The sequence below is a fragment of the Manis javanica genome, chromosome 3 (assembly GCF_040802235.1).
Source record: "Manis javanica isolate MJ-LG chromosome 3, MJ_LKY, whole genome shotgun sequence".
In the NCBI taxonomy this organism is placed as follows: domain Eukaryota; kingdom Metazoa; phylum Chordata; class Mammalia; order Pholidota; family Manidae; genus Manis; species Manis javanica.
The window spans coordinates 101,865,528-102,153,885 of record NC_133158.1 but is presented as its reverse complement, the minus strand read 5'-3'; the positions used below and the strand labels follow the sequence as shown (position 1 = coordinate 102,153,885).

Below are 288,358 nucleotides of genomic sequence, written 5' to 3'. Positions count from 1 at the left end.
TATAATACAGAATGATGGTGAGGAAGATTGTACAATTTAGATAGTTGGCAAGAAATGTCTCTCTGATGAGGTGGCATTTAAACTGAAATCTGAATAAACAGAAGACGCCAGCTTAAATATTTGGAGGTAATAAAATTAAATTATAGTGAAAAGCAAGCTAACAAATAAAAAAGACAGAAAAGATCTTTGTGGCAAAATGATCATTGTTTCCCTGGGGAAAGGAAAGACCAGGAGTGAAGTGGCCTAAGCATTCATTTAGAGCACTGAGGCCATGAAGGGAGGCTGGGCTTTACTCTAAGCAGGTGGAACACTTGAAGCAAAGGAACAAAGATAACCTGGTTTGTGTTTTTAAAAGTTCACTGTCTGATGAAGAATTATAAAGAGACAATTATAAAGAGACAATTAAGGCTCATTGTAACCCAAGCAAGAGATGATAAAGATGTATTAGAATGATAGCAAAGAATATAGACAAGTGTGGATATGTTTTGGTATATTTTCAGAGACAGAAGTTTCCATTTGAATTAGGTTAGTCCTGTGCAGCAGTTTCTTTCCCAAAAGAGATCCAACTTACTTTTAATTACTTATTAATTCTATAAAACACATTTAAAAATTGCTCTTGTCTAGGAGGGACACCTAAGTGATTTTTATACCTTGTCCCCAGATATATGGATTTACTTGCTACCTATCAAAATTATGCAAACATGCAAAACAATTTAGGTGATAACTTGCATTTACTTATCAAATAAATATTTTTTGATGGCAGCACAAGAACAGATGATTAGTGTGTACCTAGAATATCTCTTATTGGATTTTTATAGCTTATTAAACTATAAATAATTTAACATTTGCATTAAGCCTAAGGAAGTGTATACTTGGCACTAGTATTGACCCAAGATGCAAGCATCTCTGATATCAACTATTTCCCCACTAAGCTACATAGCACTCAAGGCATCGTCTGCCATCAGAATAATTTGATACTTAGGCTGTCTTAGACATCCAGACAGGACTTTGCAAGAGGGGCTTTCATGGCCTTGGCATGCAACAATTAGGGTGTTTTCTATTACATGTTCTATTGTGAATATATACTACTATGTTCCACCTGCATTTTTTCCTATGATGTACTGGTCCTTCAGAGGTGACTCTGTTGCACCTACCACTCAGAATACAACATCTACAATTCTGGAAACACTGATTCTGATCCTTCTATGTCAGACTAGGTCACTGATATTATAGTCAAGTCAATTCAGACGTGGTCATCATGAAAAAGAAAAAATGCAAGAACAATAATGAAGAATCATGCAGATGTCAGGAAGGATTCTTAAAGCTTCTCAAAATGCACAAATTTGTAAGCTGTAATGATTGAACATCTTTTGTAGGATGTTTCACTGTACTTCTGCATGCATAGTTTTAACGTAAAAATATTTTTAATAAATATTTTAATAAATATTTCACCTCATACACTCACCTTTGAGTATTCAACTCAAAAAAGCCAGGTGATTATGACAATCACATGAAATTCCAAGCATAGATTATATGATCCAACAACTATTGACTGTTGACTCTCTCTCCTAGAGAAGAACATAAATACTCTTTAAATAGTGAATATAATAAAAATTAAGAAAAATACTTTTCAAAATGCTAGTAGAAGAAATGTAACATGAGAAAGTTCACCTGAAGTATGTTAAGTGATTATAACATGGGAAATAGTATATTTTAGACCCAGATACTATTTCCTCCAAGATTTACACACCACCTCTAAATCAAATAATAATATTTAAATCAGATTGATCATACCCAAGGCTATTCCTGGGACTGGCCAACTACCTTGAAACCAAAAATCAAACCTGGAGAATTAATCAGTAAGTTTGTGTCACATCAGATATGTGGGAAACATATTCTGCAACCTTAGTATCCCTTGTATGAATTTTCTGCTAGAGTTTATTGGGTTGGGATGTCAATATGTTATGTGCCTTTTAACAGTGGTTATTCTGAATTATTTAATACACATTTAAAAATTTAACATTTAAATTGAGCTCATATTTTTCTAGCAATTTCAATAGTTACATATATCAGTGTGTGTGTGCATTTGAAAGGACAAGACATATTCCACTTAAAGTATTATTCCATATATAATGCAGTAATTTCTAAGAACAAAATGTCAATATTTGGATCAGGGAATTAACATTTCTTTAATAATTTGAGCTCATTTTGACTATCATGTCATTTCATTTTTATGCCAGCTGAACCAATTATATGTCTTTGATGAATAATTGATATTCTAAAGTCTTCCATTCTCATTTTTACTCTAAAATTACTTCAGATACTACAGATATCAATTAAATATTAGACATACATACATATATTATATATAGAATGTTTATACATAAAATGATAAAATATTTAAAATGTGTCAAATAATATACTCCATCTGCTGGACAAAAATTTAAAAATTTTTAAATCTGATTTCTGAGTGTCAGATTTACCATTCACATGAAAGTTTTCTTTTTATTTCTTTATATGTTTTTTTAATTAAAATTATTAACCTAATATTGACTTGACTTACTTTGTATAGATACCCAAGATCATCCAAATACAAGTGCACTAAAGATAATAATTTGTCAATAACTCTTGGTGTTTAGAAAGAAATCATAACACTATTAAAGAATAAAATTTACCTTCCAGTTATAGTTAAAATCTTCCCAGATTTATTGTACAGTTGTGGAAAAAGGTGACAATTTTCTTTTCATTAGGAGCTTTGGGTTAGAACAGAAATAGGAATGTATTAATGCCTAAAGCTTTCCAGAGAAATGCTATTGTTACACTATGTATATTCCTGCCTAGATGTGATGGTGTGAGTCATCTTTAGTGACAGATGCATCACTTTGGTAGGCAGACATCATCCTGCCTGTAGTGGAAGCACTGAAGCCCTTGGCAGTGACAGCTGTGTTTCTCTGCAGAATACTGGGAAGTTGGGAATTTAGGAGTCAGACAATAAGGAACAGACCTAATCAATAAGATCCTTTTCTTTAAGACATAAGACTTTTGGATTTTGTAGAATGAAGCTCAATTCAAAGACACATTTTTTAAATATAGATTATCATTTCACTTGTTTAAAAATATGTAAGTAAAAACTAATCAAAGAATATACTGGTGACAGAAAAGATTAAACCTAAGGCTGCTAACTGGTTTCTCTGTAGGAACACAAAACCATAATAAAACTATTATGCTTTGTTTTACAGCTTTATGTGCCAAATATGAGAAAAATAGCATGCAAATGGCAAATAAAAGGATAATTTCAAAATTTTAGAAAATCACAGTTTATCACATATATTTTAATCTTCTTTTAAGTTTTGTGGCAAGATTACAATGGCCTTGGCAGAGGGGATAGGTGATACTATTTGAAGTTCCTCTCAGAGATGAGGAATATACTAAGTTTTTTCTGTTTAAAGCAAATATTATAAATTATTTTTCATATGTACACATTAATATTTTAAAATCTGGAAGGAGTTTATGAAGATACCAGTAAAAAAATTTATATTCAAATAATTATTGATTCCAAAAATTTTATAAACAATGGAGACAAATATTAGATAAAAGTATTCTAAGACTATATTAAGATTGTAGGTTTCATCTGAGTCAGAATGGAAAGTTTTTACTAAAAGTTGGTAGTCTTCTCCAACACTTACTCCAAAACAAATACAACTCAATATTTTTCTTGTGATATTAATTACCTTTGGCTAAAGACCAACTATACACTCACACAAAAACAGCCCATAAGGAGTTTTGGGTTAGCAAGAACAATAGGTTAATATTTACTTTTAGGGAATCTATTTACTTAGTGTCTTCATAGGGGTTTTAGATGCATTTTATTCACTTTGTCCCCACAAATAATTGTATGAAGAGAAATTAAATCCCATGATAAAAAATATTTAAATGATATAAAATTGAGAGAACTTAGAGTCAATTGAATTGAGATTGGAAGATTCCTAAAATGACACTAGATAATTAAAATTTAAAGACTCGAAATTTAAAGACTCGAATAAGCATTTTATTCACTTTGTCCCCACAAATAATTGTATGAAGAGAAATTAAATCCCATGATAAAAAATATTTAAGTGATATAAAATTGAGAGAACTTAGAGTCAATTGAATTGAGATTGGAACATTCCTAAAATGATACTAGATAATTAAAATTTAAAGACTCGAACATTTAAAGGGAAGAATTCAGATTATTAATCAAAAATGGCTTCAGACTAGAAAAGGCATATTTCATTCAGAATGTAACATATATGCTGAGCACCTATAAGTGAATCTTTTACTTGGTTTATTCTTCAGTTCTCTGCTGTGGAATACAATAAATACTTTCTCTCTCATTTCTTCTTATGATACTGTAGAACACTGGTTCTCAAATTTTCCCATGCATTGGAATCATTACAGGGCTCATTGAGAGAATGATTGCTGCCCACCACACCCAGAGGTTCTGACTCTCTGGTCTGGGGTAGGCCCATATTTCTAATAAGTTCTCAGATGTCAGTGATGCTGTTGGTTAGGGGACCACTTTGGAAATCACCACTCAAGAGTAATAATTAGAATTCTAGGTAGGAAAGAAATTAAAAAATGAAACAGTTAGGCAGGGGCTATTTCAAAGTGAAACAGAACCCAAATGAAACAGTTCCCACTGGCCAAAAGTAGAACAATATGAACAATAAAACTAATGAACTTGTATTGGATAATCACTCAAAATATAAAATAAATATTGATGAGCCCATACTGACACAAATAATTGAATGAGTCAATAACTAGAGGAAAATAGATAAATATGTGCTAAATATGTGCATGATTTTGGAAAATTTATGTAGATATTCTGCCCTCTGTAAGATGGAGCATAACACCTCATCGTTAAGTGTGCGCTGCCCATAGAGACTTCCTTCCAAAAGTTACAGCATGAAAAAAAGAGGAAAAAAGAAAAGTTTTTACATTGGCGAAAACTACCAAACACTATCTCACCATTAAATTCACATCAAGATGATGTCATGTTGACAGTTATGTATCCTTGATATAAGACGACAAAAGTGGCACTTTCCCTCTGTGATCTTCTTCCCAAAAAGTCATAACCACACTCTAACCCTGAGAAAAAAGTAAGACAAATTCCATTTGAAGGACATTCTAAAACTAACTGAATTGTCAAAGCTGTCAAGGTCAACACCCAAAGCAAGAAAAGTCTAAGAAACTGTCACAGCCAAGAGGAACTTAAGGAGAACTGAAAGTTAAATGGAAATGTGGTATCTTGAACAAGATCCTAGAGTATAAAAAGAACATCAGGTTAAAACTAAGGAACTCTGAATAAAATATGGATTTAAATCAATAACAATGTATCCATAATAGTTAATTAACTTTGACAAATATATTATAATGACATTAACATATAAACTATAGGGGAAACTGGATGTAGGGTATATGAAATATATGTACTACCTTCACAACTTCTCTGTAAATCTTAAACTATTATCAAGTGAAAAGTTGATTATGAGAAAGAGCAGGAGGACAGAAAATGGTTAGCAGCTGGGAGACCAAAAGAAACAGGCTACCATGTTATCTTCTATAAGCTTTTGGTTTTTACTAAAGGGAGTTTCTAGCCACACTCACAAACATACACAAAGAAAGAGAGGCAGAGACACAGAGAGGGGAAAAGGATGGGATGAATCTCAATGGACTATTTTAGAGGTTTTAGGCCTGTTCCCCCAAATCTATTCCCTTTGTACCTGGTAAGTACCCTGATTTTCACTTAGATATTCAACCCTTCCCTTTGAGCCCATTATTTTTAAAGAAAATGTTGTTGCTCCTTGGTTCAAGGAGTAGGGTATATGACTGATGTGGTTGAAGTCTAAGATAATTAGCTGAAATTCATCAGCAGAACTACAGATAATCACAAGCATTAGATCTACTTCAGCCAATCATTCTGAACAAAGCTAGTACTGGAAGCTCCTAGAGAAGAAAAGTTTACTGAATGATATAATACACAGACATGAAATCGGGAATGACTGTTGTAAAATTCTCAGCATAATGGAGTCCAGCCTTTGGATAAAGCTGACACTAGAGATAAAAGGAATAAGTAGAAAGAGAGAAAAAAAGAAAGAAAGTGAGAGAAAGAGAAAGGGAGGGAGGAAGAAAAAGGAAAGAAAGGAAGGGTAGGTGAGCCATGGGGAGGAGGAGGATGATAAGAATAAAAGGCCAGTGATAATATTACTGGATTGTTAAAACCAAAACCACCCAGAAGCTGATCTTCAGACTTTGCAATTAAATCCACCTTATAATTGAAATAAATTTGAGTTTGATTTTCTATTACTTGTGACTGGAAACATTATAACTAATTTAAAAATTATTCCACAATAAAATAGAACGATTTAACATATTTTAATATAGATACAGTAACTTGAAATATATTTCTAAATAACAACTGAGGTATCATGTAACCAATCTAGGTAAAATACACATAAAACGTCACCTATACTAAAATATGGAAATAAGCTTGTGATGGCAAATTTGTGACCATTAATAGAGTTTATTTGTTCTGCTGCAAATATTATACTTATTTGTATTATATGTATCTTTGTATATATGTATTATATTTCATTTTCTTTTTTCTCCTTAATTTTTAGGCACAAAATTTCAAAACTTTGCATTGACCTATTAATTGGTTAATTCTTTATTATTTTGAGAAAATTCAGAAGCATTTTAAATGTTGTGATAATATTCTTGAAATTAATTATATAATTTATAGAACAGAGACAAAATCATTCACTAAATTAATTGGAACAGATTGTCAAACCATATTAAAAAATAGAGAATTTCCCAATTAGCATCTTGATTCAGAAACTAAGGGAAAGCTTATTCTTAAAAGGTGGCCAGGGCAACATTGTAGCAGAAGATTCAGTAGTGCATCTAAAATGATAGATTGAATAATTTGAATTTTTTCTGCTGTGAGAAAATATCCTTTTGGAATGAATCATTACCTAAGGATGTTTCAAGGAGGTGTAATATGACTTGGGGACCTTAGGGAAAGGAGTGCTGTAAAACAGTCCCTAAAGACAATGAATTTAATTAGGCTTCAGGTAAAAATGTCCCTCAACTGAAGTGCAAGCAGGGCTAAGTGAAATCAAAGTAAAAATTTCTAATATGAACACTCAGGTTCATACAGAATGCTGTCAAATATCTTTTTCTTGAAAAAAATTTGTAAACCTAAAATGGTGATGAGTCCCTGGATTGTTGGCAAATTTGTGCTTTGCACACACCTTCACTCAGAGTAAGTGGGAAATAGCAAGAGTGTGTATGCACCTCCCCTCTCCAGTACAAGATTTGAAATTAGGAAAAGGGACTCTCCTAGGGATCTCAGAAAGCTCAGTTCTGTTACTTTCTTCAAAACAGCTAGGCACAGTTGCTAAGTTGCTGGCACAGAGACATATGTCATGATTACAGGGTTCTGATGCTTTAGAGAATTCTTTGTCTCTCTGTATTGAGCTCATGCTTGGAACTGCAAAGAAGCAAAACGATTTGGCCATTCATTTTTCATTTCATTTTCCTGCTTCAATTCAGACTCCAACACCCCAATAAGTAGAATCTGACAATGCTGATAAGTGTCTTAGGCATTTTGTAATGGAGCCAAAAGTGCAATGCATGGTCTTGTAGGATAGCGTTGGCCTTGAGTATCACCTTCTTAACTTCACTTGCACTGAGACATTGATAACAGAAGACAGAAGCTTAACATATTATCCCACTTTACAGTCCAATATATTACAAATAATAAGGCATAACAAAACCTTATTTTGGCTTTTTTTGTACTGGCTCTATTTATGTAGCCAAGAAATTTAGTGAACTTCAGTTTAATCCTCTCACCAAAAATATTATGAAATGCCAAGGCTTGATCAATTACTTACCACTTGTCCTAGACAGCCTGGGTATCCAGACTTTCAGTGTTACTCCTGAGAGTGGTGGGCCTTATTTCAATTCTTACAATTCCTATTACCATTACCATGGTATTTTTTAGCTTGTCTATTATCTTATTGATTTACATGATCTTTTTATATACATAGGTTGTATGCTATCTACGTTTACAATAGTAAAATATATCACTCAAGAGATAACAAAAAGCTACAAAAAGGTGTCCATTTACTTCACGTTAGCAGCTCCATTTGTCCCAGAAGTTAGCTTTAGACTCTGCTGATTTGATAGTCCCTACATATGCTTTTCTTTAATAACAAGTTTCTTTAAATGTCAAATTGTTGGTTAAGTTTTAGAAGTAGGAGAATGAGAAAAAAGAAATGACAAAATCAATCTCCTTAAAGTTTTCTCAAATGATATGACTCAGCAAATTACAAAGGCATTATGAGTTCAATTGAAAAGGACCTATTGACTACTGAAGTTTTCAAGCTTTTGTACAGACTGTTCTAGGCATTGGGTGCTTCTCAGTTTTCTTTTTCTTTATTTTATCAATTTGGTGGCATTTCACTGAGTGAGCATGTCATTTCCAGTAATTTTCCATATAATATTAAAAAAAAAACTCCTACAAATTCTTCTTTCCTTCCTCCCAGACCCTCTCTCCACCCAGGTATATCAATCACTCTTCATTCTCACAGACAGGATAAGTTTGCACATGTTTGTGGACATGTGTATGTGCTTATGTAACTACCCCAGATGGGTTCTTTCCTTTGCTCTCCAGAGCTACGACCTACAGGGACAAAACCCTTGATCTGCTCTATTTTTATTTATTTTCTTTCTTGAAGAAGCATGTTTTGCTTTCTGTGTTATTATGGCTAAGGTGTGGAGTCTGCTTCGAGGAGAGATTTAAATGTGGCCAGTTTATTTGGCAATGGGGTGGAGGAGTTTAAAAGCACTCAATTTGTTGAGTGTCCTCAAATTGCTCTAGCTAGCATGTACTTGGATTTTTAGATTTAGATTCTGCATTTATTTAAATAGCTTGAACAACATTCATACAGCAAACTGAGGGTCTGACTTTAAGGCTAAAAGACTTATTTTTCTTTTGAAGGAAGATCTGCCCTAGAAGCTACCCTTGGCATCTCTACTATTTCGATACTAAAAGGGTGCAGATTCTGGGCTTGCAGTGACCATGTTGACCTGTGGGCCCCTCTCATTCCCATTTCACGGACAGCAGACGACCTTCCTGCCCTGGTCTTAGAGAGAAAGAACCAGGGGGCGGGTTGGGGGGGGGCGCATTCAGTCGTTGTTCACTGCAGGGACAGTCCCTCTGTGGCTGCTCTGAAAGACCCTGCATCGCCCTAAGCCCCTCCGGTCTCGGCCACATGCACTCTGACCTATGTTAACATGTGACAGTTTACCCCTGATGTTCCCCCTTGTGGATTTAGTTCTGCCCATGTCAGATGTAAATGAAAATTATTAGACATACTGTCCTTACCTTGGAATTAAAACCGAGACTAGATTCCAAGTATATAAAAGTGCTTATGAGACCCTAATAAAGAGAGGTTGCTTGCATTTTAGGCTAAGCTTCACCATTCAAGTTTTGTCTCATGAATATGTTCTGAATGTAGAACAAACAAGTCTGAATTTGCCTTAAAATTTGTATTAGGAAAGAAATTCAGTGTGTGTGATGGTCCATGAGTGCCCTCCACAGGGTGCAATGCAGACATTTTTTTTTATTGTTGACTGTTTAATTTTCTTGAGAGTGCTGTCTCAGATCATTTCTATATTAGAGAAAATTCATAAAGGCTTGAAAAGAAATTAAATTCTTTGATCTAATTTAGTGAAGGTTTAATCATTTAAGTTGGGAAGCAAATGTCAATGGCAGCCTAACTCTCCCTCCCCACTGTACACCATCCTGATGTATTCAGTTGCTTGATAAGGAGCTTCTGAAAAGCACTATTTTGCTTCTTAAACAACAGGTAATGGATTTTTAATAGTTTTTTTTTCAGCTGTTCTTTCTGTAGGAAATTGAGTTAAGAGCACAAACGTTGGCAATTACTCTTGTACTCCATGGCATTTGCTTGGAACTAGTACTTAACAAATCTACTGCAGCATTTATACTTTTCTAGACCATTCATTCCAAGACCCCTGCTTAGATTCCTCAAAAATAGAGAGACGTCCTGACTCATGGGAATATTGTGGCATAGAATTTAAACAAGGCACAGCAAAGATTCAACTATACTCATATTCACTCATTTTTCAAATTAATAATTTGATATGAAGAGAAAAAGTTCTCTGGACATTACTAGAAGAATGTCCACATTAAAGGGGAATTCCTTTTGAACAAACAATTATTTCTCTGTCAGTTCCTTAGAGTCCGTCCTGGAGAAAGTGAGCCTACAGAAACGTTGGAACAAACTAAAACAAAGAGAACTGAATGTGTTGATCAAAATATCTCTCTCAAAATAATCATGTGTAATGTATTGTCATTTTTAAGAACAGATGCTGAACAGGACACCATCAACAGAACAAAAAGGCGTCCTACAGTATGGGAGAATATATTTGTAAATGACACATCTGACAAGGAATTGACATCCAAAATACATAAAGAACTTACATGCCTCAACACCCAAAAAGCAAATAACCCAATTAACAATGGGCAAAGGATATGAAGACAGTTCTCCAAAGAAGAAATTCAGATGGCCAACAGACACATGATAAGATGCTCCACATCATTAATCATCAGGGAAATGCAAATTAAAACCACAGTGAGATATCATCTCACACTGGAAGGATGGCCAGCATCAAAAAGATTAAGAGCAACAAATGCTGGCAAGGATGTGGAGAAAGGGGAACCCTCCTACACTGCTGGTGGGAATGTAAGCTAGGTCAACCATTGTGAAAAGCAATATGGAGGTTACTCAAAAAACTAAAAATAGAAACACCATTTGACCCAGGAATCTCACTCCTTGCTATTTACCCAAAGAATACAACTTCTCAAATTTAAAAAGACATATGCACCCCTATGTTTATCACAGCACTTTTTACAATAGCCAAGATATGGAAGCAACCTAAGTGTCCATCAGTAGATGAATGGATAAAGAAGAGGTGGTACATATACACAATGGAATAGTATTCAGCCATAAGAAAGAAACAAATCCTACCATTTGCAACAACATGGATAGAGCTGGAGGACATTATGCTCAGTGAAATAAGTCAAGCAGAGAAAGACAAGTGCCAAATAGTTTCCCTCATTTGTGGAGTATAACAATGAAGCAAAACTGAAGGAACAAAATAGCAGCAGACTCAGAGACTCCAAGGGACTGGTGGTTACCAAAGGGGAGGGGTGTGGGAGGGCGGTTCCGGAGGGAGGGAGAAGGGGATTGAAGGGTACGAGGTTTAGTACCCATGGTGTGGGTGATCACTGGGAGAACAGTGTAGCAGAGAAGGCACATAGTGGATCTGTGGCATCTTACTACACTAATGGACAGTGACTGCATTGGGGTATGGGTGGGGACTTGATAATATGGGTAAATGTAGTAATCACATTGTTTTTTCATGTGAAACTTTCATAAGACTGTATATCAGTAATACCTTAATAAAAAATTTTTAAAAAAACAGATGCTGAACAAGGATAACTATATTCTTCTAAATATTAAAAGAAAGGAAGTCTTGCTAGCAACACAAAAGCTGGGCTGACATATCGTGTTAAACCGTAGATAGCCAGGAAGATCTGCTCTTCCCAGCACAGTCCCTGGTCTCATCAAGCCTGCAGACCAGCCACACTGAGCCTCCTGCTGGCCCAGGTCGCTCCCTGAGTCCTTGATTACACTGTTCCTTTCATACCTAAAGTCACAGATGTCACACCCAGACTGGAATGAGATGAGCGATATACCCCACCTTGGTAACATGCACACATGCCCACACACACTTCATATTGAAGAATAGTTAGTTAGCCATAAATTCAATTTCTTCATTATAGGAAGGACAGAGGCAAAAGCAAAAGTAAGAAGGCTGACCAGGGAAAGGAGCAGCTCTGACATGGCTTCTGAGTATACAATTTAGATCATCTTGAAAGCAGATTAGAATTATGTATTTTTGTTGATTTCATAAAAACTGCCAGAATCAATCCATAAATTAATTTTTAAAAAATTTGAGAGTGTTAGCTGCATCCCATAAGTATTTTTAATATAAGACAGCCCATTTACAAGCAATAGGGGCCCAGGCCACTTCTGTCTTGCAGCTACACCATCTGGAACAGGCGGCTTTCAAGGTCACTGCAGATGGGGAAGAGGATTCTGCACAGTAACTGTTAAAAACAGAGACTGAAAGTGGCTTACATGATCTCTGCCTGCTAACTAGTGACGGAAACTTAGCATCCCGTCAGGGCTGCAGGTGGCAGGCATGGGGAGGTGGTGAGCCGGTAAGTGTCTTTCTGTGTTTTCTGGAAGGGGAAGAGAATGGTGACTGTGCAACCCTGTGCCTGTCCCACCTCCCTCCAAGGATGAATACCTAAGTACAACCTAAGCAAATCGCTTCATTTGGAGACAATTTTCCTAGTATTATATAAATAATCATTGCTTCCTTTAGCATACTCATTTTAAAAAATTTTCAATATTTTATAATGCAAGCACTTAAATTTAACAAGTGACTACCTTTCCTCTGCCCTCATATTTCAAAACCCTTTATCTAATAAGTCCATGTTTTCTGAGGCTAGTGCTAAAGAAACAAAGCTTTGTGAAAACATATTAAAGTTCAGTCTAGGATACTTCATTTATTTAGGTAGAAGAGTTAAGAAGTCCTTTAGGGCACTTATTGGGAATTGTACATTCAGACATTTACCCCCATTTTGCACTAATGAGATAAAGCCAAAGAAATCCTTGTCAATTTAATATAAAAATCATCACCAGAGACAATTCTGTTGGTTTTGAGCTTCTCAGCAAGTCAGGTTTATTGCTTGATTAAATATTAATATGATTAGAGGTCAAGCTCTTTGGTAAAATCCCTTTAGTAATGCACAGTGGAGTAAAAATTATTTAACTTCAGCATTATTTGTAATATGTTTAGAACTATATGATTAACAGCTAACACATGAAGACTTAAATTTACTCATATATAGAAGCCACAGACCAGATGCTGCCATGATCCAGTAAAAACAGAGTCAAGGGGAGATTTAATATGCAAGAGATAAAAAAGAAAGAGTTCTGTCTTCTGACACTTTAGACAGAGCAGTACCATATTTCAAGCCTGAGTATATCAAATTGCAGTTAAGTAAGTGCATGTGTCTATATTAACTAATCAAACATGATGACGATACAGACTAATTAGGTAGAGCTGGATTGTAGCCTATCATAAACTAGTGATTAAATGCTAAGAAAGAAAATCTGAAGAACTGGCTTTATTAATAATTCACCATGTGAATACAGATAATGACTGAAGTTCTTGGTTCCTTCATTTCTCTGTGTAAAACATCAGGATATCACCTACCTAGACCTGACAGTTTAAAAATATTGTTAATAAAAAGTTCTGCTAAAAATGAGCGACAGGTCAATTAGGAAATATAGAAAAGATCAATACTAATTGTATAAACAGTGTAAAGACTGCTTATCTATGGTGTCACCACTATTTTCCATAAATTCAAAAATGTAAACTTACTATTGTTGAATTATTAGTTAAAATCATGTTATGAAATTTAGAGCTAAGCTCACATGTAAGGCTAATTTCTAGCTCAGAGTTTATACTGGGGTGGCACTTAGATATTCATTTCAATTGATTTTGCTAAAACAATCTCTAAGATTTATTATGTGCAGGCAACTTATTTTTTATGAAGTTTTCTGCTTGAAAAATCATCCTTTGAATTCCATTCTGAGGAATTTCTCTAATGGTACTTTAATTTCATTGAATGTATTTTCTGGTGAGATAGCTGGAATCCTGAATTATAGACTATTAACTCCTTAAACCTACTTTTTACTCATTATGGTCTAAGGTTAAGATATCCAGAAAGTTAAATCATTATGTATTTAAAGTCAGACACCTCTTAAAACCTGGTACATTTTTTTTCCTTCATAGGCTTAAATAAAAAGCATTGTGGAAAATAATACCTCCTTTTTTCATTGTATTTTGAATTGAATGAATGTGAATGAAATTGGGATGATATTGTTACTTGAGAAATAAGATAAAACTCCACTTATGGTGTTGCCACAAATAAGAACTTGGGGATTTAAATGAACAAGATAAGCCTCTATCTTGTTAAAACAAGATCTAATTCAATTAAAATTGATAACTCTTTCTAAATTGCATAAGGGAATACTGCATTTCACACAGGAACTCTATCTCACACACACATCATATAGAAGAAATTTATTTCAGACCTTTAGCATGCTACTCTTTCAAAAGGGGTCCATGACTCCATAGAGGATCTGACTGACAGACCTAAAAACCACTCACTTGCATGTGTCTGTAACACAGGCATCCACTGCGCAAATTTCTCCACAAACCCAGCATTTATGTGTGAACCATACACATCCTGAACTGATGACAACAGGGTATTTGTTGCACTTGGTTTCCAGGGAAACGACACTTTACAGGATCCCCACTTATCCTGCTCCATGCAAGCTGCCTTAGAATCGCCTTCAAAGAGCCCTTGTCTCCATCTGTGAGCTGAAGGTAAAGTGCTGTGATGGCAGCTACTAATGAGCTGACTCGCCTCCATCAGGGCAGACCCTAAATTTATTTCTGCTGTCCCCGTAGGGAACTGTCAACCAGGAATGTGAGTGAGACGAGAAGAAATGATTGCCCCTTCCCAGGAGCATGGCACTCTCACTAACACACTTGCTAATTTGATAGTTACAATAAAGGATGGATAGTTAAGGGGGAAAATCCATGTACATTTGCTGGTTCTGCAATGTCTGCTAAGTGTTTGCTCCCTAACTTTTCCAGTGGCAGCTTCTCCCCACGTGCTTTCTGCATGTGCCTGTAACTCTTCATTTTGTCAGCCTGTGCTTGTTCCTAACTGCAGATTTCACGTTGTGCATCCTTCCAGAGGCCTGTGTTCCCTTGCTTCTGATCTGCAATTGATAGTGAAAAACTTTAACCAAAGATACTGGAAACATAAAAACATATGTTTGAAATAACTGAGTAAAGAAAATTTTTGCTGTGGAAATGCTCATTAATTGGCCATTGCAATGAGAGTATTAATGACAGGTGCCCTCCACTCACTAGGTCACACACCAGAGCCATCACCGTGAAGCAGAGTCACAGTAAGTTAGGCTAAGAAAGACTGATTCTGAGGAACAGTTAGATACATTCTGCTGAGATTGGAGCAAACTGGTGAGTGATAGCATGCTTCTGGTTGAATAGTTAAGGGGAAAAATCCATGTATATTTGCTAGTTGGGGACTGTTATATTCCACTTGGAGGTATACTTCAAAGTAAGTAAAGGGCAATGGAATTCTTACTAAAGACACTCTAATAGAGGAAGAATTGTACAAGAAGGAATTGATAAAGTAAGACTGCAATTAAATTTACAGAAGATGAAACAATTAGTATCCCTTGAATTGTTCCTTCATTTACATATCTCCTACAACTCATCTAACTGGATTTATTGTCTCTTACAGAACAATACACAATCCAGTTGGTTGAGCTTATACTCTTCAAATGGGACAAAATGATAATGAGATTTAGATCATTTAAGCTCCCAGAAGCAATTCACTTCTTAAGGAAAACATGAAAGAAGCAGCAGAGTATATTAATATAAGGCCATAAAGGGTGTGTGGGAGATAATGAGGGGAATGTGTGTATGTGTATCTATGTGTGTGTGTGTGTGTGTGTGTGTGTGTGCACATGCACATTTGTGTACAGAATTTTCAGATTCAGAAAGCTGTGATAGTAAACTTGTAATAAGAAAAGTACATTTATTTCCAATATAAATCAGAGTAATCCTTATGACAGCACAGCTAGGGACTGTAGCTAATGGAAATAGAAGTAGATGAGGGACAGCATCTGGAAGACAGGCTGAAAGGTGAATGGAAGGAGAATCCCCCAAAAAATAACAAAAGTGATTTTATGGGTAGAAAAGAAAAAAGCTATCTGTGGAGAGAGAAAATTTCCAACAAATGTCCTCTTTACATTTCACCCTTGCAAACTTTGCTTTTTCTAAATGCCAGTGTACCATTGAGAGAAGAAATTATAGTTTCTCCTTAAAAGAAAAATCCAGTGAGACACACAACACAGAACCTTACAAATCTGGCAGAATCACTGATGGCTTCCATAAGGATTTAAGCTAACACCTTGGAGTGAGTTTCCTTCTGAATACATTAGGGTTCTCCAAAGAAACACGGTCAACAGGGAATAGATAGATAGATGACAAATATAGATGATAGATGATTGATAGATAGATAGATTAGATAGATAGATAGATAGATAGATAGATAGATAGATAGATAGATAGATAGATAAATTATAGTTGGATAGATATAGATAGACATGATAGAGAGAGATATATTTGTTACAGGGCATTGGCTGAAATGATTATGGAGGCTGAGAATTAACATGAGAAGAAGGCAGGGACAGGGATGTACTAACGGTATAAATCCTAGTCCAAGGCAGGAGAAGACCGAGTTCAAGCAAGCAGGCAGAAAACAAAAAGGGTGAATTCCTCTCTCCTCTGCCTTTTTGTTCTATTCAGGCCTTTAATGGGTTAGATGATGCTCACCCACATTAAGGAAGGCAATCTACTTTACTGAGCTCACCTATTCAAATTTTAATTGAAACTGAAAATACCTTCACAGACACTCAGAAATAACGTTTTATCTGGGTACCCTATGGCACATAAAATTAGCCATCATTCTGAGGAAGACCATATAATTCTTTGCTCTTTCTCTAAGAAGTTAAAGGATATACCTAAAAGGAATTTTGGAGAAATGGGGAAATTTCATCCTCCATGAGAACTACTCTATAGATAGTTGACATACATTATTCAATAGACTGTAATCAACAGATACTATATTTTGTTTACACATCAGTCTTTTCTCCACCTCTTTGTCAAACATACTTACTTTTCTATTCAGAAAATTGCTTATTGGTAAGCAAGTACGTTGGGAGTCCTTCTCCTTCCTTCTTATCTGAATCCTTTCCTTCTGTATAGTTATACTTTCATCTAGCAGTGTGTTTTGGTGGAAACTGACCACATGCCTACAGGCCCAACTTCCCAAAAGTAAAGTAAATAAACAAACAAATAATATATTTCTAATATGTGTTATAAGTGAATCAGAACTGATGTGCCTCTGTCAAGTCTCCCTGGAGAAGACCACTCAAGCTTCTTCTCTGGTTTATCTGCCAGGGGCAGAGAATATGGTCAAATACATGCATGATGTGTGTCCTGGTGTCATGGGAGACTTTAACTGCATAATAATTCCTGACTACTTAAGTAAATTTCCAGCCAGATCATTCTAATTCTACCATAAGTATATATGCCCTGTGAATCTATCATTCTCAGAAATTCTAGAAGAGTGAAACTCCTCAGTTAAACCATGCTCCAAGGAAAATGAAGCTAGGGAATTTTCTTAGGAGTTAACTAGCCCTGCTGCTTTATATATATATAACAAACATACATTTATTTTTTAGTTTCAACATTGAAACTGAAGTAAAGATAAGCTTGTCAGTATCTGGAGAGATAAGAAACAGAGGAAAGCTTAATGATGAAATTTAAAATAAAGAAAAACAAGAATACTAAGGCTTTAAGAATAATAACATGTAGTAAAGAGCTCTATCTATGGAAATAACCTTTTCTTTTTTCTGAAAGTGGCTGTATTCAAAGGCAGCTAAGTTTCCAAAAACTAGGGTGGCTCTGGATTTTTTATACCTTCTCTCCTTTCTGAAGATTCAAGCATCATTCACTCTGCTATAGCAAACACATCCCCAGTGACCAAAATTTTCCAATAGTTGTGACAGTCTTATCTGTGGTCTTTCTAGCAGGTTAGCATGCTCAGCATTGTGACTGAATGGCCTCCCTTCCCTCCAGAGTTTACTACGATCCCCAGTGGCTAATGTTCCTTTCTTTCTATTTAACCTGAAGATTCATTTATGTGCTATTTAATTCAACAAACCAGTTTTAAAAGTTGAGAAACTTCATATAAAAGCCCAGCTCCTAGCTACTTTTGTATAACTAAGAAGGTATAGCAATACTGTATTTGTCTGGTGTTAAGTACCACCTACCTCTCTACATGGAATTTTTATTCTCTAATAACAAAAACCCCTTCACCATGTGTCATCCAACACCTGTCCCAGTTCAGCACTTTGAGTCACCTGAATGGCTTCTTAGGGTATTTCAATTTTGGGCTCTTGAACTTCTTGATCCTCTTTATTCTCAAGCTTGTAGATAAATAAACTTAATTTTCACTATTTAAAATTGTATTTGGGCTATAGTATACATTGTTTTATCACCTAGATATTGCCTTAGTTCTCTGAAGATCTAAGTTAAGCTTGATATTATTCTAGAAAGCACCTAAAAAGGTTACTGGGTAAACAGCCATACTATATTAGTGATATGATAGAATTTTATTTGGGTTTGTCCTTTGACTAAATCTATTTTAAAATATAAAATAGCTGAGATAAATACATAGGGATTAAAGGAAAGCAGTAAAATTGGGACTAAAAAAATATATAAACCAATCACTAAAAAATAAAAAAAAATGTTTTGTTTTATTCTGTGTTACAGAGACTTGTTTAAAAAAAATTATCAGAAAATAATGGAATAAAAACATTGCTCTAAATTGTTCAAGATGTATACCTTTTTTAAATGCTAAAGATAAAAGATCAAATGTTTCCTCAAATGCTCATTTTTCTATAATGTGTAGACCAAAAGACTTGTAGAAAGTCAAAATAGCATTAGAAAATTAGTGCACTGAGAAGGACAGCTCTGTACTGTCTCTGCCAGCCCTGCACTTTCTCAGTGTCCTCACATGGCTCAGAGAGGGGAAGAGGAAGCCACTCTCTCAGGTCCCTTATAAGAGCTGCACTCTCATGACATAACTGTCACCCAAAGGCCCCACCTCCTTATACCACCACACCGATATTTAGTATTAGGTTTTGCACATACAAATTTTGGGGAGACACAAGCATGCAGTCCAAGACACTGAGTCAAAAGGCATTCACATTTTTTATATCTTGGCAATTACTGCAAAACTACTTTCTTAAAGTATTATGTCAACTCCCACATCCATCAACAACAGAATAAGGAATACATGTTTACTAATAAGTTTTTGCTTTCTTAGGGTATCTATACTGACCACCTTAACTAAATCTAGTACTTCTCACTAGTTACAATTTCAGAGCATGAGGTGCTTGGCCTTCTCAAGATTTATCATGGTGCTTGGCCTTCTCTGAATTTATCATGGTTGCAATTAAACATTTATTTCTGAGATCATTTGACTGTGTCTCCTTATCTAGATCATAAGCTTCATAAACATGCACGGAGAGTTTTCCTTGTTTGTGCCCCCCTCACTGTTCAATCCCTAGGACCTGATACTGTCCCTGGTACACAGTAGGCATTCGATAAACATTTGCCTGATGAATTCTTTTTAGTGAAATAAATATATTGCTAGTTCCTTAACTATACCTAATATTGCACAGTGTGTGTTTTGACTCATCATCATTTTGGATATTCTCTAGTTTTTCTGTACTCTACTTTGTCTGGAATCTTTATATAAAAAGACAGCCAAGGCTGTTGTCTCAAATCATTTTGAAAATTAGGCATGATATAAATTAAGCAAATAATGAATCAATAAAACATTATCCTATTTGGAGAATTCCAACATGCACAGAGTAGAGAGGGAATTATCTTGTTGCAGATACCAAGCCATCAATGAAGTTTGATATTTATAACATTTTAGAAATGAACTCATGGCTGATTTGTATTTGACTTAGAGTTTTAAAAATACCTAAGACTTTTTTATCCATTCTTTAATTTTGTACTTAGTTACATAGGGCTTTCCATTTATCACTATTAAATGTTACCTTATTAGATTTACCTTATAGATGCAACATGTCAAAATATTTTCAGAAGCTGATGATGAAACCAAAATCTGGGGTACAGATGACTGCCCAACCGAAGCCCAGTCTGCACTAATTTTAAGGCTTTGCTTGTCAATATGAAATGGAGGTCTAAATTATGCTGAAATTATGGTCATTAGTGTAAATATGGCTATTGTCCTCTGTGTGCATTTTCCTTATAACTTTGTTGAGTTATTCTTCATGTAACCCCCTCCCACTTACCCCCTTTATATCTCCCCCCTTTTGGAAGGAGAGAACAAATGTGTCTTACTCATACTTGCATGCCTTGTGGTATTTATTTTAACAAGGAATTATATATTGTTGATCAAAAAATGTATTCATTCAAACACTTAATATATGTGTGGCTCCTACTCTGACTTCCTTGGGCTTGATATGTAAATGTGAATAAGACACACAATTGGAGGGCAGGAATTCACAGCTCTAGAGAGGTGGCAGGCACATGAAGTATTTGGAGCAATTCAAATGTGCATTTATAGCAACAAGCTAAGAATATATGTCAAATGTTAAATTGAGTTGAAATAATCCTACCTGTCCACCTCCTCAATTATTTTTAGTTCTCAATTCCCAGAATAGCAAATGATGGTATAAGGTCCACAGGCAATCAATCAACCTCTTCCCCACCCATACCAAGCTCTCCACAAATGTCTCTTCACCCAAAGAGGGGTTTCCAATGGATTACCTTATATTAATTTTATTATATTATTAGTATTTGAGGAGACAATTTATGCTCAGCATAGTTCTTATTCTAATCCTGCTTCATCTTGAATGACCTCTTCTTATCTTGGAATTGTGTAGGATTCCCCAAAGTTTCCACACTAAAATTTTGCTACACTTTCCACCACCACATTTTTTTACAGTAAACTGTAAAATATTGTCACAAGGTACAATCAAATCATTGGGAAGAGATTGGCATGACCTCTTTTCACATAAGACCCTGAAAGAAGCAATTACAGTATATTGATAGAGTCATTGAACAAATATTTTTTAAGTACCTGCCTTATATTTTTACTATGCCAAATGTAAACTAAAAAAAAGAGCTCTAGCCCATGGAAACTAAATAAAATATGAAAACAGATGTATGTATTTATTTGTTTACTTAAGAATTTATTGAATGCCTATTCTATGTTAAGAATTAAATTGAGTTCTGGAGAAACAATACCATATGCTATTTATCTTCAGTGATCTCTGAGTTTAACGGGGGAATCGATTCACAAGCACAAGATGACAGAGTTTTACATGCAGAGGCAGAAATACATAGAGGGATATACAGAAACAGAAAACACGCACACACCCTGCTTGCAACAGCATGATAATATGGAGAATCAGATTACTTTAAGGTAATCCCTGAGCTGAGTTTTATAATTTGGAATTATTAATTGTTTATAAAAATTACAGTAGTTAATATACAGAGTCCTGCAAATAGTTGTTGAAGGGGCATTTCATGCAGAGGGGGCAACATGACCAACACCGAAGAAGGAATAAAATCTTAGATTCAGGAGGACCAAGTGAGGACTGTAGGGCAAGAGTCCTAGGGAAATGTGATGTGACCTGAAAGGAAACAAGTGGTAGAGTTGTGGAAAGGAAGGAAGAGATTCCAAATGCTTGCAGGTGTTTTGGTTAAGGATGAGAGTCAGGGAGGAGGGAGGCAGAGAGATAATCCCCACACTTCCAGGTTGATTGATTAGATGGAGGGTGATTCCCAACCAGAACTTCCAATAGGTTAATATTTAGAAGGCATTATGAGACCCTAAACTCTGGGATGGATGAACTCAGCAGGTCGCCACACACTTTGAGAAGCCTGCTACATTTCTTCAGAAGCACATTACATATTTTCATTTCCCATGAATGGTATGGCATGAAGAAGAAACTTCATGGAGAATTTGCACTCAAATAATAAAAATAAGTACCACTCTCCAAATATCATGTTATAGCAAGTCTTTTAGAAAAGCAACATCAGTGGCCCTTTCTTTTATTGAACTCATATTGGTAAGATGTACCTGTATGTAGTGGATCCAACTAAGAATTTTTTTAACCATAATTATGTCTAAAATGGTTCTGTCTTTAGAGAGTTATATAGATTTAACCCCTAGAAAAAATCCATTAAGACAGTGCACAACTGGGATCTTAAAAAAATATAAAATTGAACTCCAGTATCTTATTATCTAGACCTGGATAATAGTTAATACAGTATAATGAGATGAGGTGGTGATTTTTCTCCCTGATGTTGAAGTAGTAGCAAATACAACTTCAGTCTTGTGAGCATCCAGTATAAACTGGATAATGTAATACATCTACTATAACCTTAAATAAAATAGATACACGACCAAGCTTATTATCTTCATTACTCTTTCCTACCTATTGTATTGATACATTCATAATTGTTCCCTAAAACCTTGGCATCTTTAATTGCTGTTCAGCTAGGACTTCAGGGAGAGTGTTTTTCTGCAGGGGGAGGATAAATCGAGATTAGGAAAGGCCAAGCAGGACTTGGAAATGAAGATAGGGTACAGGAGTCCAGGCGGGCAGTCTGCACACACTGACATATCCTACTCCAAGTCGAAGGAGGCAATTTAGTGCTAAAGGAAGCAATATTTGATCAACAATTTAGGTACAAGAGGTCAGAGCATGGTAGTCAATCAGCTAGACGGGCAGTTGGGGGGATCAAAACTACACAGGAAAGCAGTTCCTAGACAAGAAGCTGGCTGAGTGAAAGGCTGAGCAGGTAGTCGGGAATCAGAAAATTCAAAGCAAGCGAAGAGCAGGGCAAGGGCAGAAGGTCTGCATCCAGATCAGTGCAAGAATGAGAAAATTTGACAGGCAGGACGTCTCGCTGTGAGTTCTTCACCCAGCCTCGATCAGATACAGCCAGCAGTTTTGGGGCTTTGTTGTTTGTGAATTACAGAACATTTCAGACTTCTAATGTATGGCTTTTAAACATGGAAATATTATTTTAAAAATAGAAGGCTATACAGCTAACATGACAAAAACATGGAGCTTTAGAACACTGGCCAGGGTGCTTTAGTGCTGTGACTTTTCGGGCTTACAAGAAGTCTCTCTGCTTTTCCTTTGTTACTTGATTTAGTCACATCACCAACCCAGTCTTAGTAAACTATGATTCACACCTTAGAGTCAGAAATTTTATTCATTACCCAGTATCAGAAAGAATATGAGGCATGCAAAATTACCTCTGTGCCCCTATTTTTTTTAATCATCTCATCTCCCACAGCACAAAGGTGATTAAAGTGATCCTGTTTTTAAAGATTGACTTGTCCCATATATAATGTCAAAATAGACTTGAGATAGCTAAGAATATCTCCAACTAAAATCACAGTTTAACATATCTCCAGACTTATCAAAAGTTGATCATCACAGCTTTACAAGGCCATGGTTTCAGCCTGCGTCCTCAGCCCCTCCTCCTGTCTCCCCAACACCATCCTTCAATTACTCTTTCTTTCATTTGGATCCTTCTTTGCACTCTCACTTTTCTTTTTCCTCTTTAGCTGCAAGCATATAGTATCTTCTCTTACATATCATGACACCATATTTCCTAAATATTGTTGTTAAATGTATAATATAAAAAATATTATAAACATATTCCTAAGGAATATTTCCTAATAGTATAACACAATATTTAAACTTAATATTCAACCCTTTGATCCCAATCTCCTATTTAGCTTTATTTCAGTTCTCGTATTCTCAACGATTTACTCCAGCTTCTGTCTCCCCTGCTCTCCTTTCCACGCTCCATGACATCTTTCTCCGTCTCCACACTTTGACGGCACTCCCCCATGGCATTCAGCTGTTCTTAACTACTTAACTCCACAATATTTTCCCCCATCCCTCTTGACCTTTTAGTTTTATTTCAGGGAATTCCTTGTTGCCTGACCCTGGCGAGTTGATCTTTCTTCTCTTATGCACATCTAAGATAACAATTTTAAATATTTCACTGTTGACTATTCTTTTAACCATTAAATGTGGATTAACCCACATTCTGACCTTTAATCCTGTATTTTCTCTTCTACTCATAAATATATACCTTCCTTTTGGTTAAGGTAGCTTTTCTAAATATAGCAATTACATCTGTCCTGACAGTCTAACTCCTTTCTGCAGCTCTGCCCTGCATCTCTGAGGAGAATCATTATGTTTCATCAATGGCAGACATTTTAACATATCTAAAACCGAACAGATTTCTCCTCAGTGTTAATACCTCCTCCTCCTCCTCTTCCATTTGCTTCATGTTCTCTGAGCTTAGATTCTCATGACCACTTCTCATCTCCTCTCCCTTCTCTCCCGCTTTTAATCAACCAAAACCCATACTGTTTCCTATTTCTAAACGACTTCTATTTTAGTCCTTTCTTTTCTGTGTCCATCACCACTGTCCTAATTAAGGCTCTTCCCATCTCAAGTGTGTTCTATGAAACAGATTTCTCAAAAATCTTCTCTCACCGAAGTTTCTCTTCATACAAGTCTGTCCTAAAAACAGATTAATCTTTCTAAATACTTATTTGATTGTGCCACGCATCTGACTTGAATACAGTCAAAGCCTGAAATTCAAATCACACACAATATATCCCCAATCTATCTTTCCAGATTTTCCAACTATACCTACTCACTAAAACAGACAGATTTTTGCATGAACTGGCGTCTGTATTTGTCTGGACCATCCAGATCTCTGAGTCTTTTCCCATGCTGTAACATCTTCTCAACCTATCTGAATTTTTCTCAAATTTTAAGACCAAGTTCAAATTCTATCCCCTCCGCAGGGTGTTTAGTTTACTCCAACAATGACTTCCTAAATTCTGTTTATACAATACTTTGCATATATTTCACATATAACTATGCATGTTTTTTTGACAGATAAATCATATCTCCTCAATTCTATTTCAATCATTTTACTTGGGAGAATGTGTCTTATATTTCTATATTAGCCATTTACTTTTTAGTTAAGCAGAAGCACAGTATTTATTATTGATTTTTATTGAAATAATATTACTTACTGAAGCATAACAACTAAATTTAATTTTTCTCTCCAAAAATTTGTGTGTAACATATGTATATGTAACCCATTATTTAATTTTGCATATTCTAACTTCCAATTTTATGAAAAAAATATTTCTTTATCCCCATTTTCACCCTTGTGTATGCACATACACACATTCATATTCCCACTTGAATTCCTCTGTGACTGAGATGAGCAATGACATTCTACTACTCAGTTTGTTTCCTTTTAAATTGGTGATTAGTCTTTACCTCCTCACTTTGGGATGGAAACATGAGTATAAGCTGTGTACATATAAATACATCATAGCACTTCCAAGAAGCTATTTGATATAGCTAAGCTATTATTGCCATTATCTTACATTATGAGGAGTAGAAATCTTTACAATGAATATATAACAGGATTTACATAAGCAAGCTACCTTGGAATAAGATACCTTTCTCTTTATGTGTATTTTGTTCCTAAATGTATATCTCAATGACTGGTAAAGTTTAGTTTGATGGAAATGCCAATTTTAGTGCTCAGAGCTTTCAAACTGTGTGAAATAATGTTAACTGTAACAAACTCAGTTTTCTTCTTTTAGAACATTTCATATCACAATCCAAATTTGCCACGTTGAACCCCTAGTTTTATAATAACCCTCAGTATTTACTATGGACCCAGTTGGTTTGACATAGAGCAGCAGTACCCTCTAGTGGCCACATTCTTTTCTGACGCTGCAATCGTTTTTATTTCAATGGCCTTTTTGACTCATTTTTCATGTTTTCTAGTAAAATGTGTCACAAATTATAACTACATATAATTTTTTTCCAAATTTTCTATCCTTTCAGCAAATATGGAAATATATATATAACCATTAGTTTAATTATTTTCAAGGATTTAATAGATTTTTTTTTGTAATTTAGAAATCAAATCTTTGGAACGCTAAAACATATTTGACAACTTTCCACCCAAACCAGTTTCATTTTCTTGCAAAATATGACTAGAAATTCAACATACATATGAAACTCTGAGGTTGTCAATTTTTTTTTTCATTTATTTCATCTGTGAAATTTGAATATAAAATGTTGCTAAGGGGCCCATTAGGGAAAGGAACAGCCTAATAATAGGACCAAATATTTACCCACCTCTTACATAGTTGCCTAGAATACATAAATATGTTCAAATAACAATTTCATTCCAGTGGCTTATTTATATATCTAGGAAAATGAGTAGATGTGTATTTGCAGTTTAATTCAGTTGAGTAAATATTTATCAAATATCAATTAATGCTGGGTGGTAAAGTTATGCTAATGAATATGGTACAGTCACAAAAAAGCATTTCTCTAACACTTTTGTTAAAATAATATCCCATAATAATTTCATTAGGTTCTTAAGTGTCAATAATCTTCCCACTCAACAAATAAAACAACCAGAGTGTAGAAAGTTTAAAATTGATTCAAGTTCATTTTCAATAACAGGAGCAGAATCCTACTACACATTCAGTATTTAAATGTTAGAATACCTGTCTTTTGTGTGAAGTTTTAAGAACGCAGTTTGACAAACATATGTCCATGTATCCTCTAACCAAGAATGTGAAAAATAATTCCGTAACAACCAAGATTTTTAATCCAGGGCATACCTGTAGTTTTGAGAATATATTATACAAATTTATGCTGTTTTCATTAGCTCCTTAATTATTATTTTTTTAAAGAGTTGTTAAGAAATACTTTACTATTCTGGCCCTATTTTGCTAAAACATTATAAACTGCAGAATTGGCTACAAGGGACTTGCACAAGTAACTTTGCAGTTTCATTTGTGCTGGGCATCTTCCATTTGGCCCCTTAGATTCTCTCCCGACCCCTTCTCAGGCTCGCTCCGAGCACCGGAAGGTCAACATGTACTGCGGAAGTGGCGGCTTTGCCTTCCTGCGGCTTCCAGGAAATAAAGAGAGAATTCACTGCCCGGCCTCCCTTCCCCTGGATTTGCCTGCATCTCTCCACCAGCTTCCACCGGAGAGAAAGTGGCCCTCTGCAAGCCAAGGAGAGAGGCCTCAGGAGAAACCAGCCCTGCAGACACCTAGAGCTGGGACTTAGCTCCTCCAGAACTGTGAGAAAATAGATCTCTGCTGGGGAAGCCGCCCAGTCTGGGCCATGCTGTTAGGACGGCCCCAGCACACTGATAGCAGCACCTTAATCAAACAAGCACCGTGACTTCCCTCCGCCCCGGTGGCTCCCTTGTGAGAGGTCCCTCTGTCACTCAGTTTCTCACTGATGCACCCCTCCATCAGTATTAGTCCTGGTTTGTTTGTTTTTTTAATTAATGGCAGTGAGAGTGTATTACTCTCCTAGGGGAATTCTGGTGACCAGAAGTCTGAAACCGAGATGTTGAGAAGGCCTTACTTCCTCTGGGGGGTCTGGGTGGGGAATATTTCCTTGCCTTTTCCATATTCTGATGGCTCTCCATGGCCCTGAGGGTGCATCACTCCAGTCTCTGCCACCATTTGCACGCACGCCCTTCTCCTCTGAGTCTTGTTTCCTTCTCTTCCAAGCACATTTGTTATCAGAACAAAGACCCACCCTAGTCAATCCAGGATATTCTCATCTCAAAATCTTTATCTTAATTATATCTGTAAAGACCTTTTTTTCTAAATAAGGTCACATTTACAGGCTCAAGGTAAAAAATATCTTTTGGAGGACCACCACTCCACCTACTACAGATAGAAAAACAAATCTCGAAAGGAATTCAGTATCTTCTTGACTCATGTCTTCTATTGAATAGTGTAACATCTCTCTTATGGAGAATAATAAAGGAAAAGCATCTTTATTACACAGTGTAAGATCCTGTATAATTAATATAGAAGTACAGGTAAGTGCTACAGCCATACATGACTTGCCTTTCTTAAAATAAGGCATATAAGTGCTTGGAGCATATCAAAATGTTAACTAAAAGAATCTTAATAAATAGAAAAGATATATTAACACAGTATAACAAGTACATAAGAAACAACTATAGTTATTTAAGAACAGCATCCTGTTGAATCATTCTAGGAAGGTTTTTAAATACTTCTATGCCCAAGACAATGCCTTGGCAGAAAGAAAGAAAGAAAAAGAGAGAGAGAGAAAAAAAAGAAGAAGAAAGTAAGGAGGGAGGGAAGAAGGAAGGAAGGAAGGAGTAATTGTTCTTAAGAATCAATATTATAAATCAAAAATAATAAGAATTAGATTATTTAATGTAACCATTTAATGTACATATGAGAAAAACAAATCTCTATTCTAGATTAAGGCATGGATTTTCTACCCAATGTCCACACCACACATTTTTTTTCATATTAACTGTCTTTTTTTTTTTGTCAGCTGGAAAAAAGAGAACACTCATAACTATTCTCCATATTTTTTTTCCATAAAAATTGACAACATACAAAGGGATAAATATCCAAAGGACATAGGTCAGAAGTTGACCTCTTAAAACTATAGTTGGTCAATTATGGCCAGAGACGTGATTCCCTAGGTAGTTTTCATACTATTATTCTTTTGAAAGAAATTATTTCTCCCTAAGGGTTTAAAGGAGTCCTATCAGGTTTGTAAATATCATGTTGTAAAGCTAGATTGTTTTAAAACTTGATCACAGCACTTAAAGACCCCACTGAGCACCAATTAGCAGTTCATAATTCTTGCTAAAGATTAGAAAGTGCGAGGGTTTAAATATGCAATCATCTATGTAGTAACAGTATTAGATGCCATCTTTAGTATCAAAACCAGCACTTACGTGGACAGCCATGGAAGTCCTCGACTCATTGAAAAGTCAGAGTGTGAAAGCAACAGATCAAAGTTTTCCTCTCCCTTTTTATTACTTAGGAAAGTGGACTTTACAATGGAAAGAGTATAGAGCATACTTATTTCTAAACGTAAAAAAATAAGATGTGCTTAATCCCTGAAGAATCCATCTAAAAACTAAGTATTTCTGGCCTTTCTTCACTGTACTATGAGGCCAATGCAATTCCAGGTAGGAAAACTGCAGCTTTAAATATTTGTAAAACTCAGGGTATGAATATATTTCACAGAAGTTATAAGAGAACGAGCCTAGCTGGGCCGATGGCTTCTACACTGCCCCACCAACACGCCTCCTGGATCTCCTCCCAATATGCCTGATGCTGGTTGTAAATACATCATTGTCCCCCAACTGTCTAATCAGAACAATTCCCTTCTTTTTTTCCCCATTTTTCTTATGTCATTAGCAGATAATAATGTGTTTTGGGATTATCTGTGTTTTTATATACCTAACTGTTAATTAAATGTGTCTTTACACTCCTACCTCTTAGTCAGTGACTAACACACCATAAACACTCAACACATTCTACCAAATTGCTGGTAAATTTAACTATGATGAACCTTAAAATTTGTTTTCATCCAAATGCTGCCCTTAAGCAGTTTTTGGACCTTGGGCAAGTAACTCATTCTCTCAAGAGCAAGCTCCTAATCCCTGAAATTAAATGTCTTAGCCAACTAAATTCTATGTTTCTGAGCTTAGCAGATGTAAAAGGAGCACTTTACAGTTGCAGACTAAATAGACTCTTGGTCTTTGGAAAAAGTATTCAAGACTGAGAAAAAAAGAATGTTTTATCTTCAGAACCCCAGAGAAAATCTACATCCTTAACATGGATGCTTAAAATCAAAAGCCTAGATCATTGTAACTAGCAGCCACATATGCATGAGTAGGTGCCGCACTGAAGGCTAATTGGTTTGGGAAAAATCATTGGATCATAACCACCAAGCGCATATGCTTTATAATGATTAGTGAAACAAATCTAGTGCATGCTTTCTTCCCACTGTTTAGCTGTAGTTATTAGTCGCTGCCTACCTCCCTGCCTCCAGCAACATCCCTGTCTCTAGAGCTTCTGAACCCATTTACTTGCCATTCACTGCTTGCCTTACTTGCCTGCAGCTGTATAATACATCCCAGAAGAATTTGTTCCCATCAATTACAGTAGAAGTCGTAGTCACATTTCTGTGACATATCAGCACTAATACAAGCAGACAAAAATAATAAATAAAAAAAGCAAAATAAAAGCAGCCTCAGTTCATGAGTCACTACAATTAAGTCACTGAGATATGGGAAGAGAATAAAAATAAGAGGCAGTTCTACTTTACAAGATGAATTATTTTATACCTAAGATGATGCTAGACACAGAATATAATAATAACTTCTGGAATGATGAAAGCATTTAGGGTTAGATAACTTCAGAGTGAGAACACACAGTGGAAATGTAAGGTGCTGGTGCTGGAGAACTAGACTGGTTATTTCAAGTCCTTGATTGTGACTGCCTGGAGTTTAGTCTTAGACGCTTAGTTTTCCTCTTAGGAACTTCTTGTTAAATGTTCATTCCCACTACCAGAAATTATTTGTGAAATAAGAAATGTCATGACTGATAAACACTATGGTGCTACTAAGATTTGAACAGTAATCCTAGAAATAAATACTTTTCTGCATTTTATGACAATTAGTTATGACTTATATGGACTCATAGGATTTTAAAGGCAAAAGAAAGCCTGAATATCACACAAATACATCATTTCATTAGTACTTACCTGGGTACTAAGGGGAACTTAGAACTAATCATAATACTCTGTCTAATACTTTAACCTCCTCATCTCTCCCTGATACCCCAATCTCCTTTACATTGACTTATTCTTTATTTTCTTTCTAACTTATTAGCTTCCAATATTTTATTAACTATTCTTATTTATTGTTTACCATTTGTCTCCTCCCTCCCACCATAACATATCCACCAAGGGAGCAGATTCCTTTGCCTATTTTGCTCCTGAATGTATCCAAAACATCTAGTGTGGGGTTAATACACATAAGGATTTATACATATATGCTGAGTAAATAATAGAATGGGATCATTAATGGAAAAAGTCCCCTAAAGAAGTAGAAGGAGGGAAGGGAAACACTCTCAGGTTTATAGGTAGAAAGACATATTTACCAATAACAATGGAAGAATGAATATAAGGGTAATTGCTATAGAGGGGACCTTCATATATTAATATAAAAAATTGATAGACTCTTAGAACCTAATATCACTTTATTTTTAGTGAAGTAGTTGGACAAGAATATCAGCTTAAAGTGTGAGTTGAAACATAGAATACAACCTTTGAAGAAAGTGTGAAGATTAAAAGAGTCCATGGGAAAATAGGCAAGTTCCCCAGGTAGCAAATCCCTGTAAAAAGCACTGAGAAGACCGAAGAAGATGAATGTAGAGTGGCACCAGATCAAAGTGCTCTTCAGTGTTTTTCTATATGAAACCACCTATTCAGGTGTAGTTGTACAAAAGGCAGAGACAATCTGTAGTAACAAAAACTCAGGGCTCTGCTTTTCTCATGTTGTCCAGATCAAAGGATGCAGATGCTCTAATGAAAATGGATTGTGTGTTCTTGACACTGAAGGTCATACTGTTGTCAAAGGAAATGTGCACTGAATTAGGGGGGAAAGTAGCTGCAAAGGTAGAAGACTAAATTCGGAGTGCAGGATGTTGAAATCTGAGATAAGAATTATAAAAACCCCAGTAAAACAAGGCTCAAGCTGGCTTCATTTTAGAATGCAAGTGAAACAGAAGTGAGAGTTGATGATTTCTGTCATAAGAGCATTTGATAGGGCCTACTTGGGCATGTTGAAATACTCCAACATGAATTTAAGAAAGCAGGAAAAGAAGCAGAAGACAGGTACCTAAGTGCGACAGCTCTTGACCTGTATAGCAAAAACACCAATATACTATGATAATGAATACCAGCAGTGGGTGGCATACCTACAGACTGTGAGCCTCAAAGACACAACTTTTGTGCCAGAGGTTGTAAAGAAATAATTTGAAAGCAAAAAATGGGAGAGTAGAAGGAGAATGCAGACCCTGAGTTGGTCCTTCATTGAACATGGGATGGGAAAATGAGTAGTGACAATAAAAAGGTGTCAGGGGGAAATGCTATTCTCAGGACATATTTGGGTTTCAGTAAAGACAAGAGGATTCAGAAGATGCCCTTGAAAGGAAAGGGTTATGTTTTTTGCTTCTCTATTTGTAAGTCAATGCATTTCTTGTGGGCATAATAGGAATGTTGGGAAGGATGTTAACGAAAGGAGAATGAGATGTGGGAAAGGAAGAACAACATAAATTCAAATTCAGTGAAAGGGATTGGTTATTTTTGTGCTTTTTTTGTTTCTGTGAGGGCAAGAAAACTGAGACCTGTATCTATCCATGGGGATCTCAGGAAACATAAAAGCTCATCTTCTTTTTTTCTTCCTTTTCATGAGTGTGAGATTGATGATTTGCAAGCTCTTTGATTGCTAGAGCAGGAACTGGAGGCACATCTGCTGTGCACTTTTTTTTCTTTGAAATATGTTTAGACTTGCTTTATGGCATAGATAGCATCAGTTCTGGTAAGTGTCACACATGCATTTGAAAATAATGTGTATTCTTCAATTTTTGAGTATGCTGTTTTAAGTGTATTAGCAAGGTCAGTTTGGTTAATATTTAATTGTGTGTCTACTTAATTTCTGTCTACTTGTTTTGTTATTGAAAGAGATATGTAGACATCGCCCAACATAATCCTAGATTTTTTATTACTCCTTTCTGATCTCTCAACTCTTGCTTCACACATTTGGCACTTATGCTCTCAGGTGCTTTTGAAATAAATTTCTAGGCCCAAGATAAAGCCACTCCTGCCCAGATTCCAGGTCAGCAGAATGAGACTTAGATAACCCCAGAGCCCCTGTAAATGTTTCACTTAACCAGAAATGTGGTGCATCCAGTCAGCCAGTCCCCAGGCCCCAAGCCACTCTGGGCTCTATGCTTATTTCTTCATTCCTTCTCATCCCATAGTCGTGGGATGTGGCCCCAGACAATCACATATACTCTATTGTCTCCTCCTTGTTCTTTATTCTTCATCCTATAATAGCTTCCAGCCTTCTGCCCCATTTTTCAGTTCTCACAATGGGGTTTGTCAGCTACACTAAGTGTTAAATGAAGTTCATTTGTATAACCTAAATTGTCTTCTTTAATAATTTTTTAACAATTATATAAAATACTGTGAAATGGTCCTTTTTATCATATTAAATATATCCCTTTGTCCTTGATTACTACCTCTATTTTTTCACTGGGACATAACTGACATATAACAGCATATTAGTTTCAGGTGTGTAATAATGATTCAATATTGGTATATATTATGAAAGGATCATCACAATAAGCCTAGTTAACAACCTTTACTACACAAATTTACAATTGTTTTCCTTCTAGCAATGAGAACTTTTAAGATGTATTCAACATCTTCATTTGACAGATAAAGAGGAAGTGTTTACGAAAAAGTGTCCTTTACTATCTACCTGTGTAACTTTGGGCATGTTGTTTATACCCCTTAAACCTCAATTCCCTGGTTTTTAAAATAGTAGTAATACCTCATGAAGTTTCTATGTAGATGAAATGATGATCCATATTAATGTTTCTCCTGGAACAAAAGAAGTACTCATTAGGATACTTATAACATTTAATACTAATACTAGTTGTAGTTTAACAACTTGGGTCCAACCCTAAAAGAAGATGGCTTCCCTAGGACTTGTTTAAAATATTTAAAGAGGATATAATACAAATACACAAACTCTCTAAGTGTTTTTGAAAACAACTTTCAGAGTTCTGAAAAGTTATAGACTAGCATAATCTTAAGATCAGTATCTGAAAATGCTGTGACAAGAAAACTACAATTTCATAAATGTAAATCCTACACAAAATATTCTTTAAAAGAGTCAATACACACAAAAGATGATAAATTATGACAAGGTATGATTTGTTCCAGTAATTCAAGGGAAGTTAATATTCATAAATCAATTGGAATTATTTTCCTTGTTAATAGAATAAAAAAGAAAAGCTATGTTATTATTTTAAAACATACAGAAAAATCATTTGATGAAATTCTGTAACCATTTATGATTAAAAACAAAAAAATAAAATCACTTAGCAAAGTTAAGAATAATGTGGAATTTCTTTAACCCAATAACTAGAAACTGCAAAAGACATATTGCTAACATTGTACTTAGGTTATATTTTCAGAGCTTGACATCAAGAATGAAAAAATAGTATTTGCTATCATCCCTTCTATTCTGTTTTGTACTAAAGTTTCTAGCCAGTTATAACAAGGAAAGGAAAAGTATGTAAGGATTGAAATGAGGAAGAAATAAAACTGTCATTATTCACAGATGAAATGATTTTGTCATAGAAAATCCAGTACTTCAGCAAGTACTGAATATGAGTCAATCTGAAAAAAAAATTGTATTGATTTTGTGCACTAGCTACAGATACATGGAAAATGAAATGTTAAAAGATACTGTTTATAATAGCAACAATATACCAAGCAAATTATAGACAATCTTAACAAAATATGTGTAAGAATTTCATATTAAAACATTTAAAAAATAACAAGATAAAGAAGACCTAAGAAACTTTATGTACTGTAACAATCAATACATATAAAGATGTCAGTTCTTCCTAATCTGGTATGCAGCTCCAATTTTAAACCTTTTCTTTATGAGCAAATGACAATCTGACTCTTAAAATTTTTGAATTAATGAAATGGAATGAAAATAGATAAGACAATATTGAAGAATAAAAATAAAAACAGAAACATATACACTCCACAGATATTTCATAAACCTATAGTAATTATGAACACATGGTAATGGTGCTAGATAATTATAGTAAAAAGTAAGATGATTGGAAACAGAATATAGACTACAGACACAGACCAACACATACATGATCACCTTATTTATGGCAAGGTGCTTGCATAATAGTGGGAAAAGGTAATTCTTTTCAATAAATGGTGCTGGCTCAATTAGAAATCCAATTGGAAAAATATTATATCTTGATGCTTACATCATAGTATACATAAAAATATACCAGATAGTTTGCGTATCTAAATATCTAAATAAAGTAGATGAGGAATGAATCAATGAGTGAATGAATAAATAGATGAAATAGCAAATCAATCAATAAATAAACATCTCTTTCTGAGTAAGTAGGATAGGGATAAGGTTAGAAGCAGGTTTGTAATATATTTTATCCCTTTGCTGGGGACACTTAAGAAAGAAATAGTCTGATTGAAGCCCCTTGCAATTATGCCACTAAACAGATACACTGGGAAAAGACATGGCTTAAACCTCTCATGCTAAATCCAAACCAGAGCTTGTCTGGATGTGAGAGATGAAGGCGTCTGGAGAGTAGTGCTGATAATCTTGGACCTCCCCAAAAACTCACTTTGTCTTTTACTACTGCCTGTATCGTCTGAATTACTAGTAATTTGATCTTGGGTAAGATATAAAAAAAAACTATATTCCATCTGATTTGACAATTTGACCCTTGTTGTAGGCAAAGCTTTCTTAGTTCACCAGGTAGCAAACCCCTTCAGAGAACAGATAAACGTACCATGTATAGTCACACAATGAAATACTACGTAGAATGAACAAACTACAACTATAGTTAACAATGTGAATAGATATTACAAAGACAACTTTTTGAACATAAAGTTCAAAATCAAGGATTAGTTAACGAGGTTAGTTAATCTCTGAGGTATGTGTCAGAGTATTTTTCATCCTTGAGGGTCATTTACTAGATGTGGACACAAGGGGGCCTTCTGGGATGCTGGCAACATTTTCTCTGTGGGATTCTAGTTACATGAGTGTGGTCACTGAAAATTCATCAACGTATATGTGATGATCTGTGGGGTTTGGGTGGGCTTTTTGGATGAGTATCATGTTTCAATTTTTTTTTAAGTTTAAGAAAACAAGATCTAGGAAAGTAGGTTGTGTGGATCACACAATTTCTTTAAGGAAAAAGCCTTAAATAATATCCAGGTCTTATTCCACTATTTCAATTATGCATACATATATGAATAACATAGATATTATACAAAAAAAGCACACAGAGCTTTAAAGAGGGTTTGTACTTGCAACTTTCTAATAATTTTGATGGGTTTGCCCACAAAAAAAAAGTGATGCTATCTAAATAAAACTAAGAGGGAAAAAATTACATAGAACAACTTTAAAATTTGCCTTGTCTCAAAATATCATGATGTAGCAACTGTTAAAACAAAACCTCTAATGTCTGAACCAAAGGGCTGTATCACACGCAGTCACTAAACATCAAAGTACAATCTATTTCAGTTGAGAAATAGCCCAAGGTACAGAGAACCTAACTGCTGACTGTTGTGGAAAAGTAATTCATAACAATGACAAGTAGAGAGTACCTATGCCTTTTCCCTGCTGGAAAATCACATTTTGTTTGAACTCTAGTGCACTTTGATCAAAATTAGAGGAGGTAAAGAAAAATACACTGAAAAAATTATTTTTAAGAATTTCAAAGGAAATTACATTATGAGTAAATATTAATACATTTGGTAGGGAATGTGGAAATTCTATATAACAATTCTAATGAAGTAAAGTTGGGGATTTCTATGATTAAAATATAGATGGGTAATATATAGAGGCTGATAGCACTGCTCACAGCTGTTAGAAAAGAATGAACTTTGCTATTTGGAGCCCAAGACTTAACAGATCATCTTAAAGTGTAAAAAAAACAGGCAAAGGGGTTTTAAAACACCCTATTTGTCTGACTTCCAATAAAGAAGTAAATAAATATTAGTAGATTAAAGAGCACTAGAAAATGAGATAGAATTCATTAGAAATGAGAAAGAAGGTATTTAAGTTGAATTTAGGAAAGAGGTGACTTTCTAGAGAATATTCCATCTTAAAATGCCAAATTGTAATAGAGGAATAAGTGTTCATCCTTGAAAGAACACAAATTTAATTCATAAAATTCCATACCAGATTTCAAAAAAATTTTATGTTAAAATAGGTTTGGAAATGCTTAATTACTTTACTTCTTTACTTAATATTTGGACTTCATGGAGACAGTGAGATAGAAATGAGAAATATATTGAGGCACATAAAATTTCAACAATCATCATTCTGGACTTTTAAAAATATATCCACACAAAGCATTTCCTTCCGAATTTAAAATTGTATAATTTCCCCTATATATACTGAAAAGAGATATACTATTGTTCAAAGTTTAAAAATATTAATTTAGACATATACTTTCCACAATCTAATTCATAGGAATGTCATAAAAAAGCAATGTTTAAATTGTATAGCTGTTAGTTCAGCTCAGTTTATCCATTATTTACATGATTCAAATTCACTAATATAAGTAAGAAAATGTGAATAAAACAAAATGAAATAATGCCATTTTAGTTTAAATGCATTTAGAACAATTAGAAAGGCATATATATAAAATAATTGAAATCAGAGCTATCATAGATAAAATTACATCAACACTAATATAATTTCTGAAACAAAATAAACTAAGAAAATAATTATTATATAAGATAAAAATTATTACTCTTCATTTATATCTGAAGAAAAAGTGTACCTTAATTTATGGAACAACCACTTTCTCAGAGGTTGCTTTTATATTTTCTTTTATTTCCCACTGCATTTGATTAGATAAATTAAGATTAATTCCTACAGAAGCCAGTTTGTCCTGTGGTTATGCAGCCTTGAATTAGACCCTTGTGTAAATAATGTTTATACTGTTTTGCCTGCTTGTTAGCACTATACAAAGTTTAGGAAAGCTTATTTTAAGTTAAAAGAGGAGAGAGTAAAAAATTATTAAGCACTAACAAAAGCAGAACTTTACTAGTAGAACTGTGTATGAATTAAGGAATGTATTTATGTCAAGAATTAAGACTTGCCTTTTGGTTTTATCTAAAGATAAGAAATATTTATTTTCCATCTATCTTCTTCAGTCTTTGTTTTGGACAGATTAATAATTTGCATACAAATTTTATCAGGTAATGCCCTCTGTCCCTGACATTAAGCACACATCAGCAAAGGAAAACATCAGGGAGCAACATAGATAATTCTCCAATGACAATTATGTGTAACATAATAAATCATATGTTTATTATTTGATTTGTTAGGGAAAAACATTATATATGATACCTATATAGAGAATAATAATATAATTGGTTGGAACCAATGTAATATATATCAACTATACTTCAACAAAAAATTAATTTTTAAAAAACACAATTGGTTGAGAAACTTCATATATATATATACACACACATTATTTTATCTTCACAATAATTAATGATGCTATCAAAGCCTATACTTTGTAACTGAGCAAAAAGAAGCTCAGAACAGTCAATAAAACAGACCAAAGTCGATAACTAGTGATCGACTTCATAAATAACGAAACAAAGTCTCAAAAAGGTTCAGTAACTTCTCAGAGGCCACAGTTATCAAGTGGTAGAGCCAGAATTCAACTCCTAGTAATCTATCCCCAGAATTCACTCTATCAGTCATTATTCTGTGCTTCCTCACACTGTAAGTCTCTAGTTTCAACTTTGCTTCCAGACTGTCATATTCAGAGTTAAATTCTGTTAATAGGACCACTGATAACACAGTATTAAACAAAACAGGTTATGTTTCCTTTTGTTCTTTCATTATGCTATCTTCTTGGTAAGTCACAGTCATTTTCAGAATAATGACTGGAGAGGTAACCTCCACTCACCCTGAATAAGATAACAAAAGCACAGGAAAATGAGGCAAGAGTCAATACCCTTTATCTTGTTCACTTGCTTTGGGTTTATATTAATGACACAGAGTCATGAATTAAATCCCATTAGAGTCACATGTTTTCTTGACGTGATAGCTACTTACTGACCTCTCAGATCCAGGAGAGTCCTGGAGAAGCAGATGAGAGCCTGTAGATGGGCCTGGATCACCGCACTGGCAGAACAACTCTGGGTCCATCCGGTCATTCTGGTTTTGTTTTACACCAAATTTGTGGAGTTTGGTAGAATTTAATCCTAGTTTAAATTAAGAATATGTCATATATGCCTTCAAACTTTTGTATATTTCTGTTCATATGACATAATCTCACATAATCTCACATAACCTGGCCTGGTTAAAGAAAGCTGACTAAAATCTCTGGGGACTGTACTGTAAGAGGGATATTATCTACCTAGAACACTCCTCGAAAGAGTCAGCAAGATATGTATACACCCCTAGATGAACCAGACGGAGAGGTTTCCCAGAGTGTGGGAGCCCAGCTAACTCCAGCGCAGTCCCACACTGACTGGGATGGTTGGCCTTTATAATATGACAGATAGTTGAAAGAACTGGAGACATTTAAGACAATTCTTGAAAAACTAATAAAATCTGTATCAGTTTGCTAGGCTTGCCATAACAAAATACCACAAAGTGGGTGGCTTAAGCAACAGAAATTTATTTTCCCACAGGTCTGGAGTCTAGCAGTCAGGGATCAAGGTATCAGGGAGTCTGGTTCTTATTAAGGCCTCTTCCTTGGCTTGCAGTTTTAGCTGTGTCTTTACATGGTCATCTCTGTGCGTGCATATGTCTGTTCCTGCATTCAGATTTCCTCTTAAAAGGACTCTAGTCATATTCTTAAATTAGGGTGCACTCTAAAGACCTCATTTTAACTTAGTCATCTCTCTAAAAACCCAATCTCCAAATACAGTCACATTCTCAGGTAATGGGGGTTAGGACTTCAATGTATGAATTTGAGGGGGACACAGTTCAGCCCATAACAGAAGACTTCCAGTATTTGGGTGACTCTCATTTTTTGATAGTTCTTTTAATGTTCTTTTAGTCCTTGAAAAGGAAGAAATTGACAATGAGAAAAAATTACCATAAATGTATTTGTGACTCAGAGCCATCCTACTGAATATGCTGGCCCAGTTGGGTGTCAACAAATTTTAATCATCACCTGCATGACAACCTTTCATAGAGATATCTTCCCTGAGAAGAAAATTTGACTTGAAAACCAAACTATGGTTTCCTGAGTTGAGAATTCTGAATAGATCATATCTGACATTAAAGTCAGTATACATTAGAGATAGAGATATATACATAGCTATACTGTCAAAGAAAGGAGCTTGAGAGAAGTAAACAGTAATTTTACATAGGAGAAATCTAAGAACAATTACATTAACAAAATAATTACCAGAAATTTTATTTCAAAAATCATGTGTTCCCTGATACCATATAATGAGATCATTTCATCTCTGTGATATTCTTTCCAAAAGCCCATAACCCCAATCAAATCATGAGGAAAACATCAGACAAATACAAACTTGGGATATCCTATACAATCCCAGGCCAGTATTCATCAAATCTGACAAGGAAACAAGGAAAGACTGAGAAACTCTCACAGGCCAGAGGAGGTTAAAGAGACATGACAGCGAGACATGAGGTGGTATCCTAGAGTGTATTCTGAAACAGAGGGAGGACATTTGCGGAAAAAGGGTTGAAACCCAAGTAGAATTCAGAGGTTAAATAAAATAATGCACCCATGTTGATTCCTTAGTTAAACAAATGTACCAGTCATGTAAGATGATAATAATGGAGGAAACTATGTGTGGGTTACACCAGAATTCCCTACACAACCCTGAGACATTTTTCTGTAAACATCAAAGTATCCTAAAATAAAAGGGTTTGTTTAAATTCTGATTTCCTGGAGAATAGACTAGAAAAGGATTGAGTTTAACACATAGGAAGCTAGCATAACCCAGATGAGATATCATGAAATTGGGTGGGAAATATCGATGCAGGGATGAAAATAATTCATCTGAAAGTAAAGTATTAGAAATGACACAACTCAGTGATACCATGCTTTTTTTTTATTTCCAAAAGCTACATTAGCTTTCCTAGCTACTGCATTGCATGGTTAATGTGTATTAAATTTACTCTGGGAAAAAATCATTAGCCTTTCCACAATTGTAATTAAGAAATTTCCACATCTTCTATTGACACAGCTGTATTTATGGATCTAAGTATAGTACCAAGTATTTAGTGTTATGAATTCCATTTCTCATGGATGACTTTAGAGATTTGAATGGACATTATTTACTCTCTACTCAAATCCGTACACTGTTGTCCTTGAAAAAGAACCTCTCCCCAGTTGTAGGCAGTAACCACATTTTTCTTGCATCTATAAGTATGGGATGGTCTATCCATTCCCAAATCTAACAATGACCATGGAACTTCACTTAGACCTGAGCTAAGCAGTCCAAAACATTACCATGGTAAGGGTGATGAACCCAGGAAGGACAGGTGACCCACATAAGGTATATGATTTTTAGTAACACTCTTAGGGAAAGAAAAGAAAACCTTGTATTTTCTTCAAATTTACATATTAACAAGTGTAGTCCTGGAGCTTCTAAAGTCCAAATGCCATGATAAAAGTCAGCTTGGAAAAGAACATACCAAGAGAGACCAGGTACAACTAATCACTTCATACAAGTACTTCTTCATCAGACCCTACATGACCTGAATTACATAAATGATTTTTGTCTCCTTTTCTGCTCATGCAAAGCTGAAGTTAAATTTTCATGTTTGTTACTCGCAACCAAAAGCTCTAAAGGATAAATGAAATCTATGACAATGGATTCTATCATTGTTATGTACTTTGTTATGTACTCTGTAGATCTGATGGATTTTTATGACTTGCAATTGTTAATTCCAATCACAGGGAAAGACCAACCTATATAATTCAGCAAGAATTCTGAGATGTATGATTAAAACCTTACTCTAATTCATATCCAGCTTTTGGGAGTGAATCATGATTGGTCTTAGTCAGCGCTTCTAAAATACTAGAGTAAACAAAAATTATCTGAACAGCCTGTTAATCATCTGCAGGTCCCACTGCCAGAGTTTCCAAGTAGATTGGTTTGAAAACTGAAAATTCATGTTTCTAACAAGTTCCCAAAGACACTGAGAACCACTGGTCTAAGCATATTATGTTCATCTTTGACCCTCATTACTCTCTTTTACTCAGGTAGGGGTTTTATAGAAACATTTTTTGCTGTTACAAAAAAGATATAGGGTAAGAGAGCCCCCTTTTTCTACTCTTTCTCTTCCAGTGTTGGACATTGTGATGAGAGAATAGGATGTGCCTGGAGTTCACAGGGCCAAACAGGAATGAAGAGAAAATAACCAAGAGAATTACCAAGGTACCTACCCAATCCCCTGAGCAGCCCTAGGCCTTACCTGGCCTCTTTCAGAGTTCTTGATATAACAAGCAGATTAATGCTGTTAACTATCTAACCATTAGTCAAGTACTCTGTTCTTTTACCTAAACGCTCTGCTTAAGATGCTTACAAATGGTCCACTGTGATTGATAGGGAAACCATTCTCCTGGCTGTAAGTCATTTTGTGCAGCAAGGTTTTCTTTAAGTCTTGTAAACGACAGCACAGAGCAGTTTCTTGAACACAACAGATGTTCAGTAAATACCTGCTAGTTTAATGATAAATGACAGTAAAAATTTGGTTTCAGTACAAAATAGTTTGGGAGTTTTAAGCATTAAAAAGGTTTTGATGAAATTTCTCTTACGGGTTAAACATGCAGAATGCAAAAATCACATGTCTCTCTTTAAGATAAAGTTCATTTTCCCCTTTTTAGAATTATTTTTCTCCTACAAAGATTTCAAATACATTTTTCCTCAACATATCTATCTAAAAATAGTTTAATAAGGGGAAAAATCTGGGGTTGCAGTTTGAAGTCATAAAATAACACATGCTAAAAATATGGACTAAATGTATCTTTTCCTGTCAAGGAATATTTATAAATCCCACTTAGAAGGACATCATCTCTCAGAATGTTCTAAGGCCCTAAGTCAGCTGTTTAATAGAGAAGAATACTAAGAAATATGAGTCAGATAAAGTAGTTTTATGGTATGTAATTTCTTTTTTCATATGTAGTTTCTTAATGCTGTGTGAATGTTCCTATAATTCAGAGTTGCACATATTATATCAAACTCTTTTTGGCTTCTTTAGAATGCAATAAAATACAATTCTCATTAATACTTAACTTACCATATTCTGCATCACCAATCCTTGGCAATTAATGTAGCATTTCTACTTTTCTGTCAATAAAATTAAATTTTACATTTAATATTTAATAGATGTAGATAAGGATCATAATTTTACATGAGAAAATAAAATCTGCACCAAGTCCAAAAACGATCTTGTGAAAAAAAGCCAAAAGTTCAAACTATTGCAAGCTTTAAGTCAAAGTAATTGCTCCCTTGTTTGTAGTACTGGGCTTTGTCTAAAATTATAGCACTTGCCAGGATTATCTGGTAAGTGTAGCCGTTTTCAACCTAATACCTATTATTTTTATTCATAGCTGACAAGAAAAAAACAGCATTTTTTTTTAGATTGAAATCCCCTTACCCTCTTCATTTTGACATGATTAGTAGCAAAATTATGTTTTAAGTATAAGAAAATATTGATTCTAACTTTCTGTCTTTGGCTCTTTCTGTTTCAGAAAAATCAAACATTCTAAAGAAAAGTTTTCTTTACCTCAAACTTTACTTCAATTTTAGAAGATTTTAGTATTTTCCCAATAGAAACAATACTTTGAAATTGAAATTTATACAGGACTCAAATTGATAAGAAATCAACCAAATCTTTCTATTGGATTATTACATGGTTGTATAATAATTTACATCCCCTTTTGGAAACCAAAGCAAAATACTACATTTAGGTTTCAGCTCTGCTAGAAATACTGTTATAATTGTAATGGTCAGTATGAGAGGGAATACTCACATGGAGACCTCTGTACCACTAGCTCACATCTCCCTGCACCAGGTAAGTGGGTGATCTCCCCCTATTCACACAAGGGAGGTGTCTCTGGAGAGGCTGCTAGGCTCACCATGATTCCAGTTTTCCAGGAGTGAGCTCTGGTGCCTATGTCTGGCCTCCATGACCTTTGCTACCTGACCGTGTAAGATCAAGATACAATTGTGCAGCCTGAGTCAGATTAGGCAAATCTGACCCCTTCTCCCATGAAGTAGAAAATTGTAATGGGGATTCATGGATCTTAAGAACACTAGAACCCAATCTCATCTTTTATTGACACAATAAATAGTCTATGAAAACTTGGTTTTGGTACCTATGAACTTCCCTCACTTCTGACCTTCCCAGGTCTTGGCTGTTTAGCTCTTCCTAGATTCTTTTTAAAATTCTCTTGGTTGATCATGATAGTTGGTTCACATATCATATATTATATCCTCATAGAAACATAGCAAAAATATATATTGTTATTTACGTCTCTGTCTGCCTACCTACATATCCATATATCCCTGTGTATTCCATAGGTAGGTAGATAGATGACATATATATGACATCTGGATATATGGGTATCCATATATCTTTATATATATGGACATATATGACATTTTATATTATGTATTTCATATTACATGAAGGGCTACCATGGTCTTAAGAACTGTCCTTTTTGGAAATAAGAAGTCCTATTCCAGACTGAATAACTCAGTGTCACTGGATTATGGCCACTGTTTAATTCCATCTATGTGTACCAGTAGACTCAATTATATACCAGTGAGACTTTGAACAAGATAGCACAAATTCTTAATAGCAACGTAGTTGGGATAGTCAAGAAAAATTAGGTTGTAAAATATATCAATAAAATCAGCTTATGCAACCTACTAAATGGGAAAAATATTTGTAAATCTTGGTAATGGGTTGACATCTAAAATATATAAAGAACTCATACAACTCAAAAGCAAAAAAAAAATCTATTTAAAAAGTGGGCAGAGGATCTAAACAGACATTTTTTAAAAGAAGACATACAGATGGCCAAAAAGTACATGAAAAGATTCTGCTCGACATCACTATTTGGGGAAATATAAATCAAAACCACAAGGAGATATAACCTTGCACCTGCTTTAATGGCTAGTATTAAAAAGACAAGAAATAATAAGGGTTGGTGAGGATGTGGAGGAAAGGGAACCCTTGTGCACTGTTGGTGGGAATGTAAATTAGTGTAGCCACTATGGAGAATAACATGGAGGTTCCTCAGAAAATTAATAAAACACCATATGTTCCATAAATTCAACTTCTGGGTATTTATTTTTAAAAAATGAAATACTAACTTGAAAAAATATATACTCTCATGTTCATTGCAGCATTGTTTACAATAACAAGATACGGAAATAACCTAACTGTCCATTTATGGATTAATGGTTAAAGAAAATGTGATATATAATATATATATATAATGGAATACTACTCAGCATAAAAACAGAATGGTATCATTATTTGCAACAACATGGATGAACCTTGAGGGTACTTATGCTAAATGAAATAAGTCAGAAAGAGAAAGGCAAATACTAATACTGTATGACTTCACTTTTAAGTGGAATCTAAAACCAGCCACCACCACCACCACAAATACAGGGAACGTATTGGTTGTTGCCGGAGGTGAGGGGTGGGAAGGAGGCAAATGGATGAAAGGAGTCAAAAAGTTACAAACGTCCAGTTATAAAACTAGTCCTGCGGATGTAATGTACAGCATGATGACTATACTTAATATCGTACTGCATATTTTCTAGAGACTAAATCTTAAACATTTTCATCACAAGAAAAGAAATTCCAAACTATGTATAGTGATATATGAACTAGACTTTCTGTAGTGATCATCTCACATATATACAAATATCAAATTATTATGTTCTATGTCTGAACTAATAAAATGTTAGATATCAAATATACCTCCATTTTTGTGTTGTATTATTTTATTTATTTTTATAAATTTTACTTTATTATAATAAAAAATAAAAGTAAGTAAAATCAACTTTGCTTTTAATTAATGAAAAATACATTAACAAGTATGTTGCTATAATTTATAAAAAATTGACTTAAGTAATAAATAATTGTAGCATGCAGGCACTAAAATGGAAAAGAAAAATTAGAAATGGATATTCTTAGTTTGTGAATGGGTGGTATGATCAGTTGTACCACCAATTTTATTTTCTTTATTAGAAAGAGTAGTTGTCATGTCTATATTCCCCAGGGATATCAGACCTTCCTTATATAAGAATCTGGTCTGGTATAAAGAATATCAGAACATTGATGTAAGAATCTTTCCTAGAGAGAGAACAGATAACCTGGAGAGGGATTAAAACATAAACACAAACACACACACACACACACACACACACACACACACACACACACACACACACGCCATAACCATTTATAACAAATACAGTAAAAAGAAAGCGTGAAAAAATACTGGACTATTTTTAAAAAGGGCAAAACTGAGCCTGTTGTGTGCCCCTTCACATGATTGTGAGGTAGTAGTTTTGATCTAGCATGCTTTACCTGATTAAAGTCAGGACAACTGACTGACCTTGGTCACAGTTATGGATATAGCATACATACTTTGTCAATAAATGTAAGGAGAAATTTTAGGGTCATAATCAAAAAATGGACATTTTATAACATAACATTCTAAGAAACAACCTGAGCTGAATTTTAGTTTTAAAATAAACCATACTTTTTCACCCCTGGTCAATGACCTCTTTTGTCTTTTACACAGGTAGTTACTCAAAGGCAAAGAGAAACTCGTAAGTACATTGATAAATCCACTTCCACTCCTTAAAAAGAAGCTTCTGATTTTTATACTGTGCCTGAAGCTCAGCTTTAGATAAAAGCACTTTATTATTCCATTTAACCCATTCATTACCACTCTTCCTTGGTACTTCAAAAACTGGGCTACGTCTACAATTTGAACAGGTTCTTTATCTAGCCCTTAAATGTGATTATAATACAATTTTGCTTCAGTACAAACAACATCTATTTCAGTGTGCTTATCACTGTAATCTCATGCTTTGTAAAAGAAGTCCCACCAATGTTATGTGCTAATATAGTGCCCTATTGAAATGACTGCCTAGAATTCACATTTTCAGGGAGTGAGCTCAGACACTGAAATAATTAAAGTGTTGCTTTTCTTATGCCACAACCTCACACATTCCTATTTATTGATCTTACATTTATACAGACCCTTCTTTTTCTTGGAGTTACTGTATTTGAAATTATGTGTATTTTTCCTACTGCAACTCTGGGCATATTTCCTCTTCCTGTCATCCACTGTTTTGTTGTCATTCATATTTCTCGCTTTCTTTGTGCTCATGCCATTCCTTTCTCATCACATACTTTCTTTACTGTGGTGCTTTATGAAATTATTTTGAGCTATGTTATTTGAAAATTGTGAAGCTCATGCAAACCTAGACAATTAAATGATTACATATGTGTCACTTCATTTGGCTTCAAATTTTTCCCATTACCCTGTGTCCTGGGTTACTAGAATGATCACTCTGATTAGTGACTACCTGAGTTGAGTTCCACACATCAATAGGAATAAATTCATCTGTAGAACATAACACACTTATTTAATTTTGGGTTAGTTTCTGTTAGGATGTGTTGTGCAAACCAGGAAACTTGCTACTTCTATCTTTAGCCTCTCTTTTCACTGAGAGAAAATATTTCTTTAGTAATATGAAAACAGAATCACAGTTAATCACTCACAAAGAGATGTTACTCATGCAACAATTACTTATTAATGTTGAGGCCATCAAATCTTTCCCTTAATTTTGTTCCTTCCCTACTGAGCGATACCCACTTCCAAAGCAACTTCTGACTAAAGCAGTTTCATCTTCACAAAAGCTGGATTATGCTGTTTCTCTCCCTAGGATTTTTACTTTACTTCCCATTTTATCAGTTTGCTTCAGCCCGCAGTTACTCAGTAGGACACTGCCGGTGTGGTCCTGCCCTTTGCCCTCACCCCACCAGGCCAACTACACTGATTGTGTTGACTTGTTAAGCCCCTCTTGTTATGGATGTTTAATTATCCTGTCCATTTTTTTCACATGTAGGCAAAGCTAGAAAACCCTTCCTGGCTTCTGTGCTACAGAGAGACAGCAAAGATCCGCTAGAGCAGACTACTTCACTGATATCCCTGACATGTGCACATACGGGCTTTTCACACTCCAAGTGAATTTGCCACTTGAGTGACTACATTCAGTGTCAAAAGTCTCAATAAAGATTATCATTAAGTTTTTGAATATGTGCATTGTGTGTAGAACATGTTTAAAACACTGTATCTATCCCATATGCTTATTAACTGGTGTATGCTTTTTTCTGTGCTATATGTTTGTTAGCTTGAGCAAACATTACTTGGCCCTTAAGAACCATGAAAACACCCTATTATGCTATTCTTCCTTCCAAACCTAAAGTCTGAAAAAACTGCAGGCACTGCAGGAATTACAGAAACAAACAGAGATTTAGACCATTTACTTTTATTTGGTTGTACAAAGTGTTCAAAAACACAGCAGCTAAAACAACCAAGAGAATGGTTAGAATAGTAGAATAGTAGAAGAACAATTTATATAACACAATAGCAATGTAGATACTATAGACAGAAAACTTAAAAATGTATAACTAATTCATAGACGTCAGATTGCAAACCCACAAAGAGAACACTACATGGGTTTTTTGGTTTAGGGGCTTTTTTGTATCAAAAACAGCCTGATTTATTTTAGGAGATAATGTGCATCCTTGATACAGTTCTGTTGAACTTCAGACTATTAAAACCTGAAATTTCTGCCCTCAACAGCAAGAATAAAATGAGGTCATCTCTGCTCGTTCATTCTGCAGTTTGTTCCACTGTAGAATGGTGTTCAGGTGCCTTCCTACATATGTCAGTCAGCCATGGGTAAGAGAGATTTAAGAAGTCTTGAAAACAATGATCTTAATATTTGCAGACGTTGTAACTTTTCTGTTTCCAAACTAATCTTTTTAAAGGTACAAAGATTGGTTTCCCAGAAAAGCATCCTGTGGATACTTAGCACTAAAATATCTATTAGAGGAAAGGCCTTATCTTATGTATTTAAGTCTCTGATACTGCATTTTGAGCCACCCTGGCTTGTTTTTTGCAGTATTGAATATCCAAAATAAGACTATTTACCCTCATTTTTACCATTCTTTCATATTTCTTTTCTACTCTTCCTAATGCCAACATACAATAAACTTTATTACCATTGACAACTGCAGCCATAAAAGTAGGAAAATAAAGAAGCTGTGCACATTAAATGGGTTGTATGTGGAATCTACAGGTAAACCTGGTCAATACAAATTTTCATTATAAGTGAATTTAAAAACATTAAGCTCTTCTTGTACTGCTTGTTTCATACACATTGATCTCCTTCCTGAGTATCACAAAGAGATATAGGTCAGTGTAATTTGGGCCTAGGAACCCACTTGCTAATATTGAAATTTGTAGTTCTTAGCGACTTTCTACAATATTCTTCAAATTTTACAAGAACAAGGAAGCTTATAAAATAGCATCCTAATTTTTTACTTTCTGTAGTAGTAGAATGGGACCAAGTATCAAAATCTGGAATTGCATGTAAGAAAGAATAGCTAAGGATGACTTGGAGTTGCAAAGAAAAGTTGGAGAGACATAGGATTAATGGAGATTTGCTAATATGGATCACTTTCTTTGAGATAACCCAAGGGATAGTCTCCAAGCAATGCTTACTTGATGCAGAAAGGAGAATTACAACTCCAGTAGATTTGTTCACCTGAAAATTCACTAAAACACTCTGTTTCCCATTCTTTTCTTAGACTCAAATAACAAAGTAAAACATATTTAGGACAATTTACTAACTTACTAAAAGCTACCAAAGATCCTATTTCTATTTCAGCTTTCACAGCAACTGAGAAAACTCAAGAATCATTTTATTTATTTATAGAATGGGAAAAATAAAGCTATCTTTAATAAAATACTGGACTATATTTCATTTGCAGAGATTATATACAGTAATACTCTAAAACACTCAGAAGACTAACAGAAATAAGACTATTTACATAAAAATTTACTATGTAGTTGTCTTTCCCATGGGATTACAGAGTCTATAGAAGACTCTCAAAATTAATTTTAATCATTAATAACTTTAAGTTCTCACCAAAATCTATTATATGTGGCTATCACACTGTATACTTCCTCCCTGCTTTAAAATCAAGATTTTTACTATTCTGAAGAATATTATAATGAATTTACATGAGAAGCAAAAAAACATAGACCCAGGTGAAATTACATGAAAATTACACAGGTTCTACAGTTTCTGCAAAAGGTTTTAAAATGCTAAATATGAAATTTAATATTTTTATCTTCTAACAAGTAGAAAATACTAATAATTTATCCAAATGATTCTTCTTCTTTTAAGATAAAAATGCTATCTCAGAGTCAAGGATGACACACTGAATTCTAGGGAAATTCCAGAATTTAAGGTATCAAATTGTATAATCAAATTTAGATAAGAAAATATAAACCATAACCTCCAAAATCTGAAGGTTAAATTTTGGCATTCAAACACTTCAGAAGGAAGTGACCTCCTCCTTTTATCACAAACATTCATTTACATCCAAAGAAAGTCTGTGATCATCTATGTCCTCCTCTGGTCTTCAAACTGTAGTCAGAAAATAAGGGGAAACTGCTGGAAAGGCAGCTGTCGTGAGGGCTGTGTTCATCAGCCAGGTGGGCACAAGAGCCAAGGACTTCAGCAGACAGCTGCAATTGCTTTTCCCTTTGGCATTTATGTTAAAGCATGTGATTTTCTACTTTATATACATGCAAATTTTATTAGCAACAGAATGATTTCTCTTTCATTCAGAGGTGATGTAATTTAAGACCATACCTAAATACTCCATATTTTGTTTTGCTTTTTCAAGCTGAAAGTTATTGCCAGAACACATTTATTGAAACCTAACAGGGTACATCTGGAGGTCTTATAGAAGGTAATTACAAGGCAGGGTCTAAGTGCACATATGAAGTACAGTTACTCATTTATTGTTAAATGAAATAAAATGAAACATTGAGTGTGAGGAAAGGAAACAATTACCCTCTTTTGAAGCAGTTCTTATATTTTTCAAGCTTTGCCTCATTACTCAATTTGTAGTCAAATACAAGATTTACAAACATATATAATGAAAAAGTTATTTGAAAGAACTGATTAAGCAGATTAAAAAATAGATGAAACTCTCATGGATTACCTTTTAAGAGAACTAGCTGTTTTCCTGACTTGTTCTGTATATGTACAAAGAAAGGTTCCAGAGAAATTTGGGAAAATTAAGCCAGTAAGAGACATTATAGTCAATGAATGAACAAGAAAATATCTCCACCAACCGGCAATTGCATATCAGTTATATATCAGTCTGAATTAGCTGATACGTTTCCATAATGAAAATAAAGCAATTGTTTATTTTTTCCAGTTTTATTTAAGTATGACTGACAAATAAAAATGATATATATTTAGGCTGCACACCATGATGGTTTTGTTTTTTTAGAAGTGTATATAATATGATGACTCAGTATACATGTATATTATGAACTGATTACCACAATCAAGTTCATTAACACATTCATTACCTCACCAAGTTAACTTTCTTGTAGTGAGAACTCATGAGATCTACTCTCTTAGCAAATTAAAGAATGCAGTATTATTAACTCACTTGGCTGTACATTAGATTCTCCAGGACTTATTCAGCTTACAATTGAAAGTTTTTACCCTTTGACCAGCATCTCCTCATGTCCACACCCTAGCCCCTGGCAAGACAACCACCATTCTATTCTCTGGTTCTAGAAGTTCAACTCTTTTAAATTCTATAAGTAAGTGAAATCTGCAGTTAATGAAATAATGTCCTCCAGGTTCATATATGTTGTCACAAGTGCCAGGATTTCCTTCTTCTTTATGGTTCAATAATATTCCATTATATATATATATATATATATATATATATATATATGTATTTATGTATATCCTTCTCAATTTTATTTATTTCTTCTCTGATATTTATTATGTCCCTCCTTCTGCTGACCTTAGGCCTCATTTGTTCTTCTTTTTCCAATTTCGATAATTGTGACATTAGACTATTCATTTGGGATTGTTCTTCCTTCTTTAAATATGCCTGGATTTGCTATATACTTTCCTCTTAAGACTGCTTTCACTGCGTCCCATAGAAGTTGGGGTTTTGTGTTGTTGTTGTCATTTATTTCCATATAATGCTGGATCTCCATTTTAATTTGGTCGTTGATCCATTGATTATTTAGGAGCATGTTGTTAAGCCTCCATGTGTTTGTGAGCCTTTTTGCTTTCTTTGTACAATTTATTTCTAGTTTTATACCTTTATGGTCTGAAAAGTTGGTTGGTAGGATTTCAATCTTTTGGAATTTACTGAGGCTCTTTTTGTGGCCTAGTATGTGGTCTATTCTGGAGAATGTTCCATGTGCACTTGAGAAGAATTTGTATCCTGTTGCTTTTGGATGTAGAGTTCTGTAGATGTCTATTAGGTCCATCTGTTCTAGTGTGTTGTTCAGAGCCTCTGTGTCCTTACTTATTTTCTGTCTGGTGGATCTGTCCTTTGGAGTGAGTGGTGTGTTAAAATCTCCCAAAATGAATGCATTGCATTCTATTTCCTCCTTTAATTCTGTTAGCATTTGTTTCACATATATTGGTGCTCCTGTATTGGGTGCATATATGTTTATAATGGTTATATCCTCTTGTTGGACTGAGCCCTTTATCATTATGTAATGTCTTTCTTTATCTCTTGTTACTTTATTTATTTTGAAGTCTATTTTGTCTGATATTAGTATTGCAACACCTGCTTTTTTCTCCCTGTAGTTTGCATGAAATATCTTTTTCCATCCCTTGACTTTTGATCTGTGCATGTCATTGGGTTTGAGGTGAGTCTCTTGTAAGCAGCATATGGATGAGTCTTGCTTTTTCATCCATTCTATTACTCTGTGTCTTTTGATTGGTGCATTCAGTCCATTTACATTTAGGGTGATTATTGAAAGATATGTGCTTATTGCCAGATTTGTGGTTACCAAAGGTTCAAGGTTAGCTTCTTTACTAACTTGCTGTCTAACTTAACTCACTTATTGAGCTATTATAAACACAGTCTGATGATTATTTCTCTCCCTTCTTATTCCTCCTCCTCCATTCTTCATATGTTGGGTGTTTTGTTCTGTGCTTTTTTTAGGAGTGCTCCCATCTAGAGCAGTCCCTCCAAGATACCCTGTAGAGGTGGTTTGTGGGAGGCAAATTCCCTCAACGTTTGCTTGTCTGGGAATTGTTTAATCCCTCCTTCATATTTAAATGATAATCATGCTGGATACAGTATCCTTGGTTCAAGGCCCTTCTGTTTCATTGCATTAAATATATCATGCCATTCTCTTCTGGCCTGTAAGGTTTCTGTTGAGAAGTCTGATGATAGCCTGATGGGTTTTCCTTTGTAGGTGACCTTTTTTCTCTCTCTGGCTGCCTTTAATACTCTGTCCTTGTCCTTGATCTTTTCCATTTTAATTATTATGTGTCTTGGTGTTGTCCTCTTTGGATCCCGTCTCTCGGGAGTTCTGTGTGCCTCTGTAGTCTGAGCAACTATTTCCTCCCCCAGGTTGGGGAAGTTCTCAGCAATTCTTTCTTCAAAGACACTTTCTATCCGTTTTCCTCTCTCTTCTTCTTCTGGTACTTCTATAATGCAGATATTGTTCCTTTTGGATTGGTCACACAATTCTCTTAATATTGTTTCATTCCTGGAGATCCTTTTATCTCTCTCTGCGTCAGTTTCTATGCGTTCCTGTTCTCTGGTTTCTATTCCATCAATGGCCTCTTGCATCTTATCCATTCTGCTTATAAATCCTTCCAGAGATTTTTTCATTTCTGTAATCTCCCACTGGACATCATCCCTTACTTCTTGTATATTTCTCTGCAGCTCTGTCAGCATGCTTATGATTTTTATTTTGAATTCTTTTTTCAGGGAGACTGGTTAGATCTGTCTCTGCAGATCCTCTCTCAGGTGTTATCTGAACTATTTTGGACTGGACTAAATTTTTTTGCCTTTTCATGGTGATAGCGGTGGCTATAGGCAGGTTGTGGGTGTGTCAGCTGGGAGAAGAAAGTCCTTTCCTGCTTGCTGGATGCCTTGCCCTTCTCCACTGCCTGTGTTGGTTACCTGCACTCCTCGAGCAGCCACTGGGTTAGTCCCCTAAGCTGCTATGGGCGGGGTCTCTGTCAGAGCAGCGCAGAGCCCTGAGGGGAGTGGCAGGCATGCCAGGTGAGCTCCTCCGCAGTAGCGGCACCTCTTCCAGGCAGCTGTGTGTCAGCATTGGCCTTTGGGTCTGGCCCGGGCAGCTGTGCATTGGGCTAGGATTCCGGTCGGCTGCTGGGAGCACAGCTGCTCCCTCTGGCACTGCTGTAGGTGCGCGCAGGCCTCTCCCACACGGACCTCTCCCGGGCTTCTCTGGCACCACTGCCGTCGGCATGCACGGGCAGGTCCTGGGCTGTTCGGTCGCTGCCGCAGTGGGCTCCCTGGCGCAGGTGATCTGCTCCCAGTCCCCTCCATCACCACCACCCCTGGCATGCGCTGCCACTCTCCCACTACTGGACCGGTGTGTCGGGGCCCACACCTGTTGGAGGAATGACTGGCAGGCTGCTTAGTGCTGTGAGGGGCTTCAGAGCTGCGCTGCCACCCTGCGGTTTAGGGTGCCTAAAGTTCCCAGGGATTTTCAGCTGCTGGCTAAGTGTGCCGAGACGACTTCGCCCAGCTATGGAGTCCCTGCCTCCTTAAGACTTGCAGAAAGCACTCACTTTTCTTTTGTCTCAAGGGCGTCGGTTGCAGGGACCTCCCCACAGGTTTTGCTTTTCCGTTTCTCTAATACGCAGCATCCCATGCACCTTGTGTCTGCACTCCGGGTGCGGATTTCTAGAGCTGGTTGTTTAGCAGTTCTGGGCTTTCCCTCACTCCCCATTCTGACTCCTTTCTTCCCACTGGGTTCTGGGGTGGGGGAGCGTTTGGGTTTCGCCTGGCCGCAGCTTTTATCTTATCCCCTTCCTGTGATGTTGAGTTCTCACAGATGTAGATGTATCCTGGCTGTTGTACTGCATCTACTGGTGTCTCTTTTAGGAATAGTTGTATTTACTGTATTTTCATAAATACATATGTTTTGGGGAGGAGATTTCAACTGAATTACTCATGTCACCATCTTCCCGTGATCCCCTGTATTTATATATAAAATGTATGCATGTGTGTATCAGAAAATGCCAACAGGTTTATGAAAAGTTGCTCAATGTCGTTAATTATCATAGTAATGCAAATCAAACCACACTGAGTTATCACCCTATACCAGTTAAGATGGCTAGTATCAAGAAGACAAAAAGTAACAAATGTTGGCAAGGGTGTGGAGAAAGAGAATCTTTACACAATGTTTCTGGGAATGTAAGTGATATAGCTATTACAAAAAACAGTATGGAGGCTCCTTAAACAGGTAAAAATAGAACTACTGTATGATCCTGCAATTCCACCTCTGTGTGTGTATCCAGAGGAAATCAAATAAGTGTCATGAAGAGATACCTGTACAACCATAATCACTATAGCATTATTCACAATAGTCAATATAGGGAAGCAATCAAGTGTCCATTGACAAATGAATGGATAATGCAATTGTTTTGCAAGTATGATGCCCTGGTTAGAGAACAGCGGAAAAAGCTATAGCACTGAGGTTAAATCACTCACTGAAGGGAGCCTTTGTTCCTTTTCTGAAAGTAAATGAATAAGAATAGAGAACGTCAATGTCCAACTAAGCTTCCTAAATCTCTGGAGAGCTAAAAATGAAAACAAGATCTCAAAGTTTTCATTGTGCTTTCACTCTGAAAACAGAAATCTGTAGCATTTGTTTGAAATAGTTTTGCCTCAAGTGTATATTCTATAAATTTCTTATTTTTGTGTAAATATGGTATCATTATAATTTACACTATTTTCTTGAACTTTCTTATGGAACTGTCAAGTTCTTTTTTTCTTCTTTCCCATCATGTGTTCCTTCTCTCTCTCTTGCTCTCCTTTGTCTCTCTCTCCATTTCATCTTAAAAAAACTGAAACTTCAGAAATTCTGAATTCTGAAATACTTTCAGTTTTTCTTGGATTATCGAACCATTGTCTTTCTTTTCTTTCACTCCATTATCTTCTCAGTTTTGTTTATTGGTAGCATCCACAGGGCAATATTGTGAAATAACATCTTCCATTATATTTTCATCCTGGCAACATAAATCTTAAGTCTCTGGCTCCTGTTCTTGATTGACCCCCACCTTCATCTTCATACAGACACACAACACTTCTCCTTAGATTAAACCTGTATTTCTCAGGTCCAAGAACACTACTATGTTTTTCCTCTTTTCAACTTTCTTCTAAAAATTGTTAGACTTTTTAAACACTTTGATATATTAATTATTTTATATTAAAATAATTCAAGGTGAACTGCATTTGCATCTCAATGCTGGATTCATCAAGGTTTATTACTCAAAAGATTCATTTTATCCTCACATTGTAGTTCCATAATAGGTAAGTAAGGTATTGTTTTTCTTTAATCTGAGATTTTCTCAGTGCCCTACAAAGCATGATATTTAGGGAAGCTTTTTTTTAAATTGAAAGCCATTTCTACACATTAACTTTGTCTTAGTTCCACTCCCCATTTTTATTTTCCTTGAACCAAGTTCACATTCTCAACATCTTAAAAGGGAATTTTTTAATAGATTCTGCCTAAATGTTTCAAAATTTCATTTTAATAATGTGCAAACAATATGCAAAACTATGGTGTTCTTTCCTCATATATAGCCCTTACAAACACAATGGTTACTTGATTGTGTCTAATAGTGATTTTTTTCACTAAATGGATTCTCTTCTAAATGCAATATAGCCCCTCCTGGTGAGAGATCTGCCCTAGAAATGTCATGGAAGAAACAGCAATTCCCAGCAGTAATTATGAGACTATATCACATTCTCTTGCATATAGCAAGGGTTTGTAGAAACCAATTGTAGTTTATTATAATTTACCTCATTGTGTTTTGTACTGCTATTACATTATCATGAATAATATTTTAACGCAATTTTTAATCTTGTTTCAAGATTTCATTTCTCGAAAGCCCAATCCATTATAATGTTCTGTGATCTTGAGTGCTAGCAATTTTGCCTCCTTTCAGAATAGAAATGTATTTTCTTTGTTTTATAAATTTTGTACAATGATCTTAGTTGTAACTTTCTCCATCACTTAAATATTTACAATTGCAATAGGAAGAACAAAGTAAAGTTGCAGCAGAATAATCAACAAGAAAAGAGAATAAGACACAATGACTCTCATATTAGTTGAAAAACATTTTTTTAATTTAATATATGCTGATCAAGGAAGTTTTCCATAGGAAATTTATAAAATCTTTGAAAGTAATTTTAATAAACAAAGACATCAAAAGAAGCTCCTCTCCCCAGAAAGGTAAGCTATTCTCATTTATAATCTATGGAAGTGAATTTCAGATACTCCAGTATCCAAAGATATTTGGGAATCAAAAGGGCACAGAAAATAAATCCACTTTAAGTTATAAGCAAAAGTACAATAGATAATAGGAGGGAAGGGATTTCTGAATGAAACATTATTATGAAAAAAAGAAACTAAATTTATTATACAAATTTTGTTTCATACCTATTTCATAAAAATTTTGCTTAAAACAGAAAATATCTGTTAATTCTGAGAATGGAAATTACATTTAATGAAATTTTGATTTTTTTTCCTTTTTGAGAAAAAAGAATAAGTAGATATTTTGTTTTTACTAATTTCTAGCTATTATTAATAATATAAGATGTATAGTCATATTAATAATATTGATGAGCACATAATCTAGTGAAGAAAATAGCAATAGCAGTGTATGATGGTTAATTATGTGTTCAGTTTGACTGGGCCATGGTGCATGTGGTCAAACATTTTTTTTGGATGTTTCAGTGAGGGTATTTTGGGATGAGTTTAACATTTAAACTTTGAGTAAAGCAGATTGTCCTCCATAATGTGGATGGGCCGCATTCAATGAGTTGGAGGCCTGAATTGAACAAAAAACTGACCTCTTTCAAGCAGGAGGGAATTCTGAAGTAAATGGCTTTCAGACTTCAACTGCAACATCAGCTCTATCTTGGGTTTCCACCATGGTAGGCCACCCTGAAGGTTTTGGACTCATAAGCCTCCATGATTGTATGAGCAACTTCCTTAAAATACATATATCTCTACACACACATCCTACCAGTTCTATTTTTCTGGAGAACTCTGATTAATACACAGTTTAAATAAACAGTGGAATAATTTAAGTAAAACATTACAGAGGCTTAGTCAAAGAACTACCGAATTTATCATCTGAACAAAATAAAAAAGAAAAAGTCATATGTTCCTCTCAATAGATAAGGTGGAAAACATAACAAAATTCAACAATTTCTGATAAAAGTTCTTAGCTAACTCAATTTGTAAAATGGTATCTCTGAAAAACAACTGTTAATACCATATTTGATGGTTAAGTATTGAACTAATTAATTCTCATTATTGAGAACAAAGCCAGGGTATCTTCTCTGACAATTACCTTTCAACATTGTATTGGAGATCCAGTCCCATGAAATGAGGCAAGAAAAAGAAATACAAGACATAAAAAATCATAAAGTAGCAAAATTACTTCTATCTGAGACAATGTGATCATCTACATTTTAAAAAAAGGAATCGATCAAGAAACTACTGTCATAATAAGGGCATTTTCTAAGAGTCACGGAATAAAATGTCAAAATACATAAATAAATTACATTCCTATATGCTATCAATAAATTATGGATTTTTTAATAAAACATAAATAGCATCAAACAAAATTCTTAGCGATCAGTTTAACTAAATATGTGTTAGACCTCTATAAGGAAAATTACAAAAAATCTCTAAGTTAATTATGACAACCTAAATAAATGGAGAGATGTACCATGTTCATAGATTAGATGCATCACTATTTTTAAATGTTAATTCTCCCCTGATTTACTGATATATTTGAAACAGTGCCATCAAAATTCCAGCATTTTTTTTAATAGAAATTGTCAAGCTGACTGTAAAATGTACATGGAAATTTAAAGGACCAAAATATTGAAAACGGATGACATATTTGCAGTATTTATGCTGTTTAACATATGTATTTACTTTAAATCTGTAGTAATCAAGAGATGAGATGCTAGCTGATAGATGGACATATAGATATCTGGAACAGATTGGAGAGTCAAGAAATAGATGCATATTATAAGATCAATTGATTCTCTTTTTAAAGTTACCAGATTGATTAGGGAAAAATTCATTTCAACCAATCACATTAGAATAAGTATATCTATATAGAAAAAAGTGAACCTGACCTCACACTCACTATATACCTCTCACCATACAAACATAAAAAAGAAAACAATCAAAAATGTATCATTGACCAAGCACAAATAGTAAGTTATAAAGTTACTAGAAGAAAGCAAAGGAAAACATCCTCACTATCTGCATTAGACAAAGACAGATTTAGCAACATCAAAGGAAAAACTTATGAATTTGATTTCATTAAATTTTAAATGGTGTTTAAGACATGTTTTCTACTTTAGAAGCTCACATGACCAAGAAAAATACTGCTCATGGTATCTTTGGTACCTGTATCAGTCTGTACTTGTTCCTCAAAGATAAGTTTCTTGTGTGGAATTATAAAGACTCAGACACTTGCTAGATGTTACAGACACTCAGAGCTCACTCTTAATCCCTTTGTCTACAAAATACATAGTTTTTGCAGTAAAATGTTAATTCTGAGGTTTCTTATTTTTAGAGGAAAGCTCACTTCTCACTAGTTTAGCTGCTGCCACATATCAAAATTTCTTGAATGGAGGTATTTTGTCCAATCACTTGGGTAAAGAGAGCCATAACTCCTCTGAGCTCTACTTCTTTGTTAAAAAATATCCAACACCATTACTCAACTTAATCTATTTAAAAACCACTTGAGATTTTCATCTTAAAATCTCAAAATTCTAACAGAGTTCTGGCACAGTGTGCATTCAGCTGACTAATGACTAACACCTCCTACCCTGAACATGGATGCAGGAAGTAGATTTTGCCCTTCCTTCCCAGAGGTACAACTCCATGGTCTGTCAGACAATGCCCAAGCATTCCAGTCCCCAAGTCTTTTTTCTCATGAATAAGATGTCCATAGCCATTTCCACATAGTACTGAGTTAGCTAAAGACAGGATAAGGTTAGATAAGAATGGGGAACAGCTCAATCTTAGTCTTCTTTATTCTGCTATTCTAACTGAACCAACATAATACAAAGTTATTTTTTAATAAGCTTATTTGTTTCTGATTAATAGGCAGAGAAGAAGGTAACCGAACTAACTATATTTCCATTACACTCCCGACCTCATTTGCAATCTAGGATCCTTCCCCAGTGTGGATAAAATTCCTCTTAATAAAGGATATTTCTAACAATGTAAGGAGAGTATTACTAATGATGTAAGGACACTTCTCTAGAATCAAGCTTAATAATTTCTGGGTCCCAAAACTAAGCTGGTTGTTCTAAGTTTTTCTAAGTTTTCCAGGCCACAAAGAGTTAAACAAAAGAAAAATTATATCAATTATTATGACCCATCCATTGATAAGGATTCAGTCATCTTTTAGTAGTTTTAACAAACAAACATTAGCAATTTACCTACTCCTTAATGATCTACTCCTCAAAAGTAGAAGGTTTAATTGTGTTGCCTGTTTACAATCAACACCTCATTAGAAATAAGCCTTTTCTTATTAACCCAACTGTTTCATCTTCCTTGATGAAAGGATTTTAAACTCACTTGCATTATTACTGACTATTATAAGATTGTTCCTTTCACAAACAGAACTATGTTTAACATTGCTTTGTTTTGCTACATCTTCAGGGCAAGACAATCACAGGGAGGGAGTTAAGCAATCCCCTGTGCATGTTTATACCACCTAGGGTTCTTAATGATGACCTCATACCAGCACCCATTCCAAACTAAGTGGAGACATAAGAAGCTACTTAACATTTGTACGCTCATGGGCAGAACTTTATTTCTTCCAAGTTGGGGTAAGAAAGAATCATGTGTACAACTATTCTTTCTGGCCTAATTAAACAGAAAATACTCAAATATTCTAAGACTGACACCATCCCATCCACATACTCCCATTCCTCTTTTTCATGCATAACCCTGTATGGAAAATTATCATAATAATAGACCACGCAGATTAAGGCACTTGGTATAAACACTGTGCTTAGCAAGTTACATGTAACTTTCTGGTTTTATTTCAACAATCCTCTGATGCAGTTACAATTACTCTCTCTATTTCACTGTGAGGCAACAGGCTTAGGTCGGTCAAGTGTTTTACCAAGGATCACACAGTAAGGGACACAGAACAAATTAAGTGTAAGTCTGTCTGATTTCAGAACCTATTTTCCAGACTGTAATACTATAGCCTAAATGTGATGCGCTAAAACATTGAAAATTTAAATCTGGATATTGACTGACTAATTCAGACTACATATACATCTTATTGAGTCCAGGGACCATGGGCTTAGACAAAGTAGGGTAAGGGCCTCTGGAAAATGCAAGGCAGGATATTTACAGTCAAAGCAATGTAACAATGTAAAGAAGTCCCTATTGAAAGTGTGTTCAGCATTATGCAAAGTCAAGGTCACACTAATTCTCTAGGGTAAAGATACCATACTAGGAAAATAGACACCTTCAGTGAGATCAGTTAAAGGTCAAAAAGCCAGGAGCAATTTGGCCTGGAATGTTTGAGTATTCCACAAGGGTATCTCAGCATAACCCACGACTTCACTATAAACAGCCCTAGCAGACAGATAACAACCCAGCCCACCTTGAGGGCAGGAAAGGTGTTACAAGTCCACACCCCTGTTCTCCAAAATCCTCAATTACCTATAAATCCCCCAGAAAATGCATCACCCCCAGCTCTCTTGTACCCTCCTGGTATGAGCCAGGAGCTCTTTCCTCTCACTTTATTTCTGAATAAAAGCTTCTCCCTGTCTCTCCTACCTTGGATGTTTGTTAAGTTCATTCTTTGACTCTGCAAACAAGAACCCCAGCATTATTACTGTGTGGAACAGTACATCTTACATTAATGAGTGTTACCTATATTATGAGATTATTGAATCTTTTTGAAGAAAAAAATATAAATATTAATTGAAGTGTATGTGTCAGGATGATACATGTATTTCAAGTATAAACTTTGATTACTTTAATGAGCAGCAGTAGTACTATGTATTCAATTGTGCATTTATGATATAAATCCATGAACAATATCCATCTCTAATTAATAATTCTAATCAGCACTGGTAGTAAAAATCTTGATAAATATTTGTACTGTTTCCCCATGCTATTTTTTAAAATATTATCTTAAGCTAGTTGTTGGGTATCATATTGGAATTTAGGAAACTAGACAGCTCTCCCTAGCTACATGACTTAATTCCCCCTAAAACTTGAAGTAGTTCAGTTTAAAGGTCTTAAACATCAAGAAAGTGACTGGCAAAATAAGTGGACTTTATGTATGCATATGTTTAATTAAAGTGAATTCTAAATAACATCATTATAATTGTTAATTTAAGAATCCACTTGGCTAGTAATTTCCAAGATAAAAATAAATTTGTCTAAGTAGTTGTTCAAGGAAACTGTGCTGTTAGACAATCATTCTATTTTAGGATTTGGAAATGAATGCTGAAGTTCTAAGGAATCTCCTAAAGAGAAAGTTAATCCTTGAATACCCTGTAATATTTTGTTGACTAAATTCCCTCCTGTGTACTCATTAAAATTATCTATTAAATAATTTTGTATTATCTGTTCAAAAAGTAATTGTAGTAATTTCATTTCTTTGAAGAAAAATAATTATTTGACTTTCTAATTAAAGGACTTACTTCCCATGTTAATTATATCCATTCATTTTACTCAAGGAATTCATTATACCTCAGATAATTTGCAAAAGGATTAGTTTATTCATTTTAGTAATCTACAAGCAGCCAGAACTTAATACTTCTGAGGAAATCAAATAAAATTTAACCTGGATTATTGATCAATACTATACAAGGAGAGACATTTTACTCATATTTCCTTCTAGACTTAATTTCATACTCTCATTGGTTAAAATTAGTAACAACTTGTTATCCCTTCTCTTTTAACATATTTTATAGTTAAATAACTATACTCTTTCCCCCAAACTTGCTGATTTTCACTGTTGATATCTAACATAAAGCCAGAGCCTTTTGCTCAGGACTTTAAGGAGGTCTTCTCTTTCGAGTACAAAACTAAAGGGTCAGCAGACATTTCCTTGTAAAGAGCAAATGTTCAAAAGTAGATTTTGGTAAATGAATAATTCCAAGGTCTGGAGAGTTTAACAGGGATTTAGAAACTGAAGTTCTGCTATTTCTAGCAAGTAATAGTGACTTTATCAGCCCAGATATTTCCTAACTGCAAATATATTTTTCATGTACTTCAAATATTGATGAAGAAATATCTAGAACCCATCTAATAGCTTTCCATGAAGGACTATAATTATGTGATCCCACTGACAATAAAGGAGCTTTATCAAAACACTAAAATTAATATCATATGTCCCTAAGAAGATCTATGTATTTTCATATTAAAATGGCTTTGAGGCAAAATAAAATTCTTATCCTAATGTAAGAATTTAATTATCTGGAATTCTGATAGGAGGAAAGATCAAATCATGGAACAAAAGTATCACATTAGCAAAGAAAAAACAATGTCATTTAATATCTAGGAAATGATTTTTCTAAGAAATGGTTATCAAAATGCCTAACTTTCAAATTAGAGTTTACATGACACATAAAAGTATCCTCTTCAGAACTTGGATCAAAAATTAAATTGAGTTATTTATGTGATATTGTCTCCATTGTAGAATAAAAGACTTCAAACATTCCAACATAAAATTTCCAGTATATCCTCTCTACCTTTGATAACCAGGTCTCAAGAAACTCAAGTATGAAAATGCTTTCTATTGGCCTACAGTATCAACTCCATATGAAATTTTCGTCAATTAGTTCACCTTTATCTATATTCCTATTCAATAATAGAGCACTCAAAATTAAAATATCCTATTAAATTTTAATTTTGCATATATGTGTGTATGTGTGTGTGTGTGTGTGTGTGTGTGTGTACTTTAAGCTATAAGTAGAGAATAACTTAAACAAGTTAGTTCTGTGTGTGCTAATTTCAATGAGCCATGCTTAAGGAATTTAAGACCCCAAAAATCCCAATGTCTAAGGCAAGGCTTAACTATGTTGTCAACTCCTTCAACCTCCATGAAGCTGGTGGTGCCATCATATTAACGTTAGTTCATCTATTGCTGGCTGATCTCTCTCCAAGAGCCACAAAGTAGGAGAAAGACACTCAATCCTGCACTATCTTCCAGAAAATTCAGGGGTAGCTTTCAATATCATGTAAAATCAAAACAAATCTTTTTCTAATTGAACTATATCAGTTGTAAGCAAAAATCCCAATGAGAAAAATAAAATTACAGCTCGGAAAATAATCGATTGCCTTGTACATGCCACGGGAGTGAAACGACACTGGATTGACAGCAGTGATTGGCTCTAAACTTATCTTAGCCAAAACTCATGGTCTGTTACTCTCTGTTCATCTTGAACTGCCATATAGTAACGGAAACTTTTCCACCAGGGAAATACAGAAAACACAGTGGGAAAGGAGAACGAAAGTGAATTTAATTACTAGTTAAAAATGTTAGCTGTCCAAAGAAGCACATGCTCTGCTCTAAATATTTTTTGTAATTGCAGAAAATTGTTGAAAGACAAATCAAAGCTCAGGTAAGCATACAGGTCTCTTCTAGAATGGGGCCCCAAGTTAGCTTGAAGACCTCACTGCTATTTATAGAGAAACCCAGATTTATCACTCCTAAGAATATTGGCTTTCATTTTGGGGAGCTTTTCATTTTAAAAATGTATTCATTTGCAGTTTTGTCCAATACCATGACCTACCAACTTATCAAAGATAAAATTCACTAAAATAAAAATGGGCATTTAACTCAGTATATTGTTTTGTGAACTGCCTACAGTTAAAATAACTCCATAACAATGGTAAACTGATAGTAGTGTTTGGTACGTTATTTCATCTTACTATGTTCTTGTTCATGATGGGCTTTTTACTAAGAAATGCCTTTTTTCATAGGTCCAGATTCCCAAGGACCAAAAAACTGTATTACAATAAAAATTCATAGAAAATCTCTACATTTGAAGAGAAAAAGAAGCACTCAGTGTTAATAAGTAGGTCAATGTTTTGCATAAATTTGATAAAACATTGCATTGTAATGTGCCAGTGATTAATATTGGATTATATTGAATGATAGGATAAAAGGTAGTGATTTATTACAAATGAGCCTATTTGTAATGAACATCACACATTACTATAGAATTTATCATCTAGGTCTAAATATTAGATTGTCTCCCTGGCTTTGTTATTGTTTATAGTGTATACATGGATTGAATCTTTATATTCCAGGCTCATATTTACCTCTGCTTCACCTGACAGATGTAATAACTCCCGGTATTTTATTTGAAAAGGCTGGAGTTTATATATACACATGGCAATTGAACCCCTGAGGCTGACACCAGGGGATGCCAGGAGAATACTGACATTTAAGGCAACCATGGATTTTTTTCCCCTGCAGAAGCAGCATTTAAGTGGGTCACGGCCCAAAGGTATTGAACTCCTTCCCTCGCTGACAGCTATTTACCCGAGCTCAGTTAAGTAAAGGAAGAAGAGGATTAAGGAGCTCCAATTGATCAGAAAATAGCATTCAGAGTTGAAACCTGTCTCTACTCCCAGGACTCAGCTTTTGAAAATCTTTTAGTGAAACCATTGTCAAGAGATGGCATAATCACAGAATGAGTAAGAAGATTTAAAATTCTTAAGCTGACAAAAATGCATTGAGATTCCAAGTTTTAAGGGCTCCTAGGAAATAGCCATGTGAAACTGAATCACAAGGAATAACCATTGATCCTTTCAAACTATAACAGATTTCAGAAGAAAATAGGTCCTTCTATTAAATTAAATGTGCATTCTATTTAATTTGAAATTATAATTCATACAAGCAATAAAAATATGAAATTAAGATTATTTTCATTAACCTGAAAACCAAGGCACATTGTATATTAAGGAATATGAAATGTGTGCTGAATGAGCTATATTCTGTGGCTGTTTATTCCCTTGGAGTTTCATTCAATCAATTGCTTCCACAAGTTGAAAATGAAAGACTTAAGCAAAATGCAAGTGACGGAAACTTGAAGAGTAAACGTTTTAAGGAAAAACTAGACTGAATATTACAAATGATATATATTTTTTCTTTTGTGTTTTCTAACTGAAGGGTTACTTTTCAATTTTATATTGATTTTGTGTTGTTTTTTTTCTTAAGGGAAAGATTGGAAGGTTTCCTGAGTCACCTCAGAAGGAAAACATTTGCCATTAGAGCCTATGTAAAATTATGTGAAGTCAGTCAAGGGTTAGAGGGAAGGGAGTAAAATTCCTCATCTCTAAGATACTCATAGTTTTGAACATTTGGCTCCAAAAAAGAAATGACAGTAATTAGAAGTGGTAGATATGCCAAGGACTCTTCTAAACCCTTTACATAAATCAACTCAATTACAGTGATGAACACCTACAGAAGAAGATTTAGTGAGTAACCCCATCTCATAAAAGAGACAACTGAAGTACATGGAAACTTAATAATTTGACCAGAATCACACAGTCAGTAAGGGGTAATAACTGGAATGGAACTTTAGGATGTTAAATCTTGTTTACATAAGTGTAAAAGAGAATGTTGGTAGACTTGGCAATAGTACCAAGTCAGAGGACATAGTTTCAAGTAGTGCTTTGGAAAGTGGTCCCAATTCTGAGCTACTTCTTGTCTATGAAATGAATTAACAATCCCATTTCACAGTGTTAAAAAATATATTAAATAAGACTGAATACACAAAAATTTACTTTTTCTGAGCTGTTAAATTCTGTTTTACCTAGTTTTATTTTACTTAGAAGTTCTATGTTTTATAAAAACTCTGTTTTCTAAGCTCCTGGAATAAGTTCATAATTAACTTGGTAAATATTAACCCCTCCCTTTCTTTTCCCAAATGAAGGAACAAAAAGTACAATAGCTCTTCTCAAGTGTGGACTTTAAGCCAGAAGATTTTGTTTATATATTTTTATTAGTAGAGTATCTGTTTTCATTTACCAGCTAGGGGCATATAACACTTGTTTCAACAACATACTTATAATGTATGTCTTGAGAGCTAGCTTTGTTTAAAAATTAATAAGAAGACACATTATAGAATATATCTTAATATCAGTTTCTATCAACTAAGTCATTAATAGAAATATTTCATTTATGTTAATATGTGGTAGTTTGAGGATTTTCTTACTATTTTAATTTTGGCTTACTAAGCCCAACAGCAGAAATAGTACTAAAGAGCTAATCAAAACAATGATTATGGGGATTTCTAAATAAAAATTGTTAAACAAATGTAATATTAATGGGGCTCTGGGCCTCTGATTATTAGAATGGTACCACAGTACAATATATTTGAAATTATATATAAATATGTCATGTAAAAACACTGTTGCCATTATAAGTCATATACTAATAAATTCAAGTGTAATCATATTCTATGCTTAGAATTTTGATACTTGTTCAAAATTTAACCAAACAAAAGGAAAGAACCAAACATTACTAATTTCTTAAAATGGGGCATGTATCTTCTTAGCGTGTTGAATCTAATGCATAATTTAATCACAAACAGCCCTATAAGGAAGGTGCTATAATTATTTCTACTTTGAAGATGGTCAAAGTGTGGCAGAAAGTTCACTGAACTTGCCCAAGTTCCCAGAGCTTATGAGTGTTAAGTAAACTGGGCTATGCAAATATGGCTCCAGATTCAGCACTCTTAGTGACCTCCTCAAGTGTATTGATCTCTAAGATAAGACACAGTGTTATAATCCATTTTTCTGAGCATAGGTCAGTATTCTCAAAGCATGCTCAGAGAACCTGATGCCAGTAGACTGTTTTAGGAGATAGTATGAATAGCACCTTCCTGAATCACCCAGAGCCAACTAAATCAGAGTCCCTGATAATGGGTCTGGTAATCTTCTGTTAAAAAAAAAAAAAATCTAACTTTTAACAAAATACCCAGATTATTCTCAAATACACAAAATTTGAAAAACAGTATACACTTTTAAAGTAGGACCATGTCTGTGTTCTCAGTCCCTAAAACATACATAGTAGTCAAGCTCAGTAGGGAAGCTGCTCTTTCTTTAGCACTATATTATGCAACCTTTATAATTTATTTTACTCAACATATTTACTAAGGCCAGGTTCAATGATTAAAGTGGCATTAACATTAAGGGGAAATTTGCCAGGGGAGAAGAGAACTCAGGACAAACTGAGGATCTTCCTGCATTTCCAGAACCCTCTGAACCATGTTTTAGAAAAATGGCAACAGCTTCCTCTTATCCAGTCCTGTACTTTTTTTCCCTCTAACTTTTTTCTTTTTTTTTTTTTTTTGGTCTGTTCATCTGTTCTGTTTCTTCATTTCTTGTTTCTTTACACTTATGTAATTGGAGTTGGCTTACCAGTTTATTTGTAATTTGTAAATATTCACAAACAAGATGTGCATGGGTAGCCTTGCGAGGGAAATCTATGAGGACAGCATATTAGAACTTAATTTTTTTTAATGTACATAGAGTCACCTGTCTCTTAAGTTGTTCAATAAGTTATTTCAAAATACCTTGTGGTGACTAACTGTATCAATCATCTCCAGAGTTGAATTTTTTTTTTCAGGCTAAATGGAACTTATGAATCAAAAACATATTAAAATACATTCTATTTTTGCACTTGTTCTATGCACACAGAACATTATATACATGAACCACAGAATGAAATAGTCAAGATAAACTTTGTGATGAATAGTTTGATTTTTGCTTAGGAAAATTACCATTGACTACCTTAATAGGAAAATAAACTAATATTTTGAAGTCTTGTTTAACTAGCTGAATAACTGAGAGGGCCAGATTAGCTGTCACAAATTCACTCTAATAAGAAATGAGTCTTTCAAGGTGGTGGGGCTTTGGCTTTCTGTGACAAAATTAAGTTTTCTCTCCCAAGGACACCTAGGTCATTAAAGAAAACCTAGTATTGATTACTTTGAATAATTTATTTTAAAATATAAGTAACTATTTTATAGCTTAATTCCAGTTTGGAATAAAAGTTTGCAAGAGTGAATGAAAAATGTATGTAAGAAGAAAAAAGCACAGAAAACATCTATTTGGTTCACATTAGTAGTCATGTTGTGCCAGAAAGTTTCATTACTTATGGTGGGTAATCTGCTAGCAAATACATCAAATGCATCCACGTCAAGAGCTAATGAGGGGCAAAATGGAATAAATATCATTCTTGGGAAAGAGCCATATTTGATGGAAAGAGCAGAGATGAGGGAATAATGTCTTTTAAAATTAAATTAATCAAAATACTAGTCAAATAAGAAGAAAAGTTCATTGATATTAAAATTTAAGCTGTAATATTGGGGAGAGAGGAATTTTAATAACAGAAAAGACCTTAAAATAATTAAATAAAACAAGAGTGCAAGAAGAAGAGGATAAAATGAATAGGAGATTGTGTTAAGATAAGGAAGAATATGCTCACCAGAGGAGGAAATTTAAAATTAATATATCCTAAAATCAATAAATTTTATAATCCTACATTTTTTAAAGAATTTCCTGAGTATTCCATTGTTTAAGTAGTTCATCTTAACTATTGTTCTTGGGCAGTAATTGATCACTTTGCAACAGTGAAATAATTATATTTAAAGAAGAAATAAATAAAAACTATGTTATTAAGAATTACACTGATGTCCTTTCTAATCAGATCTTCAAAGAATGTAAGAAAGCTTATTACAATGAATGCCTAGCTAACATTCATATGAATAGATCATGACAAGAATTTAACAAACTATTATTTGAAGTTTTAAAATATACAAATATTCAAAAATGCATGAATTTCTAATTGTTTACAAAACTGAGGGCTTTTAATACTTAATTTCAAATTTTTAAAACCACAAATTAAAAAAACATATGTGGGGGATTCTGTGACACACCAAATCTATGAAACTAGCAAGAAAATGGAGGTTCCAGCACTCATGATATCAATGTTTCTCCTTTCAGGTTGCAGAGACTCCTTGTGTTGGCCCCATGGAAAGATAAGCACTGCCATGTCATCTAAGTAAAGTTCCACATGTGTGAGGGTTGCCTGTGGCTTTCCGTGAGCACTTTGCCTGGGAACCCCAGGGCCCCGTGGTGCTGTTTAACCACAGAAGTTCTCATCAGCCCCCACCTCTTCACACCATGCCACATGAAAATATTCTATGCCTCTGGAGTCATAATCTCAGACTTCTACTCTCTGCTCTCAAGGGATTTCTAGCTTTGTATAAACCCCTCTGAATTGGGTTATACTGCTATCAGAATATTCTACACCTTAATAGGAGATTAAAAGAAAACATAGTCTATTATTTCAGACTCTACATCTTATGAGTCTGTTTTTACCCATCCATAAATCCACTTTAATGTAGACCTCTCCTTTATCTACCCCTCTGTTAGTGATTGTTGCTACTCTGGCCATGATGATTTTTATAAGGTCTGGTGTCTAGAAATAACTCCCCTCTTTTCAAAACTCTATTTCCCTAAGAAAAGATGATGATTGCTATTTGAATTGGAAAAATAATGCAGTAAGTATGATAGTCCTCAAGTATTTTACACTCAGATGACTTTAATACTTAAATGTTTTATATTAAAAAATTATTCACTATTTTTAACTGAAGTTCTCCCAAAACTTCATTATACATACTGAGAAAATACTGCTTCCAAGAAAGAATGAAGACTGCGGAAAAATAAGTTATCTTGCCTTATCATCAACTGAACTATTCCCTTGCTGCTATCTCTGGGTACATCTTTTAAACTCTCCAAACTACAGTTTCTCCATCAATAATATCATCACAGAAATCATTGCTCCTTTTAACATGGAGGTATTAGCAGAATTAATTGAAAATTTTAAATGCAATAAACTATTTAAATGCAAAACATTATAACAAAAAAGCCATTTGCCATGGATAAGTTTGTAAAAGCAAATATGGGGATGAATTAAAACCTCAAATGGCCAGCAGTAATTCCTGAAGACCATATGAGAGATTTTATCTGGAGCTGGGTATAAAGGGAGAATTGACTTTTAGAGCAGATTGTTTTCAACATTGTTTAACATAAGAAAGAAGATTTATAAGAAAGGATGCAGAGCACAGATTAATTAAAAGATTTCAAAGAAACCATATGGATTAAGGGACTTCTTGACTTTAAGAATAAATGAATGTTCTACAACATTCTGCATTAAAGCATTCTTTTGTGATTATTTGAAGTTGTTAATTAAAGCTAATTCAGTATTCTCATAGTTAAATTTCAACTTCCATTAAGTGGTGGCTGCAAAAAGGAAATGTAAGTTGATGTGCAACCATGCCTGGCATGGAAGTTTTTCTGCTTTAGATTTATTTTCTAGGCCAATGCTCACAGGGTGTCAACTTTTGACACCATACCACCCAAATTTCCACACACAAAAAAATTAACACATACATGTGCACATATTTTACAAAGAAGCAGAGTGTGATATGTTATCAGATGTTTGGTGTTTCTGGTGATGTCTGGTTCTGTGACTCAGAACCAGGTGTAGTTTATAGCACTGGCTATAATTTATAGTACACAGTGATATGAAAGCCCTTGAAAACGAAAGCATAAAGCACCAAACAAACATGAAGCAATATTTATGATTGTTGCTTAACCACTTGTGTGTATGTCTTTTATTTTACCATTCCTCTATACAGGATGCTCTGGAGAGGAATTAGAAGCTGTTTACCATTCCTTTAGCAATTACAATTTTGGGATTTTATTTGAGGAAAGTAAAATCCAAAAATAATACAGATAAATGACAGACAGATACTTTTCAAGCATTCAAAATGAGAGAAAAGGTAATTACAAAATTTATGCAAAACTCCACATTAAATTTTCTTAAGGTTTTGTGAAAAATATAAAGTTAACATGAATGATCACAAGGTATATCTGAATATGTTTTGTTTTATTTGCAACCTGTCTCCTTGCTTAGTGCCTGGCAATAAAACTCTCTCATTGCAAAAGACTGGTGCCCCAGTGATTGGCTGTCCGATGCATGGGCAAATGAGCCTAACTTTATTCAGTAACAAATTTGGTGATTCAGATGAGACAACCAGCAAATTTTTTTGGCAGCACTGAATAACACCCCTTGAGTGTAAGAGGGGTCCCCCAAAAGGGTGCAAGTGCAGTAGGAAAAGGAAGTGGCAGGGTGAAAAAGAAAGAAGGCCTGAACAAGCTTGGCTGACAGGATACCGGAGCAATGGAGCAGAAAGGCTTGACTGACAAACAGTATGTAGTTAAAACTGGCTGGAAGTGGATTAAACCAAGACGGTGTTGGAATTGATGGAAAGTAAACCTCTAACCTTATTATAATTCAATTTACATAGTAAAAATCGTACCCATTGGTACCACGACTGTTTGCAATTGTCATGACAACCCCCAGAGGAAACCAGACAAGGTCCCCCTCTTCTGAGAATCTTCCCAGAAAAATCCTAACTGTTCCACCCCTTGCTTGCACACTCATTGTATTTCCAAGGAAAGAGCTATAAACCATCAAAAGGGCTACTCTGCCCATGGTGTAGCCTTCTCTGCTTTACTGTATAACCTATAACATCTCAATAAATCCACCTCATGCTAAACTTGGCTCAAGTCTGATTTCTATCCAGGTGTTATCAAGACCCTCCCTGTGGTGAAGGCCCACAGGCCTGGGCCTCCCATTTCTCCCTGTGTCAAAAGGACACCTAACACCTTCCAAAAATCCACAGCCACTCCCAAACATAGCTAAAAAAAAGAATCAATACCTCCTATGTCTCAGGTAGGCAGAAAGCCAAGCCATTTTTAGGATATGAAACAGGAAAAAAGAAAGGAAAAAGCTATGCCTGGGAGCAAAAGGATCCTTAATCAGTGGACTTGGGAATAAAGGCACATTGCGCAATTTTAATTTTCTTTTCTCAGTCCGAAACACTGGCCCTCAGTCAATCATTCGCAGGAGGGCTCAGGAGAAACCCTGGTCTTCCATTCACTCTGTGATGGGGGGAAGATTATTTCCTGTCCTGACCAATCTGGGCCTGACCAAGGATGGTGGATCCATAGCCCCAGCGCCTCCAGACCAGGATAGAGGAACAGCAGAGGTATTTCATTCCATTTACCTTCTCCTTCATGAAGCAAATCTACTGCAAGATGGTATATACTTTATTAAGCCCTTTTCAAGCCATTGTTCTCCCAACTCCAGGGAGTGCTGTGGCCAGTATTACAGAAAAATATCATCCTTTTCTTTTTTGGTTCAGAGCTGAAAACAGCCCAATTCTAAAGGATGCATCTTACGGGACTACACTTGGGAATAAAGCTTTCATTTCTCATTTTCACCTGGGTAAATGCATATTTTTGGACTAGTCATAGCACAAAACACTCACGTGCACACAACACATGACACACTTTCAAGACACTTCCAGGATCCTATCAGATTAACCAAAGCAGAGCCAGACACCAGGAGTAACTCTGTAAGAGCCTCCTTTATATTTCTTCCTTTAATTCAGGTATTTCCCCCACCAGGAAGATCCCCAGGAGTCTTTTATTGAAAACCAAAAACAGGACCCAAAAGGGCCCAAACCAGAAGCCAGGACTCAGAAAGAGTCAAACCAGAGAGGAGAACAGGACTATGTCAATTTAACTGAGATTACTCACCCAGAAAGATGCCTTTTCCTGGACCCAGTTTCTCCGTGCTGCAAAGCTGAAAGCTAGGAGGCCAGAGCTCAGAGCCACAGGTGTAGAAGACAATGGCCAAGGCAGGTCACAGAGTCAAACACCCAGGCAGCCGCACAGAACCAGAGTCAGAGCCCAGGCAAGATGCCCTGAGAGGACGACTTAAGTCCCATTTGGGTTGCCAGATTTGGGACCCAAAAAAACTGGGCTCTCTTACCTGCATGCATGCCAGTCCCCAAGACATGGCCTTCTGCCAAGGGAAAGGTTTACTGAAAGGTGCTGAGCGAGGAAACATTCAGCCCTTACCACAGTCTGAAGTGACTTTTTTTTTTGATAGGCCTAAGCTTTATTATTGCTAAAATAAACAGTGAGACAAAAATTCCAAAACATTAATCAAAGTTTCTCCTGCTCCCTTATTTTTCACAAAAGTGCATGTACAGCATGTGGACAGCACCAAAGTGGCTGCATTCTGCTCTTCCTGAACCCTCTTGTTTCATGGTCAGAGTCGATCTGGCCATCCCCATTCTTTGCAGTATTGAACTGCTTTAAAGCTTAGCATGGAATATTCCTGGCAGTGAAAAGGTTTAGCATGAGTCCCTTGCCCCACTGAAGGCAGGCCTAAAGGGAAGGACACTTGCAGCTATTTAAAATGAACATTAAAGAGTAAACTCATACACTTCCCAAGCTAAGATTCTTCACCAGGTTGTATTAAGTTTTATCTGTTTAGTTTTTTACCATAATAAAAACTTCATCTTACTGAGAAAGGTATACAGACCTCTCTGTGTGACTTACTTGATAAAAATAGTTAACGGTCATAACTACTCCCAACATTTTTCTGAGAGGAAAAAAAAATGATGAATATAATACCATAAACAAGAACTTTATGAATTACCATAAACCTGAGATCTCGTTACATGCATCAGTTTCCTAAGGCTGCCAGAATGGAGTACTACAAACTAAGCGGCTTAAAATGACACAAATCTATTCTCTCCCTATTCTGAAGGATGGAAGTCTAAAATCACAGTGTCGGCAAGGCTGTGCTCCCTCCAAAGCCTCTAGAACAGGACCCTTCCTCGACTCTTTCAGCTTCTGGTTGCCCCAGGCATTCGTTGGCTTGTGGCAGTGTTACTGGAGATGTGTTCTTGGTCTTGACACAACAAAGAATTCAAGAACAGACACAAAAGCAGTTGAGTTTTAGGAGTTTATTGAAACTATTAGGAGTATCAGGAGTTTACTGAAACTAGTTTCTTTAAACCATACAGAGTTTAAAGAAAAGAGAAAGTACATGCTTAAGAGCTGAGCCAGAGCAGTCCCCCAAGGGCATGGTCCTGATGAGACAATAGGGAGCTTTTTATGTAAAGGGCAATGAATATTCAGTAAGTTAGGATAGGTTTCAAGGCAAACAGGAAGAGACATCTCAAAGTCCAAGCTTGTTACATCCTCAAGGCAGGTTGAGGAGTTTTGGGTTATATTTGGTTCTTATCAGAACTGTCATAGTGCAGAGTGGCATGATTTTAGGGTAAAGTTTCCATCAACTTCTCTTCCATGTTGGAACCAGCCAATTTCAGTGAGTCTGTTATCTGCATTATCAATCCCCACATCCTGCAAGAACAGCTTACATGGAATGTATAAACTGTAATTGACCAGCCATATGTATACAACAGCCAAATGAAGCCCTGACCCCCCTTCCCTGTTCATGTTTGGTAACCTACCTACTCAAATAGCAGCATAACTCCAATCTCTTCCATCTTCACTTTCTCCCTGTGTCTCCATAAGGCCATCTTCTGTGTTAGAACACCACTGCCATTGGATAGGAGTCCCACCCTACTCCAGGATGAGCTCATCTTAACTTCACTAATTACATGAGAAATGACACTATTTCCAAATAAGGTGCTGGAGGTTAGAACTTCATATCTTTTTACGGGTGAGGAGAATTCAGTCTGCAACAGGACACAAAACTAAATTTATGTAGGGGAACAAATTTTTGCCACCTCCAAAATATGCCTCTTTGGCATATTGATTATTTTAGGCTAGTTATTTTTAAGAAACTGCAGAAGCAAGAGAAGCTCTCAAAAACAAGTAAAGTTACCCTTTTATAAGAAATATTTACATGTAGTATAAGGAAAATCACCATTCACAAGGGTTGCACCAAGAAAAGGGGAAAGACTCTAAATCTTTAGAAATTCTCATAAATGAAGAGGCAATTACTTAACTCTGCATAACAACCTTCCCTGTCTTTATTGCACTTTTTCCTGGTAACCTCCCATAGCCAACATCCCCACCCAGCAACATCTTTTGTTTCGAACTGAAGGCGGTATTTGTAGTGATGCTTTCAGCCATTTCAGGAAGTCACTCAGGATTTCTGGGTCTCTTCTATGTACACAGACGGTATACATGTTATAAAAATTTTGTTTGATTTTTCTCCTATTGATCTGTGTCATATCAATTTAATTCTCAAACCAGCTAGAAACACCTTGAAAGGTAGAGGAAAATTTTCCTTCCCAATACTTGCATAATCTTAATATGGTTACTAAATAATGGATAATTAGAAGATTGAAAAAAGCATTGTGTTTCCAAATAATAAGAGTTCAGAGAAGTCTTATATCAAAGGAGAAAACTCTTGGATTATATCTAAAGGATAAATAGGTGGGTCCCAGGTAGGAAAGGAGAATAGAGAAGAAAACTCCAGACTAAAAGAATACTTTGTACTAAGCAGTGGTGTGATGAAAAAGCAAAATGTATTCAGGAATCAACAAGTTATTCAGAATTAAAGTTTTCAGATAAGTGGCAAGAAATGAAGTTTAAGATACATTTAAGAACACGTTTGAAAATATAATCTGGAAATACTGTAGACATCTGGTAGGTACTGTTAATGGTTTAGATAAATCCTATGTTTTCTAAAGAGGAAGAACTTAACAAAAACATATGGCAATGGAGGAAGAGATTTTATACAGATAAGGAATTAATTTTTAAACAAAAAATATTTTAAATAAATTATTCAAGTTTTCCAACAATGGCTTAAGTTGCCTCATAGGGTGAACACTTATGATATTTGGAAGATATTCTTCTTAAATAAAAGAAGGGAAGGTGTATATAATCAATAAAAAACAAAAATTTAATTGCCATTCAGGATGGTGGTTTGAATCAACATGTTTACTCTCCTTTTCTTTTCTGTTCTATCTGGAATTAAATGCTTTGAGTAGAGAATCACACCTTCCCTGAGAGAAAGTACTTAACCTATCAACACTGGAATAATATGGGACCTCCTTTAAGCAAATAGAAAAAAGGATATCTAACTATGGCATATATTATTCACAGGCATTGATACACATTGACAAGTGGCTTAAATTGTGATCACAGATTTTATTGCTCCATTTTTTTTCTTAATTTACTAAGAACTGCAGCTTTCACAAAGACTGACACTAATGCTTTATAAGGTTGATGGGTGCTAAGGCACATTGGTCAGTGGTAATAAACATAAGATTCATGAGCTGAAAATACACACATACACATAAGTATAATTATTTGGAATCATGCTCTGGTGAACTAAAACTATACCCAAATCAAGAAATGATTTAAGCAAACATCTCTCTCTTTAAAATTCTTAATGAACTGGAGAGATATTAAAGTGCTCAATGATAGTAATATATTTGATGATTTTAGGAAAAAAACTAGGTGAAGCTGCAGGCAATATAAGTGATCTCAGTTTACCAAAACTAGCCTTGGAAACTTGGTGCAAGTAAGTAGGACCTTAATAGGCAGCAAAACAAATAATAGAGCTGAAGAATCAATACAAATTTCCCACAGTAAGACACAAGAGAAAATATTTTCAACAAATAAAAAGAATGAAATGCTCACTGTCTTTGTCCAGTAACAGTAGTCTTGGACTCTCACAAGAGTCCAAATTGTCTTACCTTTAATACAAGTTACAGAATAGGCCACACAGCGTGTACACTGACAGCTAACAGAGGTCTTATGACTCCCAGGCACAGAATGCAACATCTCTGCATCACTTTTCATTTGGGACATGAGTAGGCTAATAAGCAAAAAGGCTGACTGGTTGAGCACCACTTCAGCACAGGGAGGTCGTCAGCCCTGGAATCCTTCAATTTTTATTGTTACTAGTTACATAGCTTCCTGTGGCTTTCTAGTGAAGCTGCATCTCACCAATTACCAGTTATTCATTGCTTACATCTATCTCAAAAATAATTTTGATAATACAAGGGACAAGCACTGAATAGGCACACAGTATATTCTGCATTTTTCCTACACTTTATTTTGACCCTATAAATGTTCCTAAATTCAGTGTAACAAGAGACATTTGACCAGAGGAAATGTCACAGATCAAATGATAAATCTTTCTTTCTGAGACATATTTCATTATTATCTTCATTTGTATTAAATGAAACAGAGAAGTTTGAGACAATTAAAAATTGTTTTCAGGTGGGCAACATGAATACCAAATAGAAAAATTCAAAGTATATTCAATACTGGAGAAGCAGTAAATCAAGGATGTAGATGAACAACTAAGACACTGAGAATTCAGAGGAAAAAGCCTATATCTGTATATTATGTAACATACATGTGTATTAAATATTATAAATATAAATTAATTAAAATGCAAGAGGCATGGATAATAAATACATGAACTGGGAATTCTTGAAGGAATTACATAGATGAAGAAAAGGAAATAATCAAAAAAACCGTTTTCCTGTTATGAAGAAATATTTGAGTAAACACACTTATTAGGGGAACTTCATGTCAAAATATATATCCCTAGACGTGTTTCGGTGAAACGTTTTTTAATTTTGAGAAGATGTAGAAAAGGTACCATGCTAGAAGCAAATGTCCTGTGAGTAATGCTTGGTCTTGAATGTTGTCAAAGTCTGTTTTTATTTAAGAGAAAACTGTTAAGTCAAGATCAATTAGAACCCCTTATCTATGACAGCATCTTTGGAGGAAATAAGCCAGTGAGTGAAAGGGTCCAGTCTTTGATGGGACAGCTTTCTGGAAACAGGCCACTCCTGAGCAGCTCTGCCACTGAGAATGAGCTAATCTGCCTCAACTGAAGTCCACTACCAGCTGTGATTAAAACAAATAGCTTTTTATTGATGTAATACAGTCTGAAAAGAGGGTCTGCCTGCATCAGAACAGTGCCTTAATGATATAAACACGTGAGGATTTTATTTCCCCTTCTTTAGCATATTGACTTTACTCTCTGAAATATGACAGCAAGTTATAAAATAAACAAAAGTTTGTAAAAATAAAGTCATGGGGGTGCCTGCACACCAGACACCCGATCTTGCAAGATCGTCATTAAAGCCTCACTCTGCTGTTCTCTTTGTCTCCATGTCCACTTATTGAATATGGACCAGTGAGTGTGTTTTTCACAATTTGGGGGCTCATCCGGGATCCTCTTGCCTGTGTGAGGAGGGGCCCAAGCGGAGTGAGAAGACGCGTCCCACCTGGCTTTGGGCAGCCCGCTCTGTCTGGACATCTCACCTTCACACGGAAGCTGAGGGGAGACCGGAGACTGTTGTGTAGAGACAGCGTGACCGACGCAGGGGGAGAAAACGCAGGCACCGCAGCAACCAGGCAACCTCCTGCACGAGCCAAGTGAGCATCGCCACATATTTTATGAAAAAATGAGGACAGGAGTGTGCCTGGCTGCCCTCCACATCCTAAGGTCCCTGAAACATCTCAAAAGATGGGTTCTCGGCGGGAGCCAAGATGGCGGCGTGAGTAGAGCAGTGGAAATCTCCTCCCAAAAACACATAGAGCTATGAAAATATAACAAAGAAAAATCTTCCTAAAATAGAGACCACAGGACACAGGACAACATCCAGACCACATCCACACCTGCAAGAACCCAGCGCCTTGTGAAGGGGGTAAGATACAAGCCCCAGCCCGGCGGGACCCGAGCGCCCCTCCCCCCGGCTCCCGGCGGGTGGAGAGAAACCGGAGCAGTTTTTTTTTTTTGGAGAGCGCTTTTTGGAAGCCTTAGAGGGACGGGCCCCCGTTGCTGGGGAGGCAGGGTGGCGGGACCGGTGAGGAGGTGCCTGGGAACGGCGCCGGAGGACAAAGAATATCCCGCGTTTCTCCCTGCGAGACCTGGGGGCGGGTGCCTGAGACCGGTGCCTGAGGACGGAGGAGGTCGCGCGTTTTTCCCCTTTTTTTTTTTTTTCTCTTTTTGGCAAGCGCTTTTTGGAAGCCTTGAAGGGACGGGGACCCCAGTGCTAGGGAGGCACGGTGGTGGGACTGGTGAGCGGGTGGCTGGGACCGGCGCCTGAGGACAAAGAATATCCCCCATTTTTCCCTGCGGGACCGGTGGGCGGGTGCCTGAGACCGGCACTTGAGGACAGAGGAAATCGCGCGCTTTTCCCCTTTTTTTTTCTCTTTTCTGCGAGTGCTTTTTGGAAGCCTAAAAGGGACAGGGACCCCGGTGCTAGGGAGGCAGGGCGGCGGGACTGGTGAGCGGGTGCCTGGGACCAGCACCTGAGGACAAAGAATATCCCGCATTTTTCCCTGTGGGACCGGTGGGTGGGTGCCTGAGACCAGCACCTGAGGACGGAAGAAATCGCGCGTTTTTCCCCTTTTTTTTCTCTCTTTTTGCCAAGTGCTTTTTGGAAGCCTTGAAGGGACAGGGACCCCGGTGCTAGGGAGGCAGGGCGGCGGGACTGGTGAGCGGGTGCGTGGACCAAGAATATTGAGCGTTCCTTCCCTGCGGGACCGGTGGGTGGGTGCTTTTTGGAAGCCTTGAAAGGACAGGGACCCTGGTGCTAGGGAGACAGGGCAGCAGGACCAGTGCACGGGTGCCTGGGACCGGCACCTGAGGAAAAAAAAAAAAAATCGCGTGTTTTTTCTTTTTTTTTTCCTTTCTGTTCCCTCTCTCATTGTTGCTGTTGTTGTTTTGGTTTGGAGAGTGCTTTTTGGAAATCTTAAAGGGGCAGGACAGGTCACTTAGACCAGAAGCAGGGAATCTGGGGATCTCTGGGCACTCTAACCCCCTGGGCAGCAGGGAGCACAGAGGCCCCTTACGGAGATAAATAGTCTCCTGGCTGCTCCCCCTCCAACGGGGCTCCACCATTTTGGAGGAACAGCCCCAGCCAGGCCAAGCCCACAGCAACAGTGGAGATAAACCCCAAAGCAACTGGGCAGGAAGCAGAAGACCTGTCTGCGCACAGCTGCCCAGCACAAGCCACTAGAGGTCGCTATTCTCCCAGGAAAAGGCTACAAACCAACAAGAAGGGAAGCTCTTCCAGCGGTCACTTGTACCAGCTCTGCAGACTATCTCTATCACCATGAAAAGGCAAAACTACAGGCAGACAAAGATCACAGAGACAACACCTGAGAAGGAGACAGACCTAACTAGTCCTCCTGAAAAAGAATTCAAAATAAAAATCATGAACATGCTGACAGAGATGCAGAAAAAAATGCAAGAGCAATGGGATGAGATGCAGAGAAAAATGCAAGAGCAGTGGGATGAGATGCAGAGAAAAATGCAAGAGCAGTGGGATGAAGTCCGGAAGGAGATCACAGATGTCAGGAAAGAGATCACAGAAGTGAAACAATCCCTGGAAGGATTTATAAGCAGAATGGATAAGATGCAAGAGGCCATTGAAGGAATAGAAGCCAGAGAACAGGAACGTATAGAAGCTGACATAGAGAGAGATAAAAGGATCTCCAGGAATGAAACAACACTAAGAGAAATATGTGACCAATACAAAAGGAAAAACATTCGTATTATAGGGATACCAGAAGAGGAAGAAAGAGGAAAAGGGATAGAAAGTGTCTTTGAAGAAATAATTGCTGAAAACTTCCCCAAACTGGGGGAGGAAATAATCGAACAGACCATGGAATTATACAGAACCCCCAACAGAAAGGATCCAAGGAGGACAACACCAAGACACATAATAATTAAAATGGCAAGGATCAAGGACAAGGAAAGAGTTTTAAAGGCAGCTAGAGAGAAAAAGGTCACCTATAAAGGAAAACCAATCAGGCTAACATCAGACTTCTCAACAGAAACCCTACAGGCCAGAAGAGAATGGCATGATATACTTAATGCAATGAAACAGAAGGGCCTTGAACCAAGGATACTGTATCCAGCACGACTATCATTTAAATATGATGGTGGGATCAAACAATTCCCAGACAAGCAAAAGCTGAGGGAATTTGCTTCCCACAAACCACCTCTACGGGGCATCCTACAGGGACTGCTCTAGATGGGAGCACCCCTAAAAAGAGCACAGAACAAAACACACAACATATGAAGAATGGAGGAGGAGGAATAAGAAGGGAGAGAAGAAAAGACTCTCCAGACAGTGTATATAACAGCTCAATAAGCGAGCTAAGTTAGGCAGTAAGATACTAAAGAAGCTAACCTTGAACCTTTGGTAACCACGAATCTAAAGCCTGCAATGGCAATAAGTACATATCTTTCAATAGTCACCCTAAATGTAAATGGACTTAATGCACCAATCAAAAGACATAGAGTAATAGAATGGATAAAAAAGCAAGACCCATCTATATGCTGCTTACAAGAAACTCACCTTAAACCCAAAGATAAGCATAGACTAAAAGTCAAGGGATGGAAAAACATATTTCAGGCAAACAACAGTGAGAAGAAAGCAGGGGTTGCAGTACTAATATCAGACAAAATAGACTTCAAAACAAAGAAAGTAACAAGAGATAAAGAAGGCCACTACATAATGATAAAGGGCTTAGTCCAACAAGAGGATATAACCATTCTAAATATATATGCACCCAATACAGGAGCACCAGCATATGTGAAGCAAATACTAACAGAACTAAAGAGGGAAATAGACTGCAATGCATTCATTGTAGGAGACTTCAACACACCACTCACCCCAAAGGATAGATCCACCGGGCAGAAAATAAGTAAAGACACACAGGCACTGAACAACACACTAGAACAGATGGACCTAATAGACATCTATAGAACTTTACATCCAAAAGCAACAGGATATACATTCTTCTCAAGTGCACATGGAACATTCTCCAGAATAGACCACATACTAGCTCACAAAAAGAGCCTCAGTAAATTCCACAATATTGAAATTCTACCAACCAATTTTTCAGACCACAAAGGTATGAAAGTAGAAATAAATTCTACAAAGAAAACAAAAAGGCTCACAAACACATGGAGGCTTAACAACATGCTACTAAATAATCAATGGATCAATGAACAAATCAAAATAGAGATCAAGGAATATATAGAAACAAATGACAACAACAACACTAAGCCCCAACTTCTGTGGGATGCAGCGAAAGCAGTCTTAAGAGGAAAGTATATAGCAATCCAGGCACACTTGAAGAAGGAAGAACAATCCCAAATGAATAGTCTAACATCACAATTATTAAAACTGGAAAAAGAAGAACAAATGAGGCCTAAAGTCAGCAGAAGGAGGGACATAATAAAGATCAGAGAAGAAATAAACAAAATTGAGAAGAATAAAACAATAGCAAAAATCAACGAAACCAAGAGCTGGTTCTTTGAGAAAATAAACAAAATAGATAAGCCTCTAGCCCAACTTATTAAGAGAAAAAGAGAGTCAACACAAATCAACATAATCAGAAATGAGAATGGAAAAATCACGACAGACTCCACAGAAATACAAAGAATTATTAAAGACTACTATGAAAACCTATATGCCAACAAGCTGGAAAACCTAGAAGAAATGGACAACTTCCTAGAAAAATACAACCTCCCAAGACTGACCAAGGAAGAAACACAAAAGTTAAACAAACCAATTACAAGCAAAGAAATTGAAACAGTAATCAAAAAACTACCCAAGAACAAAACCCCGGGGCCGGACGGATTTACCTCGGAATTTTATCAGACACACAGAGAAGACATAATACCCATTCTCCTTAAAGTGTTCCACAAAATAGAAGAAGAGGGAATACTCCCAAACTCATTCTATGAAGCCAACATCACCCTAATACCAAAACCAGGCAAAGACCCCACCAAAAAAGAAAATTACAGACCAATATCCCTGATGAACGTAGATGCAAAAATACTCAATAAAATATTAGCAAACAGAATTCAACAGTATATCAAAAGGATCATACACCATGACCAAGTGGGGTTCATCCCAGGGATGCAAGGATGGTACAACATTCGAAAATCCATCAACATCATCCACCACATCAACAAAAAGAAAGACAAAAACCACATGATCATCTCCATAGATGCTGAAAAAGCATTTGACAAAATTCAACATCCATTCATGATAAAAACTCTCAGCAAAATGGGAATAGAGGGCAAGTACCTCAACATAATAAAGGCCATATATGATAAACCCACAGCCAGCATTATACTGAACAGCGAGAAGCTGAAAGCATTTCCACTGAGATCGGGAACCAGACAGGGATGCCCACTCTCCCCACTGTTATTTAACATAGTACTGGAGGTCCTAGCCACGGCAATCAGACAAAACAAAGAAATACAAGGAATCCAGATTGGTAAAGAAGAAGTTAAACTGTCACTATTTGCAGATGATATGATACTGTACATAAAAAACCCTAAAGACTCCACTCCAAAACTACTAGAACTGATATCGGAATACAGCAAAGTTGCAGGATACAAAATCAACACACAGAAATCTGTAGCTTTCCTATACACTAACAACGAATCAATAGAAAGAGAAATCAGGAAAACAATTCCATTCACCATTGCATCAAAAAGAATAAAATACCTAGGAATAAACCTAACCAAGGAAGTGAAAGACTTATACTCTGAAAACTACAAGTCACTCTTAAGAGAAATTAAAGGGGACACTAATAAATGGAAACTCATCCCATGCTCATGGCTAGGAAGAATTAATATCGTCAAAATGGCCATCCTGCCGAAAGCAATATACAAATTTGATGCAATCCCTCTCAGATTACCAGCAACATTCTTCAATGAATTGGAACAAATAATTCAAAAATTCATATGGAAACACCAAAGACCCCGAATAGCCAAAGCAATCCTGAAAAAGAAGAATAAAGTAGGGGGATCTCACTCCCCAACTTCAAGCTCTACTACAAAGCCATAGTAATCAAGACAATTTGGTACTGGCACAAGAACAGAGCCACAGACCAGTGGAACAGATTAGAGACCCCAGAAATTAACCCAAACATATATGGTCAATTAATATTTGATAAAGGAGCCATGGACATACAATGGCAAAATGACAGTCTCTTCAACAGATGGTGCTGGCAAAACTGGACAGCTACATGTAGGAGAATGAAACTGGACCATTGTCTAACCCCATATACAAAGGTAAACTCAAAATGGATCAAAGACCTGAATGTAAGTCACGAAACCATTAAACTCTTGGAAAAAAACATAGGCAAAAACCTCTTAGACATAAACATGAGTGATCTCTTCTTGAACATATCTCCCCGGGCAAGGAAAACAACAGCAAAAATGAGCAAGTGGGACTACATTAAGCTGAAAAGCTTCTGTACAGCGAAAGACACCATCAATAGAACAAAAAGGAACCCTACAGTATGGGAGAATATATTTGAAAATGACAGATCTGATAAAGGCTTGACGTCCAGAATATATAAAGAGCTCACACGCCTCAACAAACAAAAAACAAATAACCCAATTAAAAAATGGGCAGAGGAACTGAACAGACAGTTCTCCAAAAAAGAAATACAGATGGCCAAGAGACACATGAAAAGATGCTCCACATCGCTAATTATCAGAGAAATGCAAATTAAAACTACAATGAGGTATCACCTCACACCAGTAAGGATAGCTGCCATCCAAAAGACAAACAACAACAAATGTTGGCGAGGCTGTGGAGAAAGGGGAACCCTCCTACACTGCTGGTGGGAATGTAAATTAGTTCAACCATTGTGGAAAGCAGTATGGAGGTGCATCAAAATGCTCAAAACAGACCTACCATTTGACCCAGGAATTCCACTCCTAGGAATTTACCCTAAGAACGCAGCAATCAAGTTTGAGAAAGACAGATGCACTCCTATGTTTATCGCAGCACTATTTACAATAGCCAAGAATTGGAAGCAACCTAAATGTCCATCTGTAGATGAATGGATAAAGAAGATGTGGTACATATACACAATGGAATACTACTCAGCCATAAGAAGTGGAAAAATCCAACCATTTGTAGCAACATGGATGGAGCTGGAGAGTATTATGCTCAGTGAAATAAGCCAAGCGGAGAAAGAGAAATACCAAATGATTTCACTCATCTGAGGAGTATAGGAACAAAGGAAAAACTGAAGGAACAAAACAGCAGCAGAATTACAGAACCCAAAAATGGACTAACAGGTACCAAAGGGAAAGGAACTGGGGAGGATGGGTGGGCAGGGAGGGATAAGGGGGGGGAAGAAGAAGGGGCGTATTAAGATTAGCATGCATGGGGGGGAGGGAGATAGGGGAGGGTGGGCTGCACAACACAGAGAGGACAAGTAGTGACTCTACAACATTTTGCTAAGCTGATGGACAGTAACCGTAATGTGGTTGTTAGGGGGGACCTGATATAGGGGAGAGCATAGTAAACATAGTATTCTTCAGGTAAGTGTAGATTAAAAATTTAAAAAAAAAAAAGAAAGAAAGAAAGAAAAGGGGGATTACTCCTTAACAGGATAAAACTATTGGTAAATCAAAGATCAACGCATGCTTTAAATATCCTTAATGTTGATCACTTAAAGGGTGTCAGATGATCAGCTATGGAGGTACTCTTTTCTGATAATATTCCTTTCTCTTAATTAAAAAAAAAAAAAAAAAAAAAAGCAGTTACTGTGTGCTGACCTCCAATGAGTTCTGCACAGTGGTATAGAGGGCATGTCAAAGTGTGGGCAAAGGGTCTGTTTGTTTCTACGCAGAAGATCAAGGCCTAGCTTGGATACCCAGAAAATGAACTAAGATACGATATGAGGAGGAGCTTCCGGCATCAGCACTCTCTGGAGGACTCGTGCCGGGGGATGATCATCAAAAAGCCTCCACAGGGATCCGGACGATGCTGCGGTTGTGGCTACATCCAGCCCACCATCTCCTGGACTTGCCATAAGAAGGAGGAGGGAGATGTCTAGGCTGGCATGTGCATACAGTGAGACAACGAATTTGACTGGATCTGTACTGTTGGAACTCAACCAGGAGTTGGGAGGGGTGCAAGTTGTAGCACCCCAAAATCTCATGACTATAGACTATCTATGGTTAAAAGAACATATGGGATGTGAACAGATCCCAGAAATGGGCTGCTTTAATTTGTCTGATGGTTCAAGTACAGTTGGAAAATATCCATCATATCATAGATAAATTTTCACAAATGCCTAGGGTGCCTAAATGGTTTTCTTGGCTTCACTGGAGATGGCTGGTAATTATAGATTTGCTTTGTTTATGTCACCGTATTCCTATTATGTTAATATGTGTGTGCAAATTAGTTAGTAGTTTAAAACCTATACATACTTAAGGTACTATACAAGAAGATATGTCAAAGAAATAATCAATCCTCCCAAGTTTCCTTCATATGCTACATCTATAGCTTTTCTTCTTCCTTCCTAATTACAAACTTTAAATAGAATTCGTGCCTCATATCGAATTTACCGAGTATCATAATTCCTCCAGGTGGTAAAGATACCTCGAGACAAGTGCTGGGCATAGAAGCCACAGGGCATAAATCTGCAAAGAAGTAAAAAGCTAACCTTTGCAAACAATATGGCTTCTCTCTCACTTACCAACTTTACATTTCCCTGTATGGCCCCGGAAGATGACTGGTTAGCCAGAGACGGGTAAGATTCCTCAAGGGAGGAACAACCTAAGACAGGCACAGTCGCAGGGGGGCCATCAGGTGAGAATTTGGGGATCAACAGAGGTGAGGCTCAGAACCTCACCCCCCCTGCTTTGAGAGAAATCTTCTGCATCCGTGGATGTCTTGCTGCCCTTGTCTAGCCTGGATTAATACTTAGTCCATAGGCACACACCTGATCATCTGATCATCTACATTTGCCTTCTTACAGCACTAAACTATGTTTTCTACCTTTATCTTGCATCTACCTACCACTTCAGCATTTTATTAAAAATAAAAATAATAATAATAATAGGAGAAATGTGGGATCAACATATAAATCAAGTACAAAAATCAAATGAATATTCATATTTGACCTGATGGTTTATAGGTCATATTGCATGATCAAAACCGAAAGTTTCTGTGATGACTGCCCTTGTACTGTTCACCATGTAAGAATTTATTCACTCTGTAAGAATTCGTTCACCATGTAAGAACTTGTTCGTTATGCTTCAGAAGATTGGAGACTGACGAGAATTAGGCTTGAGATGGATTAATGATTGTACATTGAGCATTGACCCCCCTATACTGAATTTTATTGTTGTTAACAACCATTTGATCAATAAATATGAGAGATGCCCTCTCAAAAAAAAAAAAAAAAAAAAAAAAAAAAAAAAATAAAGTCATGGGGAAAGTGGAAAATAGGTCATGAGTGGCTTAGAGAATTAGTCTATGATTCTTTGTTGAGGGCTGTGCACATTGACATCCTGACCACAAGTAGGGTTCTGTTAGCAAAGAGAAAGGGAGACAGAATTTTAGTTATGCAACTAACTAAACTGCCCCAGACACACATGAGAAAGTAGTGGGCAGAGAATTGAGTCCATTCTCAGAGGCTGCTGCCATGTAAATCTTACCTGTTAAGTTGTAGCCAATCACGTCCTCTGTAAAAGCCAACTAACCAAATTAGCAAAACTAAGTTACAATGAAAGAAGTTTCAATACTATAATTTTATTACAAACACACACTCCAAAAAGGATTAATAACTCTAAACTAGGCATGGTGGAGGATGGGAATGGGGAGGGGAGAATTTCTTTCTTTTTCTACTTTTTCATTTCATACCATTTAATTTTTAAAAAGTTGGTCTTTTTAATACCTGTGGTAAAAAGAACTCATATTTTGACATGTAGGTAAACTGGGAAGAACTGAAATATATTATCATTATACTATTAATTTGTAAACCATTTGGCAACACATTTTCTATGTCTCTACTTTTCAATTTTATTGAGCAAAATACACAATTTTATAATAACAGAAGTCTTTGATAAGCCAGAAAATAATATAAACTGAATTCAAGGGACCTTTATAATGGAAGAAATTTTATTGAGATTATCAATGTATCAGAAAATATTTTTAATGAAGCCCCAAAATTGAAAGTTTGCTAATCAGAAAGTGGTGGAAATCATTGACTTTAACGTCTCATACAGCCTCTTGCTCTACACATCACAACATTGCCTGTGACAGCATTGCTCTATAGTCAACTCATCATCCTGAGTTTAAAGTTTGAATCTGTCCCTTAATTGCTAAGTGCTATTGGACAACTTAATCAACTTCTCTATTCCTTGCTATCCTCCTCCATAAAAAAGGGAGTAATATTAATTCTTATTTCATAGAATACATATGAGGATTAAATGAGGTAATGTCTATAAAGTGTAACTACTTTTGGCATCTGTCACATATCTACCTGTGTGTGTGTAGTTACATACATGTGTGTGTGTCTGTCACATATCTACCTGTGTGTGTGTAGTTACATATGTGTGTGTGTGTGTGTGTGTACACACACACACACACATATAGTTGCTAAATAAAAGTTTGTTAAATAAAGTAATTGTGTGTCCTTGAAGTTGGAAAGGAAAACAAGTACGTCATTACAGAAAAACGTATGCAGAGCAAAAATTGTTTTGTGCAAATATTTAGGGAGATAATAAATATATGAATTTGTTAACACTTGTTACATTCATAGCATAGAGCCTGATACAGAGCAAAATAAATGTTAATGCCTTGCCCTTTCTCTTTTACACAAAATCATGTATTATTGCTATGTTTCACTCAGGTAATTAAAGCTTTTGACACCAAGACTGCTTGATGTTCAGAATACTGATGAATCTTAATCATCAAAACATCCAAGAGAAATGTGTACTTGTGTAAGTATAATGTATAAGTATATTTGGAATATATTTCTGAAGTTTTTTCCTGAATGTAGAATAAGGCAAAACAGGTTTTCATTAATACAATATTATCAAAACATTTGAAACTTTGAAAATTCCATGTGTGCATATATTTAAATTTCTAAAATTGTTTATCTATGCAACCACATACCTAGTTTTAAAGATTAAAAAATAACTTGTGGTTCACCTAAAGTGGAAGACAGTGCCAGAAACAGATATAATCCATGAGAAACCCAAAGAACACTTTCTTCTCCAGCAACAGCAATATTTTAGTTTAGGGACAGAAATCTTTTACATTATGGGACTCCTTTTTCCTTTTTGGATGAATCTTTGGTTTTCCAATTATTTTTAAAGAGTATAAGAAATATTGCAGCCTATACAGCCTTTTTTTAAGCAACATGCAAAGGCCAGACAACAGATAAAATTTGAAAAACTTATTCATAATTTTAAATTCAGATTTGACTGTGGAGACTTTCTATCAGGCGTATTTGCTGATGGCTGCAACACAGGGATGGCCAATCAACATGAATGAAATTTCCAGTAAGAATACTTCTCTGCTGGCCTTCCACTGCTATACTCGAGTTTCCTTGACGAGATTTTGGTGTTGACATTCCAAACATGTCTTCCTTTAATTTTGGCTTTTTTGTGAATACATATTATTCCATATTATATTAATCATTCATTGATAAGGATTTATATTCCCTTAAAATCACTGGCATCTTACTTTTTTATATCCTATTAAGGCTCATTTGTTTAATTTCTTCATCCTTTCCACTACTGTATTTATATCAACAAAACATAAATGGCAGATAGTTTGGCAGCCATTCTTGCATTTCTCTACTTCTCTTGTCTAGCTGTTGGATCCCCACATCTTCTCCAACCATCAGTTCACAGCTCATAACTTTTCACAAAGCATAATGCACTCATTTGCACAGTCCTTTTCTCCCCACTGCTCCTGTCATCAATTCTTTATATGAATCTGCAGAGTTGGCATTACTTAGCTCTGACTCTGAATTAAATGTATCAGGAACTTGCTTATTTTTTGCTTCTTATTTTAAGCAAAACAACATCATGGGTTTTATGAATCAAAAGACTAATGAGCCCATCTGTCATATGCAAGAATGCCACAGTGAATCACTTTTCCTGACTGGCACTGGGAAATTACTACATGTAAATAGATGCACTGAGACGTCAAAGCGAGGGGGTTGCACAAAGGACTTTCTGTGTAGTTTATCCACCGTGGCTGGGCTTAGAGCTTTATCAGACAACTGGAAGAAGTCTGGGCATTAGAGGTTAAGCAAGACGTTCAGGATTGGCAGGAGGCTGAAAAGAAGTATAAAATACCTGGAAAGTAGAATTTTCCCTCAAGTTAGCAGAGGTTATGCTGTTCAGAAATGACTGCTGAGGTAAATGGAAGCTTAAAAAATAAATATGAGGCCTTCAGATGACCATGAACTTATTGGTAAAGAACATTTAAAATCCTTGCTTTAGAGGTAGAAAACACAGTGACTTTCTGTTTGAGAAACTTGTGAAGGAATTTTATTTCTATTAATATATTTAAGCAAACTGTTGATGAAAGCTGAAACTACTTTTTTAACTAAAGCACACTTGAATCTTTCCTCTTTGTTTTCCTTTGTGATAATACTTCAAAAAAATTTTGAGGAGGAAGAGAATGATGATGAAGATGAGGATGATACTGAACATCACTAAGTGATCATAAAGTCCCTGTCTGTCATGCTAAACACATTGAGTTATGATTTATTAGTATCAGAGAAGATTTTCCTTTCTAGGGAAAGGGAACCACAGAGAAGTATGGAATAAGGTATTTATTTTAAGGATTAGATGACCTACATTATGAGAGAACTCACAGAAGAAAAGATCAGTAAAGGTATGTTTGGAGAATCAGAAAAAGCCACAGACAAAGAATTATGGCCAAGAGTTGATGAAGTCTTGAGAAGGCTATTGTCTGCATTTGGGATTAGGGAGGCTATAGATCAACAGGGTGGACAACTGTGAAAAAAAATCTTAACCTAAAATGAGAGAAATTAAAAACAAATGAGAGCCTGTAAAGAAAAACCTATACCCTCAAGGATAAAGTGGAGCCCGTACCTGTCATGCCGTGCTTTCGTTATTGCTTCTATCCCTACGTGTAGCTTTAAGTGACCTGCCTTGGGTGACCTGCAGAGCAAGTGGTGGCTCTTTGCCTTGTCCCTGCATGCAAGCCTGGCCCATAACTTAAAGAACCTGAAGAAAGCCCTCTGCCAATGGGATGGGCTAGCAAATTAACAACAAGGTGGACCTATACTGAAAGCTGGAGCCCTGGCAGCAATCTCCTAGTTTACTAGCTACTGTTTCTCATCTACTTTCCAAATCTCAAAAATTTATCTTGTGGTCAGCCTAGCCCAGCACACAGACAAGGGCACCTGAAAAAAAAATCAATTTAGAATTTAGCTAAATTGACATATAGGAAATCATTGAATTTAGTGTTAGATCAGACTACTTGAATCTAGTTACTGAAACTGGTGCTTTTTGGCTCTGATGCCATAGGGGAGTTACTTAAGTTTTCTGTGCCTCAGTTTCCACATCTCTAAAATAGGAATAATAGTAGCACCTAACCTACAGGGTTATTGTAAGAATTAAATAAATACATGTAAAGTTACTAGAATCACACATAGCAGCATAATTGACCATTGAATGTAAGTAATTATCTGTGTATGTTTTACTTCATTTTACCTTAGTTTCAAAATAATCTCATGAAGTGATGTCCTGGGGTCCGCTCCCAAGTTTTATGCCTCTTCTCTGAATTAGAGCATGTTGCAATTTAAAAAAAATCATAATATGACAAAATAACGACACTAAGGCTTTCACCTTCCTTTTACCCATTAAGAATAATACATTGCTTTTATCCCTCTGCTTGCAAACAGAAACACCAATAGTATAAAATGTCTTTTGCTTAAAGCTGGCATTATAATTTTCAGTGGACATAATTGAAGAGATGTGTCAATAATAATTTTTCTTAGGGCAGTGCAGGTTGAACTTAACGTAGATGATGAAATCTATTTAGAGTCTCCATGAGACTTAATCTATTATCTTCCTAAGCAAAATTTCATATCAGAAATCCTACTCAGACCTTAAACAAAGGAGCAAACCATTCCATGAGTAGATTAGGAAGTGCATTCAAAACACTGAATACAATCTCCAAACAAAGGCATGAAAACTGCATGTTATCTGTTTTTCTTTAATGAAACTGTAGTTATCTTCCAAAAAAATACATTGACCTCTGGCATATGCCTAAATTAAGAACACTAGGTATGATTTTATTACTAAAACTTAAGAAATGAAAAACTGTTACCTGACCAGGAATAAGAATATATGGTCTCAAGAACTATTTGAGGCTTTTCTTAACAGGCAATTATTAATCCCATCATATTGATTAGGAAACCGACATTCAAGGAAATTAAGTAAAAACTGTCCACAGTTTTACAGTTAGTAAAAGAGCCCAAGATTTGAACTAAGGAAGCAGGACTCACAATGTTTTCAACCTCTGTGCAAACTTACTTCCCTTTACAATTAGGATGGAGCACTGAAAACTGTGACTAAGATCTTGAAACATCAAATTCCAGATTTTTCTGTATAAACACAGGAAGCCCATTAGAAGTATTTAATTTTGCACATACTTGTTATATGATTGCAGGTCACAATCCTATATTAGTGCTGTTTCTCAAGCTTAAATTAATATTCCCAGCATTAGCATTTATTAGCATTCAGCATTTCCCTATAGCAGTGAGGCCGTCAGGATAAAATCCAAACTCCTTACCATAGCTCTCAAAGTCTCATGCAACCTGGCCCCTTTCTGCCTCTCCAACGTCATTTCATTACCCAGCCCAACCCCCAGCCCATTCACTAAGTTCTGCTTATTAATTTAAGATTAATAAATGTAATCCTTACATTTGACTCTAGATGGATTAAAATCCAGGCATCACTAAACAGACTGAATCACTTAAGAAAACAATGTTGCTGTGCTCTACATGGGAAAGGACTGGCTAAATAACACTGACAGTAAGTTGCAGCCTTTAGTTATTATTCAACCCTCCCAATATCACAATGAGACAGGTACAAGTTTTATTGTTTAATGGTGTAGCGGTCCCAAGTCAGATATTTAAATATCAGTTACAGAAGAAAATTTCTGAGTTTCTCCTCAACTTATTCTAAAAATGATGTGACTATAAAACTTTAATGTGTATATATCTCTTGGAGATCTTGTTAAAATGGAGATTCTCTGTAAATAATTCTGGAGTGATTCTGCATTTCTAACAAGCTTCCAGATGATGTTTAGAGATCATGGTTTGAATGGTAAAGACATAACCTCTTCAAGTTCTCCTAAATACCTCTTGCAGCTGAGAGGGAGGAAGCCCAAGCTCCTGGAAACTCTGATTATGTATTGCTGAACTCATTACAGTAATGTCTCTGTGTGACTGACACTCAAGAGTGATATCTCCCTGCTGAATCCCACTTGCAGTGTATCCTCACTGCCCAATCCTGGCCAAAGTATGTGTATTTAACAGGACATCAAAGATCAAAAGTTTATTTCATACAGTAGCAAGATTAAGTGTCTCTGTACATACTTTGTATATCTTGCTCCTGTATGATGTCATTAAGAATAACAATATCATTATATCAAATCGCTGATTGTTTTAGATAATACATAGGTTTTACTATGTGCAAGGTATTGCTAGTGATTGATTTGACCCCCACCACAACTTTGAATTTTTCTTACACTTTTAAAATGTTGAGGATGTTTTTTTAACCACATAGAAATAACAAATTCAATTGTATTTGTATTCTATCCAACCACAAAGTACCTCCCAGCTACCTAATAAAGAAACAAACAATGGAAAAGGATTGCAACAAAGCTAGATAATGGTATTAAGAAGTGGATGTTTGTGTCCTCTCTACAATTCATATGTTGAAATACTAAGCCCCAATATGATGGTATTATTAGGAGGCAGGGCTTTTGGGAGATCGTTAGGTCATTACGTGAACCCCTCATAAATGGAATTAGTGCTCTGAACTAAAAGACTCCAGAGAGTTCTCTTCCCTCTTTTGTAATGTGAAGGATACAGTGAGAACATGTCCACCTGCAACCTAGAAGAGGGCTATCCCCATAACTTGATCATGCAGACACTCTGATCTCAGACTTCAGACACCAGAACTGTGAGAAATAAAGTTCTGTTGTTTATAAGCCACCCGGTCTACGGTGTCCTGTTTTAACAGCCTGAAATAAGACAAATGGTGACTTTTGCAATACTATTTAGGATTACTCAAATCATAGACCCACTCACATTAAAGCTGGCTAACATTGCCTCATCAAGACCATTCATTGGATGAATGAAGAAGCTAACACTTGAGGAATTCAGTTAGTTGTTTAAGGTAACACTTCTAGTAAAATCAAGAAGAGAACTTTAGATTTTTAACTTCTAGTCTGGTGTTTAGGAAACAAAAACTTCTCATTTGCATATACACACCTCCAATATATCCTTATCAGGGAGGATAGGCTAGGTTATGCTGCATTAGAAAATGGCTCTTAGGTCTCAGTGACACACAACAAACATCATTTCTTGCCCATGTTGCATGCCTATTGTTTTGTCATCTGTGACTCTGCTTTACATTCTTTGTTCTGTGACTCAGGTTGAACAAAGCACGCTATCTTGGAGACTGCTTTTCTCACTGTAGAAGGGGAAAAAATGACTTACTTTTACTCACATTTCATTAGACAAGAAAATCACATAATATGGCAGCATGTATTTGCCACCCGCAGGGAAGCACTGGAAGAGTCATGGCCAAGCTTGATGTCAGTGGAGTAGAAAGGATATTTTCTACCAGAGTAGCATAAATAATATAGTTTTAACTATAAAATCTTCTATAATTACAAATGGTGGGGACTCTGTTGCTTCTGCATGGATCTAGCATTTATAGATACACTCAGTTAACAACCCATAGTTAGCCCATTTTCCTTCCATGGTGATTCCAATTTCAACAATGTTTTCTAGCAGAAATTGATCAGGATTACCTTGAAATGGTTAAAGGAGAGTGTTCTTTTCTGTGAATGAAGAATACAGCTTTAAATAGCAGCTACACCATTTATAGATAGTAGATTATGGAGCAAAATGTTACACTGGTCATATCAAAAAGATGAATGGGCCAAAGTGTGGGAATGGAGCAGTGCTGGTTTCCATATATCAGAAAAAAGCCCCATGTGTTGCAACCCTTGAACACAGAAAGGCCGACTCAAGCTTAAGGTTATAGCCCAGCCAGTTGACGTATACAGGTGGAGAATGCCATTCTCACAAAGATTTGACTGCTGTTTCTTCTACATAAGTAACTATAAAATCATTAGGATTCTATAGTCTTGGCTGCAGAATGACATTCTCATTCATTAGTCACCATTACAGCAGACAAAAATGATACAAGAGGCAGAAATGTCCATGAGATGCTTTTCAGAAAAAGGTTCTTAACTCCCTCATGCATAATCCACAGAAGCAGGGTATCTTTCAGATCCTCTATTTTGTATATTATCTGCCAGACAGTAGTATCAAGTGTTAAAGAAATTAACAGATGAAATGAAACCAGACAGCAGGGTGTGTGTTTGGGAGAGACAGAGAATGTATTGTTTCTTTTGTGTTCATTGGTCGTAACTGAGAACATATGAGTAACACATCAATTCCCTTTTAGCTAAAGAAAGAGACAAGGACCCAAATGATTGTTTTTCCTAAATTGCTGGGCAATCTCAACTTTTTCTAAAACTGCTCAAAGAAGGTAGGCTTCCAAGATTTTTCCAACAAATTCCTTGTGAAATGGATATAGCACTTATGGCAATTATATTTCAATTGTGTGTGTATGTGTGTGTGTGAGAATATGTTTTCTTTTGTACAAGTGTCTCTGTACTCCTGAGTATGTGCATGTTGTTAGGCTGGAGGAAGGAAAAACAAGGACATGCAAACAGAACAGAGAGATATCATAAAAGGAGAACAGACCAGACCCCAAGGTCCATGCCTTACATGGAAAGGGGACAGCTCTTCTTGAATTCCATCCTTTTGATGTGCCAACTGAGACCCGGATGTCAGCCTCCTCCCCCTTGGAAGGAAAAAAAGTTTCTAGTTGTCTATTATGTCACATTTAGCCAATCATACCTCTCCATGCCCACTAGGATAGCTTGCCCACTCCTCCCCCTCCTAACCCCTTATAAGCCCCCACCTCCCTGACCGAGTGTGACTTCCCTGGCCTGTAATAGACAGACCAGAGAACATCACCTGGGAATTGCGCTCAAATAAACTGCCTGGCTCTTTGTTGCCTCTCGTTGCCTGCTTATTTCTGTTGAAATTTATCTTACATTTTAGAATTCATCTTACACATGTGTGTGTAGGCATGAGTGTATGTGATTGTGCATGAGGCTGTGTGTGTATAGGCATGTGTGTATTTGTAAGTGTGAAGGCTGAAGGTCTGACTGACACATAGATCTGCTGATGATAACAGCATTCCCCTAATTATTTTACTAATTTGGATTAATTCACATTGAGCAAAATAATCACCTAACAATCTATTCAGGTCATTTCACTTAAGAGTTCATTTTATTTTCTAGATTAGGAACATAGAGAGAATACAAATGTCCAAGAGGTTTAGCTTTTTCTTTTTATTGTAAAGTTATTCAGCTTCAATTTAATTGACTTGTGAACATACCAAACCTTGTTCAGCAAGGATACTAACTTATGCAGCAGGAATCTTAAAATATTTCAAACAATAGCTTTTTTTGGTAGCCTCCTTTTTATTGAAGGGATATGCACTGCTATTTGAATAGCATGCTTTACCTGAACATTTAATTATATAACTATATTTTGGGATCTCTCTACAACACCTCTTTTTATTATAAATCTTCATAGATTTCAGCCTGGTTTCATGGCACCTTATTTGCTCTGGCAGAACTTTTTATATAAAGGAGACAATCATAGGATTATGTAAAATACTGCGATGGCTTATTGTTGCCTTCGTACCTTCATGAAGTTTAGACCTTTGGATTGAATTTTTAATAACATTTTTTGTGGAAAAGTGTAAAAAAAGCAGAAATGTCAAATAAATGGTGATTAGTCTTACATGTCCAAAATCTTGATGCTATTTTTTGAAGCATTTTATGTAGAACTTGGTTTAATGTTACAATTAACATGATTTCTTCTCAATTGCAGTTTGTTTTTTATTCACTTTCAATTAAAATTGCTACCTCACATACAAACATTAACCTTATTGTAAATTGATAGGATCATTTTACCATTATTTTCATAGAAATAGTTCATTGGAATGGTTGTATTTCAAATCAACCTGACATGAGTAGGCTTTGTCTTCAGACCTAATTAAAACAAAATAAAGATCGTAGAAAATGTGTCCACAGTAGATAAGTACATCTAAGATGTTAGCAGTATATGAAATGTGTATACCCTTGAATGAATGAACTTATATCCAATAGCAAAAAAACAAAGAAAGTCAAGTGCTCTGGATATTTTAAAGTCAAAAAAAAAAAGACGTCTTTAAAATGCTTTAGAATATGCTGCAAATAGTTTGTGACTTTGTAACTCTGGGGGAAAAGTCCTAGACCAAAATACTTTGAAACTGAAATCAGTCAAAGGGAGAAATAAAGTGGGAGAAACCCATTTATTTCTTACAAGAGTCCACTTGTGTTCCCCTGTGTCTCTCATGACCCAGCTGCAGGAGAAGAGACTCTACCCAACCTCTCTGGTCCAGATAAGCCCTTGCCTGCCCTTGTAATTACCCATTGATATGGAGATGGCTACTTCTCTCTACCCCGTGGAAACACCTATTGATATGGAGATACACTGAAGCCAGGCAAGATATTCTAGAAATATTGCAATTTTACCCACAGGCTTTATCAAAGGACATCATATTTTGGCCAAATATTAGAACTTCACCAACTAAACAATATCATCTATACTTTGTTAGTAATGTAGATAAATCACAAGAAGCCAATGTCCTTAAGACACCTCAACAAACCAGGGGGATGGCACACTATGCTCTCAGAACAAATGCTTTATATTAATAGTAAGTTTGTACATTTCCACTGTCTAAGAGTTATTTAGGGTGATCTGAATTTTAATCTAGGATATTCTAGAAAATTAAAAGTAAAGTGGAGTATAAATATTTTAAAATTGTAAGAATGAGAAAAACTTTTAAAGAAACTAAGAAAAAAATCAAGTGGACATGATATTTCAAATAACATTCTAGTGGCAGTCTATTAAGTTCAGAACTTATGTATTCCTGCACTGGAGTGTTAACTCATGGAAAAGAAAAATGTCATTACAATATGTCTTGCCAATGGGTTCAGCCTGGGCAAGTTTGCTATGGATTCAGTGTGACCAAAGAAATTGACCACAAAACACTCTTTGGGGTAAAACGGTTTATTACCTGGCTTGTTCTCCCATGGTAGCTCGAGCACTAGGGTCTCTGCCTCCGCCCAGAGCAATGGACCAAGCCCTTTATATAGCACAATAACAGCTCATGCCTAAAGGTGTGGAAGTGGTAGCCCAGCAACAGGCCAGTTACATCATCAGGTGGTTTAAGTTCAGTGAGGATCCTGGCCATAGGAACCCCAACTTCCCCACACAATATTAAAGAACTTCTGCTTTCAAATAAACAAGTAAGCACTTTCTAAAGAAATTATATTAAAATGTTTTTAAAGTGCCACATAAATTATATTTAAACTCCTCATCAAAACCCAGAGTTACAGCTTACTGTAAAAGTGATTATGAGTAAAATTGCAATATTTCCAGAATTGTTTACCTGGCATTAGAGCAGCTCCATATCAGTAGGAGTTTCCAATGGGTGGAGAGAAGTAATCCATCCCCATATCAATAGGTCATTACTTGAGCAAGTGAGGGCTTATCTGGGCCAAAGAGGTTGGATGAGGTTCTCTTCTTCTGCAGCTGGGTCTAGAGATATGCAGAACAACTGCTTGTAAGAAATAAACAGGTTTCTTAAACTTTAATTCTCCTTTTGACTGATTTTGGTTTCAAAGGCATTTTTCCCACGGATTTTTCCTTGGAGTTACATCTGGTGGTAGTCAGCAGGAACCGTGAACCCTTGGGTGGGCTGCCTCTAGGGATGGTGCAGTTGGCCATGGGGGAAAGAGTAGCACCTACAGCCCTGGAGATGGTAGAGGAGATGTCAGGAGAGGATAAGGGGGTGCGGTTGAGGGCTGATCTGTTGCCAAGGCTACTGTCCGAGGCACCAGCCTCTCCTGTATTAAAGGCCCACTTGGTTGAAATTAAAAAAGTATTCCAAGACTGACCAAGAAAGAAACACAAAATCTAAACAAACCAATTAATAGCAATGAAATTGAAGTGGTAATCAAAAAACTACCCAAGAACAAAACCCCTGGGCCACATGGATTTACTCGGAATTTTATCAGACATACAGAGAAGATATAATACTCATTCTCCTTAAAGTTTTCCAAAAAATAGAAGAGGAGGGAATACTCCCAAACTCATTCTATGAAACCAACATCACCCTAATACCAAAACCAGGCAAAGACCCCACCAAAAAAGAAAATTACAGACCAATATCCCTGATGAACATAGATACAAAAATACTCAATAAAATATTAGCAAACTGAATTCAAAAATATATCAAAAGGATCATACACCATGACCAAGTGGGAATCATCCCAGGGATGCAAGGATGGTACAACATTTGAAAATCCATCAACATCATCCACCACATCAACAAAAAGAAAGACAAAAACCACATGATCATCTCCACAGATGCTGAAAAAGCATTCAATAAAATTCAACATCCATTCATGATAAAAACTCTCAACCAAATGGGTACAGAGGGCAAGTACCTCAACATAATAAAGGCCATATATGATAAACCCACAGACAACATCATACTGAACAGCAAGAAGCTGAAAGTTTTTCCTCTGAGATCGGGAGCAAGACAGGGATGCCCACTCTCTCCACTGTTATTTAACATAGTACTGGAGGTCCTAGCCATAGCAACCAGACAAAACAAAGAAATACAAGGAAGTCAGATTGGTAAAGAAGAAGTTAAACTGTCACTATTTGCAGATGACATGATATTGTACATAAAAAATCCTAAAGACTCCACTCCAAAACTACAAGAACTGATAACGGAATACAGCAAAGTTGCAGGATACAAAATTAACACACAGAAATATGTGGCTTTCCTATACACTAACAATGAGCCAATAGAAAGAGAAATCAGGAAAACAATTCCATTCACAATTGCATCAAAAAGAATAAAATACCTAGGAATAAACCTAACCAAAGAAGTGAAAGACCTATACCCTGAAAACTATAAGACACTCTTAAGAGAAGTTAAAGAGGACACTAACAAATGGAAACTAATCCCATGCTCTTGGCTAGGAAGAATTAATATCGTCAAAATGACCATCCTGCCCAAAGCAATATACAGATTTGATGCAATCCCCATCAAATTACAAACAACATTCTTCAATGAACAGGAACAAATAGTTCAAAAATTCATATGGAAACACCAAAGACCCCAAATAGCCAAAGCAAACCTGAGAAAGAAGAATAAAGTGAAGGGGATCTCACTCCCCAACTTCAAGCTCTACCACAAAGCCACAGTAATCAAGACAATTTGGTACTGGCACAAGAACAGAGCCGCAGACCAGTGGAACAGATTAGAGACTCCAGACATTAACCCAAACATATATGGTCAATTAATATTCGATAAAGGAGCCATGGACATACAATGGGGAAATGACAGTCTCTTCAACAGATGGTGCTGGCAAAACTGGACAGCTACATGTAAGAGAATGAAACTGGATCATGTCTAAACCCCATACACAAAAGTAAACTCCAAATGGATCAAAGACCTGAATGTAAGTCATGAAACCATAGAACTCTTAGAAAAAAACATAGGCAAAAATCTCTTGGATGTGAACATTAGCAACTTCTTCATGAATATATCTCCCCAGGCAAGGAAAACAAAGGCAAAAATGAACAAGTGGGACTATATGAAGCTGAAAAGCTTCTATACAGCAAAGGACACCATCAATAGAACAAAAAGGTACCCTATAGTGTGGGAGAATATTTTCGTAAATGACAGATCTGATAAAGGCTTGACATCCAAAATATGTAAAGAGCTCACACTCCTCAACAAACAAAAAGCAAACAATCCAATTAAAAAATGGGCAGAGGAAACAGGGGGCGGAGCCAAGATGGCGGCATGAGTAGAGCAGAGGAACTCTCCTCCCAAAACCACATAGAATTATGAAAATATAACAAAGACAACTTCCTAAAATAGAGACCAGAGGACACAGGACAACATCCAGACCACATCCACACCTGCGAGAACCCAGCACCTCACGAAGGGGGTAAGATACAAGCCCCGGCCCGGTGGGACCCGAGTGCTCTTCCCCCTGGCTCCCGCAGGGTGGAAAGAAACCAGAGCGGTTTTTTTCTTTTTTTTTTTTTTGGCGAGTGCTTTTTGGAAGCCTTAAAGGGACAGGGACCCCAATACCAGGGAAACAGGGCAGTAAGGCCAGTGAGCGCATGCCTGAGACTGGCGCCTGAGGACAAAGGAAATCGCGCATTTTTCCCTTTTTTTTTGGTGAGTGCTTTTTGGAAGCCTTAAAGGGACAGGGACCCCAATACTAGGGACACAGGGCAGCAAGACCGGTGAACGGGTGCCTGAGTCCGGCGCCTGAAGACAAAGAATATCGTGCATTTTTCCCTTTATTTTTTTTGGCGAGTGCTTTTTGGAAGCCTTAAAGGGACAGGGACCCCAATACTAAGGAAACAGGGCAGTAAGACCGGTGAGCGGGTGCCTGAGACCGACACCTGAGGACAAAGAAAATTGCGTGTTTTTCCCTGTTTTTTGGCAAGTGTTTTTTGGAAGACTTAAGGGGACAGGGACCCCAATACTAGGGAAACAGGGCAGCAAGACGGGTGAGCAGGTGCCTGAGACCGGCGCCTGAAGACAAAGAATACCACGCATTTCTCCATTTTTTTTTTTTTTTTTGACGAGTGCTTTTTGGAAACCTTAAAGGGACAGGGACCCCAATACTAGGGAAACAAGGCAGCAAGACCGGTGAGCAGGTGCCTGAGACCGGTGCCTGAGGACAAAGAAAATCGCGCGTTTTTTCCTCTTTTTTTTTTTCCTCTTTCGTTGTTGCTGTAATTGTTTTGGTTTAGAGAGTGCTTTTTGGAAGTCTTAAAGGGGCACGACAGGACATTTAGCCCAGAGGCAGGGAATCTGGGGACTCTAACACCCTGGGCAACAGGGAGCACAGAGGACCCTTACAGAGATAAATAGCCTCCCAGCCGCTCCCCCTCCAATGGGGCTCCACCATTTTGGAGGAGCAGCCCCAGCCAGGCCACGCCCACAGCAACAGCAGAGATAAACTCCAAACCACCCGGGCAGTTGGCAGAAGCCCTGTCTGTGCACAGCTGCCAAGCATAAGCCACAAGAGGTCGCTATTCTCCCAGGAGAGGAAGGCCACAAACCAACAAGAAGGAAAGCTCTTCCAGCTGTCACTCGTACCAGCTCTGCAAACTATCTCTATCACCATGAAAAGGCAAAACTACAGGCAGACAAAGATCACAGAGACAACACCTGAGAAGGAGACAGACCTAACCAGTCCTCCTGAAAAAGAATTCAAAATAAAAATCATGAACATGCTGACAGAGATGCAGAGAAAAATGCAAGAGCAATGGGATGAGATGCAGAGAAAAATGCAAGAGCAATGGGATGAAGTCCGGAGGGAGATCACAGATGTCAGGGAGGAGATCACAGAAGTGAAACAATCCCTGGAAGGATTTATAAGCAGAATGGATAAGATGCAAGAGGCCATTGAAGGAATAGAAACCAGAGAACAGGAACATATAGGAGCTGAGATAGAGAGAGATAAAAGGATCTCCAGGAACGAAACAACACTAAGAGAACTATGTGACCAATCCAAACGGAATAATATTCATATTATAGGGGTACCAGAAGAAGAAGAAAGAGGAAAAGGGATAGAAAGTCTCTTTGAAGAAATAATTGCTGAAAACTTCCCCAAACTGGGGGAGGAAATATTCGAACAGACCACGGAAATACACAGAACCCCCAACAGAAAGGATCCAAGGAGGACAACACCAAGACACATAATAATTAAAATGGCAAGGATCAAGGTCAAGGAAAGAGTTTTAAAGGCAGCTAGAGAGAAAAACGTTACCTATAAAGGAAAACCCATCAGGCTAACATCAGACTTCTCGACATAAACACTACAGGCCAAAAGAGAATGGCATGATATATTTAATGCAATGAAACAGAAGGGCCTTGAACCAAGGATACTGTATCCAGCATGACTATCATTTAAATATGATGGCGGGATTAAATAATTCCCAGACATGCAAAAGCTGAGGGAATTTGCTTCCCACAAACCACCTCTACAGGGCATCTTACAGGGACTGTTCTAGATGGGAGCATGCCTAAAAAGAGCACAGAAAAAAACATACAACATATGAAGAATGGAGGAGGAGGAATAAGAAGGGAGAGAAGAAAAGAATCTCCAGAGAGTGTATATAACAGCTCAATAAGCAAGCTAAGTTAGGCCGTAAGATAATAAAGAAGCTAACTTTGAACCTTTGGTAACCAGGAATCTAAAGCCTGCAATGGCAATAAGTACATATCTCTCAATAGTCACCCTAAATGTAAATGGACTTAATGCACCAATCAAAAGACACAGAGTAGTAGAATGCATAAAAAAGCAAGATCCATCTATATGCTGCTTACAAGAAACTCACCTCAAACCCAAAGACAAGCACAGACAAAAAGTCAAAGGATGGAAAAACATATTTCAGGCATACAACAGAGAGAAGAAAGCAGGGGTTGCAGTACTAATATCAGACAAAATAGACTTCAAAACAAAGAAAGTAACAAGAGATAAAGGACACAACATAATGATAAAAGGCTCAGTCCAACAAGAGGATATAACCATTCTAAATATATATGCACCCAACACACGAGCACCAGCATTTGTGAAACAAAGACTAACAGAACTAAAGAGGGAAATAGACTGCAATGCATTCATCTTAGGATACTTCAACACACCACTCACCCCAAAGGATAGATCCACCAGGCAGAAAATAAGTAAGGACACACAGGCATTGAACAACACACTAGAACAGATGGACCTAACACACATCTATAGAACTCTACATCCAAAAGCAACAGGATATATATTCTTCTCAAGTGCACATGGAACATTCTCCAGAATAGACCACATACTAGCTCACAAAAAGAGCCTCAGTAAATTCCAAAATATTGAAATTCTACCAACCAATTTTACAGACCACAAAGGCATAAAACTAGAAATAAACGGTACAAAGAAAGCAAAAAGGCTCACAGACATATGGAGGCTTAACAACATGCTCCTAAATAATTAATGGATCAATGACCAAATCAAATTGGAGATCCAGCAATATATGGAAACAAACGACAACAACACAAAGCCCCAACTACTGTGGGATACAGCAAAAGCAGTCCTAAGAGGAAAGTATATAGCAATCCAGGCATATTTAAAGAAGGAAGAACAATCCCAAATGAATAGTCTAATGTCACAATTATCGAAATTGGAAAAAGAAGAACAAATGAGGCTTAAAGTCAGCAGAAGGAGGGACATAATAAAGATCAGAGAAGAAATAAACAAAATTAAGAAGAATAAAACAATAGCAAAAATCAACGAAACCAACAGCTGGTTCTTTGAGAAAAAAAAACAAAATAGATAAGCCTCTAGCCAAACTTATTAAGAGAAAAAGACAATCAACACAAATCAACATAATCAGAAATGAGAATGGAAAAATCACGACAGACCCCACAGAAATACAAAGAATTATTAAAGACTACCATGAAAACCTATATGCCAACAAGCTGGAAAACCTACAAGAAATGGACAACTTCCTAGAAAAATACAACCTCCCAAGACAGACCAAGGAAGAAACACAAAAGTTAAACAAACCAATTACGAGCAAAGAAATTCAAATGGTCATCAAAAAACTACCCAAGAACAAAACCCCGGGGCCGGACGGATTTACCTCGGAATTTTATCAGACACACAGAGAAGACATAATACCCATTCTCCTTAAAGGGTTCCAAAAAATAGAAGAGGACGGAATACTCCCAAACTCATTCTATGAAGCCAACATCACCCTAATACCAAAACCAGGCATAGACCCCACCAAAAAAGAATATTACAGAGCAATATCCCTGGTGAATGTAGATGCAAAAATACACAATAAAATATTAGCAAACCAAATTCAAAAATACACCATGAGCAAGTGGGATTCATCCCAGGTATGCAAGGGTGGTACAACATTCAAAAATCCATCAACATCATCCACCACATCAACAAAAAGAAAGACAAAAACCACATGATCATCTCCATAGATGTTGAAAAAGAATTTGACAAAATTCAACATGCATTCATGATAAAAACTCTCAGCAAAATGGGAATAGAGGGCAAGTACCTCAACATAATAAAGGCCATATATGATAAACCCACAGCCAGCATTATACTGAACAGCGAGAAGCTGAAAGCATTTCCTCTGAGATCGGGAACCAGACAGGGATGCCCACACTCCCCACTGTTATTTAACATAGTAATGGAGGTCCTAGCCACGGCAGTCAGACAAAACAAAGAAATACAAGTAATCTAGATTGGTAAAGAAGAAGTTAAACTGTCACTATTTGCAGATGATATGATACTGTACATAAAAAACCCTAAAGAGTCCACTCCAAAACTACTAGAACTGATATCGGAATACAGCAAAGTTGCAGGATACAAAATTAACACACAGAAATCTGTAGCTTTCCTATACACTAACAATGAACCAATAGAAAACAACTCCAATCAGGAAAACAACTCCATTCGCAATTGCATCAAAAAGAATAAAATACCTAGGAATAAACCTAATCAAAGAAGTGAAAGACTTATACTCTGAAAACTACAAGTCACTCTTAAGAGAAATTAAAGGTTATACTAACAAATGGAAACTCATCCCCTGCTCATGGCTAGGAAGAATTAATATCATCAAAAGGGCCATCCTGCCCAAAGCAATATACAGATTTGATGCAATCCCTATCAAATTACCAGCAACATTCTTCAATGAATTGTAACAAACAATTCAAAAATTCATATGGAAACACCAAACACCCTGAATAGCCAAAGCAATCCTGAGAAAGAAGAATAAAGTAGGGGGATCTCACTCCCCAACTTCAAGCTCTGCTACAAAGCCATAGTAATCAAGATAATTTGGTATTGGCACAAGAACAGAGCCACAGACCAGTGGAACAGATTAGAAACTCCAGACATTAACCCAAACATATATGGTTAATTAATATTTGATGAAGGAGCCATGGACATACAATGGCAAAAGACAGTCTCTTCAACAGATGGTGCTGGCAAAACTGGACAGCTACATGTAGGAGAATGAAACTGGACCATTGTCTAACCCCATATACAAAGGTAAACTCAAAATGGATCAAAGACCTGAATGTAAGTCATGAAAGCATTAAACTCTTGGAAAAAAACATAGGCAAAAACCTCTTAGACATAAACATGAGTGACCTCTTCTTAAACATATCTTCCTGGGCAAGGAAAACAACAGCAAAAATGAGCAAGTAGGACTACATTAAGCTGAAAAGTTTCTGTACAGCAAAAGACACCATCAATATAACAAAAAGGAACCCTACAGTATGGGAGAATGTATTTGATATTGACAGATCCGACAAAGACTTGACGGCCAGAATATATAAAGAGCTCACATGCCTCCACAAACAAAAAACAAATAACCCAATTTAAAAATGGGCAGAGGAACTGAACAGACAGTTGTCTAAAAAATAAATACAGATGGCCAACAGACACATGAAAAGATGCTCCACATTGCTAATTATCAGAGAAATGCAAATTAAAACTACAATGTGGTATCACCTCACACCAGTAAGGATAGCTGCCATCCAAAAGACAAACAACAACAAATGTTGGTGAGGTTGTGGAGAAAGGGGAACCCTCCTACACTGCTGGTGGGAATGTAAATTAGTTCAACCATTGTGGAAAGCAGTATGGAGGTTCATCAAAATGCTCAAAATAGACCTACCATTTGACCCATGAATTCCACTCCTAGGAATTTACCCTAAGAACGCAGCAATCAAGTTTGAGAAAGACAGATGCACCCCAATGTTTATTGCAGCGCTATTTACAATAGCCAATAATTGGAAGCAACCTAAATGTCCATTGGTAGATGGATGAATGGATAAAGAAGATGTGGTACATATACACAATGGAATACTACACAGCCATAAGAAGAGGAAAAATCCTACCATTTGCAGCAACATGGATGGAGCTGGAGAGTATTATGCTCAGTGAAATAAGCCAAGCAGAGAAAGAGAAATACCAAATGATTTCACTCATCTGAGGAGTATAAGAACAAAGTAAAAACTGAAGGAACAAAACAGCAGCAGAATTACAGAACCTAAAAATGGACTAACAGGTACCAAAGGGAAAGGAACTGGGGAGGATGGGTGTGCAGGAGGGTATAAGGAAGGCAGAAGAAGAAGGGGGGTATTAAGATTAGCATGCATAGTGGGGGGAGGGAGAAAGGGGAGGGAGGGCTGTACAACAGAGAGAGGACAAGTAGTGATTCTACATTTTGCTACGCTGATGGACAGTGACCGTAATGTGGTTTTTAGGGGGGACCTGATATAGGGAAGAGCATAGTAAACATAGTATTCTTCATGTAAGTGTAGATTAAAGATTAAAAAAAAAATTCAGTTCCTGTGTGCTGACCTCCAATGAGTTCTACACAGTGGTATAGAGGGCATGTCAAAGTGTGGGCAAAGGGTCTGTTTGTTTCTATGCAGAAGATCAAGGCCTAGCTTGGCTACCCAGAAAATGAACTAAGATATGATATGAGGAGGAGCTTCTGGCATCAGCACTCTCTGGAGGACTTGTGCAGGGGATGATCATCAAAAAGCCTCCACAGGGATCCAGGTGATGCTGTGGTTGTGGCTGCGTCCACCCCTCCGTTTCCTGGACTTGCCATTGGAATGAGGAAGGAGATGTCTAGGCTGGTGTGTGCATACAGTGAGACAACAAATTTGACTGGATCTATACTGTTGGAACTCAATCAGGAGTTGGTAGGTGTGCAAGTTGTAGCGCTCCAAAATCTTACGACTATAGACTATCTACGGTTAAAAGAACATATGGGATGTGAACAGATCCCAGAAATGGGTTGCTTTAATTTGTCTGACTTCTCTCAGACTGTTCAAGTACAGTTGGACAATATCCATCATATCATAGACTAATTTTCACAAATGCCTACGGTGCCTAAATGGTTTTCTTGGCTTCACTGGAGATGGCTGGTAATTATAGATTTGCTTTGTTTATGTCACCATATTCCTATTATGTTAATATGTGTGTGCAAGTTAGTTAGTAGTTTAAAACCTATACATATTTAAGGTACTCTACAAGAAGATATGTCAAAGAAATAATCAATCCTCCCATGTTTTCTTCCATATGCTACCTCTATAGCTTTTCTTCTTCCTTTCTAATTACAACCCTTAAATAGAATTCGTGCCTCATATCGAATTTACCGAGTATCATAATTCCTCCAGGTGGTAAAGATACTTAGAGACAAGTGCTGGGCATAGAAGCCACAGGGCATAAATCTGCAAAGAAGTAATAAGCTAACCTTTTCAAACAATATGGCTTCTCTCTCACTTACCAACTTTACATTTCCCTGTATGGCCCCGGAAGATGACTGGTTAGCCAGAGACCGGTAAGATTCCTCAAGGGAGGAACAACCTAAGACAGGCACAGTCAAGTCACAGGGGGGCCATCAGGTGAGAAATTGGGGAACAACAGTGGTGAAGCTTAGAACCTCACCCCCCCCCCCCCGTGTTGAGGGAAAGCTTCTGTATTCATGGATGTTTTATTGCCCTTGTCTAGCTCGGATTAGCACATAGTCTACAGGCACACAGCTGATCATCTACAATTGCTCTCTTACAACACTAAACTATGTTTTCTGCCTTTATCTTGCATCTACCTACCACTTCAGCAGTTTATTAAAAATAATAATAATAATAAAGGGAGAAATGTGGGATCCACATATAAATCAAGTATAAAAATCAAATGAATATTCATATTTGACCTGATTGTTTATAGTTCATAATGTGTGATCAAAACCGAAAGTTTCTGTGATGAATGCCCTTGTACTGTTCACCATGTAAGAACTTATTCACTATGTAGGAATTCGTTCACCATGTAAGAACTTGTTCGTTATGCTTCAGAAGATTGGAGACTGAAGAGAACTAGGCTTGAGATGGATTAATGACTGTGCATTGAGCTTTGACCCCCCTATACAGAATTTTATTGTTGTTAACAATCATTTGATCAATAAACATGAGAGATGCCCTCTCAAAAAAAAAAAATGTGCAGAGGACCTGGACAGTTCTCCAAAGAAGAAATTTAGATGGCCAACAGATACATGAAAAGATGCTCCACATCGCTAGTTATCAGAGAATTGCAAATTAAAACCACAATGAGATATCACCTCACACCAGTAAGGATGCCCACCATCCAAAAGACAAACAACAACTTATGTTTTTCGGGGTTGTGGAGAAAGGGGAACCCTCCTACACTGCTGGTGGGAATGTAAATTAGTTCAACCATTGTGGAAAGCAATATGGAGGTTCCTCAAAATGCTCAAAATAAACTTACCATTTGACCACTTCTAGGAATTTACCCTAAGGATGCAGCACTCCAGCACTTCTAGGAATTTACCCTAAGGATGCAGCACTTTGAAAAAGACAGATGCACCCTTAAGTTAATCACAGCACTATTTACAATAGCCAAGAAATGGAAGCAACCTCAGTGTCTATAAGTAGATGAATGGATAAAGAAGACGTGGTACATATACACAATGTAATATTATTCAGCCATAAGAAGAAAACAAATCCTACCATTTGCAACAACATGGATGGAGCTAGAGGGTATTATGCTCAGTGAAATAAGCCAAGCAGAGAAAGACAAATACCAAATGATTTGACTCATCTGTGGAGTATAAGAACAAAAGAAAAACTGAAGGAACCAAACAGCAGCAGAATCACAGAACCCAAGAATGGACAAACAGTTACCAAAGGGAAAGGAACTGGGGAGAATGGGAGGGTAGGAGGGATAAGGGCAGCGAAGAAGAAAGGGGGTATTATGATTAGTATGTATAATGTGGGCGATGGGGGAAAGGGGAGGGCTTTGCAACACAGAGAAGACAAATAGTGGTTCTACAACATCTTACTATGCTGATGGACAGTGACGGCAGTGGGGTTTGTGGGGGGGACTTGGGGTAGGGGAGAGCCTAGTAAACATAATGTTATTCAAAAAAATAAAAATAAATAAATTTAAAAAAAACGTTTCATTTATATAGTAATAATGTAAGCTCTTCAAAATCCCAGCTCTCTTTTTAGAACATGGCCCACCTTTAAGTAGTACCTTTTCCCTTCCCCTGTTCAAGAACTTATCATGAGGAGTCAGTTGTCAATGAAATCAAATTAAAACTCATTCTCAAAGTCCTTCATGTTTACATACAATGTCGTTTTTTCATCTTAAAAATCCAGTTTTCTCTTAGCTCCAAGTGATTCCTCCCCTTTCCTACCAATTATAATCTATTTTCCACATGCAGGCAATTAGTAAATTTAAGGCATGAAAGCAAATTATATCACTGTATAAAGTAATTAGTTTTGACATCTTTAGTCCTTTAGAATGAATATTTTCTCATTGTAAAATCCAGATGAGTTCAGTCCTATTTTTTCTTGCTAGTAAATTCTGAAAAATGGTAAATTCTAGTACCCATTGACAGAGTAGTATACATTTTGAAGCAAAAATCTCTCAGAATTGATTCCTGAAATTACTTTCAATCATTTATCATAAAATGAAAAGTATGCCTGCATTTTAATTTGGAAGATTTTTGTTCCACCCCTGGTTCAGCACTAACGTTTTAGACATATTATTTTATTCTCTAAATCTCTCTGAGTTTGAATCTCTAAAATCCACTTAAATTTAAAAAATTCCATGACTTGTTACTTGTGCTATTTGTCTTTTAAATTTGTATCACTATGATTTTATACTGGGTGTTAATAAAGTTGGCCATATTAATGTAAAAAAAAAAAAAGAAAAATAAAGTAAAAATGCAACAACTGCCTCGGGCTCCTTGGGAAGAGGAGCCACCCCCTTCCCAGGTTGTGGAGCACTCCATGCTCCACCCCTATACCCAGGGTGAGCTTGGTGGACATGAGCACCCAGTATGGGCAGAAGCCATCAGAACCTCTGCCTACATGGCTTTTGTGTCTTTGGGATATGGGAGTGGAAAACATTGTTATGGCAGGTTCTGAAATGGGTAGTCTGGCTTCCCTGACGACTCACCCGTTTCTTTGGAAGTGGTTGGAATGTGCCTGTCATACCTGAAGGAATCAGGTGTTTCTGGATTGTCTGACAGCAGCCATCAGGGCAGTTCAGCCTAATCAGGGTGATTTACCATATTTATCCACTAGCTGGAAAACACATGCAGAGCTGCAGCAGGTGTTACCAGAACTGGGTATGAAAAATATCATCTATAATATTTATTCACAGGGCCTCAATGAGGAGTTGCTTACCAGAGGAGTGAGAAATCTGGTGCTCAATACAGCTCCCCCATCTCTCTTTGGGACAATAGTGACTATTCTTTCCCCACATATAGGGCAACCCATAAGTGAGGCTACTCATACTTTAGCAGACCTGGGGGCGGTTGAAATGATCCCGGGGCCCCACTGTCTGAGACACTACCACCTGGCCAGACTGGGAGGCTCTGCCCTGCACCCCTTCCTCCCGGCTCCTCTGGGCCCTGCAGCCAGGAGTGCAGCCTGCAGACATCTGCGTTTGTGTGAGCCGCTCTGTGCTTTCTGGAAAGAGCGCATTGTTTTCCTATGGCTGCAGCTTTTCCACCTCGTGCTCAGTCAGGAGCATTTGCAAAGGCCCAGAACATGGAAGCTGGAGTCAAGGCCTCATGTCTAGCCTGTGTCCCTGCAAAACCTCCTGGGAGACAGTACTAAGGATGTACCTGGGCCTTCACACCCACAGGAGGATGAGTGGGCATTGCAGTTTGATTGAAGGGTGGGGGATTAGGTCCCTACCTTGGGGGATGTGGTGGGGATCAGAGGTCACATGTAGAATTAGCAATTCATTGGTCCCTTGTGAATGAAAAACATGTCCTGGTGCTGGTGGACACAGGAACTGAATGTTCTCTGATTTATGAAAACCTCTGCATTTTCCTGGGACCCCTGCTGTGATAGATGACTGTGGGAGTAAGGCAATTAGAGTGAAGAAAGCCTAAATCCCTTTGGGGATAGGGCATTTACCCTCAAAGGAGCATACTGTGTGCATTTCTCCCATCCCTGAATATATTTTGGGGGTGGATATCCTGCAGGACTTGTGCTTACAGACCAGTGCAGGTGAGTTCATACTGAGGGTACATGTGGTAAAGGCAGTTCTGAGCAAACATGCTAAGCAGCCACCTGTAGCTCTACATGTACCTTGCCACAACTCTTGCCACCAAAGGGGCCAGTGACCAACCATCCAGTTGGCATAGTGCCATGTCAGTAGCCACACGGTCAAGCCCCAATAGATGGCCCAGCAGTCAGTGCAGACAACTAAAGGGGAGGGCTCCTGAATGATCATGAGGCATACTGCCTGCAACTCAGCCCATTGGCTGCTCTTTCCCTCTCCATCCTCCATTCATATTGTCTTAGTCTTAGAATGGAAAGCCACAGCCCTCTACTTTGGGGGCTAAGCAGCATAAATTGCCTGGGTGAGCACAAAGAAATTAGAGAAACTCTACAGGAGTTGGAGAAGGTGGGCATCATAAAGCCCAGTCATAGTCCTTTTAATTCCCCAGTGTAGCAAGTGTAAAAGCCAGTTCACTCCTGGCATATGACCGTGGACTGCAGGGAGTTGAATAAAGTTGCAGCCCCTTTGCATGTTGCTGTCACCCCTTTAGCAGCCCTTATGGAAACCTTCAGTCATGAACTAGCAATGTATCATTATGTTGTGGACCTTACCAATGTTTTTCTCTCTATTGACATAGCACAGGGAAGTCAGGAAAAATTTGCCTTCACATGGGAAGGCCAGCAGTGACATTCACTGTTCATCCACAGTTATACTTCCATCACTAGCCCCAATAAGTGTTGGAGTTCTCCACTTAAGGGGCTACTAGAGAGGACACTACGCTGCTGTAAATATGGGCCCCATTTAGCCAGTGTAGGCATCTGTGCCATGCCACTCTGTGGCGTTTGGGTCCAGTCTTGCACCCACCCCATGATGAGATAGGTGGTTATTACCTTGGTTGGAGCTGTTCCTGTGATGGGCTCCGTAGCCAGCAAGGCATGGTACACAGTAGCCAGTTGCTTCTCTATCAAGGTGTATCAGACCTCTTCTCTTTTCCATAGTTGTGACCAGAATCCAAAAGTTGGCATGTCCATTCAAGCTGCTGCCAAAGACCCCATCCATAACCATCTTCAGTTACATGAACATCTAGCTCACAGGGCCTTGATGAATCCATTACACTCAAGGCCTTTATGGCCTTGACTGCTCGCTTAGCAGCAGTCAAAGCAGGTGCATATGTCTCATCTTAGTCCCACCTGATTTTTCATACCAACCAGTACAAGGGATTCAGAATTTGTGCCAAGTATGGGAAAAACACTCTCCAGTAGCCCCAAAGACTCAAAAACTCTTGTAAAACTGCCACAATGGTAGGGCTAGGGAAAGTCTGGAATTTGTCTATGACTGCTTCAGGAATAACTTAAGTTTTACCTGGCCAGCCAACCTCCAAGAACTTTACTGACAAACCAGGTCCCTGAACCATGGTGTTGTTCACAGCCCATCCTTTCTCCTATAGATGTTGCATCAGTCTAGAACTGCACATTCTAAATCTGCAAGAGAATCAGACATGAGCATAATATCATCAATGTAGTGATACAGCCACACTGTTTGCAGTTTCTTCATGTGGCAGAGTCCTGGGCTACAAGTCCATGACAAATGGTGGGACTACAGAAGTATAACTGTGGATGAACAGTGAATGTCACTGCTGGCCTTCCCATGTGAAGGCAAACTGTTCCTGACTTTCCTGTGCTATATCAATAGAGAGAAAAACATTGGTAAGGTCCACAACATAATGATACATTGCTAGTTCATGACTGAGGATTTCCATAAGGGCTGCTAAAGGGGTGACAGCAACATGCAAAGGGGCTGTGACTTTATTCAACTCCCTGCAGTCCACGGTCATATGCCAGGAGCCATCTGGCTTTTACACTTGCTACACTGGGGAATTAAAAGAACTATGACTGGGCTTTATGATGCCCACTTTCTCCAGCTCCTGAAGAGTTTCTCCAATGGATACCAGTGGAAAGCAGGAAGAACCTACTTTTGAGCCATTGGTAGCCAAGAGTCCTTATTAGGAGGCAAAAGCCCCTATACCTGACAATCATTGGTATATAGATGGCTCCAGTCATGGGCAGCCCCTGAAGTAGAGGGCTGTGGCTTTCCATCCTAAGACTAAGACAATATGGATGGAGGATGGAGAGGGGAAGAGCAGCCAATGGGCTGAGTTGCAGGCAGTATGGCTCATGATAATCCAGAAGCCCTCTCCTATAGTGGTCTGCACTGACCGCTGGGCCATCTATTGGGGCTTGACCCTGTGCCTACTGACATGGCACCATGCCAACTGGATGGTTGGTCACTGGAGCACAATGCCAACTGGATGGTTGGTCACTGACCCCTTTGGGGGCAAGAGTTGTGGCAAGACCTAAAAGCCTCTGGTCAGACTAAGACTCTTTCCATATATCATGTAACTAGCCATTTGCCTTTGACATCCCCAGGGAATGATGAAGCAGACACATTGGCCCAGGTGTGTTGGCAGAATAAAAGCCTTCCTCTGATGTGGCCCAATAGTTACATTAGCATTTGTTGCACATGGGGTAAAAGACAATGTGGGCTAACCTGTTGGTGAGGCTTGCCATTGACCTTTGAAGAATCAGCAAAGCCCTGTGTCTTGTGTACTCCAAGACGGACTTACACCAGGTCCCGTAGCAACATGGGACAATAGTAAAGGGGCTGATACCCCTTTTCAGGTGGCAGATAAACTATATTGGGCCCATATCAGAAGGATATTAGTATGCCAGGACTTGTGTGGACTTAGCTACTGGCCTGTTGGCTGTTTTCTTGCAAGTCATGCGTATCAGCAAACTACCAAGAGGGGCCTAGAGCATCTCTTTGCAGCCTATGGCTGGTCAGAGGTGATTGAGAGTGATCAAGGCACCCACTTTACTGGACATGTGTTACAAGAATGAGTGCAGCAACTAGTAATCAAATGGAAATTTCATGTACCATATAAACCTACCGGGACAGGCATGATTGAGAGGTACAACAGTTTGTTGAAATCTGGCCTGACGTCTGACACCAGTAGTCTACAGGGCTGGTCAGTTTGTTTATGGGCAGTGCTACAGTGTTTGAATGAGAAGCCCGAAAAGGAGTTTTGAGCCCTGTGGATATGCTAGCATACCTTGCTACCTCTCCTGTACAACTGCATGTGCAAACCAAAGAGTAGTTTTTGAAGCCAGGATATGGCCAGCAGAGCAATGTTCTGCTGCCAGCCCCAACTGCATTAAAACCTGGGGACACTGTTGAATGGACATGACCCTGGACATTTTGACACATGGACCAGTGATGGCTGGCCCTTCTGGCACCTCAGGGAAAAATCCTGGAAGCTTGCCTCATGTGTATTCCTGGAGTAACAGCAGAGTGGCCTCCAAAGATCACAGTAGTGTACCCAAAACGTCCATAAGGTAAGAGCATCTTACAGGGAAGTTTTGTTTTATCTTTATGGCCAGTGCATGTACCTCCCACAGCCCTATGTATTGACCCATCTGTAACTCCCACAGGGAGGCAGGTGAAAGTCTGGTATACTAGACCAGGACAAGATCCCATTCCTCTCACTGTCCCATCACAGGACCATTGTCTTGCATGTATCCTACCTGATGGACAAGATTTGCCTATGCTGGTGTCTTATCGCCCTTAAGGTTATTTTCTTCTACAGTCCCTGTATCCTGGATGTGCCCCCTGGCTGCAGCTGCCATGTGATGAACTCCCTACTGTTTAGCTACTGACTGCCTGTGGAATGGGTGAGCTATGGACTTAATCTGCCTAGGACTTTGAACCTAGCTGAATCCTCCAGTTTAAAGATTATCATGATTTATGTTATCAGTATGGTTACAATGTTCCAGTTTTCTCATACAGGGACCATTGCAGAAGAAGGGAACATATAGATTGTGAGGCAAGATTTCTGGAGGGGTGGGCTGTGGGTAAAATTGCAATATTTTCAAAATCTCTCACCTGGCTTTAGTACATCTCCATATCAATAGGTTTCCAAAGGGTGGAGAGAAGTAGTCTATCTCCATATCAATAGGTAATTACATGGGTGATTGAGGGCTTATCTGGACTGGAGAGGTTGGGTGAACTCTTTTCTGCTGTAGCTGGGTCAAGACAGATGCAGGATGACAGCGTGTAAAAAATAAACGGGTTTCTTAAACTTTATTTCTCCCTTTGACTGATTTTATTTTCAAAGGTACTTTTCCCCAGGATTTTCCCATGGAATTACAGTGATGTAAAGAAGTAAAAAGTTAATTATAACAGATGTTAGCTTTCCTTCAACATAGTAGTGCAGATATGAAGGCCCATGCACATAGATTGGCCTTATTATTTACAACAAGTAGCTTCCAAGACAACGCCTAACCCCATTTTATAGCCTCCAAGGAAAAGGAAGAAAATTCCAGCAAGGCTCTTTAGGAGACGACTCAAAGTGGCATATATCACTCTTTCTCCTATTCCTTCCTCTGATCTATATCACATGGCCACATCTAAACTGAAAGACTGAAAAACATGGGCTGTCATCTGTGGCCCACAGGTAAATATCAGGGAATTCCATCATTGAAAGAAAGGGTGGAATGAGAACAAAGAAAGAGTGATTGTCACCATGATTATGTTTACATAAAATTTCTCTTAGTTTTGCACAGGTCTTTCAAGGATAATGCAAGAAATCTAATTTAACATATATTCATCCTATCTCATTTCTATGTCTAATGAACTTCATCAAAGTCATGCATCTATCATTGATTCTGTCATCATTAAATAATGAAGCTACATTCCTGGTTACTGTGAGTTATTTTATTTTTCATGTTAATAGCCCTAACTCTTAGCAGTATCAGCAAGAAACATTCATTAAGCACATAGTTCTGGGTAGAGCACAACATTATTTAAGCAAAAGTTTACTACATACCTGGGCACTTCCATCTAAGAACTTGCATTCTTAATAACCAAGAAGAGGTAGAAAGGGGGATTCAAGATGGCAGCATGAGAGAGTGTATACCAATGATACCTTAATAAAAAAAAAGAAAAAAAAAGAATTATGCTAAATCTTCTCTGCCTGAGCTCTATTGATGGAACAACAAAGGTTGGATGACAACACATCTATTTACTGTAAGATAAATTCTAGCCAAAATAAGCAGGAGATGAGAGGCAACAAAGGCCAGACAGTTTATTTGAGTGCAATTCCCAGGAAGGGTTCACCAGTCTACATAAATGTAGGCTGGGGAAATTGTACCCGATCAGGGAGGTGGAGGCTTATAAGGGGCTAGGAGGGGGAGGAGTGGGCAAGGTATCCTAGGGGGCATGGAGAGGTATGATTAGCTAAAGGTGACATGATAGACAACTAGAAACATTTTTTCCTTCCAAGAGGGAGGAGGCTGACATCCGGGTCTTAGTTGGCACATCAGAAGGTTGGAATTCAGGAAGAGCTGTCCGCTTTCCATATAAGGCATGGACCTTGGGGTCTGGTCTGTTCTCCTTTTATGGTATCTCTCTGTTTTGTTTGCATGTCCTTGTTTTTCCTTCCTCCAGCCTAACATTTACAACACAGTTAACTGAATATTTTAAGCATAGTGTTGAGAACTGCTGCCAGGGAAAAAAGGTTCCTTTCAAAATATGACTGCTCATTGATAATGCGCCTGATCACCCAAGAGCTCTGATGGAGATGTGCAATGAGATAAATGATGTTTTCATGCCTGCTAACACAATAACCATTCTGCAGCCCATGGATCAAGGAGTTATTTTGACTTTCAAGTCGTATTATTTAAGAAATACATTTCCTAAGGGTATATCTGTCATAATGATTCCTCTGATGGATCTGGGCAACGTAAATTGAAAACCTTCTGGAAAGGATTCGCCATTCTAGATGCCATTAAGAACATTCGTGATTCAGTGTTGGAAAAGGTCAAAATATCAACACTCACAGGAGTTTGGAAGATGTTGATTCCAACCCTCATGGATGACTATGAGGGGTTCAAGACTTCAGTGGAGGAATTAAGTGCAGATGTCGTGGAAATAGCAAGAAAACTAGAACTAGAAGTGGAGCCTGAAGATATGACTGAATTGCTATAATTTCAGGATGGAACTTTAAAGGATGAGAAGTTATTTCTTATGTATGAGCAAAGAATGGGGTTTCTTGAAATGGAATCTACTTCTGATGAGGATGATGTGAAGACTGTTGAAATGACCACAAAATATAGAATGTTACATAAGCTAAGCTGATAAAGCAGCAGCAGAGTTTGAGAGGACTGACTCCAATTCTGAAAGAAGTTCTACGTCAAACCTCACTGTTGTCTTTAAGAAATTGCCACAGCCATCCCAATCTTCAGCAACCACACTCACATCAGTCAGCAGCCATCGACATCAAGGAAGACCCTCCACCAGCAAAAAGATGATGACTTGGTAGAAGTTCAGATGTTTAATATTTTTTTAGCAATAAAATACTTCTGAATTAAAAAAGTATAATAATAATCAAGGAGAGGTAAATAATAGTCATATAGACAAACTACATACCAAGTAAAAAATATTGCTCAAAGGATTTGTTTGGGTGGTATCTAAAAAGGCATAGTCATTAAAATGAAATGTAAAATTTTACTCAAATATTTTTGAAGCTCAGGTCAGGCCAGGCAACTTTAGTTTCCTTAACTGGATGACCTCTTAATTGCACCCTTTTGTAAATTATTTCAGTTAGGAAAGAAAAGGAGATGAGCTTCCTGGAACTGTTTTAATGATAAGACAGTGAAAATTTAGCAAGCTGATGTGGAAAGCTTATTCTATGGAAAAAGTAAAGGTTGATACAACACTGGTGATGATGGCAGGGCAATTAGAGAAAAGAGCACTGAGAACATTTGACAAGTAGGCTGACTCTCTCTCAATATCAAAAAATCTTTTGACCTCCAGGCAGTAAGATGATTAAAGTTAAAAAGTAACATGGTGAGAAGATAAATCCTGCATGAGCTACAGATGTGGCTGACACAACAATGTAAAATCATGAGGTTGTGAATTGGTTAGGATTCTGGATACATAGGGGGTTTCTTTGAAAATGACCTAAACTACCAGCTGATAGGAAAGAACATGCTGATACTTTTTTCAAAGCTTCCTACTAACGAACTAAGATGCTATAAAAAGTGTGGTAACCCCTACTAGGGAAAACTGATCTCTCCCAGCCTAGTTCATTTTTCTTTCCTGAAAAATACAGGTCTATTTTTGAATGCTGCCATGAATAGAGTTCTCTCCTTTGGAACAGTTTAGTGCTATGCAGTTCAGGATGCTCTGGTATGATATCTTTTATTCCGAAATTTCATAATCCACTTTACAGATTAGGGAGATAGGCTTAGTGAGAGTGACTTTCATATGGCAAGGCGAGAAGCCACCTGTGGGATGAAGAGCCGGGCAGCATAATTTGCATTAGCAAAGGTAAAGTAAATATGGCCTCACTGTCGTCAGACAAGAGAAAGATAAAAAGAAGCTGCAGTGAAAATGAAAGGTCAGTGGGAGATATGAAGGAAAAGATTTTAAGAAAATGTTTTAAAAGACATTGTCTCACATGGATGGAATTTAGGTGAATGACTGAAAGAAATCTGGAACAGAAAGGCTTTTTAATATAAAGAAACATAAATCATGTACTTTCCTTTGGAAAGGACCATAAAAATCATACAGTAATGAAATTTTAGAAATGAAAGTGACTTTAAGATCAATAACTTTGTTCTCCAGATGAGAAAACTGAAGTTCAAAAAAAGTCTTAGTGAAATATCCAAGGTTGCATAGGAAGGGTCGATGTCTATAGTAAAGGTGGGTCTACTGTCTACGAGTCTAGTGCTTTCTCCACAACATCACATCACCTTCCTTAATTGACAAATATATTTTTTAGCAATTCAGGGATTGCAGTTTTACAATTTTATACAGAATATTCCAGTATTAACCTAAAAGTAGGATAGGAATCAAACTGCTCCTTAATGGGACTGTTTAACAATGCAAGACATTACTATTGATTGAGAGGATTTTTAATCCTCTTGTTTTTACTTTTTATGCATCATTCTGTAAAACAGTATTCAGCTGAAAATATTGTACATACATGAACTAAATAATACTGTCAGATGTTATCAGAGACAGGAAGCTTTGATATGACATCTAAATTAATTTTTAGATGCAGTTTTTGCTGAATAAAAATGATGTAGTCTTTAGGTCAGAAAAACATTGGATGGACTTCTGGATAAAGTCTGAATTGAAACAGACAATTACCACTTCTCTAGAATCTAGCTAAATGAATTATAAACCAGTTATGAACTAGTCAAAAACTCACCAACATCAAAAGAAAAAAAGCAACAAAAATAAAGGTCATGCATACACTTTGTCCAATAATAATAATATTAAGAGACTCTACATGACTCTTTTTTCTATAATTCACCTACAAACTCTCTCCTCCCCACCCATATCATTGAAAAAACTCAAAGAAGTTCCAATTTTCATCAATACCTTGCAATTTGTAGAAAAGCAGGTCAAATTGATGAGTGCGCAACCAGACAAAAGGGAAGAAAAATATATCAGGACTAGCAACCCACGTGGTCAGTAACTTCTAGGGGCTCTCAGTGGACACGGGAGGAATCTATAGGAAACTCCATTGTGATTTCTCAAATCTTTGTCGGGAATAGTGTGCAGCACAGTGGCACCCCACACACATTCACATACAAAATAAACACATTAGTACATGGGAGGTTTGGTGCAGGGTGTTAAACAAAATTGCAGACAGAGAAAGGAAAATGAACAGTCATAAAAAGGCTATCACATAGAGCCACACATGAGTTTATCCTATTCCCTTAGCACCTTTTCCTAACCCATCAGTTTATAGAAAAGAAAAAAGCATATAGTGTGTACTCCTCAAACTTGTAACTCATACAAATACAAAGAGAATCCATCTGCTGTCTGAAAAAAAATATGGGAAAGAGCCTAACGGAAGTGAAACATGAACTAGATAAAAAGAAATAGCATGTGATCCATATAAATATATTTCAGAAAGTAGAAAGGAAGGGATAAAAGGAGACAACAGTGTATAAAATACTGCCCAAAAAACAAATTCTAGCAGCAAATTCAACCAAAGAAAATTTTCTATAGTACTAGTTCTTACAAAATAAGTTAATAAGAAAATGTGTTCAAGACAATTAGAATTTGATAATAAGATAAATAACACATAATTAGACTAAAAGAGAAAGATGATAGTTAGGAAAACCAATTGCAATCTGAATCAATAGCATTACACAAATATTCAACATATTAGAAGCAGTGGAGAACTGAAATACCAGAACTGAATAGTGCATGTAATTAAAATGTATTAGAAAGTTATAGATATTGTAACAATTAGGAGAAAAATATAAAGAAATGACTACTAGAAACAAGATGAAGGATTAGACCCTTAACCCCAGTAAGACATCTAATAAATTGAACAATAATAGAAAACAATTTCAAAACTGTAGTAAAGGAATGTTAACTTTTAGGTAAAGGGTAAATTGAGAAGTACACACTACATTCCAAGAAAACTCAATTCAGAATAATTGATCCCAACTTATTCTTTACTGAACTCCACATCTGAAAAAAGAATTCTCCAGGCATTCAGACAGATACAAATCATGTCACATAGGCAAGTAAGATATAGGGTCAGCTTATACATTTCCATAATTGTGCTCTGTGTCAGAAAAACAGTATTAGGAAAATATTTTCAGACTCTCAAGAAGAAAAAAAAAGGACCTGGTATTTGCCCATGCATACAATCCCCAGAAAGAATCATTCAAGAATAAGAAAAAGAGGAAGGTTTCTCACACATGAATGAACTCAGGGAATACAGAATCCACTAGATCTGCTAAAAATAATGCAAATAAATGAACACACAAAAACAGGGTTGATGATGATACACATGCAATCCAAAAATGAATGGAATGGTGATGGAACAGTCATAAAAGAGGATGAGTTCAATACTCAGTGCCAGACACTAGCAGGGGAGGATATAAAGGTCTCTAAGGAAAAGTTGGTATGGCACCAAATTTTCATATCAAGCTAAATTTTTCAAGAGTCAAACAAAACAAAAATATCCAGTAAGCAAATTTCTGAGATTATAGTACCAAAGAATCTTCACTGACAAAGACAATTAATACCCACACCCAAGGCAAGCTGAAAATACAAGTAAAGGCCTACATCACCTCCACCAACTTTTTATCCAATAAGATGTTTATTGGATAATCCTCAGACTTTGTGCAAAGAAAGATTACTGTCCTTTGCAAACCTAAAACGCAAAGAGGCTTACTAATTAGACATTAGAATATTGTGCTAAAATTAAATGCAAAGTCAAAGTAAATAAATATACAAGTCTTGGAAGAAGCAAATGTGGCTTATCATCAGGCTCTGTTATCTTTGAACCATACAGGAAACTGGCACAAAGTAGCCATTTAAAAGAAATTGTTGAATGAATGAATCTAAACCCACTTTGGTACTTGTAAATTGACTTACTACACTGGGGCATTTGGATACACTTCCAGAGAGGAAAATTATCTGTAAAATCTTCAAAAGTATTCTGATGAAAAATATAGATTTTATTTTGTTTTAGTCTTTTTAAAATTTAACTTAGTTCTGGAAATTCTGATAACAACCGAGTCACAGGAAATTATTTAAAGGTGAAAGTGGTCAGGATTTTCTCACATTGTGTTGAATAGTGAAAGAACTTTTCTATAACACTCATGGCTTTAATGTTCACAGACTCTGAAATTACTACTGCTGTCTAGGGTAGCAAGAGTATAAAATGATGTATTTGTTAAGCAAATGGATAGATTATATTATGCATCACGAGTCTTAAGCTTCTGGTCATTTTGCTGCAAAAACAACAAAAAGAATGTAACAGATTCTTAATTTTCTTATTTCTCCTATCCTTATCCTTTCATTCCTTCCAAGCTAAAATAATTGTAACCCTTCCTTAGAGTCTCCAAATGTTCAGCATTGGCTTTTCCCAGCCCATCTCAAAATTTGGTGTCTTATCATCTTTCCTTCAGAGACTTTAAGATACTTCTCTGCTATTTCTAACACTGAGTACTGAACTAGTCCTCTTTTATGGCTGCTCCATTCATCAAGTCTCTTCCTCCCTCATTATTCACCTAACCAGAATGTGTCATTCCCATTACTGAAATGGTTACTATTTTTATTTCCTCACTGAAAATTTCATTAACATGAGTAGTGATGCTTACCTATCCAGAGCTATATGTTCTCTTCATCCATCATCCCAAATATATTACAGTTATTTGTTTTTTTTCTGCTCTATTAATCCCACATCTTTTTTTTTTACAGAAAGAACATTATGTTTACTAGGTTCCCCCCTTCACCAATTCCCCCCACATACCCCTTCACAGTCACTGTCCATCTGTGTAGTAAGATGCTGTAAGATCACTACTTGTCTTCTCACTATACATGCTAATCATAATGCCCTCTTTCTTTTCCCCCCTCTTATCCCTCCCTTCCCACCCATCCTACCCAATCCCTTTCCCTTTGGTAACTAATAGTCAATTCTTGGGTTCTGTGATTCTGCTGCTGTTTTGTTCCTTCAGTTTTCCTTTGTTCTTATATTCCACATATGAGTGAAATCATTTGATACTTGTCCTTCTCCGCCTGGCTTATTTCACTGAGCATAATACCCTCTAGGTCCATCCATGTTGTTTGCGAACGGTAGGTAGGATCTGTTTTTTTCTTATGGCTGTGTACTATTCCATTGTGTATATGTACCACATCTTCTTTATCCAATCATCTACTGATGGACATTTAGGTTGCTTCCATATCTTGGCTATAGTAAATAGTGCAGTGATAAACATAGGTGCATCTGTCTTTTTCAAACTGGAGTGCTGCATGCTTAGGGCAAATTCCTAGAAGTGGAATTCCTGGGTCAAATGGTAAGTCTATTTTGAGCATTCTGAGGAACCTCCATACTGCTTTCCACAATGGTTGAACTAATTTATGTTCCCACCAGCAGTAGAGGAGGGGTCCCCTTTCTCCACAACCTCGCCGATATGAATATGTTCTCCCATACTGTAGGATACCTTTTTGTTCTATTGATGGTATCCTTTGCTGTACAGAAGCTTTTCAGCTTGATATAGTCCCACTTGTTCATTTTTGCCTTTGTTTCCCTTGCCCAGGGAGATATGTTCATGAAGAAGTCACTCATGTTTATGTCCATGAGATTTTTGCCTATGTTTTTTTCTAAGAGTTTTATGGTTTCATGACTTACATTCAGGTCTTTGATCCATTTGGAGTTTACTTTTGTGTATGGGGTAAGACAGTGATCCAGTTTCATTCTCTTACATGTAGCTGTCCAGTTTTGCCAGCACCATCTGTTGAAGAGACTGTCATTTCCCCATTGTATGTCCATGGCTCCTTTATAGTATATTAATTGGCCATATATGTTTGGGTTAATGTCTGGAGTCTCTATTCTGTTCCACTGGTCTGCGGCTCTGTTCTTGTGCCAGTACCAAATTGTCTTGATTACTGTGGCTTTGTAGTAGAGCTTGAAGTTGGGGAGCAAGATTCCCCCCCAGTTTATTCTTCCTTCTCAGGATTGCTTTAGCTATTCGGGGACTTTGGTATTTCCATATGAATTTTTGAATTATTTGTTCCAGTTCATTGAAGAATGCTGTTGGTAGTTTGATAGGGATTGCATCGAATCTGTATATTGCTGGGCAGGATGGCCATTTTGATGATATTAATTCTTCCTAGCCAGGAGCATGGGATGAGTTTCCATTTGTTAGTGACCTCTTTAATTTATCTTAAGAGTGTCTTATAGTTTTCAGGGTATAGGTCTTTCACTTCCTTGGTTAGGTTTATTCCTAGGTATTTTATTATTTTTGATGCTATTGTGAATGGAATTGTCTTCCTGATTTCTCTTTCTGTTGGTTCATTGTTAGTGTATAGGGAAGCCACAGATTTCTGTGTATTAATTTTGTATCCTGCAACTTTGCTAAATTCAGATATTAGATCTAGTAGTTTTGGAGTGTATTCTTTAGGGTTCTTTATGTACAATATCATGTCATCTGCAAACAGGGACAGTTTGCCTTGTTCCTTGCCAATCTGGATGCCTTCTATTTCTTTGTGTTGTCTGATTGCCGTGTCTAGGATCTCCAGTAGTGTGTTGAATAGAAGTGAGGAGAGTGAGCATCCTTGTCTTGTTCCTGATTGTAAAGGAAAAGCTTTCAGCTACTTGCTGTTAAGTATAATGTTGGCTGTGGGCTTGTCATATATGGCCTTTATTATGTTGGGGTACTTGTTCTCTTTGTTGAGAGTTTTTATCATGAATGGATGTTGAATTTTGTGGAATGTTTTTTCAGCATCTATGGAGATGATTATGTTTTTTTTTTCCTTCTTTTTGTTTATGTGGTGGATGATGTTGGTGGGTTTTCAAATGTTGTACCATTCTTACATCCCTGGCATAAATCCAACTTGATCATAATGGATGATCTTTGAAACGTATTTTAGAATTCAGTTTGCTAATATTTTGTTGAGTATCTTTGCATCTATGTTCATCAGGGGTATTGGTCTGTAATTTTATTTTTTTGTGGTATCTTTGCCTGGTTTTGGTATTAGAGTGATGCTGGCCTCATAGAATGAGTTTGGAAGTATTCCCTCCTCTACTATTTTTTGGAAAACTTTAAGGAGAATCGACTTTAGGTCTTCACTGAATGTTTGATAAAATTCAGCAGTGAAACCATCTGGTCCAGGAGTTTTATTCTTAGGTAGTTTTTTTATTTCATTGCTGATAATTGGTCTGTTCAGATTTTCTGTTTCTTCCTTGGTCAGCCTTGGAAGGTTGTATTTTTCTAGAAAGTTGTCCATTTCTTCTAGATTATCCAGTTTGTTAGCATACAATTTTTCATAGTATTCTCTAATAATTCTTTGTATTTCTGTGGTGTCCATAGTGATTTTTCCTTTCTCATTTCTGATTCTGTTTATGTGTGTAGACTCTCTTTTTTCCTTGATAAGTCAGGTTAGGGGTTTAATTATTTTGTTTATTTTCTTGAAGAACCAGCTCTTGCTTTCATTGATTCTTTCTATTGTTTCATTCTTCTCAATTGTATTTATTTCTGCTCTAATCTTTATTATGTCCCTCCTTCTACTGACTTTGGGCCTCATTTGTGGTTCTCTTCCTAGTTTCATTAATTGTGAGTTTAGACTGCTTATATGGGATTGTTCTTCTTTCTTGAGGTAGGCCTGTATTGCAATATACTTTCCTCTTAGCACAGCCTTGGCTGTTGAATTATTGTTGTCATCTGTCTCCATATATTGCTTGATCTCTGTTTCTATTTGGTCACTGATCCATTGGTTATTTCGGAGCATGTTGCAAAGCCTCCATGTTTTTGTGGGATTTTTCATTTTCTTCACATAATTTATTTCTAGTTTCATAGCTCTGTATCTGAGAAACTGGTTGGTACAATTTCAATCTTTTTGAATTTACTGAAGGTCTTTTTGTGGCCTAGCATATGATCTATTCTTGAAAATGTTCCATGTACACTTGAGAAGAATATGTATTCTGTTGCTTTTGGGTGTAGAGTTCTGTAGATGTCTATTAGGTCCATCTGTTCTATTGTGTTGTTCAGTACTTCTGTCTCCTTACTTATCTTCTGTCTGTTTGACTGTCCTTCAGAGTGAGTAGAGTGTTGAAGTCTCCAAGAATGAATGCATTGCATTCTATTTCCCCTTTTAATTCTATTAGTATTTGTTTCACATATGTGGGTGCTCCTGTGTTGGGAGCATAGATATTTACAATGGTTATATCTTCTTGTTGGATTGACCCCTTTATCATTATGTAATGTCCTTCTTTGTCTCTTGTTACTTTCTGTGTTTTGAAGTCTATTTTGTCTGATACAAGTACTGCTACTCCTGCTTTTTTCTCTCTGTTAGTTGCATGAAATATCATTTTCCATCCCTTCACTTTTAGTCTGTGTATGTCTTTGGATTTAAAGTGAGTCTCTTGCAGGCAGCATATAGATGGATCTTGTCTTTTTATGCATTCAGTGACTCTATGTCTTTTGATTAGTACATTCAGTCCATTTACATTTAGGGTGATTATCGATAGGTATGTACTTATTGCCATTGCCGGCTTTGAATTCATGGGTACCAAAGGTTCAAGGTTAATTTCCTTACTATCTAAGAGTCTAACTTAACTCACTTAATATGCTGTTGCAAACACAATCTAAAGGTTTTCTTTTTCTCCTCTTTTTTCTTCCTCCTCCATTCTTTATATATTAGCTATCATGTTCTGTATTCTTTGTCTATCCGTTGATTGACTTTTGGTATAATTAATTTAATTTTCCATTTGTTTAGTAATTAGCTGTTCTCCTTTCTTTGTTGTGGTTTTATTTCCTCTGGTGACAGCTATTAAACCTTAGGAATACTTCCATCTATAGCAGTCCCTCCAAAATAGACTGTAGAGATGGTTTGTGGGAGATAAATTCTCTCAGCTTTTGCTTATCTGGAAATTGTTTAATCTCTCCTTCAAATTTAAATGATAATCTTGCCGGATAAAGTAATTTTGGTTCCAGACCCTCTGCTTCATTGCATTAAATACATCATGTTACTCCCTTTGGGCCTGTAAGGTTTCTGGTGAGAAGTCTGATGTTAGCCTGATGGGCTTTCCCTTGTATATGATCTTATTTCTCTCTCTGGTGGCTTTTAATAGTCTTTCCTTACCTTTGATCTTTGCCAATTTTATTACTATATGTCTTGGTGTTGTCTTCCTTGGGTCCCTTGTGTTGGGAGATCTGTGGATCTCCATGGCCTCAGAGATTATCTCCTTTCCCAGACTGGGGAAGTTTTCAGCAACTACCTCCTCAAAGACACTTTATATCCCTTTCTCTTTCTCTTCTTCTGGTATCCCTATAATGCAACTATTGTTCTGTTTGGATTGGTCACACAGTCCTCTCAATATTCTTTCATTCTTAGAGATCCTTTTTCTCTCTGTGCTTCAGCTTCTTTGTATTCCTCTTCTCTAGTTTCTATTTCATTTATTGTCTCCTCCACTGTATCTAACCTGTTTTTAATACCCTCCATCATGCTCTTCAGAGATTGGATCTCTGACCTGAATTCATTTCTGAGTTCTTTGATATCTTTCTGTACCTCCATTAGCATGTTGATGATTTTTATTTTGAACTCCCTTTCAGGAAGAGTCATAAGGTCCATGCCATTTAAATCTTTCTCCAGAGTTATATTAATTTTACTCTGGACCAGGTTCCTTTGGCGTTTCATCTTTGTATATGGCACCCTCTAGTGTTCAGAAGCTCTACTCTGGAGCTGCTCAGCAGAGCAATGTTGGGGTCCGCAGGGGAATGGTATTGGTGCCTGGGGGGAGGAAAGAGCTGTTCCCTACTTTCTGGCTGCTACGCCTGTCTCCACCACCTTAACCAGTGGGCCAAGCACACAGGTATAAGCTTTTGTCCCAGAGCAGCTGGATATGGATCCATGCTTTCCACAGCAACTGGAATCCCAGTCTCCCCAGGAACTCTGCCTGTGTTAACTTTCCAACCCAGTAGTCATGCAAGTCTCATAAAAGCACCATGAAATGTAGATTTGTGCTCCCAGAGCAGATCTCCGGATCTAGGTATTCAGCAGTCCCAGGCCTTCCACTCCCTCCCTGCTCTGTTTCTCTTGGGGGAAGGGCTTGGGTCCTGCCTGGCCACAGCTTTGGTACGTTACCCTGTTCTGTGAGGTCTGCTCTTTTCTCCAGGTGTATGAAGTCTGGTGTAGTCCTCTTTCCTGTTGCTCTCTCAGGATTAGTTGCGCCAACTATATTTTCTAATTGTATCCAGTTTTAGGGGAAGCCTCTGTCTCTCCTCTCATGCTGGCCTCTTTAATCCTTCTGTAAACACTTTTTATGTAAAAATACTGCAGTTCATTAATGAACACATGTTTTCTTTGTATTTTGTGGGCCTTAAAGTAATATTATAATGAATATTGTCTCATTGCCTGCATGTGCTGGAGTTCTATAGCTTGAATTTATAGCTAGAAGAGGAATTTGGGGGTCAGCTAGTGCAGATTTAGTTTTGTTAGATATTACTGACTTGGTCTTCAACATGATAATTTGAATTTTCATTTTCATAAGCAATGAATACCACCACTTAGTAATGCTAAGATTATTAATTTTTGCTAGTATAACTGAGGGCATTTTTATTTTAATTGGAATTCCATGATTACTGCTAAAGTTGAACATCTACTGAAGCTGAGGACCTACAGATATTCATGGGTTCATGTTTTGTTATTTTTTGTTTGTTGTTGTGTTTCTGTTAATTGCTTGCTGTTTGCTTTTTATGTGTTAATTAGCAGAATTTCTTTATAAGTCCTGGGAAGTGGTTTACAGCTGTAAATTGTGAAAGGGTCCTTCCATGTGCTCATTCATCTCTGCAGGATGTAGTTGGCTCTCCATGAGTGTTCTACCCACTCAGGCCAAGCTAAAATTACAAGAATTAAAGCCTGAGTAGACACTTTGAACTGGTGAGCATGCTATTTGATGAATAAATATCCTTGCTTCCTTATTCCTTAACTGGAGTAACTCTGAGGACTTTTCTCACTGCCTCACCCAGAGCCCAGCAGGACGAGGTTTCTGAGCCTACCGTGGTAACTGGCTTGATTATACAGCCTGCACTGGCTTTATTTTCCTTCTTTTCATTTTCCACTTCCTCTCATGGACTTTCCTGGGGTTACCGCTCAAACACATTTGAGAAACTCATGTAAAAATCTTTGCCTTGGTTGTATTCTGTTGCAGCCAAACTTAAACATCCACAGTAAAAAAGAAAAAGAAAGGAAAAAAAAGGAAAAAATCTAGTGTGTGTCTCAAGGTTTTAATTTCTTTTTTAATAGCTATTGTTTTAAAAAAACTCAGTGTTATTATCAGCTATATTGCACTGATTGATACTCTTCTTCCTAGTCTGTCCTTTTATATTTTAATTCTTCTTTAAAAACTCCTTCAGTCCCCTGTGATCAGAAAGACATCTTTCTACATTTTCTTCAAAATTTTTCTGTACTTTTTATACATACTTAATCCATCTGGAATTTATTTTTCTTCATTGTGTGAGATAAGGATCTAATTTTATTTATCCTGAGATAGGTAAACAGCCAACTTAGCATCATTACTGAACAACCATCCTTCATTGGCTGTTATTAGTAACATTATATTTTTGATATATGAAGTTTCCATATGTGAATCAGATTGCATGCTCTTTATTCCATTCCACTGAGATATTTTTCTACTTGTGGACCCGTATCACACACTGTTCATTATTATAGCTCTGTAGTGAGTTTTGTCATCTAATAGGGCAAGTTCCATTTTAGTTTAGTAACTTTTTAAAAATTGCAAGACATGTAATTTGTTCTTTTGCACATTGACTTGTTTTCTTTTAGTCTGACCTTCATAAATTGTTGCCTCTTTCTAAGAAAGCTATTCTTCCACTCATGTATTTAAAAATATTAACTATAATTACTTAGAACATAACTTGAGGATACAGTATGGGTGCTGATTTCATTTATGAGCCTAATTATACAATTCTTGGTTTAATCTTTATTTAATATACTACCCTGTACTTAAAGCAGAGTATGTGAACTCATTTTGCTATATTCTCCCTCCCTTATATTAAGTCAAAAGAAATATAACAAAGTTCTACTTGATTTTCTAAAAGCAGTTGCATCTGCACTTAGTGTAATGAAGAAACATTGCATTTCTTGGCTCCCAAAATTCAAAGGTCACTCTCAAGGCTCTCATTTTACAGGAGGGTCTGGCATGTTCTAGAATCATTTTCCTACAAAATAAGTAAAATGGACCTCTCCCAATTCCATCATTAGTATATCTCGTTTAATATTTACTTTGAAGTGTGTAACAATACAACTATTATTAAATTAAATAAATATCTAAATATATTCCATGATTTGCATTTATTTATTTATATTCTATCTTTTATCAGCAAGGATTTCAGAGTCTGATGCAATTATCTTCTTTCTAGGGTAAAAAAGAAGAAAGAAAAGTGGGCACTGTTTATTGCAGCCAATTATACCCTGCCATAATTGTGGTACATTCAGGGCTTGTGATCAAGGATTTTCTTATTTCTGGCCAATTTTATTTGCCTGAATGAGGCACATTGTTTACTTCAGATTAGGTGTGGTTTTATTTATTAATTTTTTATTCTTGACTCATTGTGATTTAAGGTGTAGAAGTTCTGATGGTAAACTGTGTCTTAATTATCAGAAAAGAGTCGATTTTTCCATAAAGCATAGGTTTGCAGGTATGAGTGTGGTCTTAACCTACTCTTTTGTTATAATGGCATGTTTAAAAAGATAAAGTTCAGAGAAAGTGAGCAATGTTTTCCCCACCCAGAATGATTTCTTAAAAGAGAAACAAATGTTCCATTCCTCTCATACCAGTTATTCCCATTCATTGATAACTGCATGAGGCCATAAAGAGTAGCCATATGATGTTTTTAAGTGGACTTTTTTAAGTTAAATCAATACCACCTTACATTGTGTAACTTCACATGGGTGGTATAATGAAGATTACAAAAATTTGTGATTGTTTCAATAAGAAATACACATACACACATAAAGAAAGAGAGGGGACGAGTGGGAGGGAGAGAGGGAGAATTAGAGAGATGTACATATCAGTATGTATATTAGGCTTATAAATACCTGTGCATAAAAGTTATTTTTAGAATGTCAACACATACATAGAAGAGGAGAAATGCCATAATGATGACCTGAGTCAGAGGGTAAAAGGTTGATCTGTTTGGGCGTCTCTATAAATACAAAGTGCATGCGCCTAATTAACATTTTGTCTTCCATGGCTTTCATGTTTCCTATTAGTTCTCAAAATGATAAAGTGTCAGTTTTGTTTACAACATGCATTTAACTTCATAAATCTCTACAAATGGCTTGTTCAGCTGACTAACATTTACAACTCTAAGTACATCTTTACTCATTAATATGTTCTTACAGATTACCTGCTCTTTTGAAGTTAAGGTATATAGACATATTGGTGCCGAAGGTACACACCCAAATCATTCACACTGACTAGTAAGATGAGTACAGACTTATGTGGTTGATTTACAAATCCCTGAAAACTTGAGAGATTTTGTTCTTCCCTTTCTGTTTGTTTCTCTATTTTCCCCCAGTTAGATTATTAACATCCCTTCAAAGCAAAAAATGGCTTCAAAAAGAAGGGGACCTTCAAGGCCCCATTCCCTCAGCACCTATGAATCCCTGTTTGCAACTCTCTTTGCCATACTGGTGTTGCTCTTTGCTGGATTATTTGCAGTGTCTTGGCTGGTAATTGAGGGATCAGAAAGAGGTAAGTCACGCCTTGCTGGCTACCGAAGGCACTCTCGGATGAACGCCCGCACTTCAATCTTGGTGATAGTGCCAGCATGTTTTATTCATTGCTATGCATTCATGACAAGATATTTACATTGCATTCAGACACTTTGTCGTACTTCACTTCATAGATACTAGAAAGATTAGTTGGTGTATGATTTGGAATTCAGTTCAGAATTCAATCACCGGACTAAGTTTTAAAATATAAAAACATTAAGTAAGTTTCTCATTTTCAACATATAACAAAGTGGGTTTCATAACTTATGGGTTCATTTTGATAGAATTTAAACGATAAACATATTAAAATGTTTTTGACTTACAATTTGATAAGTAGGCAAAATTAAAGAAAAGGTATTTATTTCTAGAGAATATCTTCATTCCTTTATCAGTCCAGCAATTTGAATTGCAACAAGATAACTGAACTTGGATGTAATTGTAGACTTAAAAGTTCTCAAGCTGCCTGAGTAGCAATTTGTAATAAACAGAAAAAAATAAGAAAACGTAATTGTTATTTAGAGCCAAATTATCTGTACCAACAACTTTTCAAAGATCTTCAAATGTATTCTCTTGTTACAAGAAAACTATGAGTAAGTTATTGTAACCATCATTTATAGGTGAGGAATCAGAGACAGAGATTTAAGTAACTTGTTTAAATTTACATCATTGCTAGGTGGTAGAAGATTCCAAACTAGATAATCGAACTTTAGAGCTTGTTCTTCTTTACCATTTATTCATTTATAGGATAACTTTTTTTTACATTGGAAGCATAGTTGTAATCTGTGTATTGAGTTTATTTTTTTCCTAGAAAAATTTCACATTTTTTAAATGATTATTCTTTTCACATTTTTTAAATGATAAATTAATTCTTCTGGAAACTCACATGTTTACACCTTTTAATATGAATGATTTTGGTTTTACCAAGCAAATTCTCAGCCTTTGAGTTAGTTATTTTCTGCTAGTAAATAAATAAGCTTAAATTAGAATGTAATAAATATTATTTATAGTTTTATAAAATAATTCCAATATAATCCCTGTTTTATTGAAATACTATAGCCATAAATGAGGGGTGTATTTTAAAGAGAAAGAATACTTGTGTATATTTTATATGATTATATGAACAATAGAGCATAAGAGGACATAAGACATCCTGCTTTTAATATACACTGTTTTACTTGGAAATCATTTTAGACTTACAAGAGGTTATAAAAATTGTAGAGTTGTATGATCTTCACCCAGCTTCCCCTAATGTCAGTATCTTGTATATCTATAGGACAATTGTCAAACCAAGAAATTAGCATTGGCATGATTATTAACTGAATCACATACTTTATTCAAATTTCACCAGTTTTTCCAGTAATTTCCTTTACCTGTTCAGGATCCAGTGTGGATACTACTGGTTATGGTTTCCTTAGTCTCCTCCAATCTGTGAAGTTCCTCAGGCTTTCAATATGAAAGACAAGGAAAGTCTGAGGAACTGTCCTGGATTGGAGGAGACTAAATTGTGTTTCATGTTTAAATATGCAAATTGAATGTAATCTTTAGTATTTAAAAAACATGAAATAGTATAATTATGTGTTATATCAACTATGCAATGATAACTATTTAAACTAAATGCAAGTTATTGTTTAAAATATTATTTCTAACGTTCCTTCTGGACTAGGAATTTTGGTGTCATTATGTGACGGGTCCTGAGTTCTCAAGTCATTTAGTTCTATATCCAAATTCCAGGTTTGTCACTCATGACATTTATCATTTTCTTACTAAACTTAAGCCCTAATTTCCCCATCTGGGAAAAGAAGTAACATCTTCTATTACCAAGTTAATGTGAGAATTATGTATCATTATTACTACATTTACTAATGATTTCATCATTGTGTGAGTTTCAGTAGAAGCATTTCATTTTAAATATAAATATATATCAAAGAAAATATTCTGATAAAGATATTGGGTAGGAGTTAATGATTCATTTTATTATCCATATTTATATTCAGCTTGTTTGCTTTTTCCTTACAGTTTTTCATATGGAAGTCATATGTTTTCTGCAACATTTTCAATAATTTCTCCAGTAACAATAGTCACCATCTAATGGCAAAATGTCATACATGGCAATTTAATAATTATTATAATGAAAGAGTAGCTTCAAATCTATGTTTCAAAGTAACACATACTGAAATTTTCATAGCAGTCCACATGTAGAAACCAACAGTGCCCCTGAAGGCTAGGTGTTCAAGAAGTAGCTGAAAGCAGCCACAGAACTTTTAATGGTCCATTCGTCACCATGTTTCCCTGAATTAGTGCCCAGGCTAGTGGAAGTTGATCATCCTCGTATGGTCCAACAGGAATCAATAGTAAAAGAACTTGGAGGCTTGGAGTGTCAGTTAGACTTCAGAGAAAATTAAAAAAAAAGAGGATAAGAAAGAAATTTATTTTTAATCCTGTAAAACAACCAGATAGACAAAAAAAAGGCATCTGGTGTGAAGCAAGAACTTTACTCTTATGTCTTTACTGGAATGTATATATCGTCTCTTTTCATGATTCACATTTTAATGTTTTAATTTTTATTAATTCATTTAGATGCAGTATTTGGAAGAAGTCACAAAGCCAGAGGGACATTGAAAATAACATCTGGAGCAACATATAATCCTAATTTGCAAGACAAACTCTCAGTGGATTTCAAGATTCTTGCTTTTGACCTTCATCAAATGGTAGGAGACTATTTCTCTTGAGCTGGCTTAAAAATTCATAACATAGTTTTCACTAACTACTTGCAAAAGATACATAGATCTCATTTTCTCACTTTGAAAAAATTAGTAAATGTAATATGCCCAAGAAGCATAAATGTGTGAGACCCATCACCACAGAAATGGAAATTATCCTTAATCTAGATCTAAACAGAACATAAAGATTACTTTGCTTAAAGTTTTTAAGAACAAAAGTTTAAATCTTAAACTTAATATGATTTTTAACCTTTTTTTTAGATAGATGAAATCTTTCAATCAAGTAATCTGAAAAATGAATATAAAAACTCAAGAGTCTTACAATTTGAGTGAGTACAATTCAAAAATTTTCTACTGATACAAAGCACAGAATCACAACATAGTAATCTTTTTGCTAATATTTGTCTCCACTTTTTGCTAATATTGTCACTAAATAGTAGCCCTACTTTTGGGAGAAAAGGGAGCATTCTAAATTTTCAACTTTTTGTGCATATTGAGAAAAGTAGCAGGGCACAAACTTTCATATTAGGCTCAAATAATAATACTGTTTCTGGATAATTGATGTTAACATGTTTCTCTCCTGAGGGTAAAATCTGGCAGAGACATATGGAGGGGGCTGATGTTGAATATAAGCAGAGCAGGAAGAGTGTCTGATTTGCAATGAAAATGTGAAAGAAATTTGCTCATCACACTTCATTTAGGCTGTAAGTCGTGAGAGCAAGGGGATTTGTTCACTGCGGCACCCACAGGGCAGAAGACTGTACTTGAAGCAAAGTAAGTGCTCAAGAAATGAATCAATCTCAGATTAACAGGATAATATCACTTCACTACTGAATACTTGAAGCAGGAGTTTTCTTAACTGCAAACTACCATAAGACCTTTGGAATAAGAGTATGAATCAGCAGGCTATTGTGTTGTCAGAAACCTATAAAAGTTAAGAGGGGAAAACACAGAGAGAGGGAGTTCTGTTGATATATATACATATAAAATATTTTTAAAATGAGAGTGATCAAAGCCTTATATACCTGAAAAAGAGGAAAAGGGAGTAAAGCCTTCAAAAAGAAACCTCACAACGAGAAAACATCTGTGGAAAGAAAATATCCCAGAAGCTTAGGGAAAATACAGGTCCTATGATGCAAGCTAGCAACAACTAAAGGCTGCACAATAGCAAAGCATTAGTTTGGGGCCAAGAATTTTGTAATTTAAGTAAAATGTGTTATCAAATGCATCGTAAAATGAGTGCAAAGGAGATACAATTATTCTGATTTATAAACGACCTTGAGGCTTGGAGATACTATGTAACCTGTCTCCAACCACACAGGCAGGAAGTGTTAGGAAGGGCCTTTGAACCCAGTTTTGTCTTTCGTATACTCCCTCCTCCCGCATCAGAATGTTTCAGCAGCAGATCCCAAGGAGGACAGCAACACACAGGGATGCTGTATGCTTTTTACCCTAAAATATTTGGGTAAACTCAAGATGCAGTGGAGAAAAGGAAAGTTCTCTAGAGAAATACAAGGGCAGCCAACGATCCAAGACAGCAGACCCGAGAGTGACAGCCAAGATAAGCCTTTGGAGCCTGATTTACGCCAGGCTGGACAGATGGGAATATTTCTTAGTTACAAATGTCCATCTCTCCATATTCTTTTACTATAGAAGTAAATTCATGTTAGTTTTTAGGTTACTGTTGCCCTGCAATTGACTGTTAATCACGGTCAGGGTGGACGGACAAAGAGATAAGACCAAACCGCCAGCTTCGGGTGAAAGCGCACTGTGTGAGCTTGGAGTGGGCAGCAGTGTTTACATGACAGTGCAAAGTCACTCCCTATGCAATATGAGTATTAATTAATGTAACTTGCATTCATTTATCACTGAATACATGTACACCATTTTTGTGTACTAACCAATGTTACTAGGCAATATATGGCCAGTTGTGTATATAGTCTGTGTAATAGGAATGCAGGAAAAGAGAAAGATTTTAAATGTAGTCTAGCCTCTGCTTGCCTGTTTGGGCTGGAATGCTCACAGCCTCAGAAGGAAGTTTATTCTCATCCAACAAAAGAAAAAAATTCATACTGCCTAACGTGTATCCCTCACATAAGGATATCTGATAAAAACTAGGAATCTATTTTCAATGTTGCTGTCATTATTATTGCTGTGTCTATTCATTTCATTTCAGGTGCTAGAATGTTATTTCTTATTCTCAACCAAGACTTTATTTCTTTGGCTCTTACCCATTGATCCTGGTTGTAGATATTAATTTTTTACAGAATAAATGTGTATCTTCATATCTCAGCCTTTCAAATACTGGTGTTATCATTCTAAATGCAAGTACTCTCTGGGGTTTTGTTGCAGTAACTCTGGCCTCCCTCTGTATCTCCTTCCCCACTTCCCGTAGGCTTCTGCGCCAGCCTTACCATATTACCTATACACCTTCAGAAGCATCCTTCCTTCTCTTTTGTGTACTTTTTCACTGCCTGAACCTCCATTTCTCCTCACTATATATTGCCTCCATCCTTACAAGCCATTAAGAACCAGTCCATGTCACCCCCCCCCATGGAGATGCTTATCTGACACTCTAGGTTAGGTATGGCCCCCCACCTGCTCACTTAGCACCTTGTACCTGCATATAAAGCAATAATCCTCATGCTATAAGGGAACCGTCAATTTGCCTGTCTTCTTACTAGACTGTGAGTTCCCTCAGGGCAAAGAATGTGTCTTTGATATCAGTATTTTCAAAACCTAGTTAATGTCTCTATAAAGTCTTAGCAAATGAATGACCCATTTATTTAATACCTATTGTTAATATACTGGCTACTGTGCTGGTGTTACATGTTTTCTTTTAACCCTTGTCCTACAGATAAAAAAAAAAAAGTATACTCTTTCTAATGCTTTAACTTTCTGTTAGAAGAGAATTTTAAGTAAAACAATTCTAAACTAGTTCTCTGTAAATACAGGAATGTTAATGTATTCAAGAGCCCTGTGTTGGAGGGGTGGGTCATGGAGGGTTTTGTGGAAAATGTGGAACACAGTCTGAGAAACATAGGCAGAGATACCTATGTAAAGAAGAAAGGGGAAGCCATTTCTGGCAAAGAAAGGAGAATTAATGTAGTATGCTGAGGATATGACCCAGCTAGCATTGAGGGTCCATTCAGAAAACGTTGAGACATCAGGAGGGTGTTGAATGTAATGCTAGGAATCTGACATTGAACTTTGTTCAGTAGGAGCCAAGGGGACTCCAGGTCACTGGAGAAATGCAGTGAGCCTGACTTTACAGAAAGGCCCATCTTCTGTCTCAGATGATGAACAGTTAAACTGGAGAGCCTGGTAACAAAGACACTTGTTGGCACCTGGTCTTCACAAGACAGACATTACTACGAGTCCTTAGTTCTCAGGGACCAAACAGGTAGGAAAGGCAAGACAAAGGCAGAGATCATGTTTAGAAAAACAATGAGAGATAGTCAAATGAGAATCATTTAATGATTAGAAAGAAACCTGGCGCCTTGCCTTTAATGTTGAAACAAAACTCATCCTATCATTGGAAGACACAATGAAGAAAAGCCCAAAGCTCCATAATTTTATACAAAAGGTTTGAAATTTTTCCTTCCTCCCTCCCTCCCTTCCTTCCTTTCTATCTCTCTCTCTCTCTCTATTGTTATCTCTTTCTTTCTCATGTATTTATCTACCTATATTTATCATTCTTCATCCCATTGCACATTCATGACATCTTAGCCTCCGAAGCCAGACAGCCCTACCGCCGTGTCCTGTCTTCATTCTCACCTGCCTGCAAGACAGGGGCTTCTGCTCCTGTTTCCCAGGGCTTCTTTCACTGGCCCAATATCAGGGATAGAAAGAGACATGTGGACTCTCAGAAAAGGTTAAGTTTTTATCTTTTTCAAAGTGTTATTCTTAAAACATTTATTCAATATTTATTCTGTGAGGATAACACCATGCAGGCAAAACTTTTTGTTTCCACTGTATGTTATTTCTCTAATGTGGAATGAGTGAATGTGACCTGTTATTGTGCTTTAAGGAAAGTGTTTTGACTCAGAGAGCATTTAGTGGTTGATTCTTTTAATAAAGGGCTGTTTAACTTTGTGGCAATATGCAGCTTATTTTGCCCTTTGAAGACAGATGAGTCACAGTTAGGAACGGAAAGACTTTTTGTTTACTCAGCAACCCTAGAGAATACTAATATCATTAAGGCAAACAAGAGATAAGAAACATTTTGATTTATTGCACTCAGGCTCTCTGTACGGTACAGAATATATCTGCTTTAAAAAAATACTCAGGTATTTTACTGGAGTAAGTACTTTGAAATGAAAATGGCCATTGTTTCATCATTTTTCCCTGAAGGAAGAATTTTCATTTACCTTAATAAAACCAATCTCATGGCAGTGACAGAAATTGTTACTAAACTATTAAAATAACAGTTTTAGCTTTCTTACTAGGTGAAACACAAATGTTTTTTGATTTTTCTGATTTTTACTGTGTATCTCTCAACATTTACACTGAACAAGACACACACTTTAAAGAACACAACTGTATGTGGAAAAATAGTTACATATCCTGTTCTTACAAAGTATAAATTATTAAATGCCACATATGATTTGCACATCATTCATACAAAAATATTTTATGTCTGAGGATGAATTAAATGATTACTTTTAACTCAGTGAAGGAAAATCCAGATTTGTACTTTTTGTACCAAAAATACTTTACCTCTTCACTCCTTAATGCAAATAAATACAAGTGGTCGATCCAATAAACCTGTAGAAATTACATGAAAAGAAAGATCATATTTAATCAGAATTAAAACTATTAACTGTGCAACCAAGGATAAGGTGAAGTTGTGGGAATGAAGACAGAGAAAGTAAGGTATATTATGTACTCTCACTGTACTTTAACCATATTTAATTGTGTTCATTTAACTATTTGGGGGTAGGGTGGTTAAGGAGACATAATTAGAAGAAGGAGAAGATGAAGAAAGAGGAGGAGGAAGCAGCAGGAAGGGGAGGGGAGGGAGAAGAAGCAGGGAGGGAACAGGAAGGGAAGGGCAGAGGGAGAGGGAGAGAGAGGATGGAAGATTCTGTCTTCCAAAGCATGGAGGGAATAAAATGTCCATTCTCCTCTAAAAATATACAACTAGCTACTTCTCCATCTATTTAAATATAAAGTTCTGGTAACAGCATAAGGTAAAAGAAAGTGGACCAGCATCTAGGTAAATGTGTTGCATTGTCTTTCCTATTGACAAATGGCTCATAATAGTGATGTTGACAGCAGTGCAGTGGTGTTGGGCATGGGGGATGAGTACTATATAAGAAGCAGCTCCAGATTTCATTCCTATCTCTGATACTAACTGCTATATAACTCTGGGGAAGGTTACCTACATTATTCTGAGTCTCAGTATCATTATTGCTAAAAATAACAAGTTGGCCAACACCAGGTGTAAAAATAGAGTAAGCTCCTTTTTCTGGAGCTTAAGTAAATATGAAATGAACCTGAGCATTGGATGCCACTTAGGATTTTCTTTTTTTCTTTTGTTTTTTGTTTTTGTCTGCTTAGCTTTTTTTTTTAAATTTTATTTTGGTATCATTAATCTACAATTACATGAAGGACATTATGTTTACTAGGCTCCCCCCTTCACCAAGTGCCCCCCACATCCCCGTTCACAGTCACTGTCCATCAACATAGTAAGATGCTGTAAAATCACTACTTGTCTTCTCTGTGTTGCACAGCCCTCACTGTGCCCTGCCCACACTATATATGCTAATCGTAATTCCCCCTTTCTTTTTTCCCGCCCTTATCCCTCCCTTCCCACCTGTCCTCCCCAGTCCCTTTCCTTTTTGTAACTATTACTCCATTCTTGGGTTCTGTGCTTCTGCTGCTGTTTTGTTCCTTCAGTTTTTTTTTTGTTCTTATACTCCACGTATGAGTGAAATCATTTGGTATTTGTCTTTCTCCGCCTGTCTTATTTCACTGAGCATACTACCCTCTAGCTCCATCCATGTTGTTGCTAATGGCAGGATTTCTTTTTTTTCTTATGGCTGAGTAATATTCCATTGTGTATATGTACGACATCTTCTTTATCCATTCATCTACTGATGGAAATTTAGGTTGCTTCGATATCTTGGCTATTGTAAAAAGTGCAGCGATAAACATAGGGGTGCATCTGTCTTTTTCAAACTGAAGTGTTGCATTCTTGGGGTAAATTCCTAGAAGTGGAATGCCTGGATCAAATCGTATTTCTATTTTGAGCATTTTGAGGAACCTCCATACTGCTTGCCACAATGGTTGAACTAATTTACATTCCCACCAGCAGTGTAGGAGGGTTCCCCTTTCTCCACAACCTCGCCAACATTTGTTGTTGTTTGTCTTTTGGATGGTAGCCATCCTTACTGGTGTAAGGTGATATCTTATTGTGGTTTTAATTTGCATTTCTCTGATAATTAGTGATGTGGAGCATCTTTTCATGTGTCTGTTGGCCATGTGAATTTCTTCTTTAGAGAACTGTCTATTCAGCTCCTCTGCCCATTTTTTAATTGGATTATTTGCTTTTTGTTTATTGAGGTGTGTGAGCTCTTTATATATTTTGGATGTCAACCCTTTATTGGATCTGTCATTTACGAATATATTCTCTCATACTGTAGGATACCTTTTTGTTCTATTGATGGTGTCCTTTGCTGTACAGAAGCTTTTCAGCTTGATATAGTCCCATTTGTTCATTTTTGCATTTGTTTCCCTTGCCCGGGGAGATATGTTCAAGAAGAGGTCACTCATATTTATGTCTAAGAAATTTTTGCCTATGTTTTTTTCTAAGAGTTTTATGGTTTCATGACTTACATTCAAGTCTTTGATCCATTTCGAATTTACTTTTGTGTATGGGGTTAGACAGTGATTCAGTTTCATTCTCTTACATGTAGCTGTCCAATTTTGCCAGCACCATCTGTTGAAGAGACTGTCATTTCCCCATTGTACATCCATAGCCCCTTTATCGAATATTAGTTGAACACATATGTTTGGATTAATGTTTGGAGTCTGTATTCTGTTCCATTGGTCTGTGGCCCTGTTCTTGTGCCAGTACCAAATTGTCTTGATTATTGTGGCTTTGTGGTAGAGCTTGAAGTTGGGGAGTGCGATCCCCCCACTTTATTCTTCCTTCTCAGGATTGCTTTAGCTGTTCGGGGTCTTTGGTGTTTCCATATGAATTTTTGAACTATTTGTTCCAGTTCATTGAACAATATACAGATTCGATGCAATCCCTATCAAAGGATTGCTGTTGGTAGTTTGATAGGGATTGCATCGAATCTGTATATTGCTTTGGGTAGGATGGCCATTTTGACGATATTAATTCTTCCTAGCCAGGAGCATGGGATGAGTTTCCATTTTTTAGTGTCTTCTTTAATTTCTCTTAAGAGTGTCTTACAGTTTTCAGGGTATAGGTCATTCACTTCCTTGGTTAGGTTTATTCCTAGGTATTTTATTCTTTTTGATGATATTGTGAATGGAATTGTTTTCCTGATTTCTCTTTCTATTAGTTAATTGTTAGTGTATAGGAAAGCTACAGGTTTCTGTGTGTTAATTTTGTATCCTGCAACTTTGCTGAATTCTGATATTGGCTCTAGTGGTTTTGGAGGGGAGTCGTTAGGCTTTTTTATGTACAATATCATGTCATCTTCAAATAGTGACAGTTTAACTTCTTCTTTACCAATCTGGATTCCTTGTATTTCTTTGTTTTGTCTAATTGCCGTGGCTAGGACCTCCAGTACTATGTTAAATAACAGTGAGGAGAGTTGTCATCCCTGTCCTGTTCCCGATCTCAGAGGAAAAGCTTTCAGCTTCTTGCTGTTCAGTATGATGTTGGCTGTGGGTTTATCGTATATGGCCTTTATTATGTTGAGGTACTTGCCCTCTATACCCATTTTGTTGAGAGTTTTTATCATGAATGGATGTTGAATTTTATTGAATGCTTTTTCAGCATCTGTGGAGATGATCATGTGGTTTTTGTCTTTCTTTTTGTTGATGTGGTGGATGATGTTGATGGATTTTCGAATATTGTACCATCCTTGCATCCCTGGGATGAATCCCACTTGGTCATGGTGTATGATCCTTTTCATGTATTTTTGAATTCGCTTTGCTAATATTTTGTTGAGTATTTTTGCATCTACATTCATCAGGGATATTGGTCTGTAATTTTCTTTTTTGGTGGGGTCTTTGCCTGGTTTCTGTATTAGGGTGATGTTGGCTTCATAGAATGAGTTTGGGAGTATTCCCTCCTCTTCTATTTTTTTGAAAACTTTAAGGAGAATGGGTATTATGTCTTCTGTCTATGTCTGATAAAATTCCGAGGTAAATCCATCTGGCCCTGGGCTTGTTCTTTGGTAGTTTTTTGATTACCGCTTCAATTTCGTTGCTGGTAATTGGTCTGTTTAGATTTTCTGTTTCTTTCTGGGTCAGTCTTGGAAGGTTGTATTTTTCTAGGAAGTTGTCCGTTTCTCCTAGGTTTCCCAGCTTGTTAGCATATAGGTTTTCATAATACTCTCTAATAATTCTTTGTATTTCTGTGGGATCCATCGTGATTTTTCCTTTCTTGTTTCTGATTCTGTTGATGTGTGTTGACTCTCTTTTCCTCTTAATAAGTCTGGCTAGAGGCTTATCTATTTTGTTTATTTTCTCGAAGAAACAGCTCTTGGTTTCATTGATTTTTTCTATTGTTTTATTCTTCTCAATTTTATTTATTTCTTCTCTGATCTTTATTATGTCCCTCCTTCTGCTGACCTTAGGCCTCATATGTTCTTCTTTTTCCAATTTTGACAATTGTGACATTAGACCATTCATTTGGGATTGTTCTTCCTTCTTTAAATATGCCTGGATTGCTATATACTTTCCTCTTAAGACTGCCTTTGCTGTATCCCACAGTAGTTGTGACTTTGTGTTGTTGTTGTCATTTGTTTCCATATATTTCTGGATCTCCATTTTGATTTGGTCATTGATCCATTGATTATTTAGGAGGGTGTTGTTAAGTCTCCATGTGTTTGTGAGCCTTTTTGCTTTCTTTGTACAATTTTTTCTAGATTTATGCCTTTGTGGTCTGAAAAGTTGGTTGGTAAGATTTCAGTCGTTTGTAGTTTACTGAGGCTCTTTTTGTGGCCTAGTATGTGGTCTATTCTGGAGAATGTTCCATGTGCACTTGAGAAGAATTTGTATCCTGTTGCTTTTGGATGTAGAGTTCTGTAGATGTCTATTAGGTCCATCTGCTCTGTTGTGTTTTTCAGTGCCTCTGTGTCCTTACTTATTTTCTGTCTGATGGATCTGTCTTTTGGAGTGAGTGGTGTGTTGAAGTCTCCCAGAATGAATGCATTACATTCTATTTCCTCCTTTAATTCTGTTAGTATTTGTTTCAGATATGTTGGTGCTCCTGTATTGGATGCATATATATTTATAATGGTTATATCCTCTTGTTGGACTGAGCCCTTTATCATTATGTAATGTCTTTCTTTATCTCTTGTTACTTTCTGTATTTTGAAGTCTATTTTGTCTGATACTAGTATTCCAACACCTGCTTTTTTCTCTCTGTTGTTTGCATGAAATATCTTTATCGATCCCTTGATTTTAAGTCTGTGCATGTCTTTGGGTTTGAGGTGAGTCTCTTGTTAGCAGCATATGGATGGGTCTTGCTTATTTATCCATTCTATTACTCTGTGTCTTTTGATTGGTGCATTCAGTCCATTTACATTTAGGGTGATTATTGAAAGGTATGTACTTATTGCCATTGCAGGCTTTAAGTTTGTGGTTACCAAAGGTTCAAGGTTAGCTTCTTTACTATTTTACTGTCTAACTTAACTTGTTTATTGAGCTATTATAAACATGGTCTGATGATTCTTTATTTATCTCCCTTCTTCATATGTTGGGTGTTTTGTTCTGTGCTCTTTTTAGGAGTTCTCCCATGTAGAGCAGTCCCCGTAAGATGCCCTGTAGAGGTGGTTCGTGGGGGGCAAATTCCCTCAACTTCTGCTTCTCTGGGAATTGTTTAATCCCTCCTTCATATGTAAATGATAATTGTGTTTCATACAGTAGTCTTGGTTCGAGGCCCTTCTGTTTCATTGCATTAAGTATATCATGCCATTCTCTTCTGGCCTGTAGGGTTTCTGTTGAGAAGTCTGATGATAGCCTGATGGGTTTTCCTTAGTAGGTGACCTTTTTTTTCTCCATGGCTGCCTCTAATACTTTGTCCTTTTCTTTGCTCTTTGCCATTTTAATTATTATGTGTCTTGGTGTTGCCCTCCTTAGATCCCTTGTCATGGGAGTTCTATGTACCTCTGTGGTCTGAGAGGCCATTTCCTCCCCTAGTTTGGGGAAGTTTTCAGCAATTATTTCTTCAAAGACACTTTCTATCCCTTTTTCTCTCTCTTCTTCTTCTGGTACCCCTATTATGCAGATATTGTTCTGTTTCGATTGGTCACACAGTTCTCTTAAAATTCTTTCATTCCTGGAGATCCTTTTATCTCTCTCTGCATCAGCTTCTCTGCGTTCCTGTTCTTTGTTTTCTAGTCCATTAATGGTCTCTTGTATCTCATCCATTCTGTCTTGACATCCTTCCAGAGCTTGTTTTATTTCTGTATTCTCCCTTCTTAGAGTTTGCATATTTCTCTGCAAGTCCATCAGCATGGTTATGACTTTTGTTTTGAATTCTTTTTCAAGATGACTGGTTAAATCTATCTCCCCAGTTCCTTCTCAGGGGAAGATGTAGAAGATGTCGAAGCTGTCTGGGTTAGTCTTATCTGGATCAAATTTTTTTGCCTTTTCATGTTGATAGGTGCAATGGTGAGCTATTGGCTCATCTGTCAGCTGGGAGAGTCAAGTCTTTCCACTTGCTCCTGGCCTTTCTTTACTGGGACAACTGAGACCCTTAGTGGCTTGTGTTGGGCAGTTGCATGTAGACTGCGTCTCTATATCTTGCCCGGCAGGTATTGAGGAAGCTCCCTTGCTGTGGGCGTGGCCAGCCTCAGGCTGCTGCTCTTCTATGGTGGGGCGCCGGAGGGGTAATGGATGGGGGGCTGTTTGGCTGTTTATCTCCATGAGGGGTCTCAGAGCTGTTGCCCAGGGGGTTAGTGCACCCGGAGTTCCCTGGAATTTCCAGCTGCTGGACTGTGACCTTGGATGCTTCCGTCCAGTTGTGGGGTCCCTGTCCCTTTAAGACTTTCAAAAAGCACTTGCTTTTCTTTGTCACAGGGGCACCAGCTTCACGACCCACTCACTGGTCTTACTGTCCTGTTTCCCTAGTATCCAGCACCCCACGCATGCACTGTGTCTGTGCTCTGGTGCGGATGGCTAGGGCTGGGTGTTTAGCAGTCCGGGGCTCCCTCTCCCTCCCCGCTCTGACTCCTCTCCTCCCTCCGGGAGCTGGGGTTAGGGGCCTCGGGTCCCGCTGGGCTGCAGCTTGTATCTTACCCCTTTCACCAGGTGCTGGATTCTTGCAGGTGTGGATGTAGTCTGGCTCTTGTCCTGCGTCTTCTAGTGTCTCTTTTAGGATTAAGTTTTTTGTTGAATTTTCAAAAATATGTTTTTGGGAGGAGATTCCCACTGTTCTACTCACGCCGCCCTCTTGGCTCCACCTCAGGATTTTCTTTATTGTAACAAGCAGAACACAGGATGAAGATCAGAGCTAAAGTTCCTTAAATGATAAATGTTTATCATCTGATATCACAGGACATCTGGAGGTTTCAGCAGCAGTTAATTCAGTGGCACAGTCACAATGACATCATAACAAATTTTGGTGTTTTTTCCTTTTACTATGCTATCTTTAGCTTGTGGACCATAGCTCATCTCATGACCTAGAGATGGATGTGGCAGTTTCAGCAATCACATGTAGATGTAATAATGTTGAACAAAGAATAGTAGTTTTACTATGAGCCTTTCCTTTGTTAGATATGGGAAAGTGTTTTGGAAGTTTCCCATCAATGTCCCCTCAAACCCCATTGACCAGGGCCCAGTAATATGCCCATAAATAAAACCATCATTGACATGAGGATGGTTGGAGAAGACATCACCTTTCCAGGGGAAAACAGAGTTATTGTCAAATAAAATTAAGGATCAGCCAGCATGAAAAAACTAACAAGTGGGAGAGAGTAGATCAAAGTGGTGTCTGTGATAAAATACATTCTTATCAAAGACAGTAAGTGATGCCATGTATGGGTATGTTTGGGAAACCCTGAACTAAATACTTACTAAGTATTGGAGGGAATAAAATGCTTGCTTACAAGATTTGGTTACTATGATTTAAGCATATGATTGGAAAGTTAAACATGCTAATATTTTTAAAAATTTTATTTAATAGAGGTGAAGTATAAAGTCATTACATCAGAATATCCTGTTTCAAAAAAAAACAGTTACATAGAAAGGAATCACTTCTGCTAAACTGTAAACTTGAATAGTGACACAGACATTTAGAAGGAATATTGTTCCTAGAGGAGATGCTGATTTACCATGATCTTTCAGGAATATTCTGATCCTATATAAAGTAATAGAGACAAAAATAACATTTATTCTAGGTCCTATCAAAACAGGTATAAGGACAAATAAACAAGAATCTCACTAACTTATAGGTATCACAAGGATGTGAGCATGATGTTTAGAGTTTTGAACTAGCAAACAGACAATGCCAGGTTTGATTCTCCGTAGTCTGCCTCTTAAGGATCCGAGTATACTCTGAGTATCCCCAGCTTACTGAGGAGTCCAAAATGAAGATCAGAGCTAAAGCGTTTGTCTTCCGATTCGTTGTATCCTAAAAGGATAGCATGAGTCAAGACAGAATGTAGGAAGGAGAGGGAAAATCTGAGCATTGTAGGCCATTTAGGATTTTCTTAATTGTAACAAGCAGAACATAGAATGAAGATCATAAAAATGAATTTTAGTCATTTTTATGCTTCTCTAATCTATAAACAAATCACCAATGAAGAAAACCTTTAAAATGCATGTTTCAGAGCAAGGAATAAATAAAAGGGAAGATGATTTGCACCATATAATTAAACACTAAATGTGATAGTTAGAGATGATATAGACAAGGTAATACCAGCTCTTGGCCATGAGACTTAATATTCCCAGTATCCCAGGTATGATTGTTTTCTTTCTATCTTTTGAAGTCAGGGTGCATTTTGATATTTTACATTAATAATAAATAAGTGAGTAGATATAGATTATTGGTTTAAGTTTGCTATAAGGCCTTCATAAATTATACAGAATAATTTTCTCTGAAATTGGTGAAACTTAGAATTCTTAGAATTCTTCCTACTTAGAAATCGTCTGTAAAAGATTACAAGTCTACACCCTTCATTCCTTCAAACCGTAAAATAAGAATAGACATCATGATACCATGTGATTTAATTTAATTTGACACAAGTGAACTGTGGGGAACATCTGGCCTGGAGATTAATGTGCTAACATAAAACCAGAAAACTCAGGTTCCAGTTCTGGATGTGTCTTTGTGTTCTTGGAGAAACATTTAGTCTTTCAATTCCTTTTTCTTCCACCTATAATGTAAAGATAATGTTTGACATAACCTACGTTGCACAGGTATAATAAGGATTCAAAAGGTCATAACTAGAGAATTTCAAAAGTATCTTACATAAACTGAGCACAAATCATTTCAAGAAAGTTGACTTTTTCCTCTTCTATCATCTTTGGCTTTGCAGAAATGGCAGCGTTATAGTCATATTTGATCTTTTCTTTGCCCATTGGGTGTCAGATGAAAATGTAAAAGAAGAACTGATTCAAGGCATTGAAGCAAATAAATCCAGCCAACTGGTGACTTTCCATATTGATTTGAACAGCATCGATATCACAGGTATCTGTGAACCTTAGTTGATTTCTTTGAATCATTAAAGTATGAAATTAAAACTCTAGCTATATACCAAGGAAGCAATGGGATTGCCGTTATTTTAGAAACATGTTTTATTGCCTGAGGTAACACATTTACATGAGAAATGTGAAATATGGAGAAACTGTATTTGAAGAAAAATACCCAGCAAAAGTTTATAAAATATCAAATATCAAAAAGATTCTGACGTATTGCTGTGCATAAATGTTTGTGGGTCTTACCACATTCTTGGCATTGGTCAAGCACACCCCAACTTTCCAGGAACTCGCTTCAGAAAGTGACACTCATTACTTTCTGATAGAGTCATAGACCCTATTGGATTACAAAATTATGTGGCAGGTTGAGAACAAGAGCAGAAAAAAAGAAGTGTCAATGAGTTTGATCATCCTGGGTACTTATTTATAAAAAGTAAAACTTGATTTTTAATAAGATGAAAATTTCTAACATATGAATAAATCAAAGGGGAAGCAATAAAAGTAATGAAAATAATAGCAGGACAATAATGTCCATGAATGGCTTAGGCTATACTAAATTTCCCATTCTAATTATTCCCCGTTTAATTCAACAAACATTATATTGTGTCCTTATTTTGGTTGAAAACAATAGTAATTTGCCAGACCCATCCAGGTCCACTGTCTCTTATCTTGGAATTCATAAATTTTTGGATGTTTAAAAGCTAATCAATACATTAAAAAAATAAAATAAAAAATATCCACATCAAGTAGAATACAACCAAACTTTAAACAGCCTAATGCCAGTTCAAATAGTTTTGCTATGTAATGAGATTATTAGTATAGTTTGACCTCTAAATCAAATATATAAAAACATAAAGACGTTTTTTGTTTTGTTATTTGATTTTGTAATAGTAGATATGAAATTGCAGACGTATAGTTGCTTTGCTTTACAGCATTGGTTCAACAAGCACAGTTTCCTCTTTGGTTAAGCTTCCTGCTCTATCCTGCAGGGCCAGTTAGTGAGAAGACAGCTAATGTTAAACCTAAGCATCTCTACTGATGCGTTGTTTCCCTCTGGCACAGTTGCTGGAGCACAGACTGTTTTAGATCTTTGTCTGATGCAGATAAGCTGAAAGCTACTACTAATTATTATTAGGTAAAATAGGTGCTTTGCCTATGGACACATTTACTTCTCACATCACCCTTGTTACGTAATGTCTTCGCTATCCCCACTTTACAGATGAGAAGACCAGTGCTCAGATCATTTGATAGATTTCAGCTATATAGGGTTGGATCAAGGAAATAGGGACCAGGTGGTCTGACTAATGTCTGTGCTTTTAACCATTATACTAAACTTTGTTTGCAATGGCTTAATCTTTGAACAATGATGATTGATATTTTTTAATAATCACTTTTCACTTCAAAAGTTGGGTTCTGGTTATTTTTATTTGAATATGCATCAGTTTCTTATAGCCTGTATATAAAATTAATTGACAGGTGTGTTGAAATTTATTTTTATGACTCCGTACAGTTGGGCTATTTGGGAGGGGAGTGTTTGGTTTTAAAAATATTTATTTGTTTAGTAAAACCATATCCTTTAAGTTAACTTAGAACAAGTATCATGGATGCAACAAACTATATCACAATATCAAGTCAAGAATATGCTCCACAAGTTGAAGTTACATTTAATTTTTTGAACTATGTAAAAAAACATTTATAAACATGACACTGCAGTTGATTTTAGGTATTTTAGTTTAGTGTCACTTGCATTACATAAATTTCTAATATATTACAGTTTAAAATTGGTCAAGTCTTTTCATATATACCTTAGACTTGTATATAGTGCCCTGTCAAATTAAACATAATAAAATACTAAAATATTGTTTTATGAAAAAATCTTAAAAACCTTATTTTGTTATCTTCTTCATCAATGATCAACCATACATCACTTATGAATCTGCTATAGATCTTGTAGGAAAAAGACATTGCAGAAATGAAGAAATGTTGAAATAAATCACCTTGCAAGTAGAAGTAAATATATCTCTTGACCTCATTACCATAAATATAATTTTGAATAAAAAAATTCACTGGATAAGGGTTTTTCATAAGAAACACTTTGGTTTCTTTTATATCTTTCATATAAGATAGCTGTGATTCTATTTTTAAAACTACTGAACATATTAAAAAGGGTGAAGAAAATAGCTAGTTTTTATCTTTTATGTGAAAAGCATTTTATACTTAAACAGTACTTAGTTCCCAGTAGATATTTTCATTTGCAAGATTATTTTGACATCTTTTATATATTTTAGCACAAAATGACTGGTGCTAGGTCTGACAAGAGCTGGTGTGCAATGTTATATTATTTGTTTCAAACACAGATTATTCTATATAAATGATGAATAAATCGATAAATGGGTAAAATAAAGCAAACTTTTCTCATATAGAGAATACACAGTTTCTGGAAATTCATCAACTGTATCACAATCAAATAATAATAGGACCATTTAGTATGAGATAGGATAAAATGGGAACTCTAAGAAATCAGAGGCCCTATGAAAAAATATTCATACTGCACACAATTTGTAATATATTTACATTATAAGCCCAAGGTTCAAATCAACTTTACTTTATTCCAGCATCTTTGAAGAATTTCTCAACAGTAAGCCCTGCAACAACTTCAGGTCAGTACTTAACAGCATTTTTTAAAATGTAATTTAGTGATCATCAAACTCCATGACATTAAGAACTTTTTCTTATAACTCTGAGACATTTGTTTTTAATATTAAAATGTAGGAGGAAGCATGCATATGGTTAAGAATAATGTAGTTCATAATATTGTAGAGTTCACCATGCCTAGTTACACATGTCAAGGATACACATTTCCAACTTTACTGTTTCTTTCATATTTTAAACTCGGTTTATATACATATCTATAGGTATGTGTGCATGTGTGTGTGTGTGTAGGTGTGTATGTGTAACACTCCAAAAGGTGACTCTGATCATGCATCCTTGGGGTTAAAGCCATGACATTTGTAAGTTTGCTTGAAATTAGGAAAAAAAAATTAAATATGATCCAATGATGACTTTTAGAATATATTATACTCTTTGTAGAGTCCAGGACTTAATGGTAACTTTGCTCTTCCAACATTTCTTCACTCTGTCTTTCTAACTATAATTGGTCAATACTGCTCAAAAGTTTAGAATTTCGCTTCAAAAATTTAGAACACACCACTATCAAAAGAGTTTGCTTTGGGAGATTTTCAATAATTTCAAAATTACCTGTGTTATCTTAAAATGTAAACTTATTTTGTTAAAGAAACATAATTTAAATTGAAGTCAGAAGATCTGAATGTTAATCTTAACACTGCCAGTTACCAGAACTACTGGGCATATCTCTTTACGTCTCTGAAAACTGCTTCCCATAAATTATGAATAATAAATTTTTCCTAAATATTTCAAGGTCATCCAAATATAAAATTTATATATATATATTATTTTTAAAATTAAAATTAAAAAAATAAAAGTAAAAGCTATAATATTACTTTTGGTATTATCTATAATCCTGATCATTTTTATAATATTTGAAAGATCTATTTTTTAAGTATCTCCTTGGGCTAGGTGTTATATATTATAAACATTGCTTCATTTAATTCTCAGGATGATCGTATAGAGAGGTAATAGTTCTTCCACTTAAAAAGAAATAAATAATAAGCAATGTGCTCAGAGTCACACAGCTTTTAAGTGTCAAACTCAGGAATTAAGCAATTCCTTTGGACTCCAAAGCCCATGATCTAAGTATATCCCAAGTTTCTGTTTGAAATAACATCAGATTAACCTAGATCCTCTGTAAACTTCAGGTGAGTTTTAATAATACTATTTGTATCATTTTTAAGTTTTCACTTATGTTTTATTTTAGGGTCTGAGAAGTCTCTAAAAACACAGCAATTAATATTACTCCCACTTTATATATGAGAAAACTGGAGCATAAAAGTGTGCAGTTTTAACCTAAGATCTCACTGGAAGTGACCAATATAATTAAAGCTAAATGCCTGGGTTATCTGACTTCACTCCAGTCCTCCATCTACTAGAACCGTAATTATTATCCATTGCTAAGAATGCCACCAGTACGATCAAAACGTTTGCCAGAAGGAATGTAGCTTTCATCAGATGTGAGGGATTTTTTATTTTTTGACTATTGTCTTTGAATACAATTTAGACATGCTTGCTTTCTCACCATGATACTGGTTGCCAGACCAGTACCAAAGTAGTCTTGGATTTATTCATTCAACAATTTTTCATTAAGGAGCTACCTTATGCCAACTTCTGGTATATATCTTTAATGTGCCAATTTCTCTGGATTCCTATTAATTTCTACTGTGCTTTTGTTTATCTGCTGGTCAGCTAAAGTGCTTTCTCTGGTCCTAACTTAGTCTTCTTGAATGACCTGGGTATTTCCCTAAATTCTTCAGATAAGCTCCATAAGGCAATAGTATATAGATCTTTAGCTCTTAAAGTAATACTGCAATTTTTATCTTACAAGAACTTACCTCAAATGTTATATACATACAAGGAAAGAATATTGTGAAGCTATAAATGTCTTTCTGGGGAAGACTTAATACATTTCTTAAATAAAATGATTGATGTGTTGTTTGAAAAGCAAAGTGATATGAATCATTAATCAAAAGGCTTTATGAAATAAGCTATCACATATCAAAATCCATAAAGGTCTTTTATGGTAAGATAAGCCTGTCTGGAGTTGTATTTATGTCCTACTCATATAATAACACAACATATTGAAAAATAAAACTGCTCTTCAGGCTACAATCCCTTCTTCAATGTGGAAAATGCAGCATTGAAATTCACCTTTCGACATACCTCCAAAAAATGCTTTTAAGATTGATGATGGCTAATTAACTGAAAATTAACTGAAAAGGTAGTTTTAATGTATTTTGAGAAACTTATTTTAAAACTTTGAAAATCAGAAACAAATATCCAAATTAGCACCGTGTTTTTCTATTTGTCTCTTTATTGATCCATTGAGTGATTTATATAACCCACAGTATCAAGGACCTGTTAAGTATATACAATGTCCTAAAAGAAGTATGTGGAATGATTTATGTGGGAAGGGGGGTCAAGGAGGTGGAGCAACAGTGTTAAAGCAAGAAAACCTTAGACTACAGATAAGTTTTTTTCCTTTACTATCTTGGAAGCAAACTCATCAGAAATATAAGTGGCTGAATCATATGCCCAGTTTCCTCTGACTGAAGGAGATAATGAATGGGGGGCAGAGAGCATGGGAATAATACTCCACCCATACTTTCCCTCCTAAGGAGTGGAACGGAAATCTTCTTTTCTACATGTGAACTATAAGAATGGTATCAATATACATTTAGTCCTATCTGCCACACTTTATGTGAACATTTGTTATTCAAAATGAAGACCAATAGGAAATACATAATTGTCAATCATTGAAAGGCATGGGTGAATCCACCATTAACTAGTTCCACCAATTACTCTATAGGTAGTGTTTGGCAAGCCACCTAGTCTTTTCAAACTTTATGTTTGTTATCTGAAAGATAAAAATTAGAATATTTATCTGAGAGAGTGATCATGAGAATTAAAAGAGAGATATACAAATACCACTGTACCGTCTCAATTCATGATTGGCTCAAAGGAGACACACAACTGATGTCAGATCCTTTCTCCCTTCCCACTTATGATGTAGACAGAAAAAAAAGAGCAGTCGGATATTTTTTTACAGAGACTGTTCAAAATCTAAACTAAAATTAAAACAAGATGACTCTACTCAGTAATGTTCATTTTAATCTGATCATTTATTTAACCAAAAAAACTTCATTTCAAAAGCTTTCCTGTACTGGAGACAATATTGAGTTACCTTAATCAATCCTCAGAGGATTATAATAAGGTAACTAGGTTGCAAAATATTACATTCCCTCTCTTTCTGGATCCATGACTCCCCAGTCATCCTTCTCATTTTTTCCTCTCATACAGCAACATACTATAGATTTATAGAGGGGAACGAGGCAATTAAACTTGAAATTCTGCAGTTTCCAAGCAGTAATTTATTATGAATGTGCCTTTCAGGGACGTTAAGTTTATTCTCACTTTTACATGCCTGGAAGACAAAGTTTGAGAAAAATCAACAAATGTATGCATCATATACTTGGCATTAGTACTATTATAAATTTTGCCAAAGAGAATTTTTGCATGTCAGTGGGTACAAAATCCATGAGGATTATGTTCTCTTGTTCATCTGCCTTTGTTGCCAATCACTGTAAAGTTTTATTAACCCATTTGGAACCCTACCAGAGAGAGATGGAAACTGATTGATTTCTCGGCTGCTGGAGAGTGCCTCGAGGGGCTGGCTGTTTAGGGCAATTCTTCAAACGTTTGGAGGATTTCTAGAATACAGCTTGTACTAGTCTTTTGTTCCTTACTGGGCAGGCAAAGATTGAGGAAAAACAAGTGTCACTGTTACAGGTTATCTTGGTCTCATACAAAATGCAATCTTCTTGCAGTTCCACTACGGGGAAGGGTTTGGAGACTGAAGAAATAGAATTGACTGAGTTAGTGAAGAACATGAAATTGGGTCAAGAAAAGCTAAGGTAGAATTATGCCCCTCAGTTGACTAAGACACAGGTACTTTATCCACACCAAATATACTGTGACTTTAAGTATTTCTCTTTCTCTGCATTTGAAAGAACAACATGTATATATTGCTAAGCACCCTCCTCTAATAGAAGACATCCCTATGCACATGGTATCAGAACCATTAAAGGATCTCTTCACTGTATTGAATTAACTAGCCATAATCTTGCTAAAAAGATTGAATATTTTCTATCAAAGCAGATGAGAATTTCTGTAAAGTGGTACCTGTTTTTCTAATACAGTGTAATGAAATGAACTTGGCCTCTAATGCAGGCATTCTTGGATTCAGATTCTACTTCCACTGTAAGCTGTAAAGATGTGGGGCTTAATTTGTCTCAGTTTTAGCCACCAAGCATTATCACCCTCAATAAATAAGAGTGAAAATAAAAATCTAAGATTTCTGAAAGCTAATTTTCAAATTATAATCTTTTATGTAACATTCTAACTGGCTTGGAAGAAAAAAAAGTAGTGGATTTCATTCTATTTACCTTCCACAATGCCTCACACAGGCCCTCCACAAAGTGTGCACTGAAAGTTCCCCACCACAACTCCCTGGAAATTGTTGTGACTTTGGATAACTCTGAGTAGTCACACTGAGTTTATACTGAATCCTTCATAACACAAGTATAAATGGATAATTAAAGCTTTCCATTTACAGAGTTCCAAATAATACCAGCTTACTGGTGGGTTTTCATAATATGCCAACAATATCAATATCCTGATGATAAAATCCATATAGCTGTGAAAACATGTGCAGGTTTTGCCTCATTCAGGACCAAAGTAATTAATATTCATGCAATCTGATCAGCTTCTAACAAATATAGTCAAATGTTATTCTCTGTGTGCACACTTCTTTAAATATAATTTCTTAACTCTTTGGCTAAAAATTCCCTTTTGACGAGTACCATACAGACTTCTTAGAAAAGGAGAAATACCAGAGCAAAAAAATAAGGAATGAAATGACCAATGAAGTGATTCACAAGTGAAAGAACTCTAGCATTGAGAATGGGAGGTCATTTTAAAAAACTGGCATTTGGCTAATTTCTATAACAGTTAATGTTTTAATTAATGGTTTTGCTGGAAATTGTCATCATATATGTGAATATAAGGAGATGAGAGGGAGACAGAAGAGAAGGTAAAAATACAATCTGATAAAATTCTAAAATGCAGGACTCTTATATAACAATTATATTTTAGTTTCCATATTGTTTTCAATATGAGGAACTTCTCTTCTTTTGGACCAAAGAAACTGAAAGTGTTTATGAAAGGCAGAGAGTACAACCTAAGCTAGAGTACATAAGATTTCCACCTTCAAATCAAAATACTTCAAATTAGAGTTGTTTTCTAATCCCACCAGCTGTCCCTCTTGAAATCACTATCGCGACTTATGATCATTAGTAACTCAACTGGTCAATCCAAAAGTGTAGGTATCATTTTTAGCACCCCATTCTCCACCTATGTTTGGTCAGGAGCTCATTTGGTCACTACAGCTTATCAATTCCAGCTATAAAATAGCAGTCGATTCCATAACCTATCTTCTCTGCTAGTGCAGGAGTTCCAGTCCTCATCAACTTTCACCTTGACCATTGAAACAGCTGGTTCGTTGGTCGTCTCTCTTCCACATGATTCTTCACTTGGTCCCAGAATTGTCTCAAGTAAACACAAACTTGTCATATTACACATTTTCAATGCCATTGCCTAAGGAAAACTATTTCTATCATTTTACAAAGATAAAAATAGTCCATGGCTTTCACAAACACCCTACCATCCAAATAAGTTAGACTCATCTGTTTTCCATATATTGATGTTCTTTTGTCACATCACCACATATACATTACAGTTACCTCTTCCTGGTAGTTTTAGACCCTTTAAAACCTACTTTATGTGAAGATGTTTCACTTTCTGCCTCCCAAGGAAACTAACTGCCTAATCCTTGTTGTTCCCAAAGCATGGTTTTACACTTTTTTTAAAAAAATTAATGAACCAGTCTCCTACTAAACACCAAGTTCCGGGAGAGTAGGGGTTCCATCTTACTCATCCTTTTATCTCCATCTTTAAAAATGTGCGACACAAATAAATCGACAATGAATACTTGTGGGGTGAATGAATTAATAAGATTGAAGGATCCTAAGTGGTGTCACTTGCTAGTGTAGTTTTAAGATTCAATCTATATAGTTTAATAGGCAACAGATAGAAATGTTAACCATAAAGAAGTGAAGTTCTCATGAGCATTAGAACAACCAAAATTACACATTTTCTTAGCTATATCCCAAAGTCTAATCTCTCAAATGCTGAATGCTTAGAATACTTTTTTTCTTCTAGAATTCTATTAACTACTCTTCAATGTGACATTGACTTTTAAGAATAGTGTTTTTGTTGTTTATTTATTTAGCAAGCACTTATGAAATTCTATTGACACTATGCCTTTCATGGGTTAGGAATGCAATGATTAAGGGCTCTCTTGATGATGATCTCATATATTTCAACAGTTATAATATGAGTTTAGGCTTATTAAATATCATTTTTATCATTTTTTATTCTCTTAAGTGGGGGTATTCTGTCATTTGGGAATGGCTCTGATCTTTATCCTGTCCTATTTTAGATGTTAGATGATCCATGGATTTCCCATTGGTTTATAGTCATTTTATTTAAAGCCGATTACAAATCTCATTTAGTTGTATGTATATGCCCAGCATCCCTGTCTATAAATGTATCTAATTAAGTATTACTTATACTTAATGAATTAAGTATATTCATTGATACAGCACCTTTACTTGCTCAATCTATTTCCGGAGCATAAGAAATTTCAGAATCAACTATACTATTAAACCCCAGCAGATGGCAGTGCGGTGCTGGTTTTAAGGTTAAGAACAATAACAGGAAAAAAAAATGCTGTTGAGCTTAAAGATTTTTCAAAACCTTTAAACCAACAGTTTAGCCATAGACAAAATATTCGAATTCTTACACTGCTCTGAAAAATAAAAACATATGTCTTTATTAGGCATATAAGAATATGTCATTTTTAGAAATGCACTTAAAATTTACAACTTAATTTCTTGAAGTAAAATGTGTTTCTTGGTGCAACTATATCTGTAGAAGAGAAGCAAGTGGAGAACAAGACAGGCTAAAGGTGCAAACTGATCAGATCCAGGCTAGAGTATGACAGAATTTGTCAAGGGCATGTTTGCATCTTCCCTGCTGAGAACCTTTGACACAAGAAGCAGAGATTTTGAATGGAAATAGCCACTGGGTTTCTCCACTGCTCAGTATAGCAAGGCAATGGCAATTTAATTTATTTTACTATAAAATGGCTTTCATTAACAAATATTCTCTGCAGAATGCAAACCTTGACTTCAGCCACTATATTTTTGAATAACAAGTTTATAAGTAAATGTGGTGATTACCAGATACTGAAGATGATGTGGAAAACATTCCAGTAAGTTGTACCCCATAACATATAACAATCCTATATGATGTAAATTTTAGGGGCTAAATGTCCAAATTGTGTTATTAATTTATCAAGGTTAAAATCAACAAAGTGACCATTCATATTTAACATCTATGACAAAAACATGTCTTTCCTGCAAAATTAAAAAATTCTAAATATTTACAAATGAGTAAATAAAATACTATTTCTTTTAAAAATTGAAAGATATACTCATTTACAAGGACCTAAATGACAAAAAGTACATAGTAAATATTGTACCTATGGTTGGAAATGAAATATACTATGCAGGCAATTTATAAATTGTATATTTTTTTTCAAAGGAAGTGTTTCAGTAGAGTGCCCCTCTGGTTCAAGGCCTTGTGCTGATGCTCTAAAGTGTATAGCAATTGATTTATTTTGTGATGGAGAATTAAACTGTCCAGATGGTTCTGATGAAGACAATAAAACTTGTGGTAAGTAGTGCCCCCCACACTCTCCCTACCCCTACCTTTTCATCCTCCCTCACTGTGTAACACCCTTCACATATCAGAAATCACTGGAAAATAAGATATCTCAATAGCTGTGATTATAATGTAACACAAAAATCTAAAACTAATCATATTAATATTTTCCTAAACTATGCTATACAATCTTAAACATTAATTAAGTAGAATTCCAAGTGATGACTATGGAAAGGATGCTGTCATAAGCAATGCCTGTCATGAATGTGGGAAGAGAAAGGCACTATTTTTCATCTCTCATTAAATGACTCCAAACTATTATGAATCTGAATGCTTTCTCATGTTTTTTCACCATCATATAATATCAGTCTTCTTTTCCCATTTTAACCGTCCATAACTCAGTAATCACACTCCTTAATTTTGATTGTCTTTGGCATCAAAATAACACATAGGCAAAAAAGTGTACTGAAGTTGTAGTTATGCGGATAATGGAAACCACTTATGAATAAGATCTTAGGGCTCATGAATAAAACATGTTTCATTTGTAACAAAGTTTTGAGTATTAACAGTAGTAAAAACATTAGTATTACTATTATTTCACACTTTAGTACTTAACTTTGTGCCAATCATGGCTCTAAGTGATTTAAAACATATCTACTCTGCCACTTACTTTATTTTATAGCTGGGTAACATTATATGAAAAATTACCACATAAGTTTAAATATAGATTGATAGGCAATGTGAAGAACTATTTAAATAATTCTACCATATAACTTGTTCTTGAAAAATTAAATAGGAAGTGTGAGCTGAACAGTTATTTGGTATGGTATATAATGTTTGAAAATGGACCATGCGCACAATTAGTTCTGAAATGTATAAAGGCTGTGGTTATGATTTGCTGCACTTTGCTCTTCTGTTATTTGTTACACTTTGCTCTTTTTGCTTGATATTAATTGAAGACGCATGCTCCAATATCAACCAAAGTTTTAAAAATCACCTATCATCTTGGTACATAATTTAAAAGGTGCACAATACCAACCCAGAAGAGGGCAACTTGACTAAAGAGGCTTCTAATAAGCAATCCCAATTCAAATGTTCTTGGATAAAATGCAAACATTCAAAGTTTCACTACAGACTTTGATGTACACTCAGAGCATATTAGAAGAGAGTACCGGCTACAGAATATTTTTAAATCTATTTTATATAAAACTAAGCTACTCAAAGAAGACATAAGCAATATTCTTTTCTGCTGTGGTTTTCAGGCAGTTTCCAAAACCTCTTCAGGGAGAATATGATACAAGTGTGCCATCATGAGGTGTAAAGGTGATGTTGATTTATATTTCAAAAATATTAATATATGTCAAAGGTAGACACACAGCGATAAGCCTATATAATGATGATCAATAACTTTAAAGAGGGGGGGAATATGTAAGATGAATTGAATAATCAGAACACATACCACACCTATTATTTGGCTATTACTGGCATGGATTAATTATTTCAAAATATAATAGAAGTATCATGTTAGTGTGACAACTTATCCTAAAATAAGTTATAAAGCCATGAATTATTTTTCTAAACCACTATAAATGCATGACACTAGCCTTGGTATTAGAACTGAATTCTCTAAGTTTGACTTAAATACATAACGAAATTGCATTATTAATTTCCAATTTCATTGAAGTTTTGTGTTAATAGAACCTTAGTATCAACTAGCCATCTATATCATTAAATTGCTTAAGCTTCTTTACCCTCATTTTTCATTTGTATTGATTCTTTCATTATTTTTATTTTGAAGTTAACACTATCTATTTTGGAAAAGAAATTTAGACTTTGTGGAATGAGGAAGTGGACAAATCAATCAATTAATCTAGCTAGCCAGGATTCAAGCATATAAATTGTGTTATTCATTCAATCATTAACAATGCTGAGCCCGAGAGCCTAGTGCACTTCACCTCAGCACCAACTCACCTTTTTAATAGGATAATTTCTAAATAAAAGCTTTTGTCCATCAATCTACATTCACAGAAAAATTAAAGAGAAGTATCTGTATGTGAAGGTGACCTTTGCTCTTTCATTTTCCCCCAGCTGTGAGCTCTAATTCTAGTTTGTGTTATTAATAGAGTCACATTAATGTTGAATTCCTCACACAACTTTCTTTTTTTAGTCTTTAGTTATTTAGGTTTGCACAACTTATAGCTGAATATAGCTGAACCAAGATTTTTTTTTAATTGTTTTTTTCTCTTCTGATTAGAATTGCATCAGCAGGAAAGTTCACTTTTTAGCTGACCTATGGGAAGGAGATATGCTGACTCACAGCCTTTAGACCAATGTTCAGGTCTATCTGGAAGGTGTCAAGTGTGTCCATGGATTGTTGGCGTGCGTTTGTCTGTACACAGTAGACTTTGGTGGATGGGCATAGGTCATGTTTGATTTACAGATTCTGGAGATTTCAATGCCCTGAGCAAACACACAATTAAGTAAACGTTCAGCCAGCAGATGGAGCCCTCAGTGGTTCCTAAGAGTGCACATAACATTTCAGAGAGGGCAATACATGGTTGATGTTATTTGACAAGGCTCATTTATCTCCCATTTAGAATTTTTTCTGATGCTGTATTAGAAAGCATTGCACAGTTTAAAAGAGTATAATTCTGAACAGCCAATAATCCTACTCACCTGTGGTGGATAATATCTCTTCCTCTGAAAAACTGTCTTGCTTCATTGTCTAATGTAAACTTAGTTCATCCAAAAGCAACGTGAAATTAAATGAGAGAATGTATGAGAAAGCCCCTAGAACCGGCCTGTATCTTGAAACAATATTTTGGTATTCTGAAGTTTGCTGTTCTAAATAGTTCAATACTATTGTAATTTTACTTCAAATGACTTCAGGAATATTCTTAAGAATATTCTCATGCTTGCATGTAGGAATTCACCAAAGGCCCTTTAAAGTTGAACTTGACTTGCAGGTTATCCATTCTAACTAGGACTCAGCAACTTCATAGAAAACTGGATAAATTGTTCATATTCTTTAAGACAGGCTAAATACTATGATAACAATCTTAGCAATTTAATACAATGGTTAATTTATCACGTCATCACCCAAGAAAGATGGAAAGGGGCTATGCTCTACATAGGCATTCAGGATGCCAGTTCCATCACCATCTCCTCTGTTCCGAGTCCTCTCCTGGATCCTTTGCACCCCGCTGACAGACAAAGGAGAATGTTACAGAAGATCTTTTTAGAAATCACATCTAGAAATAAACACAATCACTTTCAAAATAGTTTAATGATTAAGATCAATCACATGGTCCCATTTCTGGAAGCACGTTAGTCTCATCATGAGCCTAGAAAGGGACTGAGAAAGAGTACAGCACACATACAATGATCTCTCCCACCAGCTGTAACTCAAGCTTTTTGGAAAATTATGAATCTGTGCAGCACAGAGCTGTTGATACCTCTTCCACAAAATACGTAGTGAAGGCGTGGTGCAAGGAATTACTAAATATTACCAGGTTTGCAAATAGATTTTACAAATTCTTCCACCAGCCTTGTTTTGCCTCCTTTTTTACTCTTTTGCTGCCCCCTAATGTGGAGGGCTATTGCAAAGGTGATCTGTATTGTAATTTTAAGAATGCTGGAAACAACGGAAATCTTTTTTTTTATTTCCTGTTTCTGCTTTCATTTGCAGTTCTGCTCCTCTCACCCCCTACCCCCAAACACACTTTTTAGTTCAAAAAGTGGATGATGGCATCACAACAGCTCTATAAATTGTGGTATTAGGCAGTATAGTATAGTGTGCTCTGGAATAAGACCATCTGGTTTTGACTTGTCACTCACAAGCTGGGAGAACCTTTCCTAGTTACTTAACCCCTTGTGCCTCAGTTTCCTTACCTATCACTTCATAAGATTATTGTCAAGATTGCATTAGTATATGTAATGACTTAGAACAATGGATGACACACAATAATTATTCCATCAATGCTACCAGTTATGTATTAGGGTTGGCAAGATTGATTGTTCTACTTCATTAAAGATAAACTACTTACAATAGCAGTGGACTTTCTTACATGCTTGTAATCTCAGGGTCCATATGTTTTTGGTAAACTGATAAAAAGGCTCCACATATCACTTAAAACATAAGCAGACCCTATCCTTACTTTTATAGTCATTGAAACTAAGGGATTCATTGTCTCATTTAACTGGAATGGTGAGCAGAGTTATGGGTGAAGAAAGAGATTTTTCTTTAACAACTAGAAAACTATTTAGTTCTACATTAAAAAGTCACATTTTGTACTGTTTTTCTTCAAATCATACAAATTATCCCTAATTATCCTTATTTGCTCCAGTATCACACATAAGGAGATTAAGTTCTCTCAACAAGCCACCGTATCCTTCCTTTCCTTTCCTGAGGTCTGTGGGGCTGTGATGGATTTTTCAGAGTTTAATCCTTGCACTTTCAGTTATTATGTTTCTGGTCTGTTTTTTTGTTTGTTTGTTTTGTTCCTTATGGGAATCAGATTATCAAGTCATAATCCAACGCAAGTAATTCCTAGGCCATTTTTCTTAAATAGACTTCAAGTTTTAAAATTTATTTACCAAAGCATTTTTATGCTTTTAAAAAAAATAAAAATAAAAAATAGCAAAAAGCCATCCAAAACCAAGAGACATTTATCTAGATTTCAATTTATCATTTTTTCCTTTTATCTATGTAAACTATGGATTTGATGTCATATAATAGCTTGAATTTATAACTTGATAGAACTGCTATATAATGTTACAGTGGGATGTGTCATCCATCAGTTTAGGATGAGCTTATTCTAGCTCTCAGATTAGAGGAGCAACAATTTTATTTTAATAAATATGTTTGATTTCCCTGCCCGAATTATGCTTCTGGCATATGAGGCAAGGGGGAAAAGGACACATTCTAAGAATCATTTTTGAATATGGCATCAACAGAGTTAAGAAACTCGGTATGTACAAGATAATCTAAGAAAAACTAAAAAGTATGAAAACCAAATGGGTTTTTTCGCTCATACTATACACAGCAACTGTAAGAGGAGGACAGAAGTCGTAAGGTATGGCTCCTGGTTCATGGCTTCAGTAAGATTCTAGTTGGAAACGATTCTGATGTAATTTAAAGACAACAAATAAAGTATGACATTAAAATTAAAGTATGCTACAAGAATTAAAAGAGGAAAGTGAGTACTTATAGAAAGCAGAAAACATATTCAGGAATATTGAATGAAAATATTGATCTAGATGGCAAACCCATACAAAAGAAGCAAAATTTTAAAAGATGAGTTGCATAGATTGGTTGGATATAATTCCATACAGGCCACTGGTGCCATATGTATCATTTGCCTGGTATATTCTTATCATTTATAGGAATACATAGCACTTAGTACACATTTTTGAAATTCACCATGGTTCTTATTTGAAGAGGAAAATAAACAAATATTAGTTGTTTGTCTAAATTGAAAGTTTACAATTTAAATGTATTTGTTTCCCTACAAATATGAAAGAATGTACTGAAAGTGGAGGTTACGCATAGGTATTTACAAATAGAGGGCTTTTCTAAAGGACTACATGATGGCGTGTGTAAGAGTATTTGAAAATAGCCAACAGATTTTAAACGTGAGATCTGATCTTCTCCCATTTGATCATTTCAGCTTTGTAAAATGGCCTCCTACACATTCAGTCATGAGTACTCTATGTAGTATTCATTAGCCAATTTGAATCCCATTTCATTTAATTAACCCTTCCAAGATTGTTTTTGTTTAACATTAATTGCCATTTTTTTCACAGCCACAGCCTGTGATGGAAGATTTTTGTTGACTGGATCTTCTGGGTCCTTCCAGGCTTCCCAGTATCCAAAACCTTCTAAACCAAGCATTGTTTGCCAGTGGATTATATGGTAATATGCTGTCTTCTATTCCCTGTTCTTATGTCATAGTCTTCCTCTGATACAATAAGTCTTACCATCTTTAGCAGTGCATTTTTTTTTTTAACAATCATTTTCATTAGTGAAGAAGCAAAGCCTTCTCAACTAATAGCCTGTCTAAGAAGTTTCTCTTTCATTCTTAACCTTTTAAAAGGTATTCTGTCCTATGATCAATACTGTCTAATAAGTGGAGCCATCTTACTGGGCTCTGTAGCAAGTTTTTTCCTGTCGTTGGCAAAAATCAAGTGCTGCCAAGGTGAAAAGCATGCATGTATGTCTGTGTATTGCAAGAAATGGTATTTCACATCAGTTGCATTCTGGCCACAGAATAGTTTCTTCCCCATTATGCCAGCATCTGTATGAAAATCTAATCTTCTATGATGCAATCATAGCAACTTAAGAGCTGGGAACACCCTCTGCATACATCTTTTCTGCAATATCTCGAATAACATTTGGAACACACACCATATATTTGGCCTCCAAACTCTTAGTTCAATTGACTAATACAATCATTATGATGATCAAAATAATCAAGCTACTATTGACTGATCTACTTTAATGTTTATCTACACATTTTTCATAGAGGAGTTGTACCTAATGCTCCTCCCAGATATTTCAAAGGAAAAATAGTTCGTACTCAAATAAATATAAGTAATACTGAAATAGCCTCATTACAGCTCAAAAAAAAGTATAAGACTTCTTATAGCTTCAAATAACTTAATAGGCAATGTAAATCTCAAAAACAATTTTTATCTTAAGCCACTGAACATTTTCCTCCATAAATTATTCAGACTAAGTGTTCTATGGAATTCACTTTGAAAGATGACATTCTAGTTAGTTCATTTCTCTTAACAGCTGGATGAGATCACGGTTTCTTAGTTTGGCCTACTGTATAATAGTTTTAATTGTTATGATGACTTACTAGAACACTAAGGAATCAATATCACAGCAGATTAAAGAAGGTTCCAAGTAAGTTCTTACCAAATATGTGTTTGGAAATGGCCCCATAAAGATTCACAAGGGTTGTTTTGTTGTGTAGGCATATCTAAATGTATTTACATTTCATTGTTCAGGGAAAAAAGAACATCCTGTTCTCTAAATAATTTCTATTCAGGAGCTCAGCCCCATGTAAGTTATGTGATAAAACTAAGAGCACTATTTCCCATTTTCATGCAAAAGACAACAAGTTACTTGTGTGCCAAAGATAAGATTTTGTATTAAAAATGGAAGCTTATATGTCAAGTAAAAATTAACTGATTTAAAGGATATTGTTTCCAATATAATCACATCAAATTTATAAAGAAGATTTTACAAGTGGTTGTTAACATTGTTTATAAGTAATATGAAAAAAATTCTATTCTTTACTTATAAAATGTCAGCAGTAAACCTTGGACAAATCTTGAATTACTTCCGGTAAAAATGGAAAGAACATGAATTCTAAACCATTTCTTTGTGAATATTTGGAACTTTATTAATACCAAATAAACATAATTTAATTGTTAAATTCACTTATTAATAAATCTAGGTTAAATTTACAAGAGAGCTTGTGAACAGAACACAATAAACTCTGCTATGTTAGTAATATCATTTATGTAATGATCACACTGTTAATTAAGGATATATGGTTCTATTCTTTCTACTTCCTCTTCCATTGCTTTATTTTTAAATCTATTTTAATAAATCCACCATTGGTACAGGGATGATTTTTAAAACCCAAAGAATCTAAAATATTACCCTAAACAAATACTATTTCATAATGAAAATATGATTTAATTAATCAAATAACTACTATAAGTAGTTTTTCTTCTCAAAACTGATTACTACGTTAGTGATACATTGTACTTGATAGTTCATTTTTCTTAATGGTGATCAAAGTAGGGGTAAAGACAATGATGTTTCCTTCAAGCTTAGAAGACCAATTAAATAGCAAAGAAATGTTAAAGATGTAATTAAACTATATAGACCAGACCAGCCTTGGAATTATATCAAGACCACTCTTAGCAGAGTGTCAGATATTAAGAATATGAGCTCTGGAGATAGTCCGTGTGAGTTCAGATTTGCCATGTTCAGATTCAAGAGGTGTGATCTTAGGCAGATGACTAAATCTCTTTGATGCAAAATTTGTACATCAATAGATGTCAAGATCTCTAACTTCAGGATCCAAACTCATTATTAAATGTAATAATGAATATAAAGTGCAAAGCCCTGTATTGAGTGCTCAAAAAAAGTTGGCTCTAAAAAAGATTAGCTATCAACACAAAAATGCAAAATATACAAATTACTCTTAGAAAAGTATCCATTCTCTTAAAAAAACAAAAGGTATAAATGTCTAATATTGTAAAGATATTAGATATTCTGTTTTCTAATTCATTTTACCTTTATAAATACCCATTTTTTAAATTCAAGTAGGTTAGTATTTCTGAATCAGAAGTAGAAAGCAGTATGCACTTGTTCTTCTCTTCTTCCTTCCATTTCCTGTTTTGAAAAAGTAAAGAAAGTCTGAAAATAAAAGTTCCTAAGGAGCTTCCTTTGCCTCTGTTAGTTTCATAGCTTGAAAACATTACATGAAGAAAAACACACTATAGTCTTGCTTAGAAACACCAAAACTTTAATTAGAAGAATAGATATCCCTGAGGACTGCTTCATTTCTTCTTCCTCTTGTCTTCTTCAGCATTAATCCTGGATTCCCGGGCAGGCTCAGCAGCAGGCTCACTCCCTTATTTCTGAACTGACCTAACAGAGGCAAAAATTATATCATGGCTGCCGTCTTCTTGCTCTTCTTTCAGTCTGTTGGGGAGATCTGCTGCTCCTTCATGTTGATCTCTTGTACCCCAGCCAACTTCCCCTGGTTACCAAACACGTCTGAGAGTAGCCCCTGAGAGTGGCATCTGTTGAACCTACCAGTCTTCCTCCAGTGGTGCTCAAACCTGACAGCGCATCACAGTCACACCTGGAGTATTTAAAAATATTCATCCATCCTAGAATCTGCTCCAGAGCTGCTGAATCTGATAATCAGGATTGAGATTCATATGTTAATATTTTTTTTAAAACAATACACTGTTCTAACTTTACCTCCGTGACACAAACACTAGTCAGATCCTAAAACCTGGGTTACTGTTTAGCTGTCTTTTAATCCTGCCCCACTGGTAGCTACAATTTCATTCCCGGAATACAAAACTCCAGCCCTGAACTCCAGCCCTGACCAGGATCTAAGACAGTGTTTGCCAAAACTGAGGTCTTGCCACAAATGAATATCTCCCAGCAATGATCTTTAGAGTTTCAAAATCAATTACATTTATATGATCAATGCCCCCAAATTCCTGATTGGCCAAAATATTACTGATAACTTAGTGAAAATACAAATTTACCATGTTCTTGGCCCACGAACCTTGTTCACCCAGCATCCTCTGGGGCCAGCCTTTGAGGCCTTTTCCTGCTTGGCTCTGGAGACTAGATCTCTACTTACTATCAGCTCTTTCAGTCTTCAGTCAGCTTAGACACTATCACCCATGCTCTGCTTTATCTTTCAGCCCACTTCCTTTCTGAGGAGTTTGGGGGAACATTGTACCTCCAAAACACTCAGGAATCATTCACATGCCAGATCCTACCATTGCAATGAGACAGTGGAGTTGTGAATATAAGTTGCCCTACACACCTTTTCCTAAAACTTAATGTCTGAAAATGAAAATTCTATATTTAAATATCAAATTAAAACTTTATAATGAATCTGTCACTTTTTTTCCTCTTCTCTTATACTGGCATCTACATAGATTACTTTTTTTTATCATCAACAAGCATGTTGATGCTAATTTCTACAAAGTATTGAGAATACAAAGATGAATAAATTAATCCCATCTCTGAGTCATACAATTTTGGTAGGCAAGCAAAGTAAGTGTGTAACTAACAATTGCAGGATGAGATAGTTACCATATTAATGATATGAACAGCATGGTGTGTCCACTATGTAAAGGACTAGCCCTGATCAAAATCCAGATACTTTCAAAAGTGTCCTTATCTTGTTTGTTTTAAAAGTAAATGGTTATGAGGATTTTTTTAAAGGAAGTACACCCAAACAATAAGTGAATATAATGTAAATTCATTTTAAAACTGTTTCAGTTTTAATATAGGAAAGATTAATATATCACTATACTGCCTGTTTCATTTTTTAGTCTTACTTCCCCCCAAATTTAAATTAAATTATCCAAATAAAAAATTGACTTTTGAGAGTATGATGTCCATATCTTTAGTTATGCTGCAAATGAATTGCTCTTCTCATAGTATAATTAAACCATAACAATTCATCTCTGTGAATAGTAAATGCATCTGAAAACTAGTTTTAAATATCTATGAAAAGTACATTCAAGAGACAGATGCAGAATAAGAAGCCCCAGGTTTTTTCCCCTTACAAAGACATTGATTTAACAGTGATAACACATTTATGAGAAATTCACATCCAGTCAAGAAGTTACAGTATCCCAGGTAAGGACAAAGACAGTCACATTGAAATGAATAAGATCAAGTTCATTTTATTTGTGTGAACTCCTCCCTGAAGCCAGCACAGCTCAGCACCCTGAGAATGGCTGGGCTGGGCTCATTGCTTCTCCCTTGGAGAGAAAGAGAAAAGTGGAGTATACATCCAATGTTCCAACTTTTCCAAGGGCTACCCCAGGGACTGTCATCTGTCTCACTTGACTCGGGAGCTGATGAGCCAGCACACTTTGAATGCCTAGTGGCTACAGAGAACAAGGGAAAGCAAGAGCCGGGTGGCTTGCCCACAGAGAACTGGCTGAGAACTTACAGTGCTGCATACAGACACTGGTGGGAGCAAGAAATAAGGACACCTCACAAAGAAACTTCACATCTATAATTGTTCTTAAATAATTCATTTGTAATAGAAGAAATCAAAAAGGAAATTAGGAAATATCTTGAAGAAAATGAAAACAAAGCATACTAAACTTCTGATATGCAGTAAAAGCACTACTAAGATGTTTATAAAAATAAATGCCTACATTAAAAAAACAACAAAGATCTCAAATGAAAAAACCTAACATTATACCTCAAGGAATTAGAAAAAGAACAACAAACTAAACCCAAATTTAGCAAAAGGAAGGTAATAAGATATAGCAGAAACAAATGAACTAGTGAGTAGGAAAACATTAGAAAAAAATCAATGAGACTGAGTTAATTTTTTAAAATATAAACAAAATTGACATTTAGCTAAACTAAGAAAAAAAAGAGAGAAGAGCCAAGTAAATCAGAAAAGGAGTCATTATAATTAATGCCACAAAAATAAAAGGGATCTTAAAAGACTACTATTAACAATTATACAACAAATTAGGTAACCTAGCAGTAAATCCTGCAAACATACAATTTACCAAGACTGAATCATGAAGCAATACAAAATCTGAACAGATAAATTATTAGTAAAGAGATGGAACTTGTAATCAAAAGCCTCCCAAAAAAGAAAATCCCATGTCCAGATGGTTTTACTGTGAATTCTACCAAACATTTAAAGAGGAATTAATACAATCTATCACAAGCTCTTCCAGAAAAACTGAAGAAGAATGAACACTTTCAGAGTCATTTTCTGAGTTCAACATTAACCTGATACCAAAGCCAGACAAAGTCACCACAAGAAAAGAAAACTACAGGCAAGATCCCTTATGATAGAGAGGCAAGACTCCTCTAACAAAATAGTAGCAAAGTGTATTGAATAGCACATTAAAAGGTTCATATACTATCACCAACTGGATATCCCTGGGATTCTACATATGAAAATAAATTTAATAGAATTGATAGAATGAAGCATAAAACTCACATAATCCTCTTAAGAGATGCAGAAAAAGCTTTCAACAAAATTCAGTACCCTTTCTTGATATAACTCTACTAGAATAAACTATATATAGTTTATATAGATATATATAGTTTATATAGATATAAACTATAAACTAGAAATGGAAGGAAATTACCTAAACATAATAAAAAATCCAGAGTAAACATCATACTCAATAATGAAAAACAGAAAGTCTTTTCTCTAAGATCAAGACTAAGACAAGGTTGCCCACTCTGGCCACTTCTACTCAACATAGTACTGGAAATACTAGCCAGAAGAGTTAGGCAAGTAAAATAAGTACAAAGCATCCAAATAAGAAAGAAAAAAATAAAATTATCTGTTCCCAGATGACAAGATCTTATATCTAGAAAACCATAAAAATCCACCAAAATAAAAAACCTACTAGAACTAACAAAAGAATTCAACAAAATTATGGGACACATACAAAATTCGGTTGTATTCCTATACACTAAAAATCCAATAAGGAAATTAGGAAAATCCCATTTTCAATAGCATTAGAACAAATAAAGTACTTGGGAATAAACTTAACCAAGGAGTTCAAAGATTTGTACATTGAAAACTACAAAACATTGCTGCAAAAATTTAAAGAAGACACAAATAAATGGAAAGACATTTCATGCTCATGGATTGAAAGACTTAATATTGTTAAACTATAATAATGTAATATAATATAATAATGTCCATACTACTGAAAATGATCTATGGATTCAGTATAATACCTATCAAAATCCCAATGGCATATTTTTACAAAACCATAAAAAGAATTCAGAAAACCATGAGGAATCATAAAGGTCACCATAAAGAATACCCAAAATGATCTTGAGAAGGAGAACAAAGCTAGAGGCCTCACACTTCCTGTTTCAAAATACTTTTTAGAGCTACAGTAATCAAACAATATGGTACTGGCATTAAAATGGACATATAAATCAATGGAACAGAATAGAGGCCCAGAAGTAAATCCATGCATATACATTCAAATGACCTTTGACAAGGATGTTAAGACTACATAAGGGCAAAATAATAGTATCTTCGACATATGGTATTGGGAAATCTTGCCTTATGTGACAACATGGATGAACCTGGAGGACATTTGATTTTTGTCCTTCATGAAGGACAAATTCTGCATGATTTCATTTATATGAAGCATCTAAGGTATTCAGACTGAGAGATAGAAATTAGAATGGTGGTTGCTGGGGGTTAGGGAAGGCTGAAACGGGGAATTACTACTTAATGGATGTAAAGTTTCAGTCATGCAAGTTAATGAAAGTTCTAGAAATCTGCTGTACAACATTGTGTTTATAGTTAACAATACCATACACCTAAAAATTTGTTAAGAATGTCAATCTCATGTTCTATGTTTTTTGTAGTAGTAGTAGTAGAAAAATACATTCAAATTCTAGAATGCATTAAGAGTTGTGACAAATGTTGAGTGTAGTAATCAATTTTTTGCTTTTCAATAGTGTAAGCCAAGGACTTGCCATTAAATTAAGCTTCAATTCTTTTAACACATTCTATACGGATGTACTGAATATTTATGAAGGTGTGGGTGCAAGTAAAATTTTAAGAGGTAAGTTAAAGCAAGTATACAATCCATTATCAAAGTGAAAGTGTGGGAAGCTTTTTGGAGTGATAGGTTTTCTCTTTGATTTTGAACTGAACGTGGACTTGGACTTTAAGCTACTGAAAGGAAAAAGCAAAACTGGTTCTCATTATAAAAATTAAAAATTTAGTGCCCTATATGATCAATCTTCTTAGTAATAAAATGGTTACTATTTCACATGATTCTTTTCTAATTAGTGTTTTAAAAATCATGTGGAATTTTCCAAGGAAATGTAATTATATATTTGGTTATTACTTTTTGCCTAAGTGTTACTCCCCAGTAGGCAAAATTCACACTACATCTTATTCAGTCTCATCAACAAATGCACAGACCTGGTCATGGTAACCAACAACAGGAGTGAAAGTTCAGAGGAAATAAGGTTGAGAGAATATGGGAACGGAGTCTAGGGGATAATTATTTTTTCTCACACTTTGGAGGATGAGCCAAGTGCAGAACTAAGATGAGGTTGCATCTGTTATAATAACACAGTGACACCTTTTGTTAAAGTTTATATAATAGCTGTACTTATTTTAACAATTTGGTTCTCAAATCATATTTGTGAATAATGAAAAGTGAATCCTATCATAATAAATGATTTGATAGATTTATTGATTGAAAATTATTTGAACATATGATAATACAAAATTTGTATTGGTTCTACTGATGTGACATTCACTATACTGAGTGCTTTATGTGGATATTCTTATTTAATATTTTCAATAAGCCTGCAAAATATGCAATGTAGTAGAGGGAAATGAAGTCTAAGAAGTTAAGCGACTGAAAGTCCATAGAACTTGTTAGTGCAAGAGACAGAAATCAGACACAAAACTCTCTGACTTTAAACATAATGCAGTTATTCATTGTGCTCTAAAAGCCCCAAGTACAAATATAATAATAAGCAAACGCAAAACAGATGAACTCATGGGAAATCACATTGGCTTAAATAAATGGCCCAGCTATTTCATAATCTACTTATTTCTGTAATTGATAAATCCAGTTACTTACAATTATGATCAACATAAATATTTACAAAGTTGGGCAAATAAACCAGGACACATAAATTTCAGCAATTGCTAGAGTGATATTAATAATAAACTACATCATACATTGATCACTACTCAATAAATGCTTCCCAAAACCATGTTATGTGGGTTCTTATAATCTCTACAGATGATGAAGATGGAAGTCATAGAGGTAACTGCCCAAAAGTGATGGGTGCAAGTTACCCTCGTGTTCTTCTTTGCTTCAAATATTGTGATCTGACTAGACTCTATTTTTATTTATTTTCATATGCTTTGATTATCAGTAATCTGATATTATTTTATAATAATATATATAATTTGAATAGATTTTATAATCCCTAGGTATAGTGATGAGAATAAGACACAAATAATTACTGTAAAAATGCAACAAAAAACTAAATATCCAAATAGAAAAAAAATCTATGGAAGTATATTTAAATAATAACAAATAGGTGGTTTAATTATTGAGGCTTTTTAAAAATACAACTCTATTTTAAAGCCTTAAAAATTAAATATTTAATTTTAACTTGAAAAATATGAGAAATGCATTGGGTATTAAAATTACACGCTGAAATTAAAAACAACTCTTTCTTAAGAAAGGTAATGATATCTTACCTCCAAAATCTAGCACAGCACTTGATATATTATAAAACCTAATATCTGTTGATTTAAATTTATACTAACCATTTTATATATCACGGTATTATAGTATGTAATCAATGGAGATTAATAGCATTCCTTATAAATCTAAAGTTATTTTGTTTTCTAATACCAATACTTTAATTTTTGACTCACAATCAATCCTATCTTTTTCGAAATATTTTAACAAGTTGCTTTATGTGACATATATATATAAGATTAATTTTATGAAACTCCAAATTAGAATATATATCTCAGATATGGTTATTATCTTTATCACACTGAAAATATATAAATACTTTCATTAAATTAGGTAAAATAAGATTATATAGAGAAGTTACAAGAAAATAAAATATCCAGTACCATAAAATAATTTTTGTTCATTAGATTAAGGGAATGTCAATATAAACAAATTCTAAAGGCATTCTCAGTCGTTTTTACATGCCATCAAGGTGTAAAATCTCTCTAATTGGTAAAAAGTACCAAAAGAAGGAATCATTACATAAAGAAAGATGATATGGAATGCAGCAGAGACTTCTCCAAATACTTACGGGAATTGAAGTAAATCAGAATAGACTGACAGGAGAGTTTGTTCAAAAATGTTTTCTTTAAGCAGCAGTGATGAAGGTACAATGTTCAATTCAGTGGTGATAATAGCTATCAATACTGGGCATGGAAGTTGCAGAAGATGATAAGTGTGCTCATTTAGTTTTTTGTTCAGAAAAATACATAGATATTTTTCTGCATCCTCAAAGACAGACAACAAAAATAGCCTGGGTGAGCACACTGTAAATGATTTTGAATTGCCAACCCCTAAAAATGTGTTTCTTAGTGTATAGTTTTTATGCCATTCTTTGTATTTCAACTGCTTAACTGTTATTTCATTTCCAAAGGACTGCTAACAACATATCCTTGATAATGTAGCTTAACAGTTAAACACCATGCTTTTAAAACTGTGCATAGGTATAACCAAAGATATATAATAAGTATAGTGGATCTTCCTGAATTGTCAATTTATTCTACAACAAAAGCAATCATATTGTGGATACAGTATTAAATAATATATGCAAATATTTTTTAAGATGAAGCATTTTTGATAATAGTTCAATCAATAGATCAATAGATTAATGGATGATGGATAGAGGATGGATGGATGAATCAACTGATGGATGAGTAGATTTGTACATGTAATAGCCATTAATTTTCTTTTGTAGCTTCTCTCTGGGAAACTAATCCTGGCACAATTAGGATTTTTTCCAACAAGGTTACTGCCACCTTTCTTATAGAATCTGATGAAAATGATTATATTGGATTTAATGCAACATATACTGCATTTAACAGCAGAGAGCTTAATAGTAAGTGTTGTTTATTATTTAGCCTTTGGATTTTCAGATGACTTAATATTGTAATGGAATTTTAAAAGTAGCAAAACTTTTTAGAGCAAGGTCATAATCTGTTTCATTATGCATGTTCTTTAATGAAAATTTCAACCTCTAGTTGGTAATTGAATAAAATGAGAAATTAGGATATAGATCATGTTATTCAAAAGAATCAAATAATTTGAGAAAAATCATAAATCAATATAAAAATTAAATTAAATCTTTACTGCAAGCATTCAAAAAATATATATGCATAATATATATATTAGCACCAAACTAATTCTGAGAATGTTCCACATCAACTTAATTTTGACCTGAGTATTCAATTTAGTAAAAGGGAGGGAAAAAAATATGGAACAAGTTTTACGCGAGTAAACCAATAGGTAAGATATAAAATTTAAAGAGCAATAAGAATAAGCTTACCTTTGCTTAAGCACTCCTGGAGTATAAGAAACATATTAATTTAATACAGTTAGCAACAAAAATCTATTTCTTCAACTAAGTGGAATAAAACAGATTTAAGATGAATTAAAAAAAGGATGATTGTGTTCATGCCACTTAATTATAAGATGCATAAGGTTAGATTATTTTCAATGCAATCTATTACAACTAGTCACACTGTGGACAAAATTTGAAGTGTTTTCTTTCTTTCTATTTTTTTAATTCACAGATTCTGAGAAAATTAACTGTAATTTTGAAGATGGCTTTTGTTTCTGGGTCCAAGATCTAAATGATGATAATGAATGGGAAAGGGTTCAGGGAAACACCTTTCCTCCTTTTACTGGACCAAATTTTGACCACACTTTTGGCAATGTTTCAGGTATAATTCACGCTTAATTCAAAAACCAAAAGTGGTTTTGTTGTTCTGTAGTTTAGAGTGAGCCATATTAAACGCAACGCAGTCTTTTTAGGTTTTCTTTGTCAAAATCATAAACTAGCAAATGCTTTTAAAAGAAATGTGGTAATCAAATAGGCAAGTTAAAAACAAGTATTTCAAGAAATATATTCTTCTACCATATATATTCACAAAATGTTGAAAAGTACACAGAGGCCATTGAAGACCTGGATTGTCATCCTAGATTTGCCAGTTATAATTAACGAAGAGGACTTGTAGGAGGCAGTTAACTTTTCTGAACTTTGATCTACTTTGCCTTAATTTCATTTTATGTTCCTCATTGCTAGTATATAGAATACAATTGAGTTTTGTATATGTTGATCTTTTGCCCTACAGCCCTGCTGAATTTGTTAACTCTATTCATTTTTTAAAAATTCCTTAGAATTTTCAGTATACAAGACAGTGTCACCTTAAATAGAGATATAGGGATAGATAATGGTTCTCTGAGAAACTGTCTCCGTCTGTTTGGGTAGCATTAACAGAGTGCCATACACTGGTTGGCTTAAACAACAAACATTCATTTCTTACGGTTCTGGAAGCTGGAAGTTTGAGGTCAGGATGCTAAGCATGACTGGGTTCTGGTGAGAACCCTCTTGCTGTTTCACAGATACCTACCTTCTCACTGTATCCTCACATGAGAGGAAAAAAAGAGAACCTCCTATCTTTTCTCAAAGTCACAAATCCCAGCATGAGAGCTCCGCTATCATGGTTTAATCAGCTGCTAAAGGTCCCATCTCCAAATACTATCACACTGGGGATCAAGATTTCAACACAAGAATTTTGAGGTTCACAATGATTCCATTCATAGCAAGAGGTATGGAAGAGTTAATTCTAAGCATGGTCAGGAGGGAAGGGATCTTATTTGCAAGCACATTTTTCATGTGAATAAGATATTAGAATTGAATTTCAGGTGGAAAAATTAACATTGGAGACAATAGTATTTGATTGGGAAAACCTGAAGTCATGGGGAATTATTAGGAGATAAGGAACTCATGGTGAAAAGACCTCCCATGGAAACCTTGGCAGCACGTGTCCATGACACCAAAGGTAATTGCTAAACGGAGAGTTACGTGATCTAGAAGTAATGTGGATATTTTAAAAAGTAAGGAAATAACAAAAACAATGGATTAGAAATGTGTGCACTTAGGCCATTTTCTTTGACAAAAATCCATACTGTAATGAATTGTTAATAGACTACTGATGAGAATGTGATTCAATTCAAAGAACTCATTAAAACTTCCTCTACCCAGGCATTGTTCTAGACACACTGGGGACATGCATCACCTATCACCACTTCTAGGAAGTCTGTCTGGATCCTCCAAGTTGAAATCTCCCTTTCCATTAGACATGATAAGCATTTTCTTACTTGTTGCTTTTCACCACATGTCCTCTTCAGGAACACAACTCTGTGTCTTTCAGCTTTGAATTCCTAGTATGTTCTCTGTGCCTGAATCTAATTACCTGTAAAATTGTTTTTAAATATATGAATGAGTGTCTGCAACTCTGACTCAATAAGTAATTTTTGAATGAGTTATTGACTGAATGAAATTGCTTATAACGTAAAAATAACCCAAGTGCATGTGCATTGCAACTTATGATCAGTGACCATTTCTCTTACAAAAATCAATATTCTCATTTTTTTAACCTGAAAAGTAAAGAGCTGATTTAATGTTAATTGTGAATGACATCTAGGTAAGAAAATATTAAAGGGTTATTTTTTCCTGGGTAAAGATATGTATGACTAATCATGTTCCTTTAGACAATGACATCCCTAAAATAACAAAATATGGTTCATCACACTATTTCAATTTGATCAAAATATTGCTCAATAAAAAGTGACTAATCTATTTTCAGATCTATTTCTATAATTATCAATAAAAGCCCCATTCTGTTTACTCTTTTACTCCTTTATTCTAGAAGTAATTTTTGAGTCCAGGCCTTATTCATGGCCTCAAAATATATCTTTAAACAAGATAAACCAAATTTTCTGCAATCATGGAGCAGATATTTTATCCAAAAAAAAAACCAACCCAGAAAATAAGCAATATTCATGAGAAGGTTAAATGTGAATGAGTGCTCTGGGAACACAGAGCGCTTGATAAAAGCAATAATGGGGAGGGCAGGTGTGTTAAGGTGCTGTTGCAAATTAAAATAAGGTGATGAGGTTAGGTTTCATTGGAAAAGAACATTTGAGTCAAAACTTTAAGGAATTCAAGGAATTAGCCATATAGAGTAATCCAGTCAGAGAGAACAAGCAAACTAAAGATTCTAAGAGGAGTATGCCTGACTTGTTTGAAGAAAAGCCAAGGAGTGGAGTAAACAGAGCTGAGGGTTCAGTTAATAATGGTTCTTCTATGGTTTGGATTTTTTTTCTCAGTGAAAGAGGAGGTATTGGGGGTTCTTGAGCGCAGGAGTTACAGGATTCACACTGACTGGTAGGACAGTTTGTGGAAGGGAAAGAATATCATCAGGGAGATGAGTGGAAATTTATAGCCTAACTCAGAGAAGAGGCTCTGGGACTCTTAGATCAGTGGGGACATATGTGGTGACAAGAGGTCAGATTCTGGGCATAATCTAAAAGTAAAGTCGACCAGATCCTGAAAATGTGTTGCTAGTGCGGATCTATGGATAAAAATGTGTTTTGTATAGATAGCCAATCCTATTAGAAAATATGTTTAGTATTGAAAATAATGACATGATTAATCTCAAACATAATTAATCTTCTTTGAATTAGCAATTCCCCAGATCCTGTTTCTCTATGGATAAAATCTGCACAGCTCAAGACTAACCCCTAAAATGGTAATCACTCAACCCTCTAAAGAAGCCTGGCCTAAAACAGTCAAGTAATTTGACCATTTTTTTTCTTTTACTGTAATAAAAAAAAAATACCTCTACCACACTTAGGCAAGAGTAGTTAGAGGAAAGTGCAGAAAGCATTTATATCTATTGACTATGACAGATATCTTTTATGTAGTTGAAATCTTTGATGTTCAAATTATCATTTTTCTGCTTTTATGTCATCATAATAAGAGATAAAATAATTTCACTGATATTTGAAGAATATATTACCGGAGAATAATTGTTTCAGCTTGCCAACAGATTAAATAACTAAAGAAATTAGAGGAAACTGACCAAAGTGGAACAGGTTAAATGTCAGGTGAGTGTTTTAAATAGTTGGGTCAGGAACGGAATCTCAGGAGAAAGTCATGAAGCAGGAGTTATTTAAAATGAGACAAATCAGAGCAGTTCAGAGCCCACCAGAGGCAGCAGTGTAATGAGAGCAGGTGACAGGGCCTAATCGGTCCTCCCCAGCTCTCCTACTGGTGATTTCATAATCTACCAGACATTACCCACAAGGGGCATTTTTCTCCGAACCTGCGTCTTTATGTGTCAGAAATCCTGCTCTGAAATGAAGAGAATTAAATCTCTCCTGCTGTTTCTCTTATCTGGCAGGGCTTTTTGTTCTTAGCCTTCCCTTTAAATGACAGGAAACTCTAAATGAAACAGATAAACTTTGAATTAGCTTTGCTTTGGCAAATGACATCTAAAGCCCTTAACGTTTTTACTCCTTCTGAAGAACTCTCTCCTGCTGGAGCACCTGTATCTTCAATCTCTGCACTATTAATGCTCAGAGTTTCTCTGAACCTCTTAGAAGCAAAGGGAATTGGTGGAGATAGTAACGGAGATGGAGGGCAGCATCTTGGGGGTGCTCAGAAGTGACCCGTTTGTCCAGAACATTCAGGAAAAATTAGTTTAGTAACATGTGAAAACTTTGGAAATGCAGCCATCACAAAGGATTAGCTAGCCCCCCAAAAAGCATTTCTTTGTTGGCCTTCCTCAATGAAATCATAATTGTTTCTAACTCTTGGAGGTTAGCATAGTGTAGTGGTAATGATCATTAAAATAGAGACTGAAGTCTTGGCTCTGTTTAAAGCTCAGCTCTTCCATTTAGACTAGGTTTCAATGCTCTCTCTCTGCCTCAGTTTCCTCATCTGGAAAGTGGATCAATGATAATAGGACCTGACTTTAGAGAGGTATATTGTGAGCATTAAATTGATTACCTTGTTTAAGAAAAATGTAGCAAAATGCCTAGCACATGAAAAGTGCTATATAAATGTTAGGTATTATAACTATTTGCATGCCACAAAAGTAATCAACAAACACAAACTGGCTGTGGTATTGTTCTAAGTAATAGGCTAGGGAGGCAAATAGTTGAATTGCTCAATTTTCAAAAGTATATTGCCTTTTAGATGTCTGCATTTTATTTCACATAGAAACTTTCTCTAAAATAAGTTTAACTTTAGTGTTTTAATGTACTGTAGTCTTTATTTCCTTATCTTTTTTGTTATGTTGAATTTTAGAAAACAGTACTACTTTCTAGTATTGATAGACTCTAACTGAATTTGCACCATTTTTCAATATAAAGCTTTAAATATTTATCTACTGTGTTCAGTTAATTTTACATATGTAATCAGAGCTCATTGAATGATTTAAATTAGCCTACTTTCATCTTTAAAGTGATCTCCAAGTTTCTAGAAAGTTACTGTCTCTACAGTTACTGCTGTCTTTACATCAATATCAGCACATACCCAGCACTTGGTCTCTTTAAATGTGGTCTTGGGTGTGGGGAGATTAGGCTTGGCTCATGGGAAAAATAACAGAAAAAGGGATAAAAGGAAGTTGCGAGAAAAACCTAATGGCTCAAGAAAGAGGTTCACTATGTGATTAAGCTATCAAAGTATATTCAAATTTCTGGATTTTAGGCTGACTTTGAGGTTAATTTCAAGAGCTCTCAAAGACATTTTAGAAAGTTGAAGGATTTTAAGAGAAATTATCCTTTGACCATATAACTTCTTATTCTCAGTACTTATTCATGACATTCGGTCATATTTTAATTATTTCCTCCCCAACTATGCTCTAATCAAATAAATGTAAGGTTAACTTAAGAGGGGTTTGGAGTTGGGCATTTAGGGGATGGATTCTGGATTACCTCCTCTGTATCTATGTTACTTTTTTATTAATAATTGAGCACTAACTCTATAGATAAAATAAATACTCGTGAAATATCATAGATATTTCATACTTACACAAAGTATAAGTAATGTGTTCATAATATAAAATGTTGAACATGCCTTCATATCTTAGATTTTATAATCAAAATCCAATGTGCATATATCATATTTATTATTTGACCATGATTTCACCTGATAAATGATAAAATGCCCATTTACTCTTAATAATTCTTGCCTCACTGATCTAAATATGTATTGATATGTCCATCAGCAGTTCTACTAGTATTTTTCTTCATATCTTATCCTTACTCTATATGTTTTAAGTGAATGTCTTAATTTTATATGCAGCATTGCCTATAAAAATTTATGTTGGAAAGCATGAGAGAAGATGTTTGATATCAAATCAACACTAAATTTCAGCTTTTCATAAAAGCTACATTCCAATCAAATTAGACTTATCCAATATTTCATTTGCTTTATGTCATATTTTGTTACATGATTCCTGCTTTCTATCATAATATATGAGCTGCAAACTAAGAATAAGAAAACTTGAATTTCCCTAAGAAAATGTACAAGATGTTCTCACCCCAACAATTCTTCCCATACTTCAAATGACTGAAATCATTGGTTGAAATAATGAATTCCAGACCAGAAAGCACTTTATGCCATGGCTTGAGCTATTATAGAAAGCTTTTATGTGGATTGCATGTTTCCTGCTCCTCTGTGATCTGATTGTTATCATTCAAAGGAAAATGGAAGATGAAACTATTCTAAAGTCAGGTAACTTCTTATTTAGAGAAATGCAGTGTAGTCAATGGAACAAAAATCTGGCAGTTGTTGAAACTTTTAACCTTGCCTTCAAACTTGTATTTACATATTCACATATTTGATGAGTTAGTCCACCAGCATATCTGAAGTACTCTCATGTACTGATTGCCTCTAAAGAAGTAAAATTAAAATATTTAGAAAATGGGTAAACATGGAGAACAAACTGGGGATTGCCATAGGGGAGAGGGTTGTGTGGATAGAAGTAATAGGTGAAGGGAATAAAAAGGTACAAACTTGCAATAATAAAATATATATCACAGAGATGAAAAGTACAGCATATGTAATATAGTCAATAATATTGCAATATCTCTGTATGGTAATAGATGGTAACTACACTTATCATTGTGAGCATTTCATAATGTATATAATTGTCAAATCACGATGCTGTACGACTGAAAACAATATTGTATATCAACTATACATCAATTTTTTAAAAACTAAATGAGCAACCAATATTGTAGATCAGCTACACTTCAACTTATAGAAAGCATCTGATAATTGAGAATGGATATGATAATATGATGAAACAGTCACGTGGACTCAAAGAAAGTCAGAGTTTGATATAACCTTGATGGTGCCTTGTTCAAGGCTCTTGTTTCATGAACAGGGAGGTCCAGAGTTGAGAAGTGATCTTCTTAAACAATCATTTCTTATGGCAGAACAGGACTTCTGAGTTCAAGACTACTGTCCTTTCCACTCTACCTAAACATATTTCTTTATATTTTCATCTTAAAGTTGTTCTTTTCTGCTTATGAATGACATATCTCACACAATGAAAATGCTAATATTTAAGGGAAGTTAAAACTTCCTTTCCTGTTTTTGCAGGATTTTACATTTCCACCCCAACTGGACCAGGAGGAAGACAAGAAAGAGTAGGACTTTCAAGTCTCTCCTTAGACCCCATGTTGGAACCGGTCTGCCTCAGTTTCTGGTATATTGTAGACACATGTTAAATACTGTCTTATTTAATGAGTAATACTGCCTTTCTCACATTGCCAGGCTTGGATTTCACTAAGATGGTGGCCCCAAGTTTTAATGCATTTGCCATTACTTATCCAATTGATAAACAGCAAAACAGAAGACTCCTTTCCCTTCCCTAGCAAATTCCTCACTCAGGGGAAAGGGAAGCATTTCAGAGATAGTAAATGATTTAAAAGAAACCTTACTTGCATTTATTCTGATATTTTAGGAATCCAATAATTTTTGTTTCCAAACTAGGTATTTTATGTATGGTGAAAATGTCTATAAATTAAGCATTAATATCAGCAGTGATCAAAACATGGAGAAGACAGTTTTCCAAAAGGAAGGCAATTATGGAGAAAACTGGAATTATGGACAAGTAACATTAAATGAAACAGTGGGATTTAAGGTTGGCAAATACTTTGTGATTTGTAATCATGTTTGTATTTCAAAAATGGTGCTGCAATTATAGTTTAAGGTGATACAATGAAAAAATTTATTTTCTGAATATCCAAGTCACTTTCTCTACTTTCCTAGTCTAACCTCTTTTTTCTAAATCTTTAACTGCCTTTATTTTCATTTATTCATTGACTTATTTGAAACCACTTATTGAAGATAAGTTTACTAGATAAAAGTACTACTTCTAATGACCCATAACATCTATACAAGCCTTGTAGGATATTTCAGCTTTCCTTAGCCACTTTCCAGCCCAAGCCAACTATGTCTTCCTCTGTCCCCTGCCTATGTAGGACAGCACATAGGTCAGCCCTGCACTTTTCTAGGAAATCATCCTTTCCTATTAGAGCATCCATACTCATCAGTTTCCATCTACCCTGCCCCACTGTGACTTAATCTCTATATATTTCCTTTAGAAACAAATTACATGAGCTGTATCATTACCAAGTCTCTCTGATCATTTATTTCACATTAAGATGAATCAATTTTTCAGATAACAATGTGTTCTCTTCCCAAGGGTGCTTACAACTAAAATATAGGATAATATAAGCTAATAGTTTGACCACATTCACAATGTTTTAATTGGGTAATTTCAGAAAAGAAAGGATAACTTTCAGAAGATGTATATTTGGACAGACATCATCATCAGTGAAGGCTTCAGTTCTCGGCCATGACTTTGCTTTAGGCAGGCGGTAATCAACGACCCTTATCGAATTCCTCTCATCTTTCTTCTTCCCTTTCCTTTTTCCTTCTTTTTTTTCCTTCTGATTCTATCCTTTCCTGTGAATTTTTTCCTCCAACTTTGCTGTTTTCTGATAATTCAGGAAAGAGTAAAGGAAAACGGAACCTCAAAGCAAAAAGATGGCAGAGGCAGGGAGATAAATACAGTCATCCCCTATTATCTGTGGGGAAGACGTGCCAAGAACCCCAGTGATGCCTGAAGCTTCTATATACTGAACCTTATCTATCATCTCTCTATCCACTTATGCCTCAGTTTCTGGTATATTGCCTTATATATGCCTCACTTATCTATGCCTGTATACAGATATATCTTTGGTGAAGTCAATTTATAAATTAGGCACAATAAGAGATTAACAATAATAACTAGTAATCAAATGGAGCAATTATAACAATATACTGTAATAAAAGTTATATGAATGCTGCCTCTCTCAAAATATATTATTGCTCTGTACTCACCTTTCTTCTGATGAGATGAGATGATAAAATACTTATGGGATGAGATGAAGTGAGGTGAAGGAGGTAGGCGTTGTGGCGTTGCATTAGGCTGCTACTGACCTTCTGACACTATGTCAGCAGGATCATCTGCTTCTGGCCTGTGGCTGATCTCCAGTAACTTAAAGTAGGGAAAGTGAAACCACAGATAAGGGGGCACTACTATATTTCAGTGGCCAATTCTGACTCAACTCACTGAGCATTTTTTTTGAAGTAATATAACTGGATCCATTTTTTCAAAGTCAGCTCACCAGGCAGAGTGCGGGCACCAAGTCCTCCAAGGATCTGCACCTTGGCTTTGCCGCTCTGTTGTGAAAATCTTAACAAGTCACTTCACTCTCTGAAATTTAGCTTTTGTATATTTGAAAGGGAGAGAATAATCCCTATTTGGAAATATCTAGCATGAAGTAGGTAGAATGAATGAACAAAAGGGCAAATGTGTGACTACAATAGGGTTGAAAAAAATTAAATAAAATAATGTATACAAGTGCCTAGGCTAGCAATTAGCATAAAACAGGTCTTTAGTTTATGCCTTTCCTCTCCTACATGGGACAGGATCAATGGAAATTCAGCTCAATATACCCACTGTCCTTAGGAACCTGATTGTTTCAGCTGACCACCAGACCTTCTGCCTAAATCTGGGTGTGTGTGCTCTGGGAGCCACCCTCCCACAGTGTCCCGTGCCAGCTCCCCGGGTGGATGGTGACCAGCACCGGCTGGCCCTGGATGATCACCTTATACTCACATTTGCTCTTGTGCCCCTCTTCTCTCATTTAATTTATCCAGTCAGTGTGCCACCTCCTCAGGGCTTGTATTTTCTACGAGGATGGACAACTAACTGGATTTCTAATATTGCTGGGGGTAGAATCTGTGAGAATGTTACCGTGCCCTGCCAGACGATCCATAAGCATAGCAGAGTACAATGGAATATGACAATGTCATGAGAGGGAGACAAACATACACAGAGACAGAAACTGTGCCAATATTGCCCAACTCAGAAGGAAGACACGAGTGAAAATGTAGCTTAATGTGAACACATAATTAGGGAGTTGGGCTCAGCAGAAGGACCTTAAAAACATGATCCATTCATATTTTGCTATGCAGGAAATTGTCCTCATATATTTGCAGATGGCAGTATTGGTTCTCAGAGGACACTGGGCCCCAAGAAGAATTAAGTCAGAGAAGATTGGACTGGAATTGTTTCATATGCCTCTCTGATTTGCAGATTACTTTCAATGCTTTTAAAAACCAGTTTCTGAGTGATATCGCTTTGGATGACATTAGTCTGTCACATGGGATTTGCAATGTGAGTCTTTATCCAGAGCCCACTTTGGTGCCAACTCCTCCACCAGAACTCCCTAGTAAGTAACTTTAATGTGTATTTTCCCTAATTCAGTCGACATTTTCGGGTAGATCCTCTTCTGGTCTTTTAAAATTTCTAATATATTCTCACTGAAAATCAAAGTCTTTAAAAATGGAAGCTAGCAAAGTATTGCATGCTGTGCATATACCCAAAATGCAACCACTCAGTACTTTATGCATCATATTTATGATGATTTTTGTATATTTTCACTTTTTAAAGTAATGAAGGTGCTGATTTCCATTTTCTTTTCACTAGAATAAAAACTAAAGCTCTGTCAGCCATGTGGCATAGCCTATATAGTCTTTTGAGAAGAAGGCTTAAGATTTTCATAGCTTTCTTAAAAAGTGAAGTTAGGATCTCAGGAGGAGTTTGGTTAAACCTAAAACCCACCAAACGTATTTCCAGAATAATTTAATAGTAATGATTGGGCCTCGAATTTGAATATGCAGACCTGGATTACACAAAAGTTTTTGTCTTGAAATGATGTCTTTGTAAGGCCTGGGAGCCACGAATGTGTGACAGCTGAGCCGTGGCAGCCAGGGGTTCCTTTCATACAAAAGAACAAAACGGAGGCTGTCTCCCTACGCACTTAACACGAATTGGAAATATGACGTTTAAGAGGCAGTTGGGACATTACCGTCCATCTATCATATCAAAGGAGACGATCATTTTATACCACTTTCAGACTGTGGAATTTGACTGAAAAAAAAATACTTATAATGATAAATTATATCAAGCATTTATTGTCCTCCTGTTAGGATATTTTCACTGCATTGTATTTTTGATATGAAAACATCTCTTCTGTCTTCGGTAATGGTGGTTGGAAGATGACCAGCCTATGGCTTTGCTTGTGTCTGACCTCACGCATGTTTGTACCCCGTCAGGCGTGTCAGCCCACACACGCAGCACTTTTTGCCTTTCCCTTTCCTCCCACGCTGATACTCTTCTCATACTCTCATCAGCAAATCAAGTTGGAGAACCTTTCCAAATACGGTTATACTTCCCAAACTATGTATTTCCAGCTTTGTTTCAAGCTTAAGTTTTAAAAAAGCTGACTTTTCAGATGAGTGGATTTAACAATTAAGAGCTCTAAAGATAAATGACTGGTGTTTGTGAACATATAACAAGTAAGCTGCCATTAAATGAGGATAGTAACTGCATTGTTATACTGGTCCCATGCCACCAAACTGAATGTGCACTTACATCCCACCAGAAGGCTAGTTTATGCTTCTGTATTAACCTGTTCAGATGCTTGAATGAGCTATTCATAAATGCCTCAATATTTCAAACATTCAGATTTTATAAACACCTACTTTGTACAAAGAACTGTATAAGAAATATAAGATGTAGCAATAGCCACTGACACACGGAAAAAACAAAAAAATGTAATCCATACAAATAAGTATTTAAAACAATATGTAATTATGTATCCATAAAAGGAATAAATGAGAGAAGTAAGCAATACAGGGAGAATACTATGTGAACCGGACAAGGCTTTAAGGAAACACTAAGATTAAGAAACAGAATGACACTCATGTAATTGAAACAAAAGCAGGAGAGTACCATGCATTCTTACATAATAATAATATTGGCCACAAAACTGTGGTAAGAAGAGAATTCTTGACTCCAGACACGGGCTCTAATTCACCTTTGTTTTACCAGGGTCTCACTGGTTCTTAACATGATATAAATAGATACTCAATAAATAATATTAGATATGAACTAAGCCTCCCTTTCTCTCTCTCTCTCTCTTTTGATTCTTATTTTGATTCTTATTCTCTCTTTTTTATTTTTATTTCAGCAACACAAACATTTTTTGGCAAACAAAATTTTGGTACCAGAACTAAAGCCTCAAAATGATAATGGGGATAGAGGCAGAGGAAATACCAACATGAATGCAATAATTTGGGCTTTGTAGCATTGCTTAAAAATAATTATCTCACTTTATTTTGTGTAGGTGCCTGACATACCTACCTTCATTATATGAAACATTCTCATGAAGAAAAAGCATAGTTATTGAAATCACTGCTTTTTTGATTAATAATTCCAATGGATATCAAATATTAGAAACATCCTGCTATTTTGATATTGCTATAGAAAAAGAAAGTTTTTCTTCACAATCCTTTCTACCTTTCTGTTCTTTTATTCATCAACGAGTGCTCAAGGAAAAATTTGCTAAGTGGAAGTAACAGTTTCATCAGCTCAATATTTTAAAAGCAAAATCTCATCATCTAAAATAGAGAAGATGAGATAACATCTGGTACATAATACCATACATGTAAATAAAACTTCCACATGATTTTCCATATTAAAACTTTTTTTATCTAACCCATACAGCCCTCATATCCATTCCAGTTAGAAAGAGAAAAAGAAAAGACCTCAGTGTCAAGGTCACAATATACTCTCATATTTTAACAATAGGGAAATTATAACACTAGAATAACCTGACTTTAAAATATACACTTTAGAATTTGCCCAGAGTATGTTTGTTCCAGTTTCCAAATGGTTCACTTCAGGGCAATATTTAGCACAGCAGAAAATGTTAATTACCATCAAATGCATTCTGAACAATTTCATTCTAATGCCATTTGCAACTGGTTCAGTGAAATTCTTATTTGAGCAGAGCTTTTCTGATTCCAGATCACTGATTTGTTTAAACAGAAATAAAAGGAAACCATGGCTGACTGGCTAATAGCCTTTCTCCAGCTCTAGATAGAGCATTAAAATAAGGAAATAATCTCAGACAAGCAAGTGACTAGCAAAGCTCAGTTCCTGCCTTGTTCCTAGAGGTCCACGTTGAGCCTAGTTTGGAAAACGTAAGCTCGGTTTTCCTAACTGCAGAGACTTTTCCATTTTGTAACTTCAATCTCTTGCTGCATTAGCTCTACAATTATTTCCCTGTGATATGGGCACAAATCATGTCAAGCTAGGGGTTGTATTGAGAACATTTCATACAAATAAGCATTCCATTGTGATATGGGCACAAGTCATGTCAAGCTAGGGGTTGTATTGAGAACATTTCATACAAATAAGCATTCCATTACATTAATACACCAATTTGTAGCACAATTTGGATGATTTAGGACAAGATACCTGCTAAAAAAGAATAGGTGTACACAAAAAGGAATCCACTTTTCAGGCCCCTAACTTATTTCTGAGGTGTTGAAACTAATTAAGAAATAAAAAGACAAGTTACAGTTTTAGCTATTTTAATAGTCTGTTTCCACGGTTTTGCTCTGGTTGGTCATTATTTAGACTACGTTCCACTTACAAAGATAAAATTGAAGTTAACTTGGAAAGTTTCATAGTCATGACATTATACTTTGAGCTGAACAGTCTAACTGTAGTACTTCACATAGGAATGACTCAGCACCCAGTACCTCTCCTGTGGTTGAAAACTGTTTCAGCACAGAGAGCTGCTTGCCTTTTATATCATTAGTATGACTTGATATTCAATCAAACCCCTAGCAAATGCATATGAACTACACTCATCTGCTCCTGAAACAATGTGTTTTTGGCTCTTCTATTTTGTTTTCATCTTTTCACCTTTACAACTAATAGCCTATTAGTTGGCTGCATTGCTATTAATCACAAATCAATGTAGGCCACAAGGAATAAAAATGTGAACTTCATTGTCATCAGTTTAATAAAAATAGTAACATAATGGCTGGTCACTGTAAACTGTTAATGGAAAAATGCATTTTTAAAAACTGAACACAAAATTTTCATGAGAGATTTCATTTTATACTACAACCTAAGCTTTTAAAATGTTATCTGTAATACCATAGGACTTGTTATCCATTATTATGATAGTCAAAAATGATTACAGATTTTAACAATATTCAAAGATCGATGTGAAATACTCTTTCTCAAGCTACATCTGTTATTTCCCTTACATAAAAATACCAATCAAAAACCTATTTTTATCATATCCTTATTTTTTGTTTGCCAAAAATATCTTTAATTTGAGCCCTCTTATTGTAAATGAAAGCTGGCTTTTTTCCTTTGCACCCCACAGTGCATGTTCCACATGGACACATATCTCATGGACGTCAGAAGTTTAAGCATGGTTTAAAAATGACATGCTTCAAGGAAAATATCTGTCCCTGACAATCGCTTTGCAAAATACTGCATGTTATTTACATAGTATATCTAGTGAAAACCCCTATTGGCATAGTAAGAAATTAATCAGGATACAAATCTTTAGAGAACAGCTCCAAGAAAAAAGAGAAATGAAAGAGTTTAACAACTGTAAATGAATTGAGTTCCCATACCAGACAGACTATTTAAGTCTCATTTTCTGGTTGGAGATGGTCTGTCTAATGACAGCATGACTGTGATATCCAGAATTACATTTTATGAGTTTTTGGTTCCTCTATTAAGGAGCACATGCTACATCTCCACTACAGCAACACCACCATTAAAATAAATTGTGTCATCATACTTAGAATGGCTGAACATGCTTTTGCAAATTCCTTATAGTCATTTATACACAGAGAGTAACTGAAATAGCTTATCAAGCCAAGAATCAGAGATATCTGACTGGCCAGTTATTTGATACGAAATTACATTTGAAATGTATTTCAAAAAAGCAGTTCTTAAGTATTTTAAAGGAATGAACTTCCCAAGACTTCTGTTTACTGGAGAAATGCTAAGTGACCTGTCTTCCTTGACAGGCTTACCAATTACACTTGACAATATTTTAGTTCTGGTTGTGTGTTTATTAAAGTCTTACCTGCTTATAGTATAGTGTACTGTTGTGCTCAGTTATGTGAAAATTCAATACATTCTCTAAAATGTCTACTTACTTTATTCAGAGCATACAATTTTGAAAATGTCTTACTCCTTGAAGAGAAAATGAGAATAATGATTAAAAATCAACAGCAACAACAAAAATAAACCCACTGGCCACCCAGGCCATGCTGACCCTATGAAGTGGGGAGCACATAATCGGGAGTATTAGCCTCAGAGGAGCAGCCACTGTGAGAGCCTACAATTCCCTCAGACCTTCCCTCACCTTTTCCAGTGAAGAACCTGCCCTTACTCCCAATACACTCTTTCTTTGGTTCAAGTATCTTCTTCAGTACCCTGTGCAGAGTGCTTTTCCTTCTAGATAAATCCTTACTCATTAGTACTTTTGTCCATGCTTCCTGATGCACTCCTTCTCTTTAATCACACCCAAATATATGACACATACCATAAGGTGTCACTTATATTGAGACTCAGTCTAAACCCTGCCAACGACAGACCAGATGGTGGAAATGATTCAGTGTTTAATCAGCCCAATAGGACACTGTGATGTCCTGAGAGATGAGTTTGAAATGAACAGAGTTGAAGTCTTGGCTTTGACAGTAAGTGGATATGTACAGCATTTGCAAGTAACTCAATACTTCCAATGTTGAAATTTTCCATTTAAAATTGAATCAATAATAGTAACTACCTCATGAACAAGTATGCATTGAAAACCAAAACTATTTACCTGAGTATGTCAGGTCAGGTGGAGGCATTTTTCATAAATTACATCTGATTTTTTACAATAACCCCCCAAATCTCAAATATACAACTCTTTAATGTATGAGAGAACTAAGTTTCAAAAATACAAATAGCTAATTCAGAGCCACAATTTTAATCCATCAGTTCCAACATGTCTCCCTTTCACACATCATGTTCTCTCCCTCAGTGAGACAGTGCGCATGGAAATAATTGCAAATGATACAGGTTCATAAGAGGTTTTATTATTGTTGCTAAGCTCACCTGGGCCTGGACAAGCCTGGCCCAGGAGAGTGTATAATGCAGAGCAGGCCTCACATCTCACAAAACAGCATAGCTTGGCAATGACACTACTACAAAACTATAGTAACTGTTTCTCTTTGTTCCATTGTACACATCATGAAACCCAAATCTAAAAGGCATATTATATAAAATGTGCACAATGCACCTGAATTGAAAGAATCTATATAGATGAGGCAGCTAACATGCAACAAGGATCAAAGAAGAGGGTATGACTGAAGTCATTGCCATAAGTATAGAGACAATTATCCATCCTATAATCTAATATGATTTCTATTTTATTGGTAACATATAACTCTACTATCATCTACCTTTAATAAAAGGAGAAGTATATACCTATCCCAGTTTTCTGTATTCTTTGAATTAGGTTTTATTGTTTTGATCTTAAAGATGATATAAAAATAAAACAAAATTGAGACACAAAGTAGTTGATTAATTTGTACATTACTTTAAATTTTTTTCTAATAAGTAGGAAGAAGATAAACATACAGTAGTTTGAGTAGTTTGAGGAAGGAAGACTATAAAACATGCTAAGCAAAAATATTTCTTTGCCCAAATAATATTGGAAAATACCATGCCCTAGTATGCTCTCTTGGAAATTCACAAAGAGCATAAGAATATTTAAGGTTTTGAGAAGTCCTTCAGTAAAGAGACTCATTTACCTGTATTTTTCCCTTACTTAAGTGGCAAGGTTTTCCCTTATGCAAATTCTACAATTTGTCTGTCAAACCAGTATTCGAAGAAAAATAATTGGAAATTTGCTGGCACAATGTATATCTCTCCTAAATAAACATGAAGTTCCTAATAATTGCTTTATTTCTTTCCTTTTCAGCGGACTGTGGTGGACCTTTTGAACTGTGGGAGCCAAACTCGACATTCACTTCTATGAACTTTCCAAACAGCTACCCTAATCAGGCTTTCTGTGAGTCATTTCTTTTCCAGGCCATAAGGAACAAATGTATATATCAAGATTATACGTCCTTCTTGATATAGCAAAGTGTATTACAAATTTGCCAAAGCTAGGTACACCTACCACATCTATTGAGTTACTTAATATAATTATAACAAGAAAAACAATAGTAATCACTAACATTTTTTTCATGTTTATTATGCACAAATTGTGCTCATGATTCATGTGTATCATTCCAGTCAATTCTCAATAATTCCTTGAAGCAAATGCTATCATTGTAATTCTCAAATTAAACGTTGAATAAAACTAGCAGGTGAAAGAGCCAGTCTTACTCCAGGTTCTACTCTCTTCATCACTCTCCTTGATTATGTATAAAAGGTCTACAGTGTATATTACAAATCTGAAATTCCATAGAATAAAGTCAGTGGAAAGCATAAAAAGTAAAGACCCAATTGTGACACCCACACCTTTTGTGAATACAGACTGGTATCAGTAAAGCAGGCAGCAAGAGTAATGTGATTAGATTCTCAGAATAAAAGGTGAATATTAAGGAGGGTCACTAAAAAATCAAAGTCTAGAGAGAAGAATAGTTTACTAAAGCAACACAAAGCCTGTCTTTGGGTCAGTACTCCTAGTAGAGGAGCTCATTAAAGCTGTGTAAAGTTGTGTCAAATATGCCGAGTCCCCCACCCATCCTACCAATATTCCACTTCAGTAGGTCTGGGAAACAGACACCTTCCTCCCATGGCCACCCCTGGTTAGTGACTCCAATCTAAATGAAGAAATACCCCAATTACCGTGAAAAAATGAGTTATTAGAGAATGTCAACTTTTCTTTCTTTCTTCCGTCAAATGACCCAGAGGTGAGTATTACTTCCATAGGAAAACTGAGTCACTATTATAGGGAGATAACTGATTCAAAAAAATAAATAGTCATGGATCTAATTAGACTCATAGGAGAACCAGAGATTATCATCTCTACTTCATATCAAAGGCATTTCTTAAACACATCATTTATACAAAGTAATGATCTAAAATATCCAAAAATCAACTGAACATTAAAAGAACAGTTTGGAAAAATTTATTAAATGTATTGACTTATGCACAAATATTTATTGAGCACTTTTTGTCAGACACTGAATTAAGTAAAGAAGAAACCACTGTAATGACATCTAGATGAGAATTTATATAAACTGTCAGGCATTACAAAATGCCCATTATTGTATAATAAGGGCCAAGGCATGATGCTTGGGAAGGACGTGGGAGATACTTACATATTAAAGTTTAGAGATAAGAGACCTTGACATTTTCTTGAATCTCCAAACAAAACTAAGGTTAACATATGAAACTGAGGGCATGAATGACTTTCACGCCATGTTAAACAGTTCGGATTTTATTTTGTAAGCATTAAGAAGACTGCAAAATGTTTATAGGAAAGTAGTGAGGAAATCAACCTTGCGTTTTAGATGGATCCATCCAGCTGTGGGATCAGAGACAGACAGCAGGAGAGGAGAGCCACCAGCAACACCAGCTAGGGGAGGAGAAACGACAGGGACTGGAACTCAGATAGTAGCAATAAACACTGAGAGGTATGGGATTCAAGGAAAATAAGAGGGACCATTGGCAGGTTTTGGTGACTGGATATGGATACACAGGAGAAAGGAGGTCAAAGAATCTGCAGAGGATTTTGGTGTAGAAAACCATGAGCAGAGAGATGAGTGGTACTATTCATGGAAATTACAGGAATGAGTTTGGGAAAGAGATAACTCTTTGTTCCCTTTATTAAATGTTGGGTTTGACATATGTACACCCATATAAGTAGGTTATAAATAATTGAATAAATGTACCTAGTTCTTTAAAAAAACTTGAAGAAAATAAAGACTTAGAAGTCATCATTATGTTGAAATGAAGTTCCTTAAGGGCGAATGAAAACTCAGAACGAGAAAGGATCTAGAACAGAATATAAAAACTAAGTCATTTAAGGAATCAATAAAGAACAAGTGTTTATTGGTACTAAGGCTGATAATTTTGTTTTGTTTTCAAAAACAAATACCAACATTTAATATGTATTTAAAAATGCCAAAATTTCTTAAATAAATATTAAAGCTTACTTTCCCTACAGGTTACATTTAAATTATCTCATTTTCCTTTAAATTCAACCATGGAAAATAAAACAAATGGAACTAAAATACCTTTTGATATAATAAATTTTAGATTATAGAAGTAGTAAAAGACCACTTGCAAGCTTTAAGTTTTCCATTTTATATATATAAAATAAAACAAATTTGATTGCAATAAATTATTTCAAATTTAATTGAAATTTTACTGTAAATATTCTTGAATACACCAGATATTTACACACACATACAACTTGGAATATTCATTTTCATGAAATGGAAAAGTAATCTTTGAAAGTGATGTGTGAAATTCTCAAGAGTGCAAAGCCATTAAGATAAATCAAAAGAAGTATGTTCTACACTAAGTATTGTTATTTATTATTTTTAAGGTGTTTGGAACTTAAATGCACAGAAGGGAAAGAATATACAACTTCATTTTCAAGAATTTGACTTAGAAAATATTGCAGATGTAGTTGAAATCAGAGATGGTAGAGGTGATGATTCCTTGCTCTTAGGTAAGTCGGCAATTTAAATATTTAATTAGTATCAGGACATTCAACTGACAGGGAGAGCATTTCCCAGTAAATGTAATTGCTCTTTTACAACTAGCAAAATGAAAATTCAAGAGTAGAATAACGTGTCAAATTCCATGTGGAGCTTTCAATACGGGGGTGTTTGCAATGATGACAGGATAGTATTTTTTTTTAACATTCTTGGAAAACCAAAATTAATATTTTTTGAGTCAGCAGTTCCTACCAGCTGGTCTCATGTCACTACAATAAGCATTATACCTTGGAGACGAAGACCTAAGGACACCCATGATGCAGTTTTCTATGAACTGTGTTTTCTTCAGATGTCCAAAGACAGCTATTCAATCAGGTTTCATTCCACTTCAAATTAAACGAACAAATTGTTTGTTATGTAAGTTTTTAATAATTTTATTTCATGTTTACTACTCTAACTGTATCTCAGTGAAATCAGTTAAATATAAGAGCTAATATCGTTATTTAACTTCTATCTAGTTTTAGGAAAGAAGTATCTCTTGATAAATCATACATTACATTATGAAGATGTATACAGGGTCAACTGTAATGTATGAAACAACACACTTTAGTAAAAGTGTTTTATCTAAATGAGCTTTGGACTCATATTAAGTATCTCCTATAAAATCCAGCCACATAGCTATCTAATCAGTATGCGATCATGAATGCTGTACCATGATATGAAGACTCAAGAAAGTACTTTCTAGAGCAATGAAAGAGCAGAGTGGTAGAGAGGGTCCCCAACCAGACTAATCCACCTCCTTACATAAAGTTCTCCCACAAAACCCCACAAAGCTCTCCAGTGCAAGCCTCGTCGAGAGGACTATGAGGGCCACACCATAAACAATGACAGTCTCAGCTGGGGTAGGATGCTAGTGCGAGGAAGAACTGAAGAACTTTGAATGTGACTTTGTATAAATAGTTATCAACACACTTTGAGTAGTTGCCCCATTTTTCAGGTTACAGTGTTTCCAATAAAAACTTCAGTGTTTTCATAATCTAAGACAAGTCCATTTCATCATTTTACTTCTTAATATTTATATCAACCATTGCAAAGGGAGTAAAAATTCCCAAAGGATCTCAGAATCATAGCATTCAAATTTGTAAGCAAGAAGTTCTTTTGAAACAGAATCACTTTCAGGGGTTCCAATATGTAAAATATTTAATAATGTGGACATTTAAAAAATTAGCTTAAGTCTTAATATTTTAGTAAAGAATATTTCATTCTTTATGAAACCCCCCAAAGCCCAGAGCTTAGTGGGAAAAAAATTTTAAACCACAATTTAGGTTTATATTCTCTGTATCTAATTAACCCATCCTTCAGATTAGGTTAATTATTCATGTCACAAAATACATCAAATGAATTTGGACAAAAATTTACTAAGGGAGACTATAATCTCTGTTGTTTTATAAAGGTCTTTAAAAGCAGGCAAATAATAATTTTTCTGGGATAATATGAGCTTAGAATAGTCATAGTGCTAAGCCAGATAATGTGATAAGTAATTCATCATTACATTATGAAGCTACAGAAACCTCAAGGAATTTGGAAAAAATCAATAGAGAAGTTGGCTTTCTTAGAAACAGTGTCCATAATGTAAAAGGTACACAATTATTCACATGCAGTGGCTTCAGGAGCAAGTCAGGCTGCCAGCTGCATACTTCTAGAAGATGGAACAAGGAAAGGGTATATTTCCTTCTAGATTCAAATGATCAACTCAATGTTATTCCGTTTCACTTTGGAGCAGCTGTGTACACGGGGCCTGGTCCAGTAAAGGACGTGTTTTCAACCACCAATACAATGACAGTGCTTTTCATTACTAACAATCTGTTGGCAAAAGGGGGATTTAAAGCAAACTTCACTACTGGCTATCATTTGGGCATTCCAGGTAAGTGCACTCGGGATTACATGGTGCATTGTAACTTTTGGAGCAAAATGATAAAAGCATATAGCATCTCCAGAATTGAATATGATGTGGAGATTTACATTCTAGTACATTCATTCGTCCTCATCTTACTGAAGATTTTCTTCCTTCCTTTACCTTTCTGTAATCACTGGCTGAGTAGGTTCAAAACAGGAATCCCCACTATTTTCAGCGGATGTACTTGCCCTTCTCTCTTTTTATAAAGAGTTGTGAATTTTGTTCACGAAAGGGGACCCTTTTAAATGTCAGATATTGGGTATTTGACGCTGTGAGACAAGAGGACTGTGTGTCGTGCTCCGGTTGCCAAGAGTATTTTCAGAGAACAGCAGGGAGACAGGCAAGTGAGCTGTTTGGATGCCAACAACATCCAATTAAAAAATTAATGTGATTAACTTGTTAGCAACAGCCAGTAAGCCACTGCCACGAAGGATGAAGGAATTTGATACTCATATTTGCTGGCATGCACAAGCTTCTTACCCTACATTTTTTATTATATCCATAACATTATCAGCAGGAAAAAACAGAATTGTTGCCTGCCTGCTCATCACGGATGTATCTGTATATATCTTTGTATTAATTTATAGAGGATGTAACTCTTTGCACTCAGCAATCTACAGAAAATGTTTCACAGCTTGCTTCTCCCCTTGGACTAGGATTTTTCTTACACTAATGCCCACAACTCCTTGGTTCTCTCTAAGTGCAAATATGTCAGGACAACAGAATACATGTTACTTTCACCATCTATCATTCCCTTATAGGACATTGTGGTCCATTTGTCTTAAGCTAAAATGTCTAAGGAAGTTGGTAGGGTTGGATCGTAGATCCTCATCTGTCCTGTCACCAAATCCCAAATACAGCTGAGCAAATATCTCTTCCTCCATTCACAGCTGGCCTAGACCTTTGACTCCATCACAGAAAGTTGAATGATTTCAGCTTTATTGAGAATATGGAAGGTGGCCTGTATCTTGTCTACACTCTGGCTGGGAAAATAAGTCACAATAATTATTATCCAAGCTATTTAGGTAGCTTAAGTAGGAGTGAGTGTTTGCCCAATCAACTAACCTGCCCATCTGGATTTTATGACTGGTTTTAGAAGCAGCTACAAGCAACGTTGATGTATCAATAAAAATAATCAATTAGCAAAGTACAAGCAACAAAAGTATTAAGACTATGATAAACATGTAGCATAAAAGAAAAAAATAAAGACTTGGAGATCTACAGAAAATAAGAATTTATTTTAAAATATAATACATTAAAAGAAAGAAAATATAGAAAAGGGCATGCTTTATATTCTTATAAAATTATAAACTAAAATAATTAATTTTATTTATAGTTATTTTTCAAAGTAGTAAAAACATATATCAACATGAAACTATCACTAGATGTTAGATATTTATGTAAATATATGTAAAATCAGAAACTAACTGCTTGAGAAAATATTAATTAAGACAATTTTGAGGCTATCATTTTGAATTGAGTCACTAATTCTGTCCCTTGATAATTTTGGTACTGCTGATTTTAATATGATAACTATGTTTGTCTGCCAATCTTGTATCTACTATTTCAGTTTCTTTCTCTTTGTGGTATACCTATAATTTTAATTTTAATTTAATATGTTAATCATTTGATTTTATGATAATTTTAAAGTATAGTTGGGTAATGGATATTGACGAGAAAATTTTGGTAGTTAATGTTTGGTAGTTAAATGTACTTTTAAGATAAAACAGACTTTGGATGAGTAAATGATAAAATAAAGTAAATGATATAATAAAGAACTTTGGGTAATAGTAGAAAACACAAAAGGGTTCCCACCATTATTTTTATACCTAAAATTATGACTCTCAACTTTTTCTAAAAAATTAATATTTAATTTTTAGCTCCTGATAATTTGCTGAACACTTGCCTCCCAAAATAATTGCAATTCATTTATCACTCAAGAAATTTGGAAAACCATGGACATTTTAGGGCAGAGTAACTTCCTATTTAAGCTCTACCACAACCAGATTATTTTTTCTGGTTTGACTAGAAGTCTCTGTTAATGATGTGATTTGCACAGATTTTTGGTCAATTGCACACCTATTCAAAAACTCTGGCACCAAAATTTCCACATAAACTGCTGCACAAAAGCATGATCAAGAATGAATGTTCAACAATAGATAGAGATGGAAAAACATGAGAGTCTGTAATGGGCATGCAGGATAAAACACCAAGCCATAATTTGAAAATAATAGGTATTCTCAAAGGAAGAGAACCAATCAAAACTAACAGTGAAGGTTATAACTAGGGATAAAGATATATACTTTCTGGATCTGATTAGTGACCTAAAAATCACGAAGTCTTACTGTTTTCTGTAAAAAAATTAATAGCCAGAATCAGTGTTGTAAAATTTCCTGCTTAAATTTTTAAATTTCAAGAGGAAAACTTTTCAGCAAATTCCTAAACAGAATAAATATAAACATTTTTCAAAGGCATTAAAAATCTGGTAAGCTTTATATTTTACCCATTTCATAATGAATACTGACAAACAGTGGACTGATATTTCTAAGTTTTTGAGTAGAAACTGCTGCAATTAAAAAACATATAGGCACCAATATCATCTGCATTTGAATTTGTTAGAATTATGCGCTCAGTTCTTCACAGTACTTCAAAATAAGCAAGCAAATACCTGATGCCAAGTCTTCTGGAGAAGAGGGCCTCACAACTCTTTTTTCAAGAATGATGTCATGGAATGAACTTTTGAAAGAAGTATACTTTGAAAGAAATGGAGATAAATATTAAAACCAACTGAACTAAGGAGATTTTTTTTATAAACGAATACTCTAATCAATAAGGGAGTAAATTTATTCATAAATTCAAACAGTTGAAATAATTATTGGGCATTCCACCATGTGCAAGAGAGAAAGCATTTGGACCAAAACTTTAGGGAAATAGTATGTCCTCAAGCCTATATTTTAAATTATAAATGAGAAAGGAGTGGGAAGGGAAGAACAAGTTATATAAAGGAAGACAGCAACAAATCTCTTCCATCAAAAATATTTTAATTACTGGTTTTTGCTAGATCTTGTAATGAGATAAATGCAACATCAAGGATTTTGAAAAATGTCATAAGCAATTTCTACTGTAGATAAAAGCCAGAAGAGTATCATCTATTGCTTCCAGTACAAAATAGGTAACAGATTTTTGGTGTAGGGTTTGTTTGTATTTGTTTGCCCTTTTACTAGATTTCAGTTGCTATGACTATGGTATTTAGGAAATAAGTCATGTACAGAAAACTGCCTTGATTGAAGCTAGAATGGAGTTGTCCAGGGCCATGACTCTGTGGTGAATATACCAGGAATGTGGCTTCACATTCCTCCTGGACACAGGACAGATGCTGCTGGGGAGGACAAAATGGAGTGGCAGAGTCGTCAGCAGCACAGTCCTCTCCCAGGGAGATTTTTACTCCAAAAGACTGAAAAGCAATTACAGAAACAGGGAATTGGCAGTGGAAGATAATCAAGCTGGTAATGAAAAGAGAGATTGAGCACACATATGTGTTTAAATTGGTGCTCTGGTGATCATTTTAGAAAAAAGTCCAAAAGGGATAACACAAATTTTCAGCATTTATGGGCTTCATTTATCTTCTGAGATATTTTAGGGACACCTTCCAAAGCATTCGATTGAAATATAAAATAATTGTGCAACATGTTTTGACATATCCTTCCTTTATCCTATTTTTAACATTTACATTTACATTAAACCAGAGCATATGAAATATGGATTTATTAAGATCAATCTTCTATAAATGTCCCTTGCTGCTCTTTTCTGATACTCAGAGTCTTAATTTGGAATTCAATAGCGTTTATCAGGCAACTGTGGAAGTGGCAGCTGATTACATTTAGAGGTTTAGTGCCCTCCCTAGATTGTGTGGCATGTGCCTTAAAGATCTATTCAGTTCCATTTAAAGTCAAGCATATGTTGACTAAATGAGGCAGGGATACTGAAGACTTCATAAAAAGATGGGGAAATTCAATTCTTAGAAATACTTCTTTTCCTTCTCTCACTATGGGCATAAAATGATCAGAAATAAGACTTCAGAGGCCACAGAGAGTTAACCTCTTGGATTAAAGACTTCTTAATGAAACCTAACTGTGATATGTTACAGAGAATCAGAATCCAGTGCATATATGTAAGGACATTTTTGAAAGAGTTTATTTACACCTCTCCTCAGAATTTATCTTTTCTATTCAGTCCATCAACAATAGATCATTTTGCCCCATTCAGCAATTTTCCATTCAATGTATTCACCTTACAGAAGAAAGTTAATTTTTCTAGATTCATAGGGTATAAACTTAATAGCTTTGGCTAGAGCACAAAAATGAATTATAATTTTCAAATCTTTATACATGCATATTTTCATTGAGATATTTAAATTTCCATTCAACATATATGTGCTTTGCAATTAAATGTACCAACTATACTAGCAAAAGAGCAAAATTATCAATCGATTTATCTATAATTAAATCAGCATTAAGAACTCATTTTTTACATGATGATTTAATAAGGTATGAAAACACAGTAATGAGATAATTTAAAAATAACCAGTGGTGACTAACATTCTCTAAGTATATTAAGGTATTTGATCATGGATATGTAATTAGGCTGTCAAATTTTAAAATAAACATAATGTATACCAAAGAATGGATTTAAAATAGAATATATAAATACAAACACATGTATACCTAGTTTTAAGCCTCCTATTTTCTAAAGGAAAATTAATACCAAAAAAATAAAATACCAAGTCAGTTAAAATATTAATGCTTGCCCATAGAATATGTAGTTATCTTAGCCCATTTATATCTCACTAATCTGGTTTAAAAAATGTGTGTTTGTAAAACAAATTGATAATTACATTTACAAGAACCTTCCTAAGAGTATTATATTTGATAGGGTAACCTTGTTCTTTCTGGCAATAAAGATTTGTAGTAACAACCAGCCTAGCCATGTCTTCCTTCAGACATTTATTAAGTTAATTTACATTTGGGTTGAAAAAAATACTGAATTTTTAAAAGTTTAAAATAAAGCACACAAATAGCTCCGATTATTGTTGTAAGATACCCAGAGGAAAGGATTAGATGTAATTTCTTGTTCATGTGGTTACTTAGATGGGAAAATAGCACAAAAAGTGGGGTGGAAGTAATAATGTTAACTTAAAAATATCAGTGAAAGGGATGATTTTTAAACATTAATATTGTTACTGTTAAGAATGTTATTGAACATTTAGTGTATTGATAACAGTATACTAAATACATTTCTGTTTTTAAAAAATTACTGTTACGACCCACCTGAGACATAAGTAGCATTTATTCCCATTTGACAGCCAAGGAACTTCAGTCTCAAAAAGATTAATGTATTTTTCCAAAATCAGAAATAAGTGAAAATAAAATGGCTAAACTGCAGATCAAACAAGGTCATATGATTCCAGAGCCTGTTTTAACCACCATTTAAATTCAAATAAGTAAATTTTCTGCTCAGAATTCATAGAATCAATTTCTATTTTTCAAATCAATAATTACCATCAGCCAATCAATTGCCTAACTTAAAAATGTATTTTTTGAAATCGTACTTTTAAAGATTGCTTTATGTTGTGTCAACTCTACTACTAAGGTTCATACTGATTTTTTCATGTAGTTGAATTCACTTAATGGTGAATACATATCTACTGATTTCCCACTTTGTGTCAAACCTGGGCATATAAAGATGAAGAAATAAGGCATTATAGATATTTCAGCTAGTAAACTATTCAATTTCAAGAATGGACTCAATGAGAGTATAAACAGAAAAAGCTTTATTTTTCCTCGTCTACTTTATTTTAACTCTCCCTTCTGCCTCTGGGTATTTCAAGCAGATCTCTTCACTTATCGCTATTTCAGATATTAACTGGGTAATTAAGACTAACCTTTAGATATTAAAACATCTGTCAAATACAAACTGTCAAATACAATTTCAAAACTTTAATATCTAATTCAAAGTTTCTCTTATCTCCCAACTCAGGCACAACCTTAGCCCAATAACTTAAGGTAATGAGGGTAGAAATACTGTCTTTGAATCATTTTCCACATTTTTCCCCCTTTCACTTTCCCATTGCTCCAATGTCGGAGGAGAGGCAGACAGGAAATATCTTTCCCTCCTGGAATTTTCTTCTGTCCAAGAACGGCTCCTGTCCCAGTGCTCCTAGCTCTTTGGTAAAACAAAGCTGTGGGTTCGTTGGAGTGGTCTCCTCCCACCCTTTCCCAGGTCAATTGTCACTGTGGCCATGGGTAGTACTCTTCCTAGATGATCTCTTATAACCCTGCTCAGCTCCTAGTCCCCACCCCCAGACCCCATCCCTCCATGTCTCAGTGCTGGAGCCTGCTCGTCCTGTCTGGCAGCTGCCACTCAGTGACACTTGCCAGTGTCCACTGGCAAAAAGGAACCACAGGCTCTGCCCCACAATTGGAGAGAATGCAGCTGTTTTCCTCTGCTGCCCTTTCTTTTCCCAGCTACCATCCAGGGAAGTTCCAGCCAGCTTTCTGACTTCTGAATTCATTACAACAGAAGTGAGCATCAATCTTTAGTTATACAGTTATCTGCCCACAAACTTTAGGAAACCAAAGTCACCATATCCCATAATATTTTTCACTGTACTTCAGTTTAGTCTTATATTTTTCACAAAACGGATCATGATATCACTTCATTTGCTTTTGGCCAGCGTTCCTTGTTATGAAATGGGATGGAATAAAACAGAATAAGGGTATTCAATGCAGTTATATGCACGCGTGCACACACACACCTCTGTGTGTGTCCTAGGGTATGGCTTAAAATCTCTTACCATAATCACAGTTGAAAAACAATCTGAAGTCCCCCAGCCTAGTCTCCTGGAAGCACCAGATCTTGGGATTCTGCGGTGGAATAAACTTCCAGGTGGGGAATGAGATGCTAGCCTCCCTCCTTTAAGGCAACACAATATGATCTGGTTGCCTGCAGGCATCTCCCATTTGTGTGTTGGATGGCACCATCTTCCCCTCTACCACTTTGAAAGCACTCCTCCTTAAGGACTCCTTCATTTTTTTTTTCTTTTAGGAGAGCAAGGTACTTTTTTTATTTAGAGATAAAGTGAAAGAACAGAGCTCCCCCGGCTTATGCCAGGAGGGGACAAGAGAGTCCCAGGACTCCTTCATTTTTTAAAGAAAAAAATATCTATTTTTCTTTTACAGATGAAAATAGGTGATGGGTATTGATATATTCTGGACCATTCTGGGCAGATTTTTAGTAAGTGTAGTATAGCTATATTTAGTACTTCTCTTTAGAGTGTTATAGTATCAATGCTCTCAGATTTGGGGCTACAACTGAAATTTAAAATAACAGAAATTATTTTCAAGTGCCATAACATTTGGTCATCATAAATTGAGAAAGTCTCTATGGAAATTAATACAATTTCGTTTTGAAACCATTTTAACTTGAATTGTGTCTCCTTGAAAATAATGCATTGTTTATGATTAATATTCTCTAATAGCTTTCAAAATACTAGTTCCCCTGTTAATTTTACCAAGTTTTTTGCTTCCTCATTATGATCTTCCATGCACCATGCCTGGGAGGAGTCATGAAGCCTTTGCACACCCACGGCCATCTCCCTTCTCAGGGATCCAGACCTCAAGTGCCCTTGGAGGATCTCGTATTGGCATGCAGCTATCCCTCCTAAGTCATAATCAGAAAACATCATGAGGGAAGCAAACGCCTTTTCCTCCGTGGTATGAGGGCAAAACCCTTTAAGACCTAACAAATAGTTCTGGGAAATGGCATTACTCACTCCCTTCAAATAATAAATATTTCCAGTGGGACTCCTCACAACTCAAACTCTGGACACCACAAACTGCATCCAGATCGCCTCAGTCCCTTCCTTATCCAGACTCTTCATTTGCCTTCTGTTTCTTTCTGTGCCAATTAGATCCCCATTTCCAACCCTATTTTACTTGCTTTGAGCTCCATTCCCAACTTTCTTTAAAGTTACTCCTATTTCAGAGTTTCCATTTCTTTGTGACTACTTACTCTCACCTGACCACACTTTAACTGAGCTCACTGTTTCCAGCCTGGTCCAACTTCAGTCCCACCAAAGGCAACTTCCACTTTTCTATATAATAAAGGTTTGGGGGTGTCATTTGGATGGTGAAACTAAGGACTCTTTCTATGTTTGTGTAACAACATTCCAATGGTTATTGCTTGTATGTTCATTTGGGATGGAAGAGTTTTTTGAAGAGAGACTAACAGCGATTATGAGGGAGGGGTATATCCTAAACCTCTGCCATCTCTTGGAACTGCACTGCCTTCTGTTGCAAAGGAGATGCCGAAAGTTTATCCACACTCTTCTCTAGCTACAGCTCTGGCTCTAACACTACTATTGTGGAAGTATTCTGCACAATAAAGTGTATTGTCTTACTCAATATTGAAGCAAGCTCAGCCATGCACTGTGGCAAAAGGCTGATGTGTAAAGAGGCAGAAATGGGATGGGTGCTCCAGAATAATCTATTTGTCACTTCTTTATCCTATACAACAAATATTCTTTCCCAATAGAGCCTTGCAAAGAAAACTATTTTCAGTGTAAGAATGGAGAATGTGTCCCACTGGTGAATCTCTGTGACAGCCTCCCGCACTGTAAGGATGGCTCAGATGAAACACATTGTGGTATGTTTTATGTTTAGAAAGATACTTTTATCGATTTAGCTTCTACATTTCGACTGCACAAATGTGAAGGAAGTCTATGAATGTGTTTATTAGGACATGTTTTGGTGTACTGGGGGTAAAATCATTTTCTGCACCTCTGCAGTCACCACTCATTCAAGAGAAGTTAACATGCTCATCCCGATTTTTGTTTATTTGCTTAACTTTAAGTCTAGGACAACCCATATTCAGGTAGAAAGCATAAAATACCATAGCGACAGTAGCTCACACCAGGCACTGTAGACCCTCTTATTGACCATTACACTCTGTAAATTGCTTCCAAATGGAGACATGCCCCTGTTTATTTATAACTGACTTTCTTAGAATTGGTCCTTTTCATTCTTAATTCTTCAGTATTTACTCCTCCTGTTTTGTTGAGTCTTCAGTTTGGCCTTACTTCGAGATCTCTATGACATTATGAGTAGTGGCTACTTTTACTATGTCTTAATTTTATTTCTAAGCAGATACTTAATGTAACCTACTATGGGCCATGCACTATTGGTAAGTGCTATAAAACAATCTCAGCATAATAAGAATTAGCTCTATTTTAGCCATGAGAAAACTGAGGCTTGGAGAAGGTAAGTGGCTGCTAAAGATCACAAAAATCCCAGTTTGGCATTTTCAGTCTAAGTCTGTAATTCTAAAGTCAATGCTTTTACTTTTCTCTCAAGAAGACAAAAATGCAAAAATAACATTAACTTACAGAATTCCAATATGGTATTTGTGGGTAAAACTATCATCACTGATGTTTTACTAGTTTGATACCCTAGCTTGGCTTGACCCAATCCCTACCAAGCCATTAATGGCCTTAACACTCCATCCAAAATGCTTGTAAGGTAGGGGGGAAGAAACCTGTGCTTGTAAGGTAGGAAACCAAACAGCAAAAGAACAAGGCCAAAGAAAATAGTTCCTGGAGAAAGAAATAGGAAGAAAAATGCCTAGAGTTGTTCCTGAACTTGAGTTTTCCTTCTTTTACAGACTAAGTTTGTAAGATATGGCTTTCACAATTAACTTTATTTTCATTTATTTACTATACTGATACACAATGAACTTGCATACCTCTGTTTTTTCCATTTGTATGGTTATATAAAAGAGCAAAATTAGGTCTACTGTATTTGTATTTTTCAACTGAGGCCTTTGAACATACACTTAAGAAAAATTAGTCAATTTCTAAACTCTAAATATTAAAAATATTGCACATTCAGTTTAGAGTTCATCATATACTTCTATCAATTTCGGTCAAAATGACTTTGCATGTAATCTAATCTCTTTAGTGCGTCTTTTCAATGACACAACAAACAGTGGTTTGGTGGAGTTCAGAATCCAGAACACTTGGCATGTAGCTTGTGCTGAGAACTGGACCACCCAGATTTCAAATGATGTTTGTCAACTGCTGGGACTTGGGTAAGTACCTCTACTCAGCTCCCTTTTAAGAGATTCCCAAACTTTTTTATTGGTATCACAGTGGGTTTATTAAGAAATTTAAAATGTATGGAAGGTATGAATTTAGAAAATACACAGGAAAAAGGATAAAGAAGCAAAGGAAGAAAATAAAAATTTTGATTAATCCCCAGTCTCAAAAGATAACTACTGTTAATAGTTCTTATATAAATATTGTATGAATATATGACAATTGTATATTATAAAATCATATGAAATACACCATGCTCTGTTTTGTAACCTACTTACATAGTATTAACCTATTTTCTCATGTCATTAAATATTTTATAACTAATCACAGGGTACCAGAGAACACATGTTTTGCTATATCTTTGTAACATGTTCACAGTAGGTCTTTAGGAACATTTATAGCAATATAATCATTGTGAGAAAGGACATGCAAAATGTCAAGACTTTCCCAAGAAGGGTAAGACACAATTCCATATTAATGCCTCCCAAAAATGTATTATACTTCCCAGCTTAATGTCATAATATATAACATCAAAGTTCACCATATTCATTTTTTAACCTTCCCATCAGTCTCAAAAGTAATGAGGTTAAAAATAGAAGGTAGTAAGTTGTAATAATTTGCTTCTTTTAACTTGTAAAACTTCAATTTACAATTCTGATCCTTTGGTGTTTGTATTTGGAAGATTTAAACATATTGGGCCACATAGTTATTTTATCACTTACAAAAGTCTGTAAATGTAAGAACCATGTCAGTATTTTCTGTTACTGCATTGTTAACATCTAGACATATCCTTGTCTCATAATACAGAGGCTAAATAAATATTTGTTGAAACAATTATTCATTACATATACCTATATGTTTATATATATATATATATATATATATAGTATATTTAGGTATCTAAATGTTTGCTGAAAGTTGTCCAATTACAGATCATAATCATTTTCCTTCTGTCCTAAACTGGGGAACGGTTTTCTAATTTATTCTTAAAGATGCTACAAAGCTACAATGGAAAATAATCCACATCACATAGTCTCAACATTTGGCAGTTAATCTTAACTATTCCCAGTTCGTCAAAATCAAATGTAAGTGGTTGCTTCTTTCTAACTAATTAATAATTCATATAAACCAGAGTGTTCATCCTATACACAGATTTTCAAAATTTATTTCAAAATGTTTATTTTTTAACCTAAAACATATTTTTCACTAGAAATAGAGTTGGTACAGTGGTTCGGTCTTAGTGTAGCCCATAAGAGCTGTTTAGTTTCTAGAAGACTGGGAGAATTATATTGTCCAGATAATATCCAGCCACCACATATAGGTATTTAAACCATAGGAAAATGTGTTGAAGTCCTAATTTGAGTGTTGGAAGTGCACCAGAACTTCTTGCAGTTGGATTGAGAGCTTTTACCTCCTAAAATGCGATTCATTCAAAAACAGCCTTTCCACATGGGAAGGAGTTGAGACATAAAGAGTCCTGGAGAAGAGTAAGTTGTAGGGGGATAATGTTTTTTGATAAAGAGTCAACAAAACACTGAACCTCACAGTTTATTTTCACTTCAGGTAAAGTACTGGGTAAGTGGCATTGATTCCGGATTCCTACATAAACGTTGATTTTAGTTCAATAATGAGTTGATACAGGTAAGGCTCTAGGAAGTCATTTGCTTCCACTATTGAAGTTGCCAGTAATGCTGAGAAGCTGTTTTATAGACTTAGGAATTTAGTAAAGATTAGACTAAGGAGACTGGTGACTTGACTTTGCTTCCACAACTGACAAATCTGAATGCTCCAGACGGTGGGGTTTTCACTGCAGAGGAGTTTGTGTTTCAATTCCCCACCTATCTAAGCATCCCTATGATTATAAACCCAGCAATTTTTCCACTGTAGTTTTTGTGTCTTAAGTAAATTGTTTCCTACAGATTAATATGGGTATTCAGATGAACTATTTAAAAGGATAAAAAAATTGAACACTCTTTGATAGTTTTTAAATGAATTTGAATGAAATATGTTGTGTGATAGCATAATGCTGATTCTTATAATTGCATGCAAGCATGTATTAGAAAGAAATCATGTATCTTTATTACTTTTTAACACTTGCTAATATAAATAAACTATTTTGATTACTTCCAGATCAGAAATTTAAGCATTATATTGTGTTTGTTCCATGGATGAACAAGACATCGTTTTTGTTTTGAATGTGGTGGGGACAGACAAATGAGTAGGTCATTACACTATAATGTGATAAATACAAAGAAGTATAGGAGAACCTACATAATTTGTGCATGTCAGAAAAGGCTTTCTAGAAAATGGCCTGTGCTGAGTGGATGGCAGCCGTTTCCATACACCAATGTACTTTCTATTTACATGTTTTCCCCAGCCAGATTTTACTCTCTAGTTCACTGACCTCATTTCCTATGAATGACAGTCCTTCCAGAAGGAAACAGGGACAAAAAACTAGATTTTTATTGTATCTAAGACACGTAGTACATCTCACTGCCTTGGAGACAATATTTTTGATGAAGGTCAGCCACTTGCTTTCTTCAGAAATGAGCCAGGTAATTTCTGCAAAGACTTTAATCTTTGGGCCTGCAGTTATTAAACAGCCGCCATAGTGTTCTAGTAATTTAAAGAAACTTATAGCCTTAATGAGAATTTGTCTAGACTGGTGCATGGTAACTGAAAGAAAGCTTAGCGAGTTTAAAATGATGTGTTTGGTACAGTGGAAAGTAATTTAGGAGTCAATTTATTAAAAAGGGACTGTAGTCTCTCAAGATTATTTATGCAGATAGGGTACAAAATGCAATTCCCCAAAGATTTTAGTAAATCATATGAGGCAGATTTCATCAGCCTTCCCTTTTTTTAAATGACACATTTTCATTCCCTGCCATTTATAGCATGCATAACCAAAAAGTACTTTAAATAACATTTTCATCTTTCTGATCAAAGTATGAAAGAAAACATTTTATACTGATGCAAGAATAAGTATTAAAGAAACTTAGAGTAGTGATTTTTAAAATGATATTTCCTAGGAAATCAAACTACCCTGTTACTAACCCATAAATGAACTATGCAGTTGATTAACCATATAAGCCATTAAAAACCAGAAGTCATCAGGTCTGGACAGCTTTACAGAATATAGGAAATATGTATTAAAAATAGTTACATGTATCTCCATTAAGCAGCCTATGAAGAGTTGGTATTAATTTTTTTATTAAGGTATTATTAATATACACTCTTATGAATGTTTCACATGAAAAACAATGTGGTTACTACATTCACCCATATTATGAAGTCCCCACCCACACCCCATTGCAATCACTGTCCATCAGTGTAGTAAGATGCCACAATTTCACTATTTGCCTTCTCTGTGTTACACTGTCTTCCCGAGACCCCCCACACCATGTGGACTAAACATAATAACCCTCTATCCCCTACTCCCTCCCTCCCCAACTACTCTCACACACTCCTCCCCTTTGGTAAGGGCCAGTCTCTTCTTGGAGTCTGTGGGTCTGCTGCTCTTTTGTTCCTTCAGTTTTGCTTCATTGTTATACTCCACAAATGAGGGAAATCGTTTGGCACTTGTCTTTCTCTCCCTGACTTATTACACTGAGCATAATATCCTCCACCTCCATCCATGTTGTTGCAAATGGTAGGATTTGTTTCTTTCTTATGGCTGAATAGTATTCCATTGTGTATATGTAGTACATCTTCTTTATCCATTCATCTACAGATGGATACTTAGGTTGCTTCCATTTTTTGGCTATTGTGAATAGTGCAGCAATAAACATAGGGGTGCATACGTTCTTTTGAATCTGAAAACTTGTATTCTTTGGGAAAATTCCTAGGAGTGGGATTCCCTCGTCGAATGGTATTTCTATTTCTAGTTTTTTGAGGAACCTCCATACTGCTTTCTACAATGGTTGAACTAGCTTACATTCCCATCAGCAGTGTAGGAGGGTTCCCCTTTCTCCGCATTCTCGCCAGCATTTGTTGTTCTTAGTCTTTTTGATACTGGCCATCCTTGCTGGTGTGAGATGATATCTCATTGTAGTTTTTATTTTCATTTCCCTGATGAGTAGTGCTGTGCTGTGGAACATCTTTTCATGTGTCTGTTGGCCATCTGAATTTCTTCTTTGGAGAATTGTCTCTTCATATACTCTGCCCATTTTTTAATCAGATTATTTGCTTTTTGGGTGTTGAGACATGTGAGTTCTTTACATATTTTGGACGTTAACCCCTTGTCAAATATCTCATTTACAAATATATTCTCCCATACTCTAGGATCTTTTTATTCTGTTGATGGTGTCCTTTGCTGTACCAAAGCTTTTTAGTTTGATGTAGTCTCATGTGTTAATTTTTGCTTTTGTTTCCCTTGCTCAAGGAGATGCGTTCAGGAAGAAGTTGCTCATGTTTATATTCAGGAGATTTTTGCCCATGTTGTTTTCTAAGAGTTTTATGGTTTCATGACTTACATTCAGGTCTTTGATCCATTTTGAGTTTACTTTTGTATATGGGGTTAGACAATAATCTAGTTTCATTATCTTGCATGTAGCTGTCCAGTTTTGCCAACACCAGTTGTTGAAGAGGCTGTCATTTCCCCATTGTGTGTCCATAGCTCTTTTATCATGCATTAATTGACCATATATGGTTGGGTCTATATTTGTGTTCTTTAGTCTGTTCCATTGGTCTATTGTTCTGTTCTTGTGCCAGTACCAAGCTGTCTTGATTACTGAGGCCTTGTAGTAGAGCTTGAAGTCAGGGAGCGTAATCCCTCAGTTTTATTCTTCCTTCTCTGGATTGCTTTGGCTATTTGGGGTCTTTTGTGGTTCCACAAGAATTTTAGAATGATTTGGCCTTGTTCATTGAAGAATGCTGTTGGTATTTTGATAGGAATTGCATTGAATCTGTACATTGCTTTAGGCAGTACATCTTGACCATCTTGACAATATTAATTCTTCCTATCCATGAGCACGGGATGTGTTTCCATTTATTTGTATCTTCTTTAATTTCTCTCATGAGTGTCTTGTAGTTTTCAGAGTACAGGTCTTTCACTCCCTTGGTTAGGTGTGTATTCCTAGGTATTTTGTTCTTTTTGATGCAATTGTGAATGGAATTGTTTTTCTGATTTCTCTTTCTGCTAATTCATCATTAATGTATAGGAATGGAACAGATTTCTGTTTATTAATTTCGTATCTTGCAACTTTGCTGAATTCAGATACTAGAACTAGTAGTTTTGGAGTGGATTCTTTAGGGTTTTTTATGTACAATATCATGTCATCTGCAGACAGAGACAGTTTAACTTCTTCCTTACCAATCTGGATGCCCTTTATTTCTTTGTGTTGTCTGATTGCCATGGCTAGGACCTCCAGAACAAAAGTGGAGAGAGTGGGCATCCTTGTCTTGTTTCTGATCTTAAAGGAAAAGCTTTCAGCTTCGGCTGTTAAGTACAATGTTGGCTGTAGGTTTGTCATATATGGCTTTTATTATGGTGGATGAACTTTTTGATATATTTTTTAATTCATTTCCTAATATTTTGTTGAGTATTTTTGCATCTATGTTCATCAGTGATATTGGTCTGTTTTACTTTGTTGTGGTATCTTTGCCTGGTTTTGGTATTAGAGTGATGCTGGCCTCATAAAATGAGTTTGGAAGTACTCCATCCTCTTCTACTTTTTGGACAACTTAAAGGAAGGTGGGTATTAGGTCTTCACTAACTGTTTGATAAAATTCAGCAGTGAAGCCATCTGATCCAGAAGTTTTGTTCTTAAGTAGATTTTGATTACCAATTCAATTTCATTGCTGTTAATTGGTCTGTTTAGATTTTCTGTTTCTTTCTGGGTCAGCCTTGGAAGATTGTATTTTCTAGAAAGTTGTCCATTTCTTCTAGGGTATCCAGTTCATTAGCATTTAATTTTTCATAGTATTCTCTCATAATTCCTTGTATTTCTGTTGTGTCCATAGTAATTTTTCCTTTCTGATTTCTGATTCTGTTTACGTGTGTAGACTCTCTTTTTTTCTTGATAAGTCTGGCTAGGGGTTTTTCTATTTTGTTTATTTCCTCAAAGAACCAGTTCTTGCTTTCATTGATTCTTTCTATTGTTTTATTCCTCTCGATTTTATTTATTTATGCTCTAATCTTTATTATGTCCTTCCTTCTACTGACTTTGGGCCTCATTTGTTCTTCTTTTTTTAGTTTTGTTAATTAATTGTGAGTTTAGACTGTTCATCTGGGATTGTTCTTCTTTCCTGAGGTAGGCCTGCAATATAATATACTTCCCTCTTAGCACGGCCTTCTCTGTGTTCCACAGATTTTGTGGTGTCAAATTATTGTCATACTTTGTGTCTCCATGTATTGCTTGATCCCTGTTTCTATTTGGTCATTGAACCATTGTTTATTTAGGAGCATGTTGTGAAGCCTCCATGTGTTTGTGGGATTTTTTCTTTTTCTTTGCATAATTTATTTCTAGTTTCATTCCTTTGTAGTCTGACAAGCTGGTTGGTACAATTTCCGTCTTTTTTAATTTACCAAGGTTCTTTTTGTGGCCTAGTATATGATCTATTCTTGAAAATGTTCCATGTGCACTTAAGAAGAATGTGTATCCTGCTCCTTTTGGGTGCAGTGTTCTCTGGATGTCTATTAGGTCCATCTGTTCTAAGGTGTTGTTCAGTGTCTCTGTCTCCTTACTTATTTTCTGTCTGGTTGATCTCTCCTATGGAGTGAATGGAGTGTTAAAGTCTCCTAGAATGAATGCATTGCATTCTATTTCCTCCTTTAATTCTGTTAGTATTTGTTTCACATCTGTAGGTGATACTGTGTTGGGTACATAGATATTTATATCAGTTATATCCTCTTGTTGGACTGACCCCTTTATCATTATGTAATATCCTTCTTTGTCTCTTGTGACTTTCTTTGTTTTGAAGCCTATTTTGTCTGATACCAGTACTGCAACTCCTATCTTTTTCTCCCTATTAGTTGCATGAAATATCTTTTTCCATCCCTTCACTTTTAGTGTGTGTATGTCTTTGGGTTTAAAGTGTGTCTCTTGTAGGCAGCATATAGATGGGTCTTGTTTTTTTATCCATTCAGTGACTCTCTGTCTTTTGACTGGTGCATTCAGACCATTTACATTTAGGGTGATTATCAATAGGTATGTACTTACTGCTATTGCAGGTTTTAGGTTCATGTTACCAAAGGTTCAAGGTTTATTTCCTTACTATCTAACAGTCTAATTTAACTCACTTAGTATGCTATTACAAACACAACCTAAAGGTTCTTTTTTTTTCCCTCCTTGTCTTCCTCCTCCATTCTTTATATATTAGGTATCATATTCTGTACTCTTTGTCTATCCCTTGACAGACTTTGGGGGTAGTTGATTCAATTTTGCATTTGCTTAGTAATTAACTGTTCTACTTTCTTAACTGTGGTTTTATTACCTCTGGTGACAGCTATTAAATGTTAGGAACACTTTCATCTATAGCAGTCCCTCCAAAATGCATTGTAGAGGTGGTTTGTGGGAGGTAAATTCTCTCAGCTTTTGCTTATCTGGAAACTGTTTAATCCCTCCTTCAAATTTAAATGATACTCTTGCTGGATAAAGTACTCTTGGTTCGAGGCCCTTCTGCTTCATTGCACTAAATATATCATGCCACTCCTTTCTGGCCTGTAAAGTTTCTGTTGAGAAGTCTGATAGCCTGATAGGCTTTCTTTTCTTTGTGATTTTCTTTCTCTCTCTGGCTGCTTTTAATACTCTGTCATTGTCTTTGATCTTTGCCATTTTAATGTTTATATGCCTTGGTGTTGTCCTCCTTGGGTCCCTTGTGTTGGGAGATCTGTGGGCTTCCATAGTCTGAGAGACTATTTCCTTCCCCAGATTGGGGACATTTTCAGCAATTACTTCCTCAAAGACACTTTCTATCCCTTTTCCTCTCTCTTCTTCTTCTGGAACCCCTATAATACGAATATTTTTCTGTTTGGATTGGTCACACAGTTCTCTCAATAGACCTGGGTCTCATATTAATTTTAAAAGTTGGTAAACAATTGAGTATTCCTATTTTTTTCCAGATTTTCTGTCATTGTCCCCAAATTTTCATCTATGGGAAAAAGCCTTAACAAAGAACAACAAAGAAAATATATGGGAATTAGTAGAAAAAAATATATCTACTACCTTCAATTTTAATTGATTTCTTTTTTTTTGCTAACTTCACTCAGAAATAATTAAATAATATTTCTTGTTATTTCTAATGTTTAATTTGCAAGTTCAGCATTAAGGGAAATCTTTATTGTATTTGCATGTTCTTAAGGTGAGAAGGGTTTTTTTATACATTAAGTGACTGAACAAGTGGGGCCTTGTTTGAAGATGGTGTGGAAAAAGGTTTATTTCACTTGTTTAGTTGACCAAGCTAAGACACTCATCATTACAAATTATAACTCTGGTGTTTTTCCCATTTTAAAATTAGAAATGCATTAATTAAAAATAAGTAGGGAGAAAATAATTAATAGCAAAGCACCATAATTTAACAAGTTCCTAAGATTTAGTATTCAATTTCTAAGTATTTAAAATACTTAAAAATTAGTATTTATTATCCGACAGGGTTGGGAAAAACCCACAGGTTAGGTCATTATGTCAGCAGTGGGCAAAGAGGAAAGCGTGTACCACTGATTTATAATCCAAGAGTTAGATCAGCAGCTCCCAAGGCTAGTTATACAGTAGAATCCCCTAATCATGGTCCCAGACTTCTGGATTCAGAGGGTCTAGGTCAGTGAGTTCCATCATGTAATTTTAGGACCGAACTAGAAGCATATGCAACATCTGAGATGCATGTATAGAAATGAAATTCTGGAACTCTACCTCAGACCTACTCATCAGAAACTCTAGTGGAGAGCCAGTAATCCATGTTTAAATAAACCCTTCAGGTGATTCTGACTTAAGCTAAAGTTTGAGAGCCACCGTCTAGGGTAAGCATCCTTAAGCTTCCTTTTTGCGTCATGGACTCTTTTGGCAGTCTGGTGAAACTTACCAACGTCTTCTAAGGTTCATATTTTTAAGTGCATAAAATAAAATGCACAAAATTTCAAAGGAAATTAATTACTATGAAAAATGATTATCAAAATATTGTAACTATGATAGGGTAGTATAAATTTCTCTATTAAAGTATTAAATAAGATACATTGGTGGTTCTAATGATTCCTGTAAGATCAAAGATGAGCATAAATGATAATTTTGGGTGGATGCAGCAACTGCTATGTGATAGGAATATATCTATAGTTCATTTTGGTGACAAAATTATAGGTGCTGCTAATAATATTGTGGCTAGTCATCTACATTTCTATCAAAAGGAAAAACTATATTAGAGGTTAGCAAAAATAAAGATGCCATTTTTTCTCATCCGATTAGAGACCCCTTACATATCACCGTATGACTGCATAGATGCAGCCTAGGACCCTGATTCGTGTGAGGCCGGGAGGCCTTGGATCGTCCCAGAGCACAGGCAGCTCTGCCAGAGCAGTCCTTGTGCTGAAGGAGCGCATAAATCTTTGTGTAGGTATTTGCTTTAGTAGAGAACACACAACCTCAACAAAACATCTCTGAAGTTTGGCAGTTTGGTTTCACTTGTTATTTAAAACATAGCAAATCTTGGCAGTTTGGTTTCACTTGTTATTAAAAACATAGCAAAGTGAAACAAAACAAAACATAAGACATTTTTCTCCTACAGCAAGCAGGTTGAGGACCGTCTCCGACTTAATCCAGGGGATTCCTTAGTTTGTAATTCTGACACCAGCCTATTTTAACTTCTCTGGAAAACCTTTCTTCTCCCAGTAAATCAAAACAAAAATAGAAAGTTTATAGAGATCTCTATAAAAAGGACATTATTAAAAGGGGGTAAATTTATAAAATAAACTAATAATATTAAATAAATCCATGGCTAGGTTTTCACCAGCACAAGCTGGTATTATTGCTTGCTAGAAAAACTCATTCCTGACTTCTCTACTATGTATTTGAAAACACATTCCTGGGAATTAAGGGAATGTTTTATGTGAAATGTCTCTTGTTTGTTTTGATACAATTCAGGGAGAGTTCTCATTGTCTTAAATTCCTATTTTTGCCTTATACCCCAGTGGATATTTTATACCCCCCAGAGATATTTCTATGGCCAGGAAATTTCATTATAATTATAATTATACACATAAAGAGTTAAGAAAATTTATTTTATATTTTGGTGCAATTATGAAGCAACTACCAATAAATTTTCCACAACATATAGCTATTTAGTTTATAAAAGTCTGTTACAACTTTCTTTTTTTTCTCAGACTTTTTTATTCAAAATTTGTTCCATAAAAACAGGAAGAGATTATGTTTTTTCAAGCCAATATCCCATATCATTTCCTTACACCCTCATATAGAAGGGGAAGCCTTTGTATTCAGATATGAAATAGGTAAGAGAAGGAAAAAACTTTCGCTACATGAAAAAAGTTAACAAAAATTTTCCTGTTCATTCTGTTTTCTTTCTAAAAAAATTATTTCCAACTGTTCGACCTGTAAATAATGCTACACATTCTATGAGACCAAGGGCAATTTTGAATAAAATAAATAAAATTTCATGGAATAATATATCTTCTTCCTCCCTTCCTTTAATTTTTTTCTCTTCTTCTTTTCCTTCTTTTTTCTTATTTTTTGCTTCCTTCCTAACTTCACTATTCCCTTCCTTCTTTTCTCCCTCATTTCTTTCTATTCTTTCTTCTTTCCTTTATACCCTTATGTTTCCAAAAGAAACAGAAACACATATATGTTGTAAGATTAATAGTAGATAAAAACAAGGTCCAAAGAAATAAGGAGGCAAATCTGTAAAACACACAGGGTCAGCACAATTATCGATACTTTTGTTTGAGATTCCTGGAAGTGCATGCAAAAAAGCGGACATTAATGATTATATAACTTTAATTATGAAATAAGATAAATGCTACCCATACCAAAGGAAAGACTGATTTTCCTGAAATTAAATTCTAAAGGAAATTTCACATGTATGTCCTTATAAAGTAATGCTCTGAAAAAATATGTGCACTGAGAAAACTTCTTAGTAAATATGAAGGAGTATGTCATATACCTCATATTAAAAAATAAACCAATGGTAGCTGAGAAGATGTTACAAGTATGACAAGAATATACTACTACTCCATGTTGTCCAAAATGTTGCCCATGGCAACCATATCTCTGGTGATCTACCTTAAGTATCATTTCTCTCAGCCATGTTTTTGGTAAGAGATTACCAGCAGTTCATTTCCTCCCTAGTTCCCTTACATCTGTATGGACCCAGCAGTTCTTCTCTTCTTAATAGAGTATTTTGCACAAAGGAGGAAATTAAATGAAGATAATTTTTTCTATTGGCATTTTTTCCTTCTATGTGTCATAAAATTTTAAGAGTTGAGGTCAGAAAATCTAAACTTAAGCTGTCATAGTGCTGGGTAAGCGCTAAGTGTGTTTCTATAATATGGTAAATGAATAAGCCATTGTTCAGATGTCTCCAGTTCAGTCATGTTGTTTACCTAACTGCCCACATGTCCAGACCCGCCTAGTGGGAAGATCTGCCATCCTTTGCAGCAAATCCCTTTCATTCCCCATATCCTGTCTATTAAAATTCTCTCCCCCACTTTCTGCCCTGCTAAATCAATCCCCCTCTTTCCCTCCAATCTGAAAAGGAAGGTCCATTTTTGCCAAAACCCTTTTGTGACTAATTCCATCTGGCTCAATTCATTACTTAAATCTTCTGGGGTGTGAAATGAGCTACAGTGCCTGGCTGCAGCATTTGCAACATTTGTTATTCGTTTGAGCTTTAGTGTGCCCAAAAGCTTAACACATCCCTACTTAAGCTCCGGCTGCAGGAAGGAACTCTTATCACTGCAAAGACAGTCTAAGGACCGAGACAAAAGACAGAAAGCCTACTCAGGGCCTGAGAAGACAGGGAGAAGATTTAATCCTGCACAAGACGCCTTGGGATATCCTTTTATTTTCTTCCTAGAATTCATCTATGAGTATATTTTTATACTCCCTATATGACCTCAATAATAATAATAATAATGGCGGGTTGCATTTTTATGTTTCTTTTCTCACATAGAATACGGTTTCCCAATAGCTGGGGGTTCCTTTGAGAGTATGACCTATAAAAATGGTAATAAAGGTTCAGAAATAGGTAGTCACACAGCATTAGCATGTCAACAAGGTAATGCTATATGGGTGTGTTTCTATGTGATACCAAATTTCTACAGATTTCAAACAGCTATGCAAATATGTGGTAGTTATCTAATCCTGCAGAGAGGGAACATTTGCAAGATTTAAAAAAAGCAAACTCCAGTCATAATCTTAACAGAGTGCCTCTCCAAATATTAACAACCAGTTTTCTTGCAAGAAAAGGAAACTGAGAGAGATTCAATTGCATGCTGGAACTGCAGAACTTAAAATAATGTATTCTCTCTGAACAATTCATTGTTTCAGTTGTTCTGAGATTCTGTTTTTCAAAAATAAATGGTGGCTTTACATATGGTTACTAAATATTTTATTTGGCCAAGAACATTTTTAATATATTTTTGTTGTCTCCATCATTTCTTAAAATAAGAAATAGGTTGTTGTAAACTTCTTCTGCTACTTATATTCTGTTTACTGCGAACACAAACTGGAATAAATTGTGCTCAGTCAGAAAAAGGATGAGTTCAATTTGGCAGCATTTGAAATACAGGTATTCTGTCTCAAATTAAATGACAAATTCTAACAACCAGCACTGACACCTGGAAATGCTTTCATGAACTAATGGACTCTGTATACTGCTCTTAAGTTGTTCATATCAATATGTAATTTAATTTAAATATTTAACATTAAGTATGTATTTTAAATATTTAAATGAATCATGTGCTTGCTTTACAAGCTTTCTCCAAAAGCATGGTTTATCCAGTTATTCTAAATAACAAGATCCCTGCACCATTAACTGCAGTCTGTTTTCTCTTGGAAAGTTTGAGACTGAAGTGGAGAGAAGACAATCTTAGAACATAAGATACGTGTGTGTCTTTTTTTTCCATACACATATATAAACTCTATTTTTCTCGCTGAATAGTGGAAACATCACTGTGGAACAGCACTTGAGAATCCCAGGGTAGATCAATTATCATTTACTAGATATTCCTAATTCTTAAAGTTTTGCCTCTAGTGATCCTTTCTTCTAGAATTGCCTTCTGTAAAAAATGTAACTGCCAATCCCATCACAGTGCAATTCCAGTGATAAGTGTGTAATAGATAAGTACTAGGTGAAAAACTGATAAATCAGTAATTTCACAATTTTGTTAAATTTAGTTTCATCCATATTTTAGCCTGAATTTCCAGAGATATTAAGGCAGACTCTCAGGGTCTATCTTAAAAGACACAGACAATGGATGGAATAAAAATAGCTAGAGATAAGAAGAGAAATCCACATCTCTTGGTAGAATTTAATGAATTACCCTTCAAAATGTTCCCCCGTAAGTGCTGTCAAATGAAAAATCCCAAACAATTCATTAATGAGTTTGATGTCCTTTCTTCAAGGGAAAATAACCCATGGCTTGGGGAAACACAATGCCTCACAAGCAGTGGAGCACTGTTCCTGAGAGATCTGGGGCAAGAGTGACTTTTAGAAGAGCATGGAATCAGGGCATGATTGGCTAGGAGGTGGGGATTTTCTTCCAAGCCCAGCAGGTCCTATTTTCTAGGGTAAGGTGAGCTAGCTAAAGCTGAACTGGAGGGCGGCAACTGGTATCTGTTAGGTCTTCTTGACAGTGAGGCACTTCCCATTAGTGAAGCCGAGTCTGGTTTAGATTTGTGACATGGGCCAGGTCACTGGGCAGCTTCCGTGATGTGGGTCCTGACACAAATTTACTTTATGAATGCCTTAAAACAGATTGCTTACCAGTTAACTATAAATCACTTTGGAAGGCAAAAAGCAGACCACAAAACAAGTGAAGAAACATAGATTATATTTGGCTATAACTGTGTTTCCCTGAATTACCTGTTGGATTTGTTTAAATGTTGCTGGGCCTGACCCCCAGCATTTCTGATTCTTGGGTCTGGAGTACAGGTGGCAATTCGCATTTCTGATACATTCTCTGGTGAGGCTAATGCTACTTGCTCTAGAAAACATACTGGAATTCTCTGGTATGGAGAGTCAGGAACATACAAAACCACCTAGGAGAATGTCCATCACATGTAGGCATTCAGCAGAATAAGCATACCAGGAATTTACCAAAAGCAATAAAAGAAGAGAACTATCTAAAAGGGAGATTGGAAAGTAACTAGGACCCACCAGCTTTATACTCACAGCATTGATGTGCATCAAACCAATTCCAGTGATGTTTCTGGAGCCTGCAGGCAAAGTGAGCACAACTGGAGCCTCTTCAAATCGGATAGACATTCCTGATAGTCCTAAAAGCCCAGACTGGTATCGTGAATTCTCCCAGAAGCTGCCCCAGTGGTAGGATTCAAAGTCCTCCAAGCTCTGTTTTGATCTACATTCTGTCTTCCCTAAATGTGAGTCCTTAACTATGTTTCTGCGGTGGTGAAGTCCTTCCAGATCTAGAGCATTCCTGACCTTATGCACTCCTTGCTGCCCTTGGAGGTCTTTATGCCTGTTTTTTTGTCTGAGTTATCACAAATGCATAGTCTTTTGTTTTTTACTGAAGTATAGATGATACAATCTTACATTGGTTTCAAATATACAAGACAGTGGTTCAACAGAAACATCATTAAATCCTCACACCAAGTGCAGTTATTATCTGTCAGCATAGCTGGGACAGAACAATTGGCTATACTTCCCACGCTGCCCTATGATCCATCCCTGTGACTAACTTAAATTATGATTAAGATTGTTGTGCCCCTTCATCTCCCTTACCACCCACCTAACCCAACCCCTCCCCATAGTAACCACCAATAACTTCTCAGTGTCTGTGAATCTACTTGCTGTTTTGTTCATTTTATTTTGTTTTGTTTTTAGATTCCACAAGTGAAATCATATAGCATTTGTCTTTCTCCACCTGGCTTATTTCACTTAGCTTAATGTCCTCTAAGCCCATCCATGTTGTTGAAAATGGCAGGATTTTTATGGCCCAATAATATTCTATTGTGTATATGTACCACCTCTTCTTTATCCATTCATCGATTGATGGACAGTTTGGTAGCTTCTCTATCTTGGCTGCTGTAAATAATGTTTCAATAAGCATAGGGGTTCATATATCTTTTTGAATCAGGGTCCTTTTTTTCTTCAGGTAGGTTCCTAGAAGTGGAATTACTGCATCATACAGTATTTCTATTTTCAGTTTTTTAACCAACCTCCATACTGTTTTGTATAGTGGCTGCATCAATTTACATTCCTGTCAACAATATAGGAGGGTTCCCTTTTCTCCACATCCTTGCCAACACTTGCTTTTTCTTGTCTTTTGGATAGTGGCCAAAGTAACATTTTGGATGGTGTCCTTTGCTGTACAGAAGCTTTTTAGTTGCTGTCATCCCACTTGTTCATTTTTTATTTTGTTTCTCTTGCCCAAGATGAGTCCAGAAAAAAATGCCCATTCAAGAGATTTTTGCCTATGTTTTCTTCTAAGAATTTTATGGTTTCATGTCTTAAATTTAGGTTTTTAATCTCTTTCAAGCTTACTTTTGTGTATGGATTTAGACAGTAATGCAGTTTCATTCTCTTACATGTGGTGGTCCAGTTTTGCCCACACCAGTTATCGAAAAACTATCTTTTCCCCATTGCACATTCATGGCTCCTTTATCATATAGTAATTGACCATATATGTGTGGGTTTATATATGGGCTCTCTATTCTGTTCCATTGTTTTTTGGTCTGTTCTTGTGCCAGTATCATACTGTTTTGATTACTGTGGCTTTGTAGTAGAGCTTGAAGTTGGAAACCATAATAGCCACAGATTTGTTCTTCCTTCTCAGGATTGTTTTGGCTATTCAGGGTCTTTTGTGGTTCCATATGAATTTTAGAACTATTTGCTCTAGTTCATTTAAGAGTGCTGTTGGTGTTTTGATAGGGATTGCTTTGAATCTGTAGATTGTTTTAAGCAGGGTGGCCATTTTAACAATATTAATTATTCCTATCCAGGAGCATGAGATGTATTTCCATTCATTGGTGTCTTCTTTAATTTCTCTCATGAGTGTATTGTAATTTTCAGGGTATAGGTCTTTCACCTTCTTGGTTGGCTTTATTCCCAGGTATTTTATTCTTTTTGATGCAATTGCAAATGGAATTGTTTTCCTGATTTCTTTTTCTGCTAGTTCATTTTTAGTGTATAGGAACTCAACAGATCTCTGTGTATTAATTTTGTATCCTTGTACATTGCTGAGTTCAATTATTTGTTCTAATAATTCATCGGTGGAGTCTTTAGGGTTTTCTTTATATAATATCATGTCATCTGCAATAGTGACAGCTTTACTTCTTCCTTACCAATTTGAGTGCCTTTAATCTTTTTATCCTGTCTGATTGCTGTAGCTAGGACTTCCAGTACTATGTTGAATAAAAGTGATGAGAATGAGCAACCTTGTCTTATTCCTCATTAGAGGAAAAACTGTCAGCTTTCACCATTGAGTATGACATTAGCTGTCGGTTTGTTGTATAGGACCTTTATTATGTTAAGGTACGTACCCTCTATCACCATTTTGTTGAGAGTTTTTATCATAAATAGACCTTAAATTTGGTTAAATGCTTTTTCAACATCTATTGAAACAATCATGTGGTTTTTGTCCTTCTTTTTGTTAAAAAGTGTATCACATTGATTTATTTATTAATATTGTACCATCGTGCATCCCTGGAATAAATCTCACTTGATTGTGATGGATGATCTTTTGATGTACTTTTTAATTCAGTTTGCTAATATTCTGTTGAGGATTTTTGCATCTATATTAATCAGGGATATTTGTCTATTATTTTCTCTTTTTTTGTAGTGTTTTGTCTGCTTTTGGTAACAAATTCATTTTCTATAAATACTTAAATAAGATGATTCTGCTACCAACATGAAGGGAATATCTTAAATAATAACAGTAACAATATCATTTTCCCTTTAGCAAATCAATTTCCGCTTATATTAAAGGAATAATCATTGATTTATCTGCTTGATTTATTTTTATCTGTTTTTAAAATAAAAATAGAAGATGCTAAATTCTGGGATTAAATAGATTTTCCATTGTCCCACCTCTCTGGTCAGTAGATGAAAGGTACCAGACAAACACTCAGTTTTTTTAAGGTGTTATCTCATCTGACAGAGACTAAGCACCATTTACCTAGTTGTTTTCCTCATATTGATCATAACAGCTATGAGTAGTCCTTGGAAATTCCCTGCATGCAGATACAAAAGTATCAGTATTGGCTATAGTCTGGGGAAGACATTGGACCTCCTTATGAAGAGACAGTCATTGTTCTTTCATGTTACTCCAAAAGATAAGAACTGCATCATCTCTTTGCTAAACAGTAGAAGATAGCAGGAACCAGGATGTTTCCAGCCTAAAGGCATATTTTTACATAAAAATTAAAATTTGAAATAAACAAAAGGAAGGAAGCAAGCAAGATTAGGAAGTGAGAAGCTAAAAGTTTCCATCTAAGCATAGGGAAGACAGTCAGGATAATTAAGAGATGTATTTAATTAAGACTCAGTTGAGAGCACGGCTGTAACAGTTTTTCAGGGATGAGAAAGACTAGTAACTTAATGTCTTATCACATGGACGCTGTCTTTTCTCCATCCCATTCTGGCTCACTGGTTGATACTGGTAGGTACAGGCTACATGCTTTCTCTTTTAGAGCAACCACATATGTTTTGGCTTTAAATTAGCATTTCTTAGTCTTGGATTGAAAGAAGTATCAAGAACAAAGCAACACCTGGAAAATAAAGGCTAAAATCTCCTTTTTCTAGGCTGTTCTTAGGTAACTTGCATATTTTTAAAAGATGAATTACACAACAGTCAAAAATTTCAATGAAGCATGGTGCAGCAATTCTGTGAGGCTGTCATTAAAGTTGATCATTATGAAAATTATTGGGCAACATAGGAAAGCCAAATAAAAAGACACTCAAGTGATATAAGCACTGATCTTAACTTTGTTAAATAATATATAAGCATGCAAAGAACTAAAGGTATATTACACAAAAATTAAAATTAAATCCCATGTCATAATGAGTCATTCTTCTATTGATATGTACCATCTTTTAGGTAGCAAAACATTTGAAGTTTTATATTAATTTCTTTGTATGGAATCTTTAATTTCTTTCAATGTCCACAGCATCAAATAGCTAAAAATTTATGTTTTTGTGTGCCTTTGTTCTGTTTGTATGTGTTTTTCTCTAGGAGTGGAAACTCATCAATGCCAATCTTCTCTACTGGAGGTGGACCATTTGTAAAATTAAACACAGCACCTAATGGCAGCTTAATATTAACACCAAGGTGGGTCTCAAAATATGTTCTTGGACTAGTTGTACATGGACTGGAAAGATGATTTTGAAACCAGTCAGATTTTAATACAATCACATTGCTAAACATAGAATTTTAAAAGTTATTTAAGTTTTTTATTATTCATGTCATCTCAAGAAAAGATATAATTGATCCTCTCAAAAGAATACATAATTGATTCTAGCTAATAATATTGCCTAATCCTCATATATATATATATGGTAAGGCAGCCAAATGAGATGTTACATACATAATTGTCTGGCACACTAATAGAAATCCAGTGAGTTTTACTTCCATACCCTTTTTTCCTTACTTTCAGATTTACAAACAAGTAAATCCCATAGAAAGAAATTGTGAGAATCAGGATAAATAGGTCCAAAGCTGATCAGACTAAAGACAGCTACACAAATTAACTATCATCAAAAGAGAAGAATGAGAGGAGAAAGTCACGATATTTTTTTTCTTCTTTGGCAAATAGAACAGTAAAATTAAGTGAAGATTAAGTAAAGGAGTCCAGACTTCTAGCTGTGTCTACATATTCTCTCTCTTTAAAATTAGGTTCCCTTTTATAGCTTTTACAAATGTTTTTAAAGGCACCATCTTTCCTGTATTCAAAAATCTGTTTTAGCTTAAATTATGTCATTTCTCCTGTTTGGACATTAATGATCATTTTTGTTGAAAGTGGCTTCTGGATTTTACAGTTCCATTAAAGGCCAGCTGTGGGTGGAAAGAAAGTAATTTCAAGAAGCCATTATTATAGACAAGGACTTGAGATGTCACTGCTGGTGTATTTGCTGCTAGCTTTTTGTTTAACATACTTAATGGTGAAAATGAAATTATATAATTATCCAGCTATTCATGAGAAGTTATTTCTGTGAGCTCCACAAGTAAAACAAATTGATGAAAGAGTATTTTCTTGTACCAAAGAACTTTGCAATTGCAGGTTTTATATAAATGTCTGCCTTGCCTTGACTGATAAGTTTTATAGGGAGTGAAGCAAAGCATCTATAAGTGAGAAAGCAAATGTCTAGATTTCCTTTCTATAAGGTATGTCTAAATTTATATCACCATTATAGATCTTGAGCAGTTTGTACATTGAGAATTTATTTTATTTATATCATATAGATATTTAAGAATGGTAAGAGAAAGAACAAAGGAGAAAATAGAAAAAAGTTCTTCTTAGTTATATGCACATTTCAGAGCAGAACTAAGTTATTCCATACCTATCAACAGAATGCTAAGATTATCTTACACTGATGTGCCCATTTTATATATGTTCATGCTCTTAGAGAGACACCATTTATAGACATAGATACTTCGCCCTTTCATCACATCAGCAAGTCAGGAATGTCCTCAATCTCTTCCTCAATTAACCACATTATACTGGGTTGGCAAAAAATCAGACATAAACACATTTATTTATTTAGTTAATTTATTTATGTATTTATCTGGAGATGATTACATTTATTGCCCCATGAAAACTGGTGCTTTTGAAAACAGTCTTACACTAGTGGTTTAAATAAAAACAGGAAAGGAAATAAAGAGGATTCCAAAGACGATAATTCTTTCAACTATGAAATTCTACTGACCCATATTTCCATTTCCTTCCTAATGTGAGACACTCAGACTATTTCCCATCACTGAGAAAAAGCCACTTAATATAATACTAGCAATCTGACCTGATAACTGGACATGAACAATTCATGCAGCTGCCGCTACTAGACTCCCCTCTCTTCCAGTTCAGCCCACTTCAGTAGTAGTCCTAGAAGTCAAACAAAATTTGACTTATATATTGATTAACTTTGGGTTCTAGCATGGTACTAGGTACAAATACACAGTGCTTATCAAACACTTTATGGAATGCCTGTCATGTATCAGACACTGTGGTAGGAATATTACAGAGGTTATTTCCATGCAGAAGCTCTACAACTTAGGTAGTATTGCTCCACTGTAAGGATGAAGAAACAGAAGCCTGGTGTTGATACGTAACTCGGACAAATTCACAAAGACTGTAGCCAACACTGAGATTTTTAACCCAAGTCAATCTGACTCCAAAGCCCTCTACTTTCCCATTCTACTGGGCTACTTTCTAAATTCCCCAAGGCAACAGCGCAGTTTAAATAACAGTCTGGAAAGGAGAAAGAAAGAAAAAGCATAGCCTTTTCAACAGGAAGAAAGGTCATTTGTTTGGGTGTATGTTGGGAGAGGAATTAGTTCATTTTGTCAACACAATAGATATAAACCCATAACAATATTACTCCACTGGGCTGAAGGAAAGACATAGGATCATAGTCTTATCCTTCTTCTTGTACAGAAGGATGACCTAGCTCTGTCCAGCACCAAAGGCCAGGACAAAAATTCTACTTCTCTCCAACCTCTCTAAATATACCTGGACAAAATGTGGATTCACTCCTCATTCTGACCAGAGAGTAAGCAATTTGCTCTTCTGTTCTGAGACACTGTAAGTGTGCCTGAATGAAAATTTTGTAGGTATGAAGATTTTGGCTAAATAAAATGTTAACCAGGAACTTTCCTGTGCTTGCTAAAAATAAATTCATCAGTTTTATACATACCACAGAATATTAAGTATTGTTTAATACATAAGTATGATGAACCATTTTGAATATGGATTTTCATTAATGAGTACTACAGATGTTGAAAAAGTTTGGGTGAAACTTGACAGTATGTTTGGAAGTTTCCTAGAAGCTGATTTTCTCCCAACCATGAGTAGATAACTGAAGGGGAGTTAGCTGAGACTTTGTTCTTTGGGAAAATTATGAATACATATTGACATATTTATATCTAGATAGTTACACATAATGCATGTTGATAATTAATAAAATGTAAGTATATTTCCTTATATTTCAATAGAAATTATCTTCAATTTTAAAGGCTATATGAATCAGACAATATGAATGCACATGCTTTTTTGTTGTTGTTAAGGTATCATTGATAGGTAATTTTATGAAGGTTTCACATAAGCAACATTGTGGTTACAACATTCACCCATATTATCCAGTCCCCCCACCATGCCCCATTACAGTCACTGTCCATCAGTGTAGTAAGATGCTATAGAGCCATTCTCCATGAATGCACATGATTTCAAATAAATCTTTTCATTCATGTTCCAGAAACACTGAATTACTTTGATTATACTTATGATCTCATGTGGATCTTCAGTTTTGTGTTTTTTATTGTTTTTCCCTAAAGTTTCAAGCATCTAAACAGCACGCACTATAGATGTAGTTAAATATAAATCACTAAATTTGTGTTTGTGTGTGTGTGTGTTGTAATGTGACCAGTATTTGCAGTAGCTGCATCAGGAAATAGTGGGGCATGCACTTTAATTCCTTGTATTATACTGTCCTCTAGTGGTTAGTAAGTATGACACATTTTTAAATAATTCTGTTGAAATTTTTGTTTAAAATAGAATTCTTGGGTTTGAAAAAAGCCAGTATCCGAATATTAAAACAGATAGTTTTAAAATTATTTATCTCTGCAATTTATTTTATATTTTCCTATTTATGTTTACCTTCCTTGAAAGCCAGACTTGTTTCATCATTGAATTTCCTGGATGAAGCTGTCAGCTTAGGTATATTCTGTATCTTAGAATGATGAAATCCAAGGCTGGTTCAAATGAACTTAACAGTAGCTATGATATACTGAGTGTTCATTGTGTGTAAAACACAATAATAATTCCTTAATCTGCCTCCTTAGCATAGTAGGCAGTGCGTCAGTCTCATAATAATAATTCCTTAGCAAATATGTTTGTGCTTCTTACAAAATTTCAATAAAGTAAGTACTATTGCCCCCATTTTATGGATGACAAAACTAAGTCATACAGATATTGAGCAACTTATCCAAAATCACATGAAGCATATGTGGTAGGGTTAAGAACTCAGACTCAACTCTATTTGACTTCTAACTGGGGACTTTTCTGCTGCGCATTTCCAGCCCCTGGCATTTGATATGCTATACTTGCATTTAAAAGTCCATTTTACTACAAAAAAAATTGGATAGGGTATACTGTTTCGCTTCAAAATATTAGATGCACATTTTCTGAAATTTATTTGTTCTTCTATTGCAGTAAACAGTGTTTACAGGATTCACTGATTCTGTTACAGTGTAACCATAAATGTAAGTAAATATTTTGTCACATTGTCCCTTCAAGCATCCAGTTTAAAACTCTGAATAGAGTTGGTGTGTTACCTTAAGTTATTTTTTAGTGATCCACTTAGTTTTCATGACCAGAGGAAATCCACCAAAATAAAACAGATGCTCTTTCTTCCATTATTTTAATAGCATGTGGACAAAAACTGGTGGCTCAAAAAGTCAGCCCAAAGATTGTTGGAGGAAATAATGCCCAGGAGGGAGCCTGGCCCTGGCTCACTGCTCTGTATTATAACGGCCAGCTGCTCTGTGGGGCTTCTCTTGTCAGCAACGACTGGCTGGTGTCTGCCGCCCACTGCGTGTACGGGTAAGTGTGACATCAGTGTCCCTTGCCAAAGGAGATGACCACAGCAGACACGGCTTCCCATTTCATGCAGCCTCACAGAACCCCATCTCATCAGGGAAATGTTTTGGTTGTTTGTGACATCATAATCTTTCCAATCATTTCCCCATTAAGCTCATGTATAAATGTAAAGTGCAATTAAAAATCATTTTTCATTGGATACTTGCATCAAATATTATGTTTCCTACATATCTAAAAGTTAACATTCTTACCAATTAATAAGGTAAGCATTTTTAAGGTGTAAAATTAGTTTTCAATGTATAAATTGTGTGGTTATCATTTAATTAGGCCAATATTTATTGTCAACAAATTGTATCAAAAAAGCATGTATAGATAGTCCTCAAATTAGAAAGAAATTGTGCTCTAGGAATTCATGTGTAGGACTTTGTTGTGATTAGGATAAAAATGTTTACTTAGTTCTCAAATCAGATCTGTTTTGATGCTACCTGTAACTAAAACTTAAAACTAATACCAACCATATCTAATTCTTTCTTGTTGTTACATAATATGACAAAATACATGTTGGCTTCTAGGATTTATCTTCTTCCACTAGAAGGAGCCATCCCCAAAGCAATGCCATAGGAGAAAATAAATATTCCTGTGCCCAAGAATACGTTCTCTGCTTCTGCCTGAAAGAAGGCACCTCGTTAAGGAATGCATTTCAACACTTCTGAATTAGGCCAGAAAAAAGGTAGCTTTCTCATAGACGCTCTACAGTCCTGACATGGAGTGATTTCCTGTCCCTAATTGAACAGAAAAGGCCACCAGAGAATGACCTTATCTGTGAGGTTTAGAATGAGCCTCTTTGTAGCAGCATCCAGAATCTCAGGGAAAAACCATGTGCTCAGGAATGGAAGATGCAGCCATAATCATATTAAAAGACTAATTCCCACCAACACAGACAGTGAAAGTTCTTGGATAGATGGAGACAAACTGTCAGAAGCACAAGGGTGTGAAGGCTCCTTGGGAGACAGGGAGGGTCAGGAGGAATGAATATTAAAGGCTTGATCCTATGCCTAAATACCCAGAAGACTACAGAGAACATAAACTCAAACTCATGACCCTAGGAACCTGGAAATGAGGACCCTTGGCCAGATTCCAGCTTGGCCAGTTACCTGGGCTCCAAAAGGACTCTCCAAGATGGAGCTACGGCTAAAGCTCCCGGATTCTCTGTGCTGCACCCTGTGTCCCATATTTAAACTGCACCTTCCTGACTTTGCTGCATCTTGATAATTAATTATCTTTTAATCTGTTTTCAAACATACTACAATGAATATCTATAGCAGTCATTTTTCCCATCCCTATTAGACATGACTTTAGCCTTCACCTGTACATACTCTACGCCTTAAGCATGTCCCAGATGGCTAACCTATACCCTGCGTTACATGTAAAGGCATCTTTAGCTGACGATTCAGGGTATTTTGTTGTACCTAAGTAAGTCTTAGAAAGTTAGTAAAGTTACCAAATCCTGTATCACTCTCAGATTTGGTAATCAGTCTGTTTGATAGTCTTACAGAACACATAATTTCTAAATGTACAATGAGACTTGCAGTAATATTCGTGACATTTTTCGATTTTCTACCATACAGAAGTACTTATTTTAGGTCAATAATACCAGTATCGTATCTTTCCAAACCATGAATATACAAAGGAAATAGAAAAGCACTTTCACCTGATACAAACACATGTTCAGTCATATAGGACATAAAATGTCTTTTCACACACTTTCAATTTGAACATAAGTGAACAAATGTAAGCTGTACTGGAATTGTGATGAATTCAAACTTACCCTTACTAACCTTGCATTTTACTCTCCTTAGCCACTCAGTGGTATTCTTCTTTCTCAGTTGCCAAGAGTTTTTTTGCTTTCTGCTTCTTATCTCTCTCTAACCAAGAAAGAAAGTTTCTGATATTATTTCAGATAATGTCATCAAAAAAATATTTTTGCCAATATGCTACTTCTGCCTGTTATTTGTCTTTTTGAAACCCTACTTGTGCAGTGAAAAGCTTAATTTACTAATAAAAAGAAGAACCCAGATCAAGCAACGTATTGAAATCATACTGCACAAATGACTTGTTCTCATTGTAAATCTGTTACATTTGTTTTAACCTGCAAGTGGTTTCATGGTTTAATGGGACAGCTCTTTTCTGTCTACATTGTTATTGTTCACAATTGCATTCCCATCCCTCAGCCTCAGTGTTCCTGGAAGTCATTAAATTTCCCTGGGCCTGTTCTATTTCTCTATCACTGACTTTTCTTCTTTTCCAACCTTAAAAGAGAGATTTGGAAAGTGCAGGCCAACTTTGCTGTGGCTTAAGGCGAGGTTGACCTTGAACCAAAAGATAGAATTTTGATATTACCTATGCTACTGACCTCATGTGACTTAGTATCTCCGTGTTTCAGGGTGTCCGTAGGATATCTACCTCCAACAGCGACTGTCAGGACAAAATTTAATGCTGCAATACTTTTAAACACTGGGAGTCATACCTAGGAGACATTCAACATGCTTATTTTTTAAACTTTTCAAACTCAATTTCAAACATGCACAAAAATGGCCAACAAAAAAATACAGAAAACTCATATACCTTCACAAAGACTCAGCAATTGTTGACATTTCATGCTATGAAATCTTTCTTGTCATTCTTTCACTCTCTCCAATCTGGAGAAATTACTTCTTTTCTAAATCATTTGATAATTGGGTTAGACATTGTTCCCTGTATTTTTACTAAGAGCGAAGATCTTTTCCCATATAATCACCGAAAATCATGGAAATTTAATATTAACACATTACAGTTATTTAAGCTACAGAATGTATTCATTTTTGTCAGTTGTCCCAAATATGCCCTTTACAACATTTTTGGCTTGTTTGCATATTTGCCACCCAAGAACCAGTCCAGGATAATGCACTGCATTTAGTTGCTGTGCCTCGTTCATCTTCTTTAATCTAGAAAAGCCTGTCAGCCTTTCTATCTTTGTTTTTCAGCCTTTCTTTCCCCTTTGCCTTTGGTTTTTTTTTTTTTTTATATAAGCAAGTTATTTTATAGAAAGCCCTTATATCTGTGGAAACCCTTAAAGCTTGCTCCCTTATTAGCCTGATAGACCCCCATTCCCTGAGAACTTCTTTACTTTCCAGCAAAATAAGATGTTGCAGGTTCATCTTGAGCCCTCCCTGCCCTGGCCCCCAAATCAAGCTTTTTATAAAAACACCAATTCCACTTAGCTAATTTGAGTTCGTTCTACATTTTACAAAACAAGCTCTCGTGTGCTCCTGGCTATGGGTGGTGTGTGCTCTTCCGGGTCCCTCTCATTGGACACAGCTATATACCTACAAATGTGAACCCAAAATGATAGGTCCAATTCAAAGAAAATACCACAGGGCATATTCTAGTCTTTTCTCCTTCCATATTTGTAACTCTTGTCTCTAATAGGATAAACCTTGTTTCTATTATCCAAAAAATATTTACATATTTGCTCAATCTTAGAATAGAACACAAAAAGTGGTTTGAGAATTACTAACCACACCACTGTGCAAAGCAAACTAAGCAAAATTTAATAATTTTTTTCCTTTTTTTTCTGCTGACTTGTAGCAAAATGCATATTTTTAAGTGTACAATTTGATGAGCATTGAAAGTGCATACATCTGTGTAACCCATACAACCATCAAGACTTAAAACATTTCTATCACCTGGAAAGTTCTCTTAGATCTCTTCCTGGTCAATCACCAGCCCTGCTTCCAGAAACAACCACTGTTCAGTGTCCTGGGTGGGAAGCCATGTACAGATTTATGGTCTGGATGACATCCATTGAATAGACATATATCAATGATGAAATTATTCATAGAGAGGCCTATTGCCAATCTTCCATTCTTTGATTTAACTCTTCAGGGAAGACCAAATGCATCATAATTACCTTTTGAAACAGTTCCTTGAAATAGGTGTTAGCAATCCTGAAATAGATAATTTCATATAGGAGGTGTTTTTGGGGTATTGCAAGAAATATACACTACTGTTTGTGCTTTATTAAGTGCTAAATTAATTAAACTGACATAGCTAATAAAGTTTTGAGGCAAACTTTTTAAACAGCTAGGCATTAATTATAAAATAACATTACTTAACTGATATTTCTACTACAACATAAAATTTAGAGTCTTTCAATTGCCTCAAACATTTTAAATAGAACTAGGATACTGAATATAAACAAATATTGTAATTAGAAAATTATTCCATTTCTACTTAAACCTACTCTAAAATATAAACATCATGGGTTTAATTTGTCTATTTATCTACCTATTCTTATGGCTTCAGGAGGTTAGGCTAATAACTAATATATTATCCCCTATAGGTTGCAGAGATACTATAATGATAATACAAGATACAAGATAATAGCAATTTCTGCAAATCAAAAAGATGAAGAGCATTTCTTAGGCCAGTAGAGGTTTCAAGATTATGTTAGTGATGTTGGTTTATGGTGATGATAGGTCTTGGTTCCTTTTTTAAGGTATTTCAAGTTTGAGCTGCTGGTTATCCTTTTATTAAAATTCTCTTATTGTATCACTAGGACATTTTAGATTTATACCTTTCTCATAGGTTTTATCAAGTTCCACTCTGATGTGTCTCCCCCTTAAAATCATATATTCCTTACTTAAGTCTCCTTTGGTGCATATTATGTAACCCATTTCCTTCATGCTATTCTTTCAGCATTATTTTAATAACATATTTTTTTTATTTTTACTCTCTTTACCCATTTCACGCATCCTCCCTCCCCACTCCTCTGGCAACCACTTTAATAACATGTTTCTTATTAGCAGGTATCTCATTATAATTATTAGTCCCCTCAGAAGGTTTTTTTCCTAGAAGTCACAGAGAATTTCAGATCCCTAAAGTTACTTCTACTTTAAGAACTAATTCATCATCTTGAATCACATTATTGGATCTTCCTTTTCCTCATTTTACCTGATGGTTTGATATGCAATTCCCCCTCTTTCCTTCACTATCATGTGTGCCCCCTGGGGGTGCCATCTTTCCTGCTCGTGGATTACTGTTTTTTATCTTTTCATTCAGGCAAATCATACTTACTGAACACTTATCCCAAGACAAGCATTGTTATAGGTTTTGGGGATAATAATTCTCTACAGATCAACAAAGTTCTCACCCTAATAATGATTATATTATAGGTGAGGGCAGGAAAACATTCAAATAAACATTTTATTTTAGAGAGTGATAAGTGCAATAAAGAAACATAAAGGTGGTGCAAACAAAGAGAATGGCAGGAGCAAGGGGCTTGACTTCAATATGGTGGTTGGAGAAAGCTTCACAGAATGAATGAAGACTGAAGGACGATCTAAAGAAATGAGGGAGAAACTTGCATCAATTGCTGGTAACATAAAGGTGAGATAGGAGTGAGGCAGGCCTGTTCTCGTCCAGAAGCCCTGCTCTTGCGGCTAGTCAGGAAGTGACCGGCAGGGAGTGGGAACGAAATCGGGAATGTGAGCAGGACTGGACCCTAGGAGGCCATGGTGAGTGGGAAGAGAGACCATTTGGGAGGCTGAGAGTGACAGTATCTAACCAGGCTACTGCATGGAGATGAGTCTGCCAGAAGCAGCAATAGCGAAATCAGGAAGACCAGTGAGAAAGGAACAACGGCGGCTCTAGAATCTTGGCCGAGGAAGCAGGATGAAAGGCTGGACCTCATTAGAAAGTTCAGATGGTAAGAGTCACAGACAGATAAACAGTAAGGAAAAGGGCAGAATCAAGGATTTGAGTATGAGCAACAGGGCAAGTGTTCATCTCCTTTACTGAAACAAGAAAAAGGAGGAGAAATGGTTGCTAGGAGAATAAGAGTTCTCAATTTTTTATATTAAGTTTGGAACTTCCTTTTTAGAATCCAAATGCATTGGCCAACTGGCATGTGGGCATGTGAGTCTAGAGTTCAAGAACTGAAATACGAATTTGGAAGTTTCCAGGATATTGCTGGTATTTAAAGTGTGGCATCAGATGAAATCATCTATGGAGTTTATGTAAATGGAGAAGAGAAGGCAGCGAAAGGCAGAATGCTGGTGTATTCTAATATTTAGATTTTGAGAAGAAAAAGAGCTGGGAAAAAGATTGAGGAAAAGCAGAGAGTAAAATGAAAAGAAATTCACAAATGCGTGGAGACTCCTTGAAGTCAAGTGAAGAAAGGCATTCAAAGATGATTCCTTATATTTCTAGAAATAATCTACCAGGTCAAATAATGCTGAAGATTATTTGTCTTACTCCTGGTTCCCTGTACATACTTCTTTTTATTGCATTTCAACAAGTAAGTGCATACCTCTATTTTTAAAATAGATTTCTACTTAGTTAAAATAAAAACATACATTTGTTTAAAACTCTTGTCCTTACTCATAAAAAAAGAATAATTGTTGAACATATCCCTGCTGTTCACTGTCCTTTGACAATACAACTACCTTTTAGATACTTTGTTTTTTCTCATTTGAGTTTCATTATGGGCTCATGGCACATCATTAATAATTTATTTTATTAACTAGGATAATGATTATGATTATTATATGATGCTTAAATTGTTAAGACTGGACTGTATTATCCCATTTAATCTGGCTCGTTTGTTCTTTTAAAATCACTCCTCATATTCTTGAAAACTTTCTTACTCTCTGACTACTACACCATATTCAAAGGCATTCTAATTTTTACTTGTCTTAACAGTTGAAACTGGTCACCTTCCTAGGAATCCTTTCTCCATGCAGTGGAAAACAATAATAGAGAGCAGAAGTAAGATAAGTAATAGGGGCAAACATTGGAGTTGGTAGGGGCAAACTTGACTAAAATGCTACCTTTGGTACTGGTAGAAGAGAAAAAAATATTTCAACTTACAATTATGATCCCCACTGATTTTTTTTCTTTTAGCAAATTGTGTTGCTCTATCATAATTATCTTGCCATATTTACTTCCTACCACAATGAAAATCCCGCTTACAAATGGACACCCCAATGCTCTGAGCAGTGAGCTGCTTACACCAGCACATGGAAACATAGTGACATCATAGCATTAGTTCACCCCATCCAGTGCAGCATCTATTGAGTACCTGTGTTCTAAGTGTACTAGTCATCGAGGTTACAGAAGTCAACAGTGTATGTCTGTTTGCTCCCAACCTGTGCCTTTCTTTCCCTTTCTACTGAGAAAAACATTTCATTTAGACAGGGCAGGCAACAGTGAAATGCAGCAGGAATTCAGCCAACTTCTACATAAAGGTGCCATGTTTCCGTTCTCTTTGCCTCTGCTGGGTAGGGACTTGCCTATCCAATGAAGTTATATCCTTTTCCCATTCCCAACTGTCTTCTGTCCTATAACTTCACGAGAACGTAGATGCTTTCAGACAAGAAATTTTTTAAACATAAGAAGTCCCTTCTCTTTATCTGCAATGGTTTCTCTGAAGGCTTTCTTCTCCCATCTCAACTTTGGGTAAATGGGAAAGCTAGGGAGGTTTCTGTATTATTGAATATCTCAGTTGAGATTATGAAGTACAGATTCTTGGGTCCCACTCCAAACATCCAAACTAGAATTTCTGGAGTGAAAACTGGAAAACTGAAAGTTTAGCAAATTCTTCAGCTGATTCATATAATTTGAGAACCATTATAACCAGAAGACTGTAAGTCTTCTTCCTCCAAGAGAAGGTACTAAAATTACAGTAGGATATAGTGGTATAGTGGTGTTCATGTCGGTGTTGTGCTTGTGGTGGAAGCGTTAAGTACAAAGACACGGAAAGGTTTATGGAACAGGACTTAGAGAGAAATGCAAATCATACATGTTGGAGGGATATTTCCTTCCCATACTACTGCTTGTAGATTCAGGAGAAATAAAAACATGAAAAATAGAGTATTTTACATATAGCACAATAGTGATTATAGAAATCATTAAGAATGTGTCAGATTAACATTGCTTAAATTGTATTTAATTAGAGCAGTAGCTTGAAGCATGTATGTTTAATTTTTAATCTTCACAGTTCATAGTTCATGTATTCATTTTTAACTCAGACTCTTATAATAATGAGAGGAGAATGGTGATTACTCAACTTTGTGCTACCTACAAGCTCTCTCATATCAGTAATTATATTTATATATTTATAGTCTCAGATGGGATACAGCACTTACAGAAAAGATAAGAATTTGGAGATATAGTTATTGCATATTTTATCCTTGATTAAATCTATAGCAAATACACATATCTCTCTGAACTTGTGATTTTTTTCTAAAGATAAAATATGTAAGAGATATTTAAAGAGACAATCCTATTGTTTTGCACTTTATTAACTTCATAGTAGTATCTCTAAATTCACATTGAGAAAATTTTAATAGGTATTATTTAAATGTCATGCTATTAATATAATAATGTTATTTATATAAGCAACTTATAATAATGCAAATATATAAATATTGATATAATTCATTGGTTACATAAATAATATACTTACAATACAAACTGTAATTATGTATAGATAAATATAATTAAATGTAAAGTAGGAAACATGGTATGGCAATTATAAGATTTATTTTTTATAAATAGTTAATAAATACATAAATTTAATGTGAGACGTACAATTCATTAAAGATTATAACTACCTGTTACATGTCACTCATAACTGGCATGATAATCAAGTGACAACCATGACCAGCTAAGCTTTAGAAAACATACTTAAATATTTGACAGAGAAAGAAGTTCAGATAGAGGACACCAAGGAAGAGATTTTACTCTGTCCCTGATCCTCGTAGGCCTAGGTGGACAGGGGAGCCCCAGGACACAGTAGGAGTGAGGTGCGGTCAGAATGTCTGAAATTACCAGTATGTCCAGCTTGGCTGAAGTTCTGATTTCTAGGACCTGGGGAAGGGAAGTGAAAAGGCCTCTGGGGCACCTAATGCCCTCCTGGCCAGCATCTGGAGATTCAATTAGCTGGCACCAACCCCAGGAGAGACATCCTCCCTGAGCCCAGATGATGCAATGGCAGGCCGTGTCTCTCCCTCCTGCCCCTCTAACACTTTCCTCATATTCTTGCCGCTCCCACAGAACCTTGCCCATAGCTACATGAGACACCCCCATACCTGGTGCATATGCAACCTCTCAAGTCAGACTGTCCCAGTTCAGGCGTCTCTCCTACCATTTAAACTCTCAGCACATTCTAATTGTAGAATCCATGGCACTGTGGTAGGGATGCAATGAGATGACGTGGTCAGAGTACTTGGCACAAAATAGATCCTTCATAAATGGGGGTTATGATATTTCTATGAAGTACTTAAGTTTCCACAGATTTTTAACATGGGGTGGTTATCAGTGGATTTGTACTGTATGCTGGGGCACTCACTGATTTTACTGATGACTACTACTTGATCAAACATGATCATCTGGGAAAAATAACAAAGTAATGAATAGATAGATAAAAAGATAGACAGATGGACTTGAAAAAAACCTCATGCCCTTTATACATTTGTAGATGACTTGGATTTTAACATTTGAAATCCCACATTAAACTAGGCATTTGTGACTATTAAGAATTAAATCATTAGCTCTGTTATAACTGCAGTTATTGGATTTTGACTTCATGGTGAATATGGCTTAATTGGCTTAATTCCAGCTGTTCCCTGGTAATTTCTTGGCCTGAAGATGTTGGAGGCAAATACATTTAGAAGTCCCTCTATACTTTCAAATCCAATTTAATCTGCCTGGAACACCAATGTTTATCCAATATTGTTACCAACATTGTATGCGGAAGTACATTAATCAAGTTCATTGTATATGGAAATACTCAAATTCATGTTAGATTATAAACATCATAATAGGTTTTATTGCTTATCTTAACTGTGTGAATTCAGTGACCCTCTAATAGAATGCTCCTAAACCTCCTTCCATTATTACTGGAGATGGGTCCTTGGTCTTATTTCAAGAAATAACTCAAGAACAGGTGCTAAAAAAAACATCATTAAAGATTTTTGGAAAATGAGATTTTAGAGAAAGACAAAAGTACATGCCAGAGAGTTGGTGTGGGCAGACCTGGAGGGAGTCCTGCCTAGGAGACAATAGGGGGCCTTTTTTATATAAAAGGGGATGAATGTTCACCAAATGGGGCTAGGTTTGAAGGAACAGATGGAGTTTTCTGAGTTCGGGCCTGCTCCACTCTCGTCAGGTATCAGGTGGAGGGATTTTTTACTATATTTGGTACCCATCAGAACAGTTGTGGCATGGGGAGGTGTGATTTTTACTATGCTAATGATGGAGGGGTGTGATTTTTACTCTGGTAATGGATTTGGGAGTGAAGGTCATCTTCTCCATGTTGTAACTAGCCAGTTTTAGCCAGTCTGTTATCTATATTCTCCCCGCGACAGGCTGTGGAAATAGCTCACACAGAGTGCACAGAATGGAAGCCAGCTTCCACCTGGCTGCAGACCCCCTCCCTCCGCCTACCCGTGTCTCGCTATCTACCTACTCCCGCACCCTTGTGCCTACAGCTGCTGCAGTTGTCTGAGGAGACCTGGGAACAAGACGCAGTCTCCACAGCAGAACATGACCTAATCAGTGCTGCTCAAATCTGGCCATGTATTGGCATGAACTTGGAGATTTAGTTTTAAAAATATATATTTTTTAATTCCCCCCTATATGCCAGACTCATTAAGTCAAGTATAGGAAAGGAGGAGCAGGTAACAGTGTTATTTAAATGTACTCCTGGTGATTCTAATGTGAAACCAAAGTTGAGAACCACAGTCTAGACCTAGAGATCAAGAAATGACTTCAGAGATGTGAGAAAGATGAGCACTAATTAAGGCTTATTCTGCGATCTGATCAGAAAAAAAAATGAAAATTAAAGAACTCTTTTTACAGGAAAATCCTTCAGAGAAATTCAAGAATTTATTAGGATGGGAACACCTAGTTCTAAAATACTACAAAGATTCCCAGAAAGTAACTGCAGTGGATGGAGAGTTTAATCTTACACTTCTTTTTCATAATCTTTAGGAGAAATTTAGGGACGTCTACATGGAAAGCAGTGTTAGGCCTGCATATGACATCGAATCTGACTTCCCCTCAAATAGTGACTCGGTTGATAGATCAAATTGTCATAAACCCACATTATGACAAACGGAGAAAGGACAGTGATGTGGCCATTATGCACCTTGAATATAAAGTGAATTACACAGGTAAAAGAAATCATTTTTAGTTTTCTTATCTGCCCTAATTAATTCAAAATTGGGTTTGAAATATCTGTACCAATGCATAAATAGCTTGTAAGAGTTGGATAAACATTAAATTACCTTCGTGAAAGTGTTTAAATCCAACTTTCTAGTGAGTTGGCCAGTAGAATAAAATTCTCAGAGTCCTCTATAACAGTAAACTAAAGCAACAGCCCAGAGAAAATCAGTCATATTACAATGCATGCCTCCCTATTCCTTATGTAAAACAAAGGCAGGTCCATCTACCACAAAGGGCAGAGTAGTACACACTGATAGAAGGCACACATTCTAAGAGAAAAGTGAGTAGGAATTAAGCTGTTCATTGAATGAGGTTTTAAAGGAGATTCAATAATATTAATAGAGTGGCAGGTGGAGGACTCTCACCAAATACTGAGATAATGGGTAATAAGTCACCTGAGGAGGTGAAATTTATCCTGAGAGGCTCTGATGAACTTGTGAAGACTTTTCCAATTCCCAGTCAGGAGAAAGTGCTGCTATGTCTGTGCTATTGTGGAATTTGGTCTACACATGTATCATAGCACTTAGCAAAGGCAGACTATTGTGGTTAATTATGTGGCCCGGTCCTTGATGTAAGCACCACACCTTATTCATTTCTGCATCTGTCCTGGGTCATAGAACATGTGGTGGGTGCTTAATAAAGATCAGGTGGTGTATAAATTGCTGGAGGAGGATTTTAAAAGCCAGTGACCAATGCTAATGCTTCTGTAAGTGTTCTATAAAACAATCACCTAGAAGCTTTTTTAATGTGGAGATAGCCATGGGAAACTAAAAAAACCTCAGAATTTGTGCCCAAGTTTCTCTTAATTGACCCTGAAAAATAACCCTACCAATATTTTCACAGAACTGACATTATTATTAAGTACCAGGATTATTTAAAAATCAAATATAAATGATTAACCCCAGACTTAAAACATTGTTTACATTATAAAACCTGAAAGACCATAAGTGGTAACAAGTCCATTATCAAAAACTGCTGCTCTGAATTTCTTCTTTCTCCCATGGTTGATGTCTAAAAAAATGTTCAGGCAGGATAAAACAAAAATAGAAGTTTTTTTTAGGTGAAATATTGAAAGTAATTGACTTTTAAAACTTGTTAGAAACACCTATATGTCTGTTCTTTTGTTTGTTTTTCCAGATTATATACAACCTATTTGTTTACCAGACAAAAGTCAAGTTTTTCCTCCAGGAAGAATTTGTTCTATTGCTGGCTGGGGGAGAGTGGTATATCAAGGTAAATTATCAGACTTGGGAAAAATAAAATGTGTATTAGTAAAAAAGTATGCTATTGCACTATCCTGTGAATATTTTCAAAAATTCTTACAACTCTTATACTATAATGAGTTTTTGCAATATCGCTTAAAAAAACTGTCAGGCTTATATTCTAATCATGTATATTTGCATTGTATTAAATAAAAAACTTCCAGATTGTGTAGAGCATACTATAAAACTACAATCCTTATTGGAGAGGAAGTAAACCATCTCCCAAACTCAATTATCTAATTTTATTGTTATATAAGTCTCATCAAAAAAACAAAATATTACCTGTTATATTTCCCAAACCTAAAAACTATATTTATCATGTGAAGGTCACACTCATATTTCCTAAAATGAGAAGGGAATACCTTTCAACATCAACATATTCTGCCTACTGATAACTTAGGGCACAAACCTTACATTGAAAACTAACAGTTGATATACCATTGACTCATTAGTATTATTTAGTAGCATGTTTTCCCAGCACAGAAGAAAATGCATATTAAAACTAACCAAACATGATTAAAAAATAAAAAGTTCTCCAGTACTTCATACCTTCTAAATGTAACTCATTGGCTTCATGAAGGACAGTTTTGATCACTCATTAATAATTAAACAAAAAGGAAGGGTACTATATTCTGGTAGGAGAACCTAGCCTCTGGAGTTGCAACAGATCATAGCCATGATATTTAAAAATCCAAATAAGATTAAAAAGGCACAAAATTTAGTGGAGAAGTACAGGTCCCAGAAGCAAAGCATTCACAGTTAAAACATTCTTTCTTCTTATAAAAGGAAGCTTAATTTTCCAAGTCAAGTCTTTGACTGATGATTCCGATAAAGGTTCTCCACTGCAATTATGTTATGTTGCTGAAAAATGCCTCATGTCTGCTGTCCATAAAGTGTATTGAAGTCAAAGACTGTACATTCTCTTTTTTTCCACTTGAAAAATGTCATGATTTATTAAATTTGGATCTAAAAAGTTAAAATGATTCCTAGATAGATATTTTCTGTATCAGACTTCAATTTATGAGCACGATGTAGACTCTTAAAAACAAATTATCCACTAACAAAATTTAAGACTCTTTATTCCACAGGAAATGGATTTTCTTAAGAGCTGAGTATACTCGGCTTACATTTACTTATTGTTACTAAAGATATGCATTTAATTGACTTAAGAAAAGTCTCTAAGAGTAGTTTGGAGCCAAGAGAAACTCTGTATCTGAGATCAATTTCACTTACAAACAAATGGCCAGGTCATGTTTAAATACTTCCTGGGTGATAGCAATTTTAATGAGTTTTATTAACTTTGCCTTATGATTTCCACCTACTTAATTTCATAAAATCTCAGTTTCCCCCCTTTTTGAGTCTATTGCACTAATTACTTAGCTATGGAAACCGTGAACATACTATTTATTGGGAAGAATTCATGAAGTGGTATTAGTTAAATTAGCGCAATGAATAAAACTTAAAATAACTCTTCTGACATTTTTGTATATGTTTTTATGTGGTGTGTGTATTCTCAATTATCTTCACAGCCATCTCATGTTGACAAATACATATTAAATATAAGAACATTGCTCAAATTTACATTTACCAGTTCTGTCATATACCCAACTAATTTTTTATTCCTGGACAAGAAGCAAAATTGGTTTTGATTTATAATAGTTCATAATAAAGACTAAAGTCTATCAGCCCATCCTAGAACAGATGACAGTGAGATGCTGAATTTTCTCCTACATCTTAACCTCCACAATTTACTTTAACGTAAAGTCCATTGTCAAATTTAAAACTAATAGGCTGCTGAAGTCACTGGCTCTAACTAGAAATAGCCATTCAAGCATATCTCTTCCCAACTCCACATTCATTGTCATGCTGGTACCTTGAAATTGGCCATGGCTTGAATCTTTGTACCAGGCAATTGGTAGAAGATATACATTAGGGTTATTTTTCCCCTGTAAACCAGTTACTAAACATTTACCAACACACCACTGAGTCATTCAGATGTTGTTTTGCACTTACGTTTTATACACACACACACATTTCCTGTCTTTTTAGTGTATGAATCAAACTTAGCTGGAAATGAGGTCACATACATTATCTTGCAACAATGCTGACTTTCATATGTACTAAATTATCCTCAAGTTTCTGTCTCTCTTAAGGAACCAAATAAAATTGCTATTAGAAAGTGTTTATCGTGTACCTTTTCCAAGGCACTAGACACCTGCTTGTTTCACATCCCTCTGGGATTAGTATTTCAGTAAATAGAGGTTTCATGCTTCCAGTAAATGAGTCATTTTGCTAAAAGCAAGGAAGTATACTCTGCTACAAAAAGCCTCCTTTCTCTTCACCTGCACGTGATGACAGGCTGATTGCCCTTAGACCGGGGCACAGCTCATCTGAGCTTTGTCTTCTGTTCAGTGCACACCTGCTCACTCATACACATCTCAAAGTGGCTGAATGCCATTATAAGCGAGCACCTCTTCAGGTGCCAAATGAAAGAGGATTTCTGAGCCATTGCTCATTTCCATGAATGAATCCATTTGTGGTGATATTTTTTTTATGAGCAATACTGTAACTATTTAAAATTATTGAAAATGCCTAAAGACTGTCTAGTCCAATCCACCATTCTTGCTAGCCCTTGGGAACTAAAGAAATGCTTTACTGTTATCCACTTGGCAAAATCCACAGATGGGCCATATTATGTACTTTAAAGTACAAGATTTAGCATTTAGTTCCATTATATATACACACAGTACTCAATAATGAGAGTGAATTGTTGAAATAAATAAGACTGATGGTGGCTCATTCAATGATGCATGTTGATCACTTCTGACTGGCTGTCTGCATTATCCATTTTGAACAGGTCCTACTGCAAATGTATTGCAAGAAGCTGATGTTCCTCTCCTGGCAAATGAAAAATGTCAACAACAGATGCCAGAATACAACATCACAGAAAATATGATATGTGCAGGCTACGAAGAAGGTGGAATCGATTCTTGTCAGGTAAATACGTAAAACTTCTCACCCTATATTTCCAGAAAGAATTACTATATAAAGATTTCATTGTTTCACAATGATTTGGGAGTAAAGAAATCTCAACTTCATTTCTTCTTTTACAAAACTGAGTTTTCATGTTTATCTGTGGCCTGTTTGCATAGTATTCCTGGGTGAATATTAGCATTAGAAACAAAGCTAATTTTTAAGAACAAGGGTTACAAATCAGATGTTTTATGTAGGCATAAAATATGAATGTGTGAAACAGCTGAGCAAAATACGCAGCAGCCTGCCTGTTGTTGACCTGGAGAGTGCACAACTTAGCTAAAAGCATCATTTTCAACTTTCCATTCTTTAAAAGCTTTATAAAATTTAAAACAAAAGCAGGTCTGAGAGCCAGTTTGGTCTACTGGCATCCAATCATCAACTCTGATTTTGAGAATGGTGCAGGTGTGGAATGATGTGAAATAATTTCTGGATGAAAACCAACCTGGATAGGTTGGCTTAGAGCCACTTTACAGACAATCACTTGCCAGGAAGGTAAAGAAAGAACTTACTCAACAGCCTGAAATAATCCTCAATTGGGAGCACCTATACTAGAATTTTCATATTATCTTTTATTCTTCATTTTAGAGATGTAATAATTTGAACTCACTGAGTGTCAATACTGCAATATATTTGTAGGATCAGCAGCTTTTGACCTGGGTGACCATCAGAGAAAACTACTACCCACAAACTACACTCATGGAAGACAAAAACTTCTTACTCCAGACATAATGTAGCCATCTATCAGCTCCATGAAAATCACATACACTCAGCAAATAGAAAGCAAATTCTGCTAGATTAGAATTATTATTTTTAATTGTAGGATTGAATAGTCATGATGAGCATGGATTCTGTGCTTGGATTACTTTTATCTGACCCTGGTTTAACACTTACTGCTCAGACTTCAGGCAAGTAACTTTAGGTTTCATTGAGAGGCTTAATGAGATAACAAAGAAATTTAAGTAAGCACTCAACCATATTAACAATTTTATTATAAGACTTTGTAAAAAAATTTCTAGCATGTTTTCTATACTTGAAAATTAATAAACTATTAATTCATTAATATCTATTGGATTAGATTAAACCTACTAGCTGTACTGAACAACACGTGAATAATTTTAAAATGCACATGTAGTAATTTATACCATGGGAAAATGGTTTCACTTTGTAAAAGTGTAAACAACTTGTTTTATATATTAACACATGTCATAATAATTTGACTTGATACAAGACTTTTTTGACACTTAAGCAAATGTATCTGTGTATGTACCCTCTTTTTAAGTCAATGTCTCAAGTCATGTTAAACTTTCTGCTTAGTTTTACATTTATTCTGCTTTGATGAACACTTTACAATTCAAAACAAATAGGATAGCTTTCTTCTTGTTTAAAATTTATCTGTAGATCTTACACTTTCCTTTTAAGATGAAACGTGTATTAAAGGTAAGATATATTGCCACTTAGAGGGAGATTTATAGAATTATTGTTCAGGAGGGAAATCAACTGTACAACTTCAATTACAGTTAATGGGAGTGTGTGGCAGACGCTTCATACACTAGGTAGGAAATATGACTGCTGATACTATTGATGGTAGGGATACATTAAGCCAGTAACTCATGCCAGATGTCTGAAATCTTCTATTTTGCCTCTAATTTCTAGAGAGTCTAAGTATGTTATTCGTTAGCAAGTAAGAAAGCTCCCATGCAGGGCAATATCTTGTGATATATTGTTATCATGATTGAGTAATCAATAGTCTAAGGAGTCACATGATTTTCTTTGTTCAACTTTAATACCATGATATTTAAGAGGATTAACTGATTAAATAAGAATACATTACTTAAAATTATGAATCTGTAATTATTGATACAGCACCTGAATAAGTTCCTCGAAGCATCAGTGTTTCCAATAGTGGCAAAGAACTCACCTTATTAGTCATTCACGTGGTCTTGAGGATCTTCTGGCTTACCAAAGGCTTGTGTCAGGAGGCAGTTGTCTGGATTTTTTAAGGCTCCACGAGTGGCTATAGAAAGTCCTCTCTCTATAAAACGAAGTGAATGATACAAAGAGCAAACCCACTGTGCTAACACTCACAAACTTACACTATACCAGTGGTTTCCAAAGCGTGGCCTCCAATCCAGCAGATCAGCATGCCTGAGACTTCTTATAGATGCAAATTTTTAGGCCCTATCACAGACCCGCTGAATCAGAAACTCTGAAGATGGGGCCCAGCACTGTTTCAGCATGCCTCCCACGATTCTGGGGCATACTAAGGTTTCAGAACCACTACTCTATGGTTATTAACCTTTATATTCAGATACTCAAGGTAGTGAATTTTTTCTTTACAAATACGGCATCTAAATAGACACATATTTTCATGTAATGGTTTGGACACTCGATTTTATTTTTGAAGTATTTACCCACCTCTGAGATCATGGAAGAAGGCAATACATTTATTGAACAGATCAGAAAATTAAGACAAGGAGAAGTTGCATGAACTGAAATGGTGTGGTTAGATGATAAGTGACGGAACCAGACGGAGGTCTCCCATGCACACAGACCTCCCAGCTGCTGGGCTTCAAGCTTGCTGGTGTGTTCTTTGAAATACTGTAACTGACACAATATGTACTGAGTAGTTAAAAAGCTTTGTTCATGTAATCAAAGCCTGGAGTCTATTGTCTATTGAAAATTTCAAATTATTTTAGACAATGTGAAGAAAACAAAATGACTCCTTCTAAAAACATCCAAACAGCTGAGGTTTATTTCTAATAATTTCTAAATCACTTATACATTTGAGACTGTATCTATTTTCAACTTGGATTGATACTGTCCCATAAATATTTCTGAACACATAATATGGACTAAGGGCTTAGGACAAAGAAGTAAAAATCACAGTCCCACTTTCAAACAGTCTGGACAAATTTGTTACATCTATAATAGAGGTAAACTGTGGTATTCAAAAGAGAAAAGGTGCTTTTATAGATCACATTTTTTTCCCTTTAAATATAGGTCCCAAAGATAATAAAGAATCAGCAAAAAGTCTCTCAGGGTATTTTTTGACACAAACTTGGTTTGAAATATTCTTTTGTACCAGTGACTGATTTATTTATTTCTCCTTCCCTCCCTTCCTCCCTCCCTTTCTTCCTCTCCCTTCCTCTCTCCCTCCCTTCCTGCTTTTTTTCTTTTTTCTTTTCTTCCTTCCTGCCTTTTCTTTATTTTTTTGAGTATAATTGATATACACTATCCTATGAGTTTGCAGAGCATATCAAAGTGATTGAATATTTTTATACATTAAAAAATAATTCCTACAATAAGTCTAGTTACCATCTGTCACTATACAGTTATTAAATATTGTTGTTATTAAATATTATTTGATATGTATTAGTTATTGTAATATTGACTATGTTCCCTATGCTATACTTATCACCCCCATCACTTTATTTTATAACTCAAAGTTTGTACTGCTTTATCCCCTTCACCGATTTCACCCATGCTCCAACTCTTCCCCACTCTGGTAATTAACAGTTTGGTCTCTATATATATGAGACTCTGTTTTGTTCTGCTTGTTCATTTGTTATATATTCCACATCTAAGTGAAATCATATGGTATTTGCCTTTCTGTCTCACTTATTTCACTTAGCATAATGCCCAGCAGGTCCATTATTACACTGGTGATTTCATCCAAAGGACACAACGTTTTAAATTCATTCACAAATATAAAAAATTAATTTAAAAATTTTTCACAATTAATGTGAGAAAATATCTCTCAATTCTGTTATTAATAATGGTACTACATGTTTGCATTATGTTCATTTGTATTACATATGAATAAATCATGTACAAATAAAATTTATGTAATTATACTAGGAACTGTTACAATTTTTTAAAAGTTAAAAACATTTTTTCATCAATTAATATCTCAAAACATATGCCTATCACTAGAAATCATATCATAGATGTACCTATTTCAGTTGAATTATTTTTTCAAATCTGATTGTCTAATGCCAAAAAGTTAATGCTACCCAACTGAACTAAAATAACTTTGTGTGTGAGTTTTTAGTTTTTCTAAAGTGCATAATGTGGAATGACTGTCTCCCACAAAGACTTTCATAATACTTAAAATGCATCTTTTAATATATATTTTGGTTAAGATGCTACTCAATAGTTGTGCCTTAAAGAATTTCTTAGTACCCATAAAATGTCCTAATTAATGTTAGGAAATTCTTGCTATAAAAGTGCATCATAAAAAAACTACAAGTAAATTAATTTTAGTTGTCATAGTTTCTCTGTGTCCTTACTGAACAACAAAAGGTTCTAATTCTTGACCTAGAGTGATGGTATGAATATATACAGATGATTTTCAATTAAACCATACTTTTTTATTTTTTAATTTATTTGCTAAAAACAATTTTACATATTTATATCAACTGACCACACATCTCAATTTGTTTTTGCAATTTACTCTTTAGGGGGATTCAGGAGGACCATTAATGTGCCAGGAAAACAACAGGTGGTTCCTGGCTGGAGTGACATCATATGGGCACCAGTGTGCACAGCCTAACCGTCCAGGGGTGTATGCCTGGGTCCTGAGGTTCACGGAATGGATACAAAGTTTTCTACATAAGAGTGTTCCAAACATGAAAATCAGGCAGTTTTCCCCATTCTACTCTAAGAAGCAAGGAAATAGAGAGTTCTGTTAAAAAAAAAAAAAAAAGTTTCTAAAAGCCTTATTCTTATCTAAGCCACTGAAATGCTGGGGGTAAAAAGAACAAAAAATATGTATCTTTACAATACAAACTAACTTTAATACATTTTGATTTTATTGTGAACAGTTACTCTTTCACAAGTATCATTTCTTTCTTAATGAGTATTTTTATCATATTCTCTTTTTTAAAGGAATGTAACTTTAAAGCATATACTATATACTTAATAAAGTTTTAGCAAAATTAGTAAAAGAAGTGAAATTGCTCTGTGCCAAGTATGTTATTCTTTGAAAAAAACTACTGCAAATTATCTGGTTCCATCTGAGATGCTGTTGTTAGAATCTCAGCCGTCTTCCTGCTTTTCCCTCCAAATGCACTTCTGATTCATCTGGAACATGTCCTTAATATTGTCCCCATTCATAAAAGAGATGTACTGTAAGCTCCTGTCACAGACCTGGACCAAACTGACTGCACAGTCCTCTCAAATAAATTAATTAAACAGCAACTAAGTACAAGTCTATATATCACCCTTGCATCAAAATAAAAGGTAATTAACCAAAATTGTCATTCTTTTATTGGATCACTTTTTTAACTGGGTTATTCATACTGTTTGTCCATTTTTCCCAAGCTAGCATTTTTCAAGTTTTGAAAAAGTAATAAGACATATTAAAGAACTGCAACCATTACAAATGTTTTTTTTCTGATTTGTGTGTGTTATAGTCGATGTTTCAACATGTGCAAAACTTCCTTAGAAGCAGCTGGATTGCCCATTCGAAGGCCAAAAATGTGGAATAAATGGATTGGCTTCACTGCTTTAATCTCTTGGATCATTTCCAGAGTAAGAACAAAGTTCAAATTAGCCTACTACACAAAATCTATTGATTTATTTAGAAACACAAAATTCATACCTTCTGCAAACACACACACACACATAACCCTTAGGGCCATCTCACTGCCATTCTCAAAGAAGAGGGAAGTTGACCGTCCCACTCCTGTACCTACAGGTTCAGTAACTGATACCCCAAGAGTTATCCAGGCCTGCATCGAGATAAAAGGCGAAACCAAAGTCCTTCCCAGCGCTTTGCCTCTCCAGCCTTGTAGCTGTGGGAGTCATGGGTGGCACAGAAACAGGGAAAGCACAGTCTCCCCTCCATCCAGTCCTGACTAAAGAAGAAACACATGGTGGGAGCTTGTAGTGAAGAGGCAGATCCCGGCAGCTGGTCTCTCATTCTGCCCAGAAAGAGCAGTAGCCAAGAAAAGAAAGTGGAGGGCTAACTGTGGGCAGATCTAAGCTTAGAACACAGCTGCCCATGCCCCCATCTGCAAGCAGCTGCGGAGGGGCCAGTGCCCACTAAGTCTGATTTGCCTCTTAGTTGTGCCAACCACCTCTAGTTGTGAATCGCCTTCATGAAAGCTGTTTATTATCTAACTTAAAAGGATAGACAGGGAAAAAAGATGAGGTTTAAATGCTATATAATCACAACTTCCATTCCTCCCACACATAAACAGTAATTTGTTTTCATCTGCATACACTGATGTAAACATAACTGTATTTTGTACACTTAAGAGATTTACACAATGCCCATGACCATTCTTCAGAAACAAGAACTTTTTATTTGGTTAAAAGGAGCACAGGGACATTTGAAGACCAGATAGTTACAACTTTCTTAAGAAAGAGCCACAAGCACTGAAGAAACTAGAAGGCAAGAGGAGACCCAGTTTACCCCTCAGCCAAACTCTCAACACCAACATGTGATCACGGACGCCAGGCAGCTCACTTCCACACTGATTCTTAGTTTCTTTCCATTCTGAACTGTGAGTGTGCTGTGCTTACCTCCACACCGGTAGTGACCACTCTCCTGGTCCCAACTCCAGGACTCCTTTATATGCTGCTAATAGAGGCTAAACAGAGCTAGGAAAAACCTTAAGCAAACCCCACAGCTACCTGCTTCCAGTGTTAATCCCAGACCCCAAACAACCATCTTCGTTTTGTGGACAAGGAAGGGAGCAAGCTGATTCCAAAACCCTCAGAGAGCAACTGGTGGTTATATAGGCAACATGTGAAGACATAGGATTTATACTGTCTTTACCACTATTTTTGTTCTAGATGGAGTGTATTATTGTTTATACAGCTATTAACAAAGTTATTACAAAATCTGTTGAATTTAAAACTAAAAATAATTATAAGGCACATGTCTTGCACAATTGAAATTAGACAATTCTTGCCTCTAAGTAAAATATTTGAGTAGATTTATACCACAGTTATTGAAATAGCTTCTTATTTCTGTAGAGATTGCCTAAACATTGTCTGAAAGCAGGGAAACTGAAAAATGAACCATTTCTAGAAAAGAAACTTTTCTATGGTACTACATTTATGTTATGAATTCAGGTGAAAATAGTAATACATTTCTTTAATCAAAACAGCATGTATTAAAAAATGAAACCCCATAAAAATAAATATTAGAACAGTCCATTGTTATCAAACACTCATGTAAAGGTAAAATATGTTTGCACACTGTAAATGTCAAAGCCATTTACATTACATTAGCTAGATTACAACTCGTGAGAGGTGAAAGAAACAGAAGTAACTGCTTCAACACACACGCTTCTCTGGTGTGTGGACTGTAATGTCATCTGCGGGGCCCATTCCATTTACTTGAAGTCTGGGCGCATCCTTTAGCAAAATAAGCATGTCTCACTCCATTATTAGCACAGCATGTTTTGTGAATGAAATAATAAACATATAAAAATTATTTTAATATTTGCCTCAAGGGGGAGCTTACAGTTCACCTTGCAGATCCTTTGAGATTTCAAGCCATTCCAAGCGAATGCTCTGGTGCCATTCCTTACGCAGATCCCGAATATGAAACTCGATTTCTTTTCTGGAGCCAAGTCAATGAATCATTATACTTCCATGCCACTCTCTTTTCTGGTGCTTTTTGAAATCCACAATGTGGACTGGTTTGGGCTAGTTTTTGTTCTTCCTTTACTGAAAAACAGAAGAGTAAACTCAGTGTCTGAGACTTCTTAGCAAAATAGGTATGTCTTGGTCCAAAGGGGGCTATCTCAGACCTTACAATAAGATAGTCCTTCTTCTCTCACCAGGATATTTTTGCATTCCTATAAAAAAATTCGGTATTATTCCAGTATGTGAAGATAGCAAACAGTTCATGTGAACTAATAATGGAAAAAAAAAAGATCTTTCTCTGTTTGGCCCTTCATAGTTTAGAATTCAGACTCCCACACACACACAAAGGTATCTGACACAAAATCAAAAAAATTAATTGTAATCACCAATAAATCTTCATTTTATTTGATCCGTGATTTTTGAAATTTTGGTTTTGGGAAGTTTTTATATTCAAATATGCTGTCTTTGATGCCAAATCATCAAAACAGTGCTTTTGTCCTCAGCCTCCCTCAGTCTTCCTGTCCTATGGTTAAGTCACTGAATCCCTGCTTCAGTCTCTGAAACCAATGTAGTTCAAAGCAGATTAAGGCCTTGATAATTTAGGAGTATGTGAGTTCCTCTAGATTTGAGATTGAACTTCACTCCTGCCAGATGTAAAATTCAGCTGCCTTTCTGGCCTGTGCCCTGGCTGTGCTCTCTGCTAACTCTCCCTGGTATGGCCACTTCTCAGGCTCCTGCAGAAGTGCCTGTTCCTGTGTGTGCCCAAGTCATCCTCTACCAGACCACTTACCAAGATCTGGATTCCTTTCGGGCTGTCTTCCTGAGAATGAGCCTGGATCACTAGCCACTTCCCGCCCCTGTATATTGTGCTCTGCACTTCTTTCCTCCCAGCAGCAGCTGCCCCAGCCCCATGGGCAAGCTTTCTGCCCCCTTCCCTCTATCTGCCAGACATCGCAGAACAACTTCAAAGAAATAAAAGAACTCTTCCTGAACAAGTCTGAGCAACACAATTGTATAATATTACTTGATTTCAATTTAGCTGTGACTTTGACATCAATAAAAATATTATGTCCAAATTATATTATTTGGATATTTGAATTCAAATAAGTAAGATCAACACGTCCTTATCTGTGAGGTCGCCTAACGTGAACAGAAAATACATCTTTTTTTGAAATGTACAAAAAACACAATTTTTTTAAACAGTAGAAGAAACAAAAAGTGGTTAAGTTATTAATGTAGTTTTTGTGTAGCATTAGTATTTTAAGAGTTACTACTAGTTAAGGAAACAAGAGTTGTTATTTTGAACATGACATGGAATGATAGAAACCAGCATGTGTACCAGATTGGAATTTAAATTTTCTGCAAGGCACTCAGATGATAATGGAGTTGAGTCTTTGATGCAGTTTCTCCTTGCTTTCCTGGAAGAAAGGAAAAGGGGAGGATCTAAGAACGAATGAATCAAGCACTACAGCTAATTCCGGCATCTGGAGGCGCTCTATTTTCATTAATTTCTCACTCTGAGAATTTCAAACAAGTGAAAACTCCATAGATCTTCAAGGTGTAAAAATCTGGAAGATTTTGGAATGAATACAATCTCTACAAAAATATACTATTTGGAGAAGGAAAATGAAGTTTAGAGAAAACTCAGTTACTGGTGCATTAGTAATTCTTATTTTAGAAATGAGAATGTCTACATAATAATTTTCAAATTATTTTTTCAGGCTGATATATCATCTACAGCTCTCAACAGTTTGGCTGGGTTAAGGGGGGATTTATATCAAATCCTTCCTCTACTTCACTGCTTTTCACAATGATTAATCACATTTCCATCTACCATCTTAGGAGTTAAGAGAAGAAAGTAGATATTTACTATTGACTTTATTCTGTACAAAATATTGAAAAACAATTTTAACTGTGTTTTGTATATATATTGGCAAGACGAGAGGACACAAAGTATAGTATAAATTTGCCACGCTTTATTTATCATTATTCAAAATGTTTTAAACAGCTAGTAAATCACAGGTTGGAGCCTTTAAAGTTTATGTGAACCATTTAGAGTTTACATTTATTTAATATTTTTTCTCTGGGGCATTTTTTACTTAGTGGATTCTTTAGGGTTTATTTTAGGAAAAGATGAAGATGAAATAGACTCAAAAGAGAAAAATGACTTCACTGTGGGACCTTCCTTGATAGAGGCATTCTCTTGATCGGTTTTTTTTTAAAACACTGACAAAGATGTCTAGTTTATTATAGCAAACATACTCTTAGTTAAACCCAAGACCTTTTCCTTTTTCCTTTGAAACATATTTGTATTTCATATATTAATTTTTAATTTAATTGACAAATTGACACACATGGAAAAATTCTGACTCTAACTCAAGGGTATGGGTAAACAAGTTTTCATGAAACAATACTTTCAAGAATCTTGCTGTTAGTCTTATCATTTTATTTCAATATTCCTACTTAATAAGTGACCAATTTTTAATAGTGTACTTTGCTATACTCAAAAGATCCTTTTGAAATAAAGCAGAAGCCTATGACTTGAAATTTTGAGAAGCTATTACAAAGTTCACCTATAAAAATCAAGTCTTGCCTGCAACTTGAGGTCAAGATGGAAAGGTTTAGTATTAATTCTTAAATGTAATAAACAAAAGACAGTATAGTATAATTGCACATGTTCTAAGTTTACAAGTATTCAAATTTTTTATTGATAGACAGTCTTATTGTAGTTTCAAGTATACGACACAGTGGTTTGACAGTTACCCATATTATTAAATACTCACTCCCACTAATATAGCTATTATCTGTCAACATAGAAAGATGTTATAGTCATTAGCTGTATTCTCCACAAGCATTCAAATTTCAGACCACCACACACATAAACGATGAGAACCAAGGCAAATTACATAACCTATCCAAGCCACCATCTTCTCAACTGAAAAATACAAATAGGAGGGTACCTACTCCACGTGGCTTATGAGGATGAAATGAGATAATTCATGAATTCTATCATTAAGGTCTATCTTACTAATATATATTGGATTTGTACTGACAGATGAGAGGCAAACTTCTTTAGGGCAAATTAAAAATGTAATTTTCTATTAATATTTTTAAAGATTTCTGAAAACCTATTTAAAATTTTCAAGTTGTCTCTACATATATGAATTATTTACCTTTTATGAAGCATCTGAAAACAGCAAGTTCCAAAGGCAACCAGTATCAGTAAGAGCAGTGGGATCGTTGGTATAACAACGTAAATTAGATTGGGAATTATGCCTACAAAAGCAAAACAGTCTTAGTATAAACAGACAGTTGAGGCAGGATTCTAACACCAAAGTTATATACAAATTTTCCAAAAATTTAAGGTAAAATAGAATTATTATCAATAAATAGATTCCATGCAAGGTTCTTCCCAAAATACTGAATAATCTAATGACATAATCTATTCGTGTCTGGTAAAATTTGAAAGCAAATCCATACATCATTGGTTGCACCCTCCAATCCAAAGTCCACATTTGCAAAAGTATTATTAAATCTACATTTCAGATTTAGGGCTAGTCTCACAATATATTAATAATCTTAGCAATGTCACTTCATTAATCCTGCTCAGTTAATGTTCAGAGAAACAAGAACTGCTTATTCAAGAATAGTAATCATCAAAACAACCAATTCATTGGGTATGTAATTATCCTAACCACTAAGCTCAGTGCCATGATGATTATGCAAGACTCTCTGGGATTAATCCAAAATACACAAATATTAACTGATGATACAGTCAAAACCCAGAGACACAAGACTCCACAAGCATAAAGACATGATTTTAATGAAATTATAAAATGAATCAGTTTTTAATCCTGTCCCATCACAGTTGATAATGTTAGATATTGTTGGTAAAATAGAAAACTGCTGCCCTGAAGACCCATACACCTTAAAATGACTTTATTAAACATTTTTCCAATGTCATAAAAGGGCATATAGTCCTAATGTAATTATTTACTTAAAAGCTTTAATTAGGTTATGTTCTAAACGGTTTTAAAATCAGGCAACTGAAAACCAAAAAGCACTAAGGTTATGTCCACATAAGAAAAGCAAACTTAGAAACTATGCATTTAGCTAGCAAGTAAAATGCTGTCATTATTATTAATTTAAATAATACTGGCCAAATTGGACCAGACTTAGATCAAACTATCAATTAAACTGCACATCACTTTCTGTATTAGCAGAAGAAGCTATACTAGCTGAGGTCCAGTAATAGGGTATTTTGGGGATAATTTGTTGTGCCTTTGCCTACTCTTGAGCCTCTAATAGGTGACTTCAAGCATTTTAAGGATTCAGGAAATACTTCCTTTCCTTTTCAAACTACCACCATGATCCTATATATATTATAGTAAAGAAAAAAAAAAGTATTTCCTACTCTTTCATGGATTTTGGATCACCTGTGGAAAGATTTTAAGACTGGGTTTTTGGCTCAGTCTTCACAAAGCAACCAGGATAATTTCTGTTCAGTTGTTTCAGGGCTACGCTAAAACCAGCACCTCACTGATTCTAAAAGCAGTTGCTGACTAACATGTATTGGGATTTCCTTGTTTCTTTTGCAGAAGGCAGTGCTGGAGGATCTGAGGGAGAGCTCGCTGTATGCATTCTTTCCATCTGCTGTTCTCTGATGGCACTTTGATTGCTTGAAAATCGGCCAAGATGGGAGTATATACACCATGGGAATCTTCAAAGGGTACCAATCAGGTTTTATTTTGTACCCGCCCTCCCCCAGCAATTCCTAACATCTCCCCAAGCATCTCTATCTGCAGGCCCCCGATTGTGCCAATTACATTCTAACGCCTGCACACCTTGGGGAAGGGCCCATGTGGATCCAGTTTTTAATGTGGATTACTTAGGTTAGCCCTAGACACATCTATCTCAAGTGAAAAACTGGAAGAGACTCAAATAAGATCTCCTATTCCAAAACTAGCTTAGTCTTTTGTTCTAACCTAGTTTGAAGACAAATTTCCACAGGCCCACACTTAGTTCACCACACCACCAGGCAACAAGAACAGTTGGGATCAACATGAAGCAGAACTTAAAATTACAGTTTCTGCTCTTGATAGAGGAGTTAAAGACATGTGAACTAATTACCTGCTTCAGTAACAACCACATTTTGATGGGTGTCCCCGGGTTGATTTGTAAAATAAGTCTTTTCTGCAGGAGCTGTTGGATTAATCTCTGTAAATAGTAAGTACAGCCATCATATTTAATGATAAAAAAAGAAATACAAACAGATGAATATATGTTTGTTTTGATTTATAAATATAAATGTTATTTGATTCCCAAACAATTTACAGCTAAAAATTTTATTTTGAATGTATTTTCACATGAACTTATCTAACTATACAGCCAATTTAATTATCTTTGACTAAAGAACCCACTTGGTAAATCTTTGCAATGTGGATATACTTGGTGACTCCTGTAACCCAAACCACATTCGCACAACACGTGCCTACACTGATGACAGTGTGTCAGGGGCCCTAATGCCAAGGCAGATGAACATCAGCTCAGTGAACATCAGTGAGAATGGGTGAGCATGAGAAGTGAGACATTTAAGTGCCAATGGAAGACAAGTAGAGATGATTTATTTACTAATATCTAGGTAATATTTAGGTTTCTCCTCACAATAATATCAGCAGGTAACTGTACATGCATTGCATATGGAATTGACGATTCAAATAATAATGACGTAAAGCACATTTCTGTCCTATACAAACAATGTCATCCTTAGTTTTGCTTTCTACTCTATATATAGTGTCTATGTTTTCAAAAATAATAATAAACTAAGGCTCGCAAGTCATTTCTTTCCCTGATTTTATGAGATGAAATCTCTTCAACTGCCATGCAATTCATTAAAAAAAATGTTGAAATTTCTTACCATGATCTGGTCCTACAGTGTCACATAATTTTTTTTTTAGGGTGCTATTTGTAAAATGAATAGCTCAGTGAAAGTACACTGAATTAATAAGAAAACACTCTCTAAACTTGTTTCCATTTGTTCCAAATATACAATTCTGTCTACTTTTATCAAGTGATGGAAAGGTAAAAATACATGCAGTATTTTATATTAGTTTTAGAATGTTAAATCACTTTTCATGTAATGTTTGCTACTCTAATTTGGTGACATAGTCTCTCTTCATTGGAAGCTTAATCATACACCATCCTATAGTAATATTTAGTATTACTGTACATATATTTGACACTATAATGGCCTCCTCTAGGTTTGAGATACAATCCTACTCTATATATTCATTCTTCTACAGAATTCAGACACTCTTTGCTTGTTGGTGTTCAACTGGAGTACGCTGATCAAATAATACAGATATGATGCAATCTATCAACATATAACTGTTTTATTAAGTAATCTTAATAAAGTTTAAATTAAATTTAAACTTTAAATGTAATTGCTTAAGTAACATTTAGAAACATAATCACATATGTACTTGTGTTCCTCATATCTAAAAATAAGAGTACATGATGCAATTTTAATAAATATGAAAATAAGATTCATAAGTCTTCCAATAAAAATGTCTTTGGATAACATCGGTAGACCCAAAGAATAGATATGCAACTCACAGAATGACAAAAGATGGTGGAGAAGGCAGTGAGAAACTCAGTAGTGAATCACTCAGTTTCTGCATGGTGAGGTGAACATCAGTGATATCTTACCACTTCAGATATCACTAGTCATGCTATTGTTATGCAGAAGCAGAGACTAAATTCAAATTACACAGTACCTCTGGTACAGATAGAGTAAAGTTCAAAATAATTAGCGTTGTAATTTAGAAATCTTAAAAAGTCCCAGTTTAATCCCCAACCATCACACCACTAAAAAGCTAACCACTCACCACTAAAAACGCACTGCCTATATAAGCAAGGAATTTAATCAAGCCAACATCCTTCAAATATAAGACACTAACCTCAAAGAAAGGTGGCTAAAAAGAAAATAGAGATGAAAATATTTAAAGTAAAATAAAGAACAAAAATTCTAAGTACATCAATAAGACCAATTGTAACACTGGGTATGCTTCAAAACAATAAATACATAAAAGAGTCTTATTCACAAAGTACAGTCAGTCTTTGAACAATGCAGGTTTGAACTGTGCAGGTCCACTTATACATGGATTTTTTTCCAATAAATGTATAGCATCTGTAATTGCACATAAAACTGCAAATTACATGATGTGGTAATGGAAAAGGGCAAATCTAGGACAGATCAGACCTGCAACTTTGCTGTTATTAGCACCATGCTCTAACCAACTGAGCAACCAGCCACTATTTGGACTACAGAGAAATTTCTGGATTTGAGAGGGGCCCAGGGCTGGTCGGACAACTCAGAGGAAGGAGGCAGGAAACCTTTGCCTCTTCAAAGTGCACCCCTCCCAGCCCAGGCCTGATCCACGTACAGGCAGGTGTCAACCTTGGCAGGAACCAGTAGAGCAGCTAAGTCACCCTCTGCCTGCTCTCTTTTCTCTGTTGGACCCTACAAACCTCCCATTCCTTTTCCACCTTTCTATTCTTTGTTGCATATGAAGTCAATTGACCCATTTTATATATACCAGGCTATTAGTATTTAAGTTTTGGGGAACTCAAAATTTACACATGGATTTTCAACTGAGTTGATTTTGAGAGCATCCTGAATAATGCGTAAATAGGCATACAAAATAAAATAAAATAAAATAAAATAAGCAAATGTATAAAGGATCAAATAGTTCACCTAAAAGGCTCAAAGAAAGGAGAGGACAATATTGCATTAAGAATACTCTACTTAGAACAACACACTGTGTTTCATGTAATAGTCTCAAGTACATAGCGTTGCAAATTTAAAATAACAGAGAATTACAACTTTTTATTTTTCCAAGAACAAAATAAACACAAAGAACAAAAGACCATAAGAGATTTAGCTTTGCAAAGGCTTCTAGGATGGTAATGATGGATTTAGCAGCCAAGAAGTTTAAAGAATAAACTCACCAGGGGTACAGAAAGTCAGCTAATATACTCAAGAGCAAGATAAATATAAGAGAAGGGTAAATCTAATCCAAATAATCCCTTGTGCTTTAGAGTCTTATGAGAAGAGGAATCATATCCTTTCAAGAGAATGATGGAAATTCCAGTACTTGACTATAATTGCCTTCTGTGAACAAGTTATGAGGTCAAGCAGACAGTGCCTCTGAAGAGTAAAAATGACACTTTTTTTACCAAGGAGGAGAGAAACATAAAAATCTCAAAGCCTAAATATCTAATGTGACTTTCCTGGATGATTAAAAAAATTGGTTTAAACAGTTTTGATTAGTCTCTCTTTGGTAAAATATCAGTTTAGTTGAACTATCCTATTTAAATAACTCAAATTGGCTATTTCAACAGGAAACCACATTAGTGAAGCTCAAGTCAGTGCAATTCTCACAGCACGAAGTTGGAGACTTCAAACAAAAGCTACCTAAGGAGGCACACTCCAAGAATGAGGATCATGGGAAGAACGTGGCACATGCCCCTACTTTGTGGTCTCTATGGCTCTGTGAGCTACTACCAGTCTGACTTCCACTGAGGAGCATGCACCAAGTATTGTGCCATGAAACAATGGGCTAAATGTCCTAGGAGAAAGGTGCCTTGTTCCCTTAAACTCACCAGATAGATAATCATCTAAAGAGCTGCTGTTCACATGCATATGTGTGGCTTATATCTACTTCACACACATTAAACTAAAGTTTTAAAATATTTTAAAATAGATACTTATTCCTCAAAAATTCTGTTTACAAAAACATAGTTTGACCTTAATATTAGACCTGTAATTTTCTCTTAAAGAAACATCTTCAGATGTTCCTAGTTACTCCCTTCTATTTTACCCACTAGGCATTTACAATATGCAGTGTACTTTAGTACTCTGAGTGATACAAGCTGCAAAAGAATTCTGTATTTCATGGCAAAAAAACAAAAGCAGCCGAGGATAGAGAAGCTTAAAGATAAAAATGTAAGCAAACATGCACAAAATCTGCTTACCAACTTACAATACCTCCTACCTGGTTCATATTTGCAGATGTAATTGTGCTTCATGTTGCACCTGTCATCATTCCACTGGTAAAGGTAGGGGCCTCCAAGGCCTGGATTGGCCGTTGGTTGATGATACATCACAACACACTTTTCACTTCCACAGGAAGGTTCATCAGTATACCAGTTTCTGGAAAGACAGAACAGGAACACTCTAAGTGATATCACCCATTCTACTCTGACATCCTCTACTGGTAACAGAAGTCTCTCTTCACCCTTTCACACCCCCAGACAAGATTCAGTTCCTCAGGACGTCCACTCACCGGTACTGGGAACTGCTTCCATCAGACCACTGGTAGAGATCTGGGCAGGTGCCGGCTGTTTGCCCCTCTCCATTTCTCCAAAGGCCTATCCAGAAGTCACCATCAGAAATCCCTGTTCCTGGTTTTGTTAGATTTTGCAACATGCTTTCTATTAGCTTCTGTTCTGCTTCATTCTCAAGGCTGAGAAGGGCTCCCCCCTCACTCTCACAAGCCAGGCGTGCCTCCTGAAAGCTCACTCGGCTGGACAGCTCGTGGAAGTAGGCCATCTTGTAGCAGGGATGTTTGAAGTCAGCAAAACACACCTTTTGGCCTGAAAAACAGATGCCTGGGTATTAATTATATGAACTATATTTTCAATGCTATTCTGAATTAAGACTAAAGAACCAGTCAAAACATCTTCTCCCACTGAATCATTGGTTCAATTTCTTTTCTAGATTATTACTTTGAATTTATGAAAGCAGATTGATTTGCTAGAAAATTATACACATAGTACTTCAAGGAAAGTTTTTGTTTTTGTTATTATTTTTTATTTTTTTAAATCTATTTCAAGGAATTGTTAAGGGAAGCCATAATTTTTCTGGCTTTGATTTTATGCACTGGTTCCCACAGCAAGTAAAAGTAGCTAAAGAAATTTGTGGTATATATAGTGAAGGGAGTTAAAAGGTCATAGGCATGAAGAAGCATAATTCATAAAGGAATTTAGTAATTAAAAACAAGTGAATAAAAGCAATTTATATAAGGTACCATGAAAAAAGATGAAAGGTGACAAATTAAAGGTATAAACATTTGGTTTTATTGTAAATGAGAGCAAATACATTAAAACTGGAATTGAAGGAAGGTAATTCTAGTAATAAACAATTTATTAATATAATATTGTATTAGAAGTGACAGGATAGACTTCTAGAATAGTCTCTAGAGTAATTTTTGAAAAAAATTCTCATTACCAGTTTTCTGAATATTTTCTGGTTTTATAGGACATACTGTGTATGAGCTCTAATCCCTCAGCCAATATCTTTTTCCTTTTTATACAATCATAATCCCCAAATAAAATTTCCAAAATTTGAACTTAGAAAATCAAGTCCTTAAAACAAACAGAGGAATACATTTTAAATGTGGAGAAACAAATGAAGGCTTAGGGAATAGTGGTAACAAATACATCATGAAATAAAGAAGCTAGTAAAATCTTATCAATTCCTAATTATTGTCAATTTCTGATAATTTGGATAGATTATCAGCATAAACTGAAATTTGGCTAAACATGTCTTTCAAAGACAGCTGAATGAGTAGCTAAAAACAACATATTAAGTGATAAATATGTCTGGAGAACAAATTGTTTTTCAGCCTTAGAAGCTCCATTTTCATGGTAAACATATATTACTTTAATAAAATAAAATATAAAATTTAAAATAAAAATAAAAATTACTTCTTCTAATTTTACATAAAAAAATGCTCTATTAGGCTAACTGAAATTAATTCCTCTATGAGTGAAAAAGCAGCAACACTGCATTTCTTTTAAACCTTCCCTGATTCAGAATTTCATTAAATTGAAGTCCAATTCATTTAAATTTACCTTTCCCTTAATCTTAACTATTGGTGGTTTTGTTGCATATTTCTCTAGGAATGAAGCCTAAGGCCAACAAAATGTCCAGAATCTGTGAATTAATAGATTATTCAGAATTTGGAAGGGAAATTTTTAATGTAATTTTTATTTATACTTGTATTTTTAAAGTTTTATACAACACTAATACAGCACTGTTTAAAATTAGAGCACTAATTTTAACCACCTATTTGATATTTATAAATGATTTTAAGTCATTTTATATATATATATATAATAATTTGTTTAAGATATTAACCAGAAACACAAATAAAGCTTAAAATAATTCTTGAGACCACTTAACAGAGTATCACTCCTTTATCAAACTTCATTGTTGTGATATCACTAATTTACTTCTGCTCTAACAGCATCTGTGAAGACTTAAATTTGTAAGGCAACAAAAGTTTCATTAAAAAAAAACCTCTCATACTTGAATTTCATATATCTCTACATATTGAACAGAATGATTTTTCCTAATTACTTAGTGATGTAGCTGCAAATATGGATGATCATATCAGCCCTTAACAAAGAACATACACAGCAGGGCTATTACAGTGCATAAGATTTAGCTAACTCCACCAGCCTGGAAGCGCTCTTGTTCTACTGTTCACACCTTGACCTTTTTCCCACCAAACATGTATGCCAAGATTATCCAGTCTCCAGAATGGTCATGCTATTTTGTTTTGTTTTTCATTAGCTTCTTTGGTTCACCTCTGATCTCTGCTGTCAACTTGAAAAACTGCCACTGATCCCTCTCTATCATCATTTCTGATCTCCGATCTGCTGCACATTGCCTCCACTATTTTCTTAGTCTATCTCTGATTTCAGTTTAGATTTGGTCTTGGGAAACAAACTCAAGTATCTAATATACAATTATGTCAAATTATTTTATGCTAAGAAATTAAGGCATAGCTTTATTGCTTTCTTAAAATTCATCTGCACAAATGTTATTCTTGTTGGGATTAAAGGTGCTTTTTACTATGTATTTAATTTTGCAGCCCTTCAAGAAAATCTGTCAGTAGTGGAGGGCTGGGAGTGTTACTGAACTTAAACACTGGTTAAAAAAGAAAGCCCTGAAGCTTTGTACTCTTAATTACAGTACATCACACTAAGCCAACACTGGTATCACATCCGTTCTCCCCCAGAACCAGCAATTAATGACCCATGATGATACTCAGAGGCAGGAGGGAACAGAAATCAGCAGAAGGCCATTAACCTCACAACAGTGTTTGAGTGATAGGCATTCGATATCTTGACACAAGCTGAGAACAGCCAACTAATGAAACAATTGCAGCAATGCAAGCAAGACAGCCAGTTTCTGCCTCAGAAACTGTGAACTAGACCTTGGACTGACACATTGAATAAAATGAACAAACTCATAGACTTGCCCCAACTAATTTTTAATGAAAAACCACACATTAGTATGAATGACCACAGGAAAATGGAATTAAAGAGACTTCAAGAAGATAAATCATTCTGAAATAATCTTTGAGAGATGATAATGCAAGTCCAACAGTTGATTCTAATTCAGTTTTGATATTTTAAAAATTTCTTATAGTTTATTATTAGGTTTTGTGATGAATTTCACTGTTTAAAATGGTTGTTCCTAGTACTAGTCTAACAATGCCATTGAGCCCAGTGACATGTACACCTTATGTTAAAAGCTAGTTCTGTTTCCATTTTATCTTCAACATCTTTTACATATTTCTGTCTCAAAATCTATTTTAATTGCATTCCCTCGAGTTTTCAGTTTGTTCAGTTTTTTACTCCAAGAACTCTCAACTGGGTTTGATCCCACCACTTTTGAAATATTAAACTTGCCCAATGAGATTGTTCTGCAAGATGTTCAAAAAGAAGCTAAATTAAAAACAAAAGCAGATTAGCCGGAAGTTCTCATGAGTAAAAATTATTTAGGTAACAAAACCAGCAAACATTTAGAGGATGCCTAGGTATGATTTATATGCTGAAAGTCTCTGCTCATTATCTTTGATACATTAAAAAACAAATGCAACATAGTTGTTCATAGTGTGTATGCAGAAATGATGAGAATTAAGTCATTGATAAAATTAAGGTACCACTTTGAATGAAGGGCATAAGGGAACTTTAAGTATCATGTGGAAAATTCTAACACCACTATGTTAGTCTGTAGAGAAATAATACTAATAAAGGAAAAAACCTAAGTCAGGGACTATATTTAAAATAATTAGCAACTAATACTCCATAGGCCCTAGACAACAGCCAGCCTTGGCACTCTCTGTGCCAGATACTGTCTCTGGTTGTGGGTTATGGAGTGGTCTGGGGTCCTGGGTGAGGAGGTGGAGACTACGGTGGCTGCATGGCAGGGAGACTCTCAGGGGACCAGGACAGTGCTAATTAACACTAGAAGAGATAGATATTAACTCCAAAGTATTCACTGAGTATCAGCTGTGTCTACAGATTTTGAACTGAAATATCACTAGCAATTCAGACTTCAGGATGGCAGATTTCAGGATGTCATAGATACATTGCTCAGTTTCTTTTATGGCTTATATGTAATCAGTTAAAGCTGACACTGTGAATTTCTTTACATCTAATTCTATTTTATTACTGATTTCCACCTTATTGTACAAATTTGATCCAAGTTGTAGCAAAATCACCAAAAGAGGAAACTACTAAAAGCCTCCCCACCACGTCAGCTGGTCAGATTTGGCTGTCGGAGCGGTGGGACTCCACAGCTGGAAAACAAGTGTGGCCCTAATTCCCAGCAAAGTTCCATTAGTACAGCTCTTCTAGAAGTAACTTCTCCCACTTCTGTTAAAGGCTGATCTTCCTGAAGAACTGCTACGATTACCTCCCTTTACATCCTGTGGGATCATATGAAGAATTTCCTTTTTATCTTACTTTTAAATATTATATTCAGATAAAATCTTACACCAACTATACTGAACAACAGGTCTATCTGCAACATCTACTTTCATGGGCTTCTAATTTTCCATCAACTCTTCTACTACCCATAGAATATTCAGATAAATATTCAGATAACAGCATTCATCACATTAAGGCTACATTGATATTGTCCAACAATAATTCATTAAATGTTCCTTAGCATCTGTAGTGAGAAACATCCTCTGATTGTTGGCTTATTTATGAGAGAAAAGATCCACCACCTAGGATTCTACACCTATTGGTTTCATACAACACATAAACACACACACACCTACATACATACACATGCACTTTTCTTTAGAGAAAATTCTTTGTATTGCCTATTAACTTAAACATTCCCAGCACTGTCACAGCTGAGATTCTGCTACTATTTCCATAAACAGCTGGTCTTGTGTCTTAGTCATGAAAATTCCTTTAGAGCTAAATATTGGCAATTTTAAGTGCTTTTGACAATGATGTAAGAAGTGAGGCCAAACTCATAAAGTCATGACAATTTACTCTTTTCTCCTTGAATAGAAAGGATCTATGGTTTGGTTTTATTTTGCTTAAATTTTTAACTTTCTGATAGTTGAGTCCTCAGCTAGTTAGGAAAGTGAAAACATTTTCCTTATATCTCATACTACAGTCACATATTATCAATATCAAAGGAGTATTGAATTTATATATTTTTCAGTAAAAACATAGAAGACATTTTATGAATTCCTATTGTTCAATAATGATTTTTAGTTACAAAAAAAGCTGTATGAAACAGGATCTATATGATAACTCTTCTGTAAACCAGATCGACTAAACTTTGGACATTTTACTAGAATCTCACACAACAACTGGCTTTTCATAATTCTTTCCTACTTCTCTCAAAATCACACTAGCAAATATGCTGATAGCCAATATACAGTGTGACATGGCCTCTGACAGCAATGTTAGCACTTCTGAACTAAAAAAGAGAAGGAATGCTATTGATCCTAAGTGTTCTGCTTTCGGTGTTCAATGTTATACCAACTTCCTAAAAACTTTTCTTCATACAAACGTTTTCTTATAATAAACTTTTATTTTTGAATAGATATTTTCTAACGCAATTAATTGCACAGTGCCAGACACTGTCTCTGGTTGTGGGTGATGGAGTGGTCTGGGGTCCTGGGTGAGGAGGTGGGGCACTACTACGACTGGGCAGGAATCTATTTTCTTACATCGATAAACATTTTATATTGGGTCATTTTATAGATGGTGGTGGTGGAAGCTGCACCTATCCCTCCAGCTGGGAAATACCACAAGCTTTCTGAGAAGGGGAAAAGACTCACTTTTAAAAATCCTAATATTTAAAATCAAGAGCTAAATCACCAATGGTAAACCATGTAACTGTGTGACTTAAAAGTTCAAGCATTCAATTGAAAAAAAGAAAACTGCCATGAAATCACAGAGCTACACTTACACTGTGGGGTGTCTTGGGGACATCACTTCAACTTTCCTGGACTGATTTCTTCCCTAAGAAGTCAGAGCGGTTAGGAATCTTAAAGAAATGATGGTAACAATATTAGCCTGACATTTATCAATAGTTTAGCATGCAGACCTCACTGCAAGCACAATCCATGATTTAGGTGAATTAGGAGAAGATGATCTGGTGATAGAGCCTGTTTAGCTAGAAAAAGTTGTGTTTTCCTTTGGGTGACCGCAGCTCCAGGCCCAGGGCTTCGCTGAGTCCTACTCACAGCTTCTGGGCATGCACCTCTGTCCAGGACACACTCTGTGCAACTGTGTTCAACAGTTTAACCGTCCCATGACCCTGTGATTTAAGTGCTTTCATTCCATTTTGAAAATGAGGTGGGGGGCAGGGCGTGGAAAAGTTAAATAATTTACCAGATTCACACAGCTCGTAGGTGGCAAAATCTGGGTTCAGAACTAAGCCGCCTGGCTCTACAGTTCATGCATTTACCCGGCTTTCTATGCTGCTCCATGGAGGTCTCAAAGGTAATATTTTTCTAAGCTGAAAGATTTCAGGAACAAATGGATTTATGAATAGATACATTATTCATGTTTTCTAAGTTATGATTATTAGAACTAATTAGTTGTTGATTACTAGGTGGCTAATATAACAAGGGGTTGTACACTGAGAGGTGGTTTCTAAGTGTATTGTAGTTTTTATATTACTGAACATGTATATATGGAATTAATATTGAAACATCCATGTCAGATTTTCACACCATATACGTCCTTAATGATTTTTTTATATAGCCCTTTTATTTCCCAAATAAAATATATAAAGCCCAAACTAAATTTTTCCCAATTACAAGGAGTAAAACTTTAGTCAAGCTGTCAGGCCCTGTTAGATCAGGGATAATATGGAACAACAGTAAAAAGAAACATTCTTGCCTGGCAGTTGTGTCCTATCATCCACCTGTATGCAAAGTAATTAGCAGAGAAGGCAGTTGTAAAAAGTGGAAATTGTTAGTGAGACATGGGCTGGATTTCCACTCTGGATTCCTTTCTGTAATACTGCCTCTTTTCTAATGTTAATGTAACAGATACTGTCATCCTCCGGAAAAAGAGTTATAAAACAAAACCATAAAATGATTAAAAACAGCAGTTAAGGAGTAATGGCTATGACAAACGTATAGATTGTTAAATGACTAGTAATAAGATTAATTTGTTCATTTTTGCCCAAGAGATACTTAAAGTAATTGCATCTTTGAAAATTGCACTGTCATCACTATATGCTTTTGATGATGTCATGGAATAGTACATAGGCTGGGATATGCTCACCAGATGGTTTTTTTTTGTATATCCCATGCTATTATATTAACCTATACACTATTGGCCACCACCCATGAAATTGCAATACTGTGTGGCATCTGCATGATAAAAAAGATGTGTCTCCTAAATGTCAATTTTAATAAGTTCAAATTAATCTATATTAAAGTGTTTTGCAGAAATTTGGAGGTACCATCAAATACACTTAGTGCCATTTTACAGCATAGACAGGTTGGGTATCACTGCTGTGTATGCTAAAAAGAAAAGTATAAAGTAAAACTAAAGAAACCATCACTTTAAAATATTTCAAATGTTTAAGAATATCCACATGCTCTTCAAACATATCCCTCCATCTTAGAGACCTGAATTTTGAACTTGTCTTTTTCACATGTATTCATATCCCATATGTAAAGTTCTCTTATCTTTGTCCTAAAGAATATGTCATTACCTACCACTTTAGAAAATTAAGGGATTGCAGCCCCTTAGATATTCTCTACACATCTGTGTTCAGAAACAAATCAGTACTAGTCTGAAATCCAAAAAGTAGATCCCAACTTAGAATAACAAATTCACTAAATACCCTTCATTATACTCATAGTTATAAATTTTCATTGCATATTCATGCATCAAAATAGCATGGCCCACTAACTTCTAAAATACTTTGCTATTAATGCTAGATGCTACTAATCTTACAGAGTGGATTATGATAATGAAATTGTTTAAAATGTTATATCTTATTAAAATGTTTTAACTTTATTTATAAATAATGCCCTCAACTTTAAAAAGGGTTATACACTTAAAAGAATTGGAAAGTACCTTATTGAATATTCTGCAGTACTAAAATGGAAAGAATTTCTATAAAGGATTATTTTGTGAGTTCCTGTCTTTTCCTGAAGCAATTATTTTGGCATACTGCACAGAGATTATAAATAGTGGTACTGATATTTATTAAATGGAAAATATATCCAACATATTGTAAGGATGTTCCTAGGAATGGCCCCAAAGAGCTTGTTTCAGCTGACAGACACTTGAGTGGATTTTGGTAAATGGTTCCTGTGGCATGAAAAAGTTAGTGTGCTGTTCAAAACTTAACCTTGACCAGGCAGACATTACAAAATGTTAGGCCATTATAGCTAAAATACAGATTTTAAAATATTAGTTTTCAAAGGAGAAAATCACAAGTCAATTTATAATAGCTAAATTTCAATGTGAATTTTTATGGCCAGAGACAATTAAATTATTCATAAGAAAACATAACTAAGCAATTATTTTAATATCAAGTACACATCATCATTTATAATAAATCAAATAGATCATGTTCAGTTAATTAGAAATTTTCCAGATGTCACCTACAAGATGCCTATAAAGACTTAATAGGAAACACAGCAAAAGGTTTGCAACTATGCAATAAAAAAACACAAAAACCTTTATCAACAATTTTTTTAAGTTCTGCTTTTATATGTATGTTTTTTTCTCCCTTGTAAAGTTTAAGGCACATAAACAAGAATATGCCAAAGGATAATATTTAAGTAAATGAAGTGTTTTTGTATTTAAAAAACATCTTAGGCTCATAGCCTGGTCTCTGCTGTTCATTCATTTGCTAGAATAATTTGATAAACACAAAAGCAGTAACGTATATAATTCACACATTTAGATGGGTCTACATTGTGAACTTTTTCTTCAAAACTACGTTAGGAAGGGATCTAATGTTTTGGCTTCTGTCACAGCCTTAGTTGATACTACAAAGTTTTCATTTTACAGAGAAATTTTCTCCAAAAATAAAATAGGCACCATGCCTTTCCAAATGACATTTCACAATGTATTTAATTCCAATGTCTCTAGAGGGCCAAAAAATTAGTGGAGAGTGATTGATAACCAGACATTTAAGAATTATATTCTGAAGATGTGGAACATCACATACTGCTCAGGGGAAGATCAGTAACAATTAAGCTTAATATGCCAGTTTCTAAAGGTCTGGCTTCACTACTGATTAAGGTGCTGTCATCTGTCACCTATCTCTACCTCTTGTGACACCTCTGATACAGATGCACAGAATGTGAAAAGGAATTCATGCTTTTTAAATTTAAAAACTTTCCACACTTCAAAACACATGCCCACATACATTCAACACATATGTACTACATTCAACACATATGTACTGCAGTACTTTAATTAGCATTGCAAGAGATCTCAATAAGGGTAGCTATGTTCAATTAAGACCCTGTTCGTTCATCCTAGGCTTTCAAGAATCTTTGATTCTAAAGAGATCATACCCAAAAATAATGGAGGGTGAATGCGATAGAAATTGCTCAACAATAGGATAGTTAAAGTCCAAGGAAATGAAAAAGCATAGTGAACGCTGGGAAACTTGCCAATTCTGATCCATTTTCCTGGCGTTGACTCAACCCTAATTGAACACCTACTGAGTGCACTAACCTTTAGTCATCACCATGTACACTACAGCCCCCCTCGAGCTGACCTCATTTCCTGAGAAGTCCCCAACCTGGAATTAGTTATGCAAAGGTCCACGCACAATGCCCCCTCTCCCCGTTCTTTATCAACCCTCCTGAGAACAAAGGCTGCGTGCCCAGGGGTAGGTGAGCCACCCACAGAAGACAGGTCTGGTAAAAACAGCGGGGATTTAAGCCGAGCCAGGCCATCAGGGGGTGGCATTTCTGCAGCGGCTTTTCTCTCTTTGGGTTCCTTCTGCCTCCGCGGAACCGCAGCGCTTTTGCAGGTGCTGACCCTGCCCTGTGGCCAACTCTTTTACAAAGTGGAACTCACTCCTGGAAAACACTGTACTGCTCATGATGAAGTAGAGCTCGCTTCGCAGTTAGTGAACTTCAGGGGAAAAAAAAGTAAACCCTTCTGGTTGTGTGTTTTCGGGGGCCGGGGGGAAAGCGGAACACAATCCATTTCCTCCCGCCTCCTCCGCGCCCCTTACCGCGCGCAGGTTTCCAAGCCCCCGAAGAGCCTCCAGCCCCGAACCGGCGCCCCGCCCTAGGCCGCGCGCCCCACGCTCCCCTCTCCGGGCCGGACCGCCGGCCCCGACTCACCGCTGACCACCCGGCGGCTGAGGACCCCGTGGCCGCAGAGCAGCGCGGCGCCCAGCAGCAGCAAGACCACACGGCTCATCGCGGCACGGCGACAGCAGCGGGTGTTGCGTGGAGCGAAAGCGACCTCTGCCCGCCGCACAGCCGGGGCTCTAACCCCTGGGCCTCCCCGCCGGGCGCTACTCCCGCCGCCCGAGCCCGGCCGCTCGGCCCCCTGCGCGCATCGCCTCGGGCCGGGCCTGGAGCCGGATGCGCTCGTGCCGGGTGCTATTCAACTCTGGCGGAGTGCTGGGCTAGAGCGCACAGCCCGGCGGGTGCGCGGTGAGGCAGCGGACGTTGGGGGGTGTCGTGTTTGTCCCCGAGGGGAGGCCGGAGCCGCGACTGGACCCCACCGGCCCCCTCCGCGCCTCTCGTTGGCCTCTGGCTGGTGAAAGGCTCAGCCCGTGCCTGGGTCGCGGCGCTCTCAGCTGCAGCAGCTCTGCGCTGGAGGCGCCGGCTTATATATCCACTCCTCGAGATTCCAGCCCCTCGCTAGTAATAATTTTTAACTACTTTGTCTCTCCTCCCATGCGGAGCATCCTGGCCCCTCCCCTAAAAAACTGGAGCCACTTTGAAAACAGTCCAGTCAGCAGCCCCACCTCCTCCCCTCCGCTCCTCCCGGTCCCCTCTTTCCATTCGCCAACAGACCCAATACTCAATTGTGTAAAACGTGGCAGCTTTGCTATTGAACTCTGGCAAAGTTGGATCCGTTTGGTTTTCTCAAAGATTAATGTACACGGAGATGCCAAGCTGTGAAGCCTTTCTTTTTTGTGCTAAATTGCTTGATCATATGTATTGCTAGATGCAGGGCACTAAGCCACTATTTAAAATGAATTGGCGAAGTGGGAGCCAGAACCTGCTCGGTGAATTATGTAATGTGGCAGGTTTTCCCCACCTAGCTTCTGCAAATAGATTACTTCCAAGCAGTTTGTTTGACAAAATTGCCACAAGAGCAAACTGAAGAGAATATTTGAGGCAGTTTTCCCAACTGATTTAAATTTCAGAATTTGCAGCTCCACAGAAAACCATCAACACGAAATAAATATTCTGAATACTTGGGAATTTCCCAGATATAAATGTATTTCTTTGTGATCATCTATCAGTTGCCTATGGTTTGCTTCAGAAGTAAATCATTTTAAAACCTACAGAAGCACTTTTCCATAACCTGACTTGGCCTCTATTATAGCAGTCCACCAAAGGATGCTAGAGTTTCCTGTACTATTGGAAAGAAGTTCATGAGTTTCATCTACAACTAGTCTATGATAGGAAACCTGAGGATGCTCTCAGCGTGAGCTTCAGTAGAATTGGTGTTTTGCATTATGTTGCTTTAAATGCACCAGGATGTTTTAAATAAAATCCGCTGGTTTTAATGGATGGTATGTTTTCCTAGAACACCTCCCTGGCTTGGTTTTCATAAGCCACAAGTGCACTGTAAACATTTGAATGATTGTTTTCTTGGGAAAAGTCGAAATCCTGCTACAGTAAGGACAAGTCTTGCAGAAAAAGAAACTCGGCACTTGGAAAAGACTGTGAAGATTATTAAACCCACTGTCCTCAAGAATTCCAAAATGATTATAATGATATCTATCACTGTTTTTCCTTGTATAACCATTAAAAATATTAACTTACTGGAGGGTCATAGGCAATTAATATAACTTATAGAGGGTGTGAATTTTGAGTTTCACCACCAACCAAATATTCAAAAGAAATAGGCACTGCTGGGATTTTGAAAGGAAAATGGAAAACACAAATCCTCAAAGCATGGAGGTGTGTATAGCTCAGTGCTGTAAACCATGTCACAGTGTCACTGGCTGTGGCGTGGTCAGAGAGATAGTCCAGGGTCACACAGCCCAATGTGGAGAAAGAAATGGAATAATGACTGTGTGTATACATGCTGTAGTAGAAGGGAAATTTGCCATGTTAGCATAGAGGAATGAGGAATTAGGCAAAGTCTCCAGCAGCCGTCCAAGTAGAAGGTGATAATCCTCAATGGTGGATGATCTCAATGATTCCAGTGCCTGCCGAACTAGAATTATGAATGCGAGTTCTCTCTCCTTTCATGCCATGCTCTTCCCAGATACTCCTACGACCCAGGAGTATCACAGAGTTCCCTGTTTGGGAAAGGATACCAGTGGATTACAGTATACACACTGATATAATTTCCTGTATCAACACCCCCCTAAGTGTCCCAAATGGCTCTGGGGCCTAAAGTGGCAGCAAGTCCTTGAAGTCATTATTGGCAGGGGGAAGCAAGGTTTTAGTACTTCAGGAAATTAAAATTATAGTAATAACTGTCTCTCCAGTATGGTTGCACACACTTCCTAAATACAGTTTATTATCTTTAGGCTGGGACTATATCAGCTCAGGGAGGCCATGCCCATTAACTAGAGCTACTGGGCAGTCTTTCTAGTAGCTACATGACTCATCAGGACAACAAATTATTAAGGACTCTTTTTAGATAGGATGTTTTTAAGGGGACTGGCTGATAAGACAGCTTTTTGGTTTCTCCACAGGAAAACATCTGGATGGACCATCATTAAATTCAGAGAGCACGTTTTGGGCAATTGTAAATATAGAACATGTGTGGTACTTGATACTCTCTTTGGAAAGCATGGATGGATGTCTCCCAAGTCATTTTCATACACCATAGTAGGAGACACAAATTAAAAATTTTCAACAAAATTCCATTTAAAAAATATAAAGTTTGGGGGAGTTAAAGGGAAAGCAACAAATATAATTTTTTTAACAAATCACCTTCATTGTTTTTCCCTGTGGATATCCATATCCATAAAGTATCATACCAGACAAGTGACTTTCTTATAGCAAACATATTTTAGCTACAGAAGTTTAAGAACTGTTTTTGGATCAATCAGGAGGTAAGACCTCCCTCAAGAGCAACCCAGAGAACCTGGGGTTAATGAGCAATATTTGCACATGTGTAGAGCTGAACCTCTAGATTCCTTGAGGCCAAGACATGACAAGACTGTGACTGGCAATCAGGAGACAGGTCTTCCACAGGTTAAGATTCTCTGTCCAGTTTAAAAATGAAAAATTAAATGAAAACTTCAAACTGATTAAGCTAAGAAGTTATAGATTCAACCCCCTTAAATGTATCTGTAAAAGCCCCAAAATAGAAAGGTGATCTCAATGAGAGTGACCCCAAAGAAATCTCAGACATGAGTCAACCACTGAGTCTCTAGAAGCTCATAAATATCAATTGGACAACAACATTTGGAATCCAAAGTTTTGAAAAATGACATCAGGTTGTTAGTAGTACACTATGGAATCTGACTGTCCCAAATATATAACTTATGGCGTCACCCTCCCCTTTCCCTTCCAAATGACTGTAATTCCCCATGAGCATCTGTTTCTTATGTCCATTAATAAGCCTTAAGGGCAGACAGTCTGAATTCCAGGCACTGGTTTGCATTCAGTGGCTTCTTACTGGCCAACTCTGTCTCCAGTGGTTTTAGCATCAGTCACAGCAGGGTTCATTCACAGGTGTTTCAGAGCAGAAGGTGGCAAATATGGTAGTCTTCACCAGTTCAGGCTGCTATAACAAAGTACCATACAATGGGTGGCTTGTAAACAACAGAAAATTGTTTCTCACAGTTCTCAAGGCTGGAAGTTACAGATCAGGGTACCAGTGAGGGGTGGGTTCTAGTGAGAGCAGTCTTCAGGGTTGCAAACTATCAACTTCTGGTAAGATCCTCCTATGATGGAAAGAGAGCTAAGGAGCTCTCTGAGATCTCTTGAATAAGGGCACTAATCCCATTCATGAGGTCTCCATTGTCATAACCTAATCACCTCCCAAAGGCCCACCTCCTAATACCATCACATTGCAGGTTAGGATTTCAGCATAAGAATTTGGGGAGAGAATAGAAACATTCAGTCCATTGCAAAGGTCCTCAAAGGGAATTTGTCACAATTTTTTAAATTATTATAAATTTATATTAATATACCTCAAATGTTATTGGAATCTACTATTAACCATTTATTCCATCATACTATTTAATGAATAAATATTCATTTATAGTGCTCAGGATAACCACTGTCTGATTCTCCTGAGCACTATAAATAGTACTACCAAGGCATAATAAAATAAATATTTGAAAGTGAAAAAAATAAAACTATTGCAATATAAACCTTTCAGTAGTAGACAGAAACAGGTTTTTTTTTTATTTTGGTAACATTAATCTACAATTACATGAGGAACATAATGTTTACTAGACTCCCCCCTTCACCAAGTCCTCCCCCACAACCTCATTACAGTCACTGTCCATCAGCATAGTAAGATGCTGTAGAATCACTACTTGTCTTCTCTGTGTTGCACAGCCCTCCACGTGCCTTCCCCCACATTGTACTACATGCTAATTGTAATGCTCCCTTTCTTCCCCCCACATCCCCTTATGCCTCCCTTCCCACCCATCCTTCCCAGTCCCTTTCCCTTTGGTAACTGTTAGTCCATTCTTGGGTTCTGTGATTCTGCTGCTGTTTTGTTCCTTCAGTTTTTCTTTGTTCTTGTACTCCACATATGAGTGAAATCATTTCGTACTTGTCTTACTACACCTGGCTTATTTCACTGAGCATAATACCCTCTAGCTCCATCCATGTTGTTGCAAATGGTAGGATTTGTTTTCTTCTTATGACTGAATAATATTCCATTGTATATATCTACCACATCTTATTTATCCATTCATCTACTGATGGGCACTTAGGTTGCTTCCATTTCTTGGCTACTGTAAATAGTGCTGCAATAAACATAGGGGTGCATCTGTCTTTTTAAACTGGGCTGCTGCACTCTTAGGGTAAATTCTGAGAAGTGGAATTCCTGGGTCAAATGGAATTTCTATTTTGAGCTTTTTCTGGAACCTCCATACTGCTTTCCACAATGGTTGAACTAATTTACATTCCCTCCAGCAGTGTAGGAGGGTTCCCCTTTCTCCACAACCTCGCCAACATTTGTTGTTGTTTGTCTTTTGGATGGTGGCGATCCTTACTGGTGTGTGGTGATATCTCATTGTGGTTTTAATTTGCATTTCTCTCATGACTAGCAATGTAGAGCATCTTTTCATGTGTCTGTTGGCCATCTGAATTTCTTCTTTGGAGAACTGTCTATTCTGCTCCTCAGCCCATTTTTTAATTGGATTATTTGTTTTTTGTTTGTTGAGGTGTGTGAGCTCTTTACATATTTTGGATGTCAACCCTTTATTGGATCTGTCATTTATGAATATATTCTCTGACACTGTAGGATGCCTTTTTGTTCTATTGATGGTGTCCTTTGCTGTACAGCAGCTTTTTAGTTTGATATAGTCCCACTTGTTCATTTTTGCTTTTGTTTCCCTTGCCTGGGGAGATATGTTTATGAAGAAGTCACTCATGTTTTATCCAAGAGATTTTTGCTTATTTTTTTTCCCAAGAGTTTTATGGTTTCATGACTTACATTCAGGTCTTTGATCCATTTCGAATTTACCTTTGTGTATGGGGTTAGACAATGATCCAGTTTCATTGTTTTACATGTAGCTGTCCAGTTTTGCCAACACCAGCTATTGAAGAGGCTGTCATTTCCCCATTGTATGTCCATGGCTCCTTTATCTTATATTAATTGACCATATTTGTTTGGGTTAATGTCTGGAGTCTCTATTCTGTTCCACTGGTCTGTGGGTCTGTTCTTGTGCCAGTAAAAATTGTCTTGATTACCGTGGCTTTGTAGTAGAGCTTGAAGTTGGGGAGTGAGATCCCCCCCCACCACTTTATTCTTCCTTCTCAGGATTGCTTTGGCTATTTGCGGTCTTTGGTGGTTCCAACAGTTTCTTTTTTAAAAAATAATGGTTAGTTGTCTCTTTAAGGAACAAAGCATTGAATCCAAGGTTTTTTCTCCCAATTGTTTAGTGACGACGCCTTGTTGTCTGTGCAGGCATATAAGTGTCTCAAATGCAAGGAGAAGTATTTGGCCAAATTCCCCTGAAATTTACTTGTTCTTTTCAAAACATCTCTGTGCTACAGAATACATGACCTACCTCATTTATAAGCCAGTTATACTCTTCCTTATAATCCCAGGAGAACATTTTGTCTTTACAGGGCCACCTAAAGGAGCGTCATTCTTCATAAAACTGTTGGAAATTTAATGAAGAGTTATATATACTACAAAGAACATGCTTGCCTATTATTTATAGTTTAAATTCAGGAACTATTGAGTCTATTACATGCTCTGACCATTCAGGTGATTTGGTTAAAAATATTTATGGAATGCAATTACTACTCTATCTCATCACGTCTGAAGAATCATATGAATTTATGTGAATATCTAACTAAATAACTCAGTAAATTAAAATTTCCTTTTAGTGCTTCTTTATTAAAGTAATACAATTGAGTACCATTGTTATCTATCTAGCATGAGCCAATACTTTTTATTCTAATTGTGGTTTAATTACTAAATCTGATTGTACTGTACATAAATACAACCAAACAAAATTGAGATAATTAAACCAAAAAAAGTATAAGCCAGAGTCATTCTTGCTTCAGGTTTCTGCCCTGAATTATCTAGGTATGTAAATGATGAACTCCTCATTAATTAGGCCAGAAATTTTACTTAAGTAGCAGAAACATAAATTAAATTTTCAGTTAATATGATCTTGGGGAAGTTTCTTCACATTTTCGGTTTTCATTTTTAAATATAAAAAGAGTGATTTGGAGAACTTCTGTGCTTCATAAGTGGAGAGCATTCTGTCCCAGAAATACTCAAGTTACTTCACAAATTTTTCACATTTTAATCTTTATATGCATCTCAGCCACAGTAAGTCATACTATCTGTATATATGCACTAATTTTCCAAATGGATTCAGATGCACATTTAATTTTACAATGTCACTAAAGTCATAAAATTTTCCATATCTTTACCAAAAGAATAATTGTTATTTTGTGGAGTCCTGGAAAAATATGTATGCTAGAAATATAGAACTTCATACACGGAGAAGTTGGGAATCACTAAGCTAGATAATTTCTAAAGTTCTTATCAGCTTTATAATACTATTTCTCTAGAGTTAGGAAAGTCTAACACTTCTTCATTCATTCTTTCCTTTCTCCCTTGTTCTCTATTTCCCTCTCTCTCTCTTTTCATAAAAAAGATTATGTCAATTTATAATGAATAAGTATACCCTCTAATTGGATTTCCAAACTAATCAGAAAATAGGAGTTCTGGAAAAATGTCTATGGTTCTTTAAATAACAGATCAACATATCACAGGTGTCACATAAATGGAAAATCCAAACAAAGAAAATTAAATCTGAGTGCCAAGTTGAATGAAAGAAAATCCAACGAAGAGACCATAAAACTATAAATGAATATTTGATGAACCAAGATTTTTTTTCTATAAACCTGGCCCATTTTATTGAAAAGGAAAGTGTGTCAGGAAAAAGAATAGCTAAAGACCTAGAAAACATATGCCTTTATGGTATTCATAAATATTCAGTGTTTCTCCAAATATATCAAGTGACTAGTGTGATAGCAGCCATAATAGCAATAAACTGGGGTATATGGAATGACATACAAAGTTAGAGGGAATTTGGAGAAGAAAACAAAGGTATTAGCACAAAAAACAATTTAGCCTTCTGGAATTACATCTGCCTCTTCACTATTTATTCATACACTATTCTTAAGGATAAATGCTTACATGCCAAATGCACATGTGTACTGTAACACGGCAAAGTGGAACTTTTGACAATAGCAAGAAACACACTGTCAGGTGACACAAGATATTAGCATCCACAAAATCTCTTTATCCTCTAGACTATGCTATATACATACGTATATAAAAAAAGTTATCATTTACCTGTAATAAAGTCTAAATATTCTGCATTCCAAAGACATTCCTTTAAAATAAACCTGAACAGAAAGGGAAAAATATAACAAAAGCAAGTACATTTCTATTGTCAAATCCCTTATATCAGAAAAATCAAGTATTACAGAGGCAACTGATGCTATTTTTTTTTCCCAAAGAGTGGACACAAAGTTTCACAAGGGAGCCTTAATTTTCAAGAGCTTTCAAGAATCATCATGAATGTATTAGCCAACTACTTCCTTATCTTCTCTAACAGGTAGAAGTCATTTAACCTGAAACTAAAAAATCAAGAATAATGGTTTAAATTTTTAAATATTTATAAAATCACATAATACATCAGTTACAAAAAATGTAAAGTTCTTTATTGAAGACTGGAATGGATAAGCATTGTGTATTCAGCTTCATGTCCACTGGGGCTCATTAGCATGTAGCTGTTACGACTTCTGAAAAATTACTTATTGGGAGTAAAATGGAGAACAGAGATAGACCTCAATATCTTAATCTCCTAATCAATCCCCCCTCCCACTTACATCAAGTCCTCCCTAAACTGATTACTTTACATGGCTTATTCTAACACGTTAAGGGTAACTAGTACCCTGGAGTCTTCTCTCAAACTCTACATTGCTTTCCCTAATCCAAATGAATAGTTCAGGGTGCTATGAAGTTCTTTATAATGATCATAAAGGAAATGAAGACACTCTCCTTCTGCCTCTGCCTAGATCTGCAGAAAGACTATCCCTGACCACATAATCCAAGTCCACCCTTGCTTATCCCTCTCCCAGTTTATTTCTACACCTGCTATTCATTCAACAAACATTGAGTCCATATTGTATTTATTCTGTTAAAACTGGGGGTGTACTTGTTTAACATTTATCTCTTTCGACTAGACTGTAAGATTTTAGCCAGTTTCATGCCACCAGTATATAACTGATAAATATTTATCAAATAAATTAAAGAATGAATCTCTGAATTAAGTTTTTTACTTTCACCTGAAGCCAGGTTTCAAGAACTTCTTCCTTTTCTTTTTCTGCTCACACTAATGAAGGTGGTGGGGTGGAGAGGGACTTCAGATAATGGCATCTAGCCCAGGAAGGACAGTCTTCTCTCCTCTACACTTCCTTTCTCCTGCTGCAAAGATGGAAGAAGGCTCCACAATTCCTAAGAACCCTCCAAAACCTTACTTTCTTTGACTGATCCTGAAGGATATCAGGCTTGCAAAGGGGGAGGTTTTCAAGTGTAATCTGTCACTTGCATTCAAAATCTTAAACATTCCCTTTCTAGTCTGCAGAAACCACAGTCATTCTCACTTTAGCTATATGTTTTTTGTGTGATATGGAGTAAACAGGAATCCAAAAGTCAGATGTACATCCCTAGATGATAATATTAGGGATTCTAGATTTTGTTTTCCTACCAGTACACAGCTATATACTCACATCAGGAACATCTTCCATGCATACAATGACCACACATTCTGATTTGCCTGGCGAAGTCCTATTTGCCCAAAACAGTGCCTATTCACATGTTGTTATTTGCCACGTGGTTGACTATCACTTCCTATGTGAGCTTATTTTTTGATTGCCAGAATAAAATTATTTTCCTATTCTGGTTTTTAAAAAAATTACACTATATTTCTTCTCCAGTAATTAGTTGGATATATTATGTCTCTTTATATGGATACATCTATCTGCTTTAGGGCAGATGCCATGTAATAAATTATCCTGTATCCTGATGCTTAGCACTAGGAATTCAATTAAGATTTTTTGAAAAGCCTACAGATAGCAATTGCAGCATAAAATTTTACCTATGTGAATGCTAACATACAATTTTTCTATCTGAATGTTTTCTTATATAATATTCACTATCTGAATATATGATATTGAGGTTATCTTATAAATAAAAATGTAAAATGTGCATCTGTTATTCAAATAGTTACCTGAAATTCATGACAAAAATTATTCGGATTTAAAATATTTCAGAATTTTAATCAAATTGCTGCAAACTTTTTGAATTATAGAACTACCTGTTCTTTTGCTGAGTTCCACGATTGCCATTTCTACTGCAGTGTTGAGAAGTCCAAAAGAAATAGAAAACACTGAAATCAAGTGGCCATAATGACTATGCTTCCTTTCAAGGAAATCTTAAAGCCACAGAGTTAGTGAAATACTTTGTGGGAAGATATTTTACGGAATGCTTAGGATTCACAAAGCACACTTGAAAATCAGAATTTCAATCAGTCAATAACTATAACATCCTGAGCTCAGAGTTGAAATGTTCAGAATCTACCAAAAGCAATCAAAGCTCAAGTGGATGAAAAGACTTCAGAGATTTAGATGAAATCAAGGAGAGCTAACTCACTTTATTTAATAACCAACAGATGATGCAAATAGAACTGAACATTCTAAATTTATACAATTTTAGGGGAGAAAACTATTCATTTCTTTTCATAACAATTGATGAGAATTTTAAATTCTTCCCTGGATTTATAAAAATTCAGAAGGAATACCACCTAGCTCAACATGAACAATTTGTCTGTCTTTTCTGTCTCACCTTTAATGTTCTAGTTTCCCATTGCTGTTCCAGGTTGTCATAGAAACAAAATTTTATGTTCAGTAAGGTAGAAAACCTGTTCAGAACACTTAATTTATTCAGTTGCTTGCATGTATGACAGATTTTCCTATTTTTTAAAAAATATTTGTTATATTATTCCTGATGACTACTACTTCTTAACCCTTTTATGACATAAAATAGCTCTGAAAGTTCGTAGACAGTAACAGCAATAAGTTCAGCATAGACACCCTGTAGTCAACCCAGAGTTAACTGGGATTTAGGTTCCAGCTTCCCCAGTCCCCCCACACCAACCCGGCCCCAGTATATCCAATTATCCTAGATACCATCACCACATTGTTTTGGTAAATCCAGATTTCTTGTATATTTATTATTTTAATTTCTTAATTTGCTTCCACTGTAATATATATTTGTAGAAACTATGTAAATCTTAGAAAATTTATGTATAATGCCACCACCAAACTTTCTATTAAAAAAAACAACAAAATACTCTTCTGCTCCAGAGCTTTCAATTACACCCCAAAAGAATGAAGTTTGAATCCTTTGTCCTGCATTAAGGCCCTCCAGAAACTGACTCTCATTAGCTTTCTAGCTTAATTTCCACTTCCTGCTTTCACACACCAGCCAGTACAACCAACCAGGTAACTGATGGTCTGTCTTTATGTTTTCTCACCTGGCTACACATGTTTACAAGTCCCTCCACCTTTCAATACTCTTCCCTTTCACTATACCTATCATAAACACTGGCTTTTCCTTCGTCAAAAAAAGTCATCTCAGAACACTGTCTTTCCTTCCCCATGTGGACAAAACTTATTTAGTCCTTGAATAAAATCTACCTTGTAAAACGTCTCATACTATTAACTTTCACAAGTTAATTAGCTGCTTACATGTGTATATTTTTCCTTCTCAACTGTAAGCTAAGTTCATTTAGAAATAGAATCATGCCCAGGACATCTTTTCCAAACCCAACACCAATGCTGTCTATTTCATTTAATAAAAGAGGCTTCAGAGCAGAAGTCATGTTCCAGATCCTTTCTGCTTCCCAGTGATACATGTTAATAACTCACTTTGTGCCCATATATCATCAGACATATGGGAACGCTTTTGGGGATTAAAAGTGAAGGGATATATTGTTTCCTGACTTTACTTTTAATCGCATTATCTTCTCTTATCCAAGATATTGGGGACATGTTACAAAAAACCACTTACTTTATGAGCTGTCCATCAAAAGAGATGTTAGCCTATACTCAAAACGTACATAAGGAAAGCTGTGCAAAAGGGTTGAAGGCCAGGAAACAATACCAGAAATAGGTGTTTCTTCCCTGTTTCATCTCCAGCCATGCCATCTTGGGGTTTCATTACCAGGCAAGGAAAAGAATATTCTACACTTCTGTTTCCTTTTTCTATATACCTACAGAAGTCACCTGATACACTTTAAGGAACATAATTACCCAAGCAGGGAAACTCCTATGAAGAACAATCTACATTCATCTGACAGACACCCACTTTCCACTTACAGAGCATCTCTGGCAGCAATCACAAAGTAAAACTGGAGTATTTGAATGAGGACACATGCTAGTTTTCACTCAGAGTAGCTTAACTGCTTCAGTCTTTAAAGTTATAAAAGATGTGTGATTTGCTTTCCTGCATTTATATTAATGTGCACGATTAACCAAGAGCCTTGGGAATGGCCAATTTCTTTATTCCAGCATCTTAAAAAGTTAAGTCCCACTGATTAATTTGGTGAATAATTTAATTTGGAATGTCATTCTTCAATATATCACCAAAGAATTAAAATATAATGCAGTCTGCATTATGTGTTTTTTAAAAGTTGTGGTTGGAATATAGACAGTATCTTATTGCCTTGAACTTTTGAACCTTGATATTCATTGTTTTAAGTCACAGTATAAAGTAATAAATAATAATACAATTTTGAAAATGAAATCTACACATTGCCACTTTAGAGGATCAGAAAAGGGAATGCATAAAGTCTTACCAGAAGCAGCTTAACCATTATAAACTAAGGCCAAGTATCTCAGTTAAAAAAAAAGGAAGAAAAGAAAAAAAATCCAAAATATTTTCTTTGGTGTTTTAGTAAAATATTAGCTGGGTTGTTAAAGTTAAACTCAGGTCTTCACATTGGATGGTAATGTTGAAAATTCTGAGACTGATTTTTTCCTGTTACTGAGGAGAATAATAATGAGGGGTGTGGAGACAGGACAAGCAAGAATTTAGAGTTAATATGTGCCCAGCACGGTTCTGAAAGTTTCATATGCTAACTCATTTCATCCTTACAAAAGTCTTAGGACACTCTTGTTATCCTCATTTTTAAAGATAAGGCAACCGAGCCACAAAGATGCTAACTAACCTGCCCAATGTTATATATGGGCAAAAGATGACAGCTGGTATTTGAATCCAGGCAGTCAAGCTCTAGAACTAGGTTCTTAAACACAACATCAGCCTTCTCAATATGCTCTCTACTATTGTTTCCTAAGACTTATTTTTCCCCCCATACCACATACTTTTATCCATCACCTTCATAATCCTGTACCATCACTCAGCCATTCGCCAATTCTAAGCAAAACCAAGCCAATACTTCCCAAAGGTGATTGAGATTTTAGGTAAAAAAATATATTTTAAAAAATTTTAGTTATATGTTTACTTTTACATGTATTAAGAAAGCAACATAGGAACTCTTGTGCACTAGTGGTGGGAATGCAAATGGGTGCAGCCACTATGGAAAAAAGTATGAAGATTCCTCAAAAAATTAAAAATAGAACCACCATATGATCCAGCAAATCTACATCTGAA

The 288,358-nt window shown here is 35.9% G+C and overlaps 2 protein-coding genes across 3 annotated transcripts; one reads left to right on the top strand and one right to left on the bottom strand.

The window, feature by feature from the left end:
* The first annotated feature begins 133,346 nt into the window (after positions 1–133,346).
* On the top strand, positions 133,347–253,965 carry TMPRSS15 (transmembrane serine protease 15). The gene is made up of 25 exons (XM_037012626.2): positions 133,347–133,604; positions 136,202–136,332; positions 136,606–136,673; positions 150,033–150,184; positions 152,808–152,852; positions 160,609–160,740; positions 166,534–166,642; positions 173,984–174,090; positions 176,999–177,139; positions 177,834–177,983; positions 184,724–184,829; positions 185,117–185,267; positions 187,773–187,908; positions 194,533–194,622; positions 197,116–197,241; positions 199,014–199,154; positions 207,780–207,890; positions 209,201–209,330; positions 227,693–227,788; positions 231,882–231,931; positions 232,097–232,271; positions 243,303–243,484; positions 244,674–244,769; positions 247,656–247,795; positions 252,295–253,965. The coding sequence occupies exons 1-25, from the start codon at positions 133,460–133,462 to the stop codon at positions 252,523–252,525; spliced, it is 3,141 nt and encodes a 1,046-aa protein (XP_036868521.1). The 5' UTR covers positions 133,347–133,459; the 3' UTR covers positions 252,526–253,965.
* A 170-nt stretch (positions 253,966–254,135) lies between these two features.
* On the bottom strand, positions 254,136–275,657 carry CHODL (chondrolectin). Of its 2 annotated transcripts, XM_037012629.2 has the most exons (7): positions 275,107–275,657; positions 264,784–265,093; positions 264,493–264,650; positions 260,567–260,653; positions 258,610–258,712; positions 256,776–256,854; positions 255,383–255,517 (listed from the first exon to the last, which is right to left on the bottom strand). In XM_037012629.2, the coding sequence occupies exons 1-7, from the start codon at positions 275,183–275,185 to the stop codon at positions 255,515–255,517; spliced, it is 819 nt and encodes a 272-aa protein (XP_036868524.1). In that variant the 5' UTR covers positions 275,186–275,657; the 3' UTR covers positions 255,383–255,514. The 2 variants fall into 2 exon arrangements, with proteins under 2 accessions (XP_036868523.1, XP_036868524.1); XM_037012628.2 differs by lacking the exon at positions 256,776–256,854 and having other exon boundaries at positions 254,136–255,517; positions 275,107–275,652.
* Between the last annotated feature and the right edge of the window lie 12,701 nt (positions 275,658–288,358).

What these genes read in the sequence shown, in the direction of transcription:
- TMPRSS15 (XM_037012626.2), top strand. Translation starts at nt 133,460, where the DNA reads ATGGCTTCAAAAAGAAGGGGACCTTCAAGGCCCCATTCCCTCAGCACC. An exon ending in CTTTTGACCTTCATCAAATG is followed by an intron (nt 136,333 to 136,605) that starts GTAGGAGACTAT and finishes CCTTTTTTTTAG; the next exon opens with ATAGATGAAATCTTTCAATC. An exon ending in TAACAGCAGAGAGCTTAATA is followed by an intron (nt 177,140 to 177,833) that starts GTAAGTGTTGTT and finishes TTTAATTCACAG; the next exon opens with ATTCTGAGAAAATTAACTGT.
- CHODL (XM_037012628.2), bottom strand. Translation starts at nt 275,185, where the DNA reads ATGAGCCGTGTGGTCTTGCTGCTGCTGGGCGCCGCGCTGCTCTGCGGC. An exon ending in TGTGGTTGTTACTGAAGCAG is followed by an intron (nt 258,713 to 260,566) that starts GTAATTAGTTCA and finishes TTGCTTTTGTAG; the next exon opens with GCATAATTCCCAATCTAATT. An exon ending in TTTCAGATGCTTCATAAAAG is followed by an intron (nt 255,518 to 258,609) that starts GTAAATAATTCA and finishes TCTGTTTTTCAG; the next exon opens with TAAAGGAAGAACAAAAACTA.